At 42.1% G+C, this 288,358-nt stretch overlaps 1 protein-coding gene across 10 annotated transcripts; it reads left to right on the forward strand.

Moving 5' to 3' along the window:
• The first annotated feature begins 52,997 nt into the window (after positions 1-52,997).
• CCDC85A (coiled-coil domain containing 85A) lies at positions 52,998-240,196 on the forward strand. Of its 10 annotated transcripts, XM_048842815.2 has the most exons (6): positions 52,998-54,220; positions 55,694-56,618; positions 203,851-203,927; positions 227,128-227,247; positions 234,256-234,354; positions 238,127-240,196. In XM_048842815.2, the coding sequence occupies exons 1-6, from the start codon at positions 54,005-54,007 to the stop codon at positions 238,214-238,216; spliced, it is 1,527 nt and encodes a 508-aa protein (XP_048698772.1). In that variant the 5' UTR covers positions 52,998-54,004; the 3' UTR covers positions 238,217-240,196. The 10 variants fall into 10 exon arrangements, 8 of the variants coding, with proteins under 8 accessions (XP_048698772.1, XP_048698773.1, XP_048698774.1 ...); XM_048842816.2 differs by lacking the exon at positions 234,256-234,354; XM_048842817.2 differs by lacking the exon at positions 227,128-227,247.
• Positions 240,197-288,358: the final 48,162 nt, after the last annotated feature.

Below are 288,358 nucleotides of genomic sequence, written 5' to 3' on the forward strand. Positions count from 1 at the left end.
AATTGCAGAATCTGTCTGAACAGCTCTAAAGCACAAACAGGAAGTGCATGTCTTCGCTTCATCGGGAGGGTTAACTGCCCTAGTATTTATTCAGGGGCTCCAGGCAGGATTGTACTCAGGCAGATAGCCTGAGTTGCTGCCCATGCTCCCCCCAGCTACGCTGTTATTTTTAGCATGTCTGCTTAAGCAGAGCTAGTATATGTTTGTATACCCATGCTGGGAAGAACCCTGCCACCTGCAGAGTAGACATACAGTAAGTTTTCATCTTCCTTCCAGAATGATCTATCACTCAGTTCTGGAATGATGCACCACATCTCTCTATCAGGAGTAGTCGGTTGCATTTAGCATATGATAAAGCAATGCATATGTGATTGCAAAGGCTTGTCTGCTGCTATGGTGGATAGCATGGCATATGTGTAGGCAGTGCTCAGCTGATGTCCAGGCAAGGCTAGGATTCAATATCTGTAGATATAAATGGTGAATATGGTGTCATGCCACCAATGGAACCAGAGATCCAGGAAAGATGGCAGGGTCTTGATGCCTACGGTGGTGAACTTGGTATACCATGTGAGGGCACTGACAGAGCAGATATGCTGGGATAAGACACTGAAGGAACTTGCAGTGCAACTATTTTCTTTCTCATGCTGAATGGTAGTGTCAAAACGGTATGCTTCCATCTTTAAACCAACAGCTCTTTTATATTATTGAAATGCACAGGCTTGGTAAGCTCCTTGGGGCAGGGACCTTCTGTTTGTTCTGTGTTTGTATAGCACCAAGCATTATGAGGACCTGTGCTTAGAAATTCCAGTCATGGACCTATGATGATACAACTAATCTCAGATTCTGGACTGTGGAGACACTTTCCCTCCATAACAGGAAGGTCCTGTGAAGAGAGCATCAAGGAAATGCATAAGGCAAATACATCAACTCTTGTGTCTAGGGATATTATAAACCATTTTTCTTTTCTTCTCTCTATTCTGTAACACTCTTCAAAGCAAGAAATAAATTAATTAGCTGAAAAGTGCACCTAAGGTCAGGAGGTACTTAGAAAATTCAAGGTGAGAATCAGCCATTGGACTGTGTCCGAGATTTGTCAAGAGAACACCTGACACCGTGGAAAGTCAAGGTAGAGTACTCTATAATATAGCTTAACAGAGAACCCACAAGTAAATCCCTATTTGAGTGTACTTGTCTAATATAGGATACTACAGGATTTGTACTTAATGTATTTCTCTCTAACAGCCACTTCCCTTCTGATTAAGGCTGTGACTAAGGAGTTCTTTTACCTCACCACCAACTACTTATTTGAAGGAAGAAACTTCCTCAAGTCTGTCTTCTTTTTACTCCTGTATGTATAGATTTTGGTTAGAGTCCAGTTTCCCTTCGTCAGCCTGGTAAATAGAAGTGGAGACGACACTTACTGCTAAGTGCTGGATGTAAATTACAGAGCTACCAGAAGAATTAAGCAGACCATATATCAGATTAATGGAAGGATATTATTTTTATTTGTGATATATTAACTCTCCCACTACAAAGCCCCTCAAAGTTAATAATTATTCCATGTGTCATGGGTAAATTTTAATATCCTTTCTTCATTAGAAAGACTTGGTTTCCATTCATGTCCTCCTCCTCCTTCATGTAAATCTCAGTATTCAATCAGCACCATAGGATTTTTTTAAAATTCTTCTATAGATGTCTTTAAATCTGATGCATTTTACAAAAGCTAACTAGTAAAATCAATTGGATGAATCTTTTATCTTAATGTTAATGACAAGTCACAAATTAATTTAAAAAATGATGAAAAACAAATCAAGAAACATAACTCAGTTGCTCTGTAAAGAGTGCATATTACTGCTTAGTCATTGCATTAATATTTGAGAATCAAAAATGATCCATGCCTAAAAACACTAAAATGAGGAAAAAGTATAGTTTACACAAGCTAACTTGCTTTGGTGAATAAAAGTCAAAACCACAGGGCTTTTAAGAGACTTTACAGCTGTGTGGTTTTGCAGCAGGTTTAAATGGATTATAGTAAGTTCATAAAAAGATTTCATTTGATACGTTTACTTTAGTGTTTAATATTTTGTTCCCAGTAAACTTCAGCTGTATTAAATAAAAGTACATTAACCTCACCATCTGCTATACAGCTTTGGTTTTTTTTTTCTGGAGTTCAAGCTTAAATGCATTACTGCAAATTACAGGCTAAATTGCTAAAATTTGTTGGGACTCCTGCAGCCTACTCCATAGGAACTAGCCAATTCTTCCTGAGTTTTCTATGTTTGATTAATTGTACTGTAATTAAAGAAATTACTAATATCTTCTGTTTGGATGTGATTAACCCAACAAGTGTTCATACCTGTATTTTCTAAGCATCTTGTAACACTAAGACTCAGCTTATGCTTGTTAACAAGGAGACAAATGAAGAAAGTATACTGTATTAATGCTATGGGCTGTGTGTAACAAGTTGTGGGTTTTGTTTTTAAATTTTTCAACTGAATGTTTAAAGTAATCATTTATAATGGTGGTTGCATTTTAAAGAAATGGCATTTGTGTAAATGGATACATGCCTTTCAGTAGAACTATTAAACATGAACAGAAAGAAAGCGGACCATTTGATTCCAGTCTGACTATATGAATAATTATTTGGGATGCTTATCTTCCATATGCACAGAGATATGAATGTGATGATTGAATTTTGGCCTTTTTTGCTGTTTTTTTTCCAGGATCTCAATTACATTATAAGAAAACACACCTCTAGACCTCTACCTGTTATCACAGCCTTTATCATAAAATCAAATGCATAGTAGTCTTGAGTCTGCACCAGCAGCACCATGAGACAGAGAGAGAGATCCTTAATTCATCTGTGTGGAGTTCTGTCTTAGAAGTGGAGTTATTAGAGGTAGTAGCCCATGGCATTTGCAGAAGCTGTCCAAGCAGATCTGTCATTTAATGCCAGCAGAAATGTGGAATTCCCATTTGCGACTTAATCTAAAAACCACTGTAGTCAATAGAAATAATTTAATTGACTTCAGTTGGCCCCAGTACTTGGATTAGGAGATCTATTCTGATCCCTCACCCCTTGCTGCTGTCTTTCTGTAATCCCAGGCCTAGATCAAGCCACAACCCCATGTTGAATGCCTACTGAGTACCTGTTATCACAGACATGTCCCACTTATTGTGTTGCTATCTACTGGATTCCAAAATCTAGTCCCCAACCTATGACTCTTCTCTCAAATTCCATGTGGTCCATGAAACTCCCTACCCCCTTAGCTGGCTAATGTCTGACAAGGCCTGTGTGAAGGGGTCATGGGAGGGGAAGAGCCACATTTAAAAAAAAAAAAATTCTCTACTCCTACAGCTGTGTGACCCTTTCATGAGTCCAGCTGTGTCACTGATTCAGTTCTCTGCCACATACCGTGCTTCCTTTGACTGATTGACAGAAAGCACCATCTGTGGCAGAGCAGACTCATTGGGACTAGCAGACTAACCTCCACTGAGGGAGCACAGCAAAAAGGACTTGAAATATTGTTTTTAAAATATTTAACTTCTCACAGGATGGAGGCAAATAAAGGAGGGCTGACAAGAGGTGGTGAACGGTTTGTTTCATCTGTTGAATACACTCCAGCAGCATTCATGCTCATTCTGCGTGAACCTGACCAGCAGCAAACTATCTGCAGAGCTCAGAGAACTGGATCCAAGCACTGACCACAACGCACTATCCCTCTAAATTTGTACAAGTCACTTAATGGCAACCCCGCCTGTGAAATGTGGGTAAGAATACATCGCCTTCATTCTTGCAAAGACTTGCATATCTTTTAATTTTAATGGACTTAAATTGCACACAGGCTTAGCGTGCAGCATGTGCCCGAGAGTTTGCAGGATTGGGCTGTAGCTGCTTCAGAGGGATTTTGTAAGAGTATTTGTTCACCATTTGGAAAAGGCTGTATATGTATTAAGTTTAGCATTGCTGAAGTCATGGAAAATGACCTAGCTTCTGCATTTGTATATGACAGATTTGCTAAGGTTCCAACAGCAGCACTAACTTGGCCATGTTACATATGTAAGTTTTATGGTAGCCATTTCATGGCTAAGAGTATGTATTAGGCTACATATTTAGTGTGAACAGGAGGAGTATAAATGTGTAATCATTTTTACTTATTATTGAGGTTGCACATAAAATCCCACTCAGGAGTGACATCCAATCATAGAGGTGCTGTTCCAAAGCCCACTCAGCCAACAGCATGTTTTCCAGTGATTTCACTGGATTTTGGTTCAGATTTGTAGTGAGGAACAGTCCCTGCCCAGAAAAAAAATTAATTGAAGAGCTAAGTTACTGAATTAAAGTCAACTAAGAATATGGCTCATGTGCACTGTGGTTGATGGAACCTTAACTCTTGTAGTCCCTGACTCCTTGTGATGTAACTGTCCCACTTAATTGTGCCTTGTCCTTGCACAGATTTAAATATGATAAGGTACAAAATACTTGCTGGAGGGCATGGTCTGCACCCCACTAGGACCTCTAGCTGCAGGCCACATTGAATGAGTTAGAGAGGAGATGGGGTCATTGTCCTTCCCATCACACTGGCCAGCAGAGCTAGGCGTGAAGGGGAAGTGCAAGCTTACCCCTCTAAGGGCTAGCGCAGTGCTATCCTCCCTCTTCAGCATGTAGTTGTGGGAGGCATTTTACACAGGTTCACACAAACAACAAATCTTTAGTCAGAGACCTACCATCAACAAATTCATCCCCAAAAGTGAGTATTTGGGGAAAGTTGAGTGCATAGAAACAGGGTTATAATGGAAACCGCTTTGCAACCTTGATGGTTGCTGTTGGCATGATCACTATAATAAAACAATGAGTGATATGTGTGCATTGTACACTTGTGTGGAAAACCAACATGGGCAAATGAAAGTGCTTGTGTACTGGTGCTGGGAAGCAGATAGAGAAATCCCCTTTGACCATGGATAAAGGGATCCCTGATATATGTCTGGATTATGTTTACCTAGTAGCTATTGAAACTACTGAAGTAGTTGCAGGAATATTTGTGCTGTATTTCAGCACTTCCCGCTGTGTATATTTTGTTCTGTCTCAGTAACTAACTAACTGGAAAGAAAATCATCCAGCTGTAAACAGCAGCAGCTTTTTGCTAGGACTTAATATGTTAATCCCACTTCGCATGTTTCCATACTTCCTCCACAACCATTAAATGCAATGCATTTTAGTTACATGCACTCAATTTTGTGCTATTCCAGAATGATACATATTAAATTGTATTTACCATAAGAATCCATTAACAGTTTCATTTACTGTAGCAAGTAAATTTAAGTTCCCTGATGTGGTTTTAAATAAAAAAAGCTACTTCCATAGCATATGGATGAAAGTGATCATGACATGGTAGAGTTCGTGATTCTAAGGAATGGTAGGAGGGAGAACAGCACAAAGACAATGGATTTCAAGAAGGCAGACTTTAGCAAACTCATGGAGTTGATAGGTAAAATCCCATGGGAAGCAAGTCTAAGGGGAAAAACAACTGAAGACAGTTGGCAGTTTTTCAAAGAGACATTATTAAGGGCACAAGAGCAAAGTATCCCACTATGTAGGAAAGATAGGAAGTATGGCAAGAGAGCACCCTGGCTTAACCAGGAGGTCTTCAATGATCTCAAACTCAAAAAAGAGTCTTACAAAAAGTGGAAACTTGATCAAATTACAAAGGATGAATATAAACTGTCAAGGTTCCTTCCCCACTCTAAACTCTAGGGTACAGATGTGGGGACCTGCATGAAAACCTCCTAAGCTTACTTTTACCAGCTTAGGTTGAAACTTCCCCAAGGTACAAACTATTTTACCCTTTGCCCTTGGACTTCCACTGTCACCACCAAACTTTATCTGGGCTCCTGAGAAAACGTTGTTTGGAAACGTCTTTCCCCCCAAAATCCTCCCAACCCTTGCACCCCACTTCCTGGGGAAGGTTTGGTAAAAATCCTCACCAATTTGCATAGGTGACCACAGACCCAAACCCTTGGATCTTAGAACAATGAAAAAGCATTCAATTTTCTTACAAGAAGACTTTTAATAGAAGTAAAAAAGAATCACCTCTGTAAAATCAGGATGGTAAATACCTTACAGGGTAATTAGATTCAAACATAGAGAATCCCTCTAGGCAAAACCTTAAGTTACGAAAAAGACACACAAACAGGAATATTCATTCTATTCAGCACAGCTATTTTCTCAGCCATTTAAAGAAATCCTAATCTAACACATCTCTAGCTAGATTACTTACTAAGTTCTAAGACTCCATTCCTGTTCTGTCTCCGGCAAAAGCATCACACAGACAGACACAAACCCTTTGTTTTTCTCCCTCCCCCCAGCTTTTGAAAGTATCTTGTCTCCTCATTGGTCATTTTGGTCAGGTGCCAGTGAGGTTACCTTTAGCTTCTTAACCCTTTACAGGTGAAAGGATTTTTCCTCTGGCCAGGAGGGATTTTAAAGGTGATTACCCTTCCCTTTATATTTATGACATAAACAAATAACACAAGTCTGTAGGGACAAAATTTGAAAAGCCAAGGCACAAAATGAGATCAAACTACCTAGGGACATAAAAGGAAACAAGAAAGCTGATAGCTCTCTTTGATAGGGTAACAAGCCTTGTAGATAGTGGGGAAGCAGTAGATGTGGTATATCTTGACTTTAGTAAGGCTTTTGATACTGTCTTGCAGGACCTTGCCAGCAAGTTAAAGAAGTATGGGCTGGATGAATGGACTATAAGGTGGATAGAAAGTTGGCTAGATTGTCAGGCTCAATGGGTAGTGATCAATGGCTCCATGTCTAGTTGGCAGCCGGTATCAAGTGGAGTGCCCCAAGGGTTGGTCCTGGGGCCGGTTTTGTTCAATATCTTTATAAATGACCTGGGGGATGGTGTGGATTGCACCCTCAGCAAGTTTGCAGATGACACTAAACTGGGAGGAGAGGTAGATATGCTGGAGGGTAGGGATAGGATACAGAGGGACCTAGACAAATTGGAGGATTGGGCCAAAAGAAATCTGATGAGGTTCAACAAGGACAAGTGCAGAGTCCTGCACTTAGGACGGAAGAATCCCATGCACCGCTACAGGCTGGGGACTGAATGGCTCGGCAGCAGTTCTGCAGAAAAGGACTTAGGGGTTACAGTGGACGAGAAGCTGGACATGAGTCAACAGTGTGCCCTTGTTGCCAAGAAAGTCAATGGCATTTTGGGATGTATAAGTAAGGGCATTGCCAGCAGATTGAGGGACGTGATCGTTCCCCTCTTTTCGACACTGCGGAGGCCTCATCTGGAGTAGTGTATCCAGTTTTGGGCCCCACACTACAAGAAGGATGTGGAAAAATTGGAAAATGTCCAGGGGAGGGCAACAAAAATGATTAGGGGACTGGAACACATGACTTATGAGGAGAGGCTGAGGGAACTGGGATTGTTTAGTCTGCGGAAGAGAAGAATGAGGGGGGATTTGATAGCTGCTTTCAACTACCTGAAAGGGGGTTCCAAACAGGATGAATCTAGACTGTTCTCAGTGGTAGCAGATGACAAAACAAGGAGTAATGGTCTCAAGTTGCAGTGGGGGAGATTTAGGTTGGCTATTAGGAAAAACTTTTTTACTAGGAGAGTGGTGAAACACTGGAATGCATTACCTAGGGAGGTGGTGGAATCTCCTTCCTTAGAAGTTTTTAAGGACAGGCTTGACAAAGCCCTGGCTGGGGTGATTTAGTTGGGGATTGGTCCTGCTTTGAGCAGGGGGTTGGACTAGATGACCTCCTAAGGTCCCTTGCAACACTGATATTCTATGATTCTATGACCTTCTCCTAAACAAAATAGGGAAATACAACCTAGATGGAGCTACTATAAGGTGGGTGCATAACTGGTTGGAAAATCGTTCCCAGAGAGTACTTATCAGTGGTTTACAGTCATGCTGGAATGGCATAACGAGTGGGGTCCCGCAGGGATCGGTTCCGGGTCTGGTTCTGTTCAGTATCTTCATCAATGATTTTGATAATGGCAGAGAGAGTACACTTAAGTTTGCGGACAATACCAAGCTGGGAGGGGTTGCAAGTGCTTTGGAGGATAGAATTAGAATTCAAAATGATCTGGACAAACTGGAGAAATGGTCTGAAGTAAATTGGATGAAATTCAATATGGACAAATGCAAAGTACTCCACTTAGGAAGGAACAATCACTTGCACACATACAAAATGGGAAATCATAGAATCATAGAATATAAGGGTTGGAAGGGACCCCAGAAGGTCATCTAGTCCAACCCCCTGCTCGAAGCAGGACCAATTCCCAGTTAAATCATCCCAGCCAGGGCTTTGTCAAGCCTGACCTTAAAAACCTCTAAGGAAGGAGATTCTACCACCTCCCTAGGTAACGCATTCCAGTGTTTCACCACCCTCTTAGTGAAAAAGTTTTTCCTAATATCCAATCTAAACCTCCCCCACTGCAGCTTGAGACCATTACTCCTCGTTCTGTCATCTGATACCATTGAGAACAGTCTAGATCCATCCTGTTTGGAACCCCCTTTCAGGTAGTTGAAAGCAGCTATCAAATCCCCCCTCATTCTTCTCTTCTGCAGGCTAAACAATCCCAGCTCCCTCAGCCTCTCCTCATAACTCATGTGTTCCAGACCCCTAATAATTTTTGTTGCCCTTTGCTGGACTCTCTCCAATTTATCCACATGACTGCCTAGGAAGGAGTACTGCAGGAGTATTGTAAGCAAGACACGAGGTGTAATTCTTCCACTCTACTCTGCTGAATAAGCCTCCACTGGAGTATTGTGTCCAGTTCTGGGTGCCACATTTCAGGAAAATGTGGACAAATTGGAGAAAGTCCAGAGAAGAGCAACAAAAATGATTAAAGGTCTAGAAAATATGACCTATGAGGGAAGATTGAAAAATTGGGTTTGTTTAGTCTTGAGAGGGGACATGATAGCAGTTTTCAAGTACATAAAAGATTGTTAAAAGAAGGAGGGAGAAAAAATGTTGTTCTTAACCTCTGAGGATAGGGCAAGAAGCAATGGACTTAAATTGCACCAAGGCGGTTTAGGTTGGACATTAGGAAAAACTTCTTAACTGTCAGAGTGGTTGAGCACTGGAATAAATTGCCTAGGGAGGTGGTGGAATCTCCATCATTGGGGATTTTTAAGAGCAGGTTAGACAAACACCTGTGAAGGATGGTTTAGATAATACTTAGTCCTGCCTTGAGTGCAGGTGACTGGATTAGATGACCTCTTGAGGTCCCTTCCAGTTCTATGATTCTATGTCTGACTGTTGATTGGCCTCAGGCTGTAAGAATAAGTAAGAAATTATCTAATCAAGTAAATTTGTATGGAAAGCATTAATATATTGTGTAAAATACTATTACAGTAATTCCTGTTAGCATTACGGTAATTAAAGGTTTGTCAGCATTGCCATTAGCAACTTCCAAGGGTGGGGGCTGGGGGCGTATTGTAACTGGGCTGTAAACATTTGCTCTTTGCTGTGTCAGCCTATGAGCAAAAGTTGGGGAAACAACATGAATGTTGGTTGGTTTTTACCTATAGCGATGTGAAATGTGACAAACTGGGCTGTGCTGGTGCAACTCCCTGGCCCTCTGTAACCTCACAGCACACAAAGTGTGGGCTAGGGCACTATATAGTCTCATGAACTAAAAGAAAAGTTAGGTGGCAGGAGTACTTTCATCTAGCTTAGGTACTTGTATGGCCTCCTAAGCTGTAGTATGTGAGCACCTCACAATCCTTAGTGTCAGGTTTCAGAGGAGCAGCCGTGTTAGTCTGTATTCGCAAAAAGAAAAGGAGTACTTGTGGCACTTGAAAGCTCATGCTCAAATAAATTGGTTAGTCTCTAAGGTGCCACAAGTCCTCCTTTTCTTTTTGCGAATCCTTAGTGTGTTTCTCCACAATACTCATGTGAGGTAGGGAAGTTTTATTGTTCCCATTTTGCAGATGGATAGCTGAGACTAAGTGGCGCAAAGGAATTCTGTGACAGAGTAGTGAATAGAAGCTGAGTTTCCAATTATAGGCTAGCACCCTAACCACTGACGTCCTTCCTCACCCATGGCAGGCATGAATCCCTGCCTCGAGGGGTTTCAGTGTGTGGAAGGGGTGACTGTGCATGATCATATTGATGGGATCTCTATTATCCCATGTATGACTCTCTCCCAGGGGTTCTATTCCTCAGGAGGGCGAGGATGCTGTGTAGAGCAGCCAACCTGACCTCCCCTGGCTGGCTTTATTGGTGGGGAGACTGATGTAAGCAGCAGGCTTAGCTGGGTAACGAGATACAGCTGATCACCCCTGGAAAATGCATTCAAAGTCATCCCAGAGTGGTAATATTTGAAAATTGTTACCATCCAATAGCTGCTTAGAGCTGAAAGTACCTGTTCTGTTAATAGCAGACAGGCATTCCCATCACAACAAAATCTTTACCTTAGAGAAAGGATGACCTTGTGGTTAAGGCACTGTGACTCAGGAAATCAGCAGTCCATTCCCAGATCTGCTGCAGACTTGCCCAATGTCACACAAATCTCTCTGTGCTTCAGTTTCCTATCTCTGACATGGTGGATAATAAAACTTTTCTCCCACTTTCTCTATCTTCTCTATTTAGATAGTCCCTATCTTAAAGGGCTTACATAGAATCATAGAAAATATGGTTGGAAGAGACCTCAGGAGGTCATCTAGTCCAACCCCCTTACAATCTTACTCTGAGTTTGTACAGTTCCTAGCAGAAGAGGGCCCAATCTTGGTTGGAACTTACAGGAATTTCCAGAATTCAAATAATAAAAATCAACCTTTTTGGCAGTCTCCGCAGAGAACCCATAGGCTGAATGGGAATAGAGGTTAAAACTATTTCTCTGACCCTTAAGATGACCCTTCTGAGTCATGTTGATGCTTGTTGGTGAGGTTATTTGAGGAAGCTTGCGTTTCCACATCCTGTGCTGTACTTGTTCTGTGCATGCATGTACAGTAGGGCTTCAGCTGGCAGAGCTCTAAGTGCGATCCCTCTCATGAGACCTATGCTCTCTTTTAACAATGAGATGGAAACATTGTTTAAGGGAAAAAGTGTTTAAGATAGAAGCTAATAAAACCAGGGCATATTCATTGTTTTTGAAAACATAATGTAAATTTTTCAGAGTATAGTGATGACTGTTGGAATCAGATGGCCACTGAATTTTGTTGGGACATCATTTATTTTTCTTGAAATGATAGTACTGACTGTCAGAACATTTGTGAGCTCTACGGAAGGGACCATTTCAGAGAGAGAACTCAAGGTTTTCTTTAAGAAACTATTAAATTCCTTGAAAGTTGGCAGATGATTGGATCATCTCTGAATCCCAAAAACACTTATGTTTTCAGCAGAGGAAGACAGTCCAAGTGTGGTGGCTCCAATGAGTATCCGCTATGTTTGACTGGAAGGGGTGGCCTCCCTCTGAAGCAACTGACCCTGTCTTTTGTCAAAGGCAGGATACTGGACTAACTGCTCTCAGTTAGTAGGGCAATTCCTATATTCTTTACTGTGTGAATATAAACGTCTTTATTATGTTTTGGCAGAGTTGAATAAAAGAAACCTATGAGCACAATGTACTGAAAACAGTATGGTATTAAAACTGTGATCTCATACCAAAGGCCAATGGCACAAGTGCCTGTGATTCTTCTACTGAATGCAATGGAACCCAAACTAGTCAAACAGCTGATAGGGATAGGTGAATTAATTCTAACTAGGCTCAGACTTTGAAAGGCTAATTCAATCTTTCTGGTTCATCTGGTCTAGAATGTCTGTGTGTAAGAGGTGTCCAGAGGTCAGGAGTTTCCATTTGTTTGCACCCTTTCATCTTTTGCTCAGATTAAAAAAAGACACAGTTTTTGGATCAAAGGAAATACTTCTGTTATCTCTAGGTATTTTTATGTCTTGTAAAAAGAAACAGACTCAAGAAGCAAGCAAATATAGGAAGGAAGACAGGCATTTTTCATTCTCCAGCTCTATCCTGTCCACTGCTGCTAAGACACTGGCAGCCATTAATAGAAAATAAGATGAAAAATTGATCCTATATCCTGTGCATGACATTGTTTGCAATCTGTGTGTGACAGACTTTTGATACATAACATTTTACATAAAAATTGAGACCAATAAACTCTTATTAACCAATGCGAGTCTTGTTTCAACTTTTAATATTTCATTTGACATTTTCCTTTGTTTGCAAGCCCCCAAAACACTGCTTTTTGTGGCACAAGTTATAAGATAAATGAAATGATCTTGGTAGTATGTTTCATATTTTACCTACAGCAGGCATAATTTTCATTTACGCAGTAATATTTTTAAACACTTCAAAATTTTGCATGCAAAATGTTCTGCCCCTCAGGAGCACTAATATCAGTATCTCTCCATGTATTCGATTACACTAGTGAACAGGAACTGAAATATTGCTGAAATATGAAATACTTGTCACCTCTATCCTTCCTGCATTTCTCAAGTAGATCTAATCAACCCTTAGTTGAAACAGAGAGAGCTAAACAATTGAAAAGCTGTCTCTTTAGCCATAATTAATTTGCTTAGCTCTAATTTATCAGTCTACCTTAATAAATTTTGAGCAATAAGGTCCATGAGCCTGAAATTATGTATGTTGCCAAATATATCTTTCTAACACTATACGAAAAGCAGATAAGTTTACTGCCTAGGGAAACAGAGGTTCAAATCAGAGGAAAGATGACTTGATCTAATTACAACTAACTGCTGAAGGGGTTTGACATAGTAAAAATGCCTTATGACAACATTAGGGGTTTAATCTACCAAAGAAATAAAGAAAGACATCTCGATATTGACAGTCTTGCCTTCTAAGAATGAATGTGAGGAGCAAAGAATCGTTACTGAAAAATTTGTATTGAGAACTGGCAGAGTTCTCTGATGTTAAAGATCTGTCGTACATTTGCACCAGTGTCCTCAGCCAAAACTTCCCTCATACTGCTGCAGATGTGCAGGGTACTGTGTCCCAGATGGTTAGTGCCCTTCATCCCAGATGTGGCTGCATTTAACTGGTATCCTGTGTAGTAGGCCCAAATCTTTCTCTAAGAATCCAGAGTCATGTTGACTCATGTAGAAGTCATGGGACTCCTTTTGCAAATGCTTGCTACCATGAGTAATTTAACTCTGGTGACAATTTCCATTGTCTTCAGTGGAACTATTCATGTGAGGGAAAATTTACACAGGGTGAATTTCACCCCTGTATAAGAGGGTTGATAGGAGGCCTGTGGAACATTTGAGTCTCGTTTAAGCTGTAAAATATCTGTATAGTATTTGTACAGTGCCTCATACAGTGAGGTCCTGGCCTATGACTGGGCTCCTAAGTCCTATGGTAATACAAAAATAAAATAAGGCTTCAATGCCATGTTTGCAGATTTGGGGTCACTGGTCATATAATACACCATTGGGTTTTAAACAACTGCCTATTGAAGTCCAATGAGGAGTTCTGCTTAAAAAGCAATGGCACAATGTGGTCTATTGTCTGAAGTGTTCTGGGATCCTATGTGATGAAAGGCACATGGTTAATGTAAAATACATTACATAAAATACAATATTTTTGTATGTAAAATACAAATGTCTTTCCTTCATTTTAAATATTGCTATTAATTGGTATGTTTTCATATGTTAATAAAATATAGTAATGAAAATAAACAGTTATGTTGGACCTTCTCTCTACTGTGTATTTTTTAAAAAGTGTAACAATATGTACTAATGTTTAAATGGGATTTAGAGGAAACAAATCCTCATGCCTTTTTGTTTAGAGAACACATTACCTAGTGACTGGTTAACTTTCTGTGATATCTGTGACAGAGAACCCTGTACTACATTTAAACACAGGTGTTTGTCAGTAAAAATACCCTTCTTGACATTATTTAAAATAAAATACTGCTATACCCACATCCTGCAGCTGTTTAAGATACAAAATCCCCTTTTGTAGTGCTATTGGAAAACATTAGTGGATAAAGAGCAGAGCAGGTCATGGTATTTCTAATTCAGATTAATGACCCCATTCAGTCCTGTCTCCTTAGCAGGAAATTAGAAAGTGCTAGAATGGAGAAAGTAGTGATTCATACTGCGTGACTCTTTGTATTGGCAGTTGCACTCATTAAAAGCTAAAATATTGTTTTGATATAAAATAATTGAGTCTGACTTAGTTATGGGATATAGCTTTCTCCATCTCCCCCTACAGAGTCATTGACAAATCTGCTGGTTCTAAACCCAGCTTGAGGATGAAGAGAATGATGCCTAGCATCAGCCCCCTATCATGTTGCTATGTACAGAAATAGTTTTTAAAACTACAGAAATGACCAACTCCCTTTCTTCACAAAGGTTTTCAGGGACATCTGTGAAAGTCAGGAGGATTGTGTTTGACGCATATATTTCTGATGGCTAAAATGTAGGTGAAGTGCAATGGGTCCAGCCAGTCAGGTGGCTAAGGGAACAGTATGCCAGCAAAAAGAAAAGGAGTACTTAGAATCATAGCATATCAGGGTTGGAAGGGACCTCAGGAGGTCATCTAGTCCAACCCCCTGCTCAAAGCAGGACCAATCCCCAAATTTTTGCCCCAATCCCTAAATGGCCCCCTCAAGGATTGAACTCACAACCCTGGGTTTAGCAGCCCAAGGCTCAAACCACTGAGCTATTTCCTGCCCCCGCCCCTGCCCCTGCCCCCCATATTCATTGGATGCATCTGATGAAGTGAGCTATAGCTCATGAAAGCTTATGCTCAAATAAATTTGTTAGTCTCTAAGGTGCCACAAGTCTTCCTTTTCTTTTTGCGGATACAGACTAACACAGCTGCTACTCTGAAAAGTATGCCAGCACTCTCTATAAATATGACACTGGACTGGGTTCACACAGAGTAGGCACAAGAGCAGTTTTGTGTTCTTGATGCAATAGCAGAGTTCAAGCATAAGAACTGGATTATTTCTTCACATATCAAAGAACTGAGCACTAACGGGAAAGAGCCACTCAAAGGCCCGTTGGATATATTGAGTTTCCCCCTGATGTTATTACAACAGAAATTAATTGTCTCCAGAAATCTCTATGAGCATAAATATTGCCTTTGGTATGTAACTGGTAGTTTATAACTACCCTGGCAGCAAGCAGTTCATCTGGGATTTACATACTGCTCCTCTTCCCAGATGAACATTGAAACTATCCTTTCTGGCACAAGAAGACGTGCACTGTCTTGTTAGCAAATAATACTATGCAATCTCCTCGATATTTGCTAAAAATCTCCTCCCTCATCCATAACTGAAAGTCAGTAAAAGAGAATGTGTTGAAATATTGCCTAGATAAACAATCCTACTTGGAGAATATTTAAGCCTGAGGTGATGTGGGAACAGAGGTATCTGCAGAGACATCGTCCACATGAGGCTGGTGTAAAGAGGCTATGTTCTGGGAACCAGAGTACAGAATTAACTCATCCCCTATGGTCATGGAGCTGTAGTGCCCCTGCTTTTCTAGTCAACTGACTGGTGCCCCTCCAATGCAATTTGAATTGTGGCTGCTGAACCTCCCTCTCCTTATGTGGGCATTCCCAGCTTCTGTATCTACATAAGAATGGATACAGTACCCCTCAACCAGTTTCCCACAGCTCTATCTGTATCACTGTGCCAGGTAAAGAGTATAAAGTCCTCCCTATTTGGCCAGTTAATGTACATCCTTCCTCCCCTGCCTCACTGTGGGGCTACTGTGTGGCACCTTGTGGCATCAAGAGCCTTGCATGGGCCCATTACAAGGGGGAGGGGAGTAAATTTCCCCAACCAAGACAAAAGAAGTCTCAGAGTCTATCCTCTAAAAATTCCCATGCCGCCTCAAATCTGTCCAATGCAATGCAAGTTGTAACCAGGGGCTGGACTTAAATAACTTTCAGTGGATGCTAGCAATTCCTGTGTAAGCATCCCAGCTAACTGACTTGCTCTCCCTTTTAAGACCGTTTTTGAAAAATGAACCCCTCATTGTGCCCCCTTTTTTAAAAAATCTCTGGCAGGCAGCAATTAAACAATCAAACAAGTAGAATTTTACACTGTTGCCTTAACCTATCCAAGTCCAGACAGCAGAGGAGGACTCAGTCTTTAGAGCTCTTGCTACTACACACCACAAAGTTCACACCGCCATCTCTCACTTACTGCCAGTTTGACTGAAGCACTGAGGTCAGAGCTCTTTGAAAACTAAATATACACACAAAATCTCCTGGCTCTTCCCTCTCAGTGTCACAAAGACAAATGGCATTTTTTAAAATTCTCCCACTGAAGCCACATTCATTTCCTGGCTTCTCCTCCTCCTTCTCTGTTATTTTCTAATGAGCTGCAGTCCCATCACCTAATGCTTTCAAATCTGCATCTACCCTGCTGCAAAGAAAAGATGGAAACTGACTCAATTAATTCAATCAGCTTTTCAAATGAAATTGGCTCTGGTAACATGAGAGTTTCTGTATCTTGCTGTTTAAACAGGTACTCTATACTCAATGGCAGTAGTCGCTGGGTCTTTTGCTGGCAATTGCGTTAGGAGGGGGCACTGAATTATCCTCCTGCCATGTCACAGCTTTAACTGAGAAACGTATTTCTTCCTCTTTGCATAGGTTTTTTTTTTGTGAGAACTTTAACATACCTGCTTTTTTTTAAGGTCTACCTGGAGTATTGCAACCCAGGGGCTCTCATCTCTCCCTGGTCAATATTAGGGGAAAGGGAGAGGTTCACAAAATATTCACTCAGCCCTTCGTTCTGGACTGGTCTTGTGTCCCCCCGCCCCTTATTCCTCCACTGCTGCTTTATTCACAGCATGATCCTCTGCCACAGTTAACAGGAACTATAAAGTCAGACATCATCTGGGTGTCTTACCTGTTCAGAACAGATGTGAGAGCTGCTGTCATAACCATACAGCTAAGGGTAGCCTAGAATTCCTCCTTACCTGTAATGGGTTAAGAAGGTCAAATAACCTGGTTGGCACCTGACCAAAAGGACCAATGGGGAAAGAAGATACTTTCAAATCTTGTGGGGAGGGGCATGCTTTGTTTTGTGTGTTCTCTTGGGAAGCAGAGAAGCATCAGGACAGAAAACTCCTTCTCCTACAAACCATCCTAAAAGTCTCTCATGGAGTGTTAGATTATCTTTTGTTCTGCTTGTGAATTTTTCCTTTGCTGGAGGGAGGTTTATTCCTGTTTTTTGTAACTTTGAAACTAAGCCCAGAGGAAGTTCTGCTGTGTTTTTTGAATCTTTTGTTACCCTGGAAAGTTATTTTCCATCCTGATTTTGCAGAAGTGATTTTTACCTTTTTACCTTTCTTCTTTTAAGAACTTGACTGATTTCTCTATTGTCCTAAAACCCAGGGGTTTGGATCTGTGATCACTTTGTAACCAATTGGTTAGGATATTATTCTCAAGCCTTCCCAGGAAAGGGGGTATAAGGGCTTGGGGGGATATTTTGGGGGAACAGGAACTCCAGGTGGTCCTTTCCCTGATTCTTTGTTAAATCATTTGATGGTGGCAGCGTACGCTCCAAGGACAAAGAATTTGTGCCTTGGGGAAGTTTTAACCTAAGCTGATAAAAATAAGCTTAGGGGGTCTTTCATGTGGGTCCCCACATTTGTACCCTAGAGTTCAGAGTGGGGAGGGAACTCTGACAGCTGCCACCCATGAGGCCATGCATCATAGGCTAGCATCCAGGCTTCGTACATTCTGTAGCTTTCCTGTTGAATCTTGGGCCTGGATCTGATCCCACTTATACTGGTTGTTCCACCAATGTTTCTCCGTTGGACTGGATTCCCACCAGTCTTAAATCTGTGAAACTCCACTGACTTCAGTGAAGCTATGTTGATATCCTTGCCTCACTGTTGACCTCAGGTAAGTCGCATGACCTCACTGTTTCAGGGTGCCCATCTGTAAAAGCATATAGCACCTTGTGTGTATTAGTTAATTTAATGTCTCAATTGCTTTGAAATCCTATGATAGGTTCTGGAGAAGTGCAAAGTATTATACTGTAATTCCTGAGGGTGCAGTTTCAGAGGTTGAAAATGGATCTAAGAAAAGACTTCTGTACTCCCACCATTTCCTAATATCTGATGTTGTCTGTAAACACCCAGTGCATATAAAGCAGTCAATGTGGTAAGCCTATTCTTTTGTAAGAGACCATGCCTTTATCACCAGACTGTGGTTTATGCTTGGAGAGGACAAATAATAGCTACTTATTTGTTTTATGTTAGTAAAGTTTTATCATTCATCCTCACACACCTCCTTGGTTGTACATTACTGTTTTCCTTTGATTAGTTTTCAAGTGTCACTCTAGATAGACAGTACTAATACCAATGCTTTGGTTCTCTCAATCTGAATTCTAAAAGAGAAACTATAACCCAAGATTTCTAAGCATTGTTTCCTTACATAGTAACCATATTGTGGGGTGAAAATGTTATGACTTGCTTCCAGCTATGCAAATAATTTTGAATTACTCTGTTGAAGCTGCCTCTTCTAAATCTTTTCCCATTTCTTCCTGCGCTGCGTTTTCACTCTGAAATAATAAATATATGGGATACCTTTCATAGCTGGATGTTTATCTTATTAATTCCCCCACACTCTTTGTTCTGCAGCTCATCACTTCACTATATCCACAAATATATTTCTTCACTATATCCACAAATATATTTCTTCCCAGTGGAATACAGATTATATAAGACCATAGGGGTGTCATTTTATATTTGTAAAATAATTGTACCTGAAACTCCAAATAGTGCAAATAGAAAGTATAAAATCCCATGCATTGAAATGTTGCTGTGGGGATGATTTTGATCCTGCGTGCGTTGCTGTAATTCCATTAACTTTAGTGGAGTTAGTACAGTTGTGTGAAATAAGACTCAGCCTCTTTAGTCATCTTTCTGCACCTTCTTAATCCATTATGTGCCAATATAACAGAGAGGAGTGGTATGCTATTTTGTTCTGGTTTCTTAATGTATACAGAATATCATGTATAACTTTATCACGATACAATTATAATATAATGCAACATATGGTATCTTTCAAATGTGTATTATTTTATGCTCGTGTCGTAGAATAATCCAGACTGTCAATGAATATCATTGAACTCATTTGTTAGGTCACTAAAAATGCTAAATATTTTCTACCTTAATCTTGGTTGCAGCATAATGGTGATAATTTAATCAATGTTTAGAACTTTGCTGGGCTTTTTTACCCAAGGATCTCAAAGCACTTTGCACATGTTAGTTGATTAAGCCTCACAACAGCCTGGAAAGTTCTGAGGTAGATGTGATACATTTTATCCCCATTATATACCTGATAGTGGTGAATGGAGAGGTGAAGTGAATTGTCAAGATCATGTTAGCACTGCAGAAGTAATGATATTTGCAATCACTGAATTACAATAGCAGTACTCATCTGAGGAGCGGACAAAATGAGTCATTGTTGGCATTTTAGAAGAATATTGCTGTTGTACATTTCACAAATGTAATGGTTGTCTTGGTGCAAGGCACAACAAAAAAGATCCAATGTATAAGCCGGGTTTTACAATCATGTTTAGCCAAAAAAAAAACAAAACAAAACCCCAAACAAAAACCAACCACCCCCACTCCCAAAACACACAGACACACACACATATGCATATTCAGTTATGGGTATATCTCAAATCTGGTATATTGATAAAATAATACTGATGCTTAGCCCTTATATAGGGCTAAACTATGCTTCCTCTACAGACCCATACTAAGTGGTCAGGACATAATGGCTGCCCTTCCCCACACTTTTCTCCACGGTGCATCCTACATAAGGGGTGCCCTGACTCATAGCCCGTACAGTCACTGGAGTACAGGAATATCAGTTGAAAAAGAAGTTGAGAATTGATAGTGGCATGGCTTAACTCCCCTATGCACTGGCCAGCAGAGTTGGCCAGCAGAGTTGGCTGGCCAGGAATAGGGGAGCACACTATACATCTTAAGAGGATGTGGTAAATTAGTTCTCTCTCAGGACAACCGGGCAACTGCACACTGCCCATAATTCAAGCCTGTACCTGTAAGGCACAATGTAGTTTATATTGATTTACTTTTATTCTCTAAGTACTGTATAAACATGAGATAATCACTCCTCACAACACCCCCTGAAAGGTAAATAGGAATAATTCCTTACAGATCATAGAATCATAGAATATCAGGGTTGGAAGGGACCTCAGGAGGTCATCTAGTCCAACCCCCTGCTCAAAGCAGGACCAATCCCCAATTAAATCATCCCAGCCAGGACTTTGTCAAGCCTGACCTTAAAAACTTCTAAGGAAGGAGATTCTACCAGATGGGGAACATGGAATGCAGCAGGTGAAGTGTCTTGCTCAAGGCCACACAGTGTGCCATATCTGTTCTGTGGAGAAATAAAGGAACTTCACCTTTGGGCCAAAGTGCCAGTCAACACTTTTCCATGAAAACCAGATATGCTAAATTTAAAAGTTAACAAACACAACATTAATAGGAAGGCTGCAAAAATTGGATTAGATGGTAACGAAAATAACACACCATCATTTAAGTTTCAGCACCTTTGAAAATTAGGCCACTTATTTAAGTGCTTAACACTGTACGTTTAGGGGTCTTATTTTAAGTCCCTGAGCTTGAAAATTGTGAATTTATTGCATAAATGGAGAGCGAGTGAAGGTTGGAATGCAGCAAAACCAAGCGGTTGAGTGACTGATGTTCCATGTTCATTGTAACAGTTCTCAATAGTTTTCTTTAAGTTCCATACTTTGTTTTGTTCTTGTGGCTTTCAAGAAGGAACGTGAAAAAGCTGAGGGTGGAGGGATAGCAGACTGAGTCAGGGAGGGAATCCAAGGCTGCATGGCATGGATGCGAGAGAATTACAAGGACACAGAGGGAACTATGAAAAAAGGCTGAATGCCCTTGTAGATTTGGTATGTGAAAGCCTGTGTGAGGTGTCTTGTGTGGCCAGGAAAGATTTACAGTCAACATTTTAAATTTCTTCTTTTAGATGGTGATATCCAAGAATTCACAGATAATATGCTATAGAGGAGAGGCAACCAGGATGAACTAGAGCCTTTAGCAGTGGATGAGTAAAATGACTGTTGGACAGGCCCATCAATACCTCCTGTGTGAGTGTCACTGGCTCTAAGATTAATGACTTTAGGATATGTCAAGTGTCTCATTAGAACACTTGTTCTCTGTTGGGGTTTCTTCCCTCTTAGCAGATGCCTTGTGGCCCGAGTGATGAGAGTTCAACTCCATTCTGGGAGTGATTCCAAACCCAGGAGGATCACATATGCCTCAGACAGGATTAAATCTTGGTAGAATGGCAGTCATAAGATAAGGAGAAATACATAGCTGTAGATTCTATAGGATCTAAATACATGACACAGACTTAAAGTAAATCCAGGTTGCAACGTAAAAATAAGAGAAGGAAGCTTAAAATGACTGTGAATTATTTTAACGTCTATGCAATCTTCTGTAAATGTACTAACATTTCACTTTCTTTTCAGTTGTTCTGAGGCTCATGAAAGACTTCAGCAGGGCTACCCACATTTACACCAGCTGAGGATCTAGCCATGGATTCCTTCACTGAGGGTATGTCCACACTGAAGCTGGAGGTGCAATTTCCAGGTTAGGTGGATGTACACATGCTAGCTTTTATTGAGCTAGCACACTAAAAATAGCAGCGAAGCCATGCCAGGATGGGCTAGCCACCCAAGTAAAATCACATCTGCAACCCTAGGTATGTACTCGAGTGACTAGCCTATGCCACTGCCCATGCTGCTGTGGCTACACTGCTATTCTGATGTGCTACCTTGATCAAAGCTAGCATAGGTATGTCTACACAAGCTGGAAATTACACCTCCAGCTTAGAGAGTTGAAAGTGCAGTACATGGGTGTGCATGAGCAGGTGAAGCATCAGAATTACACAGCTAAATACAACACAGTGTTACTGGTTTTGCCAGGCAACTCTCCTTATGGGAGCTGGCCTTGCCCAGAAAATGTACCCCGTGGTTTGTCACACAGGATAGAGAGACCCTGAGTCACAAAGCAGATACAGCACACGCAGTGTCAGTGCAAGCTTCCTCACACTGCCATGCCTGTCCACCTCATCCTCACCCTGCAGCAGCCATTTCTGGGGTACAATAAGTCAGTCTTCATGCCCATTTGTAGGGTTGGTATCAGCACTTGTTACAATAAGCATCTAGAGGCCTCAAGTGAGATCAGGACCACATAGTTTTTTGACAGGACAGATGAAGTGTGGGAGGGGAAACAGGCAGAGAGAGATGAAGTAACTTGCTCAAGATCACCCAGTGGGTCAGTGGCAGAGTCACCAATAAAACCCAGGTCTCCTGAGTCCCACTCCAGTGTCCAGCTCTCCAAGCTCTCTGTTACATCCCTCCCTTCATGCAGCCCAGCACTCACGTCTCTGGCAATATTGCAGAAAGCTGTTCTTTACAAGCCTTTGGGGTTTTTTCTTCCAAACACTTGCTGCCTGCCTGCTCCCTAGCAGAAGTAGATATGATTTTCACTCCTGTGCTGATACCAGTGGGGACTTTAGGGAGGGATTTTCAACACAATGTTATATTTTTCCATACAAAAAGAATACACAGATACTTCAATTTGCAAGACCTCTATTTTTCTATTAATGGACTGTCATAAAAATAAAGGGAAGGGTAACCACCTTTCTGTATACAGTGCTACAAAATCCCTCCTGGCCAGAGACAAAACCCTTTCACCTGTAAAGGGTTAAAAAGGTAAGATAACCTCACTGGCACCTGACCAAAATGACCAATGGGGAGACAAGATACTTTCAAAGCTGGAGTGGGGGAAACAAAGGGTCTGTCTGTCTGTGTGATGCTTTTGCCGGGAACAGATCAGGAAAGCAGTCTCAGAAACTTCTGTAAAGTTAGTAAGCTAGCTAGAAATGCGTTAGATTTCCTTTTGTTTAATGGCTGGTAAAATAAGCTGTGCTGAATGGAATGTATATCCTTGTTTTTGTGTCTTTTTGTAACTTAAGGTTTTGCCTAGAGGGATTCTCTATGTTTTGAATGTGATTACCCTGTAAGGTATTTACCATCCTGATTTTACAGAGGTGATTCTTTTACCTTTTCTTTAATTAAAATTCTTCTTTTAAGAACCTGGTTGCTTTTTCATTTCTTAAGATCCAAGGGTTTGGGTCTGTGTTCACCCTGCAAGGGATGTGCCTTCAAATCCCATTTTCTTCTTTTTTTAAATAGATAGGAAGTGATTTATTAACAAAATAGGAATCTCAGTAAAGATTTTAGCGTGCATTTTAGTTAGTCTTAAATTTACATTTGACTATTAAAATAAAATCACGGAATATTTTCCTGAGGAAAATCCAATGTTATAACTCTGGAGGCATTTCTTAAGGTTACCCAAAGTGATTCCTACCAGTAACTTCTTTGTAAATAGCACTATATCGTACTGCATTATAGGTCATCTGAACAATGTGCCATATGGATTGCAAATGGAATGGTATAGCTGTCACACTGTCTGGAATGGTTCACAACTGGGAGTGTCAGCCTCAAGGCAGACTGTAAAAAAGCAGGGCAGACACCCCCAACTGGCTGAATGTTCTATAATTGGATTTCATCAACCCAGTCACAAATGCGAACTCCGGAAACAGTGTAACACTTACCCTGGAGACACAGGTAGTCCCCTTGGGCATTCTAGTCTGTCTTGCCACTCAGGCAAGCTGGACTTGGTGATAGCTGGTTGCCATATACTTAAGATCACAAAAGATTCAGGTTACTTCCAGTCCCAAGAGACCAGTCACTTACCCCAGCTCAATTTGTACCTCAGATCTCCGACCAAAGACAACACTTGTAGCTAATCCTATAGTAAACTCATTTCTTTTTTCTAGTTAATCCTTAATCAAAGAGTTATTTGCAGTTTAAAGCAGGCACACATACTTACAAAAATGAGTTAGTCTGGTTCCAAAAGGTGGCAGAGTTGTAGTAATCTGTTAGCACTGAATATCTTTTAGGGCTAACCCAGGTTGATCCTGGGGATCTCTGCTTCTTTTCATAGCTCTCCAACCTTGTCAGAATCCAAACAGCAAAGGGGAGGGAAAACATTTTCTTGTGTCCCTGTTTTATCCCCTCCTTTCAGCACTTAAGCTGATGGGATGAGCTTTCTTGCATGTTGCACCTTCCTGGGTCTGAGAGGGCCATTAACCAAGTCTTTGTATTGTGATGCTCCCCTATGGCCCATTTAGTTTTGACAGTCCTTCTTGACAGGTGGTGTACCATTCCTCCTGACTGGGTTCACAGCAAGCATTTTTACAGTTATAAAGCAAAACTTACATATCACCTAACAGCGTGGGAAACAGACATTTCAAGTGAAATTAGTAGATGCAGCAACTTCTAAGCATTTTGTAGAGTCTAAACACTACACACATTCTTACAAGTCTAACAGCTATCTTGAACAATACTAACATATAGGTGATCTGGTCTGTTTTCCATCTATGAATTTGTCAGTGCTCAGCTTGATGAGCTGGCACCTGGTCTACCAGCCTCATAATAGCCACAGCTATATATTAGTGCCACAACTTCTGCAGGCAGATTTAATAAGATCATAGAAAAGGATGTCTCAATGATAAATGCAGGCACAGATTTAGTAAATGTAAATGTAATTTTTCTCCATCACAAGCAATAGAACAAGAAAGAAAAATGTGAATATTTCACTCATTAAAATCAAACTGAGCTAAGATAATTCTGTTTGTGATAATACTTTATTCAAACAGAGTACAAGTCATGTTTTTATTTAATTTAAAACAGTGTTTGTTATGGGGGAAAAGAGACGTTTCTCTGCATAAATCACGCCTTACCCAGCTTTTGAAAGCTGCTTTTTGGGGCTTAATTAGTCAGCTGGCACAAGGAAAATTCAAATCACAAGAGCTTAATGAAAGAGTGAGGTTGTGGAATGATTTCCTTTAGTTAAATGCCGCTGTAAAATGTTTATTAGCTGAGGCCTAGTGTTATTAAACTAAAGAGTGCAACATAATTTTTTTCCTACAGAGAGTCTCATATAATTAAACAGATGTTTATATTTTATTTCACTGAGTATCAACTACATCACAATTTAAAAAATGTACATGGATTTTTAGAAAGCATTTTGTATCAGGCTAAAAATACAGCATAGGGTACAGTGGCAAATACTGGAACCATCATCTAAATTATTAATAGTTATTAATAATCTCTTATATATTTAACAATTGTATATTATGCCCTAAGTGCGTATAAAGACACAACCACAGCATAGGATCTAAGGGTGCGATCCTGCAAATAGTTCCACCCTAAATATGCATAGTCCTCCACAGAGTTCCATGGGAGAAATTCTTTGCAGACTATGATCCGAAACTGAGTATAACTAGGAAGGATGCTGGGGACAGTAAATGGCTGCGGGAGGGTGGAAGGGAGAGGGTTGTGGAGTTGCTTGGTTGAACCACCAAGATCTCCCATTGTTCCTTTCCTTTGATTACCTTTGTATTTCTTTCTTTTCTCAATGAGGAATTACTGAGAGGGTTTGGAGGGGTGCTTGGCATGCATCATGTCTGGCCTTGCACTATGCAAGGGTGGGAGAGCAAAATGAATATTTTCTTCCCTGCCCTGGGATTCCCATGCAAAGTCTGACCATAATCACTCTTATTGCTAGCAGGAAGGCACTGACCCTGAAGAGAGTGGGGAGAAGGTTGGGCCACCCCCTCTGGACACAGAAGAGGCTGGGTACAATGAAGGTAGTACACTATAAAGTCTGAGTGCCAGTCACAATCCTTCAGCCTGGCAGTGATGGGAGTGGGATAAGAATTTGAGTAGAACAGAATTCGTCAGCTCCTCCTGGGGCTGGGTGGCTCAACACTACTGCTAATTCAGGGCTGTGACTTACTGACACAGGTGACCCCTAAGTCACTGGTGTTTATAGGAATGGGTGCTCTAAAATACTTCAGATAGTTTGCATAAACAGAAGGGTTGTGGGAAATTCATCCCCTTTCACATCAGGTATGCAGAAGGGAAAATCTAAGTAGGAAACCCAAGGGCAATCATCTGGGATCTGCGGCAATCAGGGGGCCCTGCAGAATCCTATATTCATGTCCATGAGGCCATAACCCTTGTACAGCAATGGCTCTGTATATATGGTAAAAACGTACATATCCCTAAATCTTTTAATTTGCAGAAATAGTATTGTCTACATTTCTAGGCCGGATTCTCCAGTGGCTTGCACTTCATGTAAAACACTCCCAAATCACATCAGGCGTCTTGTAGGATCAGGCCCTAGTATTTTTAAGGGCCCAATCCTATTATCAGTGAACTCAATGGCAAAGCTCCCATTGACTTCAGTGAGAGCAGGACCTGGCCGCATATGGTGTCAAGCTTTCCATACTCTGAATGGAGACTCTTCCCACACAACTGCCTGAAGCTTTGACACAAAATTAACTGAAGGTCATATGTGGTTCCTTTGTTTCATCAACCTCTTAGGTGTCAGCTGTATGCAACTGTACATTTTAATTAAGGCATGGAGTGTTAATGTGTGCAGTTTTAGTTAGGCTTGTTCCTCACTGTAAGCCTAATAGACTTATTCAGCCTCACACGCATGAATGAGCCTGTCGGGTACCTTTGCCAGCTGTCTTTAGCAGAGATCCCTACATAGATACAATGTGGTAGGAGTCTTATTTATAGAATGAAATTTTCAATTTTACAGAAGTCATCCTCCTCAGACAAAGAGCTAGTGTTATTCTTAGCTACTGTACTTAATAAAATATGATGTGTTCATCGGTACATGTTCTCTTTATTGAGGGCCATAGGTTAGGAGGCTGGACCTTTCCATATTTCTATACATTCCTACACTCCAGGGTCTTTCTCTCAAGATCAGAATTTTAGAGGGACCAGTGACTATAGCACTCAGAAGTAATAGCTTTTGTGGTATTTATTGTATTAGACACTTTCAGGATTAAGAAATTTAACCCAGTGGGTCAGTAACTTTTCAGGAAACATCCACAAGTTTTCTTTGTACATCTGATGCATATTGTCAGAAATAACCATGAGGCCAAGTGTGAATTATTTCCATTTGATCGTGTGTGTGGGGCCCTGGAAGTAACTTTTAGTAGGAAGAGACTATCTTGTGGTTAAAACAGTGCTGTTTTATTCCTGACTCAGCTCTGATTTGCTGGGTAAGCAGGTAAATCCCTTACCCCTTCGGTGTCCAGTTTACCTCTATGTGAACATACAATACCATTGCCTACCTCTCAGGAGCGTTGGGGGGAGCATTATCTAGTGGTTAAAGCCTGGAGTCAACCTATTTCAGCTCTCCCACCAGTGTGAACTTTGTAACTATATAACTTTTTGAACAAGTCTTATTTATGTGTGGCTCAGTTCTTCACCTGTAAACTGGGGTATTTTGTGGAATGTTGAAGAGGAATGTTGTGATTCTTAATTTATACTTTTAAAAATCACGTAGAGACTCTCAGATTGCAGGCAATTCATAACTATAAAATGTGTGAAATATTAATAATAAATGCCTGCATAATCAGTTATATAAGGTATACGGAGAAGAAACTCTATCAAATGGCAGCACATTCTAGTGCAACGTCTAGTATCTATGGCAGCATGTTTTCTGTGTCATAATGGTTAAACGCACATAATGTATGCAAATCTTTGTACTGAACAGTATGTGAACCTTTAACGCAGCCCATGAACTTGGCTCTGGAGAGGAAAAAAAGTGGGCCAGGGGATGCTGGTGTCCTAAGTGCATCATCCTTTCCCCTATTTGCCCTGTGGAAAATCCACCTCAAAGTTAACACAGTCTGCGGAGGGAGCTCTTCTGTACTGTGGAGATCAAAGGGAAGCGGTGGGTGAGGATTGAGTCACGTAGCCAGGGGGCCTTGGAACTGGTGTGGAGGCAGAGATGCTTTATGAAGATGCTCTGGTGTGCAGTGGATTGCTTGAGATTTGCGATTGTGGTTACAGAACTTGCTCACACTGCAGACTCCATTATGGAATTCCTCATGGAGTTTTGCTTCATTTTGGTCTCGTCTCATGTATTTTTATGTGAGGAGGCCCTGGCCCTGTGTTCAGAGTGCGTCAGAATTAGGCCATTATAGTGAAGAGATTAGTTCTGCAGTACAACAGTGCTCCTATTGTAAAATTGTAACAGGGAGCCATCTACTGGTGAACCAGAGATTGACATATAGGCTGTTTTTGTAATGTTCTGGCTTCGGTGATGCTTAGATACTCTTGGAGCAGTTGATAAAGTATATGTGGGAAACAGGTGGATTACTTAGAACAAGAAAAATGTACAGTAATCACAATAGTGTATGCAGTAACATTACCATTTCATTTAAAAAAATTATCTACGAGGAGTTACAAGTTGAGGAATTATCTTAATACTGAAACTTGATTTCACTGTAAATTTGGAAATGAAATATTTTTGTCACAGACTTTGATTTGATCAGAATGTGTGGACGCCACTCAGTGCAGTGGAAAAGACTGACTTGTATCCATCAAACTAATTGAATGTCTCCAACTTGGCTTCTCTGAAAACAATGGCTTGGTTTGACAATAGGCCATCATTTTGTTATGATCATGTGCCATATCACACAGACCAAGACAGTAACTGCTATAATCCATTTTACAGCTTGTGAAGGAGTCTTAACCCTGTGGAGATAAGGATTAAAGGAGTTTATGGTAACAAGCAGTGAGAAAGTTTATCATGCTGTGATTGTGGGCTCTCTTATACCATACACATGACTGGTCCTGTCTGGTTCATGGTGTTTGATGTTTGACTCTGATTTGACTGACACCTGATCTTATCGTGATGGACACTTAGGCCAAAATGTTCACACTTATTTACATAAGACTTCTAAATAGGGATTTAGCAGCTTAACTTTAAGGGTCAAGACTCATTCACAGGCTGTAAAATGATTACAGCAGTTATTGTCTTGGTCTGTGTGATATGGCACATGATGATAACAAAATGACGGCCTATTGTCAAACCTAAGTTTGAAAATTTTGCATTTACGAGGTTAGTATTATTCTGTCTCCAATGGAGCTAATCTCTATGAAACTCAGGCATGGTGAACAGACCTCTTACACTGTTGTTGCCAGTGCTTAGACTGGAATGAGTTTAATAAAGAGATTATTAATTCTTGAGACAAACTGCTTTTCAGTTATCACAACTGTCAATAAATAAATTCTTACCCCAAAATATTCAAAGCTGTGATCATGGCTGTTAGTCACTCCTATTAGTTTGACTATTAAAGTTAATAGATGCCATGTGATTTAAACTTTGTCCAGTAGGTAACATACATTTCCTAACCTGGGAAGAAAGTCTTTAATCAAGACAGAACATAGAGAGTTTTCCTAGGAGGTGCTTAATTAGCTAAAGAAATGCTGGGGAAGGAGATAGCTGTGCTGGTTTTGGCCACCATTAAATAATGGGATTTTTTTTCATAAACCACTGTTTATCAACTCTAATCTGAGACATTTCTGAAACCTGAAAGGCATGAGAAAGTTTCATAAATGTAAGCAGGGTCTGAATGAACTCTCCCTGTCAGCTAGCTGGGAAGGGGAGAGACTTCAGGAGCAAACTGTATTTACATGAACACACGTACTCTGCGTAGGTATCTAGCAGACAGGAGCTGTGTAACTCCAAGTGATCAGCTTTGGCTGGTGTTGGGTTACAAGTTACTTTATTCCTGAATGCAGGGGTAGTGAAATGCTGTTCTCAATGTTGTTGTCTTTATTGCACAAGTAAAGGGGAGAAGAACTGTGCTTAACCTGTCCCAAACGAGGAGGTCACCCTCAGCTGAAACAACCTTGTTAAGCCTTGTTAACCTTAACCTTGTTAAGCTCGAATGCCAGACCCCTGTGAAAGCAAGGCCGGTGGGAGACAGGTGTCCTTGCTAGGAGGTGTGGATGCTGGTCCCTGGTCTGGTTTAACCTGTTCCTCCCCACTGCTCAAAGATAGAGCTAAATAGGCTCCATGGGGATCTTTTGTTATTTTAAGTGCTCAATAAGAGCTGAAATCACTTGTGGTGGGAAATGTTTCTGCCCAGCCTCAGAGCTGAAAATCACCAAGAGCTGACAATCACTAAGAGACAAACCTTCAGAGGTCACCGCAGAGAGGCAGGTGGCAGCAGAAGGTGACTGATGGGCAGCTGGCGGAGTGAGCAAGATGGCTTCTTCCCCTCTTCCCCCCCCCGCACCCGACATGATGGGAGGAGAATTCACGCAGATGCACCTCTGAACTCTGGGTCTTCGCTGACCAGGGACAACAACTGTGAGTGGGGTGATAAGAGGGGGCACACTACAGGAACTTCGGTGTTGGATTCAAGAATGTGAAGTAAAAGACACTGCCCAGCATATTCTGGGGTGGGTGTTTTGCTCATGTTTTTATGTTTATGAATCCTGCTTGTACTGTTTTCCCAGATTTATACTCTGTTACTTTTGTTAAAGAAAACCTCTTTCTATCTCAGACTCTGTGCTTGAAAAAGGGGAAGTCTTGCCTCTTAGAGGTGCCCAGAGGGTAGCATTTAATTTTCCCAGGTTAGTGGGGTGGGGGGGGCTCAAGCCAGTTCTGTGTTATATTGTTGAAAAGGAAGTCCTAGATATTGAACCCGACCCTTCTTGCTGCCCACTCCAACTGGCAAAAGGGTTACATAGACACATCTTTAACAAAGCATGAATCATTCTCTAAACAAGTTAAGCAGTTTGAGGCTGTTGTTTCACATGCCAATATTTTAATATTTCAGGATTGCCGCTTTCTCTAAAGTTAGTCTGGTGCATCTGTGGTACCTGGCATGGACAGATGGGGCCACTTTGTAATGGCATATTTCATCTCTTTCGGAGCGATCTCAAAGGATTGTGTTACCTACTTGCTCATGTTATCCGAGGACTCTCACACAAGGGATCCCAGTTGTTACCCAATGCTTTGTGCCCCCTTCCATGCTCAATGAATATATGTAGTCCTGGGCTACAGTACTATGTGTATGCAGATGACACTCAGCTCCATGGAATCTGGGGGCTGTAGTCTATTCACTTTCCATGTGCTTGTCAAAGTGCCAGGATAAGGCCCTGGGTGGAGACAAGCTTGTTTAGATTCAGTCTGGAGGCTAAGCATATGGGAAGGGGAAGCATCCTGAGTGACTGGTGGGGATTGCATTGGCTTCCTTTATTGAGGCCTTTGTCAGTGTTCTACAACCTTTTAGTCTTGGTTCCAGTACTGAGCTTGGATTCTCCGGTGACTGGCCAGGGGTTGCAACCTTTTTTCTCTAATGCAGTCTTCACTTCAGTTATCTGTGCTTTTGTTACTCCTGGACTGGAGTACTACAAAGAGCTCTACACAGGGCTCTTTACCCCTTGAAGATCACTCAAAAGTTGTATGTAGTGCAGAATGTGGCTGCCCACTCTATATGCAGCATAGGCTGACTTAGCACTTTACACCAGTATCCCATGTTCAGCATTGGCTCTTATTTTGTCTCCAAGTGCATTTCAAAGTATTGGTTGTTGACTAATAGAGAGTCCTGAATTGCCCTCCCAGCTGCCTCCAAGCTTTTTCCTCACTATGTTCCCCTCAGCAGTTTTGATTGCATGAGGTGCTCATACTTTTTTGTCCCTAACATTAAACTTCTGGTTGCTGGTGGAAGGGCATTCTCAGTTGGGATCCCTGGCTACTCACTCCTGTGGGTAGTCTGGCCTTTATTGTTACACAACAGACCTTTGCAAGATAAGTTATTTAGTCTATCTTGCAAATATACCATTCATAGTGGTATTCAGATTTCCAGCTAATGAAGAGTTCCCAAGAAACAAATGAACAAAGGATGCAGTAAGGCAAATCCTTGAGGTTGACTTTGGAGAAAAGAGTTGGATGGAAAAAGAGGTGCATGCCAGTTATTTTTGTTCAACAACGAGCATTTGTGGGGATAAAAAAAGTATTTTTTGTTTTAAACACCTGACTTACTATTGTTATGCATGTAACATCTGACATGCTACTGTTATGAAGTGCAATATCATGAAAGGCAATGTGACTGACAACAGCCACAGACAGGTCTTACTCTCCTACGGACAGCATGAAAATCACTTTAATATTCAAGTTACATGTAAAGCACTCCTGTCCCACTTCTGTTGTAGCTGACCGAAATTGGGGCAGTTCAACTTGCTGTGCAATGCACTGCACTTATGATGACTAGTTACAGCAGACAATAATGGGTTTATCACAGTGAGCATATTGAATACACTGTGTTTTTTCCTCCAGTACAGTGGACTGAAACAGTCTTTATTATGAAAACTTTGTGCTTTCATGAGCATTAATGTTCCTAAGGATGTGTGGGTGGAAGACCAGGTGGGCAGAACTGATGAATGTAGAAATGAGATTGAGGATCTACAGAACTGTAATTAGTTCATTTCTATAAAAGAGAAACATTTTGCATTTCCTGCTTTCTTCAAGTTTTTTCCCTTTTTATTTTTATAAGTAAATGTAGCTCTTATGAAAGATGTTGGGAGAGAAGACACGTTAGGAAAATCTTCTTTTTGTCCACAGAAAAGGTACAATACAGCCGGCAGCAGTGCAAGCTTGTTCACACTCCCATACGAGTACCTCAGTCCTAACTAGGAGTTCATACCACAGCCAGGCTCATTCATTCCCTGGGCTCTCAGCTGAGCCAACCGATAAGGGTACCAAATCTAGAAGTTTTCTAGATTGTGTCCTTCAGAAAATGGACAGTTTCCCATTAGTGTAGTCCACATGGGTCACTGAACAACCACCAGATGCTGATGACACCTGTCACTAAACACACGAGAGGTTCAAATTGATTACCTCACGTAAGGCTGTGTATCCCAATACCAGGACCTGAACCATCGAGGTCCATATTTTCAATGAACCACTCAGTAATACCTATGTTCTTATTGTCAAGTGCCTCAACTTTTAGAGTTCCAGTTCTCTATTACCACTACTATCCTTTCCTTTAAAAATATAGAAGAAAAATACACTTCCATGGCTGAATTTGAAGTAATCGCAATGGATTCCCTTTCACTCCAAACTCCATGTTTCACTAACTTTTGTTGGAGAGTTTTCTTCCCAGTGGGTAAGAGGGCATGAAAGAGATGATTCCAAGTGTGATCGCAACCTAAAGTGAATTGTACCACTAATGAGAAGCTACACATTCCATGTCAAGACACTGATAATCCAGAAGGCTATGTGAATTATGAATTAGGCCTGGTCTACCCTAGACAATTACATTTGGTTTACTACATCGGTCAGAAGTGTGAAAAATCCACACCCCTGAGCGGCGATGTTAAGCCAACCTAAGTCCCCATGTAGACAGTGCTAGGTCGACAAGAGAATTCTTCTTTCAGGGAGGTAGATTACTTACGCGAATGGGAGAATCCCTCCTGTAGGTATAGGTAGTGTCTACAATGAAACGCTACAGTGGTGCAGCTGTAGCATTTTAAGTGTAGACATGCCCTAAGCAGTACATCATTAGGCCTAATTTCTACCCTGTATTAAATGAGTAAAGTAATCTTACTGAAGTGATCAAGTTCACTCTGATCAAGACATTCCTTTGTGTGCTGGAGATATTGGCCAACTAGCAAGTTTAAAAATCTGCAGTGTAATGGAAAGCTAAGCTGTATTATATTGTTTAGCCACTGGGTGGCGATGTATATAAAATACTTTATTTAAGATAACAGCCATGCCTGGCAGAGCATTAAAGCATCTTATGTTGAACTCATCTGGTGTGTATAAACAGGCTCTGTAGCCAGTCCATGTCTGGTACAGAAGTACATGACAGGCAACTAACCACAGATGGCTGTTAGGAGTTAGTGGGCATCTCACTAACTTGATAGGAATTTTTCTCTGATGATTAAATTATTAGCAAGAGCTTTATTCAACAGAACCTGAGTAATTTATGTTGCTTTTGATTAGGGAAATCCCTTTTCTTTATCACCTAAAACTATATAGTGGAGGCATTAGATCTATATTTATTTATGTAATGTGGAAAACGTGATACGTGTGCTATCGATTTTATTGATTGGAAACGTAAAATGCACGCACACACACACAAAACCAATTTAGAATGGAGGGCAACTGCACATAGTTTCTACAGCTGGACAAACAGCAAAGATACAAGAAGAAAAAGCTATTTAAATAGTGTAGCTAAACCAAGCCAGAGAAACTTTCTTCTTCAGCATTTATAAATCCAAATCTACTGCCCAAAGATGATAGAATCATAGAAGACACTTCAGGAGGTCATCTAGTCCAAGCCCCTGCTCAAAGTAGGACTGACACCAACTAAATCATCCCAGACAGAGCTATGTCAAACCTTAAAAACCTCTAACGATGGAGATTCCACCACCTCCCTAGGTAACCCATTCCAGTGCTTCACCACCCTCCGAGTGAAATAGTGTTTCCTAATATCCAAACTAGACCTCTCCCACTACAACTTGAGACCATTGCTCCTTGTTCCGTCATCTGCCACCACTGAGAACAGCCAAGCTCCATCCTCTTTGGGAACCCACCTTCAGGTAATTGAAGGCTGCTATCAAATCCCCCCTCACTCTTCTCTTCTGCAGACTAAAAAAGCCCAGTTCCCTCACCCTCTACTCATGTGCCCCGACCCCCTGACCATTTCTGTTGCCATCTTCTGGACTCTTTCCAATTTTTCCACATCCTTTCTGTAGTGGGGGGCACAAAACTGGATGCAATACTCCAGATGTGGCCTCACCAGTGCCCAATAGAGGGGAATAATCACTTCCCCCGATCTGCTGGCAGCGCTCCTACTTAATGCAACCCAGTGTGACGTTAGCCTTCTTGGCAACAGGGCACACTGCTGACTCATATCCAGCTTCTCGTTCACTGTAATCCCCAGGTCCTTTTCTGCAGAACTGCTGCTTAGCCAGTCAGTCCCCAGCCTGTAGCGGTGCATGGAATTCTTCCATCCTAAGTGCAGAACGTTGTACTTGTCCTTGTTGAACCTAATCAGATTTCTTTTGGCCCAATCCTCCAATTTGTATAGATCACTCTGGACCCTATCCCTACCCTCCAGTGTATCTACCTTTCCCCTCAGTTTAGTATCATCTGCAAACTTGCTGAGGGTGCAATCCATCCCTTCATCAGATCATTAATAAAGGTGCTGAACAAAACTGGCCCCAGGGCCGACTCCTGGGGCACTCCTCTTGATACCGGCTGCCAACTAGACATTGAGCCATTGATCACTAGCCATTGAGCCCGACAATCTAGCCAGCTTTCTGTCCACTTTATAGTCCATTCATCCAATCCATACTTTTTTAACTTGCTGACAAGAATACTGTGGGAGACTGTATCAAAAGCTTTGCTAAAGTCAAGATATATCACGTCCACTGCTTTCCCCATATCCATAGAGCCAGTTATCTCACCACAGAAGGCAATCAGGTTAGTCAGGCATCACTTGCCCTTGGTGAATCCATGTTGACTGTTCCTTATCACCTTCCTGTCCTCCAAGTGCTTCAAAATGGATTCCTTGAGGACCTGCTCCATGATTTTTCCAGGGACTGAGGTGAGGCTGACCAATCTATCGTTCACTGGGTTCTCCTTCTTCCCATTTTTAAAGATGGGCACTATATTTGCCTTTTTCCCATTCTGGGACCTCCCCCGATTGCCAGGAGTTTTCAAAGATAATGGCCGGTGGTTCTGCAATCACATCAGCCAATTCCCTCAGCACCCTCGGATGCATTAGATCTGGACCCATGGACTAGTGCATGTCCAGCTTTTCTAAATAGTCCTTAACCTGTTCTTTCACCACTGAGGGCTGCTTACCTCCTCCCCATATTGTATTGCCCAGGACAACACTGTGGGAGCTGATCTTGTCTGTGAAGACCGAGGCAAAAAAAAGCATTGAATACTTCAGCTTTTTCTACATCTTCTGTCACTAGGTTGCCTCTCCCATTCATTAAGGCTCCCACACTTTCCCTGACCTTTTTCTTGCTGCTAACATACCTGTAGAAAACCTTCTTATTACCCTTCACATCCCTTGCTATCTGCAACTAGCAAGCAAAAACAGAAGCAACTTTGTCTGTACAAAGTGCAAGCTGGTCTCCATATTGGAAGAGAAGATTGAAGGTCTGGAGCAACAGATAACGACCCTGCGTTGCATACGAGAATCTGAGGATTTTCTGGACAAAAGTCAGGATATGCTTCTACGGGCACAAAGCTCTAAAGATTTAGAGCAGGTTGCACAGCAGAGCCAAGAGGCCAGTGAAGAAGCTTGGCAACATGTGACCTCCAGAAAGAAGGGGGAATGTCCAGGTTCCAGCAACGCAGACACAGGTAACTAACCGCTTTCATGTTCTCTCCACAGGTACCATTGCGGAGAGTGGACCAGATGATACGTCTGGGGGGAGAAAGCAGAAGGAGACTCCGCTGGTTGGAAGGCATGAGATGCACTGTCCTGAGATTGGGGGTTCCATGACCACCACTCCCAAGAGAAGGAGGTGGGTGGTGGTGGTCGGGGACTCTCTCCTCCGGGGGACTGAGTCATCTATCTGCTGCCCTGACTGGGAAAACCAAGAAGTCTGCTGCTTGCCAGGGGCTAAGATTCGCAATGTGATGGAGAGACTGCTGAGACTCATCAAGCCCTCGGATCGCTACCCCTTCCTGCTTCTCCACATGGGCACCAATGATACTGCCAAGAATGACCTTGAGCGGATCACATGGCCCTGGGAAGAAGGATAAAGGAGTTTGAGGCACAAGTGGTGTTCTCGTCCATCCTCCCCGTGGAAGGAAAAGGCCTGGGTAGGGACCGTCGAATCGTGGAAGTCAACGAATGGCTACGCAGGTGGTGTCAGAGAGAAGGCTTTGGATTCTTTGACCATGGGATGGTGTTCCATGAAGGAGGAGTGCTGGGCAGAGATGGGCTCCACCTTACCAAGAGAGGGAAGAGCATCTTTGCGAGCAGGCTGGCTAACCTAGTGAGGAGGGCTTTAAACTAGGTTCACCGGGGGAAGGAGCCCAAATCCCTGAGGTAAGTGGGAAAGCGGGATACCGGGAGGAAGCACAGGCAGGAATGTCTGTGAGGGGAGGGCTCCTGCCTCATACTGAGAATGAGGGGCGATCAGCAGGTTATCTCAAGTGCTTAGATACGAATGCACAAAGCCTTGGAAACAAGCAGGGAGAACTGGAGGTCCTGGTGATGTCAAGGAATTATGACGTGATTGGAATAACAGAGACTTGGTGGGATAACTCACATGACTGGAGTACTGTCATAGATGGTTATAAACTGTTCAGGAAGGACAGGCAGGGCAGAAAAGGTGGGGGAGTAGCACTGTATGTAAGGGAACAGTATGACTGCTCAGAGCTCCGGTACGAAACTGCAGAAAAACCTGAGTGTCTCTGGATTAAGTTAAGAAGTGTGAGCAACAAGAGTGATGTAGTGGTGTGCGTCTGCTATAGACCACCGGACCAGGAGGATGAGGTGGATGAGGCTTTCTTCCGGCAACTCGCAGAAGCTACTAGATCGCATGCCCTGGTTCTCACGGGTGACTTTAATTGTCCTGATATCTGCTGGGAGAGCAATACAGCGGTGCATAGACAATCCAGGAAGTTTTTGGAAAGCGTAGGGGACAATCTCCTGGTGCAAGTGCTAGAGGAGCCAACTAGGGGGGAGCTTTTCTTGACCTGCTGCGCACAAAGCGGGAAGAATTAGTGGGGGAAGCAAAAGTGGATGGGAATCTGGGAGGCAGTGACCATGAGTTGGTTGAGTTCAGGATCCTGACACAGGGAAGAAAGGTAAGCAGCAGGATACGGACCCTGGACTTCAGGAAAGCAGACTTCGACTCCCTCAGAGAACGGATGGGTAGGATCCCCTGGGAGACTAACATGAAGGGGAAAGGAGTCCAGGAGAGCTGGCTGTATTTCAAGGAATCCCTGTTGAGGTTACAGGGACAAACCATCCCGATGAGTCGAAAGAATAGTAAATATGGCAGGCGACCAGCTTGGCTTAACGGTGAAATCCTAGCAGATCTTAAACATAAAAAAGAAGCTTACAAGAAGTGGAAGGTTGGACATATGACCAGGGAAGAGTATAAAAATATTGCTCGGGCATGTAGGAATGAAATCAGGAGGGCCAAATCGCACCTGGAGCTGCAGCTAGCAAGAGGTGTTAAGAGTAACAAGAAGGGTTTCTTCAGGTATGTTGGCAACAAGAAGAAAGCCAAGGAAAGTGTGGGCCCCTTACTGAATGAGGGAGGCAACCTAGTGACAGAGGATGTGGAAAAAGCTAATGTACTCAATGCTTTTTTTGTCTCTGTCTTCGCTAACAAGGTCAGCTCCCAGACTGCTGCGCTGGGCATCACAACATGGGGAGTAGATGGCCAGCCCTCTGTGGAGAAAGAGGTGGTTAGGGACTATTTAGAAAAGCTGGACGTGCACAAGTCCATGGGGCCGGACAAGTTGCATCTGAGAGTGCTAAAGGAATTGGCGGCTGTGATTGCAGAGCCATTGGCCACTATCTTTGAAAACTCGTGGCGAACGGGGGAAGTCCCAGATGAGTGGAAAAAGGCTAATGTAGTGCCAATCTTTTAAAAAGGGAAGAAGGAGGATCCTGGGAACTACAGGCCAGTCAGCCTCACCTCAGTCCCCGGAAAAATCATGGAGCAGGTCCTCAAAGAATCAATCCTGAAGCACTTACATGAGAGGAAAGTGATCAGGAACAGCCAGCATGGATTCACCAAGGGAAGGTCATGCCTGACTAATCTAATCGCCTTCTATGGTGAGATTACTGGTTCTGTGGATGAAGGGAAAGCAGTGGATGTATTGTTTCTTGACTTTAGCAAAGCTTTTGACACGGTCTCCCACAGTATTCTTGTCAGCAAGTTAAAGAAGTATGGGCTGGATGAATGCACTATAAGTTGGGTAAAAAGTTGGCTAGATTGTCGGGCTCAACGGGTAGTGATCAATGGCTCCATGTCTAGTTGGCAGCCGGTGTCAAGTGGAGTGCCCCAGGTGTAGGTCCTGGGGCGGTTTTATTCAATATCTTCATAAATGATCTGGAGGATGGTGTGGATTGCACTCTCAGCAAATTTGCGGATGATACTAAACTAGGAGGAGTGGTAGATACGCTGGAGGGCAGGGATAGGATACAGAGGGACCTAGACAAATTGGAGGATTGGGCCAAAAGAAATCTGATGAGGTTCAATAAGGATAAGTGCAGGGTCCTGCACTTAGGACGGAAGAACCCAATGCGCCGCTACGGACTAGGGACCGAATGGCTAGGCAGCAGTTCTGCGGAAAAGGACCTAGGGGTGACAGTGAATGAAAAGCTGGATATGAGTCAGCAGTGTGCCCTTGTTGCCAAGAAGGCCAATGGCATTTTGGGATGTATAAGTAGGGGCATAGTGAGCAGATCGAGGGACGTGATCGTTCCCCTGTATTCGACATTGGTGAGGCCTCATCTGGAGTACTGTGTCCAGTTTTGGGCCCCACACTACAAGAAGGATGTGGAGAAATTGGAGAGAGTCCAGCGAAGGGCTTAGGGGTCTGGAACACATGACTTATGAGGAGAGGCTGAGGGAACTGGGATTGTTCAGTCTGCAGAAGAGAAGAATGAGGGGGGATTTGATAGCTGCTTTCAGCTACCTGAGAGGTAGTTCCAGAGAGGATGGTTCTAGACTATTCTCAGTGGTAGAAGAGGACAGGACAAGGAGTAATGGTCTCAAGTTGCAGTGGGGGAGGTTTAGGTTGGATATTAGGAAAAGCTTTTTCACTAGGAGGGTGGTGAAACACTGGAATGCGTTACCTAGGGAGGTGGTAGAATCTCCTTCCTTAGAAGTTTTTAAGGTCAGGCTTGACAAAGGCCTGGCTGGGATGATTTATTTGGGGATTGGTCCTGCTTTGAGCAGGGGGTTGGACTAGATGACCTCCTGAGGTCCCTTCTAACCCTGATATTCTATGATTCCATGATTCTATGAACTCCAGCTGTGTTTGGCCTTCCTGATTACACCCCTGCATGCTTGATGAATATTTTTATACTTCTCCCTAGTCATCTGACCAAGTTTCCAATTCTTGTAAGCTTCCTTTTTGTGTTTAAGCTCACCAAAGATTTCACTGTTAAGCCAAGCTGGTCACCTGCCATATTTGCTATTCTTTCTGCACATCGGGATGGTTTGTGCCTGCGCCCACAATAAGGCTTTTTTAAAATACAGCCACCTTTCCTGGACTCCTTTCCCCCTCATATTAGCGTCCCAGGGGATCCTGCCCATCAGTTCCCTAAGGGAGTCAAAGTCTGCTTTTCTGAAGTCAAGGGTCCGTATTTTGCTACTCTCTTTTCTTCCTTTTGTGAGGATCCTGAAGTCAACCATCTCATGGTCACTGCTGCCCGGGTTGCCGCCCACTTCTACTTCCCCTACCAATTCTTCCTTATTTGTAAGCAGCAGGTCAAGAGGACCTGTTACCTTTGGGGGATAGGAGAATAATTCCAAGATACCATGCTAGGCAATTGGTACCTGGCCATAAAGAAAGTGGGAGTGGGGGAAGGGTTGGGGCATAGAGAATGGTCCATAAATATACAGGGGAAAATGCTGCATTATGAATTAACTTTTTTAAACAGATATGCAAAGCCGCAGGAGGGCAACACTATATTCTCAGCAGATGGTGAGGGCAGTATTAGGAACGTGTCAGCAGGAAAAATCTTTTCAAAGAGGCTAATATGCCACAAATTTTCTTTATGAACAAAGATTCTTTGCTTGATCATTTATGGAAGGTTTCTTTTTATTTTAGGCAGCATATGTCAATGACTAGTGATGTGTTTGAATGACTATTATTGCATCCGATGAAGTGAGCTGTAGCTCACGAAAGCTTATGCTCAAATAAATTGGTTAGTCTCTAAGGTGCCACAAGTACTCCTTTTCTTTTTGCAAATACAGACTAACACGGCTGTTACTCTGAAACCTATTACTGTGTGCTGTACCTTCAGGGCTATTTACTATGATACTCTTCTGCTGTGTTCAAGCAAATGAATGAAAAGAGTTAGGAACAAGCAATGGATGTAACTTATCTTGACACTCAATCTAGTCTTCTTGCAAAGTAGCAATCTGCACAACCAGGAACATTTCCAGATCTCAAAAAGATCACTCAGATAGGCGCAATCAATGGCAAACATGAAAAGGAAATAATATTTAAAACAGAAGGTGAAGATTTCCAGGGACTTTGCCATATATGTTTTTTCCATTATTGCTGTACTGTATCTTGAAGTCTTAATTCTGGATTAAGAGTGAAAAGAATTCTCCTTCACATCTTAAAAGAGCCTAACTTGCTCCTCTGTAATTTATTGCTGCAAAGAAACTCTGCCTTGTGGAGTTAGCAACTGATTGCCTTCTTTGGAAGGGACGGATTTGCTCACATGCAGTAGTGATAGGGATTTAGCCCATGGATCTCCCCAAATCTTTTGGAGGCCTTGCACCTCCACACTGCTATGCCGTGCAGCATGGCTCCTGCAGCGTCTTCATTCGTGTATACTGCATGGTGTCTCTTATGCAAAGTCCTATATACTTTAATAGGGATGAAACTAACAGGGTTCTGTGAAATGTACTTTAAAAAACAATCAAATTTAAAAAAGGACAAAATAGCAGGGGCATAACTTCCTATTTAATCTAAGAGTTTTGGAACCATTCTATATCATCACTTCATATTAAGTTGTATAGAACTTTTCCACAAAGGGCTGGTGAGGGGTTGATGGTGTAGAAGGCAGCCATTGTCCATTCACAGAGTCTAATCATTCCAGAGCACCAGGAAGTGTTTCTGTGTGGTTGGGAGAAGGGGAACATACTGGGGTGCTTGCATCTGGATTCTCTGCCTTTTGCTCCAAGAGCAGAAGTAGACAGAAGATTTGGGGCCTTGGTCTGTTGCATGTTCTGTGAGGCACTGTATTCCACAGTGAATGCTCAGTGCACTCTGTAAAAATGTGTCCTAGATCTCAGTGGTTGTGAAATTCAGGCTCAGTTTAAGTACGGCACACCAGTAAAAGAAATAAGGAGCATTTTTACAAGAGTAATGGTCAGAGAGGGAGTATAATTGAGTTGCTAATTCTATAATAGGCTATGCTCCTGCATTGATTTCTAAATTCATTTTATTCATTAATTAGTTAATGCCTGTAAAGTGCTTTGAAGATAGAAAGTGCTATATAAATACTAAGTACTATTATTACAATCATTATCCACTAGGCTTAATTAGTTCTCTTACTGTAATTGGATTATGGAGATGTAAATATGGGTGGGTGGGTGTGTGGGGGAGAAAGGAGGGATGGGGGACTGCAGGCAGAAGGAGTGAGGGGCCCCCACTTGCTCTGGCCCAAGGCCCCACAAAACTGTAATCCGCCTCTGGACATCAAGGATAAAGCCAGCAGACACCGAATTCTGCAAGGGCCTGATCCAAAGGCTCTTGCAGATAATAGAAATACTCCTATTTACTCCAGTGATCTTTGCATCAAGCCCTAGATTATCTAGCCAGCGCACCATTACATAATCTGAATACCTGATAAAATATTTCTTGTTAACCATGCATTGCCCTGTTAACTAGAGTTGCCCTGTCTCCAACTTTAGACTCTTATGTAATGACCTCTTATCCTTAATTCTCCAAACTCCCCAGGAATGACCCCTAATTGGATCTGGATTAGATCCATCTTTATTTCTCATTCTGCTGCAGTTGCAAGAATTCCCTACATGGAAGTCTTGCTTTGTGTGCATTATTTATCTCTTGCTACAAACAGCAAATAGTGGTTACCTCTAGAGCTCATTTGTCTTTGGCCTCAGCTATTTGCTTGTGTGAAACAACTGTTTGTACTGTAGCATTTTGTTTTATCTCCAGCAATTCTAGTTATAGGCCATTGTCTTACATCAGTCATGACAAAATGCCCAGCAAGTTGATTATCTCTTTTTTTTCTGCTGCTCCTCACACAGATTGAAAGTTACATATTATGTAACTCCTAATAGTTGGAAATTTGCTGAAGTTGGCAACAGTGTGACTGTTCTAAAGCACATATTTATTTATTGTGCTTTCGTTTCCCATTAAATGACATTTCCAGGAATGACTTTCTCCTATCGCCTCCAGTGTTTGCCTTCACTCTAGGGTGATGGGGCCACACAAGTACAGAGACAGACTAGTGTGTGAACCCCTGGCAGACACTCCCGTCAGATAGTGAAGTATTGTTAACACCATTTTGATGCAGAAACTATTGGTTGGTTCTATGGCCTAGATCAAACTAAATGATCATAATGGTCCCTTCTGGCTTTAAAACCTCTAAATTTTATAGATGGGGAACCAAGACACAAAGATGTGACTTTCCCAGCATCACACAGGAAGTCTGTGGCAAAGCCAGGACTCCTGAGTCATGGTATGTTAAGACCACTTTTCTTCCCTCTCCCATTGCAAAGTTCTCTCTCACTGTTTGGTTTCCATCCTCCCTCCCCACATTTTGGAGAGTGCATTATTCTTTCCATCTCTTGCTCCTTTGAAATGTGCACTCCCACTGCCTCTTTCTCTGTATCCCAACTCACTTTTTTGGATAAATTTCAACTTTGCATCACAATCAATAACCCGTTGTTTCTCCAAATTTTTTCTTCTGTTAGCAGCATGTATCAGAAGCTCTCTACAGGCAGCTCTTCCAGTGCTGCCCTAGCACCTTGACCAAAACCGGATTAGTGTCTACTAGCAATGATTATGCTTAATATCTATCCACGTAACTCTACCAGATGGCCCCTTATTGAGTCTGAATATTCCACTTGAGCTCCAGTACCCTTAGCTATGCTTGTGACGCCCAGAAATTAGGTACATCCAGCCCTGGGAGCACAAAGGTCCTGTGTGCAGCTAGTATACCCCTTTGGAAAATCATACACATCTATCTTCATTTAAGTGCTCCAGAAACCCTGAAAATTCCAGCCTCTCCTTATCAAGCTGGTTAAACAGTGATAACTTAAGGTCAGTAGGCTTTTAACAAGAGTGCTATATTTATTTACTTTTTGCAATAAACTCAAAGAATGAACACACCAATAATATGCATGTGACTGCAATACTGTACCATACGAATGTTACAACAATGTGTAATACAAGGCTAGTGCTTCTTGGAATACTTCAGTTACCTAAGATATCACACGCAGCTTAATTAGATATTTAAAGAATTTGTCCTGCTGAGGGGAATCAGCAGCATGACAAAAGAGTTTGTATTATGAAGATGAAAGTCAGAGTCAAATGATCCATGCAGCTCAATACTAATCATTTAACAGTCTCTTGAGTTGCCTTTCCAGTTGCTTGTAAACTTTTTTTTTCCCCCCAAGCATGGCATTCCCTCCATTTATATATGTTTGTTAGTCAGTATTTCAGTGGTGCCTGGAGAATTAAGATTTTCAGAGTATTATTGAATATGACATGACAACAGGTATCAAATAGGCCACCACTTGCCAAACTGTCAGTACAATTGGCAGTTGCTATGTCATTTGACCATATTCCCAGAATCAGAATGGAATGGAGAGAGAAAGATACAGAGTAAAAGAACTCTGATAGAGTGATGATACTACCTAGGCAGACAGATGGATAGAATGATAGGATTCATGGACCATCCTCTTTTAGTTTCAGTAACAATAATCTTGATCATTTCTAAAATTTGTTGCATAATTTGGCACCAATTCTCTTACACATGCCAGGCCAATACAGGAAGTCACTGGGAGAGTTAACACTCTACAATTGGAGAAGTTAGAGGCAATTCACACTCACGTGCTCACAGATTTGTTTGTTTCCCCTTCTTGGTCTCTGACGCCTGTAAACCACATACCCCAACAACAGGCACTGCATCTGGAAAGGTAGCTAACCCATATTAGAACACTACACTTTCTGGCAGATGTAATTTTTTCTCCTCTCTAATCCCTGAAGACCCTGTATTTTGACTGCTCAAGGCTATCTTTGTCAGTTATGACAGCCTGGTGATATCTCTTTAAGCATTTAACGTTTCCCCATCAATTCCCAGACTGATCTTTATTTTCAGCAGGACTAACCATCTTGATTGTGAAGGCTAAAATGTTTCCCTTATTTTCTCTATTTATTTCTCTAATGTCTACCACAGTCCCCATGGTTTCTCTATTACCACCTGCACAGGCATTGTCTGGACATTGTCTAATTTCTGCCATCACTGGCCCTCTATAATCTTTTTAGATTTCATTACTAAGTTTATTGCTGCTTGACAGAATCCCCTCTAACATGGAACTTAAAATTTTTGTCTTGTTACTTCCATTTTGTCCTTTCTTCCCTGTAAATCTTCTCTTTTCACTGAGTCTCAAGCTACTTTACTATCTGCTACTTTCTGCCTTTCTTATGTGGGTTTTCCTTAACTAGCTTAATATATCGCTTTACTATGAAAAATTATGATATAAAAACGGCACTGTCTTACTCAACGGATCTTCTCCCTAGGTATATTCAGAGTATGTTGACAAAATGAGTGTTTATTGCTGTTTACTTCTGTTAACCTGGCAGGACACACGTCTAAGACTAAACAAGCTTCAGACTCTACTCCCACTTGTGTAACATCATCAGAATCGCTAAACTAAACTCCAACCAGTTGTATCTATGGCAGTTCAATGAAGACAATAAGTGTGAACAAGTCTATTTATTAGTGGGCAGTTTCAGTCTACGCTAGTTGCAATTGCTGAATAGCTTAAAGAGGAAGGCAGCTGTAAAGCTCTTTGCAGTAAACCTACATGACATCTGCAACATTAGCTACAAATTAACCATTTTAACCAACATACTATTACCTTTTCTTCTTTTTTCCCCTAAAGTATCTTTGTAAGGCTGGTCAAACATTTTCTCTCAACATTTGTTTTTTTGACGGAAGACTGGGTTTTTGGTAAAATGAAAATTTTCATGGAAGGTGTTTGCTTCCCTCACAGAGTGCTCCTTTCTTTACCAGAAAAGTAAAAACCAAAATTGTTTAGCCAAACACCAAACAATTTTTGCATTTTTTGGTTAATTCAACAAAAAGTCAGTGACCGTTTCAATGGATAGAAGACCTTTTTTTTCATTTGTCAAATTTTCTGTGGAAAAATTACCCCATTTTCCAACCAGCTCTAATCTCTTATTTGCATATACTATTTTCAAAGCTGTACTTAAAATTGATGAGGGGGGAGCACACCCTTAAAGATGTACAGAAGTATTGGTACCATTTCAGACCAATATCCTTGAAAAGTTTCTGTGCCTTTGCAGGAGAAAGCTGATTATTTTGTGCCTTGGAGAGCCCCATCCCTTCTTCTGAGTGGCTGATTGAACAGGGGGTGCAAATTCAGAGATTCCAAGAGCAGCTGCTGCATTTGAAGGATCCCTGGAGAATGGTTATTACATGGGTTTGTCCCCTCTGAACCATAGCTTCCCATTTTCAGGACGACACTTAAGATAGCCTGGATCTTATGTGTATATTACTTCTGTGGAGTTAACTCTCAAATCAGTGATAAATCTGAACTTGAAATGAACTCTATTCCTGCTGTGTGTGTTTCTAATTCCCCCTCCCCCAAAATGGCTGATCTGTGGTACCTGCTACTCAGGAATCCTTCCAGGATGAACAGCCTTAAACTGTCAATGGCTTTGCTAAGAGTCTGTTTCTATGTGCATTTTAATCTGTGCCTTTCAGGTGAACTTCTGAGCCCATCTTTGTATCATAGTTTTGATAGGACTATAAACAAAGATGTTAGCAAATGCCACGTTTGTGGGTATTCATTGGAATGGCAGAGCCTACTTACAAAACACTATATCTGTGAAGAACGGGGAAAATGCTTTGTTTTAGCTATATCACACAAAAAACATATAGGGCCAAATTCTCTACTGGTGCGAATGGACACAGCTCCACTGAACTGAATGGAGCTATGCTGCTTTAACTAGCCAAGGCTCTCTCATGCTGACTTTTGCTATGAAGTAATTTTATTTAAAATTCAACTTTACAAACCTATGCAAAAATAAGCTATGCATAACAATATTATCTACAAGAGATAATGACCTCATCATGAAATACACTAGTTCAAAAAACAATACTTTGGGTCTGCAAAGAATAAAAATACTATGTCTTGTGTGTCAGGGCATTGATGACGACAGGATATGGAACATATCACTTCTAGTTTGAATCCAAGTAGTCAGTCAGAGTGGCTGAAAATTGTTACTATGCAATGGTGGTTTGGTTGCCCATGTGGAGTAAGGATTATTAGTCCAGTTCTTAGTGGATACATGTGCATATTGAAAAAGCTACAACCCTTGTCCGCAGTGTTCCCTCTAATTTTTTATGTCCATGTGCAGAATGAATTTTGTTATGTGCACCAGTATGGAGGTGATGTGATACATCACCTTCATATTGATGCACATAACAAAATTCATGTCTTTGGGGTGGGGCTGAGGAGTTTGGCGGGTGGGAGTGAGCTCAAGGCTGGGGCAGAGGATTGGGGTGCGGGGCAGGGATGAGGGCTCTGGCTGGGAGTGCAAACTCTGGGGTGGGGCTGAGGATGAGGGGATTGAGGTGTGGGAGGGGGCTCAGGGCTGGGGCAGAGGGTTGGGTGCAGGAGGTGAGGACTCTGCCTAGGGGTGAAGGCTCTGGGGTGGGGCCAGGGATGAGTGGTTTGGAGTGCAGAAGGGGGCTCAGGGCTGGGGCAGAGGGTTGGATGCAGGGGGTGAGGACTCCAGCTAGGGATGCGAGCTCTGGGGTGGGGCCAGGGATGAGGGGTTTGGTGTGCAGGCTGCCCCAAGGCTGCAGTGGGGATAGAGGACTCCCCCCAGCTCTCACTTGCCGCAACAGTTTGGGCCGGGTGATAAGCACCTCTCCCCAGCCGCGGCAGCTCCGGTGGGCCTGGGTCAGGCCGAGGGAGGGGCTCCTCTCCCCGGCAGCTCCGGTGGGCCTGGGTCAGGCTGGGGGAGGGGCTCCTCTCCTTGGCAGCCCGGCGGCCCTGAGCCTGGCACGGGTTGGGGAAGGGGCAACTCTCCCTGCCTGCCTGTGTGGCCCGAGCCTGGCACGGGCTGGGGAAGGGGCACCTCTCCCTGCCTGCCTGCGCGGCCCTTGTAAGCCTTGTGAGTGGCCGTGAGGCTGCGCAGCTTACAGAGAATGTAGCTTGTCTGTATGAACTTCATGGAAATCTCAGCAGAGAAGTGAAGGAGCGAATGTGAATGGAAACTGAACTATACCCTCACTTCTAGATAGCGGGCCTGTTGGACTGCTTCTTGTGTAGTCATTTACACCAGTGCAACATGCATTTGTTAGCCTTTTGCCATCACTTTGTGCTGGTCTGACTGAAAACACGTGGTGCACAGCAGCAAGAATTGGGCCAACTGTCTTTCTAGGGCAGATGTGTAGCCTGCTGGCAAAGTGGTGAAGAAAACTAGCACTGCACCTCTTTGGGGAATAAACTGAAGTTTTCAATCCATCCTGTTTACATGAACCCTGAATTAACTGAACTACGTTCTGCCTAAGTCGAGATCACCATCCAAGCAATGTGACAATAAATTACATTTTAGAGACTGAATTCTATTAAAACGCTTCAAAAGATTCATAAAAATTATCAGTACAAATTAATACAGTTAAAACAATCTTCCCAAATTCATCAGCTTGTTACAAGAACTTGTATGGAAATTGTTAACTCACAATGTTGAGGTCAGAGATCAAATGAGAAGAAGCTGGGGTGAGGAACAGAAAGGTAGAAGAACAATGGAATGTCAGCAAGTTTGGAGTTTCCTCCATATTTTCTCTTCAAGAGGGTAATGTTTGGAACCTGCGACTGGGAGGACTCTTAGGTGCTATGCAAAAACCTGGCTCTATCTCCTCGGATCCCAGAATAGTAGTGATGGGTACAGAGCACTCTCTGTGTTACCTGACTTTCCACGCACCTCCCTCAGGAGCTATACATCCATTGGTTATCCCCCAGTACCTATGCCCAAGGCACCTCTCCAAAGGCAGCCATGGAGAGAGTGGTAAAGCTGCATTCACTTCCAGGCTGATTAGGAGAGGAGCATGCATACAGATCAGCTGTTCTCCATCTTCAGCTCTTCCCACCCTGTGGAACCCCTATTGCTTGGTATATTAGTAGTGGGGTTTGGAGGAGGGAAGAAAGCATTTTGTGGAGCATAGCCCCTTCATCCTTCCCACCTGCTTTGCTTCTCTCCATCAGCATAAATGGAGGGAAGCATCTGGCTCCTCATTAACTTACTAATCAAATATGAAGACAAAATGAAGTTAAAGGCTCCCAAAATGATAAATAGAAGTATAATTAAAACAAACCCACAGATGTTAGAGAGATGAGGCTCTCTTGGACCCTGGCCAGGATAAACTGTCAGCTGTATGAAAATCTTGCCAAGCTCTTCAGAGTAACATCAACCCCATAAAATGTTATCATTAGCAATTTTAGTTTAACATCTTTGGATGCCTTCAAGTTATTGTTCCAGATAGGTTTTCTCCTGAGCTGGAAAGATGTCATTTCCTAGAACCATGCTGTAATTTGATGTAAGGACTAATTACTCAATCCATTTTTTAAACCTTGAAAGGAGTTTTAAATATATTGATTTACATGTGCCACATTGGAATGAATAAATAGGTTTGAAAACTTAGCCCAACGTTTTTGAAAGTGGCTTCTGAGGCTATTTGTGTCACAGTTGCCTTTCCTCTTCAGTGGCAGGTACTGTATGTATAGATGTGACCACAGGAATTCCAGATGTGTTGTGGAGGAGAAGAACACACTTCAAAGCTGATTAGCGCTTGTGTTTTTAATGAAAATGTCCCAGAATTTTTTTTTAAAGTCTCAATTTGTGGCTCTCAGAAGTGAGGCCAGTCCTGAGGCTTTTGTGAGACAAAACAAGCTGCTACAGCACCTTCCAATCTTTTTCTTCTTTTGAAGTTTGGCTGACCTGTGTTCAGCACAGGACCTGAAGAGAAAGTGCTAAACCTGTTCCACTCCCTCTGGTGGTTGAGTGGCTGCTATAAGCTACACTAGCTGCAACGGTTCCCTGGGAGTAGATCTCCCCCCCGCCCCGCTCTCCTGCTGGTAATAGCTCACCTTAAGTGATCACTCTCGTTACAGTGTGTACGGTAATACCCATTGTTTCATGTTCTCTATGTATATAAATCTCCCCACTGTATTTTCCACTGAATGCATCCGATGAAGTGAGCTGTAGCTCACGAAAGCTTATGCTCAAATAAATTTGTTAGTCTCTAAGGTGCCACAACTACTCCTTTTCTTTTCACTGTGACAGTGATTGCAGGACTCTGCCTTATGCCATAGCCAATCTTGCTTGTGACAGTTTGAGACTGTAACCTCAAGATCCACCATGATTTGCAAAGAGAACAGAGAGGGTCTAAAGTACATACAGTGTGCCTTCAAGAGCAGTGGGCAGAACTCCCCTTTTATAGTCCCAAGCAGTATTGAATCACAGAATTAGAGGAGGTAAAGGCCTCTTATCATTCCTTTCCCTGCCTATGCAGGATTGTTCTGGAGAGACTGGATGACCTAGTACAGTGAATCCAGTAGATTATCCACCAAACTGGTTCAGTTCATCCATTTCTGCCAATGGTAAAACTGAGATACATCAGATCACCTTACTTAGTGAGAAACACTGATGGACTATAAGGCTACACTTTCAAGTCATCCACAAAGAAGATTAGTCCTAGTACAGGATGTTTGCCCCTCACAACTCTACAATCACTCTCACAATGTTGGGCACTTGGAATCTGAAATCCCAGCCAGTAACATATTGCAGGTGTACATAACCTTCCGCAAAATGGTGTTGTAGCCAACTACATCAGATCTGAATTTGGCCCCAAAAGGTAAATTCTCTCTGTCTGTAAATGAAGGGTCAGGACAAAGTGTATGAAATGGAGCTTTTTGTTGCTCACAATCTTAAACAAACAATTTCATTTGCTCCATTAGAGAAAACAGGAGTGCTAACAGGTAGGATGGTTTTGGGTAGTTATTTTTCAATTTAAAATAGTTTATATAAATGTGTTTGAACATTGGTTTCAAATCTCACTGTCATAAAAATAAAGGGAAGGGTAACTACCTTTCTGTATACAGTGCTATAAAATCCCTCCTGGCCAGAGGCAAAACTCTTTCACCTGTAAAGGGTTAAGAAGCTAAGATAACCTCGCTGGCACCTCACGAAAATGACCAATGAGGAGATAAGATGCTTTCAAAGCTGGAGGGGGAGGAACAAAGGTTCTCTCTGTCTGTGTGATGCTTTTGCCGGGAACAGAAAAGGAATGGAGTCTTAGAACTTAGTAAGTAATCTAGCTAGATATGCATTAGATTCTGTTTTGTTTAAATGGCTGATAAAATAAGCTGTGCTGAATGGAATGTATATTCCTGTTTTTGTGTCTTTTTGTAACTTAAGGTTTTGCCTAGAGGGATTCTCCATGTTTTGAATGTGATTACCCTGTAAGGTATTTACCATCCTGATTTTACAGAGGTGATTCTTTTACCTTTTATTTAATTAAAATTCTTCTTTTAAGAACCTGATTGATTTTTCATTGTTCTTAAGATCCAAAGGTTTGGGTCTGTGTTCACCTGTACAAATTGGTGAAGATTTTTACCAAGCCTTCCCCAGGAAAGGGGATGTAGGGCTTGGGGGGATATTTTGGGGGAAGACGTCTCCAAGTGGGCTCTTTCCCTGTTTTTTGTTTAACATGCTTGGTGGTGGCAGCCTAGGGTTCAAGGACAAGGCAAAGTTTGTACCTTGGGGAAGTTTTTAACCTAAGCTGGTAAGAATAAGCTTAGAGGGTCTTTCATGCAGGTCCCCACATCTGTACCCTAGAGTTCAGAGTGGGGAAAGAACCTTGACACTCACCCTCTCATCAAATTGTTCATTAGGCTTCAAGGTTGCAAAATCTGAGTATCTTGATATAGTTTGTAATGTACTGTAGAGAACAGTTCTGCTTGGTCAGGGGGCTGAGCTGGGTAACAAGAATAGATGCAGCAGCAACAAACAATAGTAATTAATCTTTAGCACTTACACAGTCTTGTTCATGGAAATCAGCTGTACAATATTTAATTGAGAGAGTAATTAACCATTGGAACAATTTATCGAAGGTCCTGCTGGAATCAACATCTCTGATGATTTTAAAATAAAGATTGGATGTCTTTCTACAAGATGTGCTCTAGGACAGTGGCTCTCAAGTTTTCCAGACTACAGTACCCCTTTCAGGAGTCTGATTTGTCTTATGCACCTCAAGTTTCACCTCACTTAAAAACTACTTGTTTACAAAATCAGACATTAAAATACAAAGGTGTCACAGCACATGATTACTGAAAAAAGTGCTTACTTTCTCATTTTTACCATATAATTATAAAATAAATCAACTGGAACATAAATATTGTACTTCTATTTATTGTACTGGAGCGCCGGAGCAGGGCTGAGCTGCGTGTTGCGGTCCCAGACCAGTGCCCCGGCTGGAGCGCCAGAGCAGGGCTGAGTTGCCTGGTGCGGCCCCTGACCCCACTCCCCAGCGGGAGCTTGCAGGGCAGCTTAAAACAGCTTGCGGCCGGATGCGGCCCATGGGCCATAGTTCGCCCACTCTCTGTTCTAGAGCAGATGATCACAATGGTCCCTTCTGGGTTGGAACTATCGATCATTCCTTGAACACCAATGACTCCTTCCCACCTCTTTGGGGGGAAGATATCTTCTGCCCAGGGTTGGGATGAGGCGATAAGGCAGCAAGGTTAAGTGGAATTGGTCAGTCATAGACTCTAGCACTTTCTCCTCTCTCTCTCCTAGCTAGTGCCCAGGCTCGTAGTAGCTCCCAAATAAGGAATGCTGCCCCTCCCTCCGTCCCCCTACCTTGCCATTGTACAGGCAGGGCATTCAAGAGAGCTGAGAGAAAAGAGGAGTAGGCTGAGGAGCCCGCTGTGTGAAGCTAGTTGTACAGGCAGCGAAGTCAGTGGCATGCAGCAGGTGGCGCCTGGGAGCCACGCTGGACTGCGGCCGCTGCGGCTGGCGGCTCCCTCCCAGTGGGCTCGCACATGGCACGCGCCTCTGTGAAAAGCCGCGCGCCGCTCCGGGTCAGCTCACTTGTTCCGGGAGAGCCTCAGCGGGAGGAGCGGCGCGTGAGTCTCCGGCTGCAGCTGCAGGCGCTGCAAAGCTCCACCGCCTCCCCCTCCCAGCCCCGAGTCCGATGCAGCCTCAGTGCCGCCCAGCGGGTACGCGCCGAGGAGGCATGCCACGGAGCGGGGCGGCGGCAGCGGCACTGCCCTCTGCCTGCACCCCTCTCTCTTACTGCTGCGCAGACAGAGGGGGCGAGAAGCCAGGCACCAGAAGCTGCGTCTGCTTTTAAGGGGCGCTCCCCCCGCTCCCGCGGGATCCTGCTCCCTAGCCTCCTGCTCTCCTCGTCCCATCCACTATGGTGCTTCAGCTTGGGACTTTGCACTCCTGTTCTTGCGCATGGCTCCATCGCGTGCCGGAGGAGGACTCGGTACCGTCAGAGCCCTAATTAGGGAGGATGGCTTCGGGGGATGAGCACAACCTCGGGAGCGGCGAGGAGGAGGAGAGCCAACTGCAGCTGACTTGGTGAGGAGGGTGCGATCCCCAGGCTGGCTGTGGGAGTCCCCCCAGACTTCAGCCCACCTCCCTCGCTCTGTCAGGATCTGCGGTCCGGGTCCGGACCCCGCCTTGTATCAGCACAGCAGCAGCACATCGTGGCCAACTTGCTGGGAGAGAGCCGTCCCTGCTGCTGTCCTGGCTGAGGAGCTCCCATTCCCTGAACCCAGCGGCAGCAGAGCCAAGGGCTGGCTTGCTGGGGAGCGGGCTGAGCCCCGGCTGGCTTTGGGGGAATCCCCCAGTGCAGCCCAGCTCCCCGCTCTGTACGGACCGGCCTCTGCAGTCAGCCCCCAGCCCCGGGAGCTGGACCGGGCTGACTTGCTGGGGAGCAGGCAGAGCCCGGGCTGGCTTTGGGGTCCCCCCATCTGCTGCCGGGGCGGCCGCGGTCAGGGAGCTTGGACTTGGGCTGCCACCATGTCTAAGACGGCGGATAGCGGCGGAGCGGCTCCAGCCGAGGACCTGTCCAAGGTGTCCGACGAGGAGCTGCTGAAGTGGAGCAAGGAGGAGCTGATCCGCAGCCTGCGCAGGGCCGAGGCGGAGAAGATGAGCGCGATGCTGGACCACAGCAACCTCATCCGGGAGGTGAACCGCCGCCTGCAGCTCCACCTCGGCGAGATCCGCGGCCTCAAGGTGAGGGGCGGGGGCAGCCCCGGCCGGCACGGGAGAGGGGGCCGCTGCCGCCAGGCACTGGGCGGGGCGCTCCTCCTGCGCCCCCAGCACCGAGCCCACCTCAGGGGCGCTGCTGGAGGGGTTTGGCTGCGGAGCTGAGCCCGCTGCCCGCGCGGTCTGTTGGGCTGTTCTGTGCTTGGGGCAAGAGTCTCCTGGTGGTATTTTGCGGGAAGGTTTGGAGAAGAGAAGCACGGATTCCCCATGAGGTTAGGGGGATGGGGAATGATGAATGTGTCTTTCTCCCCCACATCCCTGGACTGGCAGAGGGCCCTCGGTGGGTTCAGGGATCTGCGCTTTCCATCAGAGGGGGGATTTCCAGTCTGCATGTGCATCATCCAGGGACAATTCCCCTACCTCCTCAAATGTTTTTACTCAGTCATTATTTAGGTAAATTCTCACTGGGACTTGACAGCAGTTTGTCTTAGTGAGGACAGAGTAAAACCTGAATAAGGATGGCTGGATTCAGCCCACAATGAATAGGAATTGAAATCTTTTAAAAAAATCACTCTACTTTTATGTCCTCCCTAAAATGTGCAGAAACAGAAGTGGCAAACTGTGTGCAGGGTGTAGAACGAGTATATGGTGCAATGTACCTCAAAAACTTTTTTGTGGTGATGGGTACCTTTGATTCTTTGAATTCTTGCCCTCAAAACGTGTAGATTTCAGTAGGTTTAAATGTTCTCATTTCCAGTGCATGTGAAAGGATAAAATATACGATCATGTTGGATAGATTCAAAGATTGTTGTTTTTAAGATTGTCTGACTGTGGTGTTAAACTCTGCTGCTGTCTAAAGATTGTTTCTTAATTTATCAATACAGCTTCTCACCAGGCTTCTGGGAAGCTTTGATCATTTTCAGTGTGCAGCAGGTAGTATTTATGCTTTCCAGTCCTGGGACAGATTGTTGAAAACCTCTCTGATTTTGGGTTCACCGATACTATGCTTTAATTTCTTTAGTGAGAGCATGTCCTCTGATTAAACACTAATATTTTCCTAATTCCCTCCTTTAACTTTTTTAAAAAAGCCAATTGCAGCTGAAACTCTTCTCAAGCAAGATGTTTTAATAAAATCTATGAGTTGGGCATATCTTCAGAGGGTTTCCACTTTTTGACATGCTGTTTCTGTTTTAAGACCTGATCCAACCATTCTCAATGGAATATTTCCATTGACTTCAGGCCTCTAATTATTTATTCCTAATTGTTATCTCTTTATGATTAGAGATAACATAATTATCTCTATAATACACTTGTATTATTATTATTGTATTATCTCTATTATACAATTGTATAATTGTACATCTCTTTATGATTAGAGCAGGATGGGGAAGTTAGATGACATGTCTACAACAGCTCTGTTAATTGGCTTATGTACTGTTAACATTAGAATGAATGTTAATATTTAGACACTTCTCTCTAATTATTTTCTTTCTTTTAAAGGATATCAATCAGAAGTTGCAAGAAGATAACCAAGAACTGAGAGACCTTTGCTGTTTTCTGGACGATGATAGGCAGAAAGGCAAGAAGGTATCACGAGAGTGGCAGAGATTGGGCAGGTACAGTGCTGGGGTTATGCACAAAGAGGTTGCCTTATATTTACAGAAACTGAAAGAATTGGAAGTGAGACAAGAAGAAGTGGTTAAAGAAAACATGGAACTGAAAGAACTGTGTGTTTTGCTTGATGAAGAGAAAAGTGGTGGAGCAGGCAGCAGGAGTTCCATTGACAGCCAAATCAGCCTCTGCCAGCTAAATGCAACAAGTACTTACATACGAGATGTTGGTGATGGGAGCAGCACCTCTAGCACTGGAAGTACGGACAGTCCAGACCATCATAAACACCATCCAAATACTAGTCCTGAACATCTCCAAAAAAGTAGGGGCGAAGGAAGCCCTGAGCATCAAAAACATAGGAGTCTTAGCCCAGAGCATCTCCAAAAACCTAAGAGTTCTGGAAGTCCCGATCACCAGAAGCATCTAAAAGGACCAAGTCCAGAACATCATAAAAATGTTGGCAAAGGTAGTCCTGAACAGCAAAAGCACTCCAGTAGTAGTCCAGAAACTCTTCCAAAGCACATTTTAAGTAGTAGTCCTGAACATTTTCAAAAACATAGGCCTAGTAGTAGCCCAGAGCATCAAAAGCACAGCAGCAGCAGCCCTGAGCATCTTCAAAAACACACATTGAGTGGAAGCACAGAACATCTCCAGAAAGTGAGGGGGACAAGCCCTGAGCATCTCAAACAACATTATGGAGGGAGTCCGGAGCATCTCAAACATCTCAGTGGGGGCAGCAGAGAAGGTACCCTAAGGAGACAAGTAGCAGATGATATGTCACCTCATCACAGGAGTGTATACAATGGAATGAATGGTGGGTCAATATATTTACTGAAAGCACATTTACAAAGACTACTGAAGTAGATGTAAAATTATACCAGCCACTTTTGAAAAGAACAATTACATGTAATGGTAAAGCCAATAAGAGCTAGATATTATTATTATTGTTATTATTATTTCATTATTAAGTGAGGCAGACATAATGTAGCCATTCAGACATCCATTGGCAGTTAGACTTAATAGATAAGTAAGGGATAATGAAATCATGTCACTTAAGTGTGTAAATGTCATGTCTGTGACAGATTAACAATTCTAGGCCCTGATCCTACAATGATAGTTATATAGACAGACCCTTATACCTATGTGGAATTACACTGAAGTCAGCTATTAGATAATAATAACTTCTGGTTAGGTCTGATGCTGGCTGGATATGAACCACCTACTTAAAGTTGAAAGCTTCTCCATCTGAGTGCCAGTTTCCTGAGCCACCCTGTCTTCTAGTTAAAAGATGAATCAGATAGCTGCCTGAAGGCCGTTACTTGGCCTTAGGCCCCTACAGTGTCCCAAACCCTATAGTTGGTATATATTTATTAATGAATTGAAAATAAAATGAACAAGATTAGGGAGAATTTTAAGTATTTTTTTTTTTCTGCTCTTTAGTGTTCCGATTCAGGAAGTTAGCAATGGGAGTACTCATGTGCTTGTCTTCAAGCACATGCTTAAGTATTTTCCTGAATTGAGGCCTTGGTATTTTGGCAGGAGAGAAACATTAGGGAAGCATCCTATAGAAATGAATAGACAATACCTTTTAAAATCAACCTATAGAACTCAATAAAATTGCCTACTTCTGTTGTAGAATATTTATAGAATGGATGAAAAACCCACCTATAAATTCTGTAGATTTTTACAGTAATTTCCATAGAGTCTGCCTTGATTTAATTCCTTTTACATTCTATATAAGGTTTCCATAAGGGAGCACCTGAGTCTTAGTTATGCAGTTATAAAACCTATTCCTCACCTCTTCTCACTCTGATTTGGAGTAGGGCATCCTACAACTCTGCCAACAATGGAAATTTTACCTGAGTAAGAGGCTGAGGATAGGCTTTATAGGCTCCAGCTCTGCAAGGCCAGATCCCTGCACCTGCATGGAGCCCATTGACTAAAATGGAACTCTGCACTGGCATAAAGGTCTTCCTGTGTGGATCTGCTTTTAGGATCAAGGCCATAATGAATTACATGCCTGGGTTGCAATCTTCATCAGCTTGTGACATTGCTCCCTCAAGTCAATCCATTTATAAATAATGCATGACTTACAAGAGGGTTTTGTTATGAGATGATCTACTCCTAAGGCCTGTTGACTGGCTTATTCCTAGTGAAGTGTGGATTCACAACACCACCAAACCCTGAGGGATAGTTAAAATATGGAGATTTCTAATTGATTTTTAAAACAATTAATTAAAGTGAATATTTGAAAAATGAGAATGTAGATTTAAAGATACAGACATTTTAAAAATGTTTTATGCTTTATTAAAGTATATTTCCTTTTTCATTTAGTTTATTTCATTTAAAATGAAAGAAAAACATTGAACCTCTTAATATCTTACTGTAGTGATACATTTTCAAAGGGCCTCCTTATTTGCAACCACGTTGTTCATGAATCTATCCACTTTGATATCTTAAATCATCTCTTAGCACACACAAATATATATTTGTATGCTTGCAGACATAGATGCAGGTTGTGCGTGCAAATGGGCCCGCTAACTAATATTCTACGTACAAATAATGAGATCCCTTGAAAATTTGGACATGTTATTTCCAATGAAACTAGAGAAGTTGCAGGTTTCAACCTGAAGTGATTGGCATTTCTTGAGTAAAGTATTCCAGCTTTACACAATTTGGGCTGAAGTCATAATGAGCTGAAGGGAGGAGCCAGGAATTTGGGAGACTCTTTATTAGCTATTGAGCTGGATCAGACTTTACGGCCACTCAAAATGCTCCTTTAATCCTGCCCATTATGTAATCATGTTAGTGGAGGCCTTTGGGTGCTCAAGGGCCTTCACTGTACTTTTCCTTTGTTTTTGTATAATATGACTTAAGCGTGAGTTCTGGGCCCAGTGAAATCAATGGCAAACCTCCTAATGATTTCAGTAGTGTAGGATTAAACCCTCTAAGTTAAAATTTAGGTAACTTTTCTGCTTCCGAACTATACTGTAACTGTTTTGTCAATTACGCTAAAAAATTTGCAAGATAGACATTGGTAATAAAGAACTGCATTTTCATAAGTGGCCTGAAAATCTGTTTTTCCGCTATTCTACACATACTGGTACATGTGCAAAAAGCCTGCACATTTTTCTCCCTGTGTTCTTCCCTCCTCCACCAGAAAAAATGTGGGGGAGGGATAGTTCAGTGGTTTGCACAGTGGCCTGCAAAATCCGGGGTTGTGTGTTCAATCCTTGAGGGGGCCATTTAGGGATCTAGGACAAAAATTGGGGATTGGTCCTGCTTTGAGCAGGAGGTTGGACTAGATGACCTCCTGAGGTCCCTTCCGACCCTGATATTCTATGATTTGAGTAGAGAATTGTGAATTAGATTACCCAGAATTTGAGTGCAAACTCAGGTTTTACATGTGCAAAGATGATGCAGTTTACAAGCATGAATGTAGAGGGCCCTTGTGAAAACATAAAACATAGTGTAATAGAATAAAAATAATGCTATAACCATTGCATTTAAAAAAAATCAAACTTTTTATAGGTACTTGGGATCCTGTGTGGGTTAGATAAAAATCTAGATAAATTTCCACCTCAGTATATATTCAGCTACTACAAGACAGCATGTGTTTGATCAAATATCAATGTATAGTGTTCATTTTATGATGTACTGCAGGGGTAGGCAACCTATGGCACGTGTGCCAAAGGCAGCACGCAAGCTGATTTTCAGGGGCACTCACGCTTCCCGGGTCCTGGCCACCGGTCCGGGAGGCTCTGCATTTTGATTTAATTTTAAATGAAGCTTCTTAAACATTTTAAAAACCTTATTTACTTTACATACAACAGTAGTTTAATTATATATTATAGACTTATAGAAAGAGACCTTCTAAAAAATGTTAAAATGTATTACTGGCACGCGAAACCTTGAATTAGAGTGAATAAATGAAGACTCGGCACACCACTTCTGAAAGGTTGCCGTCCCCTGATGTACTGGCAATTTCATTGCGATATTATTTGTGGCTGTCATTTGTTTGACCAACAGGAATGAAATGTTCATGTTAGCGTATGATGAATAGAAAGGTTTAAAATTGTTTCAATTTATAGTATGTGTTAAATATGTAATCAGAATATTATCTTATTCATCAAAGGCCTGATCCAAACTTCTTTGAAGTCAATGGAAAGATACCCATTGACTGCAGCGGGCTTTGGGCTGGGCTGAAGGGGTGTAGCTCTGCCTTATACCAAACCATCCTGTGAGGTGCCATGGTCTCTCAGTTCTTACTGACTTCATAGAATCATAGAATATCAGGGTTGGAAGGGACCTCAGGAGGTCATCTAGTCCAACCCCCTGCTCACAGCAGGACCAATCCCCAATTAAATCATCCCAGCCAGGGCTTTGTCAAGCCTGACCTTAAAAATTTCTAAGGAAGGAGATCCTACCACCTCCCTAGGTAACGCATTCCGGTGTTTCACCACCCTCCTAGTGAAAAAGCTTTTCCTAATATCCAACCTAAACCTCCCCCACTGCAACTTGAGACCATTACTCCTTGTCCTGTCCTCTTCTACCCCTGAGAATAGTCTAGAACCATCCTCTCTGGAACCACCTCTCAGGTAGTTGAAAGCAGCTATCAAATCCCCCCTCATTCTTCTCTTCCACAGACTAAACAATCCCAGTTCCCTCAGCCTCTCCTCATAAGTCATGTGTTCCAGACCCGTTATCATTTTTGTTGCCCTTCGCTGGACTCTTTCCAATTTCTCCACATCCTTCTTGTAGTGTGGGGCCCAAAACTGGACACAGTACTCCAGATGAGGCCTCACCAATGTCGAATAGAGGGGAACGATCACGTCCCTCGATCTGCTCGCTATGCCCCTACTTATACATCCCAAAATGCCATTGGCCTTCTTGGCAACAAGGGCACACTGCTGACTCATATCCAGCTTCTCATTCACTGTCACCCCTAGGTCCTTTTCTGCAGAACTGCTGCCTAGCCATTCGGTCCCTAGTCTGTAGCGGCGCATTGGGTTCTTCCGTCCTAAGTGCAGGACCCTGCACTTATCCTTATTGAACCTCATCAGATTTCTTTTGGCCCAATCCTCCAATTTGTCTAGGTCCCTCTGTATCCTATCCCTGCCCTCCAGCGTATCTACCACTCCTCCCAGTTTAGTATTATCCGCAGATTTGCTGAGAGTGCAATCCACACCATCCTCCAGATCATTTATGAAGATATTGAACAAAACCGGCCCCAGGACCAACCCCTGGGGCACTCCACTTGACACCGGCTGCCAACTAGACATGGAGCCATTGATCACTACCCGTTGAGCCCCACAATCTAGCCAACTTTCTACCCACCTTATAATGCATTCATCCAGCCCATACTTCTTTAACTTGCTGACAAGAATACTGTGGGAGACCAAAGCTTTGCTAAAGTCAAGAAACAATACATCCACTGCTTTCCGTTCATCCACAGAACCAGTAATCTCATCATAGAAGGCGATTTGATTAGTCAGGCATGACCTTTCCGTCATGAATCCATGCTGACTGTTCCTGATCACTTTCCTCTCAGAATTCAAGAAAGCTTTGTCAAAAGGTTTGCTAAAGTCAAGAAACAATACATCCACTGCTTTCCCTTCATCCACAGAACCAGTAATCTCATCATAGAAGGCGATTAGATTAGTCAGGCATGACCTCTCCGTCGTGAATCCATGCTGACTGTTCCTGATCACTTTCCTCTCATGTAAGTGCTTCAGGATTGATTCCTTGAGGACCTGCTCCATGATTTTTCCGGGGACTGAGGTGAGGCTGACTGGCCTGTAGTTCCCAGGATCCTCCTTCTTCCCTTTTAAAAAGATTGGTACTACATTAGCCTTTTCCCAGTCATCTGGGACTTCCCCCGTTCGCCATGAGTTTTCAAAGGTAATGGCCAATGGCTCTGCAATCACAGCCGCCAATGCCTTTAGCACTCTCGGAAGCAACTTGTCCGGCCCCATGGACTTGTGCATGTCCAGCTTTTTTAAATAGTCCCTAAGCACCTCTTTCTCCACAGAGGGCTGGCCATCTACTCCCCATGTCAGCGGGGTGAGGGTAGTTAGTGCTTTGCAAGATTGAGCCCTATGTAGGGCTAGAAGTTGTGTGTGTGTGTGTGTATGAGAGAGAGAGAGAGAAAAATTTGGTATGTATATTACTCTAATAAGATAGTGCATTAACATTTTGTGGAATTTTTCTGCAGTGGGGACATGAACATCATTATTTCTGTAAAATCACAAAAGAGAAAAATCCTAACACACGCACAAATGTTTGTTCCTTATTACAGTTGTGTTGCTTGCTTTGGATGTTGTTAATCTTTCACATTTGTACTACAAGTTTTGTCTAAGACTTCTAACTTGGCAGTTTCAAATAACGTGGGCCTGAAGCAGCATAGCAGACTATGGTCATGTCACTCTTATGTGACAGTTAGAGCCTGAACACAAAATGAGTTGGTTTTTTGGTGGATACAAATCAATTTCCAATTTATAAATTGTGAAAAAATAGAAAATGCTTAGAATTTGAGGTGCTCCTTTTTTTGCTGAACATTATTTTGAAAAAAAAAATCCTATTATGCAGACTTGAAATGGACTAATTGCTCTTGGTATTTGGAAAGCACTTTTGTAAACAATCAAGACATTTCTAGTAAAATGGAAGCTCCTATAAAGGTACTTTTCTTGCTGTCCAAAATTCTTCCGTCATTAATACTTGCATCACTTCAGTATAGTTAGTAGCACAGTTATGATGACAGAATTTTGCCCTACTATATGTGTTATAATAAATACAAAAGGTATAAAAATAGCTTAAGCATTTGGTTGAAACTGACAGACTGTGGAGTTAAGGCTGTTTTAGTAGGCTATTATAGGTGTATCTTAATTGTATGATATTAAGTAAATATGCTGCAGTGTGTGGAATGATATGTGTTGTAATACTTAAGTCCTAGTTTTCTCTCAGATGCATGCCTAGGGCTCCCACTGAAGTTAATGGGAGCTGCTTGCACCTGAGAGTAGTATTTGTAGGCACAATTGGGTAAGTAAAGGATGTTAGGTGTCAGCTTTAAGTTTAAATTTCTGTTTCCCCCCTCTTTATGCCAAAAGTATGATTGCATTTTGATATGTTTTTATGTATTAATTTTCAAATTCTAATGATAATATTGTAAAAGTTTTAAAAAGTAGAAGATAGGAAAATGTTCTATACATTCCACTGAAATGGGTTCCCTCATCTGCTCAAAAGTTTTGTGTGCTTAAATGTTCTGCTGAATCGAGGTCAGAGAGTGGAAATTGGTCCAGTGTTTGTAACTGAAAACATATATTTCATCTTAAGGATGTTAACCGAATACAACTTATGTTGTAACAGTTAATAATATTTTACGGTGATCACTCTTAAAGTGTTCTGCTTAATGAGCACAGAACTATTTGGGGATAAGAAGACTGCAGAAATTATAGGACAAAATGCAATGGTAAAATAATTTTTATAGTGAACATTTATGGAATCTAGAAATAAGGTATGACAATCTTTAACTCTGACATAAGTATAGGTATTGTATATGTACCTCTATATAAAAATTAATATGCTTTGAGGGCTAGTGTTTTGAGTTGTTTTTTATTCTAAATTTACTGTAAATCTCCAATTTTCTGAATCTGTTTTAGTCTGGAATTTGATTTTTGTGTCAAAGGAAAATATCAGAGGCTTTTAGAGATGCCTCTTGCTTCTTGTTGAGGTTATTAATGAGCTAAAGTAAAAGTGCTGACTAGCACTAACTGGTACATACTGCTGGAGGTATGGGAACTCATGTACAGAACAAGTGCAGCAGTATTTCTCTCAAGCAAAAATATTTGTAGGTTAAATGGACACACATCTTAAACTATGAACAATTACTGTTATAAATGTGTTGCTTTTTAAGGAAAGACAGTGCATAGCAGAACATACTCTTTGTATGTGAATGAGCACAGAAGAAATTGCTCTATGTCTTCAGGGAGAAAAGGTTGAATGGCAATACTGCACTGATTTCATTGTTGTCTGCTGGGTAGTATGCAATGGCCAAAGAACAAAGCAATGACATATGTTCTTGTGCAGGTTTATTTAAGGTAAAGTAACCCCCTTTAAAAAGTCAAAGTTTTATCAAAGAGTCAGCACACAGTGGTATTTAAGATGCAACAATTATTTTCCTATACGGAGAACAGATAATCATTTTGGTCTCTCAAATACGATGGTGTGGTAATTTGTTGGTAAATGTAGCCTTTTTAATGGAAACCACTGTACTCCTGTCAATAGGTGTCTAATCTAGGTGGGTAACCCTTACTCTTGCGAATAGTTTTGTTGACATCAGTGGGACTATTTGGATGGTTCACATGAGTAAGAGTTTCAGGATCAATCCAGTTTGACAGAACGTCTACTTGTAGATCTCCCATTGATTGCAGTGGAAGTGTGCTCATTGAAGTGATACAAGATTGAGACATACTTGTCCCAAAGCCCATTGATGTCCGTGGGAGTCTTTCCACTGGACTCCAGTATATGGGTATCTACATGAGTAGAATATGCTGAATTTGTTATAACAACAAAAGCATTTTTGTGAGCAAGTGTGGTTAATGCTGGAGGTGCAGTTTGTAATATGAAGTTTGAAGCTTTTGGTTAGCTTCATGTTACTGGAAAATTTGTGTCTGAACTCTTTGGAGAGAATTGTAAGTACTGCCTTACATATTGTTAACCACACTGGGAATATTTTATTTATACTTTAAATATTTTAGTATTTGGTGAATCCTCTTTCCAAAAATGACTCCAAATCTTAATAGGTGCACTAATGTCGGTTTATAAAGCAGCCTAATCTAGTTTAAACAGTTGTCTGTATGTACTGGCATATCACCACTCTGATTACTAAAAGTTTAACTAAAGATTGAACTGGGAATCATACAATAGCTGATACAACAATGCACATAAAAGTGGGAATTACTACAAATGATTGCATTTAACAGCCCTCCACCCTTACACCAGTATAGGTAAGAGCAGACGACAATGAAACATGCTCATTGTATGAATGCGCAATGTTCAGGCTGTATGCCTGTATTTCTGAAATGCCAGTAACCTTTTCTGAAAGGGTTCAGCTAAAAGTTCAGCACTATGCAAGAGACACAAAATAAAGTGTGTAAACTTTTAAGACTGGCTTTACTGTAAGCTAATGAGAAATACCCATTTTACGCCAACATTGGCCAAATTTCAAAGTTTATTGTTTAAGTTGGATAGTCATGCAAAGACAAATTTTGGTGAGATTTTCATAAGCGCTCATTGGCGACCTAACTCTGCTCCTATTGAAATCAATATCAGTTTCATCATTGGCTTCAGTGGAAGCAGAGTTAGGCCTACAGACTGCTGTTCTAAGGAGATGTGGCCATGCGACCAAGGTATTTTGGTGCAGCCAGCAATAATTCCTGTGTTGGGCCTTTGGAATAGCCCATGTCTGAATGGGTGAAGTACACTTTCTTCATGCATACTGTGGTCTTATTTGTTAGGCTAGTATGGAAGAGGGCCCAGACCTCTCCCTTGGCCCTTCTTGTTTTCTTCAGGAGTATAGCAGTGGCGACACTACACTTTCCTTGTGTTCAGGGAATGTAAGGGATTGGATTTTGGCTGGTTCCTATGGGACATAAAGGATGGGAGAAAGCTTATTCCACCTGTCTCTGTGCACCTTTGCACACCCATACAGGGCCAGTGAAGTCTGGATTGACCTACATCAAGCCTGTTTGCCATCAGTTTTCGCATCTCCATTTTGTATGTATGATAGTTGTGCTCATGACTGGTGGCAGAAATCTCACCAATTTAGTTTTTTTGTGATTTAAATAAACAGTAACCCTTTTAATTTGAGCATCGGATCTAGGGAATTGTTCTGTAAGTGCTGTAATGATTCCTGTCTTATCAGTCTTGGGAATAAGAGAACAGTGTTCTCTGCAGTGCTACAGTATATCTTAACCACACCTTTTAAGATCATGTAAAAATTTAATCTTGAGATTTATATTAAGGTTTATTAATGTTATACACCCCCCTCTCTCTCTGCTTCTGTTTTTCTGTCTGTCAAGGTTCCTTCCCCACTCTGAACTCTAGGGTACAGATGTGGGGACCTGCATGAAAACCTCCTAAGCTTACTTTTACCAGCTTAGGCTAAAACTTCCCCAAGGTACAAATGAATTTTACCCTTTGCCCTTGGATTTCCACTGCCACCACCAAACTTTATCTGGGTTCCTGAAAAAATGGAGTTTGGACACATCTTTCCGCCCAAAATCCTCCCAACCCTTGCACCCCACTTCCTGGGGAAGGTTTGGTAAAAATCCTCACCAATTTGCATAGGTGACCACAGACCCAAACCCTTGGATCTTAGAACAATGAAAAAGCATTCAGTTTTCTTACAAGAAGACTTTTAATAGAAGTAAAAAGAAATCACCTCTGTAAAATCAGGATGGTAGATACCTTACAGGATAATTAGATTCAAATATAGAGAATCCCTCTAGGCAAAACCTTAAGTTACAAAAAAGAAACACAGACAGGAATATTCATTCTGTTCAGCACAGCTATTTTCTCAGCCATTTAAAGAAATCATAATCTAACACATACCTAGGTAGCTTACTTACTAAGTTCTAAGACTCCATTCCTGTTCGTCCGGCAAAAGCATCACACAGACAGACACAGATCCTTTGTTTTTCTCCCTCCTCCCAGCTTTTGAAAGTATCTTGTCTCCTCATTGGTCATTTTGGTCAGGTGCCAGCGAGGTTACCTTTAGCTTCTTAACCCTTTACAGGTGAAAGGATTTTTCCTCTGGCCAGGAGGGATTTTAAAGGGGTTTACCCTTCCCTTTATATTTTATGACACTGTCTCTTCCCTGTATGTTTAAAAAGTGACTAGTATGCTTGGGTGCATTAATAAAGAAGGAATATGGTAAAAACATAATATAAATAAATGATATGAAGCAATGGCATGTGCTCACATGGAATATTGTGCTTAATTTTGGTTCCCATACCTTGAGGAGGGTACAGCAGAGATAGGAACAGGGGCAGGACAACAAAGATGGTTGGGGGGGGGGAGGGAGAGTAGAACTTACATAGGAGGAGAGACTGCAAAAAGCTAGGATTAATTCGCTTTGTAAGGAAAAGAGTTGAGGGGACTTACCAATATTGAGGTAGATAAAATTACAAAGCGTATAGGAAAAGATTTTCAAAAGGCACAAATTGGAGTTAGGTGTCCAATCTTCATGGACTTCTAATTGGTGGTAGGGGTTTAACTGCCCTTTATGTCTTTGTAAATCTTTCCCCGAGGGAAAACAAACACTCCTCCTGTTGTGAACTGCCCCACACTCTGAGGTGCCAGGTCACTCAGTGAAGTGAATGGCAGGAGAACATAAACCACATAAAATGAACCTTCCATTAAAGCAAATGCTACTTCATGCAGAGTGTAATCAGCCTCACCACAGGAATTCACAGAGTGTAATACCTTATCTGGGTTTAAAAGGAGCCGGGTGACCAACCATTATACATGTTGTTATGCATGTTAAAATAGGGGTAGTTACACTTTGTGATTCAGGGCATCATGATGCTGATTGTCTCAGGCATTGGGAAAGAAATCTGCTCTTCCTCCATGTACAGCACTGTACAACTGGCCAGGGGTCTGATCCACTCCCATTGAACGCAATGGAAGTTCTTGGGAATTGGTTTGGCACGCAGGTGTCAGATGGATTTGTTGAAATTTCTCTGAAAACACAGACATGAGACCAATACCAGAGGCAAGATAACTCAGCTTGTTAGCCCAGTTGTCTGACTGGTGTGACAAATCCTATATCCTAGAAATCTTATTATCTAAACCCTGTTTGGTCCCATGCATACTGCATTCTTCGAGAGATCCACGGTCTACGCTGTATGTGATGGGAAAATGCCACCTAAGCAATATTTACAAACAGTCTTAGGGCTCCACCAGTTTAACAGGAGAGTTTAGCAGTAGGGGAACTAAAAAAACATGTGCTTGTGTATCTGGAGAGTGGAGTTTAGCAAATGTTAAACCTAGTATATCTCATGAGTAAAAGGCCAGTAACATCTGCTAGAGCCCAAGGTGTCCATGAGAATTCCTAGGTCCTGAGGACATTAATATTTGAAACTCCTTTAACCTCCACTCTTCCTCTTCTTTTCCTTCTGCTTCTCTCCCATCCTTTTCTGCTTTCATATGTGTCCCTGTCAGACCTCCTTCCTCACTCCTTCTCACCCGTTGCTGTGCTGAATAAGAGTTAAAAAATATTTTGGGCTCCTGGTATCCATCTGCTTTTTCTTGATGGGCTGCTTCAACAGTAGTCCTGTCCTGTAGCAATACAGCCACTCTGGTCTCTGCTCTGCATGTGCTTTGTTCTTCACTGTGAACTATTACTGTATCCAGCAACTGCTGTAAAGGTCCAATGGCACCAAAGTGGAATCACTGACTGTTAGAATGAGTGGTAATCACATCAAGGAAACAGGAGATAACTACTGCAGGCAAGTTATCTGGCACTTTTAAAAAGTATGTATTATTTGAATTAACTTTCATGACCAGTGGACCCTCTGAGTCATTGTCACTTTCCCCAGGTGGGTATGGCTAGAGCTAGGCATTTTGCAATTATACAGAGGTATCTGCACAGTTCTATCAATTCCAGACCAGCAAGTGCCCTGATGTTCCCAGTATTTGACTTTTGCAGAACAGAATCTAACAGCTGTGCCAGATTGTCTGGGTCATTTGAGATGTGTGACTATCCAACTCATTTCAAGTATATATTAGAACTTAAATGAGGTTTGAAGACAGACTTCCAGAGGTGAAAAGCTAGCATATTAAATCACTGTGCCATGTTTAGTAGCACCTGTATACTTAGGCAATCCAATTCTCACTCAAATCCACTGACTTTACTGGGATGACACTTGGGATGCATTTGAGCTATAGTTTCTTAATTGATTTTTATGTTATATTTTGATTATATTAGTGACTAGGAGGTTGTTTCAGCACCCATTTAAGTCAATGGAAAGGATAATTGATTTCAGTGGGAACTATCAGGAGCGTGGAGGATCTCAGAATGTTTGTCTACTTGAAGTATGTGTTGTAGCAACAAGGGAAGGTACTAACAGACTTCGACAGAACTTTATTTTTAAAGTGGAAACCTCTTTACTAAGCAGCTTCTGCACCCTTGGTAGCTCTCACTCCGCCTCCTCAACTCCTCCCCCCTTCCTGTTTCCTGTCCTTTCAGCCAGTGCTCCCAGTTCTAATAATTACAAGCAGCATCTAAACACCACATTCCCTCCTCTCTTAAGAAACTCTCCCAATTAAAATAAACATTGTTGTTCTAACCACAGGAACAAATATGAAACAAGACACTATACTGTTGGCAGAAATATTACACTGAAAACACTGTAGATACTACATAACATAGTCTCTAGTCCAGACAGGTGGTTTTCTGGGTCTGACAGGCCGTCTCTCAAGCCCCGGTTCCAATGCAATGGCTTGTTGTGTTGATACTACGGTGAAGTCATCCAGTGCAGACTGGGTGTTGGCATAATCTCCTCTTGGTGCATAGCCAGGTGCAAGATAAGAAGCATTTCATACCCACCCATCAGAAAGTCGATAGGTGTAAGGTCCCTTCTTCTCTATGATTTTAAGAGGAGCTGTGAATTTATGGTCCCCTTTGCGTAAAATTCCAGGTTTTTGGAATTCTGATGAAGGCACCACACTCAAACTTTGGTTCCTTAGCACCCTGCTGTCTGTGAAAGCTTTATACTTTGCTTGGTTCCGTTCAACTGTTTTTCTCACATCACCCTCGGTTGGGCATCAGGTCGTGCCTTTAACAATCCAGCAATGTTCAGTTTAGTATTCATCTGTTTCTCATGCAGTAACTCTGCTGGTGATCTTTGCGTTGTGGCATGTTGTGTAGCCTGGTATGCTTGCAAGAAATCAGTAGTGAAAGTTATCCACAATCGCCCTTCCAGTTTAGCCATTTGCAAACTGTCTTTCAAACTTCTGTTAAACCGTTCGATTTCCTCATTGGCTTGATGGTAATATAGGGATGACCTTCTGTGTAAAATGTTCCTCTCTGCTAGAAAAGTTTCAAACTCCAGGGAAGTAAATTGGCAGCCATTATCTGAAACTAGTTCTTTGGGGTTACCTTCCCTGCTAAAAACTGAAGAGAGAAACTTAATTATTGTAGCAGAAGAGATTTGTGATGTAAACGCTACCTCAGGCCATTTACTGAAATAGTCTATTTAAGTGATGGCATAATGGCAGTCACTTGGAGCAGTATCAAAGGGTCCTACAATGTCAATCGCCACTTTTCCCATGCAGATTCAGGAAGAGGAACAGGCTATAATGGAGGGGTACATGTCACTGCTGTTTTATCATGCATTTGGCAAGTGACTCAGGATTTTATGAGTGTTCCAGTTTGAGAGTCCATCCCTGGCCACCAATTCAGATCCCATAGTCGTTGTTTAGTTCTGACAATTCCTTGATGAGTATTGTGTGCCAGGTGTATGAGTTTTGACTCTAATTCTTCTGGCACAAGTAGCTGGTATATACCTCGTAGCACACAGCCATCAAGCAAAGAAAGTTCATCCCAAGATCTAAAATAAGGCAGCAAAACCGGGTCAAGGTTTTTAGGGTTACTGGGCCATCTCTTTGTCAGAAATTCCCGTAGTTTTTGTTGAATTGGACACTCTGAACGAGCAGCTTGAAGTTGTTCTTTTGTAACTGCAGTGAGAGTGCTTGTAATAAGCGCAACTACTACATCCTTATCCTCTGGTGGACCATCTGGTGAAGGCAAAGGCAGGCGAGAAAGGCAATCAGCTACCACATTTTGGTTTCCAGGCTTATATTCCAGTTAATAATTGAAAGAGAGTAGTCTTGCAGACCATCTAGCAATACGATATCCTGCTCTTCCCAGTCCTTTTGTGGTGAGCAACGTCGTCAAAGGGCTGTGGTCTGTGCGCAACTTGAACGTGTGGCCCCATAGGTAAGTTCTCCATTTTTCAGTAGCCCAGACACAAGCAAGTGCTTCTTTTTCGACTGTAGAATATTTCCTCTCAGCATTACTTAGTGTCCTTGAAGCAAATGCAACAGTCCTCTCTGTGTTGTCCTCATGAAAGTTGTGTGAGGACAGCCCCGAGTCCATAATCAGAAGCATCAGTAGTTACAATTGCGGGCAATGAAGGAGTGAATAGTGCAAGTACTGGATGATGTACAATCAAGTCTTTCACCGTTTTGAAACTAGCTTGTGCATCCGTTTTCCACACTAAGGTTGAACTTCTCTGTAGTAATTCTCATAATGGTTCAATGACAGAAGCATAACTGGGAATGAATTTTTCATACCAGGAGGTAAGACCCAAGAAGGAACGTAAGGTTTGCAAATCTGTTGGAGGAGGAGCATTTGAAATTGGCAGGATATGATCTGGATCAGGTTTTAGTCCAGCCTCTGAAATTGTATGCCCCAGAAAGGAGAGTTCAGTTTGTCTAAATTTGCATTTGGACCTATTGAGCTTGAGGCCTGTTTTGCTGATGCAGTTTAGTACAGACTGCAGGTTATTGTCATGCTACACAGAAATATTTCCAAACACGATAATATCATCCAGATAGCACAGAACTCCATGTTGATTCTTCAGAATCAATTACATCATTTTTTGGAAGGCACTTGGGGCAGATGCGAGACCGTATGGAACACGTTTAAAACAAAATAGTCCCTCGTGTGTAATAAATGCTGTGAGGTCTCTGCTATCTTCATGCAACATAACCTGGTAGTATGCAGTCTGCAAATCAAGAGTAGAAAACATCTTTGCTCCACGGAGTTCTGCAAATACTTCTTCTATGTGAGGAAGAGGATGGCTGTCAATCACAATAACTTTACTAGGCTCCCTTAAGTCCACACAAAGGCGAATGCCTCCACCCTTCTTCTGCATCACTACTATCGGTGAAACCCATTCCGAGGAGTCAATCTCTTCAATATTGTCCTTTTGAACAAGTTTTCTAAGTTCCTCTGACACAGCTTCCCTGACTGAAAATGGTAAGCGCCGTTACTTCTGTTGTACAGGCATCACATTATTCTGAATTTTAACTTTATGCAAAAACCCATAAGCACAGCTGAGTTTCTCCTCAACCTGGTGTTGGGTCCCAGCTGAAACAGGTGTGTGTACTGCAAGAGTGCTTTGCTGAGGAAGATCAATTCGTCCATTAACTACCTTGATTTAAAGCAGCCAATAAATCTCTGCCAAGGATAGGAGTGCCTTTGTGGACAATGTAGAACTCTGCAGTTACACAGCAATCACCAAAAGTAACTATTGCTGGCAGGCAGCCATGTTCTGGAATATGGTTTTTCAAATAGCACACCAAGTGAAGTTTGGGTTCAGGAAGAGGCAGATCTTTAAAGTAACGCAGATAGATGGAATCAGGTAGTATAGATACTGCTCAGACAGTGTCCAGCATTAGCTGAATAGAATGTGATTTGCCTGAGGGTATGGTGGAAACATTTACAGTGCACTTTATCTGGTCTGGAATATGTGCAGTGGTGATTTTGTCCACGCTCAGCACCGTAACATCTGGTATTGTAACTTCATGCACCTGTTGATTGAACTGGCTACTGTGACATACTTGAGCAAAATGCCCAATCTTTTTGCAATCATTGCACTGAGCTACTTTTGCCGGACATCCTGTGTAGCTTGCAAGGTATTATGGGGATCCACAGTGAACACATGCTTTTACTGTATTTTGAATTTGCTGATTTGGTGGTTTTCCATTAGTTTTTCTCTTGTAATCGTTTGTCTACAGCAATAGTGAACTTTTCTGCAAAGGAGTCACAGCTTGGACTGTGCTTCCTGTATCTATGCTCATTATTTTGGCTTCAGCTGTAGCCGACTCAATCTGAGTAGCAACGGTTATTGCTTTTTCTAGTGTAAGTTATGGTTCTAGAAGTAAGCGTTCTCTTACACGAAGCACGGTTGTTTTCTCAATGAGCTGGTCTCTAATCATCTCATTTGCCATATTCCCAAAGTCACAAGTTGCATCCGATGAAGTGAGCTGTAGCTCACAAAAGCTTATGCTCAAATAAATTTGTTAGTCTCTAAGGTGCCACAAGTCCTCCTTTTCTTTTTGCGGATACAGACTAGTATGGCTGTTACTCTGAAAAAAGTTACAATCAGACTTCTCAGGGAAACAATATACTGCATTATAGTTTCCCCTGGTTTCTGCTCACACTGGCAAAATCTGTAGCTATTAGCTACTACATTCACTTTTGGCACAAAAAAGTTCTTTAATGCAGTGAGCACAGTCTCATATTTATCATCTGCAAGGGGAGAAGTGTAAAATATACGCTGCCCTTCTGCTCCAAGGCAGTGGATTAGCAGAGCACGCTTTCTTACTTCAGAAATCTCTGTAGAACTGATTGCAAGCAGATAAGTCTCGAACATATGGATCAAGGTAGTAAAAGCTATTGGAGGCTCACCTGGGCTTTGCAGAAAGGGTGCAGGTGGGTTCAGAGGCAGAAGATCCATCCTCGTCGCCAAAATGTTGTATCAACCAGGCAAGGTACTAACAAACTTCAACATAACTTTATTTTTTTAAGTGGAAACCTCTTTACCAAGCAGTTGCTGCACCCTCAGTAGCTCTCACTTCGCCTCCTCAACTTCCCCCCTTTCCTTCCTGTTTTCTGTCCTTTCAGACTCTCAACAGCCAATGCTCCCAGTTCTAATAATTACAAGCAGCATCTAAACACCACATTATGCAGTAATATTTTGTGGCTGGGAGGAAAGGTCTGCCACAGCTCTTGAACTCTTAACTCAGTCCTTTACTCAAAGGAAGCTCCTTTTCAGCCCTCTGTGGAGATAGAGGTGGTTAGGGACTTTTTAGAAAAGCTGGACGTGCACAAGTCCATGGGGCCGGACGAGTTGCATCCGAGAGTGCTGAAGGAACTGGCGGCTGTGATTGCAGAGCCATTGGCCATTATCTTTGAAAACTCGTGGCGAACCGGGGAAGTCCCGGATGACTGGAAAAAGGCTAATGTAGTGCCAATCTTTAAAAAAGGGAAGAAGGAGGATCCTGGGAACTACAGGCCAGTCAGCCTCACTTCAGTCCCTGGAAAAATCATGGAGCAGGTCCTCAAAGAATCAATCCTGAAGCACTTACATGAGAGGAAAGTGATCAGGAACAGCCAGCATGGATTCACCAAGGGAAGGTCATGCCTGACTAATCTAATCGCCTTCTATGATGAGATTACTGATTCTGTGGATGAAGGGAAAGCAGTGGATGTATTGTTTCTTGACTTTAGCAAAGCTTTTGACACGGTCTCCCACAGTATTCTTGTCAGCAAGTTAAGGAAGTATGGGCTGGATGAATGCACTACAAGGTGGGTAGAAAGCTGGCTAGATTGTCGGGCTCAACGGGTAGTGATCAATGGCTCCATGTCTAGTTGGCAGCCGGTATCAAGTGGTGTGCCCCAAGGGTCGGTCCTGGGGCCGGTTTTGTTCAATATCTTCATAAATGATCTGGAGGATGGTGTGGATTGCACTCTCAGCAAATTTGCGGATGATACTAAACTGGGAGGAGTGGTAGATACGCTGGAGGGGAGGGATAGGATACAGAAGGACCTAGACAAATTGGAGGATTGGGCCAAAAGAAATCTGATGAGGTTCAATAAGGATAAGTGCAGGGTCCTGCACTTAGGACGGAAGAACCCAATGCACAGCTACAGACTAGGGACCGAATGTCTAGGCAGCAGTTCTGCGGAAAAGGACCTAGGGGTGACAGTGGACGAGAAGCTGGATATGAGTCAGCAGTGTGCCCTTGTTGCCAAGAAGGCCAATGGCATTTTGGGATGTATAAGTAGGGGCATAGCGAGCAGATCGAGGGACGTGATCGTTCCCCTCTATTCGACATTGGTGAGGCCTCATCTGGAGTACTGTGTCCAGTTTTGGGCCCCACACTTCAAGAAGGATGTGGATAAATTGGAGAGAGTCCAGCGAAGGGCAACAAAAATGATTAGGGGTCTGGAACACATGAGTTATGAGGAGAGGCTGAGGGAGCTGGGATTGTTTAGCCTGCAGAAGAGAAGAATGAGGGGGGATTTGATAGCTGTTTTCAACTACCTGAAAGGGGGTTCCAAAGAGGATGGCTCTAGACTGTTCTCAATGGTATCAGATGACAGAACGAGGAGTAATGGTCTCAAGTTACAGTGGGGGAGGTTTAGATTGGATATTAGGAAAAACTTTTTCACTAAGAGGGTAGTGAAACACTGGAATGCGTTACCTAGGGAGGTGGTAGAATCTCCTTCCTTAGAGGTTTTTAAGGTCAGGCTTGACAAAGCCCTGGCTGGGATGATTTAACTGGGAATTGGTCCTGCTTTGAGTAGGGGGTTGGACTAGATGACCTTCTGGGGTCCCTTCCAACCCTTATATTCTATGATTCTATGATTCTATGATTTCAGAATTGGGTCTTATGCATCACGTTAAACTGAATTCTGGGTTTCCGTATTGCAATATTGTTGCAATGTAAAACATGCTTTTTAGATATATTTTGGTGATTAAATTGTCTGACTGTCTGAGGTCTGGCTGTTTTAATGCAGATCAACAATATTATCATAATTCTTCATAAGTGGTGCTTGCTTAACCTCTTCACTCTCTTCAGATTTATAATGCACATTAATCAAAAAGCCTCTTTTCTTTCCTTCTGCATATGCTGACAGAATATTTCTTACTGCCCTGTTGAAATAATAGAGCCTTAAAAGAATGACTGCCAGATGTAATAGGACCTGGAGTAGAATGGGTTAACAATGAGTAATGAGGAGCCCAAGTGGTCAGGTAAAGTGGAAATGAAAATACCGGCAGCCTGCGTTTACCATTCAAATGTAGAAATCTTGCTGTACAGATGCTTTCTGGTGTTATATCTGTTTTGTGAGGTGTAATAAAACTGTGCATGCCTAGTTTTCATTGCTAGAGTGATTTTGTTTATTGGTTTTAGAGCTAGCAAGCATTGCCTTTATTACTGAGCCAGAGAACTGCTAGGCTGAATTTAGTTCTTTCATGTCACATACGAAGATTTTTTTCCCTACCAAGAGAGCATTCAGCATTATGTTCAATTAGTGGTCTTGAAATAAACATTGTCCAGGTGGTGCTACTTGAATAGTTACCGTGTGGTCTCCATGAAGAGAATCAACTTGGAACTCAAGCTGCTCAGTTTCTGAATGCTGCTGCTTTTTCCAGAGAGTAGTACATCTTCAAAATGCCATGTTCTAACTGTCACAGGATCAAAACTGACCCATGCTATGATGGGTCTGTGTGCAAGCTTGCAACTTGTATTTTAAGACTGTAGGAAGATATATTTTTTAACCGTCAATATTTTTGTCTTTCTGAAGGTACTTTGGAGTTTGGAGTCTCAAATGGAAAAGGGTAAAATGCTGTACAATGGCATTTTGGGAAAATATTTTTGATAGGATGAGACTCCTTAATCTCTTACAGTTAACACAATTCATTTCCACAAGATACCATTAAGACTAAGCCCTGGTCTACACTACGACGTTAGGTCGAATTTAGCTGTGTTAGGTCGATTTTATAAGTAATGTGGCTACACAACCAACCCCATTCTGTTGACCTAAGGGCTCTTAAAATCGACTGCTGTACTCCTCCCCGGCAAGGGGAGTAGCGCTAAAATCGACCTTCCTGGGTCAAATTTGGGGTAGTGCAGATGCAGCATTGTGCAATTCGACGGCATTGGCCTCCGGGAGCTATCCCAGAGTGCTCCAATGTGACCACTCTAGACAACACTTTCAATTTCGATGCACTAGCCAGGTACACAGGAAAAGCCCCGGGAACTTTTGAATTTCATTTCCTGTTTGGTCAGCATGGTGAGCTCAGCAGCACAGGTGATCATGCAGTCCCAGAATCACAAACGAGCTCCAGCATGGACTGAATGGGAGACACTGGATCTGATCGCTTAGTACGATTAAAAAGAGGATTTGCCATTTCTTGGGATTTTGACAACATACAGAGCTACAATAGTAAAGATGAAAACAAACAAACCAGGACTTTAAGGGTTTTGGAAGAAACCAAACCCTCCTGCTGGAAGCCAACCTCTGCTAATGGAGGTTTGGAAGAAAATTCACTGTGGGCAAGTTATTCCATGACTGCCTACTGCAGGGTGTCTTGCATATTCCTTTAACATAGCCGGTATTTGTCACTGTTTGAGACAGGCTGTAGGACTAGATGGAGCCACAATGGCAATTCCTGTGTTTTTAGGTTACAGTTTTTGAAAAATGGCTCTTTCTTTTACCATACTGCATGCATGTTTGTGATTTGTCTACACATTGGTTTTCTGGCTGTGGCCACTAGAACGCTGATGCTAGAGCCCTCTATTATAAAGGTAAAAGCATTTGTAAGTTATTCAGCAGTGATGAGTTGGTTACTTATAGATACTCTTGGGGGAATTCCACGCCAAAAAAATTAAAAATTCTGCACCAAAAATTAAGAATTCTGTGCACAATATTTTAAAATTCTGCAACTTTTATTTGTCAAAATAACACTATATAATCATGCCAGTTTCAATTATTTTGGTAATTTATTTAAAAATACCGGTCAGCAAGTATGTCTGTGACAATATAGACACACACAAAAAATGCCCCAGGAATAGATTTAAAGAAACCCCTACGACAACCCAGTTCCTTTTTCTCTGCCTCCTCTCCCACAGAGCCCAGCCATGGGGTATCCCCCAGCCCAGACACCTGCACCCCTGATCCCCAGGGGTAGAAACAGCCTGATGCTGGGTCCTTGGCTTGTACGGAGTTTCCTCCATGCCGTCTCCTTCCTTCAGGTCGTGCTTAGTACTGCAGCTGCCCAAAACCCACCAGCTCCCTCTCCCCCTCCCTGGCAGTGTCTTCTGTTTGTGAGCTGGGCTTTGCTGGGTTCAGTGGCTTCTAGTGGCGGCCAGCAGTTCTGTACTACTTTTTTGGGGCGGGGAGGAAGGGAATTTCTTCATGCACAACATTAATTTTTGCTCAAATTCTGCTTTGCACAGTGGCGCAGAATTTGCCTAAGAATACTTGTAGATCAGTCCAGATTCTTTTAGATTTTCCAGGCATTTTTTGATCAAGGAACCTTAAAACGGCAAAAATCGTAAAAACTCATCCCCAAAACAAAACACAACCCTCTCCTCACCATTTGTGCTACTGCATGGCCTTTCTGTGATGGAAGTTCAGTTGTGATCACATTACAGACAGTCTCAAAACTGGAGCTGTAGCAAGTATACTGGAGGACAGAACCAAACTGCAAAGAAACCTGGAACTTAGAGCAATGAGGGTTGAAAGGCAATGAGGTACATTTCAGTAGTAATAAAGGTAGAGTGTTTTCCCAGGAAATTAACAGAGGGAAGATGGGGGAAGAGACTTAGTCAAGTAGCTGTATCAATCCCATTAAAATTAGTTTCTTTAAATCTTGTATCTATATTGATATTACTTTTTGAGGTAACTGAGCACAATAGTAGCCTCCAAGAAGATGTGAGATCAGGATTGGCGGTGTGCTCACTAAATGATTTTGATCTCAAGATGTAGTCTACTATATGAAAAAGTTTGTAAACCTTTGGATAGCAATTTGTCTTTTATTTTGTCTCAGTATAGACTTGAAGGAGAGCTCTGCGAAGCTTGAAAGCTCGTATCTTCCACCAGCAGAAGTTGGTCCAGTAAAAGATATTACCTCATGTACCTTGTCACTTTAATAAAATATAAACAGATATGGGCAGATTGGCTGTGAATTGAAACATTTCTGTGGTTCAGACTGCATCAGGTTTGCGACAGAGCTTCTAGTGCATTTTCACTTGCCTATTTTGCTATACAATCTTTTGGAAAAATCTGTTGGACTGTTGGAAAAGACTGTTGGAAAAGAGGATGGGATGGATCACTGTTTCATTTTTTACCTCTGTGATTCAGTGAGTACATTTCTTAGAAAGCCTGGCGTATATTTCTCTTACATCTGATTTGTATGAAATTTGCACTAGGTTATCCTGAAGGGTATTACAAATAATGCTGGCTGCTGGAGGAGAACAGACTGCAACATTTATAGAGCAGTTCTGTAAAAATCTAGTATGATTTTAAGTGGTTGTTTAAATTAGTCAAACACAGCAGCATTTAAAACTCTGTTAGGGATAACAAGAGATTTATTACAGTTAATTAAAGGCTAATCAAAGCGAACCCTGAGATAAACAGTACAACAAAGCAAACATGAACTAATATAGTAAGTAAACAAGACCCAGTAGACATTTAAAAGACTTTGTGATCTTGGGAAGCACTCAATAAGTTTTCCAGAACTCCTATGACATAGTTTAGATTAAGAGATTAAATGACATAGAACCAAGAATGCCCAACTCGTTCCATTTAATCAGCAGAATCAGATTTGCCTTCCATGTGCTTCCAAATCATAGAATATAATCATAGAATATAAGGGTTGGAAGGGACCCCAGAAGGTCATCTAGTCCAACCCTCTGCTTGAAGCAGGACCAAATCCCAGTTAAATCATCATAAATGTTTGGCTTCATGGCCCAATGGCTAAGGCTGCATAGCCGTGTTTCTTTTAGTGCATCTGTTTTTATGGGCTTATGAATTGTAACGCTCTCCCTTGATCATTGCCTGCAAGTTCTAGAAATGTGAATTTACAACTAAGACCTAACATCTGTAGTGCTTTTTGAAACATTCCTGGAGTGATTTGCTACCAAGTTACTCACATTTAAATAAACCTTACTTATAGCTGGGGTACTACATTGCTTGGTGACTCACAGCCTGTGTTGGTTTAGGAGTCTCTTTTAGTAGAGACTTTTACAGTGGATGAATCTAAGGATTTAAAAAATGCATCCCATGATTTTTCTTGTCTGAGGTCAGTACTGAAAAGATTGATAGATTTCAGAACATAGTGCCCAACTATGGATTATGTAGTATTTTACTGGAGTTAGTTAAAGAAAACCAGTAAAACTAAACCTGTTGAAACAAATGTGGTGGGGCTAAAATTGGAACATTCTAAGCTAGTTCCTGCAATGCTTTTTTCAAAGACATAATTTAACTATTATTTTAGTACATTGTTTTCATTTCTGTTGTGGGACTTTGAACGATTTGGGGAGGGATAGCTCAGTGGTTTGAGCATTGGCCTGCTAAACCCAGGGTTTTGAGTTCAATCCTTGAGGGGGCCATTTAGGCATCTGGGGCAAAAAAATTGGGGATTGGTCCTGCTTTGAGCAGGGAGTTGGACTAGGTGACCTCCTGAAGTCCCTTCCAACCCTGATATTCTATGATTTTAGGGTTTGCTATATTATTAAATCCATAAAAATAATGAAACATAAAACAAAGCATTCCAACGTTTTTTTTCCTAACCAGATCTCGAACCACCAAGATCAAAGGCTCTGCAGTCTTAACTAAACAGCAGAAGACACCAGAATCAGTGTCTCCTCCAGGTACAGGTGCTTAGTATTCTTTGATTTATTCCTTTTTGGAACTTGATAAGAAATGAGGCCTGATACACTCTGCAATCAATACGCTGAATGCTACATTTCATCTAGTTGCTACTACAGAGCAGGTGTATAGTTTGGAGAGCTAGTTAGACAAAGAGCATCTTGGATATATTCAATCAAACTCTGTTAGCTTTTGGGTATCTGGACTCATATCTCTTTTCACTTCCATATCAAGGTACTAAAATGGAAAATGAAGAGAACTCATCTTTTAGAACCTACTGAAAAATTGTACTCAAGCTAGTAAAGATGAATCATTGGATTAATTGAGAGCATGAAAATGACTGATCAGACTATTTTGGAATCATGGCCCTCAGATTTATATCACCTCAAGACACCCGATCATCCCGGTTTTGTTGAAAATTAGTTGGATAGTGCCAACTCAATGTGTTGATCACAGTCCTGCTGTTGTATCCAGGGTTACAGATCCAAGGGACAGAGAAAAGATACTAGTGGAAGTCTAACAGCAAAAAAGAGTTTCTGCATAAAGGGAGCTGCGTTATCCTCTTTCTTGACATTTCTGAAAACATTCAAATTAAACAGAGGGTTTTTTTTTAATACACACGTAAACATTTATCAACAGCCACTTGGAAATGCATACTGTAGATTGTGAAACTAGGAGTCTGTTTCCAGGACAACACATTTTTATTCTGGTACTCTGTCATCTGAAGGTTTTTTATTTTAAAGCCAGCAAACTCAGTTGCTGGAAGGATTCTGATATCCATTTGGACAAGAGGATAGTTTGAGTGACTGCATAATATCCAATATGAAATCACTATTTTTTGCTTCGAGAACAAAATATTGGTTTGAATGTACTAATGTGCAAGAGCTCTCTGTTTTATTAATGTGGCAGATCTCAGCTTTGTATGTTTCTTGTTTAGTGTGGTTACATTTGGAAGAGATGTATTTGTCACAAGGTTGCTGTTAGATATCAGTCTTATAACTTCCTTGCTATAAGATTTCAGATATCTGCATAATGGAAAAATAGGATGAAATAGGTGAAAATTGCCCCCAAATTTAATATTTTGAATAACATGCTTTTACAAACCCTCAAATCATTTAACATTTCAGTGAATTTACATGAAATTCCAGTAGAAATACATTTAATCTCCCCTGTTCCCCAGAAATTCTCTACCTTGTTTGCAACCCCAAAATGCATAGTACTAATGACTGAGAACTTGAAATTGACTGGAAGGAGACTACATTCCAGAGTGAAACTGAGTGTATTTTAATTGTTCTGAATGAGAGAAATACAAAGAGTTAAAACAAACAGCACTAATAGTGAGAAATGTTGTGTCTCAGAGAATGAGGAGCTCCCTAAATCAAAGCACTGAGACTCATCCAGTATTTCTTCTTTCCCTCTCATGGTGCTCTAACCAATCTCCCCATTACTGTCATCATAATTGGGAGGGGCGTTCCTGATGTGAAGCTGCTAGATAGACAGACAGCAGACAGATAACAGTCTCTTCATTTGTCTCTTTTGATCTTGCAGTGCTTTTTGCACTGTGACAGGCTGGTAGAGGAATGGAGAGACAGCATAAGTGAGGAAAGAGGCAGGTGGCACACAGGCCAGCCTCCTAGGGAGGGCAGCAGCAGGCCAAAATCAGGAGATGGTTTGAATAAGTCAGGAACACAGGAGTTTGTGGCTAACTCTGGGAACTTTACAGGTGTAGACAGTTTTACCTGTGGTTATCAAAGCTGCTTTTGTTAGTTCCCTTCAGGAAAGGGTTTCCCAGGTTGGCCAGAGCAGAATAGGAACGTTTGGCCACGACTCTTCTTAAAGTTCTTCCTCAGTTCATGATGAAGCTTCCCTTGCAGCAGGATGTCTGGATATGTCCTGAGTATCTGTTGTACAATTCCTCCAGTGTCATTATCATGAGCCTGATTCCCGTGCATGACAATGAAGCCAGGCAGTCAGAAGGCTGATTCTTATTTAGACTGCGCTGGCAGTGTAAATGAGAATAAGGCCCAGCGAGTCTGCTTTAAAGGAAGGGGTTATGTAGGTTTGGTGAATAAAAGATGGTATTTCTCCCATCAATCTCCCTGTCACAGTGGCAGCTATTGGGCTCAATTCACCCTCACTGGTATAGGGAAAAGTTACGTGCTCCTGCCTGTGCCAGCATGGACAGCTGTGCCCCAGAGGGATTCACTTTGGAGGAAGGTTTCCTTTGGAGGAAGGAAACTTTAAATTAAATTGGGGGCGGGGTGCAGAGGAGCCCACTGGCAAAGGCTCCAGCATGGTGGATCAGTGTGCTGGATCAGTGCCCCAACCATGATCTGTGCAGCCCATTTTGGGGACATGCTAGCCACCTGCAGAACTCACTGTGGACTTTCAACCACCCTGGATTATTCTGGCTAACCCAGAGCTGAGTCTAGCTATTGGATTAATAGGAATTTTACGGAGCTTCTGGGAGACTGCAGCTGCCTAGGTTAATTTCAGCTGGATTGAGCATTTAATACTGTAAGTAGTGATGTCATCTAATCCTGCACTGTGAGCCGAAATTCTGTTAAAATATTGGTGTGATGGTCTGTCTGTTTCCTGTAACAGAGATTGCTGAGGGCAATATCGGTTTATATTACAGGTTTTGCCATAGTTTCTGTTTCCATCTGTTCAATAGTAGATGCAAGGAAGTCAATTGTCCTTGATAGTTATTTCGATAATGCTTGGCATTTTACTGTGTGCTGTTATTTTGCACAGGCTTGTTAGGGGCTGCTCTTTCAAGGTGCTGTGTACTTCCTAGGAGCTCCTTGAGTGCCTCAGTTCTCTGAAAGATCAGGGCACTGCACACCAGTCAGGAAGCATGCCTTACCTGGAAGGATAGGGCCATTATAGCAGTTCAGCTCCTGTATCTTCTGTTTGTTCAATTATCTTGTTTTTGTAAAGCCATCTTTTTTTAAAAGTATTGTGCAGAAAACTGAAAAAAAATGTAGAAGATTAAGCAGCTACTGAAATAAACACACAATGTCGTATCATCCCCAGGGTAATGTCTACAGTGTGTTTAAGCAGAACAGCTGGCAAGAGAAGGAACTGGAAATCCCTAATATACTGGTCATCAGACTAATCTCGTTAATGAATATTCTGGCAATCAGCAATTGTAGTAAGTCTGCCCCCTCCAGCCCCAGTACACATCGCCTGACCTGAAATTTGCTGCTCTGATTCTAATTGTATAAACTGACTGCTGCATTCCTCAGAGACCCGTTGAACTGCTGACAGGCTCAAGTGAACATTGTGGTCTTCTGGATGGAAACAGCTGCAGTGGCCTGGGTGATTGGGGCACTGTATCTTTGATTGTTTTTTTACACCTGTGGCTTGGATGCTGTGAAGAGCCATCAGAAAATCCTCTCCTCTTTTACACCTTTCAGTTGCAGGCCACAGTCCGCAAAGACTTGACATAGACATAACCTGAAGGTACATATGTGTTTCAGGACCCTCTCTGTGCCTGAATGAAAGAAGATTACAGTGTCACCTAGGGAGCCTTGGCTTCTAAACTCCAGCTGGAGAAACTCACACTTTCAACTCTGGAGGTCCCTTGTTAAGTCCCCAAGAAGGTGGCCATCACGCCGGGATTGCACAACTTTGGTTTGTGAGTGTTGATTTCAGTAGGACTGCTTGCATGCATATCGTTATGTATATGCGTAAGTCTTTGCAAGGTCGAAGCTTGATGTTTTGATAGAGCTGCTGGTGAACTGATCAATCGAATTTAGCCAGCTTCTCAGATATAGCCCTTTTCATCAGTTGATTTCAAAGCGCTTTACAAAGGAGTTCAGTATTATTATCTGTGTTATACAGATGGGGAATCTGAGATAGGAAGTGACTTGCCCAAGGCACCCAGCAGCAAAGCTAGGCATGGAACCCAGATATCCTGAGTCCCAGGCCAGTGCGCTGCCCACTAGGCAACACTATCTCCTATTAGGTCTTTTAAAGATAATATCTTAGGGGAAATAAAGCTTTACTATAATGCATAGAAAATTTTTAATTTTAATCATTATCATGATATCAACATTATCAGTGGGTTTCCTTTTAAAATTAGCTTCTTAGGGAGATCTCTTTTTTTGCTAGGCCAAAGGGAAACTAAGCTACTTTTTAATTTTTGATGCAGAAAACCCATTAATAGATGACAATGTGCTTGTAATGAGATTGTCTTAAAGATCCTTGCTCACAAGTAAAAAATGCAATTTAAGGTCCTCTCTCCCCCCAAAATCTTAATAACAAAGGATTGACGCTTTAAGTAAAAATTGATGAAGGGATTACATGCTATGATCACGTTTGCAAAGGCAGCTTTAATTTCTAATCTTGTTTCTTGTGACCTGTTTTTCATGTTGCAGTGTAGTGCAACAACCTTAGTTTTTGTATTACTACTATAGACAACTTCTGGCTAAGAAAGTTGTTTATATTAATCAGTGGTGCAGTCAGCTGTTAGCCAGAGATTGCTAACCTGAGGAGAAACAAAAGAACACAAATCTTTGTGATCAGAATTCAAAATTCTTTGTTCAGTCATGATTGGTAGACTTAAAAAAACCCTGACTTAGTATAAGACTGTGTGACAGGATGGTCAGCCTGACCACTGATTTCAGTCAGTACCTTGATATCATTGCAGACATGCTGGTGGGTGGGAGGGAAGTGGTGCATAGCAGATTTAATCCTCTCTGATGGGTGTCCAAGACTATATCTCCCTTGCCCTGTAGTTTGGACTATGGGGATGTGAATTGCAGAGCGCACCAAAGTGCAGTACTGTAACTCTCCCATGTGTCCGCCTTGGATGCGAAGGAAAAGGTACCTACTTTGTGTTAATGTAGTACTGTTCAAAGAGGAATACATTAACACAGGGGCGGGCAAACCTTTTGGCCTGAGGGCCACATCGGGTTTCTGAAATTGTATGTAGGGCCAGTTAGGGGAGGCTGTGCCTCCCCAAACAGTCAGGGATGGCCTGGCCCCTGCCCCCTATCTGACCCCCCCTGCTTCTCGCCCCCTGACTGCCCCCCCAGGACTCCTGCCCCATCCAACCCCCCTGTTCCCTGTCCCCTGACTGCCCCTGACCCTCTCCCCGACTGCCCCCCACTGCCCCATCCAACCCCTCCTCTCATTCCTGACTGTCCCCCCGGAACCCCTGCCCCCATTCAATTCCCCTGTTCCCCGCCCTCTGACCACCCCGCCCCCTATCCACACCCCCACCCCGAACTCCCCTGCCCTCTATCCAATCCCCCCTGCTTCCTGCCCCCTGACCGCGCTGCCTGGAGCGCTGGTGGCTGGCGGCGCTACAGCCATACTGCCCAGAGCACCAGGCCAGGCAGCTGTGCCACCCGGGTGGAGCCAGCCACGCCAACGTGCAGCACAGAGCACCGGGTCAGGCCGCGGCTCTGCAGCTGCACTGCCCGGCAAGAGCTCACAGCCCTGCTGCCTAGAGCATTGCGCCGGCGGCTCAGTGAGCTGAGGCTGCGCGGGAGGGGGAACAGCAGGGGAGGGGCCGGGGGCTAGCCTTCTGGGCCAGGAGCTCAGGGGCCGGGCAGGACGGTCCCGCAGGCCGGATATGGCCCGTGGGCTGTAGTTTGCCCACTTCTGCATTAACATGAAGTTGGGTACCTTTTTGTTCGCGCCTTCAGCGTCTACACAGGTAAGTTACAGCACGGCACTTGGGTGCATGCTATAATTCATACCCCCCCATAGTTTAAACTGTGGGGCAGTGTGACTTGGCAGATGTGGAGGGTGGCACCCTGGTGAACTAGCCTCTTCGAAGCTGGCGGGGGTTAGTGTGCTTTGCATATTAGGCACATTATTTCAGGCAGGTAGGTTGCTGCTTTTGATGTTCTTGCGTGCACTAACTTGGTGGACCGGTTAGTTGAAACTTGTATGAAGCAGTGACCATACATTTGAAAGAAGCTCTCGGAAAGAGAACCCACAGTCCATTTTGTACAGAATGACTATGTGAAGTGTAGTGCAAATGTTAATTTCTACAAGCACTTACAATGGGCACCATTTGCAGTTAAGATTGAGATTTTCATAGCCTTAGGAATTTGGACACCCAGTTGTGACATGGGTATCCAATCCCTTAGGTGGCTTTACAAATCTTAGCCTAAACATTTTTCACTCTGTAGTGATTGGTACTATAGCACCTCCTGTTATATGTACAGAAAGATACCACAATTACTGCAGGTTCTGGTGGTGTTTAATGTTGAGTTTTTAATGGGATTTTTTATTATAAAGCCTGTTTGAGTGCAGTTCAATCTCTCTAAATCATCCATAGATTAAATCTCAGATGAGGTTCCATTACTATTTTAATCCTACATAAAAACTAGTGCAAACATCAGGTTATGTGTCCTGAGCATGATTTGCCAACATTTTTGATGGTCTTTTAATTATCTATTTCTTAATTAGATTGGTCTGATTCTTGGCTCCTTAAAATATGCACATATTTCAAGGATCACAGGGCAGTAGTTTTTCAGAAAGACTTCATTACGTTTTGTTTTACAGTCAGTATTTCTTGCAAGCTGAAGTGTAGGAACATATGGTGTCACTTATGATGTAACACTCTTGTATAAAGGTCTTTGCTGTAAAACATTCTGCAGAGACATATAATTTTCTCCTATGAAAATATTCCTAATGTATTTAGCCAATTTTATAATAATAGTTTGGGCTTAAAGCATGTGTGCCACTAAAAACCTTTTACTGGGTATAGGTCAAATAATTAAATCGTTGCCCCAATTTAAGATAAGATGAGCAATAAGTGGTTAGAAATTTCAAGTGCCTAATCAAAAAATAAGTAGTTTAATACAGACAGTGAAAATAGCACAAGAAATCAATTATTTTTAGCAAAACACACACAAGAAATTCTCTAAGAGTCAAACTGTCAAGGCTCATATCTCATCATTTTACTTTTAAGATAAATGCATTTGATACGGAAATCACTGAGAGACAACAACCATGGGACCCCCGATGTCATTTATTAGAGAAGAACCACATTATAAGAGATTCCTTCTTGGTTTGTGTTCAGTCTAGTTTTAAATATCCCAAGTGATAATGCTTCTGCGCTGCATGAGCATGTTCAGCTTGAGTTGTCGGTGAGCCATCCAGGTTGAAACCCCGGAGAAAGAAATTTAAATATACAGGACTGGACAGGGAGAGACTGGTCAGGCATGGAGAAACAGATTTGAAAGCCATCAGAATAAAGATGATAGTTAAATTTGTGTGAATGGATGAGGTTGGCCAAGGCCAACCAACAGAATGGACAAGGACAAAGCCCTGTAGGTCCTTTGCAGAGGGAGTGAGAGAGAAATCACCAAAGGAAACACTGAAATGGCAAAGGGAAGGGGGTGGAGGCAATGAAAGCCCAGGGGGGACAGAATGTCCTGGAGAAGGGGGTGATCAACAATGCCAAAAGCTGTGGGAAGGTTGAGGCTGGAGTACAGGTGGGAACTTTGTCTGAGGGGTAGGGCAGAAAAAGGGAACGGCAGGAATCTCACAGTGGTAGAGAGGGGAAATTGAGTGATATCAGGAAAGTTTCCTGTTGATAGAGAAAGGGGATCGATTTGGAGATATGGTAGTTCAGAGTGGAGGTGTAAAGAGATTTGGTGATCGCCATGCTTCTTATGAAGATTTCTAGGATGGGCACTGCCTGGTGTTTTAAAAATTAAAGCTGTACATAGTAAAGGAAATGGCATTAAGTGCTTTCCTCTGATTGAGCAGCTCCAGTACTTGATGAGATATTATTTTGCTTCTTAATAATGTGATAGGACCGTTTGTATAGAAAGTCTAGCACAGCTAAACAGTAGGTGGGATTATATCAGTTTCTCTCGAAAATGCTGACAGACAATGCTCCTGTAGCTTCTGAGGTTTGAATTGTTAGTGAATACAGACTTGAGCCTAGTTCATTCCCTATGTGCAGGATGGGGTTTGTTTGGAACTAGCCACCAGCTATAATGTTTGTTTCAGGCGTGGATTTTTTGGGTTTTTTTGGAGGGAGGATTTCAATTATTGATGTTTTGGTCATGTACAATAAGGAATTACAATTATACTGTTGTGATGCATATTGTTACATATTTAACTATGGAATTAAGTGTTAAGCAATATATTGTATGTTGACCATATATTGTTATATAATTAACTTTTCTGTTTTTTTTCTAAAGTTATTAAAATACAGCCTTAACATGGTGTGTGTTTGTGCTTGTATAATAACAAAACAAACTTCATATTAATGTAGGCATAGATCTTAATGCAGTATGTGTAAATCTGGAGACTATGGCATTTTCCCGACACACTTCATTTTGTTATTGTACAAGCAGAGCTGAATGCTCTTTCTCTCTCTCATTGTAACCTGTCTATCCACAGTGCAGATACAGTACTTGTTTTTAACAGGGCTACTGCAGGCACTCCCTGTTCAGAGGTATCTTGCATTTGCCTAGGGCCGTTGAAAACCATTATTCCTTTTGGAACCATTTAGAAATGTTACATTGTGTTACTTACTGGCTTTTGCCCCATCTCACGATGATAATGAAAAATAATGAGTGTAATAGAACTAAAGAACTGTACTTTATTAAAAACATTGCAATAATTGAAAGCATTAAAATAGTAAAACTATCTTTGAAAAAATAAAACTAGTCAAAGGGATCTAGAAAAAACAAAAGACAAAAATGGGTAGAAGGACAGAGAGGCATAAATATAGGGCCCACAATTCTTATAGTAACAAATAAACCTTCATAGCAAAAAGTTTTAAGGTGTTTTATAAAAGTCAGGGAGAGCTTGATGGAAATGGATTTTAGGGAGAAGCAATTCTCATATTTTAGACCCATCTTAAGAAGCAGAGGTAGGGAACTTAAATGATGGATAGTGCCTGACCGCAGAGATCCACCAAGCTGAGGCTGAAGGATGAGATATCTCCTATAACCGACTTCGACACCATTAAAAATCAAGGATGCTATCTTAAAATCAATCCACTGCAGCAGGCAGCTGATGAGAAGCACACAGAGTGGTGGCTCTTCCATGGAAACAGTAGTTCTAGCCAGAGGGCATATGTGCTGGCCTCCTTGCATTCTTAACAAGCTGCCAGCACTGGAGAAGCCCTGCTAAGTGAGGATTACAGTAATTGAGGCATGTGGTCCCGAGGACATGTGTTGCGATTGTGAGGTCCTCACAGGATAAAGAGGGATGTAGCAGTTCAACTGTAAAAGCTCCGTTGCCGAATCACATCCAACCCAGGGTGGCTTGCCACAGAAAGGGGTAATCTAATGTGACACGATGCTTGAACTGACTTACCACCTCGATAAATAGGAGTATAAAGGAGAGCGGAGCCTCCTCAACACTGCACTCCTGGCCCTGCCTTGTTCCACAGTCTTTCATAAGGCCACCTAGAAATAGGTGTCTAGTATTTAAAGAGGAGTTAGAAGCCGCGTTGACCACTAGCAGTTGGGAATTCCAAACTATGGGCTGTTTTCTGCTCTAGGAGTGCAGGAAGTGGCATGGAGAGACCCAGCTAGGTTCTTTCTTAGGGGCTTCTAGCCAGCACACACTGCTTTACCACCTTTATGGACATTCCCTGTTGGCCAGTGTAGCGGGAGGTTACAACAAGAGCCCCCTCTCCATGCCCCTTACCTCTCCCTGATCCCTAGTACCTGTGGGAGTGCTAGGAAAGAGGAGGTCCTACTCTCCCATTAGAACTCTGACCACCTCCTGTGCAGGGGTATGGAGAGGGGGCTCTTGTTGCCCCCTTTACCCCTATGTAGGAGCTGGTCAATGTCTGTTGTTATATTAGTAGCCCTAGCAGAGGAGTAGCCTAAAGCTGAAAAAGCTTACAGGAATTGAAGACTCAGAGGCTGATCGAGTGAATTAAGGAGTGACTTGCTCCAGAAAATTCCATCCAGGTGATCAGTTACTCTTTTGTTCCACTGGAACTATCAATTCCAGCATCATTAGGAAAGGGCAGAGTGGGGCGCTAGCATTTTGGAGCACAGTTATACCTAGGATTACCACCTGACCGATATTTGACCGGCTTGGCTGCTTTTCTATGGATTTGCCAGTTGCCAGAAAAATAATTAAATCTGCTGGGTTATTTATGACAGGTTTCAGAGTAACAGCCGTGTTAGTCTGTATTCGCCAAAAGAAAAGGAGTACTTGTGGCACCTTAGAGACTAACCAATTTATTTGAGCATGAGCTTTCGTGAGCTACAGCTCACTTCATCGGTTGCATCCGATGAAGTGAGCTGTAGCTCACGAAAGCTCATGCTCAAATAAATTGGTTAGTCTCTAAGGTGCCACAAGTACTCCTTTTCTTTTTGGGTTATTTATGTGAGTCTAAAGATTTGCATTATTATCACAATGCACTGGGATATCTAATATTAAAAGTTTCCGTGTCCAGGTAAAGATGCTGCAGTGTTCCCATGTCTGCAGTAAGAAAATGATGTTATCAATCTTATCTATATGTGTGTTCTCTCTGGATTCTATACATGGCTGTTGAAGGAGGAGGAAGGTTGCGGTGTTGCCTTTTTTTGCATTTCAAAGGTGGTAACCCAAGTTATACCCCACCAAGTGACTCATTCCTTTAGACCCCCAAGTGACATAGATCAATTTTTTTACATGTAAAAAATTGGATTTTCTAACTGCTAGCCCTGTGAACTCAGCATGGAGTATCCCAGTGTCAGACTTGGTTCTTTTTGGCTTGCACATCACAAGTAATAAAAATTTGCCAACTGGAACCTGGTTAACAATTCTGATGATAATGTGCAAGTCAGAAAAGAATTAGCTTATTCTCCCCTAGCAGTATGGGCTCTGCAGTATGAATAGCAAAGAGTAGTTAAAAACTGTTTTGTGTTTCTAGGAACTTAGTATGGCCTTCATCACTGCAGAATCTGAGCACCTTGCAAACAGTGATGAATATATCCTGACAATACACCTGTGAGAAGTAGGGAAGCAGTGTTATTCCCAAGATTTGGTATGTCTGCACGGGAGAGAGAGTGGGGGAGAGAGAGAGAGAGAGTGTGTGTGTGTGTGTGTGTGTGTTATAAGGGGTAATTTCCCAATGCCCAGGTAGCACTATCTGTTTCAGAGACATCATTCTTCCATTGTGAAGCTCAGGCATGTGCCTTCTCCCTATTCCTTTCTCAAAGGAGGCATAATTGGGCCCTGAGTATCAGTAGAATTGTCTTCTAGCTCAGAAAAAAACTAAGAAGAAATAAACTACACGTTTCCTATTTAAAAATTGATCTGATCTGTTAAAGAAAAGCTAAATGAACAGAACAGTGAGTGTTAAATTCGCTCTTAAATAGTGAATCACTTAGGGCCAAATCCTACTTGTTTTACTAATCAAAGTATGCCCATTACAGCAGCTGATACTATGAATAAAGTGTGCAGATTGTACTTTTCAGCATGCTGGTTCTTTGATTAAAATATATTAATTTTACTTTAAAATCTTCACTATAAATGTAAGATGCTATGTAGTTTCAGAAACTTTTAGCAGCTGCCTATTGAACTATTATACATAATTAACAGCTCATTCATCATAGATGATTCAGATTACTTGCCTGTCTTTAGTATCAGTTTGACCTTTAAAGTATTCTTCTGCAGTTGGATTGTAATTTAAAAACAACACGTAAAAGTCTATTAATCAGTCTCTTTTGGACATTTCCATGTCCCCTATATATTATTCAAATAGCTTTGGTTTGTTTGTGAGAATATCAATAGTATTTTTTAACAGTGACTTATTTTGCAGTGGATGTGACAAGAAATTTTGTTTTTGATCTCTAACAGCCTTAAAAGGTCAGCAAATATATTAACTAGTTGTTTATTCTGAAATGTACAAAATATCTCATTTGAAGAAAACTGTAGACTAGTAGTACATTAATCAATGTGCTGTGAAAGGAAATATTAAATTGGAAATGTTATCAAGAATGAAGATCTTGGCCTTAGTGGCAAAAGTTTGTGTTAGTCATTCATTTTTCTCCCCAAAAGTAGATAATCGGGAATACTTCAGCATATTGTTAAACTATTACCCAGCATGAGCAAAAATTAGTAAAAGGACAAAGTCTGTAAAACAGATTGCCTACTAAAGTTAAGGTGGGCAAAAATATTAATCTCAACAAATGATGCATATATAAAATTACTCCCCTTGCACAATGATGGTAAAGTGTTGATATTGATCAATATGGCTCTCTAGAAACTCTGTAAGGCATCAAGATGTGGGGATCTGATTAGCATCACTTGCATTACTGTATTAGGAAATGCTCCAGGGCCTAACACAATAGAAGACTGATGAGAGGGCCTAATGCTCCTCTGCAGCTTTATAGCAGTTACATTATCCAGCAACCTGCTGCAGTTTTTGAGTGTACATACTGATTGAACTGGGCAGACTTAGGCAGACAAGCAACCAGAAAATGTCTCCCATAATGCACAAAGGCTTACATGGAAACACAGATTTGTAATGACAGGGTTGCCAACCCTCCAGGATTGGCCTGGAGTCGTCAGGAATTAAAGATTAATTTTTAATTAAAGGTTGTGTCATGTGATGAATTCTCCAGGAATATATCCAACCAAAATTGGCAACCCTATGTAATGCACATTTTTTAATGTGCACTGACCTTTTAGGAATATGCACAATTAATATAAAACTTAACACAGAAAGCTCCTGTTGCTGCTTCCTAGGACCAACAGTTTTCCTCTCTTACCTGGACTGTTTTCTCATTATGTGCAAAATTATAAAAATTAATATTAATGTTGTAGTTTTTCTTCCTCTGAGAACAGGAGAACTCACTTATCTAGGATCAGCTAATCTAGTTAGTGAAAGAATTTAGGGCCTGGTCCTGCATTTGTTTATGTAAGTAACTTTGTGCATTTGAGGATTCCCATTGAGTCCACAGTCTCTTAGACCAGGGGTCGGCAGCCTTCAGCACACGTCCCATCAGGGTAATCCACTGGTGGGCTGCCAGACATTTTGTTTACATTGACCGTCTGCAGGCCCGGCCCCCCACAGCTTCCAGTGGCCGTGGTTTGCTGTTCCTGGCCAATGGGAGCTACAGGAAGTGGAACAGCAAACCGTGGCCACTGGGAGCTGTGGGGGGCCGTGCCTGCGGATGGTCAACATAAGCCAAATGTCTTGCAGCCTGCCAGTGGATTACTCTGATGGGTCGCGTGCCGAAGGTTGCGGACCCCTGTCTTAGACTGTTCTAGAAACAATGTTAACTCCATGACACCACAGAAATACTAATGGGCTGGGCTTTAAACTGCTTATTTTCGGGGAACCTGGTAATGACTCCTATATTTAGGTTGCCTAATATTTTCCAGTGTAAAGGAAGCTTGGAACCTTTTCTTTGAGAAGGTCTTGCATTCCTATTGATTTCAGCAGGCCTGTTATACTCAGCAGGGAACATCTCCTTGTTCTACAGAATTGCCTTTTCTTTATCCTATGAAACTCTACTCAGGTTTGCCTGAGTGTTAAAAATCACCATTTCCTTCTCTCTGTTGAGTTTCTGCCAGCCTGCCCAAATCTTTGAACATACTGAAGTCAGACTCATGATACCGCCAGTGCAGCAGTAGCAGCAGCTCCTACTACATGGAGAAGACCAGAGAGCTCTCAGAACAGCAACACATGGGAGAGGAACTCCCCAAACTGTGGGTGTGAGGATGGCGGTAGAGCGGTGGAGGACAGAGTCAGGCTCGACTGGACTTATTCCTGAGTCCTGGCTATTCTCTGGGACCAGCACCAGGATCTAGCAACCAATTGTCACCTCTGGGAAAATAATGTTCTCTTGCTGCCTGCTCATCTGGTTAGTCCTGTAGCTCAAGTGCTGCAGTACTAACGGCTCATGCCTCTAGCCTGATGATGATGTGCAATAGAGGGTTGTTCGAGGTGCACATAATAGAATTTGTTTTACCTTTTTTTTTAAAAAAAAAAAAAGGAAATCACACAAACACTTACATACACAAACCTACAATAAATAACATTATTTAGATTGAAAACTCAAACACGCAAAAGCTAGGAAAAACTAAAAGTAAGGTACCTTAATTTGGACCCCTGGTGCATCTGATACAGTCTTTAATTACGTGAGCACATGCTACTTTTTCCACAGGACTCCTGCCTTATTCAGTGCACAGGATAGATGTGCAAGGGAGCAGAATTAAGGTTGAATAGGAATCCATGAATTTGGCTTTTCCTAACTTTCGAAGATAGGTTTAATATAGGTTTTTTCAGTGTGTGATATATTTAATAGTTGAAGGTTTTAGTATTATTAAATAAACAAATTGTAGTGTCTGTGACAGGTTCCGGATAGGTAGCCTGAACCGCCCCTTAGAAAAGTTAGTATCTATATTATAGCCACTGCCACCAATGATAAAAATGGTACTGAGTTACTGGTGTAGTTGAGAATCAGGTTTTTTAACACTGTGCTATTCTGTGAGTGCCCCTGGCTGTGGGAGCTGCTGGTACTTCTGAGGAAGACCTTATAGAAATCATATGGACCGTCCCGATGTGTAGAAAGAATAGCAAATATAGCAAGAGACCAGCTTGGCTTAACTGTGAAATATTCGGTGAGCTTAAACACAAAAAGGAAGCTTACAAGAATTGGAAACTTGGTCAGATGACTAGGGAGAAGTATAAAAAATATTGATCGAGCATGCAGGGGTATAATCAGGAAGGCCAAACACAGCTGGAGTTGCAGCTAGCAAGGGATGTGAAGGGTAACAAGAAGGGTTTCTACAGGTATGTTAGCAACAAGAAAAAGGTCAGGGAAACTGTGGGACCCTTAATGAATGGGGGAGGAAACCTAGGGACAGATGATGTGCAAAAAGCTGAAGTACTTAATGCTTTTTTTGCCTTCACAGACAAGGTCAGCTCCCACACTGCTGTCCTGGGCAACACAGTATGGGGAAGAGGTGAGCCGCCCTCAGTAGTGAAAGAACAGGTTAAGGACTATTTAGAAAAGATGGACATACACAAGTCCATGGGTCCAGATTTGATGTGGTTACGGAGCGATTGGACATTATCTTTGAAAACTCGTGGCGATCGGGGGAGGTCCCGGACGATTGGAAATAGGCAAATATAGTGCCCATCTTTTAAAAAGAAGCAGAACCGGGGAACTACAGACTTGTCAGCCTCACCTCAGTCCCTGGAAAAATCAGGGAGCAGGTCCTCAAGAAAACCATTTTGAAGCACTTGGAGGAGATGAAGGTGATAAGGAACAGTCAACATGGATTCACCAAGGGCAAGTCATGCCTGACCAACCTGATTGCCTTCTATGATGAGATAACTGTCTCTGTGCCTGTGGGGAAAGAGGTGGACATGATATATCTTGACTTTAGCAAAGCTTTTGATACAGTCTCCAACAGTATTCTGCAAGTTAAAAGAGTATGGATTGGATGAATGGACTATAAAGTGGATAGAAAGCTGGCTAGATTATCGTGCTCAATGGGTAGTGATCAACTGCTCAATGTCTAGTTGACAGCCGGAATCAAGTGGAGTGCCCCAGGGTTCGGTCCTGGGGCTGGTTTTGTTCAACACCTTTATTAATGATCTGGACGATGGGATAGATTACACCCTCAGCAAGTTCGCAGATGACACTAAGCTGGGGGGAGAGGTAGATACGCTGGAGGGTAGGAATAGGGTCCAGAGTGACCTAGACAAATTGGAGGATTGGGCCAAAAGAAATCTAATTAGGTTCAACAAGTGCAGAGGACAAGTGCAGAGTCCTGCACTTAGGATGGAAGAAGTCATGCACTGCTACAGGCTGGGGACCGACTAGCTAAGCAACAGTTTTACAGAAAAGGACCTGGGGATTACAGTGAACGAGAAGCTGGATATGAGTCAGTAATGTGCCCTTGTTGCCAAGAAGGCTAACGGCATATTGGGCTGCAGTTGTAAGAGCATTGGCAGCAGATTGAGGGAAGTGATTATTCTCCTCTATTCAGCACTGCTGAGGCCACATCTGGAGTATTCCGTCCAGTTTTGGGCTCCCCATTCCAGAAAGGATGTGGACAAATTGGAGAGAGTCCAGCGGAGGGCAACATAAATTATCAGGGAGTTGGGACACATGCCTTACGAGGAGAGGCTGCGGGAACTGGGCTTGTTCTCTGCAGAAGAGGAGAGTGAGGGGGGATTTGATAGCATCCTTCAACTACCTGAAGGGGGTCCCAAAGAGGATGGAGCTCAGCTGTTCTCAGTGGTGGCAGATGACAAAACAAGGAGCAATGGTCTCAAGTTGCAGTGGGGGAGGTCTAGGTTGGATATTAGGAAACACTATTTCACTCGGAGGGTGGTGAAACACTGGAATGCGTTACCTAGGGAGGTAGTGGAATCTCCTTCCTTCAAAGTTTTTAAGGTCAGGCTTGAGAAAGCCCTGGGTGGGATGATTTAATTGATGTTGGTCCTGCTTTGAGCAGGGGTTTGGACTAGATGACCTCCTGAGATCTCTTCCAACCCTAATCTTCCATGATTCTTCTATGATTCTATCTCTGATGGGTGGGAAGGGGATGTTGTCACTTAAGCTACATTAGAGTCATGAGACTTAGATAGCCAGATAACTTTTCACCTAATGAAAACCTCCTTTCCTAACTGAAAAATGACAATATAAGAACATAAGAATGATCACGTTGGGTCAGACCAATGGTCCATCTAGTCCAGTGTCCTGTCTTCTGACAGTGGCCGGTGCCAGATGCTTCTGAGAGAATGAATTGAACAGGGCAATTATTGAGTGATACATCCCCTGTTGTCCAGTCCCAGCTTCTGTCAGTTAGAGGTGTAGGGACAAGCAGAGCTTGAGGTTGTGTCCATGACCATCTTGGGTAACAGCCATAGACCTGTCTTCCATTAATCTAATTCTTTTTTGAGCCTACTCATACTTTTGGCCTTCCCAGTATCCCCTGGCAATGAGTTCCACAGGCTGACAGTGTGTGACGTGGAGAAGTACTTTTTTATGTCTGTTTTAAACCTGCTGCCTATTAATTTCATTTGGTAACCCATGGTTCTTCTGTCATGTGATAAACACTTCCTTATTCTCTTTCTACAGAGAGTTAATGATTTTATAGACCTTTGTCATATCACCTTTTAGCTGTCTCTTTTCTAAAGTGAACAGTCCCAGTCTTTTTAATCTCTCCTCATATGGAAGCTGTTCCATTTCACTGATCATTTTTGTTGCCCTTCTCTGTACTTTTTCCAATTCTAATATATTTTTTTATTTTGAGATGGGGTGACCAGAACTGCACACAGTATTCAAGGTGTGGGTGTGTCATGGATTTAAATAATGTCATTTTGATATTTGCTGTTTTATTATCTATCCTTTTCCTAATGGTTCATAGAATTGTAGGACTGGAAGGGACCTTGAGAGGTCATCTGTTCAGTCCCCTGCACACATAGCAAGACTAAGTATTATCAAGACCATCCCTGACAGGTGTTTATCTATCCTGCTCTTAAAAATCTCCAATGATGGTGTCAGGGTTCCTTCCCCACTCTAAACTCTGGGCTACAGATGTGGGGACCAGCATGAAAGACCCCCTAAGCTTATTCTTACCAGCTTAGGTTAAAACTTCTCCAAGGCACAGATTCCTTTCTTGCCTTGGGATCGCTGCCACCACCAAGTGATTTAACAAACAATCAGAGGCAGGACCACTTGGAGTCCTATTCCCCCAAGCCTATACCCCCTGACCTGGGGAAGGCTTGAGCATATATCCTCATCAATTGGTTACAAAGGGACTACAGACCCAAACCCCATGGTCTCAGAACAATGGAAAAATCAGTCAGGTTCTTAAAAAGAAGGATTTTATTTAAAGAGAAAAAGGTAAAAGAATCACCTCTGTAAACTCAGGCTGGTTACAGAGTAGCAGAAATTCAAAGAGCACAGAGGAACCCCCTCTAGCCTTAGTTTCAAAGGTACAGCAAAACAGGGATACACCTCCCTCTAGCAAAGGGAAAAATCACAAGTTGAGAAAACAAAGATAAACTAATACACCTTGCCTGGCTGTTACTTACAAGTTTGAAATATGAGAGACTTGTTCAAAAAGATTTGGAGAACATGGATTGATGTCTGGTCCCTCTTAGACCCAAGGCCACAGAAACAAAGAACCCAAAACAAAACCTCTCCCCCACACCAGATTTGACAGTATCTTTTGTCCCCATTGGTTCCTTTGGTCAGGTGCCAACCAGGTTACTTGAGCTTCTTAACCCCTTACAAGTAAGGAGGAATTTAGGCTACCCCTGTGGTTATGACAGATGGATTCCACAACCTCCCTAGGCAATTTATTCCAGTGCTTAAACACCCTGACAGTTAGGAAGTTTTTCCTAATCTACAACCTAAACTTCCCTTGCTGCAATTTAAGCCCATTGCTTCTTGTCCTACTCTCAGGGGTTAAGGAGAACAATTTTACTCCATCCTCTTTGTAACAATCTTTTATGTACTTGAAAACTGTTATTGTGTCCCCTCTAAGTCTTCTATTTTCCAGACTAAACAAATCCAATTTTGTCAATCTTCCCTCATCGCTCATATTTTCTAGACCTTTAATAATTTTTGTTGGTCTTCTCTGGACTTTCTCCAATTTGTCCACATCTTTCCTGAAATGTGGCGCCCAGAACTGGTCATAATACTCCAGTTGAGGCCTAATCAGTGTGGAGTGGTGTGGAAGAATTTCTTCTCGTGTCTTATTTACAACACTCCTGCTAATACATCCCAGATTGATGGTTGCTTTTTTGGAAACATTGTACTGTTGACTCATATTTAGCTTGTGATCCACTAGGACCCTGAGATCCCTTTCTGCAGTACTCCCTCCTAGGCAGTCATTTCCCATTCTGATTGTTCCTTCCTAAGGGGAGTACTTTGCATTTGTCCTTATTGAATTTCATCCTGTTGACTTCAGACCATTTCTCCAGTTTGTCCAGATCATTTTGAATTTTAATCCTATCTTCCAAAGCACTTGCAACCCCTCTCAGCTTGGTATCGTCCACAAACTTTATAAGTGTATGCTATGCCATTATCTAAATCACTTATGAAGATATCAAACAGACCCAGACCCAGAACTGATCACTGCATTCCTAATGTTTTGTTAGTTTTATTAACTGCTGCTACACATTGAGTGCATGTTTTCAGAGAACTATCCATGATGATTCCAAGATCTCTTTCTTGAGTAGTAATAGCTCATTTAGGTCCCATCATTTTGTATGTATAGTTGGGATTATGTTTTCCAATGTGCATTAATTTGCATTTATCCAATATTGAATGTCCTCTGCCATTTTGTTGCCCGGTCACCCAGTTTTGTGAGATCCCTTTTTAACTCTTCCCAGTCAGCTTTCGACGTAACTATCTCGGGTAATTTTCTTATCATCTGGAAACTTTTCCACATCACTGTTTACTTCTTTTTTCCTGATCATTTGTGAATATGTTGAACAGCACTGGTCCCAGGACAGATCCTTGGGGAACCCTGCTATTTACCCTTCTTCATTCTGAAAACTGATAATTTATTCCGACTCTTTATTTCCTATCTTTTAACCAGTTACTGATTCATCAGAGGACCTTCCCTCTTATCCCATGATTTCTTATTTTGCTTCAGAGCTTTTGGTGAGGGACCTTGTCAAAAGCGTTCTAAGAGTCCAAGTACACTATATGCACTGAATCACCTTTGTCCACATTTGTTGACCCCCCTCAAATAATTCAAATAAATTGGTGAGGCATGATTTCCTTTTACAAAAGCTGTATTTACTCTTCCTCAACATATTGTGTTTATCTATGTGTGTATCTACGCAAAAGAATAAATGGATAGAAATCTGACATCAGGAATCATAACATTCAAAAACCAGTAGGAGAACACTTTTTAACCTCTCTGGCCATTCAGTAAAAGATTTAAGGGTGGCAATTTTGCAACAGAAAAGCTTCAAAAACAGACTCCAACGAGAAACTGCTGAGCTTGAATTAATATGCAAACTAGATACCATTAACTTGGGGTTGAATAGAGACTGGGAGTGGCTGGGTCATTACACATATTGAATCTATTTCCCTATGTTAAGTATCCTCACACCTTCTTGTCTACTGTCTAAATGGGCCATCTTGATTATCACTACAAAAGTTTTTTTCTCCTGCTGATAATAGCTCATCTTAATTAATTAGCCTCTTACAATTTGTATGGCAACTTCCACCTTCTCTGTATGTGTGTGTATGTGTATGTATGTATATATAATCTTCTTACTATATGTTCCATTCTGTGCATCCAATGAAGTGGGCTGTAGCCCACAAAAGCTTATGCTCTATTAAATGTGTTAGTCTCTAAGGTGCCACAAGTACTCCTGTTCTTTTTGCAGATACAGACTAACAAGGCTGCTACTCTGAAACTTTTGATAATTCTGTTCTTTACTATAGTTTCAACCAATTTATCTGGTACTGAAGTTATGCTTACTGGTCTGGAATTGCGTCTTGAGCCTTTTTTAAAAATCAGTGATACATTAACTATCCTCTAGTCATGTGGTACAGAGTCTGATTTAAGCAATAGGTTACATACTCCAGTTAGTAGGTCTGCAATTTCTAGGGCCTTTCATTTTTGATTTTTATTTTATTTAATTTTTCCTGGGAATTTATCCGTGTTTATTACTACATCAACAAAAACAGGTGAAAATTGGTGGGAAAAAAACATTAATAATTTTTCTGAGTATATTTCGGGGTTTATTTTGGTGGACAGAAGGATGGAGAAAAAAGTATTCAGTAGATTAATGCTTTGATGAATGGAATTCATCGTGGTTTGCTGCACAACTAAAACAGAGCTCAAAACACAATGCCACCTCTGAGTTTAAAAAAACAATATTTCTCTAATCCCCAAATAAAACTTTTCATTTGAATAAACAGTTTACTGTTGTAGACTTAGAACTATTAGCCTGTAAATACTTGCATCTAATAATTGGGTCACATCATTTGCAGTCCATGCACTCAACTTCATCCTTTTCTCCTGTGTTTGTTTTTTTAAACTTTCAAATACTTCCTTGTGTTCTGAAATGTATTCTGATACAGATTTTAATTTTCTTCCCATTTTAATGTGTCAGATCTTGAAACCATTATCTGCTAGCAGCTTGAAATGTGTACGTGGTGGGTGTGAGATTCATCAGTATGTTCAGATGCACACGCACTTTAGAGCTTGTGTGCGTGCCTATTTGTTTATTGTGCGTATCTTCTAGACTAATACATAGCCTTACTTTAACAGGCAGCTTTGCATATACACACGGACTAATGTATTATCGAAATACATATATCTCCTGCAATGTATTGTATTTTCCTAATAAAACACATTATTTTTTATATATTTGAATGATACAAAAGTAGGGTGAAAATTGGAAAAAAATAAATAATACTTTCTGTAAAACCTGGGATTTTTTCAGTAAAAATCGGTTTAAACTGAAAACGAAGGGGTTTAGCAATTTCATATTTGAATTCCTTCAGAACTGTTGAGTGAACACCATCTTGTCCTGGTGACTTATTAATGTTTAATTTATCAATTTGTTCCAAAACCTCCTCTGTTGACACCTCAATCTGGGACAGTTCCTCAGATTTGTCACCTAAAAAGAATGGCTCAGTGATGGGCATCTCCCTCACATCCTCGGCAGTGAAGACCAGTGCAAACAATTCATTTAGCTTCTCTGCAAAGGCCTTGTCTTTCTTGAATGCTTCTTTAGCACCTCCGTTGTCCAGTGACCCTACTAATTGTTTGGCAGGCTTTCTGCCTCTGAGGGACTTAAAAATGTTTGCTTTTATTTTTTGTGTCATTTGCTAGTTGCTCTTCAAATTCTATTTTTGGACTGCCTACTTATACTTTTACACTTGACTTGCCAGAGTTTATGCATTTTTCTATTTTCCTCACTAGGATGTGACTTCCAATTTTTAAATTTAAATTAATTTAAATTTAAATTTAATTTAATTTATATTCCAATTTTTAAAGGATGCCTTTTTGTCTCAAACTGCCTCTTTTTTGTGTTGTTTAGCTACGGTGGCATTTTTTTGACCCTCTTACTGTTTTTCGGGCGGAGGGGGGGGCATACATTTAATTTGAGCCTCTATTATGGTGTTTTAAAAAAGTTTCCATGTAGCTTGCAGGCATTTCACTCTTATGATTGTTCCTTTATTTTCCATTTAACTTGCTTCCTCATTTTTGTGTAGTTCCCCTTTTTGAAGTGTGCTGGGTTTCTTTGGTATTTCCCCCCTCCACAAGGATGTTAAATTTAATTACTTTATGGTCACTACTACTGAGCTGTTCAGTTCTCTTCATCACTTGGACCAGATCCTGTGTGCCAGTTAGGACTAAATCAAAAATTGTCTCTCCCCTTGTGGGTTCTAGGACTGGCTGCTCCAAGAAGTAGTAATTAATGGTATCTAGAAATATTATGGCAGCATACCATTCTGAGGTGACATGTTCCCAGTCAATATGGGGATATTTGAAATTCCCCTTTATTATTGAGCTTTCAGTTTTTGTAGCCTCTCTAATCTCCCTGAGCTTTTCACTATCACGCCAACATCCTTGTCAGGTGGTCAGTAGTATATCCCTACTGCTATACTCTTATTATTCAAGCATGGGATTTCTATCCATAGAGATTCTATGGTACAGGTTGATTCATTTAAGATTTTTACTATATTTGACTCTATGGTTTCTTTCACATATAGTGCCACTCCCACACCAGCCTGACTTACTCTGTCATTCCTATATATTTTGTACCCTGGTATTACCGTGTCCGTGGTTGCTGTTGTTCCACCAAGTTCCTGTGATGCCTGTTATATTGATACCTCATTTAATACCAGTCACCCAAGTTCACACATTTTAGGATTTAGACGTTTAGCATTTGTATACAAGCACTTATAAAATTTGTCAATATTTAATTTTCTGCTTTCATGTGATGGAGTTGCATGGGACTCCTTTTTGTTTGACTGTTTCTGTTCAGTTTCTACCTGTACTTTATCAACATCTGTCCTTTCCTCTTTCCTAGAATATAGAGAATCCCTTTTAATAAATCCTTTCCTAAGGGATATCTCTCTCCAAACTGTGTGATTCTCAGCACCAGTCGGCTTTCCCAGAGCCCTTAGTTTACAAACTTCTCTATGACCTTTTTAATTTTACATGCCAGCAATCTGGTTCTGTTTTGGCTTAGGATGAGCCTATCCTTCCTGTATAGGCTCCGCCTTTCTCAAAAGGTTCCCCAGGTCCTAATGAACCTAAATCCCTCCTCCAAACACCATCATCTTATCCACCCATTCAGACCCTGCAATTCTATCTGTCTAACTGGCCATGTGAGTGGAACTGGAAGCATTTCAGATAATGCTGCCATGGAGGTCCTGGACTTGAATCTCTTATCTAGCAGCCTAAATTTGGCCTCCAGGACATCTCTCCTATCCTTTCCTGTGTCACCTACATGTACTACAATCACTGGCTCCCCCCAGCACTGCGCATAAGTCTGACTAGATATCTCGAGAGGTCTACATCCTTTGCACCTGGCAGGCAGTTCACCATGTCAAAGAATCCTAAAGGGATTAGGGATCAAAGGATGGCAAACCAGAGCCTCATTACGAAGCTCTCAGCCTTGCCTAGCACACCACTAGGCTCAGCACACAGCCACCCAAACTGCACACACTATACATTTCAATCGAGCAGACACATGGCAAGCAAGCACACAACAAACTAACTGATGACAAACTCACCCCAAGGGTCACATAGTTGCTTCTTCTTTGGCTGGAAAACTCCCTTGCAAAACTCTCCATTGCTGCTCCTGTTTGCTAACTATAAAAACTTCAGACTTGTGTCTTTACACACTAACCCTGATTAAGAGGTGATGCACTGAACAATTTTTTTTACCAAGTTGGAATGCAAAGTCTTTGGTATTAGAGGGTTAATTTTGTAACATCTCCCTCAGTTTTACCTCTGTGAGAGGGCTGGATATGTTTACAAAACTCGGCTAACTCTATTGCATCTAAACTTTCACTTAAAAAAAAGGAAGAAAAGTCTCTTTCCTTTCTAACCCTTTTCATCATTGGTTAGTGTTTGGGGCTTGTGAAGCCCATGCCCAGGGGTCCTCTGACTTTTATTGCTATTTAAAAAAAGATTTATATTACAGGACTCCAAAAGGCATCAAGCAAGAAAGGCTCTGTACCAAACACATAGGCCTTGTCTACATTGCGGCAGCATGTTGGGCATGTGTAGCAACATGCTGTAGTAAAAAGCAGGCAGTGTCCACACTGTAGTGTGTAGCTACACGTAATATTGAAAGGGGGAGGCAGCGGGGAAAAGCTACAGCAGTTCCCCACTGCTGGAGCCTTTCATTGTGGCGAGGAAAGATTCTGGCTGTGGGGAGGCAATGGGACACTACACTGCTAAAAATAACAGTGTAGACAGGGCAGGCCCTGCTTGGGTGGGTAGAGAGCTGTGTAGGCTACAGATCCGCAGGGTTCAGGCATGTCAGGACTCCCCCAGCTATACTGCTATTTATACCCGTGATCGCTGGGTATGCTGTGTCCGTATTCTACATGCCGCCCTAAATGTAGACATATCTTACGTGACTTAGGACCACGAGTCCCACTGACATTCAAAAGATGGCTTTCCCCTCACTATGGATCTGGAGAAAATGGAACAGATTCATAGAGAAGTTTGCATTCCATATGCTGCTGCTGGTCCCCATTCCAACACTTTCTCTTCAGGTCTTGACACATGGGGATGAAAGTATTTTAAACCTTTTTTAGAACAGCTAGAAGCCTTCCATATGCGGTGTCTGTGGGCCATTATAGGGATCCGCTGGCCAGACAAAATTACCAACCATGAGGTTCTCCAAAAATCAAATGCCATAAGCATCGAGGCCACGCTGATAAAAGACCAGCTGTGCTGGGTTGGACACATCATTAGGATGCCTGAACATCGACTCCCCAGAAAAATTTTCTATGGAGACTTGGCACAAGGACGTCGGAATCAAGGCCACCCCAGAAAGCGCTACAAGGACAGCATCAAGAACATCATACACTTTGATACAATAAAACCAGACGATCTTGAGAAGGCTGTGTCAAATAGATCAGCATGGTGACACACAGCACTCAGAGCTTTCCAAGCCTTTGAAGAGGACAGAAATAATTGATTGTTAGCTGTAAGAGAAAAGCATCATACCACTGTTATAGCTACCAAGATGCTCACCAATGACTTTGTCTTCCCAATCTGCTCACAAGCATACGCTTCACGCTTTGGACTTCAGAGTCACTCCAGAATCCACAAAATGAGAGAACATGAAAATGGGGAGGCAGCGGGGAAAGGCTCCAGCACCTCCCAACTGCTGGGGCCTTTCACTGTGGCGAGGAAAGGTTGTGGCAGTGGGGATGCAATGGGACACTACACTGCTAAAAATGTCTGTTTAGATGGGGAGGCACTGCTTGGGAGCGTAGAGAGTTGTGCTGGGCATATATTCTAAGGTTATGGCATGTCTTTACTCACATAAGCAATGCCACACTGTCTATACTGCTGTTTATACCCAGGCTAGGTGGGTGTGCAGTGCATATACTTTACACGCCACTGTAAGTGTAAACACTGCCTTAGTGAGAGGCAGACCCTGCCCTGAAAAGCCTATGTTCTAAGTAGACAAGGCAGACGAAGGATGGGCGATGAAGCAGGAATCTTTTTTTGTCGGAACAATAACTTTAGGAAAGAGCCAGAGATCCCAGTGAAGTTTGTCAGCCATCCCTATACAGACTGGAAAACCCACTGTACCTACCTTATTCACTTTCCTCGTTTTGGCTGGAGACCCCACATTGCAAAGGTATATTGACCATAGACTCCAGAGTACCTTATATAAGCCTACTTATGCAGCAGAGCTGGGAATTTACTTGGGCCCTGTACACAGGGAGGGGTGTGTGTGTGTGTGTGTGTGTGTGTTGCCCTTACATGGCAGCCTCACCACATGGTTAGTTGTTAGGGTTTTTTTAATTTTTCCTTTGGATTATGTAAGAAAAGAAGTACAGTGTAGCTAGAATGATTTAGAGCATGGCAAAACAGGTTGAGTGCAACAGTACAAAAGAACAGAATAGAGGCATTTAGTGGAGGATCCAGATGGCTCATGCTGCCTTGTTCTTTCCGCATTGTAGAGCTGCTTAAAAGCTTAGCAATGTGCTGCTAAGCATAATCAGAATGATCCATCAAGCCAGAGACAATACACATTACTCAAAAGTCAAAAATGGCTTAGTAGTTACATTTTACTTATGGCCCTCTTTTCTAATATATTAAACTTACAGTGCAAGTTGCCTAGTGTCTTAGGCCCCAGTCCTGCAAGCATTTGTGTATGTGCCAAACTTTAAGCACATGAGTGGCTCCATTGACTTTAATGGGACTTTGCTCAAGTGCTTAAAATTAAGTATGTATGTAAGTGTTTGCAGGATTGGGGCCTTGGTCTTGTTTTAAAAGGCAGAACTGTGCAAAATATTCATAACAAAATTGGAATCACAAGAGACTCACCTGCACTGGAGGCTTTGTCTCTGGCTTGAAACTCAGGCCATGTTCACAGAAAGATTTCGATCAAATTTGGCTTTTGGAATCTGTATCTCATGAAATGTAAAACAAATTCATGTGGATCAAAACCACAGAAAATATTTGTGAGAATCCCTGAGAAGAGAAATGGTCCAGCCTTGTATAGCTCTAGTAAAAAGCACAGACCCAATAGTCAAAGTAGCAAATTTAATTGTAAGAAAGATTATAGGGCGAGTACTATCTTGAAAGCAAAGCTTAGTTTATATGGTGTTTTCAGTTTTAGTTGTAGTTTATTGACTTTTTTAGCATAAATCATTAGCATAGTAGATTAATGCAACATTCTATAGTGTTTACTGTAATAACATAACAAGATTTCATTTCTTACATAGACAGGGCTATGTTAGCGCACTTTTTTTTTTTATCACTGTGTAACCAACCTTGGCACATTAACTCTGGCCAGCTTCAGACTGATGTAACTCCACTGATTTCAACAGCATCATGCTTGTTTGCGGCAGGGCTGAATTTGGTCCTGAGCGTAATGGAGATGAATATATTACTGCAAATCTGCCAGTGACTAAAATAATCAGGACCGGCTCTAGACACCAGTAAAGAATACTTGTGGGAGTATTCATGAAAGATACTCCTGTGTTTTAGGCTTTCAGTAATGTTTTGCAAATTTTAGCAAATATTTCCAGTCCAGGCAAATTAGAATCTGATGATGCAATGGACCCATCCTATCCAGTGGCATTAAGTACATTCAGGGTATTGCTCATTTTTTGTTTGAAGTCCAATAGAAAATGCACAAACACTCTGATGTCACGGTGATTGGTACGACACAAATGCCTAGTCAGATTAGGTCAAATAAAACTTATAAATGGATTTAAACTATTGAAATAGTATCTTGTATTGAGTGACAATCATATCGTTGTATTTTTTTAATATATAAAAGGTGGATTATACCCTTTAACTGGTGGGTTAAATAGTCCCATGTGTTAGGGGGCTTATTCCTTCACCCACTTACTTCCCTGGTCCTTCTCGCATGAACAGAGAACAACAGTACCCGAAGTCCAAAGGTGCAAACAATTCAATGTTTATGGGGGTGAACTTTCAGCAAGCATGATTCCAGTTTCCTTCCTTAGTGTCCCCCTTCCCAGCTCTGACAACACAGAGCCTTACCTGTGTCCCTGTTCCTATTTCCCCCCTTAGCAAAACATGATTCCAATTTCCCCACCCCCATTCCCTGTTCCCATCCCCCCCCCCACTTCCTGATTGACTGCAGACTATATAATAAAACTTGAGTTCTGCTTAGCTATACCTTAACCAATCATTTTCCTGAAATTTAACTAACCAATCCTAACATATTGTAACATAATTATGTAACCAATTATATCCCACCACCTTAATTAGTTTACACCCAGCAAAATTAATTATACAGCAGACCGAAACAATCACAGAGCCAGACAGAGGCCATGCAAATAAACAATAGCAAAGTGGGAATTATAATGACAAAACAATACAGAAGTGAGGATTTCATATCCCAGCTATTGATAAGTGAGTTCTTGCCAGATAGGATGCTATCAGACTAAGTTTCCTTTTACATCTTCTAGGCACTTCCCTTTCTCTGGAGGCGATAGGCATTATCAGGACAGGATTGTATTCCTAAAAGCCCAATAGCACCTTATTTCAATGTGACTAGTTTGGAATGTGAGGATGTGACCGTTCGCTTCCCAGTTTATGGCTGCCTCTGCTGCTTAGCCAAAGATCTTAGCCTAAGCACAGGGCCTCAGACTGTCATAGTAAGAGAAGGACCTTACACCGGCAGACAGTGATTTTGATTCTTTCTTTTATACCTCTATAACTAGCCAAGTGATAAGAATACACCTAAATTCTTAGAGTACAGGCCTTTGCAGACAGGCCTGAATATCTATATCCTAACACCATGCCTATTATTTTTTAACTCTTAAAATCTTAAAACCAGATTCTGATATCTTGATTGACATTGAATAGAACTTATTACTATTCTTATTCCATGGGCTTCAATGGGGTTACTTTTGAGGTGAGGTGCTACTCAGTGTGAGTAGGTTTTCTGAATTTGACCTTTAGAGTTATCAGGCTGGATCAATGATTTTCTACTGTTTTTTTTATTACAGATAGGCAGCAAACCTAATGCTAACTCTACTGAAAATTGACCACAGCATTTAACAGCATCTCAGTGTGACTCCCTCATTCTGCTGATCCTTGGGTGCACTTCCACATCCAGTTATATTAGTACTCTTAAAAGTAGTTATAAGCTGCTGCACTTGTTACAGGTTGAAAAATAAAGACTGTTATTGGTGCACTAGCAGAGAAATGAGCAGCACTAACTCTGAGAAAAAGTTTCAGGTCCTTCAGACATCTCCTAACCTCTTATCTTTCCTTTGAGCTGTCCAATCAAATGGGTGTACTTTCAGCTATTAAAATAATTATATGCTGAAATAGAGGTAGGGGGTGAATATTGTGAGCTGTAATTTTTCAAAAATTTCAGCCCCTACAAATGTTCCTCTCTTCAGAGAGGCAAAGAGGTGAGGCTTTCTGAAGATAATGCACTGAGCAACACTGTTATCAAGTGTCCGTTCCTTAACACTAGTTCACAGGAAAAACTTCAGGCAGAGCAAAAGCACTAAGGCCTAGCTGTGTCCACTGCAGAGGGCTGGGATCAGTGGGAGCTAAGGACATTCCACAATTCACAGAACTGAGATCATAGTGCTCATTTCTGGGTTAGGTTGTGACTTGGACTATACAAAGGAGTAAGGTGAAATAAGAACCCCCTTACAGTCTTGCACAGGCTACCCAAGCGTTGGGTTCAAACATTAGGAATAAGTGGAGCTAGTTGCCTGTTTACTACTTCCTGTGTGGGGAGGAGTACAGAATGGTGAACCTTCGACTGCACCTCTTCTTCTTGAGGCCAGAGTGATCGAGCCAGCATCGGGTGATATATATGCCAGCAGTAGATTACTACGCCCTTCCCACCTGCCTGGAAGCGGAACTAAGAGGAGTGTCTGAATCATGAAAGCAGATGACAGAACAAGGAGTAATGGTCTCAAATTGCAGTGGGGGAGGTTTAGGTTGGATATTAGGAAAATCTTTTTCACCAGGAGGGTGATGAATGCGTTACCTAGTGAGGTGGTGGAATCTCCTTCCTTTTGAGGTTTTTAGGGACAGGCTTGACAAAGCCCTGTCTGGGATGATTTAGTTGGGGATTGGTCCTGCTTTGAGCAGGGGGTTGGACTAGATGAGCTCCTGAGGTTAATTCTAACCGTGATATTCTATGATACCTAGCAAGATTACTTGGCAGATGGAGCCACTTCATACCACCCCTTGCTGAAGGCTGTGCCTAAACCTACAAGTCATCCTTAAAGTCATCATAGAATCTTATGCAGACTAAATAACCCCAGTTCCCACAGCCTCTCCTCGTAAGTCATGTGCCCCAGCCCCTTAATAATTTCCGTTGCCCTCCGCTGGACTCTCTCCCTCCAATATATCCACATCCCTTCTGTAGTGGGGGAACCAAAACTGGACTCAATACTCCAGGTGTGCCCTCACCAGTGCCGAATAGAGGGGAATAATCACTTCCCTCGATCTGCTGGCAATGCTCCTACTAATACAGCCCAATATGCTGTTGGCCTTCTTGGTAACAAGGACACACTGCTGACTCATATCCAGCTTCTCGTCCACTGTAATCCCCAGGTCCTTTTCTGCAGAACTGCTGCTTAGTCAGTCGGTTCCCAGCCTGTAGTGGTGCATGAGATTCTTCCTTCCTAAGTGCAGGGCTCTGAACTTGTCCTTGTTCAACCTCATCAGATTTCTTTTGCCCAATCCTCCAATTTGTCTAGGTCATCCCTCCGATGAGTTTTTCAAATAATTCTGTGTTTGAGTTAGCAGGGTGTAATTAAAAAGAAAATCTGAAAAGTTTCTTAACAGTTGAAAACTAACTGTCCCCCATATTTGGATAACACAAGAATGACTGAACAGGTTTTCATGGACTTTTCCAAAAAAGTTCTGAGAAAATGAATGAAAAGGGCTGTTTGGATTGGAAGGGCCACCTCACTCACTGTTAACTGTCACATTGTTTGTGTGGCACTATGACATAAAGGGTCAGAACAACCAGTAGGAAAAATCCTGACTCCACAAAACTGTGACAAAGCAGTATAGATTTGTTTAGATTTGCTGTTTGTGCACGTACTGTGGAAACATCCGTCCACATTTGATTAGGAGGAAAAAATCCAGCGTTGACAATACATTTTGAAAATAATGAAAGCTTCTTATTATGTACTGTGTCTTAGTGATACAGTCGCTTAACAGATTAGGTGTTTAGCTAAGGTCTGAAAAGCAATTCCCTACAGTTCAGAAAACAGATTGAGGATTTTTCCAGTCATTTATTATAAGAATGTTTCTTTAAAAATTATAAGAAACTAACTAAATAATCTTACGAAGACAGAAAGTTGGAAAGCTTTCTTAAAAAAATTGTAATGCATAGAAAAAGTCATGAGGCTAAAGGCTAACACACAGCCTGATTACCTCTAATCTCTCATCTTCTCTAAATGGTAATTCTGATAAATTTAACACCAACCAAAGACACCGTGGGCGTGGAAACCTTTCCTGGAAGTTGCCTAGGAAGAGAAATGTATTTTTGAGTTAAATGAACAAAATTAAAAACAAATTTATTTTCAGTTCTTAAAAATTAAAGTTTAGAGGGCAGAACCTCTGCCTGGAGAAAAGACTGTGGTAGTAGAAACTAGTTTAGTGAATGAGGATTGGAGATACATAAAAAACCCCTTTGATGAGGGACAAAATATAGCTTGTCAAAGGGATAATTAAGGTTTTTTTGTAACTCAGATTGCAATGTAAAATAAAATATGCTTCCACAGAGGGGCCGTATTGATAATAATCCCCTCTGCATTATAGGTGGTTTGTGCTCCAAGTATTGTAGATTAAAGAAGTAAAGAAGATTGGGTTTTTTTTTTAAAACAAATTATTTGTGCTTCAAAGGGATAGTTACCAGTATAAGAAAGTACACAACTGAGTAAGCAGTTAGATACATAGACTATACTGTTGGTTAAACAAATAAACATTGTGACCAGATACACAGGGTATATTTGAAATTACATAAATTAGTGATGCAAAGAAGAAATAACACAAGGATGTAGGCAGGACGTTGTTATAGTGATAGGCAGAAGACCATGTGTGTGCAATAAGTCAGTTTGTAAACAAGTACTGGACAGACACTGATGGACCAATCTGTGTATAAAACTTGAAGTGGCTGAGTAAGCACTTAAGGCATTTGGTGTCATATGTCATAGTCTGACGAAGATTTCTAATCATTAGAGGAGTGAAGTTCTGGAATAGCCTTCCAAGGGAAGCAGTGGGGGCAAAAGACCTATTCTGACCTATCGAACTAAATTCGATAAGTTTATGGAGGAGATGGTATGATGGGATAACATGATTTTGGCAATTAATTGATCTTTAACTATTCATGGTAAATAGGCCCAATGGCCTGTGATGGGATGTTAGATGGGGTGGGATCTGAGTTACTACAGAGAATTCTTTCCTGGGTATCTGGCTGGTGAATCTTGCCCACATGCTCAGGGTTCAGCTGATTGCCATATTTGGGGTCGGGAAGGAATTTTCCTCCGGGGCAGATTAGAAGAGGTCCTGGGGGGTTTTCGCCTTCCTCTGCCATAAGGGGCACGGGTCACTTGCTGGAGGATTCTCTGCACCTTAAAGTCTTTAAACCATGATTTGAGGACTTCAGTAGCTCAGACATAGGTGAGAGGTTTATTGCAGGAGCGGGTGGGTGAGATTATGTGGCCTGCATTGTGCAGGAGGTCAGACTAGATGATCATAATGGTCCCTTCTGACCTTAATATCTATGAGTCTATGAGTCATATTTCATGGGGCTGGAATAATTTCCTGTTAGTTTGCAAGGGTGGTCTCTACTTTTCCTTTAATATTTTTCTTAAGCACCTGCTCAAAGTACCAACATAATTGAATTGCTTGAGACGTGGTCTTCTGCCAAGAGTAGAACTGTATTGTGCACCCTGGATCAAATTCAGCTCCCAGCCCCAGTGCCATTGGTGTAACTCCACTGAAATCTCATTTACTCCAGCTGTGAATACTGTAACTGAGGGCAGATTTTTGGAAATACTATGCTCCTAAGTCATGAGGTTGCACAGACAGGTGTTCTCTTTGTATTGGTGTCCATGTATTTCAAACAAATGGTGCTGGATGAGGAAATGTCATGTTCGGGATACCTGTTCTTGGGTGCCTTGGAGAGAAGGGCTCTGACCTCAGTGAAGGCTAAGTCACGACAAGAGTAATGGATCATCTATCAGATCATTGAAGCAATGGAAAAAACTGCCACTGACTTCACTGGTTGTTGGACTAGGTTCTCAGACAAGAGCGAAAGGGGCTATGAGCCCTTTCCTAAACATTCCCATGAAGAAGTTCGTGAATATTGGTATGGGGAGAGCCAACTGTGCTGAGGAATTCTCAGCTTTATAGGGGAAAATGAAAGCAAACAAGAGTCTGCCATAGAAATAAAAATGTAATGATACCAGTGCTTGAACTAAGCAAAGAAGTCCCCATTTTAAAAATAGTTTTTCTAAATATTTCTTGTAGCGAATGCCCACAGACTCCCCTATGTTGACCTTGGGCCTCACCTTGGGCAATATCTCAGGTGCCTTATGCTATAAACCACGGTTGCTCAGAGTGATGCATGTGAAATACAGTCATTTAGCTGAATTGATTGGGCAGCAAAAGAAAACAGCGTAGGCCAGATCCTCAATTGGTGTAAATGCGCATAATTCCATTGAAGTCAGTGGAGTTACTCTGGTTACACCAGCTGAAGATCTGAGAGGACTTCTCAGTTATTTGAGTCTGGTATTAGTCTTTTGCATGCACCACATTTGTCAATCATATTTGGAAAGTGATATGTCCAGAACATAGTCCTGAAGGTACTGAAAAGGATAGAGGGTGGGGCTACGTATTTTCACAAAACATTCAAAAGATCATCACTGTCTCTGAAGCAGAAATAAAATTACTACTCAACATTCAACTGACTCCTTGGAAATGAGAGTGATGTATGTTTGGAATACTACACTGGAAGTTCTAGAATGTTTTACTTAGGTTATTCATTACCTCTTTTTTGGTTTTGTTTTCTGTGAGACATGGAATGGCAAAAGTAGAGAGGAAATTTACCCTGTTAGGTAGAAAGAGCTTGTTGGGTAGAAATCTTTTGTGATTTGTTTGCATAGGGGTCTGGGCTTTGTTCTTGACAATGAGCTTTTGAAAAGGGACATCATATTCTTTGTTTCTCACATTAGTTGTTACTACCAGTGTGGGAAAAGATTAGGGTAAGTAGAGAAGGAAGAGAGGGAAGAAAACAGTGACAATTCTAAACACATGCCTGTTACGCCCTTTAGAACTGTAAAATCATAGGTATGATCAAGGGGGGATATTTCCTGGCTCCTAATGAGGTGTTATTTGTATTCCTCTTGTGACAAATACAGAATGACCCTTAGGATAGGGGAGGGATAGCTCACTGGTTTGAGCATTGGCCTGCTAAACCCAGGGTTGTGATCTCAATCCTTGAGGGGACCATTTAGAGATCTGGGGCAATTGGGGATTGGTCCTGCTTTGAGCAGAGGGTTGGACTAGATGACCACTTGTGGTCCCTTCCAACCCTGATATTCTATGATTATGGGGAGAAGGGATACAAGAACTTGGGAAATGTTCAAAACTCCTCTTGAGAAAATGAAAAATAAAACTGAATGGCAAATTTAAGATATGGGGGACTGTTTCTGCTCCCTTTGAGGCCACTGGGAGTGTTGCATTAGCTTCCACTGGAACAGGATCAGGTCATGCTGTCTGAGATTCTGTGATCTCTACTATTTGTATTCAGTTCACTGCTGCTCTAAAAACTCTGCTTAACTGGATGAAGGTTTAATTAACTTCTCTGTGTTGAGTATAAATATCACAGAAGTCATATGGATCAAATTGATCACTCTTGGGGGTGAGAAAACCTGGATTTGTGCTGGAAATAGCCCACCTTGATTATCATACACATAGTAAAGAGCGTGGTCACTTTGGATAGGCTATTACCAGCAGGAGAGTGAGTTTGTGTGTGTGTGTGTGGGGGGGCGGCGGAGGGTGAGAAAACCTGGATTTGTGCTGGAAATGGCCCAACTTGATTATCATATACATTGTAAGGAGAGTGATCACTTTAGATAAGCTATTACCAGCAGGAGAGTGGGGTGGGAGGAGGTACTTAAAAAAAAGAAGCTTACAAGAAGTGGAAGGTTGGACATATGACCAGGGAAGAGTATAAAAATATTGCTCGGGCATGTAGGAATGAAATCAGGAGGGCCAAATCGCACCTGGAGCTGCAGCTAGCAAGAGATGTCAAGAGTAACAAGAAGGGTTTCTTCAGGTATGTCGGCAACAAGAAGAAAGCCAAAGAAAGTGTGGGCCCCCTAATGAATAAGGGAGGCAACCTAGTGACAGAGGATGTGGAAAAAGCTAATGTACTCAATGCTTTTTTTGTCTCTGTCTTCGCTAACAAGGTCAGCTCCCAGACTGCTGCTCTGGGCATCACAACATGGAGAATAGATGGCCAGCCCTCTGTGGAGAAATAGATGGTTAGGGACTATTTAGAAAAGCTGGACGTGCACAAGTCCATGGGGCTGGATGAGCTGCATCCGAGAGTGCTAAAGGAATTGGCGGCTGTGATTGCAGAGCCATTGGCCATTATCTTTGAAAACTCATGGTGATCGGGGGAGGTCCCGGACGACTGGAAAAAGGCTAATGTAGTGCCCATCTTTAAAAAAGGGAAGAAGAAGGATCCGGGGAACTACAGACCGGTCAGCCTCACCTCAGTCCCTGGAAATATCATGGATCAGGTTCTCAAGGAATCAATTTTGAAGCACTTAGAGGAGAGGAAAGTGATCAGGAACAGTCAGCATGGATTCACCAAGGGAAAGTCATGCCTGACTAATCTAATTGCCTTCTATGACGAGATAACTGGCTCTGTGAATGAGGGGAAAGCAGTGGATGTGTTATTCCTGGACTTTAGCAAAGCTTTTGATATGGTCTCCCACAGTATTCTTGCCAGCAAGTTAAAGAAGTATGGGCTGGATGAATGGACTATAAGGTGGATAGAAAGCTGTCTAGATCATCAGGCTCAGCGGGTAATGAGCAATGACTCCATGTCTAGTTGGCAGCCGGTATCAAGCAGAGTGTCCCAAGGGTTGGTCCTGGGGCCGATTTTGTTCAAATCTTCATTAATGATCTGGAGGATGGCGTGGATTGCATACTCAGCATGTTTGCAGATGACACTAAACTGGGAGGAGTGGTAGATACTCTGGAAGGTAGGGATAGGATACAGAGGGCCCTAGACAAATTAGAGGATTGGGCCAAAAGAAATTTGATGAGGTTGAACAAGGGCAAGTGCAGAGTCCTGCACTTAGGATGGAAGAATCCCATGCACTACTACAGAATAGGGACCAAGTGGCTAGGCAGCAGTTCTGCAGAAAACGACCTAGGGGTTACAGTGGACGAGAAGCTGGATATAAGTCAACAGTTTGCCCTTGTTGCCAAGAAGGCTAATGGCATTTTGGGCTGTATAAGTAAGAGCATTGCCAGCAGATCAAGGGACATGATCATTCCCCTCTATTTGGCTTTGGTGAGCCTCATCTGGAGTACTGTGTCCATCACAATCAAGGCATTTCTAAGCATCTGAAAATTATTTAATTGTGCACTTCAGTAGAAAGCAAGATCTTGTCAGAACTCAGTATGCCCATGTGTAAGTGTGCAGTGAAATGAACATTTGTGAGCAGATGAATATGCTTATGTTTAGTGTAGCTATACTATCTCAAGCTATACTCTACTCATTTTATAAGCTAAGCAGGGAAAGGCAGGGTCATTACTTGGATGGGCATCCTCTAAGGAAAACCCAAGGGCTGCAGGAAGTGATGTTGGTAATGCAGTACACAGCATTTTTCCTCTGAGTCAGTAATAAACATGATGAGAGTTGAGGATGAGAGATTAAATTGAAATCCTTCTTACTTGTTTAACGTGCCAGGCAGTTTTTATGAGAATGGGAGAGTTTTCCAATGTTTTGTTCCATGCGTTAACATGGGTATTGCATTTTGCTTATCCACAGTTCCCCTGTAAATTTTAACTGGGTACATTATCATGCACTTCTTGTCATGAACTGTTGGGTAGTGCAGCAGTGTGCTATTAACGGTTACTTTCATGCCAAAGGCTGGCAAAATTATTCAGCTATATCTAACTAGCCAAATTTTGTTCTTGGTTACAACTCCATTGAAGTCGTGTTTGTAAATAAGAGCAGAATTTGCCAGGTAAAGCTTGATACTAGTTTTCTTTATATTGGCCAGTGTGAATTATCAGAAAAGGTTCTGCTGAGACACTGAGCCTCCTGCAGTTGTGTTGCTACAAATCTTTACAATATCTTAATCATCTGAGATAGTGTTTATGTTAAAAATAAAGATACTTTTGTTCCATCCCCAACTCCCTGCCACAATCCATTATCAATTTTAACTTCTAAAGATTTTATATAACCATAAGTAAAGTGTCACCTGAGGCTTCAAATTGTCCTTGACCGTGTCCGAAGGAGAACTCCACCTTCCTGAACTAATTGCTTTTCATTCTCTTTGACTGGGTCCCTCACTGAAGTAAATGCACAGCACAGGTTTGTTCTTTCTCTGTCTGAAAGCACAGTTTCCCACACAGATGTAAAGCTTCTGAAAAATCTTTTTAAAAAAATTATTTTCAAAATTTGTGAGTAGGGTCTCTGTCCTTCATGGCTGGTAAAGTAAATAAACATACTGTAATTATGCAAATCCCCGTGGACTAATTATATGACTCAATGTACCTCCATCTGACTCTGATCTGATGGTATATCACAACTGATCACTGTAAATTATTGACATCATTCCTGTTTAATAGCCAGTAAACCCAACAAGCCAAAAAAACCACACCCCAGTTCTGCTCGGTTAAAACCCCTCATGATTTTTTTACTGTCATCATTGAATTTATCTGAGTGATTAGTGTTTGGGCTTTCATGGCTACATTTGGCTTGCCTATCTGATGAACAGCTGTACTTATGAAAGAGACAGTTTTCTTAACGAGCCCTTGGTGTTCTGGTCTTCATCCTTGAAAAAAGTTGTAAAAAGTGAATTGATAGTGCAGTAAATTCCTGTGTGTGTTAAAGGACTTAGCTGTGCAGTCACAAAACAATGATTTCAAATTATTGACTTCTGAAGTGCAAAGTAATGAAATGTAAGTTATGGAAAAAAATTCTATATTAGAGAAACTAATCCCAGGTTACATCCAGCTTTCTTTGTCTTTGCCTATGGGCTACTTTAGGAGAGCTCATAAATTAAACTGAGTTCAGCCATGCTAGTACTTGAACAGTACAATGTTTTTGTCCTTTTGGAGGAAACTCATCTGGAATCAAGACATCATTCTGTTTGGGAATAAAGATGGCCTTAAGGTTAAGGCACTGGTCTGAGATTTAGGAGTTCTGGGTTCACTTCCTAACTCTATCATAGACTCCCAGTATGACCAAATCACTCAGAGTTGGATTTTCAAAAGCATCCAACATTGATCTAATGCTGCTTCCCTTGAAATCAATGGTAAAACTCCAAGAAGAGGAGAGTCAGGCTAACACTGAATGCTTTTGTAAGTGTTCCCTTGAAGTCACTGTATATCAGTGCCCCATCTGTAAAACAAGAGTAATAATACTTTCTTTCTCCTATCCTAAGATTGTCTTGTCTATTTAGACTCTTCAAAGTAGGGACTATCTCTTAATAGGCGTTCTGACAGTGATTAGCAAAATGGGCCTCTGCTCTCAGCTGAGGATCGAGGTACTATCTTAATACTGATTACCACAACAATTTTGCATCATACTCAACATGATGTGTTAAAATGTCATCCAGCCGCATGAACCTTAGTAATATTCCTTCATCTCTAAAAGTAATTTTATGACTTGTTACCATCCTGCAAACAGCACTTTGGGAAGCGGGATCATCTCAGCAAAATCAAGATGGCTGGCAACCAGCCCAATCTCTATGGAACATCTCTGTGCTGCATGAAGCAATACTGGTGGTTTTTAGGTCTATCAGAGTCAGGGCTGAACCAGTTCCCCAGTAAGATGGTAAGAGGTTCTGTACAGCTGGAGGTACCATTTGTTACTCTAGATGTACTTCAGTGGTTGTAGATGTGCCCCTTGTATATAACTGGTTTGAAAGTTTCAATGTAGTTTATATGGGTCCAACAGCTCAAGCAACTATAATAGGAAAAATAACTTTTTGGACAAGTACATAATGTGTTATGAGGAAAATATGTAAATATATTATTACTTTTTGTAATGTAAATAATTCTTAAAATTGAAACTTCTGAATTGGTGGGAGACATTTATGAGAAAGGGTAGAATGAGAGGAGACTATAGCATCATAGAAATGCAGGAGTTGAAGGGATATCAATAGGTCCTCTAGTCCAGTTCCTTGTTCTGAGGCAGGTCTAAGTATTATCTAGACCAGTGGTCCCCAACCTTTCTGTTGCAATAGCATATTCATGTTCCCAGAAGAGTGTGGTGGGCGCCGGACGACCAGCTGCCAAAATGCCACCGAGAAGTGGCGTCATCAAGACGTGCTGCCGCCAAAATGCCGCCGAGAAGCAGCGGTATTTCGGTGGCGACACTTGTTGGCGTTGCCACTTCTGGGCGGCATTTTGGAGCTGGTTGTCCGGTGGCCGCGCTCCTCAGTGGCGGGTTGTCCAGCGGAAGTGCTCCCTTGTCAGGAGGCAGGCGCACATAAATGCCCCGGCGGGCGCCATGGTGCCTGCGGGCACCATGTTGGGGACCACTGATCTAGACCATCCCTGACAGGTGTGTATCTAACTTATTCTTAACCCTGCCCCCCAATGACTGAGATTCCACAACTTCTTTAGGTAATTTGTTCCAGTGCTTAACTACCTTTACAGTTAGGATGTTTTTCTAATGTCTAACCTCAATCTCTCTTGCTTCAATTTAAGTCCATTACTTCTTGTTCTGACCTCAGTGGATAAGGAGAACAATTTATCACTCTCCTTTTTATAACAACCTTTTACATACTTGAAGTTTGTTATCATGTGCCCCCTCAGTCTTCTCTTCTCCAGAGTAAACATACTCATTTTTTTCAATCTTTCCTTGTAGATCATATTTTCTAGACCTTTAATCATTTTTGTTGCTCTCCTCTGGACTTTCTCCATTGTGTCCACTTTCAAGTTGCAGTGGGGGAGGTTTAGGTTGGATATTAGGAAAAACTTTTTCACTAGGAGGGTGGTGAAACACTGGAATGCGTTACCTAGGGAGGTGGTAGAATCTCCTTCCTTAGAAGTTTTTAAGGTCAGGCTTGACAAAGCCCTGGCTGGGATGATTTAATTGGGGATTGGTCTTGCTGTGAGCAGGGGGTTGGACTAGATGACCTCCTGAGGTCCCTTCCAACCCTGATATTCTATGATTCCTGAAATGTGGTGCCCAAAACTGGACACAGTATTCCCACTGAGGCCTGATCAGTGCTGAGTAGAGTGGAAGATTACTCCTTGTGTCTTGCTTACACACCTGCTTTACATTCCAGAATGGTGTCTGCTTTGTTGCAACAATATTACATAGTTGACTCCTATTTAATTTGTGATCCACTATAACCCCAGATCTTTTTCTGCAGTACTCCTTCCTAGGCAGTCATTTCCCATTTTGCATTTGTGCAATTGATTTTTCCTTCCTAAATTAAATACTTTTCATTTGTCCTTATGAATTTCATTCTGTTTATTTCATAAAAAGAAAAGGAGTACTTGTGGCACCTTAGAGACTAACCAATTTATTTGAGCATGAGCTTTTGTGAGCTACAGCTCACTTTCATAGTTATTCCAGTTTGTTAAGATCATTTTGAATTCTAATTCTGTCCTCCTAAATTCTTGCAAATCTTCCCAGCTTGGTATTGTCCACAGACTTTATAAGTGTACTCTCTATGCCATTTTCCAAATCATTTATGACTATATTGAACAGAACTGGACCCAGGACAGATGTCTGTATAGGACCCCACTTGATATGCCCTTCCAGCTTGACTGTGAACCATTGATAAGTACTCTCTGTGTATAGTTTTCCAAGCAGTTGTGCACCACTGTATAGTAGTCTTGTCTAAGCTGTATTTCCGTAATTTGCTTATGAGAAGGTCATGTGAGACAGTATCAAAAGATTTAGGCTATGTCTACACTACTAATTTTTGTGGACAAAAGTGATGGCAACACCCAAAAGTTAACATAATAAAAATCGGAATCTCATGTTCACACTTGCTCTCTCTGTCGGCAGATCGCACCCACAATGGGGGCACCATCATCAACAGAGTGAGTGTTGCACTGTGCGTAACTATCCCACAGTCCAGCTCGACACCTTCTGTTGCTATGGAAGGCAGAGCGAATTGCATCGTGGCACATCTTGGGACCTGGCTAAATGTGATGCATTGCTTTATGTCCCCGCAGTACGTGGGCTTCCAGCTTTCTTTTGCGGCATTTTTGCAACAGCCTTTCTTTGCTATGCACCTCGGCATCTTTGTGATAAGAGAGGGATCCCACACTGCTCTCCTGTGCTTTGTTAACTGTCATGAAGATGTCACGCATGGCAGTGCAGTTAATCATCAAGTTCCTAACTGAAGAAGACTCGCAGGCATCTGACATTCTGCGTGACATGGATAGGAGCAACTTTAAATGGCTTTTGGCATTCACAGAGCAGCTGCATAGGGTAGACAGTCGCTTTTCGGCTCGCGAAACAAGCACTGAATGGTGGGATCATGTCGTCGTGCAGGAGAGGGGTGGAGAGCAGCGGCTGCAGAACTTTCGGATGCGGAAAGCCACCTTCCTGGGACTGTGTGTGGAGCTCGCCCCAGCCCTGCGACGCAAGGACACAGAATGAGAGCTCCGTCCTATTGGTAGAGAAGCATGTGACAATCGCTGTGTGGACGCTGGCAGCTCCAGACTGCTACCAGTCGGTCACAAATCAATTTGGAGTGGGGCTGCATTAATGCAAGTATGCAGGGCAATTATTCACAGCCTGCTACGAAGGACTGTGACTCTGGGAAATGTGCATGAAATAGTGGACGGCTTTGCAGAAATGGGGTTCCCTAAATATGGAAGGGTGATAGATGGAACACATATTTCAATTTTGGCACCAGACCACCTTGCAACAGAGTACATCAATAGGAAGGGGTACTTCTTCATGGTGTTACAGGCACTTGTGGTTCACTGAGGGTGTTTCACTGACATCAGCGTGGGGTGGTCTGGGAAGGTGCAAGACGCACACATCTTCAGGAACACCAGCCTGTACAGAAAACTACAAGCGAGGACGTTCTTTCCAAACCAGAAGATTATCATGGGGGATGTTGAAATGCCCATACTGATCCTGGGAGACCCAGCATATCCCTTACAGCCATGGCTCATGAAACCTTACACTGTAAACTTGAACAACGGTAAGGAGAGGTTCAATAACAGTCTGAGTAGGTGCCAGATGATAGTTGAATGTGCCTTTGGCAGATTAAAGGTGTGCTGGCGATACCTTTATGGCAGGCTAGACCTTAATGAGGATAATATTCCCATGGTCATAGCTGTGTGCTGTATGTTGCATAATCTCTGTGAAGCTAAGGCTGGAAGGTTTGTTCGGGGTAGAGTGCTGAGGCAGACCACTTGGCTGCTGATTTTGAGCAGCCAGATACCAGGGCTGTCAGAGGAGCCCAGAGGAGGGCAGCTGGAATCAGGGAGGCTTTGAGGCAGCATTTTGAGAATGAGCACCAGTAATGTATATATCTGTCAAAGGTGCTACTTTTCCCAGTACACAATGGTGTCGTTTTGGGCCTTATGTTCCTGTAAGACAGTGATAACAATGCCTGCGCATGTATTGGTAGTGCCTGCAATCTCAATTTGTAGAAAAAAATAAAGGTGATTCACCATTAAAGAACTTTGATTTTATTGAACAAGAAATAGCACACACAAACACACAGATGCCTGCTAGGAAAGGAGGAACCAGGAAAGGGCAGCTATCATTGTGAAAGTTGTCTGAGGGGGTGGAGTGAAGGGGAAACCGAGAAATCCCAGAAAGTGGAAAGGAATGTATGGGCAGAGTTTGGGGGGGGGCATGGAAAAGTGTTCTGAATGTGCTGCATGGGAGGGCGTGCATGGATCTGCTCAGTCTGCAGCACCATTAAGGCCTGCAACATCTGTGTTTGCTCCTCCATTACTTTAATCATCCTCTCAGTTGTGTCCTTAACTAACACTTGATTCTCTTTTCTGTCCTGCTGTTCAGCTTCCCAGCACTCCTTATGTTCCCTTTTTTCTTTTCTTTTTTGCATTGGAGCACTGCAGGACCTCCTGGAACATGTCTTCTTTGCTGTGTCTTGGGCGCTTTTTTATCTGGCAGAAATGCTCAGCAGGGGTATGTGGGGTGTTCCTGAAGGCTTCATCTGGAGAAGTACAGGGGACAATGCACAGAAGTGGGATTGTTAAATTCACACACAGCATTGTAACATTTCAGTTAAGTACACCTTTTGCAACATTGTAATCACTTTCTCACTGACCCAAGCTGGGCACACATCTCTGTGAACAGCCAAACCATGATGAGTGTTGGGGGGGTTGGGGTGGGGGGCAATGCTCCACATGGGGAAAAGAACCTGCACTCTCTCCAAGGGTCATGGTGCAGCATTCTATGGGGAAAAAAATCTAAAATTCTCCCACACTTTTCCACAGGCAGGGGTCATTCTAGCAGACATCTCACTGCTAAGGGTAAGCAGGGAAACAAGGATACATCTACTCCACGCTTGTGGCTTCCACCCTGCTCATTATGCTGCTCGCCCATGTGCTGCATTGGTCCCTGTACAAGTGATTGCTGAATGGCATGGGAAAGTTTCATACAATGGGGGAAGGAACAAAGATGCTCTGCAGTGGAACTTTCAGCAGAGGATTACCGAGTACCTCCAGGAAACTTTCCTGGAGATCTCTCTGAAGGATTCCCATGAGATCTCGCTGTGCATCAACACTCTATTACACCGTACTGATTAGCTACACAGGAAAATGTCCACCTCAGAGAAACACAGTCAGCGTCCCACATTTCTATACACTGAATGCACCTCTGCACTACACAAGCCACAGCCACTTACCAGGCGTCTGACCTCCTGCTTCTTGCTCCCCAGAGAGCGACTGCTGAGACTGGCTAGACACCTCAGGAGTGGAGAACAATTCCTGACTGCCTGCCTCACTGAGCGACTCCGCCAGGAGCTGCACATCCTCATCTAACTCCACCTCTTCATCCTTTGGGTTAGGTCCTCTTTCTGCCGCCTCTGTTCCCTCCAAAGTATCCATGGGGGTATTGGAAGTGGAGGTGGGGTTGCCATTGAGGATAGCGTCCATCTCCTTATAGAACCGGCAGCGTGAAGTTGAAGCACTGGAGTGACGGTTTGCCTCCCTCACTTTCTGGTACGCCTGCCTCAGCTCCTTTATCTCCGCTCTTCACTGCAGCATGTCCTGATCATAGCCCTTTTAGAACAAGTCTAGAGAAATGTGCCCATAGGTATCCCAATTCCTACGGCTCAAGCGCAGCTGGGACTGCATAGCCTCCTCTCCCCGTATACCGATCAGATCCAACAGCTCCGCAGTGGTCCAAGGGGGAGAGCGTTTGGTTTAATAACCCATCATGGTCACCTAGGAAGATGCGTTGAGGCCTCTCCACACTGAGCAAGCAGGAAATAGAATTTCAAAAATTCCCGGGGCTTTTAAGGGGGAGGGGCAGATGGTTGTTTGAACTCCACTGCCCTGCAGCTAGGTAAACTGCTGACCAGAGCGGTCAGGATGGGCATTGTGGGACACCTCTTGGAGGCCCATGAAAGTGATGAAATCAAGCATGGTGTCTACACTGGCACTTTGTCAAGAAAAATGGAGAGGAAAAAGACGTAAGTCTCTTGTTGGGATGGATGTATTTAGTCACCAAACCGGGCATTTTTCCTGACAAAAGTCGCATCGCAGTGTGTACGAACTCACTGTTTGGTTGACAAAAAGCAGTTTTTGGTGACAAAACTTGGTAGTGTAGACAAGGTCTTACAAAAATTGAGATATATCACATCTACTGCTTCCCCCCATCCACAAAGGTTGTTAACCCTGTCAAAGAAGGATATTAGGTTGGTGTGACATGATTTGTTCTTGACAAATACATGTTGACTGTTATTTATCATCTTATTATCTTCTAGGTGCTGTGACAAAGTTCCTCCTCTGCCTTAGTGGGTCCTGCACTTTTTGGCAGATTTGCTTGCCTCAGAGGTTCACAGCAGCCCTCAGTTTAACTGCTACTGCTAGAGGCTCAAACCTGCCATTCTCTCAGCTAACCTCATCACTGGCCAGCATGGGGGGGAACAGAGAACGATCTCTGCAGTCCCTGCTGTCCCACCTAGTGGGTTGGGGACAGGCCAGATCCCTTTCCAAATTAGACCTTCCCTTCTGGTGTTGCTCACAGACCAGGTCAACTCCTCCTGTGTCTGTTCAGAAGTTGGGGGGAACCCATGCCCGCCCTCTACACCGGGTTCCAGCCCAGGGCCCTATGGTTAGCAACTGTCTACAATGTCTCCTGTATCAGCTGTGTGACAGCTACAACTCCCTGGGCTACTTCCCTATGGCCTCCCCCCAGCACCTTCTTCTTTATCCTCATCACAGGATCTTCCTCCTGAAGCCTGATCACGCTTGTACTCCTCAGTCCTCTAGCAGCACGCCTTCTCGCTCCCTGCTCCTTGCACACCCTCCACTAACTGATGGGAGGTTCTTTTTAAACCAGGTGTCCTGATTAGTCTGCCTGCCATAATTGATTCTAGTATGTTGTTAATTGGTTCCAGGTGTCTTAATTAGCTTGCCTGTTAATCGGTTCTAGCAGGTTCCTGATTGCGCTAGTGCAACCCCTACTCTGGTCACTCAGGGAACAGAAAACTACTTATCCAGTGACCAGTATATCTGCCTTCTACTACTCTGCAGTACCCAACTGGCCTGGGTCTCTCACAGTGCTTACAAATTGTTTGATGATTTGCTCAGCTATCTTTCTGGGTACTAAAGTTAAGCTGACTTGTCTATATTTCCCTGGATTGTTCTTATTCCCCCGTTTACACATAGGTACTATATTTGCCTTTTTTCAGTCCTTTGGGATCTCTTCTGTCTTCCACGAGTTCTCAGAGATAATCACTAATGGCTCAGAGATCTCTTCAGGAAGTTCCTTAAGTATTCTAGGGTGTGTTTTGTAAGGCCCTGCTGACTTGAAGACATCTAACCTGTCTACATAATTCTTAACTGGTTCTTTCCCTATTTTTGCCTCAGATCCTACTTAATTTACATTGATGTTCACTATGTTAGTATTCCAATCACTGCTAACCTTTCTGAAACACTAAAGCCATTTAACACTTTGGCCATTGCTGTGTTTTTTATTATTGTTTTTCCCACCTCACTGTCTGTTCCCTGTCCTTGGTCTTCATCTTGCTTATAATGTATTTGTAGAATGTTTTCTTGTTACCGTTTATGGCCCTACCTAGTTTAATCTCGTTTGGTGCCTTGACCTTTCTGATTTTGTCCCTACATGTGTGTGTTTTTTAAAATCCGTCCTTTATAATTTGACCTACTTTCCTCTTTTTGACCTAGTTTCCACATGGTAGAAGTTGGGAAGCCAGAAGGGCAAAAGACTTAGAAGTGGTGCCCTGAGTTTCTGAAGATGCAGGCAAGAGGCTGAGAGGGGGTATTTACTTTAACCACGTCCTGCATGATATAAAATGCTGTATCTCCAAAATATGTATACATAATTCCATCTTGAGGATCTGGTGACACAAACCACTTCAGCATCACTTTCCTAGTATACTGTCTTAGCTGAATCCCTCAAAGGTATTAGTACTGGTGGATAAAATTCTCCTCTCACATGTATATACAGGGCTCCCATTTATGCCAGTGGGACTTGTGTGCATGTATTCATGAACAGAGTTTGGTCTATTACGTATAGCTGATGGTACATTATTTGATTATGATTTAACTGGGATTTGGTCCTGCTTCGAGCAGGGGGTTGGACTAGATGACCTTCTGGGGTCCCTTCCAACCCTTATATTCTATGATTCTATTATTACATTTATATTTTGCACAGTATGCTTCGTCACCTGTCTTTCATTGCTGAAAAGATAAAGAAGTGGCAACTATCTAGGAGGAAGGTATAGTACTCTGGACATACTCTTTTGCTAATGATAGAAAGGATGCATCCTGCTAACTCACTTAGGGAGGAAAGCTATCTTAAAATTGCTCAGACAATTCACTGGGGAGCTAGAATGTATTGTCCAGTATACTTGTACTTTAACTGTTCTTTGGAAAGTTTACTGCAGCTGTATCTTTACTTGTTATTGGATCATTTCAGAAAGGAACCAGAGACATACAGAAAGTGACATTACTCAGTTGACTGTTTCTAGACTTCTCAATTTCTGGAAGCCATGGTGTGTCACCTCGATAAATGTTTCCACTTTCCCATCATTACAGAGAAATAACAGAGAATGGGTGAAGAGTTTCAGAGTATGGCAGGATATTTTTATTGTATTTTCTTGGCATGAGAAGACCTGGAATGTGGGTGTTTTTGTTTTGGATTTGTTTTTATTTTTGCTATGGTTAAGCAGCCCTATAGCACAGTGCCAGGATCACCTGAAGCAGTAGCAGAACTGAGTGCAAATACAACAGTTTTTTTAAGCCACTGAAGTTTTGCTTGCATTGTCTGCTGTTGAGGGATTTCTTTTGTGGTGTTGTATTGGGAAAGTGCTCTTGGTATTTCTTTAGGTCATTTTAATTTTAATAATGTCTGTAGTTTGTGCATTCAGAATGAATTTAAATCGTGAGTCTTTGAATGTGCATCAGACGGTTTGGCTAGATGTAAGGAGTGGCAGGAAGCTGTGGGATTGAAATTTCTCTGACATAAATATTTGGATGTTCAACTCCATTCAATGCTGTTCCTGTCAGGGTAAGGGAAAGAGTATTGGAGTGATTGTTCAACCCCTTTTTCTCAGAAAGGGAGAATATATGGCTGATTAAGCCCCAAATAACAAAAACAGGTGCTGGTAAATTTGGTCTAGCAAGTGAAATAAGTTATCAAAACCACAGCAAAGTTCCCATTTGATTTCAGTGAAAGAGGATTTCACCTAAATATCCTATATCCTGGTTCTGGACTTCTGCACCTGTGTAAACTGGCTTCCTTAGAGATGGAATGGTTACTTATACTTGAACTAAGACTACTAGGAACTGGAAAGACAGCCCTGCCCCCACATTGATTTCTTTCAAATACACGGCATCTAAAATGACAGGTTTCAGAGTAGCAGCCGTGTTAGTCTGTATTCGCCAAAAGAAAAGGAGTACTTGTGGCACCTTAGAGACTAACAAATTTATTTGAGCATAAGCTTTCGTGAGCTACAGCTCACTTCATCGGATGCATTCAGTGGAATGCATCTGAAGTTTTTTCATGGTCCCAGCAGGGTTTATTGTAGTCACATTGTTAAGATTATTACACTGCAACGCTTTTTAGGCACAGAACAAAGAGACGTACCTTTGAAAAGCTTGTGGGACACAACATGAAGGAAAAGGAAAGTTAGATACAATATAGGATTGCAAACTGCATCTTACATTCTTTAGCTTTGTACAACTCTGATATTTCATAGAAGAGGTAAAACTTCAGTGAACTGACTGGCATTAAACAGACTGGCAGGTGCACGAGGCCAAATCCTGTTTACTGACACTAATGTACATTCAGAATAACTCAACTAGTTAGAATGGAGTCACTTTGGATTTACACTGATGTCACAGAGCAGATTTTAGTCTATGTAGAGAATTCAGAGAAGGTATCAGGTAATTTTATTCAATATTTTTAACCCAGAACCTTGGAAAATACAGGGTTCTTATAAACAGAATACCCAGAAACATTTGAAGTTACCACTTACATTCAATGAGGGTGATGTTAGCATGGACATAAATGCAAGAAATTAATAGCAGATGCAAAGAAGGTGAATTGAAATAGAAATTCATAGCAATGGAGATCTTATGGTTTGAGTTACACAAAGCAAGCTGGAGCTGCACTCTGTTTTTGAGCACTAGAAAAAGAATATTCTTTCCAGAAGGAGTGGAAAGAATTCCACGGCAAATGTTAAGTATCGGTCTGTGGAAATTACTCGGAAAAATACATCATATGAAAGATCTTCAATCATAGTAGATCAATAATTGTTGGAAGGTTCAAGTAGTGGATGCCAAAGTTGGATACTAAGCTACAGTAATATTGGAGATGTCATGTTGGAGGAGCTAGAGTGCATGTAAAATGTCTGAGAGTGTGCAGGGATAAAGGGGTATTGATAGCATTAACATTTTGGAGAGTCTTTTCATTTAGCTAAATAGAGTTTTGCTGAAAACAAGTAATATTACATATACTTAAGATTTTGGAGAGGGAAAGGGATAAAGATGAGGATGTCAGTTTGAAGTTTCACCTAGCCCAGTTTTCCTCTGACAGTAACTTCTTCATCTCTTCTTTCTTCCGTTATAAGTGAGTCTGAGTACAGTTATTTATTAAGCTAACTCTAGCAACAGCCAGCAAAACAGGTCTCCTTTGTTTGTGTATACCTGTTTTTTTCTTACTGCATTCACCCTCTAGTTCTTTTTCTAAAACAAAGTTGTTAAAATAATATGAAAAATAATTCTGAGGAAGCTGGAGTTAGGTGGGAAGAAAATTCATAGATTCCAAGGCCAGAAGAGACCATTATGATCATCTAGATTGACTTCCTGTATGATACAGAAAATAACTTTGAGTAAATCATTTTGAACCTCTAGATCTGCATTTCCTTTAGTATTGCCAGAGTATGGGTCAGAGGGACAGAGAAGAAAAAACACAATGAACTGAATTCAACCATTGCATGTCCCCTGCAATTATGGAATTGATAGCATCACTGGTGCCTTTCTAGTCTAGCCTTTTCCTTTGCCTGGGGGTGCTGAGAATAGCATACAATATACCACGCGGATCCTAGTTATTCCCAAATATTGTATAGCGCTTAAAAATATTGAAAGATTATGTATGAAATCCTCAGATAATATAAGCTGGCTTCCACTGACTTCAGTGGAGCTGATTTACTTCAATTGAAGAGATGACCCTATTTTTTACATCACCAACCACGTGATTCTTTTCTTCCCCGATTACTGCAAGTCATGTCAAAGTCCTTGGACGCGACAAGAAATGAGTCAGTGGGAATCCTAATGTTATTTGCAGTTAGTAGCTCCCTCATGTCACTACCTGGATCATAACTTTTTAAGAGAAAACTACTGAAATGTATTTACTGCAAACCTAACTAAATATGTTTTTACATAATCTATGAACAGACTTCAGTGGGACTCTACATATAATAATGATATCTGCATGTGCAGATCTGTTTGCAGGATCAGGCTCTACACATGTAGGATTGGAGTTCCAAAAGACATTAGCCTGACATAACTCTGCTTCCGCTGAAGTCAATGTTGAAATTCCCCTTAATGTCAATGGGAGCAGAGTTTGGCCAATGCTGAGCATTTCTGAAAGGCCCACAATGAATGTGTGTTTTGTGTGAATGTGAAAATTGCTGGTTTTAAAATTCAGAAATTTACACGTTAATCTTGGAGTGACTTTAACAGCTTTATTCCATGTGGCGCCTCATTTTTAAAGCTGGTACAACTGATGGGCCCCCAAAGTCATGCTTGCCTATTCCACCCACGAAATGAAGAGGTACTTGTGTATACAGATCAGGTAACTGCACACCTAACTGTCTTTTTGAGTGTGTGCAAATGCCCCTTGACTCATCTAAATATGTGGCTTTTTGGGGGCATTAGCTGTACCCCAGCTTTGAAGATTTGGTCCATAATGTGCAGGTAGACTAAAAAAGGCTATGTGCATATTGTGTAGCCTGATAAACAAGATAGGCCTTATTATAAATGCAAAGCTGATTAATGCTGCAGCAGGAATGCATATGGACATTAAAGGTAAGGGGAGTCAAATTGAGGACATAGCTTCCTATTTTTCAGCATTTAGCTTTGGGGTATAAAGCTAAGGTAGTTCAATACAAAAACTTTCTTGATGGGTAATATAGTTTTAAGTAATCTGCTCATTTGGGATCATTTTAGCCTGACTTGAAAATCTAGCTTGATGGTTTTCTGATAGATAGGCTGTATCCCGGCCTTTTCTGAGGATTTATGAAAAAATGCCAGTGTCACTTTCGTTTTTATAAGCTGCAGGCAAACTTGCAAGAAGAATGAGCTATGTGTCGGTTTTTACAGGGATTTTTTATCAGCTGCTGTTTTATTGGATTGGTGAGTTAACACCATTCATATTCAGTTTTATGCCTTAAAGGTTTAAAAGTAGTGGTTAATAAAAGAGGGCGGGCACTTTAGCACTTCTCAAAAATGATAAAGGAAAACTTCACACAAGACAGGAAACACCTATGTTGGTTAAAACTAGGGCTGTCGATTAATCACAGTTAACTCACACGATTAAGTCAAAAATATTAGTCGCGATTAATCGCAGTTTTCATTGCATGGTTAAACAATAGAATACCAATTGAAATGTATTAAATATTTTTTTCACCTCATACCAGTAGTACAGTGCAGCATCTTTATCATGAAAGTGCAACCCAAAAATGTAGATTTTTTTTGTTATGTAACTGCACTCAAAAACAAAACAATGTAAAACTTTAGTGCCTATAAGCCCACTCAGTCCAACTTCTTTGTTCAGCCAACCGCCAAGACAAACAAGTTTGCTTACCTTTATGGGAGATAATGCTGCCCGCTTATTTACAATGTCACTAGAAAGTAAGAACAGGCGTGGCACTTTTGTAGCTGGCATTGCAAGGTATTTCCTTGCCAGATATGCTAAACATTTGTATGCCCCTTCATGCTTTGGCCACCATTCCAGAGGACAGGCTTCCATGCTGATGACGCTTGATAAAAAAATAGTATGTTAATTAAATTTGTAACTAAACTCCTTGGAGGAGAATTGTATGTCTCCTGCTCTGTTTTACCCATATTCTACCATATAATTCATGTTATAGCAGTCTCGGATGATGCCCTAGCACATGTTGTTCGTTTTAAGAGAACTTTCACTGCAGATTTGACAAAATGTAAAGACGGTACCCATCTGAGATTTCTAAAGATAGTGTCAAGGTTCCTTCCCCACTCTGAACTCTAGGGTACAGATGAGGGGACCTGCATGAAAAACCTCCTAAGCTTATTTTTACCAGCTTAGGTTAAAACTTCCCCAAGGTACAAACTATTTTAACTTTTGTCCCTGGACTTTATTGCTGCCACCACCAAGCTTCTAACAAATATAACAGGGAAAGAGCCCACTTGGAAATGTCTTTCTCCCCAAAATGCCCCCAACCCCTACACCCCCTTTCCTGGGGAAGGCTTGATAAAAATCCTCACCAATTTGCATAGGTGAGCACAGACCCAAACCCTTGGATCTTAAGAACAAGGAAAAAGCAATCAGGTTCTTAAAAGAAGAATTTTAATTAGAGAAAAAGTAAAAGAATCACTTCTGCAAAATCAGGATGGTAAATACCTTTCAAGGTAATCAGATTCAAAACATAGAGAATCCCCCTAGGCAAAACCTTAAGTTACAAAAAGACACAAAAACAGGAATATACATTCCATTGAGCACAATTTATTTTATCAGCCATTTAAACAAAACAGAATCTAACGGATATCTAACTAGATTGCTTATTAACCCTTTACAGGAGTTCTGACCTGCATTCCTGATCTGGTCCTGGCAAAAGACAACACAGACAGAGAGAACCCTTTGTTTTCTCCCCCTCCAGCTTTGAAAGTATCTTGTCTCCTCATTGGTCATTTTGGTCAGGTGCCAGCGAGGTTGTCTTAGCTTCTTAACCCTTTACAGGTGAAAGGGTTTTTCCTCTGGCCAGGAGGGATTTAAAGGTGTTTACCCTTCCCTTTATATTTATGACAGATAGGTATAGCACTCGACCCAAGGATTAAGAATCTAAAGTGTCTTCTGAAATCTGAGAGGGACAAGGTGTGGAGCATGCTTTCAGAAGTCTTAAAAGAGCAGCACTCTGATGCAGAAACTACAGAACCTGAACCACCAAAAAAGAAAATCAACCTTCTCCTGGTGTCATCTGACTCAGATGATGAAAATAAACATGTGTCGGTCAGCACTGCTTTGGATTGTTATTGAGCAGAACCTGTCATCAGCATGGATGCATGTCCTCTGGAATGGTGGTTGAAACATGAAGGAACTATAAATCTTTAGCACACCTGCTCATAAATATCTTGCAATGCTGGCTACAACAGTGCCATGCGAATGCCTGTTCTCATTTTCAGGTGACATTGTAAACAAGAAGTGGGGAGCATTATCTGCTGCAAAGGTAAACAAACTTGTTTGTCTGGACGATTGGCTCAACAAGAAGTAGGACTGAGTGGACTTTGTTTTATTTTTGAATACAGTTTTTTTGTAAATAATTCTATATTTGTAAGTTCAATTTTCATGATAAAGAGATTGCACTACAGTACTTGTATGAGATGAATTGAAAAATACAATTTATTTTGTTTTGTAACTATTTGTAATAAAAATAAATATAAAGTGAGCACTATATACTTTGTATTCAGTGTTGTAGTTGAAATCAATATATATGAAAATGTAGAAAACATCCAAAAATGTTTAAATAAATGGTATTTTATTATTGTTTAACAGTGATTAATTTTTTAAATTATGCGATTAATCACATTTTTTTGCATCGCTTGACAGCCCTAGTTAACAGATCAGCCAATATTTTACAGGTAATGGGTTAGACTCAGTCCAGGTCTAGGTTGGATTCTGCTAGCATACCCAAGACATGGGGCCCCCAGCAGTGAAATGTTGGCCATGGGAAAGTTTTGATAAGACTAATGGGTCACAACTTCCCTTCTGCCAGGCGGCTTGCAAACAGCCAACAAATGTGAGCAGAGCTGGCTGGCAAAGACGGTGCAGTCAGGGTAATAGGAGGAATATTTGATTCAGCATATCCTAGCTCCATATGATATGGACTTCCTCTCCCCCAGTGGATATTGCAACCATGCACTCATTGGCAGAAAACCAAGAGGAATGTAAATGGTAGCATCATGGTATATGCTTCCTCAGTGAATCTTCTCCTGGGGCACAGAGCCAGACTTGAGACCAGGAGGTGTGATTTGCAAGTGTATCTATACAAATGTGACTTTAGCCCAATATTCCTAGGTATTCTGTCTCATTTGGGAGGCTATGTATTTGTATATATTTGCGTAAAAAGTGCTGCTTATTTGTATTCAGCATATTTTGGTGTTGTACTTAACATAGTGTATTATCTCTGGTCTAAGATACATTACCTTTTGTTTGTAAACTTCACTTGGCACAGTGCTGAGCACAGTATATCACTTCTCTATCTGCCTCCAGATAATAATTGTCACATGTCTGAAAATTCATAAACCAGAAGGATAAAGGGGATATGAATACAGGCAAAGTGTAGTGACAAGATTTAAACCAACAGGATATGGGATAGGAACAAATTTGTAAACTACAATTTCAATATTTTTTGGCCAAATAAGAAAAAGTGTCTTTTAAAATAAATGACAAAAGCATGCAAAGAAAATGGCATTCTGTAGCAGCAAAACAAGGGTAAAAATATATATATAACTCAAAGCTGAATTTTGGGGGTGTAGAGGTAACAATAAAACCTATATGAAGAATTAAAGAAAGAAATAAAGACCAATAAATAAGAGGAAATGTAAAACATGTGTCTTAGGGACCTTTGTGAAAAACAAGTAAATATCCTTAGGAATAAGGCTGTAAAGTATGCACATTCTTGATAGTGTTTGCTTAATTGGCAGAAGTATGCTTGAAAAAAAATCAGCACTAATTTATTCAAAACCAGCTTACCTGAATATGGTAAATTTGTCAAATTTCACTTGAATTTGATGTGGAGTCATGGTATTTTATTAACCAACAGGAATTAAATGGTTTAAATATTGCAGTATAATGACTTATGGGTTTCATATCTTGCCAGTGCTAGTAATAATTTTTCTTTTTTTTCATGACTTGTAAAATGCATTCAGTGGAGATATGCATACTCTTCTCTGTTGTCATAGAAGCTTCACATCCACCAGGTGATTCAAAGAAATATATGTCAATATCATCCCCTTTCTATGAGGATATGTGGTGGTGGGAAAAGAGTGGCACCTTTGAATTGTCAATAATGAAGCTAATTACTTATGGTAGCTAGATGATAGGAGAAATGAAGAATGCTGCATGTCATGTACTAGACATGCTTGTAAGAAAGTGACTGATATTAGTTTCCATTTTCTCATTAAGTTAGAATTGTGACAATAAGTGTAGGCATTCATTATGGGCGGCTGAGTACAGCAGTCTCATAGGGTACCTAGGAATAATCCTCTAATCCACGAGAGCAGGGGTGGCCAACCTGTGGCTCCAGAGCCACATGCGGCTCTTCAGAAGTTAATATGTGGCACCTTGTATAGGCACCGACTTCTGGGGCTGAAGCTACAGGCGCCAACTTTCCAATGTGCTGGGAGGTGCTCACTGCTCAACCCCTTGCTCTGCCATATGGCATATTACTGTGCCTTCTGACATACTACTGTGGCTCTTTGGCAATGTACATTGGTAAGTTCTGGCTCCTTCTCAGGCTCAGGTTGGCAACCCCTGCACTAGAGGTCTGATCCTGAGCCTATTGAATTCAGTGGGAGCTTTGCCACTGACTGCATTGGGCTCAGGATCAGATCCTAAAATGGCACAGAATCTTCTGGGTTTTCTGAGAAGCATGTTTGGTCTGTGATATTTCCCTTTCTTATCAAGGGGAGCTTCATTGGAACCAGGGACCCTCTATGGAAAGGGAAGACAACAATGCACAGCTCATTGTGGAGTCATACAAGACACTCCTTCCTCTTAGGACTGTGTGAGAGTCACAAACTCAGATTTACCCCCATGTTAGCATGTTTGTTGTGACACTGCTGGGCAGGTCTGGGGGTTATTTTATTATTTTTATTCTAATCCTTCCATGCATATCTGACCGATTTGTTAACGTAATGTTGTTTGCTTTTACTTTTATACCACATACATTTAAATAGTTTGCCATGTCCCCTTGAAAGGCAAGTGATGTCGCTGGTCTCACAGCTTTGTAATTAATAATGTTTGTGTTACTGAGCCAAACTTTCACCCTTTTCTTCCCTTCTCCTTGCCCTGCCGCCTGACTAAGGGAGACAACTATAATCTCTAATTGCACAGGCTTGCTGAATGACAGTTCCCATCCTCCTTCATTTGCTCTAGTGTTTCCAGCAGCCAGGTCCATACTTATAACTTTCGCTTCCCACTATTTGCCTGACAGATTTGAGTTTGGGCCCTCAATGTGGTTCAAATTACACATAATATTCTGCTCCCTAACTTTTTTCCCCTCAACTTCATATTGTTGGGAATTGGATCAACAGATTCAAGTTACTTTCTGAGGGCCAGACTGTGTCTGTATGTGCTGGGTCAGAGGGGGCAAGGAGCCCCTTCCATTTCCTAACCTGATATGCTCTCTGCTCTGAAGGTTTGGGGAAGAATGGGGAAGGAGCTGGATCTATATCCCCTGGAGACTTCCCCATACAAGGGATTTCCCAACAGGGTTGGTAATCCAGATTCCATAGTCTTTGCACCACCAGAGAGGCACATGGGAAGATTTGGGACAGTGACTCAGGCCCCATATGTCCTACCCTTTCACCCACCATGCTGCAGCTGGCCACGATCTCTTCAAAGCAAAAATAGGTGATTTAGAATATCTTCCAATGTACCTTGATATAACAGGCATTAGAAACTTGGTGGAATGGCAAAATTCAACAAAAAAACTGTACTACCTGTTTACAAACTATATGAGAAAGGTAAAGTACACCAAAGAGGTGGGGATTAGTGTTGTATGTAAAGGATTTCATAGAATCTAATGAGATAACTATTGTGAGTGGAGAGAACCACACTGTTGAAACTATATGGTGTGACAAAGCTCCGACCTTGTCTCAGGGCTTCCTGACGGATTACGCTAGCCTCAAAGGCTCACTGTGACCCTCCACATAGCCCTTCTCTCTCTAGAGAGAAAGGTCACAGCCTACGGAGCCATTTTCATCACAAGCCAGCAAGGGAGGTGAGAAGAAGCAACCCTCCTCACACAGTCTCTGTTGTCTCCCAGTCTCAGTGATTAGTCAGGGAGGGAAGGGGGGAGCCTGGGCCCGCCCTCTACTCCAGGCTCCAGCCCAGGGACCCTGATGGTAGCAGCTCTTGGTAGCTGACTTTTTGGAAACAGGACAAGTACAATTCCCTGGGCCACTTCCCCACAGCAGCCCCCACTTCCTCAATATCTGTCACCCTTACCTCAGAGCCTCCTTTCTTGTGCCTGATAAGGTTTGTACTGCTCTGTTTCTCCAGCAGCATGGCTCCCTTCTACAGCTCCTGACACACGCCCTCCCCCGCCCCCTGCCCGACTAAGTGGGAGGCTTTTAACTGGTTCAGCCAGCCCCTGATTGGCTTCAGGTGTCCCAATCAACCTAGCTGTCTCCACTGCTTTCTGGAAGGATCTTAATTGGCCCCAGATGTCTTGATTAACCTGGAGCAACTGCCATTTGGTTACCATGGTAACAGGGATTTGTTTAGCCTGGGGCTAACATACCTGTTTCTCACTACTTTTCTATAGCCATCTGGCCTTGCCCCGTCACAATGGAAACAAGTCCTAAGTGATGAGAATGTGAATATATTAGTAGGGTTATACTATTGGCCTCCAGTTCAAGAAATAGAAGTTGAGTGCACAATGTTGAAAGAAACCAATGAGGCAGCAAAATCTAATAAAATGGCAATAATGGGGGACTTCAACTACCCACCTGTAAAATAGTCAAACGGCAGAATGGGACAAAATTTAGAGAAACAATTTCTCAATACTTTAAGTGTTCACTTATTGGAACAGCAATTTCTAGAGCACATAAGAGGAGAAGCTATTCTTGACAATCATAAGTAACACAGGAGCTAATTTTATAGTAGCTGAGCCACTGAGTAATAGTGACCACAATGTAATTAGGTTGACCATCCAAGGGAACCAAGAGGTAGGGAACCAAAAAGGTGACAATTGACTAAACTTCAGAAAAGGAGATTTCATTTAATGAGGCTAGTCTAATAGGCCCTAAAGTTAAAAGTAAGGGAAGTAGAAGTGGCATGGATAGTACTTGAGGAAACAATAATAGAGTCTCACAAAGCATGTGTAATGCTGAACAAAAAGGGAACAATGAAGGCAAGGAGTAAATCAATATGGCTAAATGGCAAAAGTTGAGAGGCAATTCAAGCCAAGCAGTAATCCTTCAAAATTTGGAAATCTGACCCTAGTGAAGCAAGAGCATAAATTATAGTGGGCAATATGTAAGAAGGAAATTAGAAGTTCCACCTGTGGGCCCACTGGAATCTTCAGAGGCTACGGAATAATTAAGGAAGGCAAGGACATGACCGAGAAACTAAACAATTTCTTTGCATCAGTCTTCACCACAGAGGATGTTGGGGAGATACCTGCTGAAGACCTGCACTTTTCTGATAATAAAGATGAGTTACTCTTGGAAACTGAAGTGTCAGAAGAAGTAGTACAGGAGAGAATTGATAATTTCAAAAGGAGTAAGTCACCAGGCGCAGGTGGTATATCTAGGAGAAATATGAAGAGGCTTAATTACTAATACAGATATCCAATCACTCATCTAAATGTTCCAGAGAACCGGAGAGTAGCAAATATTGTTCCTAGACTTAAAAAAGTTTCTAGGGTTGATTTGGGAATTATAAACCAGTATGCTTTACATCTGCACTTGGCCCATTGGTTTGCACCTGGCCCATTGGTTGAAACACTAATTAGAAATAAAACAACAAAACTCCTGGAAGATCATGAGATAATGCAAGTTTTATGCAAAGTAAAACTATGTCTCACTAATCTCTTATAGTTCTCTAAATGTGTTAATAAAGTAGTGGATAAAAGAGCACTGTTTGACATAATTTATTTGGACTTCCAAAAGGTCCTGCAGAGGAGGCTATTGAATAAACTAATGATGTGAGAGGCAGAGTATTGGCTTGGATCAAAAACTGGCTAGGAGACAGAAAGCAAAGAGTAGGATTAAATGGTCAATTTTATCATGGCAAAAGGTTAACAGCAGGTGCCTTAAGATTCTGTACTAGGTCTCGTGTTATTTAATACATTTATTAATAATCTAGAAGGGGGAGAGGCACTTCAGAGAGACCTACCCAAGCTAGATGAATGGGCAACATTATGGCAAATGAAATTCAGGGTTGATAAATACAAAATAATGAATATTGGGAGAAAAAATGTAAACTACTTATATACCTTATAGGGTTATAAATTTACTACATCAACTTTGGTATTACCTGGATATTACTGTAGATAACTCAGTGAAGAACGCTGCTCAATGTGGCAAAAAAAAGCTAGCAAGATATTAGAATGGGAGAATATTGTAACGCTTTTATATAAATAAGCCAGTCTCTAAGTATTAAGGATCAGGAGCAGATCTATGGAGGGAGGCAGATTATCCAACATCTGTCTACTGCAGGGTTTTCACACTTTCCATTGAAGCATCTGCTTCTGGCCACTGTTGGAGATGGGATTCTGGACTAGAAGGATCTTGGGTCTGATCCAGTCTGGCAGTTCCTATGTTCCTGAAGCAGTTTGATTGTCAGTCATAAGTGCTAAATATTACTCTTTTAGTGTCTATGGACAGCAGCAGCAATGTTAGCATCACTGTATAGATGTCCCCAAACTTAAGGGGTGCTGGAATTTTTTTTGGTAGGGTCCATCTACAGAAAAACATAAGACCAGACTCCTGAAAGTGTGCACTTAGTTTTGTATGCAGCTGTCAAGGTTACTTCTCCACTCTGAACTCTAGGGTACAGATGTGGGGACCTGCATGAAAACCTCCTAAGCATACTTTTACCAGCTTAGGTTAAAACTTCCCCAAGGTACAAACTATTTTACCTTTTGTCCTTGGACTTCCACTGCCACCACCAAACGTCTGACCGGGTTTATTTTTGAGAAAGCGTTGTTTGGAAACGTCTTTCCCCCCAAAATTCTCCCAACCCTTGCACCCCACTTCCTGGGGAAGGTTTGATAAAACTCCTCCCCAATTTGCATAGGTGACCACAGACCCAAACCCTTGGATCTTAAGAACAATGAAAAAAAACATTCAGTTCTTACAAGAAGAATTTTAATAGAAGAAACAGTAAAAAAGAATCACCTCTGTAAAATCAGGATGGTAAATACCTTACAGGGTAATTAGATTCAAAACATACAGAATCCCTCTAGGCAAAACCTTAAGTTACAAAAAGACACAAAGACAGGAATATCCATTCTATTCAGCACAGCTTATTTTCTCAAAAAAAGAAAAGGAGTACTTGTGGCACCTTAGAGACTAACCAATTTATTTGAGCATGAGCTTTCGTGAGCTACAGCTCACTTCATCAGATGCTGTAGCTCACGAAAGCTCATGCTCAAATAAATTGGTTAGTCTCTAAGGTGCCACAAATACTCCTTTTCTTTTTACGAATACAGACTAACACAGCTGTTCCTCTGAAACCTGTCCTTATTTTCTCAGCCATTTAAAGAAATCATAATCTAACACATATCTAGCTAGCTTACTTACTTACTAAGTTCTAAGGCTCCATTCCTGTTCTGTCTCTGGCAAAAGCATCACACAGACCAATGCTTTGTTTCTCTCTCCCTCCAGCTTTTGAAAGTATCTTGGCTCCTCATTGGTCATTTTGGTCAGGTGCCAGTGAGGTTATCCTAGCTTCTTAACCCTTTACAGGTGAAAGGGTTTTTCCTCTGGCCAGGAGAGGTTTTAAAGGTGTTTACCCGTCCCTTTATATTTATGACAGCATCTGTTAACAATCTGACTGTGATGGGATTTACAGACCCCAAGCTAAACCAGAGCAAGCCCTGGAGCAGTACTGGGTGGGGTAGCCCCCACCCCAGAGCAGCTGCAGGGCATGCTGCAGGTGGAGGGACAGTTTAAAAGGGCACTGGCAGCCCAGGTGAGGAGAGGGGGAAAGGAGCTACAGGATGTGCCAGGAAGTGAGGCAGATGCCTGGAGCTGTGGGAAGAGCAACTGCAGTACTTGTGAGGCCAGCAGTGATCAGGACGCTTCACCCTTTGGAGTTGGGAACCAAGGAGAGGCCAGAGGAGTGGAACGTTATCCGCTGGCAGGCTAAACTGCTACAGCCTGTGACCATGCCCCAAATAGAGGTGCTCCTGCCCAGTAGGAAGAGATCCAGTAGGGAGTATAGCTTGGGGTTTCTGGATGACAAATGAAATTCACTTCAATTTAGGCTTAAACAGTTTCTTTTAGTTCTTATGATGTATGTTTTAAAGACAATGCTATTATTACTGGGAGCTGCCTGGAATCTCAACCTAGTTCTTTGTGGTCTTATGAAACATCCCTTTGAGCCCTTAGCTACCTCATCCCTTCTCCATGTGTCTATGAAGGTAGCTTTCTTGGTTGCCATAACATCAGCAAGAAGAGCAGGGGAAATAAGAGCTCTGATGGCCTACCCTCTGTACATAACCTTCTCTAAAGACAAAGTTACCTTGTGACCCCACCCTAAATTTCTCCCTAAGGTGGTGTCAACCTTCCACCTTAACTAACCAATATACTTACCTGCATTCTATCCCAAACCTCATAAGACTCCGCACGAAGTGGCACTACATACCCTCGACATCAGACAGGCAACTGTCTTTTATCTAGACAGGACTAAACCATTTTGTAAATCCCCTTGGCTATTTGTCTCCACTACCGAGAGATCGAAGGGTGCGGTTATCTCTAAGCAACACCTTTCCAAGTGGATCACAATGTGGGCGATGTCAACATCTGTTGCCTTCCTCCATAACGTACCTATTACTGACATCTGCAAGGTGGCCACATGGACATCTGACCACACATTTGCCAAACATTACGCTATCACACAGGATACTACGGCAGACACCATAGTAGGCCACACAGTACTGTCTACAGTTGTCACTGCCACAACCCCAAAGTCCCACCAGCCATAGTGGGTACTGCTTCACATTCACCTGGAGTGGAGCACCCACAGGGACAGCACTCAAAGAAGAAGAGAAGGTTACTCACCTTGCAGGAACTGAGGTTCTTCGAGATGCGTGTCCCTGTAGGTGCTCCACTCCCCCCCCTACTTTGGAGTATTATTCTGACATCTGTACAGTAGAAAAGGAACTGAGGGGGGTGTGGGACACGCATGCTTAGGCAGACTCTAACGAGGCTGCAAGACAGCAGTTGAGCGCGTGCATCCCAACCAGGCACTGCTACCAAAGATCTCTGATCAACGGTGCTGGGATGCACCGTCACCTGGAGTGGAGCACCCACAGGGACACACATCTCGAAGAACCTCAGTTACTGCAAGGTGAGTAACCTTCTCATTTTTCCCTATCCTGCTAAAACTTACTTTTATCTGTCTGATTTCCAACCCATCTCTTCTCTGCTATCAACCCCACTGGCTCCATCCAGTTGTTCTTGTCTTACAGCAGTTGTTTATTCTTATTGGTCTATTTATGTATCCTTGGGTTTTTACTTTTTAGCTTGTCTTGTTGAGAGGGAGGGAAATATACCTGGAGCTAACAACTTCCTCTTGACACTCTGCTTCACCGTGCTATTTTATAGTTCAGATACACAGACCAGTTGCCTATAGTACGCAGCCCTGAAGCTGTTTCCGCTAAGTTCTGAAATGCTGCAGCAGCAGAGAGGCATAAAAAAGCAAACATTCCATTATATTTTCTTATAGTACTATAAATAATATTAATTTTTCTAACATTCAGTATATAAGAACAGCCATACTGGGTCAGATTATTGGTCCATCTATCCCAGTATCCAGTCTTCTGGCAGTGGCCAGTGCCAGATGCTTCAAAGGGAATGAACAGAACACAGCAATTATTGAGTGATCCATCCCGTCATCCAGTCCTAGCTTCTGGTAGATGGTAGTTTAGTGACACCCAACCAGATGTGTCCCTGACCATCTTGGCTAATAGCCACTGATCCTCCATGAAAATATCTAATTATTTTTTTGATCCCAGTTATACTTTTGGCCTTCACAATATCCCATGACAAGAAGTTCCACAGGTTGACTGAGTGTTGTGTGAAGAAGAATTTCTTTTTGTGTTTTATAAACTTAATTGCTATTAATTTCATCAGGTGACCCCTAAGTCTTGTGTTATGTGAAGGGGTAAATAACCCTTCTTTATTCACTTTCTCTCCACCTTTTCATGACTTTATAGACCTGTATCATACACTACTTAGTTGTCTCTTTTCCAAGCTGAACAGTCCCAGTCTTTTTAATTTCTCCCCATATGGAAGCTGTTCCATGTCCCTAACAATTTGTATTGCCCTTCTTTTTACCTTTTCCATTTCTAATATATTTTTTATAAGATGGGGTGTTGAATACTGCACACAGCATTCAAGGTGTGGACATACCATGGATGTATGTAGTGTCATTATGGTATTTTCTGATTTATTATCTATCCCTTTCCTAATGGTTAGTAACATTCTGTTAGCTGTATGTTTGAGTAACACAATTCATTACACAATTCTCTAAAAGAGTGGACCAACAAGTGGTCCGGGCACTGAAATACTCTTTTAGGGCCTGGTTCTGGACCCAGTGGAGTGGGAGGGCCCGGGTCTCCTACCTTGCTCCCATCCTCCCTCTGTCATGACAGAACCCTGCAGGAAAAGGAAGGGGGGCTGAGGCCCTCCAGAACAGAGAGATTGAAAAGAACTGTGGAGCAACAGCCTGACCACTAGGCCAGCTGTGTTTCAGACCGACCTGCTACACTGGCCTGTTAGTTAATTGTTATGAGATATATTTTTAATAAAAATAAGCACATAACGAAAACAGTGAAATGGCCCAGTAGTAGTATCTGAAACTCAGAAGGAAGGCAGCATTCATTACACTTGGTTATTATGTGTTAGGATCAAATGGGGTAAATGTGCTGAGATCAAAGGGGAAGGAAGAAGTACACTATGGCAACAGATGCTTTTAAAAAAAATATACACTCAAATGATGAGGCAGAGAGTAATCTGCACTGCTCCATCTGGCAGCTGTGAGGAGAAAAATAACAGCACTTGAGAATGTTGTTAATTAGGGCTGAAGTGGGCAGCTTCAAGTACTTCAAACTTCTAAAATAAAGACCAATTGGGAACCTAGTGAGTACTTAGCCTGGAGTGGCTTCGCAGAAGCTGCATTCAGGGAGTCAGATTGAGCAGCCAAACAAATGGTGGTTGACATTTCATGTCAGCCATAAGTTGGTTATAAAACAGATGTAAATGGTAAAGTAGGATAGTGTGCACCGATTTGGCATTCAGTGTGCATGAAAAACAATGTGATGTAAGTCTCAGGTGCCAGAGGCGTGTAGTAGAATAAGCTACTACCAGGAGGTAAAGAATCCCCCCACCCCAGCTAAACAGGGAAAGTTCCAGTATTACCACTTATCCTGTTTTACTAAGTGATTTACACCTGTTCTGTACCTATTCCACCAGATTGCCATGCTGAATTTGGCATTGAGATTTCCTTTTAAACCCATTAGAGTTCTGCCCAGACAGTGAATAGCAGGCAAAAATGTTTATTGTTATTAAAGTAAATATATTAATTTGGTTATTTTTAAAAATACCATTATGGGCCAAAATCTGTTCTCGGTATGACCTGTGCAACCGTATTGGGAAAAATTCACCCATAGGGTATCTCCACTGACTTCAGTGGCCTTACCCCAGAGACGGGGTTGGCCTATTGTCTTGAAGCGTGACTGAGGGCAGAATTTGGCCCTCTGCATGCACATTGAAAAGATTACAGCTGTTACAAAAGCCAGGATTCCTCTGGGATTCGGACTGGCACTAGATGGAGTGAGGACATAACTTTAGTTGTGGCTATTTTATGTTGGTTGCAAATCAAATTATATGATGACTTCCAGGTATGTCCTCTTGATGTATGTGCTATGGAACCCTGGCCTGAGCTATTTTTCTGCTATAGTCACAACTTACTGAAGGTCAGAGCCTGAGAGCAATATCCAAACATGCTGAGGAATGGTGAAAACTAAATTACTCAGATGTCACATTGTGTCATTTTCTGCTGCACTGGCTATTGCTCCTCTGCCATCCTCTGTGTGTCTCTCTGACCTTTTGCCTTTGCTGTTGCTTCTTGCTCATAGATGCCTTGTTGGAGTTCCCTATGGATAATGGGATGTATTATTATTAGCTAAATTTTAGCAGTGCTCAGAATGTGCCAGGCACTTGCCAAACACAATGGAAGACATAGTCTCTGCCCTGAACAATGCACAGTTTAAAAGACAGAGACAGAAGAAGGGCAGTGGAGAGGTATACAGCAGACAAGCAAAGTGGTCAGGGAGATGATAAGTGCATGTCATATTAGTTACACGTTTGTTATGGATTCTAATTTTGTATATATTTTAAAAGTTAAATACACTAAATTCCCGTTCTTCCTCCATAATCAGCTCTTGCCTTTCCTCTTTCCCTGCCCTGCAGTTGTTCCCAGGTTTAGTCCCTGCAGTTCACCACAGAGAAAAGAAGAAGATAAGTAGATGACTTTTTCAGCTAGTTTCTTGTAGGTGCTGTGGAAATAGGTCTTCAGGAGGGATTTAAATTCTTGGCTGGAAAAATGAAAGCTCGATGTTCATTGTTATTTGTCATCTTGCTAGAAATGTAATGAACTCTAGGTAAAAGTCTGGGATATTACTATCCTCAGGTTGATAAAGCCTGTACAGAAAGCATTGCTCGCACCTTTAAAGTACAAATGTGCAGCATTATAAACAAATCATGTGGAAGGCAAGTTCTTATAACTTTTATCTCTTTCATTTATGATGTGCAATATCCTATCCATTATTAAACAACCTGAAACGTGGCTAATAAAAATTAAACCTGAATCTATTGGCATTCTCCAAGACCTGCTACAGCCCTGGGTTCTCTGAATTCTCATTATGCCTAAAATTACTATCTGGGAATGATGTTAGTATCAGTCAGACATTGTTTCCAGAAGCATTCCCCCACCTAACCCCTCATTGTGGTACCTCAAAACAGAAAACAGATACATTGATATACCTGTTGTGGGCAAATACTTTCCATTGATGGTTCTGTGTATAAACAGAGAACATCAAACAATAAATTAACCCCAACCTTATCTCACACGAAAAAAACTCTTAGGACCTTCAAGAACCTTCTCCATGGTTTAATTAATACAGGGGATGGCATTCTAGCCTCACAGGCATATTCTTATTTAACGCCCAAGGCATAACTCTAGTAAATGTCCATTTACTGAGATGAAAATGTGTGCTGGCATGTGCCACTGTTCATCTCCGCTGGAGGTAAGGTGACCAAACATCCCAATATTAGGGGCTTTGTCTAATGGGCATGTTATTCCTTGACTTTAGCAAAGCTTTTAATATGGTGTCCCACTGTATTCTTGCCAGCAAGTTAAAGAAGTATGGGCTGGATGAATGGACGATAAGATGGATAGAAAGCTGGCTAGATCATCGAGCTCAACGGGTAGTGATCAATGGCTCCATGTCTAGTTGGCAGCCGGTATTAAGTGGAGTGCCCCAAGGGTCGGTCCTGGGGCCGGTTTTCTTCAACATCTGGTGTTCATTGCACCCTCAGCAAGTTTGCAGATGACACTAAACTCGGAGGAGAGGTAGATATGCTCGAGGGTAGGGATAGGATACAGAGGGATCTAGACAAATTGGAGGATTGGGCCAAAAGAAATTTGATGAGGTTCAACAAGGACAAGTGCAGAGTCCTGCACTTAGGATGGAAGAATCCCATGCACTGCTACAGACTAGGGACCAAGTGGCTAGGCAGCAGTTCTGCAGAAAGGGACCCTAGAGGTTACAGTGGACGAGAAGCTGGATATGAGTCAACAGTGTGCCCTTGTTGCCAAGAAGGCTAATGGCATTTTGGGCTGTATAAGTATAAGCATTGCCGGCAGACCAAGGGACGTGATTATTCCCCTTTATTCGGCATTGGTGAGGCCTCATCTGGTGTACTGTGTCCAGTTTTGGTCTCCACACTACAAGAAGGATGTGGACAAATTGGAAAGAGTCCAGCAGAGGGCAACAAAAATGATTAGGGGGCTGGAGCATGTCACTTATGAGGAGAGGCTGAGGGAACTGAGATTATTTAGTCTGCAGAAGGGAAGAATGAGGGGGGATTTGATAGCTGCTTTCAACTCCCTGAAGGGGGGTTCCAAAGAGGATGGATCTAGACTGTTGTCAGTGATAGCAGATGACAGAAGAAGGAGTAATGGTCTCAAGTTGCAGTGGGGGAGGTTTAGGTTGGATATTAGGAAAAACTTTTTCACTCGGAGGGTGGTGAAGCACTGGAATGTGTTACCTAGGGAGGTGGTGGAATCTCCTTCCTTAGAGGTTTTTTTAAGGCCTGGCTTGACAAAGCCCTGTCTGGGTTGATTTAGTTGGTGTTGGTCCTGCTTGAGCAGGGGGTTGGACTAGATGTCCTCCTGAGGTTCCTTCCAACCCTGCTATTCTATTATTTTATAATTCTATGAACTATGCCCTCCCGCTCCCCCCCCCCAAAAAAAAATTATGTTCTGATTTTTCACACTTACTATTTGGTCATCCTATCTGGAAGCAGAAGATTGTATAAGACTCCTGTGATGATCTGGGGTATCTATGTACAACTTATGAATTCTGTTTAATATTGGGGACTCTTTATATGGATCTGTGTCAGACTGCATGCTCCATTTTGATTGGGGGGTTTGTTTGCATTCTCTGTTGTGCTCTTATCGCCATATTGGACTGGAGTTCCAAGGGGTAGTGGCACAGGACTAACAGTAGTTAAACCTTGATGATCCTCTATTCAAATAGAAGCACCTTAGACAAAAAGCTGACTTCTATCTTGGAAAATTGGTTTCTTAGGGGAGAGGTTGCCTGACAATGAAGTTGCTTGGCAGGGGTCAGTTCTCACCTGTTGAGACTGATCAGGACATCATATGAGGGAGGAGACTGGAAGGTTATAAAAGGGCAGTAGCTGCCCTACTCTGGGTTTTTGGTTATTTTCACCTGTTCAAGCTGATGAAAGTTGTTGCAGGGGCCTGATCTGGGGTGGAGGGAATCCTGTCCGTCTGTCTGTCCCTCATAAAGGAAAAGGTGAGCTAGAGTGATTTCCCCATCCCTCTTGGGTCAAACTTTTCTCTAGCTCAGGGAATTCTGTGGTGTTTATCATGACTGGTTTCATTGTGTTACTGTAGTGCAGCCTATATCACAATCCTGTTCATGACGCCAATTTCTGTTAGCCGACGGCCAAGGATGTTTGGTGAGGTGCCAGCTATGCCCGTTTATACCATCCATGACTTTAACCGCTAGGACGCACTGTCCCTTCGCGGCGGGCAGCCCGGGGTAGGCTGACAGATGCCCCAAGGTCCTAACCACCCGTGACTTTAACTGCTAGAGCTCAGAGCTCCTTCGCAGCGGGCAGTCAATACTGACTGACAGGTGCCCCAATGGCAGCACTAAGAGCCTCTCCACACCTGTGACTTTAACTGCTAGAGCTCAGAGCTCCTTCGCAGCGGGCAGCCAGGATTGACTGACAGGTGCCCCAAGAGTTTGCCCCGTGGAGGCAGCACAACTCAACGCTAGGCTCTTAGTACTCTCACCTAATGGCTAGGCTTTAGAGCCAAAACGGCTGAGGTTCTTTAATTGTGTCGGCTGCTTTACAGTAAACCAGAGAAAACAAGTCAGGCTTATGCACAAATGGTTACCAAAATTTATTAAGCTAGATTCTAATCATGTGGTTACAAAATTGCTAGTGCCTACTTATTTAAATGTAGAGATGTTACACACACAAACAAGTTACAAAACTGAAGCCACAATCCCAAAGAAAGAAAACAAAGTATAGAGCTCTATTTCAAAATATGTGTACACTAAAGATAGGAGATCAGGTGTGGGTGCTTCTTACCCTCCTTGCATCTCTCGATTCCAGCGGTGCCAAGCCAGGATCGGTCACTCAATTCCGTGGAAAGACGAATAAGGGACAAGGCTTAGGGACCCTCTTAGCTGCAGAAGCCTTGGGAGGCTGTCACTTATCTGACCAGCAGATAGATAGTGAAAAGCACTCCAAAAATCATGGTGCTGTAGGTCCCCTACTTATACCTCTGTACTCCTTTATTCTCTTTCTCCTTTCTTATGCCAAATTGAGGCTGGTCTGTCTGGGTGACGCCAGCTTTCGCAAGAGTAGTTTACACTTGCAAGGGAGAGAAACAATAAGTGTCGACTACTGGACATTTCTTTTATCAGGGTAAATATTTTCCCACCTAGGATGTTGGTGTGTGTGCATCACGCTATTTAGTAGGGGCTAAGAGCCATGTCTGTCACAGGGCCTCTGCCTGCTGTGAGCTTAATCGTCGTATCTGTTCCCAGAGGCACATTGTAGCAGCACACCTATGCTTTCACAGCTTCAAAGGCTGTGCTGGAATATATGTTAAGTGCCCTGTTCTGGCTTCCTCCTGTGTTTCCAGCAATGCTGGTCTGAGGGGGGGGGGGGCTGGCTGTCTGGCTACAGGTGGAGGGAATCCTGTCTGTCTGTCTGTCCCTCATAAGGGAAAAGGTGAGCTAGAGTGAGGGGCATTGTGTTCAGGGTGATCATTGTTATGTACATGATTGTGCCTTATCTCTTAGGAGTAATTCAGTCAGAAACCTTTTGCTAAGCCTCTGTCTATTTACTTTCATTGTCATGTGCCTCTGAAGAGGTAAACTATAAACTGTGAAGCCCATGTGTTTGGTGGGATTCTGAGGAATATACAAGAGCTTTTGAGGAGGCTTGGGATAGATGGGACTAGTTTCAGTGTCTTGGTAGTTATACTGTAGGGTCCCCACTGCCAAGAGGGGTGCCTGTGTAACCCACACACCTCCTGGGTGTGGTGTTCTGTCCCATCTAGTGGCACCAAGACCACTTAGAGAGAGATTAATGAGTCTGCTCTACAGCCTTAGCTAACAGCTGGTTAGTTTTTAGCTCATGCTGTAGAGGCTCATGCACTAAGCTCCAGAGATCCCAGGTTTGATCCTGCTTGCTGATGACCAGGGTCTGTTGGCGTTGCACCTGCACCTGGAATGAATGCCTCGAGGCCCAGCTCAGAAAGAGTGTATAAACTCTGGCCAGTTCTAGCAAGCTAAGGGCATGTGGGATTCAGTGTTTGGATCCTCTCACAGAAGTCTGAGTGTCCAGCATGAGGAGATCAACCACATCTGTGACAACTCCAAGTGGTATTTGTCAGTGTGTCTCTCCATAGTTAAGGTTGTGGTTATCTTTCTGTTGTAAACCCAAATTTAACTCTCAACCCCCTCACCAGGTGGAGCAGAAATAAATCACCTGAATATTTTTTATGTGTGGTTCTCTGCCAGAGGACATTTTGTGACAGGGGAGGTAGATTTAGGGGGTAATTGGATAAGACAGTTTCAGTTCAGAGGCAATTCAATTTTGTAAAATTATTCTAATTTTAGAAGGGGCCTAGAAACATCATACAGGTATGTGCGTGGGGTGGGAATTTTTGTCTTTTTGTCTTTTTTTGGTCCTCAGTGAGGATTGTGGCCTTTGACTATTTCTGGCAATGTAGGGTGCTAATTTTTTAAATAATTTAATGTGCTTTGGGGAGCTCTGAGCTCTAATGCATATGCTGTAATCTCCTGAAGTCTGATCTGGATTTCCTGTAGCATTTATACACTGTGTTGGAAGTAATGTGAGTTCAGGAGGAGCACTAGGGAGCATTCTGTCTCAAGGAAGGCAAAATACCTCCCAGAGCTCCTGGACAACCCCACTGAGACAGTCACCTTTGCTTCCCACTGTTACTTACAAAAGGGCTAGAAAGAATCAGGCTCTTTAAGAGTCATGTGTGTTTCCCTCTGAATAAATTATTCCTTATAGTGTTGATACAGGCTGTGAAGTCAGGCTTACTGAACCTTAGATCATCCTAGAATGCATTCCACCATTACTATTTCATAGCTGAAACTGCTGTGGTATGTATGGGAGAAAGAACACATACATACACTACAGGGTTGTAATTATCAGCATTAATATAATTTACAAATAAAATATTTTTATTACAAATTTACCCTGCTTAATGGAGGCAGTAAATGTTTTTCAGCTAATGTAGCAGATTTTCCCTTCACCCAAATAAAGTCTTAAGGAAAATAGCACTTTGACAGAATAGTATGTAGAGAATAGCTCAATCTTGTTGCCAGAATGAAATGAATAGCTAAATAAACTAAATGGAATGCTATACTTGGGATACATTGCTTGTCTCTATGAAAATGCATATAAATGTTAATACAAAGTGACTGATATAAAAGGATGTGAATGTGATATGTCACAAAATGGTCAATGCAGAAAGATGCAGTTTTCTTAAATACGAATGGGGGGAAACGTTTTATAAGGAATATCACGTGAAGAGAAAATCACTTCCACTTCAAGAACTATCAGGTAAAAGACGCTGCTATGATGAGGCATGTCTAGCTGTATTCAGCTGCGTAAGCCATTGGATGATGTGAAATTGTGAATCCATCTTAAAATTAATAATCACCAAAGGATCCTTTTAAAACCTGAGTATCCCACGTGAGTGTTCTAACCACTGGGCTATCTGCTATTCTGGGTTGGAGTGGGCTGTCTCTCTGGTTTTGACCAGAAATTCAATCCTAGACCAGAGAAATGATTTTGATGAATTGACACTTTCCAAAGAAAAAATTGTTTGATAAGTTCCCAACTAGCTCTAAACATAACATGTTGCCTTTGGGAAATTGAACAGCATCCTACTGTGACTGGCAGACTATGAGGAGGGTCTGGTTCTTTGACTGCAGTACTTGCTTGGGGGTGATGGATTCTTTCATCTAAGCTTTCTGTTCTGGTGGTGGGGTGAGTTCATTAATTAACTTGAGGTAGGCAAACAATTTTTATGCCATTAAGTGGCCATTGATAGAGAGCATTTTGCATTTTTTTCTGTTCCAGTGATATGGATCATATGTGTTAAATTTCAGTTTCATATCCAGTTTACAGGGTTTCACTGTTCATCTGCTTTTACAAGGATCAAAAATTCTGATTCGGTCAGATTTCCCCAGACAAATTACATTGGCTTGGAGACAATAGGATATTATGGTTCATAAGTCTGTTTGATGCAATGTGATTTTTTTGAAATCTGTTTCTGGGGTGAAAGAGATTCTTAAATCAAAGTGATATGTATTGCCATAGCATTGTTTGACATGATAGCTCTTGCTCAGTAGGGCCACTACTTTGGTTAACGTTGGGAAGAAGCTACAAACAACACTTTTTTCTGTGGTAGTGATCAAGATTAGCAACTATCAAAACTGCAAGAAATTCTCTCTCACTCTTAGCCCTCTCACTCTTGGGCTAAATTCACTGATGGAATCAGAAACCATAACACAATTTTAATCAATGGGGTTGTGCCCACTTAAGCAAGTCCTGAATTTGAACACTGTTGTCAGCTTTCAAGAGAGCAGAATCCAGAGTTGCAGTGCAGTGAGTTAAACTGTCCCCACACAGTCCTCCTTTTGGAGATTCATGAGGCCACAACATGTATATTCTGTGGAATTCCCACTTGGGAGCATGAAAAATGCAAAAAGCAATATTTTCATGTTGCAACAAAAATAATTAATTCCTTCTGTCATCTCACTCAGCTCTACACAATGTCTCTGACAGGACTATTTCACTGCAAGAAATCAGAGTCTAAAAATATCAAAAACAGAAAGCTGTTGTTAAATAGATATTAGGTCACTTTTTTTTTTTTACTTCTAAAAATGTAAATTTAGAAACTCATTAAATTTTGGTCCTCCTGGATTAGACATTTTAAAACAACTGCAGGAATTTCTCTGAGGGATTTTTCAGATTTGTTGATGTGATTAAGGAGAAAATGAAGGGCATGATCCAAAGCCCACTGAAGTTAATGGAAAGACACTCGTTGATTTCCAAGGGCTTTGGATCAGATCTTAAGATTCTTTTTTCCAAAAAAGTTTCTTAACTTACATATTGGGGAGGTAATAACCTATTATTACTTTCTAAAGGAAAACATGGCACTGATTCAACCTGAATGAAGTATATTGTTTGTATACAGTGGTTTGTAAGGCTCTAAATGCTTCTTTATGTGTAGTAGGAGATGGCATAGACATTGCAGATGTAAGCACTCATCCTCAAAAAAGCAGTACGTGTTAGCAGGTAACTTTCATTTAAGGCTCAGTTCAGCTTGATTTAAAAGAGAAAATCCCACACAAAGCTACAGAGGCAGAAAACATGCTCCTTGTCTGGTCAGATGATTAATCAAAAAATTGGTTGCTGTGACAAAATTGGTTCAGAAAAGAAAAAAGCCAACGTCTTCAAAAGTTGCCTCTGATTTTGGGTTCCTCAGTGCTTGGCTGTTCAAGATGGCTTAGCGTGGGCACTGAAAGACTGAAGCGCCCAGAATCAGCAGCTGTTTTTGAAAATTTTGGCGGCAAACTTCCACCGACCTCATTTTTAGATATGTTTTTTTGCAGCTGGGCTCACAAATGTAAGTGATAAAAATCTTGGGAAGGAGCCTGTTCTCTTGAGATTTTCACCTTAATTTTACAGACTCAACGTTTGCTTAGTTTGGAGATGTTTCAGATAAACGTTTGTTCTTAAGGATTCTTATTCAAACCCAAACCTTAACTTTCAACCATTTAAGTTAACTCATTGCTAATTATGACTTCCTTTTATACTAGAAGGACTAAAGAGGGAACTTTATATTGATGCTTATGTCAGTATATTGATGTTTACGTCAGTCCTTAGGTACTTGAGTTCTGTGCAGAGGTGCACAAAATAAATATACAACCAGGGTGGTATTTAGCTATATTATTCAAATTCTGCATCAAAGGCTCCATGCTTTTACATATGGTGAGCATGACTCATCAGATTTGCCTGCACTGCTCAGATAGCCCTTCCTTAACTTTTTCTTTCATAGTCTTTCAGCCAAAGCCAGTTGGATATTTAAATACTTTTAGAGCCACTGATAGTGAATAATAATGATCTGAACAAGGATACATTTTGAGTACATTAGTGCACTAAAATTCATGCAGAAGTGTTTTATGTGAAGCTCAGATTTTTGTGCTTTGCAGTAGGTGGAGAATGAAACAACTCTTAACCTTGTGAATTGAAATTTTTATATAATGTAGAAATCTACAGTTCCATCATCAACTGTGGCACTTTTTTTTTTAACCAAGCTCAGTGTTCTACCAGTGACCAATTTCACATATAGAGATTCTTGCACTTTCTGGGTAGTGTTAGTGCCTAGATGTTCCATGAAGTCTTATTTTGTAGAGAATATGAGCTTGCCACACAGTAATGAGTCAGTTAGCTCATTTTAACGCTGATTACTCATTGTCAGAATGTTCATTCCCATTGATATTCCAAATGAATCTGTATAGTGATTATTGATATAAGGTAAGTTAGTCAGTTCCCTTTTAATGTAAAATAAGTTAAACTTCATAGAATCATAGAATATCAGGGTTGAAAGAGACCTCAGGAGGTCATCTAGTCTAACCCCCTGCTCAAAGCAGGACAAATCCCCAACTAAATCATTCCAGACAGGGCTTTGTCAAGCCTTACCTTAAAAATATCTAAAGAAGGAGATTCCACCACCTCCCTAGGTAACACATTCCAGTGCTTCACCACCCTCCGAGTGAAAAAGTTTTTCCTAATATCCAACCTAAACCTCCCCCACTGCAACTTGAGACCATTACTCCTTGTTCTGCCATCAGCTACCACTGAGAACAGTCTAGATCCATCCTCTTTGGAACCCCCTTTCAGGTAGTTGAAAGCAGCTATCAAATCCCCCCTCATTCTTCTCTTCCGCAGACTGAATAATGCCAGTTCCCTCAGCCTCTCCTCATAAGTCATGTGTTCCAGTCCCCTAATCATTTTTGTTGCCCTCTGCTGGACTCTTTCCAATTTTTCCACATCCTTCTCGTAGTGTGGGGCCCAAAACTGGACACAGGACTCCAGATGAGGCCTCACCAATGTCGAATAGAGGGGAATGATAACGTCCCTCGATCTGCTGGCAATGCCCCTACTTATACATCCCAAAATGCCATTGGCCTTCTTGGCAACAAGGGCACACTGTTGACTCATATCCAGCTTCTTGTCCACTGTCACCCCTAGGTCCTTTTCTACAGAATTGCTGCCGAGCCATTTGGTCCCTAGTCTGTAGCGGTGCATGGCATTCTTCCATCTTAAGTGCAGGACTCTGCACTTGACCTTGTTGAACCTCATCAGATTTCTTTTTGCCCAATCCTCTAATTTGTCTAGGGCCCTTTGTATCCTTTCCCTACCCTCACCGTATCTATCTCTCCTCCCAGTTTAGTGTCATCTGCAAACTTGCTGAGGGTGCAATCCACACCATCCTCCAGATCATTTATGAAGATATTGAACAAAACTGGCCCCAGGACCGACCCTTGGGGCACTCCGCTTGGTACCGGCTGCCAACTAGACATGGAGCCATCGATCACTACCCGTTGAGCCCGACAATCTAGCCAACTTTGTCCACCTTATCGTCCATTCATCCAGCCCATACTTCTTTAACTTGCTGGCAAGAATACTGTGGGAGACCATGTCAAAAGCTTTGCTAAAATCAAGGAACAACACGTCCACCGCTTTCCCCTCATCCACAGAGCCAGTTATCTCGTCAAACTTGGGCTTGTGTGCCTGCCTCAGTAATACATACAGAATGTACTAAGCTAGGGACTTCTGGTTTTTAATAGAATTGTATTTGCATTTAATTTAACATGAAAGTAACATTTCCAGAAGCAAACTGCAGCATTAAATTATTCCAAATCATCATCACAGGTTTTCCATTTTAACAGCTGGATATTTACATGCCTCATTAATGTTATATGTTAATAACATTGCTTATAGCTACTAATGTTAATTTATTAAGGGGTTGTTGGTGCACTTGACTTTGACCTATATGCACATTCATATTCTCATACTCATGAGTAAATTTAATTTTTTCCTAATTTCCAGTTATGCACATCCTAAAACCACTCTGCAGTTCAATAAAGTGCTAAACAATCTTCAGTTTGTGTTAGACTACAGGGGAAGGACTGATGCAAGTAAGGATTATCTAGTGCATTGGCAGAATAGTATGTGGGAACTTGCACTATGCATGTGTCAAGACTACTTATTAGTCCATATATTTTGTGAACCTTTAATGAGTGATGTTTACCGTATAAGCATTTTAAAATTTATAATATACTCACATCAGAACAGAGCTTAGGCACTGTATATATGGTCCTGTCAGACAATAATTGGGCTTTATAATTTTATAACACAATTATTATGTGAAAGGACCGTACTCTTCACACATTCCTCCATGAGTGTTTGGCTTCTCTTGTTTTGCTCAGTTTGTCTCCGGGGAGCACTGGGGTCATGATTGTGCTGCAGGAAGGAAAAACATTTAGCACTTACCCCCTTGCACATCCATGCACCAGCCAGGCACAGTCTAGCTCCTGATAGCCTCCAGTTCCACTAACCAATGAAGGCCACTGGAAGTGCCTATGTACCTTCAGAATGTCCAGCTATATTGAGTGCTCTGCAGAAACACAAACTTTATTTTCATTTTAAATAGTAGCTACTATGTATATTCAGCAATTGTTTTCCTCTAGCAAAAATGACATAAGCATTGTTAGCATTCAGTTCTCATGGGCAGTAGTTGCGGAGATGTCATGGTCCTTCAGATGACTATTTCCCATTTAAAGCAAACTCTAAATATGTATATTGAAAAACAAAGAAGCCATTATAGCTGCTGTCACCGTACATGGGATAAAAAGTTCATAAAATTTACATTTCCAGGATAGTCTTTGAAGGTTTGGAAGAGCTCTCTTATGTTCTATCAAATCAATAATATGAGGTACATTTTAGAATTCCATCCACACACACTGGATAGTGTACACTTTTGAAAGAGGACATACAGGAATGATTTTCTTTTCCTCTCTCCCCATTATTACACTATCTGGAAGGGAAATGAAAACGAGACTAAGATGGATTAAAATGAAAAAGTCAGTTCATCCCATTATGCATAAGCACAGGGTTATTTGAACATATGGTAACTGATATGCCTCAAAACAGATTGCTACTGAAATCAGGGGAATCACAGACAGAAATTAATTTATGTCTCCTTGTTCTTCAGACCATAGCCCCAGTTCTACAAGGTACACTATGATCAGTCCCACTGAAGTCAGTGGGATTCTGCTGGAGTACAAGTGCTATTTGAAAGATCAGGGCCTATAGCTGGCTTCAGTTAGATGCATTGGGCCAGTTTAATCAGTTCCATGACACGTTCTGTAATAATATAAAAATGTATTTACAGTAGTTGCTGTTGAAAAGTCAGTATTTACCTAGTGTAACTGCAGGTATTTCAATATATCTAGAATGGAAAATAACTGTGGTATTTCACTTGTGTAAATGTTTACTTTTTAATGGCAGCTCCTGTAAGAAGTAATTTGGTAATCATTAATTAATAGGTTTTTAGAACTGTTGTCTGCCTGAAAGCAAGCCTGTGAGTGCAGTGTGAATCGTGTTGATAAATTGCATAGTCAATTACTTGACCACAGTTTGGTTTGGTATGAAACATACTCAAGAGGCCAAATAACCAATTTTAGTCAGGTTTATTGCTCTAAGCCAATAATAATATAGTTACAGGACAAAGATTCTACACAATACCAATCTCCAGGAAACCTCTTTTGCAGCAATGTTACATTCACCTTATACAGGAGGTGTGTTCCCCAAGTTATAAATTTCAGCTGTTATTATTTATATGATGGTTTTACTAGTTACACATTGTGACACTCTGTACCTAAGGGGAACACCCAGCACCGCCATGTTCACCCTTATAAAATGATTGTGTGGTATCCAATGCAAAGTCGTGTGTCTTCAAAAGGCTCATGAGGCACTGAGTAATGTTGTTATAGTGATGTCATAGTAATTGTTGTTATGGTAATGTTATAGATTGTAATTTCATGTATATAGTTATGAGGCTGAAAATGTGTCCTCATAGCTTAAAACAGGCCCAGGCAAAACTCTCCAAGAGCAGAGAGGCAGTTCACACCTCATCAGGGCATGTATGGGACAAATCCAGCCCAGCCTCTCAGGAACAAAGGACACTGGCCTAGGCAGCAACAAAGGATCTGTTTGACTCTCGAGTGAGTCACCCCCATTCCTTTGGTCAGTTTGGGACTACGATGAGGTAATGATCACCTGACCCTGAAGGGGGGGGGCGCAAAGCCAAGAGGGAAGAAATAACATGATAAAAGGGAGAGACGTTTGCCATGCTCTTCCTCTCTCTTCCACCTCCATCTACAGATATCACCACCAAGTGACTGAAGCGCTGATCAAAGGGGAGAGCCTGGCTGAAGAGCAACCAGCCAGCCTGTGGTGAGAAGCATCTAAGTTTGTAAAGGCACTGAAAGTGTTAAGATCAGCTTAGAAAAATGCATTTTGCTTTTATTTCATTTGACCAAATCTGATTTGTTGTGCTTTGACTTATAATCACTTAAAATCTATCTTTGTAGTTAATAAATTTGTTTGTTTATTATTCCTGGAGCAGTGCGTTTGGTTTGAAGCATGTCAGAGACTCTCCTTGGAATAAGAAGCCTGGTTTCTTTGTTAAATTGACGAACTCATATAAGCTTAGTGTCCAGTGCATAACTGGACACTGCAAGATGGAGGTTCCTAGGGTTGTGTCTGGGACCAGAGATTTTGGCTAGTGTCATTCAGTTGCACAATCCAAGGAGCAGCATACATGCCAGAGGCTGTATGTGAACAGCCCAGGAATGGGGGTTCTCACAGCAGAGCAGGGTAAGGCTGGCTCCCAGAGTCAAGGATTTGAGTGACCTAGCAGATCACCAGTCTGGATAACACTAGAGGGGAACATCACACACATCTCTTGACATGTAACTAAAATCCAACCTGTTTGTCCCAGTTCCCTAACTTCGTGTTCTGTTCTTTCCTTATCTTTGTTTTGGATACTAACATTTCAGGTACTGATCCATGGAGGTACTGCCATAGCTTGTACTAAGACATAGAACAAATGTATCTTGATTTTGACAAGTTTCCTGTTTGCTTATGCCAAAGCTTACTTAAAGGTTTTATGGGATATTTCGCATAAGAGAACAGGATTGTAGTAAAGGTACAGGCCAATTTAGAACTGCTATACTATTTGTGCTTAATGCTATTTGTGCTGAATGCATACTAACATATATAGGGTGTGGCCAATAGATATTATCAATATAATATATACATATGCTAGCCAGCATATAGTGGTCAACCATTCCATACAGTAATAAGATGCACTAGTTTATTTGATTTTAGTGATGTTACACCAGCAGTGAATTTGTCCCTTACGGGATGCAGTAATTTGACCTTGATGTAGTTTTTTGTATTTCAGTATCATATCTTTTTGAATAAGATGCACTGATATTTCAATTGACCTGGACTCATGGAATATGCCTCCTCTACATGCTTAGGTACTTAGGGCCAGATTCTGATGCCCTTACTCATGTTGAATAGAAACTTACTTTGAGAGGAATATCACTGAAATCAGCGGGACTACTTGAGCAGAAAGGTGCCAATCCTGCACAGATAGTTGGTTCTCGGTACCCATACAAAGCACCACTGAAATCCGCTTTGGTTTACTTACAGAATCAGGTCAGAAGGTACTACTTAGCATGAGTAAAAGTGGCAAAATCTGGGCTTATTAATTAATTATAAATAAAATTGCTATAAATAAAATTGTAAAAACATTTACCCAGAGTTAGCACACCACATGACCATGATATATCCTATTCTCAGGAAAATACCTGGAGTATATCAGATGCTGTGATGTGGAAACTCTGGATAAATAGTGGCTTTTTAATAGTCACTTCTGTAAATGCATTAATATCAATTGTGTTGGATCACATTGTGGACATGTGTTTAAATTGCTTTCTATAGGTGCTTTGTATCTGCTATAATCTCATCTGTTAAGTATTTTAAAATAATTGATACATGATTAAAGTATTTTCTAATGAAACTTATTTATTTAAAATTTCTATTAATCATTTCTTAATTATTAAATTATTGATGTTACTTTAATTTTACATGTTACTGAATGTACTCTGCCACAATATGCAGTTACTTTCTCCCTAATAATATTGAGCTGAAGTGTACTGTATTGAGGGCAAGATTAATACTGAAACATTATACATAATGTCCAGTTCTAACAAGAAAAATAGGCATGAATCTCTATTAATTCGCAGTCCTGTTGCCTGTTTTGAGTTTCCTGTCTTTAATGGCTTCAAAGTGAAAGACCTGCAAAATTTGTCCTAAAAGAATTAAAATTCTTAAGCAATTTACATTTTGTGCTATAATTTTGGTTTGGTAAGAACTATATCCACATAAAGGGCAAGGTTTTCAAAATTGCTCAGTGTTAGTCTAACTCTGTTCCTATTGAAATCAGTAGGAACTTTAGCAGTAGTGGGTCAAAAGTTCAACAGAGAAACTTTCATCACACCAGCTGCAGATGATCAATTGGGGGAAAGAAACACAGAGTATTTCAGTATATGTAATGTGGTAGAGCTATATCTATATCTATATATATAACTGTATAAAACATTTATCCTGTGTTAGTAGTGTTTACATTTAATCATTTTTATTGTATATTATGAGAGCCCTAATCAGTGCATTCTTGGAAAACAGATACTAAAAAATCTTGCAAGCGCTGCTTTTCCTGGAGTGAGACAATATTTGCCTGTAGTATTTATTGACAAAATGTGTTTGAGTGGAGGACACATTACAATAAACACATTTCTGCTTGTTTTACATGATGGTATTTAAGATTTCTTAGGCAATCACATTAAAATAAATGAAGAACACAATAGTTAATGGTTCAGCAAGGCCCAGAACTCATTACAGCCCCCAGATTGAGTAGCTGGGGGGAGAGGCTCAGTGGGTAGTGTGAGCAAACCTTACTCTCCTTAGTGTAGAGCCACTCTGGTATATCCAAAGAAGCTACTTCAGCCCAATCCAAGTCCTTAATCAAGAAACAGTCCCGTTGGTCTGTTCAATAGACATCATCACGTTGTTTCAATCACTGGTTTCACTATAGCTGTAACTTGTAGAGCTCTTATGGTTTTCTAAAACAGAAACAAGCAAGAAAACAAAGAACACAGAACTTTCTATACTCAGAGGAGAGATGCTGTTTCTCACACCTGCCCGCACTAAATAATTCAAATTAACTAATCAAAACCAATTTGGCACCTCTCTGCTGTCACTGCATATTAATAAACCTGTCCGTGCAGATTCCCATCATGGTTTATTTATGACTGGACCATTGTTTGAACTATTTTATTGTGTAGGGCTGGAGCAGTCAAGTGTTCCTTAGACCAGTGTTTTCTCAATGACCGGTCTATGAACCGGCGCCAGTCCCTAAGATCTCCGTGACAGTTTAGGAAGGCAACAAGCCAGTTCCAGGTATAAAAAGGTTAAGAAATGTTTAGGTCATTCATGTTTAAGTCATGGTGTCTAAAATATGTGGCCTAAATGGCTCCCTTCCATGTAGGATTTAGTGAGGTGAACTCTGTGTCTATGCATTACTTCTTCCTTTGATGTGGGAGGAAGCAGTGAGATACATCATAGATTTATGGTTGGGTCTCTGAAGGTGTTGGCGGGAGAGAAGTCTGTCATGCAGGAGCTCTTCCTCTCTCTAGCCCCAAAACCCACTTCAGTCCAAGGACACCTAGCCACATGGTGTTAGTGTGGAGTGGCTTCTGGACATTCCCCAAATGGCAAAATGTGATGTTACCACCTTCTTTCCTTGCTTTTGGGGCTATTAGTTTCTCCTTTATTCCCTTTGCACTGTGCAGCACAAGGGAGCACCTTGACCTTTTGTTATCCACATGTGGAAGGGGCAGTATTATTTCCCAAAACAGAAGTGTTTTTAAACTGAGAAACAAATTTTGAGAAGAGGAGCACTTACATAAGGGGACAATGAACTTTGAAAGTGTCCCTGTGTAAGGGGACTGTTGCCCCCTTACTAACATTCAGTGGGGGTGTTTTGGTTGGCTAGCTCCCAGTACTAAAAAGGGGGAAGGGTCGATGCAGAATCAGGACCCTGAGACTGACAGCCCCCAGGAACAATGGGGAGAGGCCAGTGTTCCAGGTCAGCCTGAATGACAGTGCAAGCAGGCTAATCAGGGAGTCGGGAGGCCGGGGGGGGTCCCGTCCTCTGTGTGAGCTAGATTTGCCTGGTTCAGACAGAGTGGGGCCGAGCTAAGGAGAAAGCAGGGGCCCAAGCTAAGCTGGGGTGCAGAGCTGTGCCAGATCCAGAGGGACCAGAAAAGCAGCCCAGAGAGAGCAGACCCTGTCCTGGGAGCAGAGCTGCAGCCCCAAAGCCAGAGGCACAGCCCAGAGAGAGCAAACTTGCCCTGGGAGGAGAGCTGCAGCAACTAGAGCCAGAGAGGCCAGAAAAGCAGCCCAGGAAGCAGGTCAGTGCTGGGAGCAGAGTCACAGAAGCAGCCTGCAGAGCAGACCTGTCCTGGGAGCAGAGCTGCAGCAACAAGAGCCAGAGGGGCCAAAGAAGCAGCCCAGGGAGCTGGAGGCAGAGCAGCAGCAGTAGTGCAGAGACAGAGTGGTGCAACTGGGGCTGGAGCAGTCTGGAGCTGGGTGCGGTGAGCAGCTGGGGAGACTGAGGGGGGCCCTGGGCAGCAGGCCCACCACAGAGAGACGCCTCAGCCAACAAGGCTCTGCAGGCCAGGCTTGGATCATAACCCCGACAGGGCGGGGAAGACACTGGGAAGAAGGGTCCTACCACTTAGAGCCTGAGAGCGTGTGGCCATCACCAGAGCAAGTGTCCAACCCACAGCATCCCTGCAGCACAGCCACGGCCTGAGAAGAAGGCCTGGGACTTACAAGGAACAGACTGTGAACGGCCCTGACATTCCAGAGACACTGTTTGTGATGTTCCCCGCCACAGAGCGGGTTGATGTGTTTCCTTTAACCTTTCCCATTTTTCCTTATTCTTTTTAAAATTAATTGTTGATTAAATAACTTGCATTTGCTTTAACTTGTATGTAATGGTCAGTGGGTCAGAGAAGTGCCTAGTGCAGAGAGAGTAACCCGGAGTGGGGACACTCTAGGTGACCACAGCAGGGTTGGGGGGTTAAGCCCCCCAGGAATCCTGGGCCCAGCCTTGTTGGGGTTACGAGGACTCTGCCAGACAGGAGAGTGGAAGGGGAGTCCTCAAGAGCAGGGAGGCCAATGGGTAAAGGAAGTGGGAGTGAGGACTCAGATCCTTTTGCTAGCCCACTTCACCGGGGTAGTACAGAAGCCAGGAAATTTCCCCACAATAGCGGGACTATTCCCCTGCTTACACCTGTAAAGGTAAGTTAAAAGTGGAGCTTGAACCATGTGTGTGCCCTTTGAAAGTGTGCTTTGGTCCAGATTCTCCCTTCCACTTCCTGTCTTATCTTATCAGTGTTTCTGCTCTTCAAGCCTTGCTCACATCCACACCATAAGAAAACTAGCATGCTCTGCTTCAGAGTAGTGTCACAAAGGAGACTTATGTGGGAAAGTAGCTTTGTGATTTCCATCAGCTCTCCACTGGCTTTTTCACTGGAAACAGTGTGAAATTTTCTAGCATCTCTGCTATTCAGTGGCACAGTTTTCAAGCTGAAACTTCAAAGTTGGGCAGAGCAGCATTTGCAAAAAATGAATCTTTGGTTGACAGCTCACTGCAAATGGAAGGGCAGAGAAACAGCCAAAACAGTGAAAACTCGGTGTGAATGACAGGTAAAGATAAAATAAATGGCAAAAAATAGGTAAGGCCAAATGTTATGTCAGTTTTAATCGCCAAAGCTCAATAGAGTTACTATAGATGAATAGTATTGCAAGTGAGAGCAAAATTTGGCCCTTAAATGAAAGGGACATATAAATTAGATCCCTAATATAAAATTAATCTTGGCACAGGTTACACTATTATTACTAAAATCGTTAGTCTTTCTACAGTCTCCTATTCTAAAGCTGCATAAAAAGTTTCACACTTAGGGTACGTATACGTTTGAGCTCAGTGGTGTAAATCCCTGGGGGCTCTGGGCATGCCACTCTGGCTACACTGCTGTTTTCAGCATACTAAATCGAGGAGAAGTAGTGCAGAAATGTCTACGCAAGCAGGGAATCGCACCTCCCAGCTCAAATGTATCCATATGGTGAAACTGTCTATCTAAAATTAAAGGATTGTAGATATTGACTAGTAGAACTGAAGAGACTGATGAGTAAAGAGTACTTTATTATAAAATAATTTGTCCAGACAAACGCTAAGAAATCACTGTTTTGTTAAGATATATATTGTGTAATAGATATTGGCATGATCACATTTGACAATACAGATCTAGGGCCCGGTTCTTCAACTTCTTGCAAATCAGTGGACTTCTGCTCTTGCACAGAATGGCATTGACTTCTCTAGGACTCAGCGTGGGCTCAACAATCTGCCTGCATGCCGGAAATTGAATTAGAATTCTAAGCTGGAATTCCTTCCACATACAGTACAGGTTAAAAATCCATTTTTGAAAATCTCAGGCATATTAAGTTTAATTACACACACATTTTCAGAAGAATTAAATGATCTGTGATTGATTGCTGTCTTCAGCCGTACAATCATTGCAGTAGTGCATTTGAGTTGAATATAGCAAACCCCAAATTTCTGCTGAAATTCTAAATTCTGCCCTGACTCTCCTTCCCTTCTTCCCCCTCCCCCCCCACCTCCCAGTCAGCAGGCACAGGTCCTCTCTGGCCTCCTCTTTATGTCCTTGTCCTAATGGGCTCCTACTTAATCCCTTCCTTGCCTTCCTAGTGAGGAGTAGAGCCCATCACAAGTTCTTTATATTATTTATCTTTCTATTTCTACACTAAGAGCAAGGTTGTTAAGAACAATCTGCTCTAAGGAGCTGTATGTAGCTGTGATGCCCCCAGAGTGGACTCAGAGTCAAAATACCAGCACCAGATTACTTCCCTCTCCATACCAGCCTTGCTGTGCTGGTTGGTGACTGCATCCTGAAACCCAGAGCTGTATCCACTTCCTGTCCTGCCTGCCTACTTGCCACCCACCCGTGCAGGAGTGCAGAGTAAGATACAGAATAATTAGAAGATTTGGGCCCAATTTGCTGCTAATTAGATTACACGTTTGCCCATGACACTGATCTTTAAAATAATATGACCCATTTTTGTACTTAGAAAAATATGGAGGTAGTTATTAATGCTGATGCATATTGGACAGAGAGATAAAAGAGGAGAACACAGACCTATAAACAAGGGGAAACAAAATTTTATATCTGCTTTGAATTTTTTAGGGCAAAATGCCATAGTTCAATAAATTCCCACTATACTAATTGTTACGGGAGGGAACCATAAATGAAAGTAGGCTAACAATAGAATACATGTTTAATTATATTATATACATGTTTAACGATAAATTCCGAACAAAAACTTGGTTCATATTGGTAAAAGTATCAACAGAGGGACTGAGTCTGCCCTCAGATGTATGCATGCACCTACTTTTAAAGTTTAAAGCAGAGGTTCTCAAACTGTGGTCCGTGGACCACCAGTGGTCTGCGAGCTCCATTCAGGAGGTCTGTGGATAGTTCCCTCAAAGGTGTGCGACTGGGCAGCCGCACACAAGAGAATGAAGGGTCACCTACCTAATTAGTGGAGCCGCGCAGGTGTGGCTCCACTAATTAGGTGCCTGGACCCTGGAGAAGATGCACATGTAAGGTGAGGTGGTGGCATTGGGGGGAATAGGGCTAGTTGGGAGGGGGCACTGGGGTGAGAAGAGTGGGTGGGAGGAATTTGGGATGTGCAGGGCTGCGATGGATGGAGAAACAGGTGAGTTTCCCTAGCTCCAGGGCTGTGGCTGCTGGGGAGAGACAGCCCTCCTTCCCAGCCTCAGCTCAGGGGCTGCCACGGCAGGGTAGAGAGGGAGAGACCCCCCTCCTTTCCAGCCCCAGCCTGGGGGCTGCTGCAGCGGGGTAGAGAGGGCACATCTATCGCATTAGAAAGGTTAAACTACTGATATGAAAATATGAGTTGTACGCTTTTTATTTATAGAACAAAAAAAGTTTATTATGTTTTTTTTTAATATAGTGCTTTTCTCCAAAGCGCTTTACAATAGTTAGCTAATGGTACAAACAGCATTTGGAAAGATCCTTAATTGGTCCACCGAGACTCTCAGCAATTTTCAAGTGGTCTGTGGGAAAAAAAAAGTTTGAGAACCACTGGTCTAAAGGGCATAATTTGGCTCATAGTCTGTTAACAAGTTGATTTATTGTAAACCTACATTTGCAGTGTACAGTGAATACCCTAATGAAAAGAATACACACATGCACACACCATAAAAATGGGCCTCTTGCAGAATTGGATCCCTGTTGTAGGGGGAAAAAAGTACAGTTAACTTGTTAAACAATATCTCTAATGTGTTGAATCTATAGGTATTTTCCTACATATATAGCAAAGTACATATTTCTTCTAGAGGTTTTCCTTAATATATCTAACATGGTAAAGGCAAACTTTGCTGAGCATGAAAACTTTTGCTACACTTTAATGCTGTTTTTACTATAGTGTATGATGGGATTCAAGGGATAAAACTTCGTACTGGGATCGTTGCCTGTGTTTCAGTGTCTTATGTACATTATGACTTTCCCTATCAAACAGAATATTCTGTAGTTCTCAGATCATTACAAAACATTATCTTGGTTAAAATCCTCCAAAATGCCTCATGAATGGGGATTTCCTGAAAATTGTGGAAGATTTGGTATTTGATGTTTTTGTTTCAAAATGTAGAAGGCTCAGTAAGGGTCATTCCTTACTACATTTCAGTAAATGATATGCCAGTATTACTTAATTAAATATGTGGTCTTTGTTTGATTCGGTGTTGTGTGCTTAACATGCAATATTTGGTAGGTGATGTATTCTTATTAGATTATTATTAAATTTAATACAGTATATGATGCAGTTGATTCAACAGTCAATTTTTCTGATTTAATAACAAAATGCTATCGGTTTGATAAGTGACATACTCGACAACATTAAGCAACAACTTTAGGATTTAGACATTTTGGACTGTATACATTAAGATTTTAAAGGAGGAAGACTTCTAGAGGATTTGTAGTATGAGATATTCGGTGACATATCTTCCAGTATTTGTTTTCCAGTGTGATAAACAAGTTTTACAAGGAAATGTACACAAAGTATTTTAAAACTTAATGTATATTCCATGCACTCTTGAGTTGCTATAATATTTCTGGATTCTGAATTGGAAAATTTGCATTCTTTTTCATATAAAGGCAGTTTTCTGAATCAGCAGATTTGGTAGAATGCTTTTACAGCTGGAAGATAAAAGACTAAGTAAATGTATAAATTATAGCACTGTAGGCTGATTTTTACAAGAATAATTGTGGTTCCCTGTCTTTAGTGATGAAGGACTTTTCTTTCTATACCCTTTGAGTGTTTTAAACATTGTAATGTAATTGCTACTGGATAAGAGAGCACAGTACGATACACAGAGGCCAACATTTTTCAGTGTTCAGTTAATTTTGAATATCTGTTTTTGGGTGCCTAACTTGAGACATCTAGAATCATAGAATCTCAGGATTGGAAGGGACCTCAGGAGGTCATCTAATCCAACCTCCTGCTCAAAGCAGGACAATCTGAAGCTGATTTTCGTAGATACTGAATGTCTGCAACTCCTCAGAAATTCAGGCCTTGATGTCAGTGGAATTCATCTTATGGGCCAGGAAATCCACTGCAAGACAGGTGGAATTTGAAGACTTCAGGGCTGCAATTGTGTCATTTGGCAGAGCGCATTGAAATAGATGGTTAATCACATGATGAAATTACCACCATGTTTAGCTCTAACATGGTCACCTTGCTGGAGTGTCTGCAGAGAAATCGAGGATTAAATAAATGCGGAGAGCTACCTTCTCACTACTAGAGAAGCCCCCTCCAGGTCAGGCTTTAAGGCACATATTGTACAATAGCATTGAGAAGTAAGCATAGAGGCTTATGTTTTGTGGCTAAAGAGAGGACTTTTTTTCCAGTTGTGTAGTCAGTTAGGCCAGTGGCTCTCAACCAGGGGTCCAGGTGCACCCAGGGGCTGTGAGCAGGTTTCAGGTGGTCCTCCAAAATAAACCAGAGAGCAGTGCCAGCGTTAGATTCACTGGGGCCCAGGGCAGAAAGCTGAATCCTGAGCCCCGCTGTGCAGGGCTGAAGCTGAAGCCCGAGCAACTTAGCTTCACAGGCCCCCTGTGGCGTGAGGCCTTGGGCAGTTGCTCTGTTTGCTACCCCCTAACGCCAGCCCTGGCTTTTAATCTACTGAAAAACACTTATGGTGGCACGGGTGGGCTGTGGGATTTTTCTAGCATGTGGGGGTGTGGGGGACTCAGAAGGAAAAAGGTTGAAAACCCCTTAGTTATGCTGTACTTTTACTTATATGCACACACATGCAAAGAAGTGAAAAGAAAAGGATTGCAAAGATGCCAAAGATATTGTATCTGGATGTGACACTTTTTGTAAGCACAACATGCAGCTTGTCAGACCACAGCAGGTATGGAAATATGTTTCAGTTTGCAACATATGTTGACAGCTTAATAACAGTAAGTTTCATAGACTCTGATTAGGGACACTGTTGACTAGGTTTCTAAAATACTTCATATACTAATGCCAGTATTTTAAATAAAACATTGTAAAATATCACACAGGCAGTAAATATCGTGCTGTAATAAATGTGACATCATAAGTTCTATAAGTCAGCTATGATACATCTTTCAAACTAAAATATTTTCAATTGTGATTTTAATGTCTAATTTCATACTCTGAAAGGAAGTTACTAGCTAAAGGAATGAATTGGCTATGTGGCATTGTTAACAGCCAGTATTAGACTAGCTATTACATGAGCCACTATAAGAACTTCAGAAAATTAGGAGACCTCATTGCATAATCAATTACAGTGAAACAATAATGTTTGTTACCCACAGTTAACAATTTTATTAGCCAATGCTTTGATGCTAAATTTGAGGGATCACAATACTTCAGAAGAAACTCTTGTCTGTAGTAATGACTGTTTTGAGGAGGGTGGCCGTATTAAAAAAAAAAATCAATTTTTCAGTTTTGGTTTATAGTCAATTCTTTACCAATTTTAACATAAGAAGCATTTTGCTCAGTGATTAAAAATGAGATAGACTAGACAAGATGACTTACCCAAAGTAAAAAAATTATTATTTATTACTTATTTCCTCTCTGCTTTTACTTTTTTCAAACATATGTACATTCCTCTGGCTTCCATAGTAGCAGATTTGTTTCATTTGATAGTTTAATTTGAGGTCAAGTTTTCTTTTTTTCCCATTCTCTAAGCTTCAAAGACAAATATGAGCTTATTTCTCAGTTGCTTCCTAACAAAAGCATGTAGGGACAAAAGATCACACCCATTGAAAGCTGCTCCTGCTATATCTCCCCTACTTTATATTCTGACAAGAGCTGAGCAAGGACTGATATATGCACTCGAGACACAAATAAAAACCTGTCTTTATTAATGTGTAAAATAATTCAGTGATTGTCATAAAATCAACAGCAATGATCAAGTGATTACAGTGCATATATTGCTTATGGAATATCAGTACGTCAAGCTAATAGAGATCAGTTGAAGATAAGTGTTCATATGTCAGGGACTGGATGGCCCAGGAAATTGGTAAGGGGAGACAGGTCTTTTCGCCCTTAGACTGCTAGTTTAAATCCAGAAAGTGTCAGATGGGACTGGAAGCCATTGCTGTTCAGCCAGTGTCTTCTCAGTGGCGGTTGTGAAACGAAAGGCTGGTCTCAGGCTTGTTATATCAATAGAGAAGAGTCCGTGTAGCAAAAAGCATCATCAAGCTTTGGCACCCTTGCTGGAAGTTTCAGCAGACAAGCCAAGAGCTGAATAAGCTTGGAGACTGAGGCACAGTAATAGCGTGTCATGGTGCCAAAATTGTACTTATCCTCTGGTCAATAGAGGATGTTACTTCCGGGGCTGACAGTACGTCACCTTTCACAAGCATTTAGCCTTGGTGTTGCGATATCACAGTGGTAGCTGCCTTATAAAAAAAACCTCAGATCTATCTATCCGTTCAGGGTTGTGTACTGGTCACCACAGTTTGAGTGCCTCACAAGTTAAGTAGAATGGCATAGTGAAATCTCTAGTGGGCTTCATAGGGTCTTTAGCCCCTGCCCCTTCTCTGATTTTAAAAAGCACTTCTTGGGGTAGTTTTTTGGGAGCTGGGTGCAGTTGTTGAAAAGACAATACTTAAATTCACTCACAGTTATAAGGAATTATCTAAAAAGAGTGATTGTTGTCAAGGAAAGTGTAGGGGACAATTTCCTGGTGCAAGTGCTGGAGGAACCAACTAGGAGCAGAGCTCTTCTTGACTTGCTGCTCACAAACCGGGAAGAATTAGTAGGGGAAGCAAAAGTGGATGGGAACCTGGGAGGCAGTGACCATGAGATGGTCGAATTCAGAATCCTGACACAGGGAAGAAAGGAGAGAGCAGAATGCGGACCCTGGGCTTCAGAAAAGCAGACTTTGACTCCCTCAGGGAACTGATGGGCAAGATTCCCTGGGAGAATAACATGAGGGGGAAAGGAGTCCAGGAGAGCTGGCTGTATTTTAAAGAATCCTTATTGAGGTTACAGGGACAAACCATCCCGATGTGTAGAAAGAATAGTAAATATGGCAGGCAACCAGCTTGGCTTAACAGTGAAATCCTTGCTGCTCTTAAATACAAAAAAGAAGCTTACAAGTGGAAGATTGGACAAATGACCAGGGAAGAGTATAAAAATATTGCTCGGGCTTCCAGGAGTGAAATCAGGAAGGCCAAATCACACCTGGAGTTGCAGCTAGCAAGAGATGTTAAGAGTAACAAGAAGGGTTTCTTAAGGTATGTTAGCAACAAGAAGAAAGTCAAGGAAAGTGTGGGCCCCTTACTGAATGAAGGAGGCAACCTAATGACAGAGGATGTGGAAAAAGCTAATGTACTCAATGCTTTTTTTGCCTGTCTTCATGAACAAGGTCAGCTCCCAGACTACCGCACTGGGCAGCACAGCATGGGGAGGAAGTGACCAGCCTTCTGTGGAGAAAGAAGTGGTTTGGGACTATTTAGAAAAGCTGGATGAGCACAAGTCCATGGGGCCAGATGCGCTGCATCCGAGAGTGCTAAAGGAGTTGGCGGATGTGATTGCAGAGCCATTGGCCATTATCTTTGAAAACTCATGGCGATCTGGGGAAGTCCCGGATGACTGGAAAAAGGCGAATGTAGTGCCCATCTTTAAAAAAGGGAAGGAGGAGGATCCTGGGAACTACAGGCCAGTCAGCCTCACCTCAGTCCCTGGAAAAATCATGGAGCAGGTCCTCAAGGAATCAATTCTGAAGCACTTAGGGGAGAGGAAAGTGATCAGGAGCAGTCTGCATGGATTCACCAAGGGCAAGTCATGCCTGACTATTCTAATTGCCTTCTATGACGAGATAACTGGCTCTGTGGATGAGGGGAAAGCAGTGGACATGTTGTTCCTTGACTTTAGCAAAGCTTTTGACAAGGTCTACCACAGTATTCTTGCCAGCAAGTTAAAGAAGTATGGGCTGGATGAATGGACTATAAGGTGGATAGAAAGTTGGCTAGATTGTCGGGCTCAATGGGTAGTGATCGATGGCTCCATGTCTAGTTGGCAGCCGGTATCAAGTGGAGTGCCCCAAGGGTCGGTCCTCGGGCCAGTTTTGTTCAATATCTTCATAAATGATCTGGAGGATGGTGTGGATTGCACCCTCAGCAAGTTTGCAGATGACACTAAACTGGGAGGAGAGGTAGATACGCTGGAGGGTAGGGATAGGATACAGAGGGCCCTAGACAAATTGGAGGATTGGGCCAAAAGAAATCTGATGAGGTTCAACAAGGATAAGTGCAGGTCCTGCACTTATGACAGAAGAATCCAATGCACCGCTACAGACTAGGGACCGAATGGCTCGGCAGCAGTTCTGCGGAAAAGGACCTAGGGGTGACAGTGGACGAGAAGCTGGATATGAGTCAACAGTGTGCCCTTGTTGCCAAGAAGGCCAATGGCATTTTGGGATGTATATGTAGGGGCATTGCCAGCAGATCGAGGGACGTGATCGTTCCCCTCTATTCAACACTGGTGAGGCCTTATCTGGAGTACTGTGTCCAGTTTTGGGCCCCACACTACAAGAAGGATGTGGAAAAGTTGGAAAGAGTCCAGTAGAGGGCAACAAAAATGATTAGGGGTCTGGAACACATGACTTATGAGGAGAGGCTGAGGGAACTGGCATTATTCAGTCTGTGGAAGAGAAGAATGAGGGGGGATTTGATAGCTGCTTTCAACTCCCTGAAAGGGGGTTCCAAAGAGGATGGATCTAGACTGTTCTCAGTGGTAGCTGATGGCAGAAGAAGGAGTAATGGTCTCAAGTTGCAGTGGGGGAGGTTTAGGTTGGGTATTAGGAAAAACTTTTTCACTCGGAGCGTGGTGAAACACTGGAATGCGTTTCCTTGGGAGGTGGTGGAATCTCCTTCCTTAGATATTTTTAAGGTCAGGCTTGACCAAGCCCTGGCTGGGATGATTTAGTTGGGGATTGGTCCTGCTTTGAACAGGGGTTTGGTCTAGATGACCTCCTAAGGTCCCTTCCAACCCTGATATTCTATGAAGGACTTAAAGGCCATAGAACACAATACAATGCCACTTTGCTAAATATATAGCTAATAGGCCCCGTTGCGCACCAAGGGTAAATGCTACCGTTTAGCTTGGTGTGTAAAGAATCTATTGTAACTTTGAACAATGAAGTTAGCTGTAGCTGATATAAGGATGATGTGAAGGATTCAAGGATCTTGTGCTCGTCAGAAAAATAATATTTCTTCCTAGTTAGAAAAAGAATCCATCTTCCTGTAATAATTTCCTTCTGATTACAAAGTATATTTTGTGTCTGTATTATTTTTGTCTGTCCATTAAAATTTTAAACTCCATAGAGCAGGGAGTGTCTTCCTATGTTTTGTGTGTGTGGCTAAGTACACAGTCATGGTATAACAAGTACTGTCGGAAAACTCAGCCATCTGTGAAGACTGTCTCAGTGGGCATTCCCTTAACACAAGGAGCAAAGTAAAGCCCAGGAATATTGTGAGTTATTGAACCTGGAAAGAATCCATCCATGGACTCCTTTGTAACAGTCAGGAATGGGCAGAAGTAGACATTGAGGTGGAAAATCTGTCTGCCACTTACTTAAGCTTTGCAGCCTATGTGGTGTCTTAAAGAGAGGTGTCAGAGATGCCTGTTCTCTTATACCCTTTTGTGCTAGCTGACATTTTCTTTTCAATAAAAGAAGCAAACGTAATTCAGATTACTACTTTCTAGTCCCACTTGCTTCCTTTGGGACTGATCCTATGAAGTGCTGAGTACTCTAATGAGAGTTGAGGGCACTTAGCTCAACACCTTATAGGAGCAAGTCCTGAATTCTCAAGTCAAGGAAATCCTGGCTGTCTTTAAATCTGCAGTTTTCCATAAAAGGGCCAGTCCCTCATTCAGACCTGGTCTGTCAGTGCTGACAGCTAAGAATCTAGTCTTCGACAGAGTGGGAGGTGGTGGTCAGCTTCTGTTCTGCCTGATAATTCTTCTGCTTCGGTTGTTATTGCAGAGTCTAGTTGAAGTTTATTTATGCTACCAGAAAAAAGTAGGCTTGTATTCTTCCTCAGACATTGGCATGTTTCCAGGAAGAAGAGTGTTTGCATGTCAACTGTCTCAGGGATTCATTGTGTAGTAATTGCTACTATTAGAGGAATAAGAGAGAAGGACATTTGTTTAGTCTCCCATCACTACATACAGATTATTTTTTTGTCTGCATTAGGAATCTTTATTTCTCTGTTGAGCTCTTGACCAGCAGTCCTCAACAAAAGGCTATCTTGCGCCTGGTGAGTAGACCAGGGCCACGCAAAAGCCTGCCCCTGAGTTTATGCCCACAATTTTTGCCCTTGTAGAGTCAGAAACAGATCCCATTTAGACTCCTATTTAGGTGGAAAGGTTTATTTTTGGGCAGGAAAAGTCCACAGTGAATTTCTGTGGAGGAGTTTTTTTGCTTGGGCTGCTGCCTCTTACGTTTCTCAGGATGTTTTCAGATACATATGAAATTATTACCAGAGCATGAAAAATCCCTGTACTGTGAGGCAAATTTCTATTGCTGACAAGAGCCAGAAAAACAGGAAATTTAGTGCTCTACTTCTTGACAGGTAGCCCTGCAGCCCTGTACTGAGAGCAGTCTCTTCCCTTCTTGTGTAAAACATGATGTAGACCAAGTGGCTGGGAATGAGAGAAATGGGTTTCCTGGTGCTATCCCATAACTACAGCACACTCTGTAGATGAGCATAGTATCAAGGCCCTCCCTACCACTGAACTCACAGAGACAAGTGGAGGTGATGTAGGAAGACCAAAGCCAGTAGTCAAACCTGACAACACCACAGTAACCATTGATGTAATGGGAATTGCAATAATTCTTAATCTGGGTATTCCTGGCATAGGGTGAGTATGTCCCTGGTTCAGTAATTTGCTGCCTCTAACCCCTCCTTTGGGTTGTGGCTAGGGCTGGTTGAAAATCTTCTGTCAAATCTATTTTTAGATGGAAAACTGGGTTTTAGATCTTGGGGGGGGGGGTGTCAAAAGTTTCCACACAAAAAACCCCCATGTTGTGACCAGCTCTAGTTCTGTCAGTGAAGGAGGGACAACCCAGAAAATAGTTGGCTTATCAAGACAAGGTTAAAAGGTAACTTGAACGGAGTCTATAAGTTCTAAGAGAAGATTTCTGATAGTAGAGGATTCTTTAATCCTGTGCACAAAAGGTATAATAAGCTCCCATGGCTAGCAGTTGAAGTTAGTAAAGTTCAAATTGGAAATAAGCACAGATTTAACAGTGAGGGTAACTAACCATTGGAACAACGTACCAAGGGATGTGATTGATTCCCCTAGAGATGGAAAAATGTATTCATCACTTTAAATCAAGATTGGAAGTCTTTCTAACTGCTCTAGTTCAACCAAAAGTTATGAGAGTGAAAATTTGTGGTCTGTGATATACAAAAGATCAGACTAACAAATCATAATGGTCTCTTCTGGTTTAAAATATCTGAATCCTTATAATTGCTTTCCCCCCTTACCTTCAAGCTCCTCAGGGTGCTATCTGCATTCTGATCTAGTACCTACCCTGCTAGATCAATTACAGAACCTTTCTATTTAGATACTTCTGTAGCTTCATCACTGTACTATCTGAGCTCAAACTTACTTAATAAAATAAGGGATTGTCTTTTTATTGTCTTTTTAATAGAGTCATGGTGGATATATGTATATGACATCATCTGATTTGCAATTCCCCTCTGTTTTACACATTGCAATTCATCCTTGAAGTCATATCTACCTTTTATCATACAGGACTCTGGGAATAGTGATATATTTTTGTCTTAATCCTAAAAATTCACTGGAGATGTCTTTCCAGCATAGATTCATAGATATTAAGATCAGAAGGGACCATTATGATCATCTAGTCTGACCTCCTGCACAATGCAGGCCACACAATCTCACCCACCCACTCCTGCAATAAACCTCTCACCTATGTCTGAGCTATTGAAGTCCTCAAATCATGGTTTAAAGACTTCAAGGTGCAGAGAATCCTCCAGCAAGTGACCTGTGCCCCATGCTACAGAGCAAGGTGAAAACCCCCCAGGGCCTCTTCCAATCTGCCCTGGAAGAAAATTCCTTCCCGACCCTGTCAAGGTTCCTTCCCCACTCTGAACTCTAGGATACAGATATGGGGACCTGCATGAAAACTTCCTAAGCTTACTTTTACCAGCTTAGGTTGAAACTTCCCCAAGGTAGAAATTATTTTACCCTTTGCCCTTGGATTTCCACTGCCACCACCAAACTTTATCTGGATTCCTGAAAAAATGTAGTTTGGACACGTCTTTCCCCCCAAAATCCTCCCAACCCTTGCACCCCACTTCCTGGGGAAGGTTTGGTAAAAACCCTCACCAATTTGCATAGGTGACCACAGACCCAAACCCTTGGATCTTAGAACAATGAAAAAGCATTCAGTTTTCTTACAAGAAGACTTTTAATAGAAGTAAAAAGAAATCACCTCTGTAAAATCAGGATGGTAGATACCTTACAGGGTAATTAGATTCAAACATAGAGAATCCCTCTAGGCAAAACCTTAAGTTACAAAAAAGACACACAGACAGGAATATTCATTCTATTCAGCACAGCTATTTTCTCAGCCATTTAAAGAAATCATAATCTAACACATATCTAGCTAGCTTACTTACTAAGTTCTAAGACTCCATTCCTGTTCTGTCTCCGGCAAAAGCATCACACAGACAGACACAGACCCTTTGTTTTTCTCCCTCCTCCCAGCTTTTGAAAGTATCTTGTCTCCTCATTGGTCATTTTGGTCAGGTGCCAGCGAGGTTACCTTTAGTTCTTAACCCTTTACAGGTGAAAAGATTTTTCCTCTGGCCTGGACGGATTTTAAAGGGGTTTACCCTTCCCTTTATATTTATGACAGACCCCAAATATGGCGATCAGCTGAACCCTGAGCATGTGGGCAAGATTCACCAGCCAGATACCCAGGAAAGAATTCTCTGTAGTAACTCAGATCCCACTCCATCTAACATCCCATCACAGGCTATTGGGCCTATTTACCATGAATAGTTAAAGATCAATTAATTGCCAAAATCATGTTATCCCATGTAGCTGTTGGGAGAGTAAAATGTCAGCATTTTTGTTTTTTCTAGAACTTTCATTTTTTACAAAATTACTATATTTTCCATACATATTAATAAAATGGTTATGATAGCTACGAGTAGTTCTATCATCCTAAAGTATTTTCCCAAATTATTAAACCACAGTTATTGAAATGTATTTTGTGAAGTATAAAGCAATCTAATATGTAGAAGTGTCTAGCCTTGCTGCTTAGGTTTGTGTCATTACATGTAATGTGAGGAATCTGCTATGGTTTGGGTCAGGCCCTTTGAGCTCTTTTCTTAGACTGTAAATTCTTGAGGGCTATGTAGCTGTATAACACCTACCACAATGGGGCACCTATCTTGAATGGAACCTCTGGGCACTACTGTAATATAAACTTCAAAAATAATAATAGTTCTGTACTGCTGGTAACAGCACTCTAAAAATGGCTATTTCTCCATGAAGATTGTGGCAGGTATGGGTCTCTGTTGTGTCTACATTGAACTCTGAAGGATATTATTGTTTCCAATATCAATTGTAGCTTAAAGTGGAGTTCAATTATTTAGGAAAGGGTGCTGCTTGCCCACTATTGAAAGAACCAGGACATTAAGAAGAGAGACTTTGTTTAAAATATATGTTTGTGTCAGCTGGATAATATAGGTAATCAGCTGTCATCTCTCTTATGGAAAAGTCCTGTATAATGTAAGAGAAAATTATAGCCTTTGTCTAGAATTTTGGAAGCCTCCGGTAGTGTTTAATACAGGACTTAATCCCTGTTTATAGAAAAGTTACAAAAAAGGTACACAATAAAACCTAGAGAAGCCAGAATGGAAATCATTTTGTCGTAAATTTTATAGGTTTAAGAGTAATTTCGGTAAAATCCTACTGACTTAATCCCCATTGAATTAAATTGCACTTTTCCATAAGGGATTGAGAAGGTGGTCGAGACCAACTCACCAGTCCTCAGTAGGTAGCAATGTACCACAGTTCGGAAAGCTTTCAACAGAAACAGCTCATTGCAGACAGATGGTACAGTCAGAAATTGTTAGCTGGGTTATTTTTGGCTGGGCATTACAAAAAAGTATGTACTGACAGATCTGTATGTATCAGTTCATAGTCATTTATTTAGAGTCATCTCCTATGCAGTACATGGTATAGCTTAGAGGGATTGTTTAGATAAACTATTGGCTGCTGAATAGTAAGGAGGAGGAGATGATAGTCTGTGTTAAAGAACCTGGGGTTTTGGTTGGGTTTGATAGACGGCTGGCAGAGAGATGCAGCAGCAGGATGGCTTCTAGGGGAAGATGTAGTGCTGACATAAGGTGGCCGCAGCCTGCCCTCGGCTGGGAGGTTTGTGGTCTGTAGTGAGCCAGTGCAGCCTGAAAAGCGGGTGGTGCTGGCCAAGAAATGGGCATGGCTGGGGGACATGTGAGTCAGCATATCCATCTCAGCAACCTCTGCTATGTGGAAATTAAAGCTGCTACAACCAACAGACAAACAGAGGGAGGGCAGGCGACAGCATCACCACCTGCTCTCCCTTGGGATGAATTCCCTTAGTGTGCAGAGGCCATATCTGGCTCCGGGAGGTGCAATTTACATCCCTCCTGTGTCAGCTTCAATAAATCTTCCCCTCTAGCTGCTCTACAATTTGAAATTATACATAGAAGAGAAACATAGCTGTGTTTTATTTATGACTGATCTCATTTGCCTTTGGATCTGTACCAAACTATTTCTGATTAAATCATGACACTGCAGAGAAAACTGCACAAGGGTCTGTGATTTGGATTTAAGGTTTACAGAGGTGGCAAACTAAAACGTTATACTAATATCTCAGTCTCCTTAATAAAGTGCTATCACTGACTGGACTGGCTGGTGAACAAGATTTATTCATTGAGGGGTCAGATCCTGAGCTGGTGTAAATCAGCATAGCTGTATTGACATCAGTGGAGTAATGCTGATTTAACCAGCAGAGGATCTGGCCTCAAGCACTTGGTAAACAATATACTTGCCACCTCTCATATTCTGGCATGGAGCTCCTATATTTAGGACTCCCTGTCTCTTGTGTATTTTGAAGAGCCTTATGTTTCTATTTCCACCAAATATAGCTCTAAGTCAGATGGAAGTTTCTTCTGTTTGTTTATTTTTTTTTACTCACTCTCCAGAAATAGGGATAGGATACAGAGGGACCTAGACAAATTAGAGGATTGGGCCAAAAGAAATCTGATGAGGTTCAACAAGGACAAGTGCAGAGTCCTGCACTTAGGACGGAAGAATCCCATGCACCGCTACAGGCTAGGGACTGAGTGGCTAGGCAGCAATTCTGCAGAAAAGGACCTAGGGGTTACAGTGGATGAGAAGCTGGATATGAGTCAGTGTGCAACTGTTGCCAAGAAGGCCAATGGCATTTTGGGCTGTATAAGTAGGGGCATTGCCAGCAGATTGAGGGATGTGATCGTTCCCCTCTATTCAACATTGGTGAGGCCTCATCTGGACTACTGTGTCCATTTTTTTTTCCAGAAGGACGTGGAAAAATTGGAAAGAGTCCAGCGGAGGGCAACAAAAATGATTCGGGGACTGGAACACATGACTTATGAGGAGAGGCTGAGGGAACTGGGATTGTTTAGTCTGCAGAAGAGAAGAATGAGGGGGGATTTGATAGCTCCTTTCAACTACCTGAAAGGGAGTTCCAGCCTGTTTGCGCCCTGACCCTGCAGGCTCCACAGCTGTCTCCCAGGCAAGGGCTTAGCACCCTTTTCACCCACTCAGTCCCCTAGGCACCCTCCCCTGCTAAGCCACCTCTCTGGCTGGGTTCACTGAATCCCCTGCAGTCAGGTTCCCTGGGCCCTGGTGCACAATGCATCCTTAGGGCTTAACCCCTTCTTGCCCACACTGTAGTTGGAGGACAGGAGGCGGCTGCGTTTTGTGGGTGGTTATGTTAACTGCCTTTCGACACTGTGTGGGAAGGAAGGAAGGAAGAAGCTGCTTCCAGCCAGCAGGGAGTGTGTGTGGGGGGAAGAGATGAGCTCTGCAAAGACATGGGCCAGGTCATCCTTTACTACCCACCACCCACCCCATGGCTGGAAATAGCTCCCATCCCTTCTGTTCTGCACAGTGCCGAAAGGCTGCTGCTGGTCACATTCTGATATGCAGCGGGGAGGGCACGCAGGGTCACATGCCTCCCCCATGGCAGAAATCAGCAGGGGGAGGCCTTCAGTCCCGTATTCAGCATAGGAAAATATGGTCACGCTAGTCATCATAGCAAGCACTTGGGCACAGAAGAGTAGGTGGAGGGTGCAGATCATCTCCCTTTTGGACACCATTGGAAAAACAGGTGAGTTAGATTCTGATCCAACAAAGCAGATAAGCACTTGCTATCTGCTTTGCTGAATCAGGGCCTTAACACAGCCTGAACCTCTGATTGTGCTGGGAAATCCCTTTGAAGGATGTATCCATGGGGGCGATGGCAATTAGGGGAATCCATGACAGCATGCCCCCCATGGAGGCTGCTGGAGGTATGTTATGAGTGCAGCAGGATGGTTCAAACTATTCTGACTCCATTAGCTGGATACGCAGACATTCAGTCATAGGCCCTGGCAGAGCATATGGAAGTCATTGGCTCATGGACAGGACAAACCAAAATCACAAAATTTCACCTATGTACCCCTACCTGAACACCAAAGACTTTAGTTGGACTCAAGCATTTCACTCCTCAGGAGACTAAACTGCGTGCCACAGACAGAGAATGGGAGACACTGACATTCCATCAATCCCTAGGCCCCTGTATTGGCAGGGAATTGATTAGGTGAGATATGCCCAGTTGATGAACTACCATATGCTGTTGAGGAAGAAGAAAAATCCTCAAGGTCTCTGCCAGTCTGACTTGGGGAAAAATTCCTTCTCCGTCCCAAATCTGGTAGTCAGCATGATCCTGAGCATGTGAACAAGACTAACGGGAGTGGGAAAGAATCCATTGATTATCCTTCATGTGGGAACAAATGATACAGCTAGATTCTTGCTGGAACGTATCAAGGGAAACTATGCCAGGCTGGGGAAGACGCTAAAGGATATCGAGGCTCAGGTGATCTTCAGTGGGATTCTGCCTGTTCCTAGAGAAGGGCAACAAAAGGTGTGACAAGATTATGATGCTCAACAGATGGCTGAGGTAGTGGTGCTATAATGAGGGCTTTGGGAAGCATTCCACTAGGAAGCATTCATGGACAGAGGACTGTTCTCTTGGCATGGACTTCACCTGAGTAAGGAGGGAAATAGACTTCTAGGATGGAGGATGGCACAACTGATCAAGAGAACTTTAAACTAGGAATCTGTGGTAGATGGGTGGGAGATGTCCAGGTAATCTCCATGCCAGTTATTCTCTTTGAGAGGGAAGAAAATGAAGTAAGAAAGGATATAGCCATGGGTAGGAGAATGGACATAAGCCAGAAGGGCAGTGTACATACCAATCTAACAGGTAATATTGGCTGTAGAATGTCTGTGCCCAATTCGGTAAAGAATGTGAGCGAAGCCAAACGTCAAAAAATAAGATGTTTGTACACTAATGCAAGGAGCCTAGATAATAAAATGGAGGAACTAGAGCTACTGGTGCAGGAAGTGAAACCAGATATTATAGGGATAACAGAAACATGTAGTAGTCATGACTGGAGCACAGGTATTGAAGGGTATGTGCTATTTAGGAAAGACAGAAATAAAGGCAAAGGTGGTGTTGTAGCATTGTATATCAATGATGAGGTAGACTGTAAAGCAATAAGAAGTGATGGAATGGATAAGACAGAGTCTGTCTGGGCAAAAATCATATTGGGGAAGAAAGCTACTAGAGCCTGTCCTGGGATAGTGCTTGGGGTTTGCTATAGACCGCCGGGATCCGATGTGGAAATGGATAGAGACCTCTTTAGTATTTACTTCTTTAAAAACATTAATGAGAATTGTGTGATCATGGGGGACTTTAACTTCCCAGATATAGACTGGAGGACAAGTGCTAGTAATAATAATAGGGCTCAGATTTTCCTGGATATGATAGCTGATGGATCCTTCACCAAGTAGTTGCTGACCTGACAAGAGAGGACGCCATTTTAGATTTGGTTTTGGTGAGCAGTGAGGACCTCATAGAAGAAATGATTATAGGGGGCAACCTTGGTTCAAGCGATCATGAGCTAATTCAGTTCAAACTAAATGGAAGGATAAACAAAAATAGATCTGTGACTAGGGTTTTTGATTTCAAAAAGGCTAACTTTAAAAAATTAAGGAAATTAGTTAGGGAAGTGGATTGGATTGAAAAACTTGTGGATCTAAAGGTGGAGGAGGCCTGGAATTACTTCAAATCAAAATTGCAGAAACTATCAGAAGCCTGCATCCCAAGAAAGGGGAACAATTCATAGGCAGGAGTTGTAGACCAAGCTGAATGAGCAAGCATCTCAGAGAGGTGATTAATAAAAGGAAAACACCTACAAGGAATGGAAGATGGGAGGAATTAGCAAGGAAAACTACCTTATTGAGGTCAGAACATAAGGATAAAGTGAGAAAGGCCAAAAGCCATGTACAGTTGGACCTTGCAAAGGGAATTAAAACCAATAGTAAAAGGTTCTATAGCCATATAAATAAGAAGAAAACAAAGAAAGAAGAAGTGGAACCGCTTAACACTGAGGATGGAGTGGAGGTTAAGGATAATCTAGGCATGGCCCAATATCTAAAAAATACTTTGCCTCTGTCTTTAATGAGGCTAATGAGGAACTTAGGGATAATGGTAGGACAACAAATGGGAATGAGGATATGGAGGGAGATATTACCACATCCGAGGTAGAAGCCAAACGCGAACAGCTTAATGGGACTAAATCGGGGGGCCTGCGATAATCTTCATCCAAGAATATTAAAGGAACTGGCACATGAAATTGCAAGTCCATTAGCAAGAATTTTTAATGAATCTGTAAACTCCGGGGCTGTACCATATGACTGGAGAACTGCTAACACAGTTCCTATTTTTAAGAAAGATAAAAAAAAGCGATCCGGGTAACTACAAGCCTGTTAGTTTGACATCTGTAGTATGCAAGGTCTTGGAAAAAATTTTGAAGGAGAAAGTAGTTAAGGACATTGAGGTCAATAGTAATTGGGACAAAATACAACATGGCTTTACAAAAGGTAGATCGTGTCAAACCAAACCGATCTCCTTCTTTGAGAAGGTAACAGATTTTTTAGATAAAGGGAACACAGTAGATCTAATATACCTCGTGTCATAAATATAAAGGGAAGGGTAAACCCCTTTAAAATCCCTGCTGGCCAGAGAAAAAAATCCTCTCACCTGTAAAGGGTTAAGAAGCTAAAGGTAACCTCACTGGCACCTGACCAAAATGACCAATGAGAAGACAAGATACTTTCAAAAGCTGGGAGGAGGGAGAGAAACAAAGGGTCTGTGTGTCTGTCTATATGCTGTTTCTGCCGGGGATAGACCAGGAATGGAGTCTTAGAACTTTTAGTAAGTAATCTAGCTAGGTATGTGTTAGATTATGATTTCTTTAAATGGCTGAGAAAAGAATTGTGCTGAATAGAATAACTATTTCTGTCTGTGTATCTTTTTTGTAACTTAAGGTTTTGCCTAGAGGGGTTCTCTATGTTTTGAATCTAATTACCCTGTAAGGTATCTACCATCCTGACTTTACAGGGGGGATTTCTTTATTCCTATTTACTTCTATTTCTATTAAAAGTCTTCTTGTAAGAAAACTGAATGCTTTTTCATTGTTCTCAGATCCAAGGGTTTGGGTCTGTGGTCACCTATGTAAATTGGTGAGGCTTTTTATCCAACATTTCCCTGGAAAGAGGGGGTGCAAGTGTTGGGAGGATTGTTCATTGTTCTTAAGATCCAAGGGTCTGGGTCTGTAGTCACGTAGGCAAACTGGTGAGGCTTTTTATCAAACCTTGTCCAGGAAGTGGGGTGCAAGGCTTTGGGAAGTATTTTTGGGGGAAAGACATTTCCAAACAGCTCTTCCCCAGTAACCAGTATTTGTTTGGTGGTGGTAGTGGCCAATCCAAGGACAAAGGGTGGAATATTTTGTACCTTGGGGAAGTTTTGACCTAAGCTGATAAAGATAAGCTTAGGAGGGTTTTCATGCAGGTCCCCACATCTGTACCCTAGCGTTCAGAGTGGGGAAGGAACCTTGACACCTCGATTTCAGTAAGGCATTTGATACGGTTCCACATGGAGAATTATTAGCTAAATTGGAAAAGATGGGAGTCAATATGAAAACTGAAAGGTGGATAAGGAACTGGTTAAAGGAGAGACTACAGTGGGTCACACTGAAAGGTGAACTGTCAGACTGGAGGGAGGTTACTAGTGGAGTTCCTCAGGGATTGGTTTTGGGACCAATCTTATTATTATTGACCTTGGCACAAAAAGCGGGAATGTGCTAATAAAGTTTGTGGATGACACAAAGCTGGGAGGTATTGCCAATACAAAGAAGGACCGGGATATCATACAGGAAGAACTGGATGACCTTGTAAATTGGAGTAATAGTAATAGGATGAAATTTAATAGTGAAAAGTGCAAGGTCATGCATTTAGGGATTAATAACAAGAATTTCTGTTATAAACTGGGGATGCATTACTTGGAAGTAACAGAGGAGGAGAAGGACCTCGGGGTATTGGTCTATCACAGGATGACTATGAGCCGGCAATGTGATATGGCTGTCAAAAAAGCTAATGCAGTCTTGGGATGCATTAGGCGAGGTATTTCCAGTAGAGATAAGGAGGTGTTAGTACCGTTATACAAGGTACTGGTGAGACCTCATCTGGAATAGTGTGTGCAGTTCTGGTCTCCCATGTTTAAGAAGGATGAATTCAAACTGGAACAGGTACAGAGAAGGGCTACTAGGATGATCCGAGGAATGGAAAACCTGTCTTATGAAAGGGGACTCATAGATTCATAGATATTTAGGTCAGAAGGGACCATTATGATCATTTAGTCTGACCTCCTGCACAATGTAGGCCACAGAATTTCACCCACCACTCCTACAAAAAAAAAACAAAAACCTCACACCTATATCTGTGCTATTGAAGTCCTCAAATCGTAGTTTAAAGACTTCAAGGAGCAGAGAATCCTCCAGCAAGTGACCCGTGCCCCATGCTACAGAGGAAGGCAAAAAACCTCCAGGGCCTCTTTCAATCTGCCCTGGAGGAAAATTCCTTCCCGACCCCAAATATGGCGATCAGCTAAACCCTGAGCATATGGGCAAGATTCATCAGCCAGATACTACAATGAGCTTGGCTTGTTTAGCCTAACTAAAAGAAGACTGAGAGGAGATATGATTGCTATCTATAAATATATCAGAGGAATAAACACCATGGAGGGAGAAGAATTATTTAAGCTCAGTACCAATGTGGACACAAGAACAAATGGATATAAACTGGCCATCAGGAAGTTTAGACTTGAAATTAGATGAAGGTTTCTAACCATCAGAGGAGTGAAGTTCTGGAACAGCCTTCCAAGGGAAGCAGTGGGGGCAAATACATATCTGGCTTCAAGACGAAGCTTGATAAGTTTATAGAGGAGATGATATGATGGGATAGCCTAATTTTGGCAATTAATTGATCTTCGACTACTAGCGGTAGATATGCCCAATGGCCTGTGATGGGATGTTAGATGGGCTGGGATCTGAGTTACTACAGAGAATTCTCTGCGTGTCTGGCTGGTGAGTCTTGCCCACATCCTCTAAATTTTTGAAGCAATGTCTTAATCAGCACCACAGTAACAAAACAGCAACATATTACAGTATCACTGAGATATCTCTCTGTGAAAGCGGGCCAGGAAACCCAGCTAGCTAATATTTATGTTTATATATTTTGTTTTCCCGTAAGGTGCTGATTTTGTGCAGCTCCATGTGGCATTTATGCAAATTGCTTAATTTAATTTGCATATTCACTTATTTGCACATAATACAATTTAGCTTATGATCAACACACTCTGTCCTAAGCAGTGGCAGGGTCAGAACAAGGAGCTGTGGAAAATTTGGTAGTGGCTGTTTGGGTGGTACAAAGGGAGAAGTTGGGTGGGTGCTGGGGTAGCTGGTAATGGGGGGATGTTTGCTGGTTTCCTGTGACTGCTGAGGTGTCAAGGGTTGGGTGTTGTTTGAGGGTGGGCACGAGGTCCTTGGTGTTGGGTGGCTGGCTGGGGTTGGTACCAGTGCCAGTACAGAAGTGGGGATGGCTGTTGCGGTATGGTTTTGGAGGGCAGGGGAAGACAAGGGATATACCTTGTGCAGCTGCTGACACCCCTTCCTCCAGCTGCTGCCTGGACCCAGCAGGGAGAGTAAAGAGGGAGAGGTGGGGCAGGGTGTGCCACTGTGGTCCCTAGCTGCCAGAGCGGCTGTAGTTTCTGCCTGCAGCTGAGCCAAATGCATGAAATTCTGCAGCTGAGCTGACGGTTGGCATGACAGGGCTGCCAAATGAATGAGTGTCATATGCAATGCTTGACAGCGGGTGCTCATGATTAAATCCATTGCTTAGTCTATGCCCAACTTTCAGGGCAGAAGGTGTAGTTGTGTTAAAGGCACAGGGAGCTTATATTTAACACAGAAGTTATTTTACTTTTATTAAGTTTATTATAGGTGCACTTTTGTATACTTTATTCAACATGCTTCCTGTAATATGGCACTCACAACTTTGTACAATACAATTAGTGTGGTCTTGCTGGTTCTTTGTATGATACCATCAAGTGGTCTTCTGATTTGTGCTTTGATCCTCCATTGATATATCTCACCTATCCTGTTTGCTTAGGGTCAGATGGTATTTTCATGGACTCAGGATGGATATGAACTTGAGTGATTAAACAGTGAGTTACCCTTTGTAGAATGAGTGAATAAACCAGACCAGCAAACATTGCTTGAACAAATTTACTCTGTAACTGTCTGAAAGGATGTGAGTGTACAAAGTGCACTGTACAAAGTGCAAGCTGGTCTCCATACTGGAAGAGAAAGTTCAAGGTCTGGAGCAACAGGTATCGACCCTACGTTGCATAAGAGAAACTGAAGATTTCCTGGATGGATGTCAGGATAGGCTTCTATGGACACAAGGTTATGAAGATTCAGAGCAGGCTGCACATCGGGGACAGAAGGATGGTGAAGAAATTTGGCATCATGTGACCTCCAGAAGAAAAGAGGGGGAACGTCCATGTACCAGCAGGGCAGATACAGGTAAGTAACTATTTTCATGTTCTCTCCCCAGGTACTAATGCAGAGGATGGACCAGATGATACGTCTGAGGGAAGGGAGCAGAAGGAGACTCTGCCGATTGGAAGGTATGGGATGCACTGTCCTAGGGTTAGGGGTTCCACAACCACTGCTCTCAAGAGAAGGAGGTGGTGGTGGCGGTTGGGGACTCACTCCTCAGGGGGACTGAGTCATCTATCTGCTGCCCTGACCGGGAAAAACGGAGAAGTCTGCTCTTTGCCAGGAGCTAAGTTTTGCGATGTGACTGGGAGACTGCCGAGACTCATCAAGCCCTCAGATCGCTACCCCTTCCTGCTTCTTCACATGGGCACCAATGATACTGACAAGAATGACCTTGAGCGGTTCACTGCAGACTACGTGGCTCTGGGAAGAAGGATAAAGGAGTTTCAGGTGCAATTGGTGTTCTCGTCCATCCTCCCTGTGGAAGGAAAAAGGCCTGGGTAGAGACTGTCGAATCATGGAAGTCAACGAATGGCTACGCAGGTGGTGTCAGAGAGAAGGCTTTGGATTCTTTGGCCATGGGATGGTGTTCCAAGAAGGAGTGCTAGGCAGAGATGGGCTCCACCTCACAAAGAGAGGGAAGAGCATCTTCACAAGCAGGCTGGCTAACCTAGCAAGGAGGGCTTTAAAATAGGTTCACCAGGGGAAGGAGACTAAAGCCCTGAGGTAAGTGGGGAAGTGGGATACCGGGAGGAGGCACAAGCAGGAGCGCGTGAGAGGGGAGGGCTCCTGCCTCATACTGAGAAAGAGGGGCAATCAGCAGGTTACCTCGAGTGCCTATATACAAATGCATGAAGCCTGGGAAACAAGCAGGGAGAACTGGAAGTCCTGGCACAGTCAAGGAATTACGATGTGATTGGAATAACAGAGACTTGGTGGGATAACTCACATGACTGGAGTACTGTCATGGATGGATATAAACTGTTCAGGAAGGACAGAAAGGGCAGAAAAGGTGGGGGAGTTGCACTGTATGTAAGAGAGCAGTATGACTGCTCAGAGCTCAAGTATGAAACTGAAGAAAAACCTGAGAGTCTCTGGATTAAGTTTAGAAGTGTGAGCAACACGGGTGATGTTGTGGTGGGAGTCTGCTATAGACCACCAGACCAGGGGGATGAGGTGGACAAGGCTTTCTTCTGGCAACTCATGGAAGTTACTAGATCGCAGGCCCTGGCTCTCATGGGAGACTTCAATCACCCTGATATCTGCTGGGAGAGCAATACAGCGGTGCACAGGCAATCCAGGAAGTTTTTGGAAAATGTAGGGGACAATTTCCTGGTGCAAGTGCTGGAGGAACTAACTAGGGGCGGAGCTCTTCTTGACCTGCTGCTCACAAACCAGGAAGAATTAGTAGGGGAAGCAAAAGTGGATGGGAACCTGGGAGGCAGTGACCATGAAATGGTCGAGTTCAGGATCCTAACACAAGGAAGAAAGGAGAGCAGCATAATACAGACCCTGGACTTCAAAAAAGCAGATTTTGACTCCCTCAGGGAGCTGATGGGCAAGATTCCCTGGGAGAATAACATGAGGGGGAAAGGAGTCCAGGAGAGCTGGCTGTATTTTAAAGAATCCTTATTGAGGTTACAGGGACAAACCATCCCGATGTGTAGAAAGAATAATATGGCAGGCGACCAGCTTGGCTTAACAGTGAAATCCTTGCTGCTCTTAAATACAAAAAAGAAGCTTACAAGAAGTGGAAGATTGGACAAATGACCAGGGAAGAGTATAAAAATATTGCTCGGACTTCCAGGAGTGAAATCAGGAAGGCCAAATCACACCTGGAGTTGCAGCTAGCAAGAGATGTTAAGAGTAACAAGAAGGGTTTCTTCAGGTATGTTAGCAACAAGAAGAAAGTCAAGGAAAGTGTGAGCCCCTTACTGAATGAGGGAGGCAACCTAGTGACAGAGGATGTGGAAAAAGCTAATGTACTCAATGCTTTTTTTGCCTCTGTCTTCACGAACAAGGTCAGCTCCCAGACTACCGCACTGGGCAGCACAACATGGGGAGGAGGTGACCAGCCCTCTGTGGAGAAAGAAGTGGTTTGGGACTATTTAGAAAAGCTGGATGAGCACAAGTCCATAGGGCTGGATGTGCTGCATCCGAGAGTGCTAAAGGAGTTGGCGGATGTGATTGCAGAGCCATTGGCCATTATCTTTGAAAACTCATGGCAATCGGGGGAGGTCCCAGATGACTGGAAAAAGGCGAATGTAGTGCCCATCTTTAAAAAAGGGAAGGAGGAGGATCCTGGGAACTACAGGCCAGTCAGCCTCACCTCAGTCCCTGGAAAAATCATGGAGCAGGTCCTCAAGGAATCAATTCTGAAGCACTTAGAGGAGAGGAAAGTGATCAGGAACAGTCAGCATGGATTCACCAAGGGCAAGTCATGCCTCACTAATCTAATTGCCTTCTATGATGAGATAACTGGCTCTGTGGATGAAGGGAAAGCAGTGGACGTGTTGTTCCTTGACTTTAGCAAAGCTTTTGATACGGTCTCCCACAGTATTCTTGCCAGCATGTTAAAGAAGTATGGGCTGGATGAATGGACTATACAGTGGATAAAAAGCTGGCTAGATCATCAGGCTCAATGGGTAGTGATCAATGGCTCCATGTCTAGTTGGCAGCCAGTATCAAGTGGAGTGCCCCAGGGGTTGGTCCTGGGGCTGGTTTTGTTCAATATCTTCATAAATGATCTGGAGGATGGTGTGGATTGTACCCTCAGCAAGTTTGCAGATGACATTAAACTGGGAGGAGAGGTACATATGCTGGAGGGTAGGGATAGGATACAGAGGGACCTAGACAAATTGAAGGATTGGGCCAAAAGAAATCTGATGAGGTTCAACAAGGACAAGTGCAGAGTCCTGCACTTAGGATGGAAGAATCCAATGCACCGCTACAGACTAGGGACCAAATGGCTCGGCAGCAGTTTTGCAGAAAAGGACTTAGGGGTTACAGTGGATGAGACGTTGGATATGAGTCAACAGTGTGCCGTCGTTGCCAAGAAGGCCAATGGCATTTTGGGATGTATAAGTAGGGGCATTGCCAGCAGATCGAGGGACGTGATCATTCCCCTCTATTTGACATTGGTGAGGCCTCTTCTGGAGTACTGTGTCCAGTTTTGGGCCCCACACTAGAAGGAGGATGTAGAAAAATTGGAAAGAGTCCAGTGGAGGGCAACAAAAATGATTAGGGGACTGAAACACATGACTTATGAGGAGAGGCTGAGGGAACTGGGGATGTTTAGTCTTCAGAAGAGAAGAATGAGGGGGGATTTGATAGCTGCTTTCAGCTACCTGAAAGGGGGTTCCAAAGAGGATGGCTCTAGACTGTTCTCAATGGTAGCAGATGACAGAACAAGGAGTAATGGTCTCAAGTTGCAGTGGGGGAGATTTAGGTTTGCTATTAGGAAAAACTTTCACTATGAGGGTGGTGAAACACTGGAATGTGTTATCTAGGGTGGTGGTGGAATCTCCTTCCTTGGAAGTTTTTAAGGTCAGGCTTGACAAAGCCCAGGCTGGGATGATTTAGTCGGGGATCGGTCCTGCTTTGAGCAGGGGGTTGTACTAGATGACCTCCTAAGGTCCCTTCCAACCCTGATATTCTATGATTCTTTTAGTGACACTAGAAGCCACATTTTTGAAGGAATTTAGGCATCTAATGGATGCAGATAGGCACCTAGTGGGATTTTCAAAAGTGCCTAGATGCCCAATTCCCACTGAAATCATTAGGAGTTAAATAATACAACCCCACCTAGTGTGGATGAAGTTATATCACTATCAACCTTCTTATAGCAGTATAGCTTATTCCTATATGAGAAGGGGAATAAGCTGTATTGGTATGAGTACTTTTATGCTGATATACCTCTGTTCACTCCAGAGGTTGAACAAGTACTAAATGTTTTGGTCAAAATAAAAAAATCACCCCCGCCCCCCCCACCTCCTTGACTGAAATAGTTATACTGGTACAAAATTGTGTGGATATATGAGGCCTGAGACAGTGGTTTTAAAGTTTTGTTTCACAACCACATTCTGATTCTGTTAAGAGTGGTTTGTAGCATGTGATCCATTAGGATTGAAATCATTTCTCCCTTTTATGACCCAGTGTGTGTCACTTTGTTAATTACATGAACTGCTTTTCAGCCAGTATCCTCATTTTGCCCCTTGGACTCTTTCCCGTGGATTTAATGGGCATTAGATTAGGCCTTTTATACAGATAAGGGGGCACACTGCTAGTGCAATGTAAAGGAGCCTTGGTGTAAATGAGATCCAACAATGCTTTACACTTTGAACTTTCTGTACGTGCATATCTATTAATTCAGTCTCATCCAAAACACACTGAAGACTTTTTGGGCCTGATTCTTATTTGCACTAAGTTCCCTCTGTACTGTTCTGGCACTACCATAATGGTATCAACGGACCTTAGTGTAAATGAGAATCAGGCCCATTGACTTCAGTGGGGTGTGGCTGAAGCCCTGGTAGGGTATTAAAAAGGGTATTAGTATAGCTCATCATTACTACTTGGTCCTCTGTCACAGATGCCAATGTATTACATTTTATATGTCAAAACCCCAATGTTTGAATTTTTATATGCTAGCACTTTTCTTGTTTTCATGTGATTAAAATCACTGGACATGTGCAATGCTTATAAAAGCCTTATAATTTAGCTCAATTTAACACCAGACCATGTCTGTGAGCTATGGAATTACTTATGGTAAACTTTAAGTTTCTATCCCCAAAATGTTGAAGCACTAGATTTTTTAAAAAAATATTTTTTTATAATGGTAAAAGTGTTTGTTTATTCCACTCATTTGTTAAAATGGCTACATCATTTTTGCTCAGTGTTCTTTAAAAAAAATTCTGAGATTAAGAACAAACTTGGAAAATTAAATCCAAAAGGTAAAAAAAGTCTGAGGGAGTCTGAACAACAGTCTTTTCCTGTTAAGAATAGAGATGTCTGTGCAACTTTAACTAAAGGAGTCATTTTGAGGTCCTCCAATCAACTCATCTTTTGTAACCCAAAGCTTTGGGGGAAATGAAGCACAAATCTGAAATTCAGAGTTAATTTTTACTGCTCTTTAGAAAGTCTGATTCATTATTTCAATACAAAATTGTGTATTGTCAATGCTTGTAATGCAGCTAGTAAGAAACTCTTGGAAATGTCTGACCATAAACCAGAATAGCTTTTCTTTTTACTACTAATGGTCTATGTTTCCATGACTGAGAATTGAGATAAGGATTTAAAATGTCACAGAAGGAACATCCCTGCAAATTCTGTGAGCAAGCGCTACCATTGTCAAATAAGGTAATTAAGCAAGAAAAGCAATCCAGGAGTGATCTCCTCATCCACCTCCCCATTGCTTGTCTAATAGTGATATGATTATTTAAAAACTACAACATCATATAATTGTTTTAGGTCATTGACTACAAATAAAATGTAAACATTCTACAAACATGGCAAATAAGTAATGTACTGGCTTGGTTTATTGAATGAAGGATTCTATGCTTGCGGTGGGTGAGTGTTAGAGGGCAGGTATATGATGGGTAGGCATAAGAGGGTTTTTGATCTGGAAGTTGAGTCTTGGTTAGAATCATGGGGAAGAATATAAGGTTGTTGTTTGAATGTGTTTTATGATATTTTATAATTGTACATTTTGGTTAGAGATTATATGAACTATATGGATATTTTGGAATATTTCTCTTTAACTGGGTCCTTTTAGGTAGCTAAGTGGGTGGTGTTCTTTGTAGGGTTTGTTAGTTACTGTGAGATTCCTTGGTGTCCAGGACATATTTTAATTATAATGGTAAGTCTGAACTGTAACTTAAAATTACAAAAGGTTTTTTGTCTGTTGCATGAACAAGATCAGATCTAACTAGTCTTTGGTGTTCTGCTTGTCATTTTCTTTCTACCCATCCCAGTATCTTTCTTTGACCTCAGTTGCTAAGATTATTTTTTATTCAGATGAAAATTTTACCATCAATATTCTACTCAATACATTTATATACTAGTTTCTTTTATGTGGTATGATCTGTGTTTGAAAGCCCTCTTCAAGTCCCAGGAGATTACTTTACTGTTGTATGGTTTAGAATGCCAGCAGATATATTTAATTCACCTAAGAAGGCATTTTCCACAGTGTGTTTTAATCTATTTAATGGGTATTTTCAGCCACACCCAAACACTTTCTTGTTCTGGATCAGATGGCATATGTTAATTTACAAAACTCTGTTCAGAAGTGAATGTTTGGGATTCCTGTCCCTTTCAAAAGCTTATTACAAAGGAGAGTTTTTGTCACAAAAAATAATTGTATTGGGCCCAAGTTTCCTTGCCCAAGTTATTCTTATATTGGAGTGAAATTTTGCCTTTAAGGGTCAGGTTGTTTGTCTGCCCCTCGCCATGGAAGAGGCTGGTGTTTAGCTCTGTAAACCCAAAAATATCCGATAATCCACTTGGATTACTCTATCAATAGTTAGACTCTCAACCAATCTCATTTTTGGAGATTTATGTGCTTCTTCAGGCTATTAAGTCCAGCAAGTGGCTTTTTGATTTCAGAGTCTGAAAACCTGTACCTTCCTTGATCAGAGGTGTAGCTATTACTTCTGTACCCAGTGCTGTGAGGTGCTGAGCAACCACAATTGCATGAGCTCAGCACCTCAGCGGATTTGGCCATCAGATGTTAAGACATACCCTGTTTTCTTTTGCAAAGTCATGCTATATGACAAACATATGGAACAATGGCATTCTGTTTCTGTACACTTGGGTGGGAGAAGGAAGACTTGTTGCTGGAGGGTGGTCAGTAGCTGGTTCATTGGAACTGGCTTATGCTTCTGTATTGTTAATAGCTTTTGTAGAGCCCGGGGTGGGGGTCTTCAGTAAGGAGTTGTTTATAAATAATAATAATAAATACAAATTAAACAGATTGGAATTTTAAAGCTGTGACAAACTGAAGATTTCTCTAGACCTGATGCTTTTTTTTCTCCCATCCATGAGCTTCTCTCCATGCCCTAGTTGTGGAGTCTGCCATGATTATCTCTTGCTCCTGGACCAATTCTTAATCCTATCTCCGATTTAGTAGCCCTTCCCATTTAGTGATCCTCCCATACTCCTAATTCCACTATCCCCCATCCCAGACTGCATCCTAGTTTCCTTCTTCAGCTCTTCTCTTACTGAGGCTGCTCTAAAGCTCAGTTTTGTCAGTCTTTCCATTGAGTTCAGTGGGCTTTGGATCAAGCCCATTCTTAGCACCAGTCCTCCTTGCTGCATTCCAAGTGCAGTAGGATTCATCTTGAGGTAGGAAAGCATTGTTAAAGAGCAAAGGAGAGCATGGAGTAGAATCAATATTGTTCTTAAGTAAAATATAAATCTGCTTATCCTCAGATAGTAGAAACCCAAGCCTGTATTTTTAAATAACCTGTCTCAAAGGCAACATCTAAACAGTGATTAAGAGTGTGGCTTAGAACAAATCTTTTAGGGACTCCTTAAGTGACATCAGCAGGAGTCAAACAAAAGTCTGCTATTGAAATAGAATTATGTCATCAAGTTGGAGTAGGAGAAAAACCTAATGCACTCTGGCCCTAGTCAATGCAGCCCCAGTTCAAAAGGAGGTCATCATCTATAGTGTCAAAGTAGCACTTAAGTCCAGACAAATGCAGACAGACAACCCCAGTCAGACTTCATCAATAAACCATTAAAGCCTTGACTATAGTAGAGTCAAGACTATGAAAAAATACAAACCTCTGACTGCAACAAATAGACATAATTTGCAATTAAAAGCTGCAACTGAGAAAACACTAGTTGTGTAAGAAAATTTGGATAAATGTCTAATTCTAGAGACATAATTACTTAAGTCTGGATCCCATGTGTGTTGAAAACAGGAGGTACAGCACCTGTTGCCCAAGAAACAAAAATAACTGTTTTGATTGAAAGAATAATAATCTGAAGGATACATTCTAGTTAAAAAAGTGTAAAGCTTACAAGCACTAAGATCTAATTTGAAATAATCAGAGCAGTATCCATGGAGCTGAGTTTAGTGAATTGACAAACAAAACCAAAAACCACCACAAGAAGTTATATTGTTAGTTACAGGAAAAAACCTGTATAATTGTGACCAATAATCACAGATGAGAGCACTCAGTTTTACTGCAACAAAATGTAAGACAAATAATTATTCTGGTCAAAAAAGCAATAATCTGAGTGATACAAACCCTACTCTAAGGGTTTTGCTGCCATAGGTGTTCTAGAGAACATGCTTTACCAGTCACTTTCACAATAAACAGTTGTTAAACGTTTTGCTGAGCTTAATACAATTTCCCTTAGGCAAACGTCAGGTCTATCTATATGATCGTGCTATCCTTAATATTGTTAAGTTTCAGAGGAATTTCACCATAGTTTAACAAGAAGCTCTCTAGGATTTAAAAATGTCATACAAGGGATGCAACTTTAATAGAGCTAGTGGAAATACAGAGTAGCTTCAATGAGTAGCTTCACCAGTGTAAATAAGAACAGTATGTTGACAATGTACAGTAATGAGATTTAAAAATGGGCTGGATGCGGTTATAATATTTCTAGTTATGACTGTTAATATAGGAGTACTCAAATAATGCTTTGAGCTGTTACTTGGTCCCTGTAAGGTACAAGGGAAAAGATTTATATTCTGTAATACTAGATAGTTGGCTATGCACAGATTCTCACCTTTCATCTTGCGATGGACTTAAGTGACCTGGTCTAATACAATATTGCAAATCTTATGCTCCTGCTGAAAGTAGTACAGCGAAAGCAAGGTTACACATATCCTTCATGTTTTTGAAATAGCTTTCCAAAGACTACAGGCAGCATCTTAAAGGCCTTTCCCTATTGTTTGAACCTTCTGCAAATGTTTTTAATTGAACCAAATTCATCAGCTACCTATATATCTTGGCACACAATGGGTTAACTTCTTTGCTGATGTAACTAGATGGCTCAGTTGACTTCACTGTAATTTTACCCATTTATACCACTTGAGAATTTCTCACTGTATTTAAAATATGGTCACCCCATTCATCAGAATATAACAAGGCTTATATAGATCCTGGCACACTCCATGTAAATTATGATTACCAAATAGAGCTATCAGAAAGTTTTGATGAAAACCAAAACAAGATTAACATTTTTCATAAAATTTTATTTTTCCACTTCTGGCCAGCCATATTATGAGATGCCTCCCAATTTAACAGTTCCTTCACTGATGTGCAGTTCTATCAGCTGTAAAAAAATAAAAGTTCTATTCAAAAAGGAGCTACGTAATGAACAATGGTCACATATATATAGCCACAACTGTTGTCAGTGCAACTCAAACTCAGCACCTTAAGCCCCAAAAACCAGAGCTCTAATGCTTGAGTTAAAGATGATGATTTTTGCTGTCTAATTAGCAGACTGTTAGAGTCAGTTGGGCCAGTCACTAAAGGGAAACATGATCATATGCAGTAATGGCTTATCCAAGGCCTATTGAAGTCAATGGAAAAACCTACTATTGACTTCAGTTAGCATTGAACCAGGGCCTAAGCCATATTCATAGTATGAAAGCCCTAGTGGAAAAAGATAGAACGAAGGGAAACGTCTTAAGAAAACAGACTTTAATGTGACATCCACAACCATTCTAAAATAGAGGAGGAAATCCAGTTTAAAGAACATTACAAAAGTATTTGATGTAGGGAGATCAGTCACAGACACACTGAAAATGGATATCAGTGTGATAAAACAAGTATATGCATGTGGGAACAAAATCAGGCTCTAACATAGTTTGACACAAACAAAAAGTATCTAGCAGTTTCAAGAATTCTGATGTCATAAGAGAAAAATGATCAGCTACATAAATACTGAAGTCCTCTAATAAAGTTAGACTAAATGATACAGAATGAGGGCAGATTGTCTCAGTATTTCTATAAAAACATGGTATTAAGTTTTTGAGGATGATAAACTACCACAAATACTACACTGTTATTATACAAATAATCAAGAATTTTAGTTTAATTCCCAGAATGGAGTGAGGCACAATGACTACACTTCCAACTATGTTAACAGCATGTGGAACTGATGTAAAAAAGGAAGATTTGAGGAACTGTGTGTGGTATAACTACAAAGATTTTCATCTTCACTGATCAGATCCAGTATATCTGAATATACTTGCAGACTGGAAGGAGACTCTTAAGGGTCTGTCTACACTGCAGTAAAACACCCAGGCTAGCCTGTGTCAGCTGACTAGGCTCACAGGACTCAGGCTGCAGGGCTATAAAATTGCAGTGTAGATATATGGGCTCAAGTGGAGCTCAGACTCTGGGACCCTTCCCACCTCACAGGGTCTCAGAGCCAGGGCTCTAGCCTGAGCCTGGACATCTACTCTGCAATTTTATAGCCCCACAGCCAGAGTTCCACGAGCTCAAGTCAACTGACAAGGGGCCAGCAACAGATATTTTATTGCAATGTAGACATACCCTGTAAGACACCAAGGAAACAATCCTGTGTCTTCAGGGGGCTGTGACAAAATATGACCCAGCAACCTTTTCCATCTCTATTTTTTGTGCTTATGGCTTTAATGAATACTATAATTTTAAAATACACATTTATTTGACAGATCATATTTAAAGTAGAATGGAACTTGTTCAAGATTGCTGCTTCAGTAGAACAAATATCTAAAAACAGAATATTGGACCATGGGAGAAGCAGAAGTAATGCAGCCAAATATGAAGCTAGGAGTTCCCACACTGGATCTGACCAGTGGTCCATTGGCAGGGAGAGATGGATCAGAATTCACATCGCACTCCCTATCAGTACTCAGCCCAAGCCGGGGAAGCTAATGATCCAACCAGCAGACCAAATTCAGTAATGAATCCTGGTCATGTGCCACCTGAGGCACGTTGCACATAAACTAAGAAAGAAGTGGTCCATCTAGTCCAGTATCCTGTCTCTGGGTCCAAATCCTGTTCAGTTCTTGAGCAAAAACAAGTTGTTTGGTCTTATCCAAGTCCTCATTTGGCCATAACATCACTGACAGGTTTATGCTGATATTCAGAATGTGACAATAGAGCTTTTACTGGTATTAATACAAATATTTTTCCATCATTCATTAGTTGTTTAAGACTGAGGGAGCTCAGATGAGATGTGTTTGGGAGTTAAAATTCTATATTGTGACAAAGCTCTGTCCTTGCCTCAGTGGGTCCCGCATTTCCTGGCAGATTTCACTAGCCTCAGGGGCTCACTCTGACCCTCAATGTAACCCTTCTCTCTAGAGACAAGGGTCACAGTCTACTGAGCCATTTTCATCATAAGCCAGCAAGGGAGGTGAGGAGAAGTTATCCTTCCTTGCACAGTTGCTGTTGTCTCCCAGTCTCAGTGATTAATCAGGGGGCAAATGTGTGTGTGGGGAGCCCAGGCCCACCCTCTACTCCGGGTTCCAGCCCAGGGATCCTAATAGTATCAGCTATGGTAGCTGACCTTTTAGAAACATGACCTGTACAATTCCCTAGTCTACTTCCCCCACAGCAGCCCTCACTTCCTCAAGCTCCACTTTACCCTTACCTTGGGGCCTCCTTCTTTGTGATATGGTGCATACTACTCAGCCTCTCCAATAGCAGAACTTCCTCCCACAGCTCCTAACATGCACACCCACCTGACTGGCTGGGAGGCTTTTAACTAGTTTCAGCCAGCCCCTGATTGGCTTCAGGTGTTCCAGTCAACCTAGTGTTCTCCTTGCCTTCTGGAAAGTTCTTAATTGGCCCCAGGTGTCTTAATTGACCTGGAGCAGCTTCCATTTCACTTAACCTGGTACCAGGGATTAGTTTAGCCTGGAGCTAATATATCTATCTCCCACTACTTTTCTATAGCCATCTGGCCTTGCCCTGTCACAATATGTAAGCAGCTGTGCAACCAAAGATTAAGATTTGTTTTGTAGTAAATGGAGGTCTTTTGCAATGCATTTGAAATCCTAAGAACTACATGGATAATAAATGAATCTACTTAGAGAAGCATAAAATACAAATGGCTTTACTAATTACATCAGGTGAAAATCATCTTATTTGTCCAATGATTATCAATTTGTCTTTCAAAACAATTATTGTCTGATATTGTGGTGGGGTAGTTTGCCCCTTAAAGGCCGTGGGCCACTTTGCCATGTGACATGCCCTTTTAAGTCTTTAAGGGTTCATTATATGAACCTAATGGGGACAGAGAGAAAGTAGTCCTGGGAATAAATGATGCTTGGGAGGAAATCCTGTCATTATATCTTTAAGAATCTGAGGCCAGGAGTCTTTCAGAAAGGGCAGGAAAGGCTCCTCTCTCCCCTCCAAACAACTGGGAATGAGCTGGGAAAAGAGGTCCAGCATAAATTCTGTTGCCTCTCTCATAGCAGGTCAGATGCCTGCAGACACTGTAGGGGGTAAAAGGACTCCTGTAGGGCCCTAAAGAGCAAGAAGGCATCAGCAGGAGAAGGCTGCCTGCTGGATCCTCCTAGCCTAAGGATTAATTGAGGATAAAGGGGCCAGCAGAGGGAGAAGTTAGTTAAGGCCCTACAGCTGGAAAAATTATAACCCGACCCCAAGGAGGAGAGCTGGGGGAGCTCCTGCCATAAGGAGAGGCAGTGACTGAAGCACAGCACCAGCTCCAGGAAGGAGGGTGGGGGCCCCTGAACTGGGACAAAGAGCTGACCAGGTCTTTTATTGGGACCCCAGCAGGGAGATCTGGAGCAACGAAGTAAATCATCCATTGTAGAAAACTTAATAAATCAGACCCCAGGAAGGGGGTACATGTTCTTGAGCCAATTAAAGTCTGGTAATTGAAAGAATACGAGGGTGGAGTGCCCTGGAAGGACCATAAAGGGCCGTGGCTTACCTCTTGACAGATATATTGGAACATCTTGCAAGATGCTAGACTGGGAAACAACACAAATATGGATCTGGTAGGTGTTACTGCTACAGTTCTCGTAATGCCTTTGGCTGTGCTGCAGTGAATATAGGTTGGATGAAATCCTGCTCCATGGAAATCATTGGGAATTTTGCCACTGACTTCAATGGAGATAAAATTTCACCCCGTGTAATTTATGGTATCCATTTTACAACATAACTTGAGTATATTAATTTATACTCCTATATATATATATATATATATATATATATATATATATATATATTTGTAATAATGAAGGACACCAGGACTACTCATTTCAATTAGCATTTGCTAGATCAGGCCCTTGGTATCTGATCTAAGTGTTAGTATTAATGGGATTGGTAGGGAGATTAAAATAAATCTTTCATACTATGAAAGGGTTGAAATACTAGGAGATTTTATACCAGATGCTCAGATAGTGTAAAATCAGCGTTGACTTCACTAGAGCTATGTAGATTTACACCAACTATGGCTCTGGTCCTTAAGCTGTAAAGTATAATACAAAGGAATATATAAGAGAGGTGAAAATCTTTTACAAATATAACATGTAAGTATGTGACGCTAGACGGTGGTAGAGGAGCAAATGGCAGAAGCAAAAGCATCAAGTGTAAAAGTGAATTCAAAAGATAATGGCATGGGTTGGCAAAAGCATGAAGTTCAAAAGGAGCAGCTTTGAGTCCAGAAGCCTCCTCTTGGTGGTGGAAATCTGCAAATCAACCCCATTGAGAAGATGGTACTGTAGGAGGGGGAGGAGTACATAGTCTTTCCCCTAGAAGAATGTTGTTGGAAGGTGTCATAAATATAAAGGGAAGGGTAAACCCCTTTGAAATCCCTCCTGGCCAGGGGAAAGCTCCTCTCACCTGTAAAGGGTTAAGAAGCTAAAGGTAACCTTGCTGGCACCTGACCAAAATGACCAATGAGGAGACAAGATACTTTCAAAAGCTGGGAGGAGGGAGACAAACAAAGGGTTTGTGTCTGTCTGTGTGCTGCTCTTGCCAGAGACAGAACAGGAATGGAGTCTTAGAACTTTTAGTAAGTAATCTAGCTAGGTATGTGTTAGATTATGATTCTTTTAAATGGCTGAGAAAAGCATTGTGCTGAATAGAATAACTATTTCTGTCTGTGCATCTTTTTTGTAACTTAAGGTTTTGCCTAGAGGGGTTCTCTATGTTTTTGAATCTAATTACCCTGTAAGATATCTACCATCCTGATTTTACAGGGGGGATTTCTTTATTTCTATTTACTTCTATTTTTTATTAAAAGTCTTCTTGTAAAAACTGAATGCTTTTTCATTGTTCTCAGATCCAAGGGTTTGGGTCTGTGGTCACCTATGCAAATTGGTGAGGCTTTTTATCCAACATTTCCCAGGAAAGGGGGGGTGCAAGTGTTGGGAGGATTGTTCATTGTTCTTAAGATCCAAGGGTCTGGGTCTGTAGTCACCTAGGCAAATTGGTGAGGCTTTTTACTAAACCTTGTCCAGGAAGTGGGGTGCAAGGTTTTGGGAAGTATTTTGGGGGGAAAGACGCGTCCAAACAGCTCTTCCCCAGTAACCAGTATTAGTTTGGTGGTGGTAGCGGCCATTCCAAGGATAACGGGTGTAAAATTTTGTACCTTGGGGAAGTTTTGACCTAAGCTGGTAAAGATAAGCTTAGGAGGTTTTTCATGCAGGTCCCCACATCTGTACCCTAGAGTTCAGAGTGGGGGAGGAACCTTGACAGAAGGGAAGGATGGACTGTGAACTGTTTCCCAAAATAACTGCCCTTAGGGTGGGGAAGGTAGTGTGGGAGACTGTTGTGGAGTGCTGTTACCACCAGGGGTGGGTTACAGATAAGGAAGGAGGGTCATGAGATGGGAGGTCCTCTTAAAGAATGTGGTTAGTTTTGGATAAGCTTTGCAACTTCAGTGCTTATCTATACCAAACTTTGGGAATCCAAAGAGACTCATCCAGGACTAGTTAATGCAAGACTTGCAGATCACAGCATATAAAACCTCAGATTACCTTTCTCCCTCTGTTTCTATGTATAATCCACTACTTCACTGTGTACTAATCATTTCTGACAAATGACTATATATTGCCTTCATGTTCTATAACTTCATGTGCACTACATATGTTTGCATATTTTAAGGCAGGGTTTCTCAAACTTCATTGCACCGCGACCCCTTTCTGACAACAAAAATTAGTACACAACCCCAGGAGGAGGGACTGAACCCTGAGCCCTGCTGCCCTGGGTAGGAGAGCCAAAGCCCAAGCCCCACTGCTCCATGCAGGGGGCCTGTAACCTGAGCCCCACCGCCTAGGGCTGAAGCCCTCGAGCTTCGGCCTAGGCGGTGGGGCTCAGCCTTTAGCCCGGGGCCCCAGCAAGTCTAAGCCAGCCCTGGCGACACCGTTAAAATGGGGTCACAACCCACTTTTCGGTCCCTACCAACAGTTTGAGAACTGCTGTTTTAGGGCTTGTATTCATGGAGACACTCAGGAAAGTTAATCAGAATTAAATAAAGGTATGAATTTAAAGTGGATTAGTTAAACTATATTAAACCCCTATGTGGACACTCTAATTCAGAATTAAAATGGCCCTTAGTCTACTATCTCCCCATAAGAGTGTTAAGTGAAACCTAGTCTACTAGAAAGACGAGGTGGGTGAGGTAATAGCTTTTGTTGGAAATATATTGCCTCACCCACATCGTCTCTCTAATATGCTTGGACCAACATAGCTACAACTACATTGCATTCCCAGTCTCCTATCATTTTTATTTCATGGACTGGCTGGCATGTGAAGTGACTTGGATATATTAGAGATCTAGAGTGCCAGCTAATTTCAGCTGAGGAACTCCAGTGAAGTCAGTGGAGCCATGGGGATTATGCCAGTTGAACACCTGACCCAGCATGTCCACAGATACACCTTTTAGAGACCAAATAGCTAATTCTCCACTCTATTCCATGAGTAGATGGCTGGTGTAATTCCAGCTAAAGTCACTAGAGTACACCAGCATAAAAATGGTGTAGAGAATTAATGAATCAGGCCCCAGAGAAGGGCTGACTTCTGTTGAATTAATAGGGGCTGGTAGAGTCACAGTTATGGTCTTGTATGGAGAAGTAGTCTTCTGTATTACAATTAAACTACTCCCCATTCCATGCACATTTTCTTTAGAGGCAGTTTTCTACCTGCAGAGCTTCCATGTGGGCCAAGATATGCATGGTCATCTGTATTGGAAAATTCTGATTTTTGGCTTTGGTTCTCCTTATGGACCAAATTCTGCTCCCATTTAAGTCATTAGGAAAACTGTTTGCTTCAGTGGGAGGATAATTGACCATATATGACTCTCTCAAGGGTGGAAGTGAGCCCATGGAATTGATGTATGCTTATTTTTTGAATCTCATATCTGAGGGAAATCCTGCTCTCCTTCTTCACCTGAGGCCAATGAAAATATTTGTGTGAGCAGGATGGGGCGAGCAGGATTTACCTCTGTGATTGGCTCTTGCTATAGCACAAACTCTTTTATCTCCATGGCTGTACAAAAGTGACCCCATAGTTCACTGTATTATTCTTGTGTTTCTAAAATTGTATGTAGTTACATAGCACAGAAAATTCAGGAAGTTTAGGGTAGGGATTAGCAGAAATTGTTCTTCATTGCCTTTCTTTGGGACTTTTATTGTGTTGTAGAGAAGCAACTGCCTTGTCATTTACAGTAGTTTAGACTCAAAATCAACAAGGAATTAGGCTGATTCTGCCAAGTCTTAACGTTTTAAACTACTTATAGTATCAGCAATAACTGGTGTTATCTTAGAGAGAAACAGAACTGGGTGTTGTAAGGTACACTTAAGAGGAGATATCTGCTGTGATTACACCAAATCAGAAATCTCCTGTCTTATATAGGCTCTGATGCTAGTGCACAAAAGCAGACTTGTGTGTATAATGCGAGTTTTTTCTTTTTAATTTTAGACTCAACCTTGTCCTATGTTAGGCAGCTGGAGGCAAGAGTAAGACAGCTGGAGGAGGAAAATCGCATGCTACCCCAGGTGGGTGACTTCCTGTTGATAGGAACAGTAGCTCCTACCTAGATAGTAACACTCATGTATTAGTGTTTAACATCCGTGTTTTCTGCAGTGAGACACTGATATAATTTGAACTCTTACAGTGATCAAAGGCTCTCATTACAGTAATCAAAGCCTCTAGCATCTTTTATTTTCATTTCTCATTGCTGATTATAGTGGAGCATTTCTACTGGTGTATTTGAGATCATGACAATACTTCAGAGCATTTTTTTCACCTTTACAAGTGTTGATACCTTGTAAGAACTCACTGGAGGCTGAAACTTATGTTATAATTAACAATTAAGAAGTTTAAAATTACAAACAGCTGACCTTTGACAGTCCTAGTTTCATCTTAAGAGTGAATTTCTCTCTTCATATCTTTCTAAAATATAAAGTTTCAAATGCTATTGTGCAGACAACTTAAAACATTACTTTGATTCAAAAATGGAAATTTGTCAAGCAATTAAAATAATAAATTTGTTATTGTAATTTTTTGGGGGGATGTATTAGGTGCTTAATGGGGAGACTGAAATTACATTTTAAAAATAAACAAACATCAAATGATTTGGAGTTAAAGCTCTCCTGGGTACATGCCTTTCTTTTTATTTTAACTATTTTTATTTATTAGCAACGAATTAATAATATTTGCATTTTTCAAATATATGTTAATTTTGTATTGACTAATGCATCTTGCTATTATATTTAATTTAAAAATACTGTGGAAATTAGTACCTTTTCAAAATGAAATATCTTGTTCATTTTAAAAAAATACCCATGTAATGCTAGTTCGTCGTACTGACTCAGAATACTATGACCTGTGTGTAAAAATCAAAGATAGTGGTGAAGGGAAGGGGCAATGATATTCATAGACTCGGATTTAATCATTTTTATAAAGTATAGAGACAAATGCATTAGTTACAGGGATGGCTCAGGATCAGAGTTGGTGATGTCCTTGGTAAAGCAGATTTTAAGCAAGGTTTTGCCTAATAGTTAAAGGGGGTAATAGTTCTATTCTTTGTTCTGCCACTAACTAGTTATGTGACCTTGAGCAAGTGATTTAACTTCTCTGTACCTTAGTTTATTCATCTGAAAAATGGGCATATAATATTCACCACCTGCAAGGGGTAATGAGGATTATCATATATAAAATCACATTTGCTGAGCCTTTGAGATGCAAGATACTCTGTGATGCGGAGTATTATTGTCTTGCCAAGCAAGGCAAATGATAATGATTGACCAAAAACACAATCTCTGATTTGTCTTGGTGTGATAGATCATTCAGGAAAGACTTTAGGGCCAAAAATTTTCAAGTTACTAGTGATTTTGTTTGTCTCCATTTTGGGGTGCACACCTGAGACACTGTAGAGGGGTCTGAGTTTTCAGAAAGTGCAGAACTCCCAACTTCTGAAAATCATGGCCCTTTAAGGTCTCTCATGTTTGGTATCCAAAGTCACTAATCAGTTCTAAAAATAGTGCCTAAAAGTCTACAATGGGGAAGTGGTGTATTTTTTTTTGGAGGGGGGGGGGCAGAAGCTGAGGGAAATGCAAAGGGAATAATTAAGTAGGCAACAAAGTCTGCATCTTGACATAAATATATGCTTTATGGCCAAATGTGTGTCTATATCTTGGCTTGGTTTATTGGTTCTAGAAGCTAACCGCACACCTGTAAACACTTTATCATTAGAAATTATGAGAATGACACGTGTTGGTCTTTCACAGCATGTCTGCTCATCCTAGGAATTTCATTGCTTTCAGTACAGGAAGGAAGTATAGTCAACAGCTAGCCTATTCTGAAGTCATACTCAGTTATGTTAGTGTTTCATTTATATGAGACAGTGGGGACCTGGCTAGCATGTTCTATAAAGAATTTTCTGGGGCTTTCAGGTGAGTTGGTGAAAGACACTTGTTCAGGCAACATTCTATCTGACCTGTTTTTCTACCTTCAAAGTTACTAAGGTTAAAAAGGGCAGTAGTGGCTTCTCTGTTGTCTGGGTTGGTTGTCATTATGGGAAACATCGTAACTATACTCTGGACACTTGTCAGGCTGAAACAGAAGTAGAAAGACATAGAATGGGATTTTGATTTTCAAAAGCTCTCTCCACGTTGCTTTAACTATCTTTCTGATGAAGGCGATGGGAGTTTTCTGAGGGTTAGGCTGACTCTCAGTGCTTTTGACAGTTCCACTCCAAGCCACGTCTACACTACCTGCCGGATTGGCGGGCAGTGATCGATCTATCAGGGATAGATTTATCGTGTCTAGTGTAGATGCGATAAATCGATCCACCTCTCACCCTGGTGGAGTTCCAGAGTTGACAGAAGAGTGATCGGGGAAGTGGAGTCGACGGTGGAGCGGCAGCGGCCGTTGATCCCGCGCTGCGAGTACGCGAAGTAAGTGATTCTAAGTCAGTCTAAGGTACGTCGATTTCAGCTACGCTATTCTCGTAGCTGAAGTTGCGTATCTTAGATCGACCCCCTCCCCCGCAGTGTAGACCAGGCCCAAGTGTAGAGCATCAAATGAAATTCCTTTTCTGTTACGGGTATGAAAACTCCACCTGTGTTGTGGGAAGGGAATGTCTTTTTGTAAAAACAAAAAACAACAACAAACCCCCCTGTTATTCAGTGGCACTCACCCTGCAGGACAGCAGGGATTTTAAAGCTCCAGGACTGTACATATTAGAAGAGAGTGAGAGAGGTGAACTGTTATTGATACACTTGTTAGTAGCTATTCTATCCCTGAGTATGATCAGTGCTACTTACGATGCTTACTTTTTCCTGTCTGCTCACCTCTCTTCTTCTGCTACGCCTTCTTTCTTCCTCTTTAAGCCCTTTCCTACCCTGCCCTATTTCTCCTCTTCCAGATATGCATTACTCATACCAACTTGTGTAATGGTGTGACCATTTATACCCTGCATAGAGCACAAAAGTCCTTGGCAACCGACTAGTTATCTCCCCTTTTCCTTTGCCTTTTTTGTCTTTTTCTTACATATTAGTTTTTATTTCAACCCCCCACTACCTGTAACTTAAAGGTTTTATTAATATTTAGCAGCAGGCACCTTTTCAGAAAAAAGTGTTTCAGTGATGACATCTTCACTGTTCAAATTGAATTCTGAGCTCTAGTTTGCTGCACTATGACAAGAAATTACAATGGCTAGGGGAAAAACCAATAGCTACAGTGAGTCAATATTTCAGTCTGATCAGGGAATAGAAACGGTATAAAAATGCTCCTATTCATTTAAGACTGCAAAAGTCTCCCAACATTTGCTCGTGTGCTGGTTGATTGCATTCTACTAGGTTTAAGAGTTATGAGAAGCTGCAGACAAGTTGTAAATTTGCTTTGTTGATGGGGGCAGCAATTAGCATATATTTGTTTTCAGATGGCAAACAAAAGATATAATCCAAGCACATTCAATATATGGCCACAGATATGAGTTTTGTGAAAGAAAGCAGACGTTTTCCAAGACATGCAGCATGCAACAGGGTCTTCCTACCAGTTGCCAAACTACATTGGCTGGGCATGAGGAAACAGTAGATTATTGGTTAATATCAGTGCTTCTCAAACACAAAAGTATGTAACAGTGCTTGCTAGTGGTGTACACAGAGAGACACAATTTGGGGAAGGATGTTTGTGGGTGGTGTAATTTGAACCAAGAAAGATCTGGCATATAATAAGATTCTTTAAGAGATCTGTAGTTTGGCCCCTGGCTGTTCTGCGCAATTCACAGAAGCACAAAATATTTATGATGATTTTGGTGGATCAGAAAGAAAGCAGACTTAGAATCAGTAACGTGAGACTTCTTTTCAGGAGATTCATGGTTAGATATAATACGACTGGAAGAGTGTATCCAGTATGTATGTATGTTTAAGCAACTTGGTTTATACAGTGATTATTTTCTCCTATATATTCAGGGCATGTTTAGAATTCTTGGTTAAGCCTTACTGGACACTGGCCACGAAGAATAATATCTCTGCACCTTCTTACCTAAAGTTTTATTTCATGTTTTTGTTTCTTGTCTATCTTTATTTTAATATCTCAGTGCAAGGAATTTCTCTTAGTCCAGGTCTACACTTAAAACTTTTGTCACTATGATAATGTTGGAGTGTAATTTTTAAAAACCTTTTTATACTGGCGAAGCCCTAGTGTTATACCAGCAAAAAAGTGCTTTTGCTGGGATAGTTTATTTTGTTTGAGAAAACCAAGATAAGCTATTTTGGCAAAAGCACCTCCTTTGCTGGTGTAAACTGCATCTACACTAGGAGGGTTTGCCAGTGTACCAGTAGTTATACTGGCAAACCTTTTCTAGTGTAGCTTAGGCCTTACTGTAGAGACTAGTTTCAGTCCGTATGTAAAAAAGGCACAGCTCTTGTGTGACATAGCCGCTATTGTTATGTCAGATTGTGGGAGGTGGATTGAAAGTTCTAATGGCCATCTTTCACATGACAGTACATGGCTCTGTGAATGCTGAACAGAATGGAGTTGCTTGTTTCAGCTAGAAGCTGACTCTGGTTTGTCTACTATCACTTGGCTGTAAAGTTAAGAATAAAATTATTTATATAAGAAAAGCTTTTTTCATTAATGTGATGACCAACACAACTCCCATTAAAATTATTAGTATTTGTCACTTATATTATGGAATTCTCAGCCAATTGTTCTAATTACCGTATGAGAGAGTTGCAGTTGCTTAATCCTAAAATCAGTTCCCCAAGATTTTCCACTGATATTTATTTGACTTATATTTTGATTCATTTCAGCAGTGTTCATGTCTCTCTGTTCCAGACAAGTTTCCAGTAAATTAGGACTGAATTTTCTTGGACTGAAATAGAAGAATCTGGGTGGTTAGAGGACATGAATAAAGCAGCAGAATAGAAGGGATAAAAAAAAATGAGTGGTTGAACAGAAGTCCCCTTCTCTTTAATTAATGGGTAGGTGAGAAAGGTGGGGTGGTTGAGAGCATAGAGTGGGAATCTGCTTGGGAAATTTCTGAACGTTTGGAGGGAGTGGCTGCTACAAAAATTAGGCCCTTATTTGCAGACGTTTTTTGTCCCCATGCATAAAAGCAGAGGGTGTGATCTGACCTCACATTTTTGTTGCATGCAGTAAATAACATACGTAATATTGTAACCAGAGTCCTTAACCAAAGAGTTGCAATTAATGAGCTGGCTGTATTACAATGCAATATGTTATAAGATAATTATACGAAAACAACCTATGCATCACCCTTTTCGTGTGCCTTTTCTGCTGTTAGTCTCTACCTATTGATCGGCTCTTGTGCATAGAATTTTAGGCTATCTATGATAGTATATTCTGCAGTTAGCAGAGACATAATGTCTGCTTGTACTGAGACATTTTGCAGTAGTCAAGAAGCTTCTTAAAAGACAAAACTGGATTCATACTTCATTTACATCAATATTATATTGATGTAAATCCATTAGGCCACATTCTGATCTCAGTTATGTTGGTGGACATCTAGAACAGTGGTTCTCAACAAGGGGTACGTTTACCCCCGGGGATATGCAGAGATCTTCCAGGGGGTACATCAACTCATCTAGATATTTGCCTAGTTTTACAACAGGCTACGTAAAAAGCGCTAGTGAAGTCAGTACAAACTAAAATTTAATATAGACAGTGACTTTTTTATACTGCCCTATATACTATACACTGAAATGCGAGTTTACAATATTTATATTCCAATTGATTTATTTGATAATTATATGGTAAAAATGGGAAAGTAAGCAATTTTTCAATAATAGCGTGCTGTGACACTTTTGTATTTTGATGTTTGATTTTGTAAGCCAGTAGTTTTTTCAGTGGGGCAAAATTCAGGGTACTCAAGACGAATCAGACTCCTGAAAGGGGTACAGTAGTCTGGAAAGATTGAGAGCTACTGATCTAGAATAACTCCACTGATTAGGCAATCGTTATTCCAGATTTGCCCTCATGTGTAACTGTGAACAAAATCTGTCCCATTGACTCCTTATCTACACTGGTGTGTGATCAGAATCAGGCCTCCAAAAGTCAGTTAAATGAAAAAGAAGCTTGTGAATTGAACAGGTTGATTATATTTCTAGGGGTGATAACATCATACGTTGAAACAACACAAGTGTACATGTGCCATGTAGTCAATGAATGTATTTGGTAAGAACATTCCTGGTGAGCCACTCTCTTCTTCTTCAATTAGTTCCATTTTAAGTTGTATGGTGGAGAGAAGGAAGCGTGTTAGGGTTAGAATGGAAAAACAGTCTCTGTTTATGTAATCTGGCTACAAGTCCCAACTTTTTATGAAATACGAAGCCAGAGGCAAATATTGCCAGGACAACCAAGTCTGAACAAACAAAAAGAATGTTGTCGTTACCAGAAGTTTATATGAGTGTGCAAGAGCTAGAGGAATTGAATTCTCAAATTCCATGGCAACGCAGCATAAGTCTGACACAGCAGAGCTTATGCACAGGTTAGCCAACGAGTCAGTGAAAGAATCTATGAGGTTATCTAGCACTGTGTTTCCTTCTGTGCATTCTGTCCTTTCTCTTCAGTTTCTTGATTCTTGGGCCTTTTGTTTGTTTTCTTTCTTTCTTTCTTTCTTATTGTTATCATATTACCAAAGGCCCCCTGTTAAGGCGTGGGATCCATTGTGTGGGATGCTAATCAGACACATAGAAGGAGACAACTTCTGCCCCAAAGAGTTTATGATCTAAATAGACAAGACACAGACGGTGACAGACAAACAACAAATAAGCATCTGTCTAAAGTACAGACCATGTAACTATTTATCCCTTCCCCATCCACACTCTGCCCAGATTCCACAGCCACCATGCGTTGTTGCTGCTCCTCTAACGCTTCTTTCTTCTTCAGAAACTGCAGAGCTACAATTCATTTGCAAATTTAATACCATTAATTTGGGCTTGAATAGGAACTGGGGGTGGCTGGCTCACTACAAAAGCAGTTTTCCCTCTCTTGGTATTGACACCTCCTCATCAATTATTGGGAGTGGACTACATCCACCCTGACTGAATCGGCCCTGTAAACATTGGTTCTCCACTTGTAAGGTAACTCCCTTCCTTCTCTTCATGTTTCAGTATATTTACTCCTGCATCTGTAATTTTCACTCCATGCATCTGAAGAAGTGGGTTTTTCACCCATGAAAACTTATACCCAAATAAATCTGTTAGTCTTTAAGGTGCCACTGGACTCCTCGTTGTTTTTGTAGCCTCAAGTCTTCTTTTCTTCTATTGCTGTAATAGCCAGCAAAAGAGATTTTGAAGAACTCCCTGAAGTTTTTTTTGGAACTCAGTCACAGCACTCAGTACAAGGGTCACAAACAAGTGACATCTTCCTGCAGTCATTGTAGGCTTTTTACAGGTGATCACTAATTAACCAGCATTATTTGTCTTGTGGTCCCATGACAAATTCACAGTGACCTCCCCACTGTCAGTCCTTTAAAGATGCTTCAGATTGCAAATGGGATTCTTCAGCTTTTTCTTACAGTTGCCTCTCCTCTGCTACAACCAGGCCAGATCAGAACAAGTTATCAAAGACAGAGACAAAACTTCTCAAGAGGCTTTGGTTTCCTGGTGGCATAAAACTGACCAGGAACTGACCAAACTGTGTAGTGAAAAGGAGCTGCAAGCAAGCGGCCATGGAATGGCTCTAGTAGAAAAAGTGAGCAAATGGAGATCATTATTACCACAGATTCAGAAGATACTCTAGTACTAGCAACTTCAGACAGGTGGAGCCGGAATGAAAATATGAGCTTACTCCAAAAGAGTTGCTAATTTGACACTAATATCTAATAAGTGATTTAGAGAAGACCTAGGAAATTCCATATCATTAAGTGACAGGTTTCACCATTATTAAGTGTGATTTCTGCTTTAGGGAAACACTGAAAACACATAGTAGGGACAAAATGGGAGAAGACCTCCACCAGTACAATTTCAGCATGGATTGCTGATAAACATGCCTAACAAAACTATTTACCTTCTTGGAAGAAATAACAAATATGATTTTAAGGGTCTGTAGAAAGTCATAGATATATTCTGTTTAGCTCTTAAGAAGGTTTGTGGTACAATAACACTTAAAAGACCTGTCTATAAATATAGTACTATCTGGAGTGAGTTGTATTTCCATTGTGTTGAGTAGGTATGTAAGATAAACATACAGATAAGAATTGATTAACTCTCACACTACTTTATTGTAACTTCACTGCGGTCACTCGAGACTTCTCTATTGTATTACCTGTAATTAGAACTCCCAAATTTCTTCTTGTACAGTCAAGCACCATCTAGAGATTTAATAAGGTATTGCAAGATTTTCATATAGTAAAAATGCTCATGTTAGACAAAATATGCACTAAATTAACTTTTAGAAGTTGTCTAATATGTTGATCTCGCAATTGGTTTAATAGTATATGTTATAATTTCCTGTCAAATTGCCTGGTGAAAGCATATGTTTTTTTAAAATTACATCAGATGACAATTCAGAGGGAATTGTTTTTTTCCAATGAAGTTTAAAGGACTGTCCAGAATGTGAAGTTTGAATCATCTTTGCTTCATCAATATGCTGTTTGAAAGTGGTTGATAGTTATAGTAAAAAATAAAGCAGAAAATAGATGTGATCTAATGTTCTGAGCATAGGACTAGGAGCTAGGAATTCCAACCTTCTAATCCCAGATCAGATGCTGATTTCCCTTGTGGCCTTGTGCTGACTGACTTCACTTCTCTGCCTCAGTTCCTCAACCGACAATATTAATAGAGCATTAGGAGGTGTGTTGTGGTATTCTAGCAGGGCTAAGCATGGATCCCAGCCAGGCCTTTCAAGTTCTTTGCTTGCTCTGACTTTTCTGTTTATCCATTCAACTGTGCATAATAGGGTCTTGACATCGTGTGTTTTTTGCCAGAGATTTACTTCCCTTCTGATATTACATGATATAGGAGGCATATAGGATTGCTAATAAGAGACTGCTTCATTTACTGGGTCATGGTTACAAAAAGTTATGCCCCTGTCACATGTCAGTTGTCAGTATCCACTACCTTTGAGATTTATTTATTTTGTAAACTGATTTTTTTAAAAAATGGCACATGCAGTCCTCAGTTTTGCTGTTCAATGTCCTGTTTAGCTGGAGATTAGTGCATGCTTTTTCAGGCTCTGTGCTGTGGGTTGTGAAAGGCTAGTCTAGTTATATCATTATTTAGGGATGAGATCTGCTCTAAGTAAAGATTCAGAAACAGCAAGTGAATGCAGTTGGAAATATCCATCTGAAAAGGTTTTTGACCATCAGATGGGAATTCAGAGACTATAGTTCTAAGATGCCTTCTTCATTGAAGAAATTTTTAAAAACCTGAAAAAATGGAGGTTTTTCTGAGATCTACAAAAGCAAGAAATGTAGTAAACAAAAATGACATAATGTACATTTTAGTCAAGAGGATTATTTCCAACCAACTCCTTGCTGGTTTGTCTTAATGGCCTTTTCCTCACAGCATGGTCTTGAAAGTGCAGTTTATCCTGCTATCCCAGTTGCTTCCTTTCCCCCGACTCCCCATTCTCTTTAGTATTTCAAACAAGTCAGCAAATATACCCTCTGTCTTGCAAGAATCAGAGGGTAACAGGGGAGGGTGGGTAGGACACTGCACCCCATATTCTTCATAGAGATATTATGATATGATTATGGCATAACTATGGTGTATTTTATGCAAGATAGGTCATGTGAGATACCTTGGAAAGGTTATGATTTACTGAATATTATTATCCTATTTGTATACAGATGTCACTTTGTATCTGAAGTTATGAATATTGACAAATGTGTTTACACCTGGGAAACGCCCACTAGGCAGAGGATGTTGAGTCTAGATGGCTGGCTTGGAAGGGCCCATTCAGGTTGATGAGCCATTAGGAGAAAACAGTAGGTTTTAGAAGAAGCTCATCTCCCAACGGGGAATCTTTCTGAGGACGCTACAAACAGCCTCTGAGCAATGGCTGCTGTGGCACTACAGGGACATGTAACCAGGTGACCTGGTTACGACTCCATCTTGGAATACCACTGTTTTTCCACTGACTGGTGTGGGAACCAAACTTTGAGACAAGGGGTTCCTGCCACATGCGGAAGCTATTTAAGGCAGGGGAGTGACATCATCATAGTTCCTCACTGACTCCTGCCCCAAAGAGACTCTAGGAAACACCTGAGGAACACGGACTGAACTGGGAGGAAGTGTTGGACCCAAGTTAAAGGGATTTTTAGCCTGTGAAAGGAACACCTGGGGTTTTTAAGCTGTAAGCAAGAGCAGCTAGCCCCTTAAGAATCTCTGCAGCCTGCTTGAATCATCATTTAGGGTAAGAATTTGCAACTCATATACAATCTCTTGAGTATATTAAGCTTAGTTCGCATGATTTGTTTGTTTGCTAGGTAATCTGCTTTGATCTATTTACTATCCCTTATAATCACTTAAAATCTGTTTTTGTAGTTAATAAACTTATTTTTGCTTTGTCTAAAACCAGTGTGGGAGAGTCATAACTTTGGGCAGAAAGCTGTTGCATATCCTTCTCCACATTGAGGGAGGGGGCGAATTTCATGAGCTTACACTGTACAGATCTCTGTGCAGCACAAGACGGTATAATTTTGGGTTTAAACTCCTGAGGGGGGTGTGCACTCGAGCAGCTGGGCAGCTCCTTAGCTGTAGCCTCCCCATGCAGAGCTGATCACAGCATCTGCAGCTGGGTGTGTCCCTACCTGTATGTGTGCTGGAGCTTGTCAGGAGCCAGAATTAGCTGCCTCAGAATAAGGTGTGAGAGGTCCTGCAGTTATGGGGTGACGGAACTCTGAGTGCACTGATTTTAATGAAGAGGCAAGGACCTGTTTCTAAATGCTTTCTTCAATGGGGGTGGAATTCAGCCACTCCACTCCTCTCATGTGGCAGGCTCCTGACCACCCTAAGAAGTTCATGTTGTAATTAGTAACTATGTAGGTACTTCTTTTGGGTATTTAATAGAGTGCTGTGCTGCAGAATCATCCAAGACTTCACTTGGCATCCATCAATCATCAGAATACCAAGACTTTTACCCAGCTTCACTTTCAATATAAGAATCGGCTTTATTTTTTTTTACATTTTCCAAACACAGATCATGATTTTCAAAAGTGACTATAGGTTTTGTTTGCCTCGTTTTGGAGTGTCTCTTTTGAGACACCTCAAAGAGGCTTGATTCTCAAAAAGTGCTAAGCACTTTCCTTCTGAAAATTGGTCCCCTTTTGGAGGTCTCAGGTTAAACACCCAAAAATGGAGGCACTCCAATTACTACAGTAAAACCTATTTTATCCGGCATGTTGAGGGAATTGGGGGTGCCAGTAAATGAAAAATGCCAGTTAACTAAGATGAAGGAAGTTTGGGTGCAGGAGGGGATGCGGGGCTGAGAGTTGGGGCGTGGGAGGGGGTGTGGAGCGCGGACTCTCTGAGGGAGTTTGGGTGCAGGAGGGGGCTCGGGGCGGCAGGTTGGGACACAGGAGGTGGTGCAGGATGCCGGATCTAGGCAGTGCTCACCTCGGGCAGCTCCCTGCAAGTGGCAACCTGTCCCAGCTGCTCTTAGGCAGAGGCATGGCAGACAGCTCCATGTGCTGCCACTGCCCCGAGCACTGGCTCCACAGCTCACACTGGCTGGGAACCACAGCCAATGGGAGCTGCGGGGGCAGCACCTGTGGGCAGATGCAGTGCACAGAGGTGCCTGCTGCGCCTCCGCCTAGGAGCACCCGGGACAAGTCGCCACTTGTGGGAAGCTGCCCGAGGTGAGTACCCCCGAGATCCGGCACCGCACACCTTCTCTCACTCCCCAATCCACTGCCCTGAGCCTCCTTCCACATCCAAACTCCCTCCCAGAACCCGTGCTCCACACCCTCTTCCATGCCCCAGCACCGCACCAGCTCCGCGCCAACCAGACTATAAACTGGAATTTTAATGAAGATCAGAAATACCGGTTTATAGAACTTTCCGGTTGGTGAAGTGCCAGATAAAACAGCTTTTACTGTAGTTTCTTTAGAAAACCTTGACCTTATCCTTTATTTATTAGTTCACAAGCGGGATGCTTGTCTCCTCTCAGTACTGCTGCAGAAGATCAGTCTCATGGTACAGCACTGCCACTATTTGCCAGAGATGGCCCAGACCAAAACTCCTGATAAGGAAGTACACCAAAGTTGGTGGCACTGAGATTCCCCCACCAGTTCTTTGACTCTGAACTGTTATTTACTTAATGGGTCAAACCAAAACCTGAGCTCCAAAAAGTCCCAGCTTTGGAATGCTTGATGTCCAGATCCAAAATGAAAAGCTAAGGACTATCTTTAGAGTCTACCCTCAGAAAGTAAACAACTTTGGGAGAGTCTTTGTAAAACACATTGAGCTGCTCAGATGTATGGCAATCAGGGGCAGCAAAGCACATTTTGTAGCACATAGGAAGCTGTTGCCTCTTGTGAAAGGACAAAAGGGGATGGACGCCTGAGGGGAAAAGATTAATTTTTCAAACATCTCTTATGAACGTGTGCGTTGGATTTGCCTTGAGAACAGTGGTGGCTTTGAACCATGAATATTCACAACTAGTTCTCATGTTCAGTCAGGGGCAATAAGGGGGGGTAAGCATTCTGTGCGTACACAGAAGTGACTTCCTGGAAGAAAGCATAGTGCCTGCAGGAAGGCGTGGACTCTGAAAGCAGCACAACTCGCAGGACTCATATTTTCTGGCATTTGGGAGATTTTAGATGTGTGTGCAAAGTCTTGTATTTTCCTTGCTTTTAATATCAATATTTTTACACTGTCAAGGTTCCTCCCCCACTCTGAACTCTAGGGTACAGATGTGGGGACCTGCATGAAAAACCTCCTAAGCTTATCTTTACCAGCTTAGGTCAAAACTTCCCCAAGGTACAAAATATTACACCCGTTATCCTTGGAATGGCCGCTACCACCACCAAACTAATACTGGTTACTGGGGAAGAGCTGTTTGGACGCGTCTTTCCCCCCAAAATAGTTCCCAAAACCTTGCACCCCACTTCCTGGACAAGGTTTGGTAAAAAGCCTCACCAATTTGCCTAGGTGACTACAGACCCAGACCCTTGGATCTTAAGAACAATGAACAATCCTCCCAACACTTGCACCCCCCCTTTCCTGGGAAATGTTGGATAAAAAGCCTCACCAATTTGCATAGGTGACCACAGACCCAAACCCTTGGATCTGAGAACAATGAAAAAGCATTCAGTTTTTACAAGAAGACTTTTAATAAAAAATAGAAGTAAATAGAAATAAAGAAATCCCCCCTGTAAAATCAGGATGGTAGATATCTTACAGGGTAATTAGATTCAAAAACATAGAGAACCCCTCTAGGCAAAACCTTAAGTTACAAAAAAGATACACAGACAGAAATAGTTATTCTATTCAGCACAATGCTTTTCTCAGCCATTTAAAGAAATCATAATCTAACACATACCTAGCTAGATTACTTACTAAAAGTTCTAAGACTCCATTCCTGTTCTGTCCCTGGCAAGAAGCAGCATACAGACAGACACAGACCCTTTGTTTTTTTCCCTCCTCCCAGCTTTTGAAAGTATCTTGTCTCCTCATTGGTCATTTTGGTCAGGTGCCAGCGAGGTTACCTTTAGCTTCTTAACCCTTTACAGGTGAGAGGAGCTTTCCCCTGGCCAGGAGGGATTTCAAAGGGGTTTACCCTTCCCTTTATATTTATGACATACACAATTTGAAATTGGCCAGAGTTTTAAAGAAACTGAAAATATTGACTCATAAGAAAACAAAGGGACCTGAGAGAATTTTTCCCAAAACAGAATTGCTCCAATCTATTTTATTACTCCTTTCCTCCCGCCCCCTTGTACAGTTATTTCCTTTTCAGAAGGGTAGCTTTAGGCTTGTCCAGATCTATAAATTTTTATTTTATATAACAGAAAAATAAATCCAAACTCCCTTCCTAAATTGATACCAGTGTATCACTTTGGAGAACTATAAGATTCACTATATATTGTGGTAAATACATTTGTATGTCAGTGTTATCAGCCCAATTACTAGGTTCATATGCCATCAGTTACAATTGTTTTAATCACTTCCTTATAAAAAAGAAAAACCCCAACATCCTTTGAAAAGATGAACGGTACAGGATGAGATGCTTGAGAACCTAAACTAGTTTCAAATGCTGATCTAAACACTCATTTACATGTGTTCAGCATACAATTTATGATGTCTATATAGGAGCATTCTCATTTCTGTAGCTATGCCTTTATTTCTAGGATTTTTCACACATGGGGCTCAATCCCACAATCTCAGTGTGCTGTGAATTCCCAGGAAGTCTCAGGATCAGGCCCCCTTGTCTGTAATTATCAGACAATTCTCTGTTCCCTTCATCTTGTGCAGTCATTTATACTTTGCACTGGTGTAAATATCTATATCAGGTGTAACATAATGGAGATGCAGGCCCAAAATGTTTTCATGAAATCACTCAGAACATACAAACTCAGGCTGTTTCTTACGCAATATTGTCAGAGAATTCAGTTGCATGTCACTTTCCAGTGCCTGTTTCCCCTCCCTCCCTTTGTATTTTCTATTTCGATTGCAGGCTCTTTGAGAGAGAGACTGTCTCGTATTATGTGTTTGCATAGGACCTAGCACAATGAGGCACTGATTTTCATTGGAGGCTCTTGGCACTATTATTATTATTATTATTATTACTATTATTATAGAAATGCATTTCCCTTTCTACAGAACAAATAATTAGGGAATTTTATATATAATACAGTATTTCCAAGAAAAAAATGCTGGAAGGAGACGTATTTTCCTCTATTTTAGCAACTTCTAAATGCTTTGCTTTGCATGGTTTTCTTCCTTTTTAGATTAAGTTCTGGGTGAAGAATGAAAACAGCAAGGGATCATATTAGAACAGGTCCAGTTGAAAAGATCATCAGCACCTCCTAAGTGTATTACATAGCTGTTTCTCTCTGTTGTTAGTGGGTTGCTATTGCAAGACTGTATTTTTAGCATTTCACCAAAGTAGGCTGCTAGATAAGGTTACCTCAGCACAGCAGTTTTGCCTTGTGCTCCCTATCATCGCTCAAGGAACTACTTTGAATACTGCAAGTTCAGGTGCTCAAACAGCTAATGTGTAGTTAGCTAGTAGAGTTGGCATTGTAACTTCAAGTCCATAGTGAAAAGAATAACTAACTGTTGTTGTTTGTTGTTAAATGCATAGATCAGGGGCTATTATGATTTTTCTATTTCTATTACAGAAGTACCTAAAAGCCCCAGCTAAGCACATAGGCCATGTCTACACTAGTGATACCTTTTCCAGTATACTATACCGGCAAAGTTCTTCTAGTGTTGATGCAGTTTTTATCGGCTTCTGTCTACACAGCTGTGTCAGTCAAGATTCACACCTCTGGCCGGCATAGCTATGCTGGATGAAGTCTATAGTGTAGACATGGTCAGTGTGAGAGACAGCCCCTGCCTTGTATAGTTTACAATGTAAATGGGCAGGACAGACAAAGGGTGAGAAGGGAAACAGAAGAAGAGTACCTTCATGAGGAGAAAATACCGTATACTAAAGTGCTCTTTAATCTACCAGAGAAAGGCTGAACAAGAACCAGTGGCTGGACGTTAAAACCAGATAAATTCAAATTATAAATAAGGCCCAACAGTGCCTTATTTTTTAATGGTGATCAACCATTGGAATAAACTTCCTAGGGAATGAGTAAATTCTCCATTTCTTGATTTCTTCATGTCAATACTGGATGCCTTTCTGGAAGAGATGCCAAACAATTTATGCGACTCTGTAAAGGGCTAACAGTGAAATGTAATGTCCTGTGATATACAGGAAGTCAGACTAGATAATCTAATATCCCTGTTGGCCTTAAATCTATGAGTCTGTCAGTCTACTGGGTAACAGGCTGTCTGACTGGCCTGCTTTGATACTGACAGTTAGGCCATGTCTACACTACCAATTTGTTTCGACAAAAGTGATGTCAACATAATAAAAATCGCAATTTCCTGTTCACACTTGCTCCGTCTGTTGGCAGATCACATCCAGAGTCAGAGCACCATCATCGACAGAGTGAGCAATGTACTATGGGTACCTATTCCACAGTCCTTCTGTCACTAGGTATTGTGGGATGATGGAGCAGATCGCGGCGCATCTTGGGACAGTGCTAAATGTCCCGTGATGCATTGCTTTCTGTCCATGTACTCCATGGGCTTCCGGCTTTCTTTCACTGCATTTTTCCAAACCCCAGCATCTTTGTGAGAAGGGATGGATCCCGTGCTGCTCTCCTATGCTCTGTTAACTGTTATGAAGACATCGCGGATGGCAGTGCAGTTAATCGTGAAGTTCCTAACTGAGGAAGACTCGCAGGCACCTGACATTCTCCGTGGTGTGGATAGGAGCAACTTTAGATTGTGTTTGGCATTCACAGAGTAGGTGCACAGGGTAGACCATCGCTTTTGGGCTTGGGAAACAAGCAGTGAATGGGGGATTGTATCGTCATGCAGGTGTGTGATGATGAGCAGTGGCTAAAGAATTTTCAGATGCGGAAAGCCACCTTCCTGGAACTGTGCACGGAGCTCACCCCAGATCTGCGGCGCAAGAACACCAGAATGAGAGCTGCCCTCTCGGTAGAGAAGTGTGTGGCAATTGCTGTGTGGAAGCTGGCAACTCCAGACTGCTACCAGTTGGTTGCTAATCAATTTGGAGTGGGGAAATCGACTGTTGGGCTGTGTTAATGCAAGTGTGGAGGGCAATAAATCGCATCCTGCTACAAAGGACTGTGACTCTGGGCAATGCGCATGAAATAGTGGACAGCTTTGCAGAAATAGTTTTTCCTAACTTTGGAGGGGTGATAGATGGCACACATATTCCAATTTTGGCACCAGACCACGTTGCGATGGAGTACATCAATAGGAAGGGATACTTCTCCATGGTGTTGCAGGCTCTTGTGGTTCACTCAGGGCGTTTCACTGACATCAAATTGGGGTGGTCTGGGAAGGTACATGACGCATGCATCTTCAGGAACATGGGCCTGTAGAGAAAGCTGCAAGCAGGGACTTTCTTTCCTAACCAGAAGATTACTGTGGGGGGTGTTGAAATGCCCATCGTGATCCTGGGGGACCCTGCATACCCCTTACAGCCATGGCTCATGAAACCTTACACAGGACACCTGGACAGCAGTAAGGAGCGGTACAACAACAGGCTCAGTAGGTGCCAGATGACAGTTGAATGTGCCTTTGGCAAATTAGAGGTGCGCTGGCGATGCCTTTATGACATGTTGGACCTCACTGAGGATAATATTCCTATGGTCATAGCTGCGTGCTGTACATTGCATAAGCTCTGTGAAGCTAAGGTGAAAGGTTTGCTCAGGGGTGGAGTGCAGAGGCAGACTGCTTGCCCGCTGATTTTTGAGCAGCCAGATACCAGGGCTGTCAGAAGAGCCCAGAGGGGAGCTATTCGAATCAGGGAGGCTTTGAGGCAGCACTTTGACAATGACCACCAGTAACTTATATCTCTGTCTGAGTTGCTTCAATGGTACATGACATATAGTTTTCCTAGGGGGCAATGGTGACATTTGGGGCCTTATATTCTTGTAATAAAGTGATTAAAATGCCTGTGCATGTATTGGCAGTGCCTGCAATCTCACCCTGTAGAAAAAAGATAAAGACGATTTACCATTATAAAAGTTTGCTTTTATTGCACAAGAAACAGCACATGCAAACACACAGACGCTTGGCGGGAAAGGAGGAATCAGGGAAGGGCAGACTTTCACAGCTGTGTGTAGGTCCAGCTAGCATTGTGAAAGTTGTCCAAGGGAGAGTGAATGGAAAACCCAGAAGTCCTGGAGGTGGAAAGGAATGGATGACCTTGTAAACTGGAGTAATAGTAATAGGATGAAATTTAATAATGAGAAGTGTAAGGTCATGCATTTAGGGATTAATAACAAGAATTTTAGTTATAAGCTGGGGACGCATCCATTAGAAGTAACGGAGGAGGAGAAGGACCTTGGAGTGTTGGTTGACCGCAGATGATTATGAGCCACCAATGTGATATGGCCGTGAAAAAAGCTAATGCGATCTTGGGATGCATAAGGCTAGGTATTTCCAGCAGAGATAAGGAGGTGTTAGTACCATTATACAAGGCACTGGTGAGAACTCATCTGGAATACTTTGTGCAGTTCTGGTCTCCCATGCTTAAGAAGGATGAATTCAAACTGGAACAGATACAGAGAAGGGCTAATAGATGATCCGAGGAATGGAAAACCTGTCTTAAGAAAGGAGACTCAAGGAGCTTGGCTTGTTTAGCCTAACCAAAAGAAGGCTGAGGGGAAATATGTTTGCTCTCTATAAATATATCAGAGGGATAAATAACAGGGAGGAAGAGGAATTATTTAAGCTCAGTACCAATGTGGACACAAGAACAAATGGATATAAACTGGCCATTGGGAAGTTTAGACTTGAAATTAGATGAAGGTTTCTAACCATCAGATGAGTGAAGCTCTGGAACAGCCTTCCAAGGAAAGTAGTGGGGGGTAAAGACCTATCTGGCTTCAAGATTAAACTTGATAAGTTTATGGAGGAGATGGTATGATGGGATAACATGATTTTGGCAATTAATTGATCTTTAACTATTCATGGTAAAAATAGGCCCAATGGCCTGTGATGGAATGTTAAATGGGGTAGGATCTGAGTTACTACAGAGAATTCTTTCCTGGGTATCTGGCTGATGAATCTTGCCCACATGCTCAGGGTTCAGCTGATCACCATATTTGGGGTCAGAAGGAATTTTCCTCCAGGGCAGATTGGAAGAGGTCGTGGGGGGTTTCGCCTTCCTCTGCCATAGAATCATAGAATATCAGGGTTGGAAGGGACCCCTGAAGGTCATCTAGTCCAACCCCCTGCTCGAAGCAGGACCAATTCCCAGTTAAATCATCCCAGCCAGGGCTTTGTCAAGCCTGACCTTAAAAACCTCTAAGGAAGGAGATTCTACCACCTCCCTAGGTAACGCATTCCAGTGTTTCACCACCCTCTTAGTGAAAAAGTTTTTCCTAATATCCAATGTAAACCTCCCCCACTGCAACTTGAGACCATTACTCCTCGTTCTGTCATCTGCTACCATTGAGAACAGTCTAGAGCCATCCTCTTTGGAACCCCCTTTCAGGTAGTTGAAAGCAGCTATCAAATCCCCCCTCATTCTTCTCTTCTGCAGGCTAAACAATCCCAGCTCCCTCAGCCTCTCCTCATAAGTCATGTGTTCTAGACCCCTAATCATTTTTGTTGCCCTTCACTGGACTCTCTCCAATTTATCCACATCCTTCTTGTAGTGTGGGGCCCAAAACTGGACACAGTACTCCAGATGAGGCCTCACCAATGTCGAATAGAGGGGAACGATCACGTCCCTCGATCTGCTCGCTATGCCCCTATTTATACATCCCAAAATGCCATTGGCCTTCTTGGCAACAAGGGCACACTGCTGACTCATATCCAGCTTCTCGTCCACTGTCACCCCTAGGTCCTTTTCCGCAGAACTGCTGCCTAGCCATTCGGTCCCTAGTCTGTAGCGGTGCATTGGGTTCTTCCGTCCTAAGTGCAGGACCCTGCACTTATCCTTATTGAACCTCATCAGATTTCTTTTGGCCCAATCCTCCAATTTGTCTAGGTCCTTCTGTATCCTATCCCTCCCCTCCAGCATATCTATCACTCCTCCCAGTTTAGTATCATCCGCAAATTTGCTGAGAGTGCAATCCACACCATCCTCCAGAACAAAACCGGCCCCAGGACCGACCCTTGGGGCACTCCACTTGATACCGGCTGCCAACTAGACATGGAGCCATTGATCACTACCCGTTGAGCCCGACAATCTAGTCAGCTTTCTACCCACCTTATAGTGCATTCATCCAGCCCATACTTCCTTAACTTGCTGACAAGAATACTGTGGGAGACCGTGTCAAAAGCTTTGCTAAAGTCAAGAAACAATACATCCACTGCTTTCCCTTCATCCACAGAACCAGTAATCTCATCTTAAAAGGCGATTAGATTAGTCAGGCATGACCTTCCCTTGGTGAATCCATGCTGGCTGTTCCTGATCACCTTCCTCTCATGCAAGTGCTTCAGGATTGATTCTTTGAGGATCGTGCCATATGGGGCACGGGTCACTTGCTGGAGGATTCTCTGCACCTTGAAGTTTTTAAACCATGATTTGAGGACTTCAATAGCTCAGACATAGGTGAGAGGTTTATTGTAGGAGTGGGTGGATGAGATTCTGTGGCCTGCATTGTGCAGGAGGTCAGACTAGATGATCATAATGGTCCCTTCTGACCTTTGTCTAAGAGCGGGGAGTGACCTACCAAGGTCTCACAACAGATTAGTGGCAGAGCCAGGAATACAACCCAGTTTTCCTCAGTGCTTCATCCACTAGATCATGCTGGTCCCCAAACTCTTTATGCTGGAGCATCCCCTTAGGGCACATCTACACTGCAGTAAAAGATCTGTGGCATGGCCACGGCTGGCCCAGGTCAGCTGACTCAGGTGCATGGGGCTCATGCTGTGGGGCTAAAAGTTGCAGTGTGGATGTTCAGGCTTGGGCTGGAGCCTATATGGAGGGTGAGTCTCAGAGCCTGGGGTCCAGCCTGAGCCCAAGCTTCTACAGTGCAATTTTTGCCCTGCAGTCTAAACCCTGTGAGACTGAGGACAAGTCTACACTATAGGGTTAAGTCGACCTAGGTTACACAATAACATGATAACGTAGCTGGAGTGGATGTAGCTTAGGTCAGCTTACTGCGGTGTCTACACCACGCTGGGTCAATGAGAGAAACTCTCCTGTTGACTTACCTTATGCTTCTCATTCCAGTGGAGTACCTTAGTTGATGGGAGAGCTATCTGCAGTCGATTTAGTGGGTCTTCACTAGACCCACTAAATTGACCCCGGGTGGATCGATCGCCACAGTGTCGATCCCTGGTAAGTATAGACATACCCTGAGTCAGTTGACACAGGCTCTGAGACCTGGTGCCACAGGTTTTTTATTGCAGTGTAGATGGATCCTGCATCTTCTCATGCCAGGACAGCTGCTACTCTCTTGGCTTTCCCTCTCCCCTATCCATTTCTGTCTCTGTTCCATTGTTTGTTTGCTGTGGTGGTTTTTTTTTCTTTTTTTCTTTTGAGTTTTTGTGTTGTTACACTTTTAAAATTCCTCTCATCGCCTTCCCTTTTCCTTCACTGCCTCATTCCCCTACTCACCTGAAATCTACACTCCTCTCAGAGTGGCAGAAGATCCACTACTGAGCTACCCATGGCATTTTTGAATGCCACAGGCCACAAGTAAAGAGAAAGATGGACTTGCCAGGCTGCTTTCTGAGCCATATCTCCATAAATGGGAGCTGCTTCCAAGGCTGGTAACATTTGATGCCATTGCACAAGCAGGGAGAGAATGCAGGTGACTTTCGAGGGACCACCTGTCACTTTATCTTCAGCAGACTGTATATGTTTAAAGTGGGGAAAGGATAAATCAGGAGTCATGTATCTTTCCCCATTCACACTGCTCCTCTCCAAATAAGACACAGCAGTATTTGGGCTGCAAACTCTACAGGGGAATGTTCCAAAATTTTAACTCTTCCCAGTCAATTTAACTGGAATTAAAAAATCCAACCCCCCACTCATGGAAACATTTTGATTGAGGTTAGGCATTCTCAAAACCTACTGTGACAGATACAGTGATTTCCTGCAAAATCCTGGGGGAAAAAAACCTTAATGAATTAAGTTTAAGTACCTTTGGAGTCCATTGTATTCAAAATGCAAAGTTTGTGTTAATGTGCAATTCTATGTAACTTCAGTAGGGGAGATGTGACCAGTGTAAACCCTGGAAAGTGTTATGAGCAGCAAAGGGCTGTTTAAAACAATGTGCCAGACAAAAATGAACTTATGGGACAAACAAAGCTAGGTGGCTTGCATAATGAAGTGAGCTGTAGCTCACGAAAGCTCATGCTCAGATAAATTGGTTAGTCTCTAAGGTGCCACAAGTACTCCTTTTCTTAAAGCTAGGTGGGTCTCCCAGAAAATCTCCAGGGGAATATACCTTCTCTGGATATACAAGAGCTCATCTTTTGAAGTTTCACCCTGAGGAGGGGACCTTTGCTGATTATCTGTTCCCAGGGTCCCAAGACCAAAGACCCAAACTGTATAAATGAGTGACTCTGAGTCCTGGGTGTGCTTGTTCTGAACAAAAGCTGTTCTGAACTTGTGACCCCAGAAAAACCCCTTGGTGGGATTTCATGGACTGAATCCTTCCTGAGCCCTTGCTGGAACTGGGATGATCTCTGCTAAGCTTATTAGCATGTGTGTAGGTTTTGTTTATTGTTGTAATATGTTTCCTTTGTAATGCCTTCATCTTAAAAATATATGTGTTTGCTCAGAATGGGCTGTGTGGAAACTTTTAACTGAGGGCAATTGTTCTGTGTATAGCCTCTGAGGAGAAAGCAAAGCAGGCCTGCGTAGTCTGACTTGCTGGGAACTCAGTGTAGGCAGGGAACTGTGCGGCTTGGAAAAACCCTGGTCAGGAGGGAGAGAGACACAGGTCTCTTCCCAAGAGAGGTGACAGCTGAGGAGCTGGACCATGGAGGTGAAAACAGGTGCAGTTGCCCTGAAAGGTGACAAGTATATTTGGGGCCAAAACTGTTTCCCTTTAAGCTTCACAACACCCTTCTGAAGACTGTCAGTAAGTATCCTAATTTCCCAGATGGGAAAACTGAGCCACAGAAAAGTTCAGTGGCATGCTCAAGATTTCAGTAAGGCTCCAGGACAGCAAGCTGCTCTGCACAGACAGAACACCTTGCAGATGTTAAGTTAGTGGCAAAGCTGAGAATAGAGCCAAAGCACCTGATTCTGCCTTGTGCTCTAACCACTTAACCAGGTTTCCTCTCCATGATAGTAGGTGACCACTCACAAGGGTAACGAGTATCTTTCGAGAATCAAACTCAGGCAATTTGCTCAATGTAGCTGAGGTGTTTTAGACTTAATTCAGGTCTTTTTATTATTGAAAGTAGCACAAGCATGGCACAGAGATAGGGAAAGGTTTTGAATGAAATATGCCCTCCATGCTCACATGATAAACTGACTTTTTAAAAAATTTACATCTGCTTAATTAGTGGCAAACACCTTTCATTATTAAATAGTTTTTAATTTTCTACTAAGGGTCCCCTTAGGATGCCATCAGGGGCGGATGGGAGTTACTGCTCTCCAAACCATCCAGCTAGCTTCAGTGGACATGTCTCACCTTCTCAGCAGCCTGAAGCAGTGGTAAATGCTATTAAGGTAACACACTCCCATACAGTATATGCAGAATGTTACGTATGTTGTTTGACATATGTTCCATTGTACTTAGAGCAATATCACTGCAATATCTTCATATACAACATTATTTTTTGTTTCACTCATGTACTTAGAGTGTGAGCTCTTTGGGTCAGGGACTCTCTCCATTGTGAGCGTATAGTGTCTAGCACAATGGGTTCCATTGTGTTCCCGTAGTAAATTATACCTACTTTCTTTTATGACAATGATTATGATGAAGGGTCGACAAGAGATCTGTGAACTAGATGTATTCTCTGCTATAGTATAAGGTGATTAATATGAATATCACAAACATTTTTTTATAAAAATGAAACCAAATTATACAGTATGCACAAGCATGGTGTGGACTTTGTCATGTGTTTTCAGAGAGTGTGATGTACCTACTATGTAGTGCTGAAAACAATGCACGATAATCTCAGAGTCATTCTGGAAGGTAGAGTAAATCCCTTTAGTTCTCATGCTAACCTGGGTCCAGATTGTGAACCTCTTACTTACTTTGGTGAACACACAGGAAGTAGTCCTGTTGACTTCTAAGGAATTATGTGAGCAGAAGGCTCACAGTCTGGCCCTTTGTGACTTTAGCAGCAACTACTTCCCTTAATGAAACAAAATGTTACAATGAGCTATCAGGAGGTATCTAGCATATCATGAGATTTCACATGGCAACTGTGCAAGTACATGTTCCCACCACTATATATGCATCAGCTATGCAATAGAAATCTCTTGTCCTTTCGGGGCAGTTTGGACGAGGCGTGACCTAATGGTCTGAGCATCGAACCAGGAACTCCCAGGTCTGATAGTGATAACCTTCTGTGAGGTGTAGGCAAATCATTCTTACACAGCTTACTCATTTGAAAACAGGAATAATACTCACTGTAACTCCTTACCTGCCATACCAGGCAATGATGTAAGGATAAATTAGTTACTTAAGGGTCCCAGTTTTGCACTCTTCACTCAGACAAAATTGCCAGTAAAGTCAGCGTGAGTTTTTCCTGAGTAAGATGAGCAATATTGGACTCAGAATTGGTTAAGCTCTTTGAAGATGAAAAATGCTATGTAAGTACTGAGCATTATTGATTTGACAATATTTGTTGGTTAGTGGAAAGGAGAATTATCCTACATGTGGATGGGTGACATTTAATTATCCTACATAAAGCTTAAGTAAACAGCTTTTATGCTGGTGAAATGTGTAGGCATTGTGGCAGTAAAAGCCATTTCTTCATCAGAATATAAGGGTTCGGGTAGTCTCCCCGCATCCACTACTCTAGCTTAGGACTAGCCTCCTGCCACCTGCACATAATTGAGGTTCAAGCGGCTGCTCCCCTAGTCTGCCCTGCCACCATCTACACCCAGTCTGCTTGGGGGCAGTACAAATCCCAGCCCTGTAGTATCCAGGGGTGGGGAAGCCATTCAGTTTCCTCTGTGCTTGAGAAGTGCATATTTCAGCAGCACCAAAGGTCTTGTGTGTGCCCTCCAAGGATGGGTGAATTTCACCTGCTGTCATTATGGAAAACAAAGCTGCACAAAACAATTTAGCCTAGAGATCATGTGGATTTACAAAATAAGATTATTGTAGTTAGCTCTGTATAGCCTCTGACAAATCGCTTTGATTGGAACAATTATCAACATGCTTTTGACAGTGTCTGATAGCTAGTTGGTGTAAGTGGATGTGTTTACAGTGGTAAAGTACTCATTAGGATTATTAAAATGCTTAGATGTATCCAAAATTTCATTTTCTGTGCTGTGTTGCCCCTGCTTTTATCCTGATAGGAATTGTATCAGCAGGCAAAAATAGAGATGAATGATGCTAGGCATTTCCCTGAGTGCGCTACATTTTATCCAGTTAAATAAAATTTCTTTCTTTCAGCCAAACTGAAAAATGTACACAAGTCCTGATCCCTTGAACAGAGGTGGTCACAAACAACACACAAGGCAACTCCCTCCACTGCCCTGTCTCCAAGAGGCTGCTCACTTGGACCTCTATCTGTCTTGGGCCTGGTCTGTACTGGAAACTTACCAGTATAACTGTTTCGGTTAGGGGTGGTACAAATCCTAGTATGAACACAATAATACTAGCATACAGGTAGAGCTTATTCCCTTTCCATATAGGAATAGCTATACCAGTAGAAGAACCCTTTATACCAACAACACTCAGTAATGGGATTGTTCTACTTTAACTACACTGGTATCTATAAAGTGGGGAAACTTTTGTGTATAGATAAGCCTTGGACTCTCCTGGAATCTCTGTACTTAAACACAGTCCTTTGTTGCTGTCTCAGCCCCTGTGCAAGGCCACGTCTACATTAGACATTTTTACTGATTTTTTTTAAAACTACACTGGTTTTTTTTAAACTATGCTGGAGGGTAGGGATAGGATACAGAGGACCTAGACAAATTGGAGGATTGGGCCAAAAGAAATCTGATGAGGTTCAACAAGGACAAGTGCAGAGTCCTGCACTTAGGACGGAAGAATCCCATGCACTGCTACAGACTAGGGACCGAATGGCTAGGCAGCAGTTCTGCAGAAAAGTGGAAAAGAAGCTGGATCTGAGTCAACAGTGTGCCCTTGTTGCCAAGAAGGCTAATGGCATTTTGGGATGTATACGTAGGGGCATTACCAGCAGATCAAGGGACGTGATCATTCCCCTCTATTCGACATTGGTGAGGCCTCATCTGGAGTACTGTGTCCAGTTTTGGGCCCCACACTACAAGAAGGATGTGGATAAATTGGAAAGAGTCCAGCGAAGGGCAACAAAAATGATTAGGGGGCTGGAGCACATGATTTGAGGAGAGGCTGAGGGAACTGGGGATGTTTAGTCTACAGAAGAGAAGAATAAGGGGGGATTTGATAGCTGTTTTCAACTACCTGAAAGGGGGTTCCAAAGAGGATGGCTCTAGACTGTTCTCAGTGGTAGCAGATGACAGAACAAGGAGTAATGGTCTTAAGTTGCCGTGGGGGAGATTTAGGTTGGATATTAGGAAAAACTTTTTCACTAGGAGGGTGGTGAAACACTGGAATGTGTTACCTAGGGAGGTGGTAGAATCTCCTTCCTTAGAAGTTTTTAAGGTCAGGCTTGACAAAGCCCTTGCTGGGATGATTTAGTAAGGGATCGGTCCTGCTTTGAGCAGTGCGTTGGACTAGATGACCTCCTGAGGTCCCTTCCAACCCTGATATGCTATGATTCTATGATTCTGTGGTCTAGTTAATTCATTAAAAACTTCTATAACTGCATTACAATAGCAGTATAAAAGTGCTTATTCTGGTGTAGCTTATTACAGCACAGGAAGGGGAATAAGCTATACCAGTATTAGTCTTTTTTGATCAATATAACTCTGTGTGTGTGTGTGTGTACACACTGGTATAATTATTTGATTAAAAAATCACCCCCTCTCCTCAATTGACATGGTTATGCTGGTAAAACTTCTGCAGGAATGTCTGCACTAAGGAAAGTTAAGATGAATCAACTAAATGCGTGAAGTCCATGTGCACAATTTAAAGCACATTAAACCCCTGTCTGGCTGATGTCACTCAGGAGTAAAGTGGTCTTAATTTGCTGTAACTTAATCCTTTACTTCTGAGTGAGAGCATCCACATGAGGGTAATGTACTTTAATTTGTGCATGTTGCCGTTACACCTTTTAGTTGGTTTACAAGCCCTAACTGTAGACCAGGCCTAAGGCTCCTGACTTAGGATCACTGAGGGTATGTCTACACAGGGATAGCTCCTGTGGCATGGCAAGAGCTAGCCGGGGTCAGCCAATTCGGGCTTGTGGAGCTTGGGCTGTCGGGGCTCAAAATCTCTGTGTGGACATTCAGGCTTGGTCTGGAGCCCAAGCTGTGCGACCCGCCACCATCACCAAAGTTCTGGCGGCAGTCTAAACCTGAACATCTACATAGCGATTTTTCAGCCTTGCAGCGTGAGCTCTGGGAGCTTGAGTCAGCTGACCCAGACCAGCCGTGGGTTTTTTATTCCTATGTAGACATACCCACAGTGTAAGGTGAAGTTGGCCACTGATCCTCCTTTTGTGCAGATGCTCTGCAACATAAAGGAATTTCGGAAAGTTTTTTTACTTTCCATCCAGGAGTGACTTAACCCCCACAGACCCTTTAACAATTGTCTATATAGGGCGAGTTACATCCTGAGGGTTTGTACCTCAGTGACTCAGAACATAGAAGAGAGTAGCACCTTTCACCATCACCTCATAAATATTTTGCAAAAATAAAATAAATTAGAACTTTGTTTTCCTCAAAACTTAAATCTATTAAGCATTAAGTTGATTTTAAATGCAATTCTCCAGAGCACACAAAAAATCAGCTCCTATGTGGTGTATCTGAGAAAGGTGCCCCCCAAGCTTCAGTTTAGTAAAGCACTTGAGCACATGCTTAAGATAAGCATGTGTTTAAATTCCATTGACTTCAAAGTTAAGTGTGTTTGTGTAAGTGCTCTGCTGAATCAGGATCCTCACCTGAATCCAAATCCCAATGGCCTAGTCCAAAGCACATTGATGTCAATGGGCCCATCGTTTCTGTGCATATTTACAGGAAGAAGATGACTAATTAGCCAGTAAAATGGAAAGCATAGATACCACTCTTGCTTGTGACAAGTAGAACATTTGCACTAAATCCTCAATCCTAAATGGGAAGAGGTTAACTTCTAGTAACCAATATTAAATTAGTAGGGCTGAGTGAATGGCATGGATTTTTTTATTTGAATTGAATCCTGTCAAGGTTCCTTCCCCACTCTGAACTCTAGGGTACAGATGTGGGAACCTGCATGAAAGATCCCCTAAGCTTATTTTTACCAGCTTAGGTTAAAACATCCCCAAGGTACAAACTGTTTTACCTTTCGTCCCTGGACCTTATGCTGCCACCACCAAAGTGTCTAACAAAAATAACAGGGGAAGTGCCCACTTGGAAACGTCTACCCCCCCAAGCACTACACCCCCTTTTCTGGGGAAGGCTTGATAAAAATCCTCACCAATTTGCATAGGTGAACACAGACCCAAACCCTTGGATCTTAAGAACAATGAAAAAGCAATCAGGTTCTTAAAAGAGAATTTTAATTAAAGAAAAAGTAAAAGAAAAACCTCTGTAAAAACAGGAAGGGAAATACCTTACAGAGTAGTCAGATTCAAAACATAGAGAATCCCTCTAGGCAAAACCTTAAGTTACAAAAAGATACAAAAACAGGAATATACATCGCATTCAGCACAACTTATTGTATCAGCAGTTTAAACAAAACAGAATCTAACGCATATCTAACTAGATTGCTTACTAACTCTTTACAGGAGTTCTGACCTGCATTCCTGCTCTGGTCCCGGCAAAAGCATCACACAGACAGAGAGGACCCTTTGTTTCCCCCCTTCCCCTACAGCTTTGAAAGTATCTTGTCTACTCATTGGTCATTTTGGTCAGATGCCAGTGAGGTTATCTTAGCTTCTTAACCCTTTACAGGTGAAAGGGTTTTTCCTCTGGCCAGGAGGGATTTAAAGGTGGTTATCCTTCCCTTTGAGTGTTTTTTCCCAAATAGAATCAACCGTTTCTTCGGGAGTTTTGCCTGGTTAAAGACTACATAACTAGGTTACATATGAAATAACTCTGTGAACATTTAATATGGAAACACATGCTTTTATGTAATGGCCAGTATTGTTTTATCACCCAAAAGCCATATTTCCATGTAGAGATACAGTAGAACCTCAGAGTTACGGACACCTTGGGAATGGGGGCTGTAACTCTGAAATTATAGTAACTCTGAAAAAGACGTGATGGATTTCAGACATGGGGGAATTGGAGCTGAAACTGCAGGGTGGAGGCGGAGGGTCAGGACTCCCAGCAGGGTGTGTGTGTTGGAGCTTCTGACCTTAGGGGCCACCAGGGCTTCCGGCAGGGGGCTCAGGGCTTCTACCCCCGGGAGCACCAGAGCTCAGGGCTTTAGATCTGAGGGGAGTGCTGGGACTTGGATTTCAGCCCTGCAGCTTAGCTCCTGGTTTCAGCCTCGTAGGGGGCACTGGGGCTCAGAGCTTCAGCCCCGAAGCTGCCCTGTGCGAAGCGCCAGACCGCTCCTGGTTTCACCAGGGAGTTGGTGCCTGTGGGACCAGGGATCGGGGCTTCAGCCTCACAGCTCTGTTCCTGGCTTCAGCTGGGGCAGGACGCTGGGGCTCAGGGCTACAGCCGAGCAGCTCCACTCCTGGTTTCAGCAGGTGTGTGTGTGCGGGGGGGATTGGGGCTTTAGCTACAGGGGGAGCTCTGGGGCTGAAACTGGCACACCCCTCATAGCTCAAGCCCCAGCACCCCCGGGGCTGAAACTGGGAGCAGAGCTATGGGGCTGAAGCCCCAAGCCCTGACACCCCCTGCAGAGCAGAAGCCAGAAACGGAGCCACAGGGCTCCCGAGGGTCAGAACCCCTGAGCCCCCCGTCCGCCTGGAGACCAACCCCCCAGTGGCTGAGGCCCAGAGCCTCGGGTCTAATGCCCCAAGGCAGTACAGTATTTGCTTTTTTTTTCTTTTTCTCTGCACTACTGTCTGATTGATGACTTCCAGTTTCACAGGGTGTCGGTTGATCGGTAAGTCCGTAACTCTGGTGTTCATATCTTTTAGGTTCTACTGTATACATGTTCCATGTAGGTTATAGTACTGATGTAAGGTACAGCCCTTTTCACAGCTTAAGGCCAAAAGAGACCATTAGGATCACCTGTTCTGACCTCCTGCATAACAGAGGCAATAGAACCTCACCCAGTAATTTTTGCATCAAGTTTTTAAATCTAGTCCAATTTCATTGTATACTGGAGGAAACGTGTGCTGACTACATACTCTGATCTGCTTCATTACACTTAAATCTATTATTCAATTACACATGCATATTCTTACCCTGAAAAGGCCTTTTTAGAGATTACATTTCTTAATGTTCTTATTGTAGTTGAAGAACAAATTCCATTTGTAAAATAAAATTTACTTTTTTTTTTAACATACCCAGGTCTTGGAAGCTCAGGAAAATATAGATCGGCAGCATGGTAAAGAATATGATCATGACCTTAGTGAGACAGAAAAAGCTATAGTCAGAGAAATGTGCAATGTAAGTTTAATGTGCTTAATTTTGTATTCTGTACTGAAACCTGAAACAATATTTGCACCCAGGTTATTAATATTTAAAAATTGCTGACAATATGCCTTTAAAGTTTTCATTTGAAAATGAAGCCACTTATACTCTGATTTTTCAATAATATAATTTACTGAATTTTTATGAACTAAATAATTGTTACACTTTGGTCAGCATGTTTTGTTATAATATATAAATATATATCTATAAAGAGAGAAAGTGATCCAGTGAATAAGACACTAGAATGGGACTCAGGAGACCTGGGTTTTATTCTCAGTTTCGTCATCAAGACTAGGATGTTAAAAGATGGCTAATCTCTGTGTGACACTGGGCAGGTATATTAACATCTTGGTTCCTTCGTTTCCCCATCTATAAAATGTTAGTAATAATTACCCACCTGTACATGGAGCTTTACGATTTATGGATAAAAATATTTTCTAAATTATAAATATTGTTATAGTTATCCATAAAACTTCCCAATAGTTACATAATTTCATATCTGAAATGTTCATGTATTATATCTGACACAACCACTTCTTCCCAATGCACTTATGTTTTGAGTTTAAAATTTAATATTTTTGTTTAAAAATACTTTTCTTTTTTTTTCCCATCTGCTCAGCAGGGAAAAGCTAAATGTTTTTACTCCATTATTGCTTATATTCTTTAAACTTTTTAAAATTTTTGTTTCTCCTCAGGTTATCCCTGTGTATTCAGATGAAGAGCAAGCCTTTGATTAGCTAATTATTCTTTTGTTTTAATTCTCACTAGTTTCCTAGGACTTACAGAATCATTACTTTGCTCCTGTTTTTTTGGTTTTTTTTGGGGGGGGGGGAAGAGTCGGGGTTAGGTGAAATGTTTGTCATGTGATCATTTTGCCTCTGTGTTCTGGGTCAGGGTTTTCAATAGTCACTGTCGATTTTTGGGGGTTACCATAATTTTTAGGTGCTCAGTTTGGGACATCTTAAAAGGACCTGATTTTCAGAGGGTAGGTGGTCAGCCCTCTGACATATCTCAAATTGGGCACTCTAACTGTTGAGACCCCAAAGTCATAGTCAGGTCTGAAAAGTTTGGTTTTATTTTTAAAAATATTTATCTACTATGTGGTTTTTCAGTTTATAAAAAGTCTGCATCACAGAATATGAAGGCCTTGTAATGTTTTCAGCACACTTTCCATCCTTAAGGATTCCCCTAACTTACACGAAGGGGCACATTCTCCCCTCAGGATGCATTTGCATTCCACACTAATGATGGAAATTATGCCAGTTCCTCAAGAGGAAAAGACACCATTTCTAACACATTCCTCTTTTTATTCACATTGGGTGTCTACATAACATTTAAATAGATCTTTTACTTTGCGTTTGTCCAGTGCTTAGTACAGTGAAACGTGTGATTTTTTGATTGGCGCCTCAAGCCACTGTCTTATCACAAGTAACAATCATAGGTACATTTGGAGTTATTCTCTCACATTAGCTACTGTGAGCTGGCTTTCAAAAGCCAGAACTTCTGCCCAGCTTGCTGCAACATAAATCTGAGGTGCTCCAGCGTGCTGCACGCTAACTGTCCAGGTGAACCATGCTACTGCTCACAAAGTTCCCTAGTCCTTATTGAAATACTACTGTTTGTATCAACAGTATATCAGGGCTCACTAGGAAACTTCTAGCATGCCACAGCAGTGTCCACATTGCTATTTAGTGCATGGCTTGCTGGAGCACTGTAGAGTTGCTGTGTAGCACGCTGGGGCATATCTGCTCGTTTAGACATGCCCACACAAATGAGGTTCCACATACAATTACTTGATTGAGGGGAAATGTGCCTTTGTGGGCACAAATGTGGGTATTTGCGGCCACTCCTGAGATGCTTGGCCCACATTGCTCTATGTCTTCAGACAGGTGCCAGTGAAAATCCTAACTAGTACCAAACTCAATATGCTGGAATAGCTTCAAGGCCCGCATATAGGTTGCTTTCTACACGTAAGCAAAGGTGGCTGCTGGTAACAACAGATCCCATGTGGTTGTCTGATTCAGATTCTGATATTAACCCCCATTCAAGTCTCCCCAGCACCTGATGAAAAGGGTTTTGAACAGAGATCTATCACCTCTCAGGTGAGGGCCCTAACCACTGAGCTATGGGATAGTCTGATGTGAATCTCCCTCAATCTCGCCAGTTGAAGCTGTTCCACTTTGCTAAATAATTGAAGTCACTGAGCTGGAGACAATGTGAGCATGGCTCCATATCCTGGTGGATAGGGCATTCCGGTCCCCCTGCTCCAATGACTCTCTTGAAAAATAAAGAGGAATTGGGCATCTTTCACATCCGAACCACTGGGCTAAAAGTTTTGAGGGAACTGCTTCTTAATCCGCCCCCCTCCTCACAATTGCTGGGTGACTAGGGAACTTTTGCAGCAAAAAGTTTGGTACCAACTACGTTTGAGGGTTAGGGGGCAGCTAAGTGGGGATTTTGTGAATCCTAGTGGCACCTAAATCTGGGACTTTGGGACCTAAAGTGCTAGTTAGGTGCCTAAATCCCAGATGTAGGCACCACTGTGATTCGCAGCCTCCCACTCACCTGCCGCCTAACCCAGCAGGCACCTAAGTTTTTGCAGTAAAAGTCACCTATGTTTCTGCGTCTCAGCATATGCACTGCTGCCTCACTCTAGAGGCATCAGGACACTTAAGTCCCTTTGTGAAACTAGCCTATAGGTGTCAATTACTGTGCTATAGGTATGACACTGGTCTCTGGTTATCAACATGTTTTCCATGATTTTTACTGTTACTGTTTTGTTAGGAATGGCCTTTTTTGTTAATTCCACCCATCTCCTTCAAATCAGACATGAGCTCAGGCCATAATGTGGGAGCAATTTGGAACACAAAATTCAGAGGGTGATGGGGTCTGGAGTCTTGGTTTGGGCCCATCCAACCGGTCCAAAGACAAATCCCTTCACAGCCCTGTGCTTGAATTTGTACTCCCATATTTTATCTTTACTTCTGACCTTGTCTTGCTTCTATTTCTCTTTTTAATAACCAATCTTGTCCATTGCTTGCTTCTTGGTGGTCCAGAGAGAGATGCCAAGTCATGTGTTGCTAACTGTTCTTGTTTCCTGTTTGTAAACTTCATTAAAAGCCAACTAAGAATACACTAAATGCTTTCCTAATATTACCTTCTGTGCTAACAATTGTTGTAGTTGTGGCATGTATTTAATACAATCATGAATGGGAACAGAGGTGAGGACAAGGAGCAAATTTGTTCACATGTAGTCCACACTATGAAAAAACTTGAAAATTCTTACTAAATCATGTGTGACCCTGATCCAGCAAAAGCACTGGAGTATGTGCTTAACTTTAAGTATAGGACCACTTCTGTTGATTTCAATGGGACTACTCATGTTCTTAAAGCTAAGCACTTGCTTAAACTCTTTGCTGCATTGGGGCCTGTGTGTCTGAAATTGACTTTGATGGGAGTTTTGCCTAATAAATGATTGCATAAAGATTTCCAAACCTGGCCCTTGTTTTCAGGACAGACATTGCTCCTGAACAGACTTCTAAGTAACAGATGGTCAAAAATGAAAATACTGAATCTCCTTCCAAATTTATTCTTCCTTCTTCCTTTGTCTCTCTGCCTCTATTTCTGTCTATGCTGCATGGTGTGTGTGTGTATATATATTTATATATATATATAATGCATACAGATACACAAATCCACTTTTGGTTGGATGATATAGCTGACATCTCTTTCTATCACTTGCCTTTAGGTTGTGTGGCGGAAGCTTGGAGATGCTGCAGGTTCATGTCCTGGAATTAGACAACATTTGTCAGGAAATCAGTATAAAGGACCTATGTAAAAGGACCTGAGTGTCACCCCTCTCAGAAGATAGAGTTTAAATGGCAAGTGACGGATAGAGGGAACTTACTCTATCCACAGTAACTTCTCAGCTGACAACAGGATGTCTACATGCAGTATACATGACTTCTTTGAAACAGTGGTGAAGTGGTTAAAAAAAAGTGGATAAACTGACCTAAACTCCATACTCTCTGACTGAGAAGTGGATAAACTCTGTTTACTCTTGACTACACTACTGCTTTGAAAATTGGCACAGCTTCTTCATAAAAGTCTTTCAGACAACAGTTATGTGCCCTAGAGTCCTGGCACTGTCATTTCAGGATACTGTAGAGTTAAACTCTGCCTCTTAGCCATGGCATTGTCATTCAAAACTACACGCTCAGAATGAAGAGATCTGAATGCTTCTTATTTAAAACATAATTGGTATTCTGCAGGAGATACACAAAAAAATTTTTTTTTTAAAAGACAGTTATGGTGAACCTTCATTGAGTCTGAATGAATTTTAATTAGGTTTAGCAGGAGTTTTTCACCAGAGTGGAGAGACACCAAAAAACTGTGCCTTGAGTCATCACAGTTACAGGAAAGTCAGATACTTGGTAGCTCACGCTTCAGTCGACAGTATTAGTTAATGGTGCTTAGGCAATTTGCAGCTGAAATTACTTTTTTTTAGAATACTTGCATTTGAGGTGCTAAAAGACAATAAAATCTCCTAACCAGCCAGTAGTGTAGCAAAAACTACAGTACATGTAGCAAAACACAATTTCTTTCTAAATGAAAGTGAAGATAGACTTTTTGCATTCTCTTTTGTGCATGCCTCCTGGAAACATACATGATGGGCAGCACCCTGCGAATAGAACACTGAGGTAACAATATTTAAGACCTCAAACCAAAACCACCATCAGAGTTCTTTTCTGAGAGCATTTTCCAATTGCCAATGCTTATTTCTACCATTTAGTTTAGAGACATGCTGTTTTATTTAAGAAAAATATGAGTCTAAAAGATTGCACTGCATTTATGAAAAGCTTTCCTTGCCTACTGTAATGTTCTTTCAAATAAAACTTTTATTCTTCTCAAAGCATGTCTTTAATTTATTCTGAGGCTAAAAGCTCTTGTTCAGATTGCCTGAGTTTTGACCAGGAGGTGCCCTAGATGTGCTTAGTTTAATTTTTTTCTGTGTGTATAACATTAGATTGTGTGTATTGAAATGCTATGATAGGTATTTCGTGTATATCTAAATGCAACAAATACTTTCTTGTATGAATGTGCGACAGGCTTGTGACTGAATGCTGTTGCTTAACTTTTTACCATAGCTGAGCATCAAAAAATAGGAATGCAACAATTCCCAGGTTTTGGGTTTGTTCTTGATTACTAAAATTTGATTCAAAGGTGATATTCTCTGGTTTTTGTGGGCTTGTTATATGTTGTATACTGGTTTGTTGGAAGTGGAATGTAGTTGGGCTGCTGTGCAACCTTTTTTATATGGTGGTGTAAAATCAGCTTCCTGTCTTCAGAAAACTGTTATGGATTAATTTGTGGCAGTAATTATATCTGTTCTGTCATTTTATTTGGTACCATTCAACAGAGATGTAAGGCCTCCAATCCAGCATTCCTTTCTCAGGCACAACTCTTGTTGATTCCTTTTCCTTGAGTGAGGACTGCAGAATCTGGTTTTTAATTTTGAAACATGGCATTTTTAAAATAGTTCTTATATATAAAAAAAATGCTTGTTACATTTCCATATTTTTCTCTCAAGCAGTTTTATCATTAAACTTAAATTGTTGTATTCCTATAACGTGGGGGGGAGGGGAGAAAAAGAGTAGTATTTACCTGCAGGGGCTAATTCAAGGGACACTGGTCTTTTGACGTTACACTTGTGTAAATTTTGATACTGTATTAAAACTATTTTTTTACAGTTCTGCATACAACTGGGTATCAAGTATCTGTGTTCATTTTAGCAACGGTAATAAATTATTTAATCCCATAGTTGTTTGCTTTCTTTTAATGATGCATTTCATGAGATATGTGAACTGATGCCAAAAGCAAATTCTGTTCACTGAGAGATCTATTCTAAATACTTCTTGTATAGTAGTTACATTAGTGCTCAAAAATACATTATCTAGCTCTATCTCCCACTGCAGTCACTGGAAGAACTGGATGCTCAAAAATAGAAATTCTGGCCCCTTAACTTGTCTTGACTACTCCCTACTGCTTAGATTCTGCTGCTTAAACACACTGGGCCAGATCCTACTGTGTGGTGCTGTTGGTTTATGTCAGGTAGCTGGCAGAGAACAATTTATCATTCTGATATAGCTGGGCATGGGAAGATCACCTCAGTGTAGGGATAATTGCTTGTGATGTAGAGCCAACATGGTGGCTTCTACTCCATCCACTCCTTCCTGCTGGTGGCATATAGGGAGCTGCCATGAGCAACAGGAACTAGCCAAGGATTCTTTATGGGATGGTGACCCCACTCTGCCCTGTTGGTCCATGGGTTCCATTTGCAAATGGCTTAATTTAAAGCAGCCTTGTTGTGCATGAGTTCAGATTGGTATACAGCTGGTCAAGAATGAAAGGAGCCCAGGGTCACTTCTGAGATTATTCCAGGAGTCTTTGGCCATAACTGAGGATTGAAATCAGTATCTTTTGGCATATGTCCAGTGAGATTGTCTTAGTGCTTCTGAATAGGAATTGTTGTTTTTTTTGTTTTTTTTGTTTTTGGTTAAACAGTCACTTCCTATCGAGAAAAGAAAACTACTGTGGCTAAATCCTTTTTCACTGTAATAAGCACTCGCTCAGAAATGTTTCTGAACAGAAAGAAAAATACGTCATAGATTTTGCCCTGGATTTTAGGTTCTTCATTGCTCATCACTTTCTTTTAACTATTGCCCTAAATCCCATAATATACATTGGTCAACAAAGAAGAAAATTAGGATGAAAGTAGCATAATTCAGAATGTAAAACTGAAAGGCTTCAGCTTCTTCCCTTTATGAAAGGACTTATCAGGGTCACCATCTTCCATCTACATATCTGTGCTGAGGTCCAGAAGGAGCAACATCTTACTACTTGTGTGTAATGAGACTAATAGAATTTTAAGAGCAGTTATTCTATCCTAATCTCTAATTTGAGAGACTTCAACATATATTTTGGGAATCATTTAGCCTTTAACTGTGCTTCACTATGTAAAAAATGGCCCTAATTGAAGTAATATTCTCCTTATATGTATGCAGTGTCCTATCTGCTGACTTCAGTGCCAAAAGGAATTTTTGCTGCTTTTTACTCCAATTACAACTTCAGGATCAAGTGCAAATTCTGTTCTTTCTTGTTAGCAAACAATGCTATTGATGGTGAGGTTCTAACAGTTGCACCTGATACTAATTTATTATTAAAACAAGTCAGAGAGGTAAAGTGACTTGTCCAAGGTCACCAAGCAATGAGTGGCAGAGTCAGAAATAGAGTACAGTTCTCCTGTGTCCATGCAGCCAATTTAAATGGGCTAAAAACTGGCTGATAGATTCCAAAAACTAATTGTAAATGGAGAATTATTACCCATTAGGGGTGTTTCTAGTGGAATCCCACAGGTATCTTTGTTCTTGGCCAAATGCTATTCATTGACTTTATGAATGAGCTGGGAGAAAATTTGCATATGACACCAAAAGTGGCAGAATGGTAAATAATGGATGGGAACAGGTCAGTTTTACAGACCGACCTGGTTCGCTTGGTAAAATGGGTTCATTTGAACAGTGTGTGTTACTACAGTCAAATGCAAGGTCACATATCTAGGAACAAAGAATGTAGGTCACACTTATAAATTGGCTGACTATCCTGGAAAGCAGTGACTCTGAAAAGGATTTAAGGATTATGATAGTTTACCAATTGAACATGAGCTTCCATGCAAGGGTGTGGCTAAGCAGGTGAGTAAAATCCTTGGATGTATAAATGTGGGGGGAGGTGATATCAAGCAGGAGTAAAAAGGAGGGGGTATTAGCTTTGCATACAGCATTAGCGAGACCGTTACTGGAATCCTGGGTCTAGTTCTGGTGCCCACACTTCAAAAATAATGTTAACGAATTGGAAAAGGTTCAGAGAAGTGCTACAAGAATGATCTGATGTCCAGAAATCACGTTTTATTGTGAGAGACTAAAGAAGATCAAGCTACTTAGTTAATCCAAGAGATGATTAAGAGGTGATTTGATAACATTATCAAGAATTTACATGGGGAAGAGATGCAATCCTTGGTTGCATAAGCAAAGGACAATATCATGGAGGAGTAGAAGGCAGCTCTTTAATCTCACAGAAAAAGGTTTAATAAGGTGCACTGGTTGGAAGCTGAAGCTAGACAAATTCAGACTAGAAATAAGAGACACAGTTTTAACTGTGAAAGTAATTAGCCACTGGAACAACTTGCCTAAGGGTGCAGTGGAATTTCCATCACTTGAAGGTTTTAAATAAAGGCAGGATATCTCTCTAAAATATATGCTATAGCTCAAACTGAAAATGTGGTCTTGATGCAAAAATGACTTGATGAGGTTCTATGTCCTGTGTTCTGCAGGAAGTCAGACTCGGTGATCGTAATGGTCCCTGCTGGCCTTAAATTAACTTGAGTCCACTTTGAAGTGTCCCACTTACAGTGTCCCATTGAAAGCACAGGTGAGACTGAGGTTATAATCTGAAGACAATAGTGTTACACAAGTGTAACCAAAGATCTTAATATGACCTACAGCAGTGGTGGGCAACTTGCGGCCCGCGGGATGCACATGGCCCATCAGGGTAATCCGCTAGCAGGCCATGAGACAGTTTGTTTACACTGACCATCTGCAGGCACGGCTGCCCGCAGTTCCCAGTGGCCGCAGTTCACCATTACTGGCTAATGGGAGCGGCGGGAACTGCGGCCTCTGGGAGCTGTGGGTGAACGTGCCTGTGGATGGTCGATGTAAACAAATTGTCTCATGGCCCGCCAGCAGATTACCCTGATGGGCCACGTGAAGCCCTCGGGCCGCAGGTTGCCCACCACTGACCTACAGAGACAGAAGCTTTATGACTCATGATAATTCACAAAAGAAAAACCTCTCATGCAGTAACAATAACAATATTCTCCAAATTTCATAAAACTCCAAAACCTTCTTCTGTAGTGCTGAGCAACTGCCTACATACAGAAGTCCAACAGAGTAAGTCTCCTCAAAGTTACGGATTCCTTGGCTTTAGTATCAGGATATACATTGATAAATCACCTAAACATCCACATTAATCTCAAGAGAGACAAAGTGGGTGAGGTAAGGTTGTGATATGTGAAAAAATATGCTCAGGGAGACCAGTTTCCTACAAAACGGAACAGCAAATACATCTTCTAGGCATATTTCTGCAAGATCCAACCTTAAAAACTATTATACAGGCTCAGGTGAAACATTCAGCTAAGGATATATAGGCCATGACCTGTTTGAAGCCACTACTGGGAATGCCCCTAATAACTTTTAAAGACACACCCACAAAGAAGGAGCTACTCCTATTGCTTGTAGAGAGCTGAGAATCTAAAAGTGTGTCCAGTAAACTCAGCAGGAACTAGACCTGGCTCTATACATAATGAGGTGTATCTATTTATGTCAACCATAGAATCATAGAACCACAGAAGATTAGGGTTGGAAGAGACCTCAGGAGGTCATCTAGTCCAGCCTCCTGCTCAAAGCAGGACCAACACCAACTAAATCATCCCAGCCATGGCTTTGTCAAACTGGGCCTTCAAAACCTCTAAGGATGGAGATTCCACCACCTCCCTAGGTAACCCATTCCAGTGTTTCACCACCCTCCTAGTGAAATAGTGTTTCCTAGTATCCAACCCAGACCTCCCCCACTGTGACTTGACACCATTGCTCCTTATTCTGTCATCTGCCAACACTGAGAACAACCGACCTACATCCTCTTTGGAACCCCTCTTCAGGTAGTTGAAGTCTGCTATCAAATCCCCCCTCACTCTTCTCCTCTGCAGACTAAACAAGCCCAGTTCCCTCTCCCTCTACTCATAAGTCATGTGCCCCAGCCCCCTGATTATTTTCGTTGCCCTCCACTGGACTCTCTCCAATTTGTCCCCATCCTTTCCGTATTGGGGGGCCCAAAACTGGATGCAATACTCCAGATGTGACCCCACCAGTACTAAATAGAGGGAAATAATCACTTCCCTCAATCTGCTGGCAATGCTACTACTAATGCAGCCCCAGGGCATGCTGCTGACTCATATCCAGCTTCTCATCCACTGTAATCCCCAGGTCTTTTTCTGCAGAACTGCTGCTTAGCCAGTCGGTCCCCAGCCTGTAGCGGTGCATGGGATTCTTCCGTCCTAAGTGCAGGACTCTGCACTTGTCCTTGTTGAACCTCATCAGATTTCTTTTGGCCCAGTCCTCCAATTTGCCTAGGTCACTCTGGACCCTATCCCTATCCTCCAGCTTGTCTACCTCTCCCCACAGCTTAGTGTCATCTGCAAATTTGCTGAGGTTGCAATCCATCCTATCATCCAGATCATTAATAAAGATGTTGAACAAAACCGGCCCCAGGACCAACCCCTGGGGTACTCCGTTTGATACTGGCTGCCAACTAGACATCGAGCCATTGATCACTACCTGTTGAGCCTAAAAATCTAGCCAGCTTTCTATCCACCTTATATTCCATTCATTCAGTCCATACTTTTTTAACTTGCTGGCAAGAATACTGTGGGAGACCATATCAAAAGCTTTGCTAAAGTCAAGATATATCATGTCCACTGCTTTCCCCATATCCACAGAGCCAGTTATAGAAGGCAATCAGGTTCGTCAGGCATGACTTGCCCTTGGTGAATCCATGTTGACTGTTCCTAATCACCTTCCTCTCCTCCAACTGCTTCAAAATGGTTTCCTTGAGGACCTGCTCCATGATTTTTCCAGGGCCTGAGGTGAGGCTGACCATCCTGTACTTCCCCGGGTTCTCCTTCTTCCCTTTTTTAAAGATGGGCACTACATTTGCTTTTTTCCAGTCATTCGGGATCTCCCCCGATCGCCACAAGTTTTCAAAGACAATGGCCAATGGCTCTGCAATCACATCAGGCAATTCTCTCAGCACCCTTGGATGCATGAGATCTGGACCCATAGACTTGTGCATGTCCAGCTTTTCTAAATAGTCCTTCACCTGTTCTTTCACCACTGAGGACTACTTACCTCCTCCCCATACTGTGTTGCCCAGGAGAGCAGTGTGGGAGCTGACCTTGTCTGTGAAGACCAGTACATGCCCAATGAAGCATATTTGCTATGCCTTGCCATTTTTTTTAAATACAGTGTTTCTCAACAAGTATGGTGGCCCACAAGGAGGTGGCTGCTGGGTTGGGTCAAAGTCTCTTTCCTCACCAAAAGTTCAGCCTGTTAAGTAACAGAGAGATCCCGGGACCAGGAGGACAGAAAGGGAAGATCCACACCATCCTCCTACTGTGGCTAATCTCTCTCTGTGTCCCCCCCCCACCATGTCTTTTAAAGGACACTCTTCTGGGGGGGTGGGAGTGGGAATGCTTCAGTTTCTTGATGATTTGTTTGTGTCCTGGAAACATCATAATATGACTGACACTTTCACAAAGGGAAGAGACATTGAATGAATCACAATGGCCCACCAAGCACTGAGTTCAATTAAACACAGGCTCATAGATGGAAATACTTAAGGAATCAGTTTTGTTAATCACTGCACCTGCCTAGCTGCCATTCATTGGGAGTTACCCAGGCACGTTCATGACTGCCATACCCCTCTGAAAGTTGGCCTTACTTTTGCAAGTTTTACTTAGCATGGAGCTGACTTTATAAACTCCAATATGTCCCTAAACACAGAAACGAGAACAAATAAAGTTTCATATAATTTAACAGAAATAGAAATATTTTTGCAAATTTTTAAAAGCAAATTCACTGAAAATAGACTCTGCCTGAAGTTGGAAAATCTTACCTGAGCCATCCTCATTTTGGTGAGCTGTTTCCTGCCCTGCAGTGGGGCTACTTGTGTGCTTAAAAACTATGTGCAAAAAGAAAGGTTTTCAGGATCAAATCAGATTCACTTTGTACATTTAAATATCCCCTGGTGCCTGAGAGCTAAGTGGCTAGAGAAAATGGCCTTCCTCTTTTCCTACAGAAGTGCACTGAGATTGCATGGTAGGAAGATAACAATCTGTTCCTGCCATGCCATAAAACCAGCATGAGTGGAAAGCCAGTGGATTTATGGGCCTGGATAAAGAGCCAAGTAGTGACCCTCATGTGATGAGTTGGGTCACAGAGACCCCTTTGGGACTGCCACCTGATATGCTGAGACTACCCCTGAGCTCGTTTTCCCTGGCAGCTTGGGACTTCAGAACCCTGCCTTGTTGAGTCAGACATGCCAGTCTGCTCCAATACAGACTCAGGGTCTGAAGCACATCCCCCCAAAACTGCAGACTTAACTGAAAACGGCTTAGAAAGTGCTCCCATCTCTAGCACCCAGATACCCAGTTCCCAATGGGATCCAAACCACAAAGAAATCTGTTTTACTCTGTATAAACCTTATACTGGGTAAACTCATAAATTTTCTGCCCTGTATAATACTGATAGCTATGCTCCCCCAAGTATTAATTACTTACTCTGGGTCAATTAATAAGCAAAAGTGATTTTATTGAATATAAAAGTAGAATTTAAGTGGTTCCAAGTAATAACAGACAGAACAAAGTAAGTTACCAAGCAAAATAAAATAAAACATGCAAGTCTAAGCCTAATACAGTAGGAAATTGAATACAGATAAAATCTCACCCTCAGAGATGTTCCAATAAGCTTCTTTCACAGACTGGACTCCTTCCTAGTCTGGGCCCAATCCTTTCCCTTGGTACAGTTCTTGTTAGCCCAGGTGGTAGCTAGGGGATTTCTCATGACTGCTGTCCCCTTTGTTCTGTTCCACCCCCTTTTATAGCTTTGGCACAAGGAAGGAATCTTTTGTCTCTTTGGGTCCCCACCCCTCCTTCTAAATGGAAAAGCACCAGGTTTAAGATGGATTCCAGTACCAGGTGACATGGTCACATGTCCTGTGAGACTCCCAAACCTTCATTCTTCCTGGCCTGACTGACAGAAAGGCTTGCAAGTAAACAGAGTCATCTACAGTCAATTGTCCTGGTTAATGGGAGCAATCAAGATTCCAAACCACCATTAATGTCCCACAATTTGCATAATTACAATAGAACCTCAGAGTTATATTTCATAATTCTAGTTTCATATACAATAAGGATACATTTATACAAATAGGATGACCACAGTCAGTAGATTATAAGCTTAGTAATGATACCTTACAAGAGACCTTTTGCATGAAGCATAAGCCAGTTATTCACACTTGTTAGCATATTTTCATAAAATCATATGGAGTGCAATGTCACACCTCAGACACAGCCAGCGTTCTCTTTGCTGTTCCCTAGTGGCCTGAGTAGCCTGACGAAAGAATAATGAATGAGCCATTGGTGTGTTGGATGCTTGTTTGCCCTCAGGGTCTCAGCATGTGAAATTGTCTCTTCCTATATGACTATTCAGTGACTAACACAGTGACAATATGTTCCCATGACATTCTGCTGTCTGGGCAGAAATAAAAAAGGACTCCACATTTCCAGGAGATGAGATGAAAAGCAGGAATCCTTTCAGACCTTGCTGCAAGCTGAGTCAGTCCCAAGTTACCAATTGATTTGACCAATGATGGTCACCTACACCCCTTCATCACTATGGACAGGCAGGCCAAGAGTGGGCAATTGCCTCCCGTTCATTCTTTAACACATCCCCTGCCTGGAAGCAAGGAGTTAGTTGCTTTTTTGTTCATCTACAATCATTCCCTAGCACCGTGGTTCTCAAAGAAGTGCCCAAATCGTAATGAATTATTCACCATTTCTCTGGAATGGGACATTTAGTCTCCACGAGAAGAGATAATTATCAGAGACCAGGCGTGGTCAAATCGCAGTTCATAAGCTACATGTGGCACTTTTAAAATGCGGCTTGCAGAGCTCGGGGCTTCTGCCCTGCAGGAGGTGCAGGGGCTGAGGGCTTCAACCCTACTGGGTGAGCTGGGGCTTGGGGCTTCCACCCCCAGGAGGAGGCATGCCAGTGGTTGGGGCTGCAGCCCCGCAGGGATGAGCTGGTGCACAGGGCTGCAGCCCTTTGTGAGGAACCAGTGCTCAAGGTTCCATCCCTGCACGATATACCCGGGTTCAGGGCTTCAGCTGCACATGCATATTGTAACAGGAAATTACATTATGTAGTGCTGTGCGGACCTCGTGTGCTTGGGATCTCCCTGCATTATGCACAACACAGACTGTGTTTACTATTCATAAATTGGATTTCAATAGTTTTCGATTTAAGTGTTTACCCTATGTTAATTTTGTGGATGACAATGACAGCTTCAAATGATAAGAAATACAAGTATGAAGAAGAAAAAATGAAGTTTTAAGCCAGAATGGGAGAAAGCTTTTGCATTCACTGATAAAGGTGGCAGACCCCTGTGTCTTATCTGCAATGGATCACTCTCTCACTACAAAGTGAGCAACTTGAAATGAATCACAATAACTTTTCATCTAAACAGCTTCCTGTTTAAGGCAAAACAAGCTAACCGCATTAAAATTACACCTAAACAGTCTACAATCATACTTTTGGCATTCAGTAAGGAAGCTGATACAATGACAGAAGCTAGTTTTGTTATGTCATGGAATGTTGCTTGTGCTAAACATCCATATTGCAATGGAGAATTTATTAAGAAGAATATTGCAGAAGTGGGTGCAATTTTAGAGCCAAGTAACACAAAACTTCAGCGACTAATAAAGCACATTCCAATTTTGTGCCACACTGTGGAGAGGTGGATCTCCCAGATCAGTGCTGATGTCACAAGCAAGATGCAAAATGATCTGAAGAATTCTCTAGCATTCAGCCTCGCTGTCTATTAATCCACAGATATACAAGATAAACCACAACTAGCTGTATTTTTTCTCTATGTTTCCATGGATGTAATTGTGAAAGAAGAAATGTTGGAGTTACTGGCATGAAAAGAAACAACTTGCAATGTTGACATAACGAATGAACTTGACAAAGCATTGACAAATGCAGATGTACCGTTGGATAAACTTGTCAGTGTTACAATGGATGGAACACCTGCAATGGTGGGGGGGAAAGTAGGCCTTATTGGACTCTCGAAAAGCGATCCCAGATTTCCGGAGTTTCTCCCTGTTCATTGTATCATCCATCATGAACATCTCAGAGGGAGTTACAAAAACGGTCCTATAAATTGTCAATTTCATCCACTCAAATGGGAAGACTCATTAACAGTTCAAAAATTTCATTGAAGATCTAGATCTTGAAGACAAACCTAACAACATCTCTTTCTACTGTATTGTGAGTTGGTTATCAACCAGCAATGTCTTAAATAGGTTTGTGGAACTATTGGAGCCTAGCAATGCTTTCCTTGAAGAAAAGGAGAAGCCCTAGCCACAACTGAAAGATGTGCAATGAATGCAGGATCTGATATTATGCATCAGCTGAAAACTCTCAACTTGGCACTCCAAGGGAAGAATAAGATTGTTTCCTACCTTACACAGACAGTCGTCAGCTTCCAGAACAAGTTAAAGCTTCTGCAAAGAGCCAGTGTCAAGAATAGGGTTAACACATTCCCTGAAATTGAAGTAGAAGATCACAAACTCAGGAAATACAGAGGTAAATTACAAGAACTGCTTGATGACTTTCAGGCTAGGTTTGAAAACTTGCAGAAGCTGAGATCCTGCTTTGCCGTTCCTGTAAACCCATTCAGGGTTGATGTGATCAATGAGAGCTGTCCAATTCCCAAAACCATGAGTACAGAAATATCTACTGTAGAAATGGAACTATTGGATCTAAAGATGATGCATAAATCATAGTCTACAATTGAGTTCTGGAAGCAAGTGCCAGGAATGAAGTATCCTCAACTCAAGAAGACTAGCGTGTGACTCATTTCAATTTTCTGCACAACATACTGCTGTGAATCACTCTACTCCGTGACGAAGTTCATAAAATAGAAACATTGTGCAGTCCTTACAAATCAACATCTCCTCTGTACTACCTTGATAACATATCAATGAGATTTCCAAAGATTTATGACCAGGATGGAGACCCACAAAGCCTTTAGCACTAGCAGTAATTAGCTTTGATACAGTAAGTAGGATGTTACTGTTTTAAAAAATTCATGTGTAATGGTTGTGTGTGTTTTGCGGCTCTTGAACTTCTGAAGACTATCATTTGTGACTCAAAGGGTCAGTAAGTAAGGCCACCCCTGTCAGGTTCTTATTCAATGCAGTAGCCTTGATATTTTGGCTCTGGTGAAGATGTTGAAGTAAATGATTAAATAATGTATTTAGAAGTCTTCAGACAACTAGGACAATGTGAGAAAAAAAGCACAACACTGGAAACCTCACACTAAATGGCATGAAAAAAGGGGACTGTATGAAAAGAGGGACAGGTAAAATCATTACTAGACTCATTACTGCAGATAGTTAAAAGAGAGACTAATGATTCTTCCTTAGTCTTTTTGTCAGTTGCAATATAATTTCTATTCTAAATTTGTTACCTGTGGCTAGAGCAATGGGAGGGTCCTGAGAGAAAGACTCATTCAGAGAGATTAAAAGAGATAAATACCTGTAACTTGTCTAAGAGGAAGTGGGGAAGGTGATGTAATTCATGCTGATGTCTGCTCAATGGACTACATGAAATAAGGTTACTGGTTTGCAGGACCTTGATCCTTATCCCAGTGCATTAGGTCAAGATTTTCAAAAGTGACTAGTGATTTAGGGTGCTTTGGTTTTCAGGTGTCCATACAGAGACACCTTAAAAGGCCTGATTTTCAGAAAGCGGTTATCCAAAACTCAAGCTCCTTTAAGGTGTCTGTAGCTAAGCACCCAAAAAGTGAGGCTTTCAAACTCACTAATCGCTTTGGAAAATCTTGACCGGGGCCCCCCATCATAAAACAGGCATCATGTTCTCAGTAGAGAGGCCAACTAATGAATGGGTGAAGAAGCTAAATAATTCTTTCAGCTCTGGAGGTGGCCCAGCAGATTAAGATGAGGCTCACAGGGAGGATGGCGTGAGGATGCTTGAACTCTGCTGTACCTCATTAGAGCAGAGCTGTCAATCTGTTCCCTTTCATTGGCACTAAGCTTCACAATAATAGAAGCAAATATACTCTAAAGAGACTCTAAATTAGCAAAAAAAAACAAAAAACAAAAAACAAAACCACCCAACAAAACAAATAACCTCCCCCCACAAACAACCAGAACAGGTAGTTTGTAGAAATGCTGCATATGCCTGATGAAGATTAACAGAGCACCACAGAGCATACCCAAAGCAGCCTTGAAAAGCCAAAGGAAAGTGTAGCAGAAAATGTTTCCATGGGAACAGTTCCTGTACTCTAGCTAAGAAAATGGACCAATAATATAACTGGTAACAGGTCTCTCTCTCTGCAACCAAACTACAAACAACTGAAAACTAAAAAGCAAGCCAGATAGAAAGGAGAAGCAAATCAGCTAAACTGTGAAATTAATTTGGAATTGGAGCCCCCTTCCATGTTCACATACATCTCTCCACCCTCAAAAAATCATTTTAATTTCAGCATATACAGCCAATACAAACCCCACATACTGTATTAATTCAGCCAGCCTGTTTTTCTGATTCTCTGCAGGAAACTTTGAACCCAGATCAACTGTATTCAGGAGGGAGTCTTAATAATTGCTCCATCTAGCTGAGTCAAAACAAACTAGGACAAGGACACAATTAACATTTTATTTGACATTATCTGCAAAATAGCAATATTGGGTAGACTTTACAGTCACACATACTGCATTTCTTGGAAAAAAATATTTGTAGTTTTAATATTGTAAATTAATTAGACCCTTCGGCCGGGGTTCAGGAAGGGCAATTAAGCAGATGCTTAACTTTAAGCACATGCTTAAGTGCTGTCCTGAGTAGGGATTTTTTCTTGAATCAGAGCCTATATAAATTGTGAAACAAATTTTAAACCAGTATTTTATTCTTACATTTTGAAGAGGCTAGTCTCATCATGCATTAATATTTAAATAAAATGCTCTCTTCTCTCACATCATTTTCAGATTTTGATATTCTCCTGTTTTTACAACCTGGTTTGCATTGAGATTTTACTCTGTGCAATTTCCCTTAGTTTCTAATTACAGATACTAGAATTTTCTACTCAGACATTTTGGACTTTGTCCGTGTGAAATATGGTTCTATTGTTTCTTTCTCTAATTTTTGTACCAAATATACCAGGGGGAAATTTTTTTCCCTTTCCCCCCTCATTGGATTCAACCATACAACCAATCTGCACTCGGAAAACTTCAGAGGGAATTAGAGGGAAGAACTGTATGTAGGTTCAGAACAAAGAACAGAGGAAGGATTTTCCCTGCAGACAGGGAGGAAATAATATTTCCATTTTCACAGATGGGAAAACAGAGACACAAAGTGGCATAGGCCAACATTTTTCCAATCTGCCTGCCTAACTTCAGGCATCTAATTCCATATTTAACAACCTAAGTGACATGATTTTCAAAGGTGCTGAGCATACCATTCACATTGGGCTCGATGCCACAATGTGATGAGAAGTTGAGGATGCTCAGACCCTTACAGGAAGCTCTTGGAATCTTGCAGAATAAGACCCAGTGATTTCAGCTTTAGGCAGCCAAGCATAAATTCTTCACAGGGAGGCATTTTTGTTTTGCCTGTTACCTATGGGTCAGTAAGTGACATACAGAACTGGTAGTGATGCCTATAATTAAGGTTACCCAACACTTCTCATTATAAGAGCTATGGTGGGTGTCTGCCTCATATAGAAATTTTTTTGAAGTTCTCAGCCAAAATGGTTCAGCTGTTGCCAAGGACGAGGTTAGGGGGGAAAAAAACACTGTCGCCCAGGTTAAAAAATTCTGATACCTGTTTAACTAAGATGCTCCTAGCACTTCCATGCTTTTGGAGCAGGTGCTTGAAATTTGGGGTTATCCTGCTGTGACATTATTGACAAAACAGGTCATGTAAGGTGTCTATGGAAAGATTGTAATTTGCTGGTTATGATTATGCTGTCTGTATCATTTTTGTATTTGAAGTTATGAATATTGATTATGTACTTACATCTCAATGTGTTTGATTCTAAGTAGCATCAGTGAAGCATTTGGTCAGCTTCTTGAGAAAGGACTGTTCTGAGTAAGTGCCCCATCAAGAAACACTTAACTGACAATGGACCTTGGGAGACTCCAATCCACAACTGAGGAGCCTTCCAGGGACATTCAAGATAGGATGTGAGCAATGGATGCCACCTGCAAACTGAGTCATGCATGGACATGTGACTTGCCCATGTGACTCCAAACTCTATCTTGCTGCTGTGATTTTCCACAGTAAGAACAAAGGGGTTTCCTTCCACAGGGCAGAGGATATAAAAAGCCCTGGAAACCCCTCCATTTTGTCTTTAGTCCTGCTTCTTACCACTGGAGGAACCTTGCTACAAACTGAAGCTCTGAACAAAGCTGTGGATGTACTCCAAAGACTTGATTTGAACCTGCAGTTTATTCCATCACTGCTACAAGCCTGAACCAAGAACTTTGCCATTACTGTATGTAATTGATTCAATTTAACCAGTTTTAGCTCTCATCTATATTTCTTTCTTTTCTTTTTTAGATTTTAGATTCTAAAGGATTGGCAACAGCATGATTTGTGGGTAAGATCTGATTTGTATATTGACCTGGGTCTGGGGCTTGGTCCTTTGGGATCGGGAGAACCTTTTTTCTTTTACTGGGGTATTGGTTTTAAGAAGTGGCTGCTGGTGGTGATACTGGGAAACTGGAGTTTCTAAGGGAATTGCTTGTATGACTTCTGGTTAGCCAGTGGGGTGAGACTGAAGTTCACTTTGTTTGGCTGGTTTGGTGTGCCTTAGAAGTGGAAGAAACTCAGCCTTGGGCTGTGACTGCCCTGCTCTAAGCAATTTGTCCTGAATTGATACTCTCAGTAGTGTCCCCCTCAAGAGCCTGCTTCATTACACCTGCTATCAGGACCATGCCTTTTGTCATCCCCATGAAAGTCTGCCCAAATTTGTCCAACTTAGAAGCCTCTGAAAAAAATCTCAGCTCTTACATACTCAGTAAAGATTTGTTAGAGTTTCTCCTGTGCTCTCAATGTTTCTCGTACTGGTGGCCAGGCAGTGAAAAGGATCGGCCTTACTGGAATTCAGATGAGAGACAGAAACTAAAGGGAGAATAGAGCCAGAGGGAGGGAAGGATTTGAGGAGTGGTCTGGGGAGAGGTCAGCAGAAAGGCAGGGGAAATGAGTTGAAGGAGGGTTAGGAGCAGAGAGGGATGGAGATGGCAGACAGGTGGGGTGGAATCAGAGAGCAGTTCTAGGTGGATCTGATTTATGTTGATGCCAGACTGTGAAGTGCTTGAGTTCTAGAAAGGAAAGACTTTTCAGTGATACCTAGTTATGAGTTAGGAAAGGTTACAAAACCAGACACCAGGGCCCTCAAGAGGAGCAGAAGTCTGTTGGATTGGGAGCTATCTCCTGTTGTGGAATTGATCATTCAAGTACGTCCTTACCGAGGAGAGGTGAACTTGAAGATCATCTCCTCTACTGAGTAGAGGCCCACAAATGATTTTTAAAAGTGGGATGACAGGACTTATGAGTGTGGGAATGGGTGATGGAGAGCTCAATGCTTCCATCCCATATGGCTGGGGGGTGTTGAGTATCCTTCCGTGAGATGCTATTGCTGAACAGATTTGCCTGCCCGAAAGGACAGCATTATTATGTTGTTTTCAGGATTATCTGGTGTCAGAGTTGGTGTTTGTACAGCCCTGTAACAAAAGGGCAGTGCCTATGAGCTGATTTAGTGTGGAGTGGTGAGGAGAGGAGTTGATGCTCATATGCCATTACTCAGCAGTTTGTGTCTTTTTCTCCACGCTTTCACTATACTCACTTATGGCTCTGGTGTGGAAGTTCTGTAACATCACTGCAAACTGTCTGTGTAAATATCACTCCTCTCTGAGGTTTTCTGATTGGAGCTGGCACCAGAAAGAAAAATGTCTTCCAGGAAATGTAAAGAAGTGGTCTCTTCATGGAAACTAGAAGTTACAAATGGCATAAGGACCTTTAAATCTCAGGCTACCTGAGTTGGTTTCTGTCTCACTGAATTACAATCCCATCTTCTATTACATGCTGTCTCACAGCATCTCTGTCATTTAGGGCCCTCCAGAAATGTTAGATCAATGGTCCACATAACTTCACCTCTCTGTGTCAGGGGAAAAAATACTTTTTCCAGCAACACTGCTTGCAGCGTTTAAGAACACAAAAGCTAGTAAGGTCAGAAGGAGAACATTTATTAGAGATGCTTTTATAGCTGAATACATAAAAAGAACCCATCATGCTCACTGAGCTTGTTTATGACAATTCTGAGATATTTGTTAGCGCCACTACAAAATTCATGCACAGTTAAGAGAAACAGTGAACCCTGCCATATCCAGAGTCCGGAAGTTAGCAACAGCTTCCCACACAGTATACAGAATTGTACCAAAAACACAGTGGGGGCAGCAAGGATTCACACCAGCTCAGGATCTGACCCTTGGTACTGGAGTTCTTTATTACACAACAGCTTCCACAAACAATGGAATTATAGGGCTGAATTGTATCATGTCATGGGGTAGGTACCCTCTGGAGAGGAGTTGGGCCAGAAACTCTCTGAGGTAAACCTCCTAGAATTTCCTGGAAATTCTTCCCTCAAGTGGGAGGGACATAGAATCATAGAATATCAGGGTTGGAAGGAACCTCAGGAGGTCATCTAGTCCTACCCCCTGCTCAAAGCAGGACCAATCCCCAACTAAATCATCCCAGCCAGGGCTTTGTCAAGCCTGACCTTAAAAACTTCTAAGGAAGGAGATTCCACCACCTCCCTAAGTAACGCATTCCAGTGTTTCACCACCCTCCTAGTGAAAAAGTTTTTCCTAATATCCAACCTAAACCTCCCCCACTGCAACTTGAGACCATTACTCCTTGTTCTGTCATCAGCTACCACTGAGAACAGTCTAGATCCATCCTCTTTGGAACCCCCTTTCAGGTAGTTGAAAGCAGCTATCAAATCCCCCCTCATTCTTCTCTTCTGCAGACTAAACAATCCCAGTTCCCTCAGCCTCTTCTCATAAGTCATGTGTTCCAGTCCCCTAATCATTTTTGTTGCCCTCTGCTGGACTCTTTCCAATTTTTCCACATCCTTCTCGTAGTGTGGGGCCCAAAACTGGACACAGTACTCCAGATGAGGCCTCACCAATGTTGAATAGAGGGGAACGATCACGTCCCTCGATCTGCTCACTATGCCCCTACTTATACATCCCAAAATTGGCCTTCTTGGCAGCAAGGGCACACTGTTGGCTCAGATGCAGCTTCTCGTCCACTGTAACCCCTAGGTCCTTTTCTGCAGAACTGCTGCCAAGCCATTCGGTCCCTAGTCTGTAGCGGTGCATGGGATTCTTCCATCCTAAGTGCAGGACTCTACACTTGTCCTTCTTGAACCTCATCAGATTTCTTTTGGCCCAATCCTCCAATTTGTCTAGGTCCCTCTTTATCCTATCCCTACCCTCCAGCGAACCTACCTCTCCTCCCAGTTTAGTGTCATCTGCAAACTTGCTGAGGGTGCAATCCACACCATCCTCCAGATCATTTATGAAGATATTGAACAAAACCGGCCCCAGGACCGACCCTTGGGGCACTCCACTTGATACCGGCTGCCAACTAGACATGAAGCCATGGATCACTACCCGTTGAGCCTGATGATCTAGCCAGCTTTCTATCCACCTTATAATCCATTCATCCAGCCCATACTTCTTTAACTTGCTGGCAAGAATACTGTGGGAGACGTGTCAAAAGCTTTGCTAAAGTCAAGGAACAACACGTCCACTGCTTTCCCCTCATCCACAGAGCCAGTTATCTCATCATAGAAGGCAATTAGATTAGTCAGGCATGACTTGCCCTTGGTGAATCCATGCTGACTGTTCCTTATCACTTTCTTCTCCTCTAAGTGCTTCAGAATTGATTCCTTGAGGACCTGCTGCATGATTTTTCCGGGGACTGAGGTGAGGCTGACTGGCCTGTAGTTCCCCGGATCCTCCTTCTTCCCTTTTTTTAAAGATGGGCACGACATTAGCCATAGGAGCTGCAGTGGAGGCAGAACACTTGACTTCATCACGCTGCTTTACCTGGCTGCAGGAGAAAACAGCCACAGGCACCAAGCAGGGAAAGTAATAAGCTTTAATGGAAGTTAATAATTCAGGTGCCATAGTAGATTCATTTAGGGTCTTTCCATTTATGGTTTGTGTTATGTAAAGCCTCCATTCAAATGCAATTGTAAGATCTAAACTGGGAGGAGTGGTAGATACGCTGGAGGGGAGGGATAGGATACAGAAGGACCTAGACAAATTGGAGGATTGGGCCAAAAGAAATCTGATGAGGTTCAATAAGGATAAGTGCAGGGTCCTGCACTTAGGACGGAAGAACCCAATGCACCACTACAGACTAGGGACCGAATGGCTAGGCAGCAGTTCTGCGGAAAAGGACCTACGGGTGACAGTGGACGAGAAGCTGGATATGAGTCAGCAGTGTGCCCTTGTTGCCAAGAAGGCCAATGGCATTTGGGGATGTATAAGTAGGGGCATAGCGAGCAGATCGAGGGACGTGATCGTTCCCCTCTATTCGACATTGGTGAGGCCTCATCTGGAGTACTGTGTCCAGTTTTGGGCCCCACACTACAAGAAGGATGTGGATAAATTGGAGAGAGTCCAGCGAAGGGCAACAAAAATGATTAGGGGTCTAGAACACATGACTTATGAGGAGAGGCTGAGGGAGCTGGGATTGTTTAGCCTGCAGAAGAGAAGAATGAGGAGGGATTTGATAGCTGCTTTCAACTACCTGAAAGGGGGTTCCAAAGAGGATGGCTCTAGACTGTTCTCAATGGTAGCAGATGACAGAACGAGGAGTAATGGTCTCAAGTTGCAGTGGGGGAGGTTTACATTGGATATTAGGAAAAACTTTTTCACTAAGAGGGTGGTGAAACACTGGAATGCGTTACCTAGGGAGGTGGTAGAATCTCCTTCCTTAGAGGTTTTTAAGGTCAGGCTTGACAAATCCCTGGCTGGGATGATTTAACTGGGAATTGGTCCTGCTTCGAGCAGGGGGTTGGACTTGATGACCTTCAGGGGTCCCTTCCAACCCTGATATTCTATGATTCTATGATCTGTAACTTGTATCATTAAGTTCTGCAACCTTTTTTCAGACTTTGTAACTTCAGTTATTGTTAGCATAGACTTTTAAGCTTTGTAACCTTTTCAGTTACACTTCCCCCCACTGCCCTTTTTATATTGTCTGTGAAGTGGCTTTCCCCCTCCCTCTCCCTCCTGGAATGCTTGTGGGATGAATGGGCTGGTTGAACAGCTGGAAGTTCAGAAGAGCTCCCAGGTAGACAAGATGTCTGGGACTCTAATTAGGCAGCAGTCACACACCCAATGCATGGACACTGCATGGACCCTGACTGAGGTGGAGTGTGACCAGCCAGACGCAGCCAAGTCATATCTAGTCGCAGGTCATGACTCTCTGATTAGGCAGTGCTCACACCCCCATTGCATGGACACTGCATGGACACTGTCTGAGGTGCAGTGTGACCAACCAGATGCAGCCAAGTCATCTCTAGCCGCAGGCCATGAGGAGCAAGTCCTTAAAAGGGGAAGGGGCCACGTGCTCAGGAGTACACTCACAAGTTTGTACCTCCCGTGAAGGCCCTTTGCCCAGACCGCTTGGCCGGTGGTTCGCTGCGTTGCATTCCATCATGCCCCGGGAAGACTTACCTTCATCACCCCATCCATCGCTGCGCTGTGGGACACTTACCTTGAAGGATCCTGACATCTCCGGTGCCGTGCCTGTCCTGGGAGTGTGAGTGTGTGAGTGTGAGTGTGACCCCCCCCCCCCACCCACGCAACAGTGGCATAATAATAAAACAATATAAGTGTAACCCTGGGTTGGTTTCTAGGGAAATTGAGGTAACAGTTTGTACTTTTGTTCTCTATCTCTGAACCTGGTCTCACTTCAAATATAAAACAGCTTCTATTAAAAGAAATGGACCACATTCTGTTGGGGTTGAATGGGATTGCTATGTGGGAAAATTTGAGCAAGATTTGTTTTTTGTGTTTCTAGGCTTTCATAGAATATCAGGGTTGGAAGGGACCTCAGGAGGTCATCTAGTCCAACCCCCTGCTCAAAGCAGGACCAATCCCCAATTTTTGCCCCAGATCCTAAATGGCCCCCTCAAGGATTGAACTCACAACCCTGGGTTTAGCAGGCCAATTCTCAAACTACTGAGCTATCCCTCCCCCCAATTTCATCTCTTATCCAAGAATAAAATAAAACTACAAAGGGTGGGGAGGAGAGATGCATGTTTGGAGAAGCTTGCCCAGGGCTTGAGCACACCATAAACTGATTTACATATGTTACGATCCATGTGGGGTGACATTTCACCATGGCCACTGGGGCTGCAGAAAAAAACCCAATGCCTCTACTGTGCCTAGAATGGGTGTGATGCCCTTGTGTGGAATTCTGCATTCTTTGCCGATGGCGGAGATGGACTCCATGCAGGCTCTCCAGAAAGTGACGTGGGTTAGAATAAGGTCTGGGAGTGTGAGACCACTGGGTATTTGGTTATGTGGATACAAATCTCTATGTAGGGGATCCACAAGGATTCCATACACTGTTCCAAATGAGGAACTGAAATAGCAGCCCCAGAGGGGATGTAGAACTACCCAACACCATGCCTGGGCAGGTAGGCATATGGAAGATCCTATCTGCATGCCAAACAGAGCCTATTTATTTGGCTTTTGTGTTTGGGGGAAGAGGGGAATTTCCATTTATATGATCCCTAACAACATGTCCCAAGACAGCATTATTACTTCTTCACTTTTCTGAGCAGTATATTCACTCAAAAATGTTTAAAAATAATTCTAAAAATGTAATCAAAAGCTAACAAAGCTTGCCTATTCATATCAATACTGCTTATTTGTATGGTAGCATTCAGTGGAGCCTGCTATGAACTGATTCAAGTTTAACATATGCACCTTCTGAACATTCTAGTACCTGCAGCTAATTAGGATTCTTTACACCTGGAATCCTTAATCCCTATTTAAAAGGACTCCAATTCTTTTGCATTTAGCTACAGTACTGTAAATAAAATGTGTGTACAGGTTTAAGAAACCAAAACAATAAAAGATTTTACTGCCCAGAAATGATTTATTACTGTAAATTAGGTTTCTCACAAAAATGCATGTGCTACTTAATTGTCCTACTAAAAGATTTAAAAGAAAAACCTTAAAAATAAGGATGAATAATTAATCTTGATCTCTGCAGAACTCATTAATAAATTTAGGGGAAAGTAAAGGATACAGAGTGCTGTGTCTTTCTACCAGCTTCACTATGGAGAAGAAAAGATATATAATTAGTGCATTACAGTTAATTTGCATGGAGGAAAATATCAGATTCGTAAAGCTCAGTGTGTCAACGAAAATTAGAAATTATTTAGGTCCTGATCCAAAGGCAATGGGAGTCTTTCCATTGGCTTCAGAAGACTTGGGACCAAGCCCCAAATAAAGACTTCTATAGGCTGATTCTTCACGCTTCAGTCATGCAGAGTAGCAGTCCCATGAGTAATCCCACTGAAGTCAATCAGACTGCTTGTGTTAGTGAGCACCACCCACTATGTGTAAGGGCTGCAGAATCAGTCTCAGAGTAACTTGGAATGGATCCCAGCTGCCCAGTTCAGATTTGCATCTGAACTTCAGGAGTGTTCAGATTTGAAGTTTTTATTCAGGCCTAATTCATCAGATCCTTTCCCCTCACCAATGGGCACTGCAGCAGAAGGACAGAGGATGAAAGCAAATAAACTGAGTAGATGGTGCCAATTTCACTTTTAATTTCTGGACCATAAGAACACTTGTAAATTACATAGTAATAGCCTTTCTCCATTGGTGCTCCATTGTCCCTTGCAAAAATACTCTGTAAACCCTGTACTCAGTAGTCATTGCCTTTTTCTGACCATTGCTGTAGCAATTCTAGCTTTACTTTTGGATCTCAGAGTAGGAAAGCTTGGACATGTGGCTTCAGAGCCATTTCTCTAGGTTTGCAATCTGCAGCTGGATTTACTGGTACACTACACTCCATAGCAGCAAGTTCTCCAGAGCACATTTCCCCCCAGTTTAAAAATGTGGGGGTGGCTCATGAGTGCAAGAGACTGGACTTCCACAGGAGCTGGACCTAGAACCTGCACCTCACTCCCTAATATAGCATATAAGGGTGGGCAGAGACTATACCACTTTCAGAACTAAATAAAAAAAATTAATCTCTTTAACTTAGCTTCACCTCAAGATGTTGTTCTCTTTCTCTCTCTTGCTCTCTCTCTCTCTCTCATGCACACGACAACACAAAATCATAGGATCATAGAATCATAGAATATCAGGGTTGGAAGGGACCTCAGGAGGTCATCTAGTCCAACCCCCTGCTCAAAAGCAGGACCCATACCCAATTAAATCATCCCAGCCAGGGCTTTGTCAAGCCTGACCTTAAAAACTTCTAAGGAAGGAGATTCCACCACCTCCCTAGGCAACGCATTCCAGTGTTTCACCACCCTCCTAGTGAAAAAGTTTTTCCTAATATCCAGCCTAAACCTCCCCCACTGCAACTTGAGACCATTACTCCTTGTCCTGTCCTCTTCTACCCCTGAGAATAGTCTAGAACCATCCTCTCTGGAACCACCTCTCAGGTAGTTGAAAGCAGCTATCAAATCCCCCCTCATTCTTCTCTTCTGCAGACTAAACAATCCCAGTTCCCTCAGCCTCTCCTCATAAGTCATGTGTTCCAGACCCGTTATCATTTTTGTTGCCCTTCGCTGGACTCTTTCCAATTTATCCACATCCTTCTTGTAGTGTGGGGCCCAAAACTGGACACAGTACTCCAGATGAGGCCTCACCAATGTTGAATAGAGGGGGACGATCACGTCTCTCGATCTGCTCGCTATGCCCCTACTTATACATCCCAAAATGCCATTGGCCTACTTGGCAACAAAGGCACACTGCTGGCTCATATCCAGATTCTCGTCCACTGTCACCCCTAGGTCCTTTTCCGCAGAACTGCTGCCTAGCCATTCGGCCCCTAGTCTGTAGCTGTGCATTGGGTTCTTCCGTCCTAAGTGCAGGACCCTGCACTTATCCTTATTGAACCTCATCAGATTTCTTTTGGCCCAATCCTCCAATTTGTCTAGGTCTCTCTGTATCCTATCCCTGCCCTCCAGCGTATCTACCACTCCTCCCAGTTTAGTATCATCCGCAAATTTGCTGAGAGTGCAATCCACACCATCCTCCAGATCATTTATGAAGATATTGAACAAAACCGGCCCCAGGACCGACCCCTGGGGCACTCCACTTGACACCGGCTGCCAACTAGACATGGAGCCATTGATCACTACCCATTGAGCCCGACAAGCTAACCAACTTTCTACCCACCTTATAGTGCATTCATCCAGCCCATACTTCTTTAACTTGTACTTCTTTAACTAATGACTTTAACTTCTTTAAATCCCTCCCTTCTGCCGGACTGTCTCTCTCACACAGACAAATAAACAAAAATACCTATACATGAAGGAACGTCTTTCTCCTACACGCTGGGAAGGAAGAAAGAGAGATTCTTGTGTCTTTTTAAAATGTTTGGGTGGCATACAGGTGATGATGTCCAGTATACGGTGATCTCTGATGTAGATAAGTACATTACATAGAAAGAGGAGTTAAGAAAATTCATGTGACTCAGAGATTGAAGTAAAGTTCAGACAAGTGATTTTTCCAATGTTAAGGAAAAAATGAACTTGTTATTTTCCCCCAAACACTAGCCTTGACTATATACACAAATTATTATACTTACAAGTATGTGTGCTGTGTTTAACTAGAACTCACACCTTGCCTCTTCAGCAATTCCCACTCGACTAAAGCAGCTAATCTTTCACACAGTTCATCTGAGATTTGAACTCTAGCAAAGAGATTTCAGACCATGGCTTTCATGGAAAGCCTTACATGCATGCTACTGCTAGCCTAGAAGCAAGCCCCAAAGCTGCTGAGAAGTGTTTCAAGCCACTGATATCCAGAACTCAAATTCCTGAAAGCAATGGAATTGTCAAAGCTATTAGCGTGCTGCTGAAATAACTGAGCAGCCCTTGGAATAAAATAACTCCATCATAATCCTACTCTAGCTGTAACTTTCTTGTCATACCCAAGTACCAGAGGGAAAGAGGAGAAAGAGTAGATGGGGTGTTATTGTGCTGAGAATTAAAATTAAATGTATGAAGTGAAGCTGAGATTTTCAAAGGAGACTAAGGCAGTTAGGTCCCCAACTCCACTGAATTTCATCCAACTCCTAATTCCCTTAGGCACTTTTGAAAATTAAAATTCTTTCCACTTAAACACTGAAGACAGTTTTTGGTCCTAAAATGATTGGAATGTTATATTTATCAGGGTTATGGGCTAGCTGCACCTCTGTGAGAGTTTGTCAGTCTGGCTCTCTCTGGCTCCAGACACTTTCAGACCATAACAGCTCTATTGAATTTGCAAAGACAAGTCATCGCTGAGTGCAATTGTGAATATATTTGTGATATGGTGACCTGTTCACTGGAACTGGACTGAGACTATCACCTCCTTGTATATAAGCTAGTGACCGGCTATGAGATGGTAATGTCTTTTGGTCACAATAAATTCTTTGAATGACTTCTTTCCTCTTGTGTTGCACAAGTGCAACCACAATCAACCGCATCTTGGTTTCCTGATGAGAAGCCACAGAGACTTGGCCGAAACCATTATACTGATTTCTTTTCCTTGGGACCTGAATGTAGCCTGCCCATCACAGGCACCAATGTAGCACTGTATGGTGTCACACTAATGGAGAGGCCATTCTTTAAACTAGATACAAAGAGCATCAGAAAGACTTACTGCTACCCTGAACATACCAGCAGAAACTCTATCGTTTGTCTTCTTCGCCATCATTAGCACTGTAGATTAACTGGCAGGAAGACAAAGGTGCATGACTGTAAATGGGCTGTCACCAAGTGTGTAATAGTCTGACACAGAAGCTCCACTGCAAACAACTTCTTGTAGCCGTTTGTCACAGTTTCAGAGTACCTACAGCTGTATTCCCTCTCAGTAGTCCCTTATAGGTACCACTTTAGTCTCTCGGCTGTCGCTTCCTGTGGGTCACTTCCTGTGTCTCCCTCCTTTCTGACTGGTGTTTTAAGGCTGCACAGCTCCCTAGATTACACTGAAATATCCTCAGCAAACCAGATTGCCTGAAAAGGGCAGTGCTTCCACTTCGCTTTCTCTCCAAGGGCTATGACCAGGGTATTGCCCACAGTTATAAGCTACCGCACAGCTCCTTCTAAGCAAGCACATTTACTCTAAAGATAAAAGCATTGCAGAGAAAACATATTGAAAACAATACACAAACCTACATGCATGCTAAAAAGCTTCCCAGAAGTCACTTATCAGTCGTATGGGGCCCTAGTAGGTCAAGTGCTTCCAACACTTCCACAAGAATTGAGCCCCTCCCACCCCCCGCCCACCCTTGGACAAAAGGTCCTGTCTGTTTGCTGGCTCAGAAACAGGCCCTGAGTCAGTTTAAAATCAGGATAGTTATCCAACAGTCATTTATTTGTCTATTAGTCTCTGAAGAAAGTAGTCTGAACTAGTATATGGAAGCTTCCCCAGGGGATGGTACCTCTGAGGGCCTGGGAGGAGTATGGGGATGGTACAACTTGGCTGATTGGCTTTAATCACCATGGTGTTTTCAGTTCCTGGATGAGCTGTGGTAGCCCTCCCTCATGGACTAGAACACAGTCATACATAAACTATTCCTTTACAACAAAGGACCCTAAAGATACTGCATGTGGTTGCAATGTCTGTCCCACCTCCCCTCTAGAGACATTACATACAATGCAGGGCCATAGTTTATATATAAACTTAATACAGTAAGGTCTTTCAAGGACTTTGCAGGAAATTGCCATATGTGTCAAACTGTGTACAACATTTGAAAGTATTTATATCAATTACAGTGTGGGTTGCAAGAAGCATCACCTCCTTGAATATAAGCTAGTGAATGACCATGAGATGGCAATGTTTCCTGATCACAATAAATTCATTGAATGATTAGTTGCAATTTTGAATATCTTTGTGATATGATCACCTATTCACTAGGAACTGGAGTGAGACTATCATTGCCACGGTATGTTGTGAAACCTGTGAAGTCTGTGTTCAAAAAAAGAATTAGATAAGTTCATGGATGGTAGGTCTATCAATGGCTGTTAGCCAAGATGATCAGGAATGCAAGCGCATGCTTTGGGTGTCCCTAGCCTCTGATTACCAGAAGCTTGGAGTGGATGACAGAGTATGGATCACTCAATGATTGCCTGTTCTGTTCATTCCTTCTGAAGCACCTGGCATTGGCTACTATTGGAAGACAAGATACTGGGCTCGGTAGAACCATTGGTCTGACCCAGTATGACCTGCCAGGTTGGCTGACCACAATGAAAACTTCCTATATAGAATCAGAACAGATATTAAGTGTGTCCGGTAACTACCAGGCCCTCGTTCTGGATGTTTCTGGGCCCTTCTAGCTGAGTTGCCCTACTCTGCACAAGTATAGAGACACAGAGTATTCCTACTTAAATCTATGTCTCTTCCCCATGGTTTCTCTCCCTTTCTGTGAAAAAAGATAAAGTCAAATGCTGCAGAATAAAGCATGTGCGTTACATGAAGTCTGTAGCAAAGACACAAATTGAACCCTGCAGCTAAATCTGGTACACTAAGCTATCCTCTGAACCTGTTAGTGTTTCACTTGTAACACTGAAGTCTGAACAAAGGGCTTGATGGGTTAACAAGCTTTTTAGTTTACCATTAGGAGATTAGAAACCACTAGAAGGATGGGAAAATACTCTATTGTGTTTTGTTTCTACAAGGCCTGTGAATGAAAATATTGTCTAGGTCACATGACTAAGGGAAAATCCAGCCACTGATTGGCTGAAATGCTAGAGGCAGATTGCAAGGTTTCACTATATCATCTACGTCTATTCCCTAATTTAATTTTGGGGCCTACTCTTCTTAATACTCAGTGTCTAGTGTTTTCTAATTACTCTTTGCAATCATTCAAGCCATGATCGTCCAATGAGCTCTGCTTGGGCACCCCCCTGTGTCAGCATAGTTCAGTGGGCTTTGAGGGGATGCATGGGTCTGGTGTGTGGAGCTCATTGCAGGATCAAGGTTTGGTTTCCAGGGTTTAGACCAATATTCACACTATTCAAGTAATCAATTATTATCAACATGATAGTTTTTAGTTAGGCAAACAACAGACTTTCTGGTTGGTACCCTATGTACTTGTCATTGGGAATCTGGATTTTAGAGAAGGCAAAAAAGTCTGCCTTGACTAGGCAAAAAGATTCAACTGTGAAATAATTCCTTATTATCAAAGAACTACAAGGTTAAAAAGGAAAATCATTTTCTGAACTAAAAATCCAGTGCTGCCTTAAATTCTGTGAACAGCTTCCACTGTTTTTTGAATAAGTCAAAAAATAACATCTAACCATCTCTTGAACTTTTCTCAGAAGAACTTCCAGGTGACCATATACCTGACATTTCTTCTGCCTTCTGGCTTCTCATAGAAAGGTCAGACCATGGTTTGAATGTTAAGACTATTGAGACTACACCCATAGTGGAAAATATGGTGTTATCTTTGATCTCAGTGCAATAATTGGTGCCCAACTCCATTCCCTTCTTTTCCTCTCTTTTTGAGATACTAATAGGGCAGTAGAAAAAGCTGGTGCTTATTTTAGTCATATGCTCCTGGGAGAAGGACCATGTGGCTGGTTTCATAAAAGTTTATGACTGAGCAGATATATTGGGAGCTGAAGGATTAGATGGTGGAAAAAGCCCCAAAGGGCACCAATCCTCAGGTTTGGCTGAACTGTACTTATTTAATGGGGAGAAGCAAATGTGGTTTTACAGAAACTTTGAGGTACTCCAATTCTGGAGCTGGCTAGGCATAGGAGCAGTCTTGGCATAGGCCAGAGCACCCTCAGGACTGTTGTTAACTGTGTTCCATTGCCTATAAGGGCACATTCCAGCAATTGGCAATAGTTGGAGCATTGGGATAGTCCAGCCTCACATCTTTTTCTCCAACCATAGAATATCAAGGTTGGAAGGGACCTCAGGAGGTCATCTAGTCCAACCCCCTGCTCAAAGGGGGACCAATCCCCAATTTTTGGCCCAGATCCCTAAATGGCCTTCTCAAGGATTGAACTCACAACGTTGGGTTTAGCAGGCCAATGCTCAAACCACTGAGCCACCATGAAGCAACTAAGCTCTGATGGCATCCAGCAAGTGCCCACACTATACTGTCTCTACATCACCTGCAAGAGGAATTCCCATGTGGTGAGTTTTTCCAGACTTTATGTGAGGAAAGATCCATTCTTCCCTGAGAAACATACCCTAAAGGTCTCTCTTAAAATTACTTCCACATACACTTAGAGCTGCTGGGATAAGCACATGATTGTAGGGGACGTAACAGGAGAGGAATGCTGGTTCCAGCCCACAGAGAGGTGACAGCTGGAGGCCTGAGTCCTAAAGAGGTCCCATTGAGGAGATCCTGGAGCAGACAAAGTAGCAGTTTGCCCTGGAACTGTGACTGTTACCACTATCAGTCACGTGCTGTTCCTATGATGTTTTTCAATGTTGTCAGATCAGTTGCTAATTCAGATAGTTTCCTTCTGCACTCACTTGTAATCTTCTACACTAGGTAAATGTGTCAGCAGCACCACATTCCAACCAGAGTTAGAAAAGCACTTAGAAGAGGGGTAGATTATAAATTTCAAGCAGACCTACAGGAGTCAGATTGCTCCCTTCATCACATAATGTTAGTGATGCTATATATTGGAATGTTGGACTCCAGCTGTTCTTACTTTTCCATGTACAGACTGAAGGCCTGCTCCTCTGAATGCATTTGGATGTTTGGCCAGTAAGCACACTGGAAACATGGTCAGACCACACTGTAAGCATGCAGACCCCCAAATAGCCCTGCACCTGTTGACTGCAGGGAGAGCAGTATCCCCTGAAGGCAGCACTTTGTACAAGCATACCTAGATTAGATTAACAGATTAATTTATTTGAAAGACAGAAGGGACCTTTATAATAATTAAGTCTGCATAACACAGGACACAGATTACACACAGAAATTCCTGCTTGTAGCCCAACAGCTTGCAAATAACCCAACAATCTATAGAATGGCTGCCTTCTCTTTTCACTTATGATTAAAGCTAAGATTTTGTCATGGTTATTTTTAGTAAAAGTCAGAGATAGGTCATGGGCAATAAACAAAAATTCACAGAAGCCTGTGACCTGTCCCTGACTTTTACTAAAATATCCATGACAAAATGGGATGAGCCTGAGCCTTACTGCGGGAGGAAAGGGAGGAGGGTCCAGCACCCACCGCTACTGCGTCTGGGAGCTCCGGGGTCCCCCGAGCACCTATGGTAGCTGGGAGCTCCAGGTTCCTCATTTGGGAACTCCGGGTCCTCCTGCCACCTGCAATGGCTCAGAGCTCTGGGTTGCCCCAGGGTGGCTGGGAGCTGCAGCGGTCTCCACTGGCTTACAGCTCCAGCCTGGCTGCCCCAGGGCTGAAGTGGAAAGTGTTATGGAGGTCACAGAGTCCATGACTTCTGTGACCTCTGTGACATAATCTTAGCCTTATTTATGATTTGGTGTTCTCAGTATAGGGCTTTTGTATCAGGGGAAATTTTAAGCATATCAGATTTCAAACACAGATTTTGCCTTTTCTTCACAATGTTTGCAATTATCAGACATGTTTTCATTTAAAATGTCTTCTCCTTCACTGTCCAACTTCCCTTTCATCTTGGTCCTGCACTAAAAACATACATCCACATTCCCTTACTCACTTTCTGTAATTTTCCCCTCCTGTTTCCTACATTCCACACCCTAACTTCCCCCTCCTTTTTGCCCTCCCTCTTGAGTTGATCTTGTGCAATGGGTTGCTTTGAACAGAAATATTTAGGATTAATGGTCAAAGAATATTATTCTTCAGCCTCTGCTGAAGGAGAAACTTTCAGTTATGAAGAAAAACAGAAAAATCTGTCCATTAATCCTTAAAAGATTTTTTCCATTGTAGTTTATGCACAAGATATCAGGGTGTTTTAATTACATGGGAAGCTTGAATAGTCTGCATTTTTCCATTAAGATCATTTGGGGAAAAAGTCTGACAAGTGGAAAAGTTCTTAAAGGACTTATTCTAAAATTAATTTTAATAAAGTAAAAGATTTGCTTACAAATTCATTCAGTGCTTAAAGAGTAAATGTAATTTTGGGGACAATAAGTTATATCTTTCCTTTATAATAAAGAGGGTGAACAGCTGTTTTACATGCAAAACTCATCTCAGCCTTAAGTATGGTGCCATGGCATACACAATAAGAAAGCTCAGGAATACTTGCTTAGGTACAGACTCTCTCTCATACATTTGCCCCAATTGTAGCATATTTGCCCTGGATACATTTGGATCATTGTTTCTAGCTGAATCTTGAGTTCTAGTTGTAAAGAATGAAAAAAGGTTTTGAACTTTTTATGTTGAAGTACTGTAGATAAAATATGCATCAGCTAACGTATCATATCATGGACTATGTAGCTATATATTTCCCTGAAACATGGCACAGAACAAAATGTTCATAGTGTTTGTATTATGGAGAGCGGTATTAATTTGGTTAAGAATATATTTAGATTAATTATGTAAATATTTTTAGGGAATTGTTTAAATGCAGTCGCAGTGTGGATGAGAGCCTGAAAATCTTTGGCAAAGATTCTGTGAACTCAGTGGGTATATTTCCTTAGTAAAGACTGAGGCGGTTATGCAGGAGGGGACTTAAGCGTGTAAGTAACTTTAAACATATAGTCTCATTGATGGCTCATGTGCTTCAGGGTAGGTCCATGCTTATGTACCTTTCTGAATCAGAACCTGAATAAGGACTTTAGGAGTTGGCTCAATAATTGTTACACTTCACCTCACCCTCAGCACCATATTAAGTGACAGCTTAAGTACTGGGAACTACTCAATAAGATTTTGGTGAGAGGGCGCTAGGAGGGTAGAAATATTTATTCATGAATCCTTTAGGGAATTGGACATTTAGAGTATAAGAAAGTGTTAAGTGGACCCCATGAGTGGTCTAGAGAAAGTAAATAAGGAAGCGTTATTTACTCCTTCTCATAATACAAGGGGCCACCAAATGAAATTAGTAGGTAGCAGGTTTAAAACAAACACAAGAAAGTATTTTTTCACACAACAGACTGTCAACCTCTGGAATGCCTTGCCAGAGGGTGTTGTGAAGGCCAATACTATAACGGGGTTCAAAAGGGAGCTAGATAGATTCATGGAAGATAGGTCCATCAGTGACTATTAGCCAGGATGGGCAGGAATGGTGTCCCTAGTCTCTGTTTGCCAGAAGCTGGGATTGGGTGACAGGGCCTGGATCACTTGATGATAACCCGTCTGTTCATTCCCTTTGGGGCACCTGCCATTGGCCACTGTCAGAGGACCAGACACTGGGCTTGATGGACCTTTGGTCTCACCTAGTCTGGCCGGTCTTACATTCTTATGTTCAATATAACCATTTACTGAATTACTCCACTCCATAGTCTCACGCTAATGAAGCCAGCCCTATAATTTTCACAAGAGGCCATTCTCATATGACAAAATACCATTGGCCATTAAAATTATGATAATAGTTTCATTGTTAAAAGCAGTCTTTGCAAATCTGTCAGAAAAAGTCCAATAGGACACAGTGAAAAGGTTCTGCTAGATTATTCAATATTTTGCTAAAACATTCAGTCACTTAATACAAAAGTTTAATGTACCTTTTGTAGCTCACTAGTACCAAACCCTACACATTGGTACTGTGCATTAGGAGTAAAATTCTGACCCCATTAGAATCAGTGACAAAATATCCATTGACTTCAATGGGGCTAGGATTTCTCTTTAAGAATATACGAATGACCATTCTGGGTCAGACCAATGATCTATCTAGCCCGCTATCCGGTCTTCAACAGTGGCGAATGCCAGATTCTTCAAAGAGCATGATCAGATCAGGGCAATCATCAAGTGATTCATCCCTTGTCATCCAATCCCAGCAGCTGGCAGCCAGAGGCATAAGGGACACCTGGAGCATAGGGTTGCATCCCTGACCATTTGTGCTACTAGCCACTGATGGACCTATCATCCATGAACCAACCCAATTCTTTTTTGTATCCTGCTATAGTTTTGGCCTTTACAACATTCCCTGGCAATGAGTTCCACAGGTTGACTGTGCATTGTGTGAAGAAGTACTTCCTTTTGTTTGTTTTAAACCTGCTGCCTATTAATTTCATTTGGTGACCCTGGATTCTATGTTATATGAAGGGATAAATATTCCTTATTCACTTTCTCCACATCATTCATGATTGTATAGACATCTTGCATAGCCTCTCTTAGACGTCTCTTTTTTAAGTTGAACAGTCCCAGTCTTTTGAATCTCTCCTCATAGAGAAGCTATCATAGAATCATAGACTTTAAGGTCGGAAGGGACCATTATGATCATCTAGTCTGACCTCCTGCACAATGCAGGCCATGGAATCTCACCCACCAACTCCTGTAACAAACCCCTAATTTATGTCTGAGCTATTGAAGTCCTCAAATCATGGTTTAAAGACTTCAAAGTGCAGATAATCCTCCAGCAAGTGACCCATGCCCCACGCTGCAGAGGAAGGCGAAAAACTTTTTGTGAATACAGGCTAACACGGCTGTTACTCTGAAACATGCCTCAGTTAGTAGTTCTGCAATTTCATGTGAAGTTTATTTAGAACTTCATGGCACCTTAAAGACTAACAGATTTATTTGGGAATAATCTTTCATGGGTACCTTATGCCCAAATAAATCTGTTAGTCTTTAAGGTGCCACTGGACTCCTCGTTGGTTTTGTGGATACAGACTAACACGACTACCCCTCTGATACTTGATATTCAGAACTTTGTGGGCACAGTCCTGCAATTTACACACAAACAATCCTCATTCAAGTCATTGATCTGAAGTGAGACTCTGTATTTGCAGCAGATGCTCTGGTTTTTCAGCCTACAGAAGACAGTTTTTATTGCAGACAAAGGTTGCTTTGATGAAAGAATTTTAGGGTCCAATTATAATCCCTTTGGATTATAGAAGAGCTCCCATTAACTTCCAGGGGAGCAGTATCAGACACTCAAACAAGGAGCTCATATTTGTAAGAGAAGAGCATATACTGTTCTTGAGTGTCAGGGTTCTTACTTTATATTCATGACGCACAGTGAGAATTATGCATAAAATGATCCATAGTGCATAAGGGATCTCTGTGGTCTCAAAGCAGGTGAATATTTGTTTGGATACGGTAAATTAAAAGGCGTTTTCATTTTTAAGTGCATATGTGGGCTAATCAAGGACATGGCCTTTTGGTATGCACTGTCTGAGTTGTTGATTCAGCTAAAATGGCAGTGATTCTGGCAATTGTATGTACAGTTAGCAATATGGAGCTTTTTTCCCCCCAGATTGTATAAATCCGCTGACAACTTAGGAGAAGGACTACAGAGTTTTGGAGATGGGCCATTGTACCTTCAGTCCTTTAACAAACATGCTCAGGTTGGTTTGAGAAGCTTCACCTTAGACACTAGTGAAATTTGGGTCTTAATCTTTTCCTTACTTATCAGTAAACTAAGAGTATCACTGTTATGCTTGTATGTCTGCCTCAGGGAAAGAGAAGGCTGATGTTTTTTCAATGCTAGTCGGACATTCTCAGTAGCACTCCTAATTTAAGACAGCCAGTTTTACTGTGCTTGGCTTACTCCCATTCACTTCAGCAGAACTCTACTTGTGTATAAGGTGAGCACAATATTGCAGTGTGACCCAGATCTGAAATCAATGAGAGTTTTTCTTTTGGGAGTTTTTCTTGACCGGTGGGCTCTGGATCAGGACCTAAAAGAATACATTTCAATTGAAGTTGACTTTGTGGGTAGGGCTGGCTGACTCAGATAGAGCTGGGATGTGGGTGGCACTAGCTAGTGCCCCTGTCTGGAAGACTTCCAGCTGCACGTTGGTTGTGCTGGAGGAAGCTAGCATAACCCAATGAGAGACTCTGAGCCTAAGTGCCAAAGCAAAGCAGCTACTAACATCTACAGACCATTGCCATGTAGAATCTTAACACTGCATCTTTTTATTAACAGAACTGGGTGATAAATTCACCTATTATATACTGTAACTTACCTAACTGGAGTGCAGTAGCATGCATGTCAGTAAATGCAATGCCACACAGCTACCTCATAATTACTGCATAGGATTTTCTAATATGTACCTGTATCAAAAATATAATTACAGTGTATCTAGAGTGTAGTTCTTATACCTGTGCAAGGTTTCCACATTCAGCCTAGTGTTATAAACCCAAAAATAGTCACTGAGGTATGCAAATACCATGTGTCACTGGTCACACCCATACTAAATTTAAATTGGTTAATAACCAGTATATTTTGGAGTGGAACATGATCACCTCAACTTTACGCACAGCTCTGGTGTTATTGGTTCTCAGATCTAAGAGAGCGAGATTAAGAATGATCATTCTTGTTTCATCATGTTTGCATTTAAAATCACAGGCCAGATCCTCACTGAAGCTATATCAATGTACACCAGCTCCAGATTTGGTCCCATATATACAGGACAGATGAAACATTTATAACCTTTGTAGAATGGTAATATTCAGCCTGTACATTTATAAAACATTTTAAAATGAAATTGCATATACTGCAATGAATATTTTTTCCATATTAGCACTGTAACTTGTTCCTTAAGTTCTTCAAATCAGAGGCATCTGAACAAAACAAGCAAAAGCTCGGGGGCAACCCCCAGACAGTTGCCAATACAAAAGGATAGTGTCTAGAAGAAATATGCCTATGGCCAACAAATGCTGTATGCAGTGCTGTTGTAGCCATGTTGGTCCCAGGATATTCGGGAGACAAGGTGGATGAGGTGATATCTGATTGGACCCACTTCTGTTGGTGAGAGAGACAAGCATTCGAACTTACACAGAGCTCTTCTTCAGGTCTGGAAAATGTACTCAGGGTGTCACAGCAAATACAAGGTGGAACAGATTGTTTAGCATAAGTAGTTAATACGTTTCAAGGGACCATTCAAGGTGAAGTGGTCCATTACCACCGACACAGTCATGGAGGGTGTAAGGGGAGAAAGCTGAAGGGTGGGGTGGGGGGTTAGTGGGTTATAGATTGTTGTAATAAGCCATAAATACAGTTTCTGTGTTCAGTCCATGATTTTTAGTGTCTACCAAAGTTATGAGTTTAAAATCTCCCAGGCTTGTCTTTTCAAAGTGTCATGCAGGTTTCTTTTGAGGATGAGCACTGAGAGGTCAGATATAGAGTGATCGCTTTGTGAAAAGTGTTCACCCACAGGTGATAGGGTGTTTTTTGTCTTTTATAATTTTTCTGCGTGAGTTCATTCAAGAGAATAGTGATTGTCTCACTTCAACCACATAGTTGTTGTTGGTGCACAGTTAGTGCACTGGCTGAGGTACACCACATATTGTGTTAGGTACCTGTAGAACCCATGGATCTTGAAAGGTGTGTTGTGGGGGGTAATGATCATTGTAGCACTGGAGATATGTCTACAGGTTTTGTATCTGTTGTTCTGACAGGGTCTGGTGCTGCTTTGAGTTGGTGCGTCCTTGTTTGTGGGGAGCTTGCTTCTGATGATGAGGTTGGGGAGGGGTTGTCTGAAAACCAGAGGAGGAGGTTAAGAAAAGATTCCTTTTAGTATGTGGTTCCCATCTAACATGGATTGTAATTGTTTGATGATACCCTGTATGGATTCCAGTGTGATGTGTAAGTGACAATTAAGCATGTGTGGTTGAAGGGGGGTTTATTACTTGAAAGAACTTGCTTCAATACAGGTGTTTAGGTGGTATCTGTGTGCCTGGCTCTGGATAACAGATTTCTTTGCATGTATCAGGTGGTTACTAGATCTGTGAAGGTAGATGTGGTGATCTGTGTGTTTCTTGTATATAGTTGTCTGTAGGGTTCCATTGTTGAATCTGATTGTGATGTCCAGGAATTTGATTCTAATGTGGGAGTGCTCTAGAGGGAGTTTAATGGGTGGGTAGCAGTTGTTGAAGTTGTGATGGAAATCTGAGGGAATTTAGGTCATCTGTCCAAAGGACAAAAATATCACTGATGTAGCTTAGGTATATCACTGATTTTGTGGTGCATATGTCCAGAAATTCTTCCTCAAGGTAGCTGATGAAAAGGCTGGGATATTAGGGAAACATCCTAGTACCCATAGCTGTTCCAATGGTTTGGACAAAGTGTTTGTTGTTGAATATAAAATTGTTATGGGTAAGGATGAAATAGATGAGTTTGGTGATGCATTTGCGGGTAGCTATCTGAGTGTTGTCCATTGTCTTGTAAATATTTGAGGGAGGCAGCGATGCTGCCATTGTGAGGGCTGCTGGTGTATAGAGATGATGATGGCAAAATAGTGTTCTGAGGGAGGTTGTTAATGTTGTGGAGTTTCTCGAGGAAGTCAACAATGTCCTGAAGGAAGCTGGATCTTTGTGTGGTGAGTGGTTTGAGGATGTTTTATATGAGTCCCGATACTCCTTCAATAAGAGTGCCGTGGCCAGCTATGATGGGTCTGCCCAGGTTCCCTTGTTTGGATAACTGGGGAAGCATGTAGAAGATCCCTGGGGTGGCTTTATGGGGGATAATGTTGTAGAGTTGTCTGGGGAAGTATTTGATGATATCCATAAATTGTGGTATGGAGTTTTCTCTGAGTTCTTTACAGTAGGTAGTTTTGGAGAGTTGTTGGTTGGCCTTGTTAACATAGTCATCACAGTAGAGGACTACAATGGTGCCCCCTTTGTTGGCTTGAGCACTATCTGGTAGTTGGATTTCAAGGACTATATAGCTGTCCTCTCTGTAGTGGAGAGATTGTGGTGAATATGATATTTGTTAAGGATTTCACAGACAATATTTTCCTGAAGCAATCAATGTAATGTTCAAGAGTGTGATTTCGTCCACTATGAGGTGTCCAGTCAGATGATTCTTTTTTCTTATGACTGCCAGTGGGAATGTGATAATAAACTCACACAGAAAATGGTAAAAGACTAAAACACCATCTCACGTGTGGGTGAACACTGCACAATCTACAACCCACTAACACCCACCTCCTCAGGTTTCTCACCCTCACACCCCATGACTTAACAGGCCACTTCACCTTGAATGGTCTCTTGAAACATGTTAACTACTTACGTTAAATAATCTGTTCCACTTGTATTTAGCTGTGACACTGAGTACATTTTCCAGAGCTGAAGAAGAGCTCTGTGTAGCTCAAAAGCTTGTCTCTTCTCACCAACAGAAGCTGGTCCAATAAAAGATATTATCTCAGCATCTCATCTCTCGAAAGTCAACAGAGTGATTCATATTGTGGTAAGACTTATTTATCACTTTGACCCAAGGTCACAGAAGAAGTCTGTGGCAGGACTGGTTATTAAATACAGGGCTCCTGAGTTGTAGTCCAGTGCCTTAGCCACTAGATACCTTTCCTTCCTAAAACTACAGACCATACTTCCAAAATATGACAGCCATTCAGTCAATAGTTATCCCCACATTGAGACTTGATTAACTTAAATAATCCATTTAAGTGTATTGCAACAAACAGATATTGTAGGCTTTTCAATAACTGCAGTTTATTCAAGGCAGATATTATTCTGTATTATTGAGGTACCAGAATGTTTCAAAGACACAATCTCTGCTTGAGCTATTATATTCTAAAATTTAACATGTAAAATATGCCAACCAATGTGCTACAGGTGCAGGACTAGAATTATGTTTTAGTGGGAGTTCTCTTCAATATAAAATGAAGTTACACCATGAATGTGGAAACTGCATTAGAGGGTAGATGTTAGCAGGCACTTCTTTAAGATGGACAGCAGCATAAGATATACACTTTGCAATTACCAGAACCCAAACAAATAAAAGGCATGGGACAAAAGTAACATGCACAAAGAATTAAAACATGAGATTTTCAGTTTGTTTTATTGGTGACTTTTAGCACCTATTTCTATTCATTAACTTGGAATGTGCCATTTAAAAAAAATGGCATGAGGACTTTCTATCATTTAATGCCACATAGGAAAAGGGCTAGTCCCTTGAAAATAACTTCAATAACACTATGATAAATCATGTGTTATGCATCTTACTATACACAATTAATTGAGCGTGCAGCAACCATAAAAATCAAAGATCAAGAAAAAATACTGAACGCGTATCATTAAAAATTTATTCTAAATCATATTTACTGCATTTTAGTTCTAAGACATTTTCAGTCATTATAGAAACAAACCTGAATGGCCAAACTCATAAATCAGTATGATTGCAAGATGGAAACACAATTAGCCTAATTACCTCATGAAATCCATTATGGATGGGGAAAAATGTTAGGCAAACTGCTGAATTCTGAACAATTAAATTTCACCTAAATGGTTTCTGTATAAACTGCATATTAGCTATAGTCATAGTTTTTATTATAAGTCATATGGGTCTCAAATCTTGTGGCATGAAGAATGGAATAATAGAATACCAGGGTTGGAAGGGACCTCAGGAGGTCATCTAATCCAATCCCCTGCTCAAAGCAGGACCAATCACCAACAAAATCATCCCAGCAAGGGCTTTGTCAAGACTGACCTTAAAAACCTCTAAGGAAGAAGATTCCACCACCTCCCTAGGTAACCCATTCCAGTGTTTCACCACCCTCCTAGTGAAAAAGTTTTTCCTAATATCCAACCTAAACCTCCCCCACTTCAACTTCAGACCATTACTCCTTGTTCTGTCATCTGGTACCACTGAGAACAGTCTAGATCCATCCTCTTTGGAATCCCCTTTCAGGTAGTTGAAAGCAGCTATCAAATCCCCCCTCATTCTTCTCTTCTGCAGACTAAATAATCCCAGTCCCTTTAGCCTCTCCTCATAAGTCAATAGCATAGCTTCACACCTTCATACTGTGGGCCCTCTCCTAACATGTCTCTCCCACCCCAGCCCTGCCCCTAGCATGCCCCTTTTACAGAGGTTTTCGTGGGAGTCCTCAGAGTACAGCCTGAAAATGTCTTCTTCAGTTCCCGCATCAGGGGAATTCTTATCCAGGGACTGGGGCTTTTAGAGTTCCTTCATGCTGCTCCAGCCCTTTTACGAAGTGCACAGGGGCTGGCCAGAGGTGAGAATCTCACCCAATGACTTCAGTGGGACTAGTCACAGAGTAAGATAGTACAGAAAATGAGAAAGGTTATCTGAATCTAGGTTTGGCGGATTTTCTATGCAGTATCTCAATCTTTAACAATTGAAAAGATGTATAATACACATAAATAAATGCAAATATATGGGATTTACTAAATGTTAAAAACCAAGGGCCTGATTCTCCTCACATTTGCATTGTTTTTAGTCTTATGTAACACTATAAACTTCAGTACTGTTACCCCTCCCATTAATATCCATGGAATCTGGAGTAGAATATAGCCTTGAAATGATGCAGCTCATTCTTAACAGAGTGCATCTATTCTGATTGCCTGAGGAATGGGAACGTTCAGAGGAAGTGGTACCTATCGTAAAGCAATTGGGCACAGCAATTCCTAAAAAAATGCCACCTCGACACTGGTCATAGGGGCACAGGCCACAAGTTGCAGCCAAATAGGGAGCCAAAGAGTACAAGCATATAATAGTATCAGCAAAGATAACATGATTGAAGGAAAGCGATAGAAGTATTTGTAACAGAAAAAAAAACCCAGAATGGGCTAGATTCCAGATGGTGTAAATTGATGTAGCTCCATTGCCTTCCAGGAAGCTGCTCAGTTGCTATGAACTTGAGCATCTGGCCCCCAAAACTGTAGAAGACTAATTGCTGTGATCAGAGAATTGTTGTACTTAGACACATTCTCTTCCATAGGTAACCACAGTAGTGCTCAATAGAAAAATTGGATATTCCTCAACATTAGGTGGCTAGAATAACTCACTAATCCCATGTCTAGTTAAATTACAAGTGAACAAAACATATAGATATAACAATTTTATAAACTATCAGGGTATGTCTACACTACAAAATTAGGTCGAATTTATAGAAGTCGGTTTTTTAGAAATCGGTTTTATATATTCGAGTGTGTGTGTGTCCCCACAGAAAATGCTCTAAGTGGATTAAGTGCATTAACTCAGCGGAGTGCTTCCACAGTACTGAGGCAAGCGTCGACTTCTGGAGTGTTGCACTGTGGGTAGCTATCTCACAGTTCCCGCAGTCTCCGCTGCCTATTGGAATTCTGGGTTGAGATCCCAATGCCTGATGGGGCTAAAACATTGTCGCGGGTGATTCTGGGTACATATCGTCAGGCCCCCGTTCCCTCCCTCCCTCCCTCTCTCCGTGAAAGCAGCAGCAGACAATCGTTTCGCGCCTTTTTTCTTGAATTACCTGTGCAGATGCCATACCACAGCAAGCATGGAGCCCGCTCAGGTAACCGTCACCGTATGTCTCCTGGGTGCTGGCAGACGTGGTACTGCATTGCTACACAGCAGCAGCAACCCATTGCCTTGTGGCAGCAGACGGTACAATAGGACTGGTAGCCGTCATCGTCATGTCTGAGGTGCTCCTGGCCACGTTGGCCAGGAGCGCCTGGGCAGACATGGGTGCAGGGACTACATTAGAAGTGACTTGACCAGGTCATTCTCTTTAGTCCTGCAGTCAGTCTTATTGAACCATCTTATGGTGAGTAGGCAGGCGATACGGATTGCTAGCAGTCCTATTGTACCATCTTCTGCCGGGCAGGCAAGACATGAGGATGGCTAGCAGTCCTATTCTAACATCTTCTGCCGAGCAGCCATGAGATGTGGATGGCTTGCAGTCCTTCTGCACCGTCTGCTGCCAGCCAAAGATGTAAAAGATAGATGGAGTGGATCAAAACAAGAAATAGACCAGATTTTTTTTTGTACTCATTTGCTTCTCCCCCTCCCCCATCTAGGGGACTCATTCCTCTAGGTCACACTGCAGTCACTCACAGAGAAGGTGCAGCGAGGTAAATCTAGCCATGTATCAATCAGAGGCCAGACCAACCTGCTTGTTCCAAAAAGAACAATTACTTAGGTGCACCATTTCTTATTGGAACCCTCCGTGAAGTCCTGCCTAAAATGCTCATTGATGTAAAGCCACCCCCTTTGTTGATTTTAATTCCCTGTAAGCCAACCCTGTAAGCCATGTCATCAGTCGCCCTTCCCTCCGTCAGAGCAACGGCAGACAATCGTTCCGTGCCTTTTTTCTGTGCGGACGCCAAACCAAGGCAAGCATGGAGGCCACTCAGCTCATGTTGGCAATTAGGAGCACATTAAACACCACACGCATTATCCAGCAGTTTATGCAGCATCAGAACCTGGCAGAGCGATACCGGGCGAGGAGGCGACGTCAGCGCGGTCATGTGAGTGATCAGGACATGGACACAGATTTCTCTGAAAGCATGGGCCCTGCCAATGCATGCATCATGGTGCTAATGGGGCAGGTTCATGCTGTGAAACGCCTTGGGAAACAAGCACAGACTGGTGGGACCGCATAGTGTTGCAGGTCTGGGACGATTCCCAGTGGCTGCGAAACTTTCGCATGCGTAAGGGCACTTTCATGGAATTTTGTGACTTGCTTTCCCCTGCCCTGAAGCCCATGAATACCAAGATGAGAGCAGCCCACACAGTTGAGAAGCGAGTGGCGATAGCCCTGTGGAAGCCTGCAGTGCCAGATAGCTACCGGTCAGTTGGGAATCAATTTGGAGTGGGCAAATCTACTGTTGGGGCTGCTGTGATGCAAGTAGCCCACGCAATCAAAGATCTGCTGATATCAAGGGTAGTGAGCCTGGGAAATGTGCAGGTCATAGTGGATGGCTTTGCTGCAATGGGATTCCCTAACTGTGGTGGGGCCACAGACGGAACCCCTATCCCTATCTTGGCACTGGAGCACCAAGTCGGCGAGTACATAAACCACAAGGGGTACTTTTCAGTAGTGCTGCAAGCTCTGGTGGATCACAAGGGACGTTTCACCAACATCAACGTGGGATGGTTGGGAAAGGTACATGATGCTCGCATCTTCAGGAACTCTGGTCTGTTTCAAAAGCTGCAGGAAGGGACTTTATTCCCTGTCCAGAAAATAACTGTTGGGGATGTTGAAATGCCTATAGTTATCCTTGGGGACCCAGCCTACTCCTTAATGCCATGGCTCATGAAGCCGTACACAGGCAGCCTGGACAGTAGTCAGGAGCTGTTCAACTACAGGCTGAGCAAGTGCAGAATGGTGGTAGAATGTGCATTTGGATGTTTAAAGGCGCGCTGGTGCAGCTTACTGACTTGCTTAGACCTCAGCGAAACCAATATTCCCACTGTTATTACTGCTTGCTATGCGCTCCACAATATCTGTGAGAGTAAGGGGGAGACGTTTATGGTGGGGTGGGAGGTTGAGGCAAATCACCTGGCTGCTGGTTATGTGCAGCCAGACACCAGGGCAGTTAGAAGAGCACAGGAGGGCGCGGTACGCATCAGAGAAGCTTTGAAAACCAGTTTCATGACTGGCCAGGCTACGGTGTGAAAGTTCTGTTTGTTTCTCCTTGATGAAACCCCCCCGCCCCTTGGTTCACTCTACTTCCCTGTAAGCTAACCACCCTCCCCTCCTCCCTTCGATCACTGCTTGCAGAGGCAATAAAGTAATTGTTGCTTTACATTCATGCATTCTTTATTCATTCATCACACAAATAGGGGAATGACTACGAAGGTAGCCCAGGAGGGGTGGTGGAGGAGGGAAGGAAAATGCCACACAGCACTTTAAAAGTTTACAACTTTAAAATGTATTGAATGCCAGCCTTCTGTTTTTTGGGCAATCCTCTGTGGTGGAGTGGCTGGTTGGCCAGTGGCCCCCCCACCGCGTTCTTGGGCGTCTGGGTGTGGAGGCTATGGAACTTGGGGAGGAGGGCGGTTGGTTACAGAGGGGCTGTAGTGGCAGTCTGTGCTCCAGCTGCAAGCTCTGGAGCATACTGGTTTGATCCTCCAGCAGCCTCAGCATTGAATCCTACCTCCTCTCATCACGCTGCCGCCACATTTGAGCTTCAGCCCTGTCTTCAGCCCACCACTTACTCTCTTCAGCCCGCCACCTCTCCTCCCGGTCATTTTGTGCTTTCCTGCACTCTGACATTATTTGCCTCCATGCATTTGTCTGTGCTCTGCCAGTGTGGGAGGACAGCATGAGCTCAGAGAACATTTCATCACAAGTGCGTTTTTTTTTCTTTCTAATCTTCACTAGCCTCTGGGAAGGAGAAGATCCTGTGATCATTGAAACACATGCAGCTGGTGGAGAAAAAAAAAGGGACAGCGGTATTTAAAAAGACACATTTTATAAAACAGTGGCTACTGTCTTTCAGGGTAAACCTTGCTAATAACATTACATACATAGCACATGTGCTTTCGTTACAAGATCACATTTTGCCTCCCCCCACTGCGTGGCTACCCCCTCAACCCTCCCCTCTCCCCGGGGCTAACAGTGGGGAACATTTCTGTTCAGCCACAGACAAACAGCCCAGCAGGAACGGGCACCTCTGAGTGTCCCCTGAAGAAAAGCACCCTATTTCAACCAGGTGACCATGAATGATATCTCACTCTCCTGAGGATAACACAGAGATATAAAGAACGGATGTTGTTTGAATGCCAGCAAACATACACTGCAATGCTTTGTTGTACAATGATTCCCGAATACATGCTACTGGCCTGGAGTGGTAAAGTGTCCTACCATGGAGGACGAAATAAGGCTGCCCTCCCCAGAAACCTTTTGCAAAGGCTTTGGGAGTACATCCAGGAGAGCCGCGAATGCCAGGGCAAAGTAATCCTTTCACATGCTTGCTTTTAAACCATGTATAGTATTTTAAAAGGTACACTCACGGGAGGTCCCTTCTCCCCCTGCTGGGTCCAGGAGGCAGCCTTGGGTGGGTTCAGGGGGTACTGGCTCCAGGTCCAGGGTGAGAAACAGTTCCTGGCTGTTGGGAAAACCGGTTTCTCCGCTTGCTTGCTGTGAGCTATCTTCTTCTTCGTCCCCAAAACCTGCTTCCATGTTGCCTCCATCTCCTTGAAGGAGTCAAAAAACATGGCTGGTGTAGTGGTGGCTTAACCCCCTAAAATGGCATGCAGCTCATCATAGAAGCAGCATGTTTGGTGCTCTGACCCGGAGCGGCCGTTTGCCTCTCTGGTTTTCTGGTAGGCTTGCCTCAGCTCCTTAAGTTTCACATGGCGCTGCTTCGGGTCCCTGTTATGGCCTCTGTCCTTCATGCCCTGGGAGATTTTGACAAAGGTTTTGGCATTTCAAAAACTGGAACGGAGTTCTGATAACACGGATTCTTCTCCCCATACAGCGATCAGATCCCGTACCTCCCGTTCGGTCCATGCTGGAGCTCTTTTGCGATTCTGGGACTCCATCATGGTCACCTCTGCTGATGAGCTCGGCATGGTCACCTGCAGCTTGCCACGCTGGCCAAACAGGAAATGAGATTCAAAAGTTCGCGGTTCTTTTCCTGACTACCTGCCCAGTGCATCTGAGTTGAGAGTGCTGTCCAGAGCGGTCACAATGGAGCACTCTGGGATAGCTCCCGGAGGCCAATACCATCAAATTGTGTCCACAGTACCCCAAATTCGACCTGGCAAGGCTGATTTAAGCACTAATCCACTTGTCAGGGGTGGAGTAAGGAAATAGATTTTAAGAGCCCTTTAAGTCGAAATGAAGGGCTTCATCGTGTGGACAGGTGCAGGTTTACATCGATTTAACACTGCTAAATTCAACCTAAAGTCCTAGTGTAGACCAGGGCTCAGAGAAATTCACTATTTTGCATTTCCTCTCTCAGGTTCAAAGGATTGAAAAAAATACCCCAACATTTTGTTGTTCTTTTAGCTTAGATTTTCAAAGTGTTCCATGGGATTTAGAGCAGTGGTTTTCAAACTTTTTTCTGGCGACCTAGTTGAAGAAAACTGTCAAATCCCGTGACCCAGTGGAGGTAGGGATGAGGGGTTTGGGGTGTGGGAGGGGCTCAGGACTGGGGCAGAAGGGTGGGGTGTGGGGGTGAGGGCTGCAGGGTGAGGCAAGGAATGAGGGGTTCAGGATGTGAGAGGGGACTGTAGGCTGGGGCAGGGAGTTGGGGTGCAGGAGGACTGGGGGTGCAGGCTCTGGGGTGGGGCCAGGGATGAGGGGTTTGGGGTGTAGGAAGGGGGTCCAGGTTTTGGGGGGGGCTCAGGGCTCAGGCAGGGGATTGAGGTGTGGGGTTGACAGGAACTGGCCAATGGGGGTGTGGAGCCGATGCTCAAAGAGGGGGCAGCGTGTGAAGCCTCGTGCTCCCCCCAACCTAGGAGCTGGGCCTGCTGCTGCATGCTTCTGGGGTGCAGTGAGGTGTCAGAACAGGGAGGGACTAACCTGCCTGAGCTGGGCAGCACCGCTGATGGGACTTTTAATGGCCCGGTTGGCGGTGCTGACCAGAGCAGCCGTGACTCCGTGCCTTACATTGCGCAACCCAGTACTGGTTCGCTACCCACAGTTTGAAAACTATTGATTTAGAGAAGCTACTGTATAGAACTTCCATTGACTTCAATGAAATTATTGTGTCTTATTCCTGTATAGCTCTTTGAAAACGTAGAGGTACAACAGGGATAGTTTGTGCATGAATAATTTATAGCACTGAATACAAGTCATTCCTCTACTTACAAGGGCGTAAATTCATTCCACATCATACTGAGATCCATCAAATGTCTTGCTACAACTTTTTGCTTTCACAAATAAGTAGCTGAGCATTATACATACAGCTCCCCTGCACATAAATTGCTGATAACTAAACATGATGTATGCATGTTTTGACAGGTAATTACATGGTAAATATGTTTTATGAAGACAGTATATAAGATGTTGGCAAATACAAACAATGTAATTTGTACTAACTTTGTGCTGACATCAGGAGTGAGTACAGGTTGGCAACTGCTCTCATTTCAAATTCAAGGGGCCCACTTCTGCTCTAGTGGTGCAGTAACACCAGGGCAACCCTAATGCACAAATCACATGTATGAAATCTAGGGCAGAATCTGAAGTCAATGGTGTTATGCTGGTGTGCATTGTTTGGCTGTTGTGCATTGTTTGTTTATAGGTCCATCAATGGCTATTAGCCAGGATGGGCAAGAATGGTGTCCTTACTCTCTGTTTGCCAGAAGCTGGGAATGAGCGGCAGGGGATGGATCACTTAATGATTACCTGTTGTGTTCATTCCCTCTGGGGCACCTGGCATTGGCCACTGTCAGAAGACAGGATACGGGGCTAGATGGACCTTTGGTCTGACCCAGTAGGGCCATTCTTATGTTCTTACGTTGGCCTGTGAGATTTTTTTTTTAAACTGGTGAGGATGTAGTAGCTGGAAAGAGCCAGCTTGATTCTCAGCTCCCTGGTTGAGTGGGTAGGGCTGGCAATTAGGAAAACATGCTGCTTTTTCCTTCTAACCTGAGCTCATTTGACATGGCATCACTGACAGTCACATAGGGCTGCACAATGCCATTTTTCTAGAGTACTTTTCAGAGAAGATCTGTGCCTTGGCCTAGAGTCCCTCCTTTGCCAATCTTTCCTTGTTGCAGGGGATGGGAGGTTACTTAAGGGTGCCAGAGCAAAACTGTAGCCCTTTCCCAATCCTGAAACATTCCCAACACTGAGCAGGGAGTGGTGAGGACTTCTCACCTATGGAGCTAGTACATGAATTTAAATTATGTATGCATTAGTTCTAGGGTACCCCCCAAGTCACAAATGTTATTAGGAATAACATTTACCAGAGAAAGCAAAATGACCATGTGCAGTTTAACTTCCCTGCAATTCCAGTTGTGCATAATAGCAGCTATAAAAGCAATCACAGCAATAGACAAGGCAATATCTGTAATTTTATTTCTTTGCCCCTCCTACCACCCCAATTGCACAGGAGCACGAGGCATAATCTGTGATTTTTGGAGTTAGTCTGATAGTCTGGACTGGAGCTGATACTGGGTTGAGTTCGTCATTGTAAACTAATCTGATTCTTTATGTGTAACAAATTCTCCAATTTGCATCTTAGAGCAAAGAGTGAATGTCACCAGCAGAGTCATGAAGGGCACTATTCCATAATCACAGCTCATTTGGGACTGGCATGGCTGTTCCTGGTCATGTGCCTCTTCAGGCACAATGAAAAGCTCATGGGAGAAATGATGTGGGCCTTTTTCCATGGCATTATTGTACCTTTAAGAGTTCCTATATTATTTCCCTCATCTTGGCTTTGAAAAAGAGGAAAGGATTTTCCTTTTCCATTATCCATCTTGTGAGGATCCTCCCAGCAAAGAGAAGAACTTTTAAAATACTCCCGCCAAAAGCCAAAAACAGAGCAAGAAACCCAAACATTAAATCAGAATGTAAATGAAGCACCTAACCCGTCAAGCTGCTGAGTGTTTTTTAGAGGTACCGGGCCCACTGAATATTCGCTAACATCAATGGGAGCTGAGGGGGCTTAGCACCTGTTCGAAATGCATGGCACTATGCAGTGTTGGGCCTTTACTGAACATAAGGAGCCAGCTGCATTTCCAGCACTGAAGCCAAAGCTTTGCCCAGGAAAAAAAACATACCTGCAAAACTCATTCGTGCAAGGGTATATTGAGGATTTCCACATGGAAGTACCCATTTGTGCACACAGTAATCATTTGCACATATACATGCAAGATTTGTGCACATGACTGTTGTATGCAGGCAGTAGTACTGAAACATTTGCTATGTGGTACTTTCACTGTATTTCTTGATAGATTATTGCAAGTTTTCTTCAAAGGGATTTATTTTGTGACTTTCCTCCTTCCTCTCCCACTCTATTGCCTAACCTGTTCTCCCTTCCTCCTCTTTCATCAGCAAATGCTGCTGATTACAGGAATAAGACTCAGTTTGCAAAAATGTGCCAGAGCAAGCAGAATGCTCCCTTTGTCCTTCAGCACACTCTTCCGCTGTGAATCACGGTTTAGGTTTCAAGGTGGAAAACACTTTTCAACATGTGAAAAATAACTGTCTTTAGCTGATACGAAAATGAGCAAAAACCTGCAGATGAAAGCAGAGTTTTCCCTCCTTGTTCACTGCCATGAGGAAAAAATCCCTAGGTTTGCTTGAGGAACAACCATACAAACCAAACCAGCAGGAGCTGCCAAGGTATGGGCTCTTTATTATGCTAACAAGTAAGACATTTGCATCTAGACAACTTCCTTCTGACTAGTTCCTTAATGAGAGAGCATGGTATGAAACAATGAGTAAAATAAAGAAATGGTATTGAGCTATAATTATCTAAAGATGACCCTAGTGACTGATTGTTTATGCATAATTTTGGCATAAAATAACTGAGCTCCGGGTCTTCCTGTCAAACATATAGAAAGGATTTTTGTTGAGGCTACCAAAATATTCTTGGTTATAGCATGAGTGAACGGGGGAGCTCTCAGCCTTCCAAGATTTAAGATTCACCAAAGCTCCAACCTTGTTCCTCTTGGGCCCTGAGATCTAAAGAGTGGGATATCTGTCTGTTTGTCAATAGGCAAGAATGACTGTACCTTGCTCATCACTATGATATCAGAAATAAGCAGGTAGCTCCTTGCTGAGTGCTTCCCTCTCTCTCCTCCCATCCCATAGTGGTGAGAAGCCGTTTGCTCCACTTATTGAAGTTTGGGGAATTTATTTTAATTGCTAGAGTAAAGCTAGGGTATAGTGTTGGATTCTGTATTTGTATCTGGAGGTGGTGACATTGGTGATCATCGTGAGCACTTGAGGAGGGAATTCCACTACTGTGGGCCAGCCTCCAAGAAAGCTCAGTCTGCAGCTGTCATGATTCTTTGGGCCAGATTCTATAGTTCA

The sequence above is a fragment of the Caretta caretta genome, chromosome 3 (assembly GCF_965140235.1).
Source record: "Caretta caretta isolate rCarCar2 chromosome 3, rCarCar1.hap1, whole genome shotgun sequence".
Lineage (NCBI taxonomy): Eukaryota > Metazoa > Chordata > Testudines > Cheloniidae > Caretta > Caretta caretta.

What these genes read in the sequence shown, in the direction of transcription:
- CCDC85A (XM_048842815.2), top strand. Translation starts at nt 54,005, where the DNA reads ATGTCTAAGACGGCGGATAGCGGCGGAGCGGCTCCAGCCGAGGACCTG. An exon ending in GCGAGATCCGCGGCCTCAAG is followed by an intron (nt 54,221 to 55,693) that starts GTGAGGGGCGGG and finishes TTTCTTTTAAAG; the next exon opens with GATATCAATCAGAAGTTGCA. An exon ending in TAGTCAGAGAAATGTGCAAT is followed by an intron (nt 234,355 to 238,126) that starts GTAAGTTTAATG and finishes ACTTGCCTTTAG; the next exon opens with GTTGTGTGGCGGAAGCTTGG.